Here is a 271,888-nt window from a genome sequence, read left to right on the forward strand (position 1 = left end):
TAAAAAGTTTTGCTAGAGGTCCTTAATGCCAATGGTAATCAGAGGGAAAATTCTCCACTGGTTGGAGTCATATCTAGCACAAAGGAAGATGGTTGTGGTTGTTGGAGGTCACTTCAAGAGCTCTTCAGGATCGTGTCCTTCAACTGTTTCATCAATAACCTTCCCTCCATCATAAGGTCATAAAGAGGGATGTTTGCACAACGTTCGACACTATTCGCAACTCCAGATACTGAAGCAGTCTATGTCCATACACAGCACGATCTCGACAACATTCAGGCTTGGGCTGATAAGTGCCAAAGAACATTTGTGCCACAAGTGCCAGGCAATGACCATCTCCAACAAAAGACAATCTCACTATATCCCTTTTATGTTCAATGGCATTGCCATTGCTGAATTCCCCCAATTATCAACATCCCGGGGTTATCATTGACCAGAAACTGAACTGAACCAGCCATATAAATACTAAGGCTACAAGAGTAGGCCTAAGGCTGGGAATTCTGTGCCAAGTAAACTCGTTTCCTGACTCCCCAAAGCCTGTCTGCAAGGTACAAGTCAGGGGTGTGATGGAATACTTGCCATTTGCCTGGATGAGTGCAGCTCCAACAACACTCAAGAAGCTTGATACCACCCAGGACAAAGCAGCCTGCTTGACTGGCACCCCGTCCTCTACCTTAACATTCACTCCACCACTGACGCACAGTGGCAGTAGTCTACAAGATCTACATCTACAAGCTGCACTGCAGCAACTCACCAAGGCTCCTTCAACAACATTTTCCCAAACCGTGACCTCTACCACCAAGAAGGCCCGATGCATGGGAACACCACCACCTGCATGTTCCCCTCATAGTCACACACCATCCTAACTCAGAACTATACTGCCATTCCTTCACTTTCAGAAGTTAATGAAGATGTTTGTCTGGGTAAACAATATATCAAATGCCTACTTTTGCTACATTCATATATTTATGTTGACTGATAAAACAAATGTATCCAGAAGTTGTTGAAACATTACAAACTCAATTTATATACATAATTTTACAGCAACATTTTTACAAAGATTACATTGCAGATTTTATTTCCTGTCTTCACAGAAGTTTATACAGAATGATCGTGGAGCATGGTAATGGGGTAATTTTTTTCAGACCTACAGCTCAGATTTCTGTGCTCCTTCAATTCCGCTCATCCCGATTGTCAGTGTTCCATCATTAGCAGCCATGCCTTCAGCTACCTAGGCCCTAAGCTCTGGAATTACCTCCCTAAGCCCCTTTATCCTCCTTTACATTGCTTCTCACAAAATCTACCCCCTTTGACTAAGTTTTTGGTCACTTGTGGCTTAGTGTCAAGTTTTGTTTGCTATTGCTCCCATGAAGTACCTTGAGGCATTTTACTAGGTTAAAAGCATTATATAAATGAAAATTCTTGTCGTAGGATCCAGAAAAAAGGCAAACAGCAAAATGATCATTTGACAGCAATCATACAAACTTGACCTTTGACATCTTTTGTGTAGCAAGTCATCGCTGTACACCTGGCGAATGAATTCCATGTTTCAGTTGAACAAACAGCAGACAAGAAATGGAGAGCCCTTCACTGACAGACATCATTGCAAATTATGACTAGTGTACTTGGAGAACTGTCCAAACCTCAGGACTTCAGTGTGAAAAAACACTTGGACCTTGTTATGTCTGTGTGTAAACCTGATTCCTTATCACCTTTCTGCATTGCCACTGAACTAACCAAAAACATTTGTCAAACTGGCATCTGTCCTAGAACAGTAGTGTTTACCCAATATATGCAAGTATATAAAGTTGCGTGTAATGACATCATAAGTCCCAGCTAGATAGGAGATGATTGGTTAATTCCTCAGTCAATCATGCCTGGACACCACTGCGCTGTAAGTGACTGGAATTGATTTTATGCAAATAATTTGTATTATGTAGCTATCCACTTTTCTGGAGAAATAATCCTTCTGTAGTCAGGAGTCTTGGTTTGCTGTTTGATCATGAGTTTGGTGACTGTAAATTAAAATCCACCTTCAACTTATTTCAATATCCACTCAATATATGATAGGCATCACAACTCCATTCTCAAACACTGGACCTGATTTTGCAATCCCAGTAGTGGCGAATGCACACTTGTTTGTATGTGAGAACGCACCCCAGAGCAGCCACCACTGATGGTCCCACTAACCTGCTCTGTAAAATGGCAGGGACCATCAATTTGGGTTAATTGCCCATGACATAGACTTATGTGGTTTCGTTTAGAACTATTATCAGCTGTAAAGCCTGCTCGAGAGTTCATTCCAGGAAGGCACAGCAGCAGCACATGGGAAATTTCAGGGGTGAGTGCGGACATTTTATTTGTTAATTATTAATGTAACTTTTTAGCATGGCTTATCAGACTTCTTAAATGGATTTTGTTTATCTGACCTTTAAAATGAAATTGAAATAATTTTTAAAAGTTCTTTAAATGTATGACAATCAATATTTATGACTTCTTTGATGTTTCAATGTAGAAGACTTTTAGCAAGATTGAAGTGTACTTTAAAACAATTATCTGATATTTTAAAATCTTGCTTATATGCATATGACATTGTAAGATAACTAGAAAATAACTGAGGGATATCTTTCTAACGGGTACTACAATAACTTAAAGATTACACTTGTGAGGGAGAAGCATGCCTTTTCCATTCTACGCACCAGTTTTGCATGGTTTCTGTTATATGACAGCCCATTACATGCATGGATCAGCAGAGTCAGGCACCATCCGCATTGGCTGATCCAGAAGCACCATTGCACAACTCTGCCCTACAGGAAAAACTAACCTTCCACCCTGCAGACAAGATGGTACCAGGATGGACGAAATGGAGGATGCAAACATGGATGCCGTTGGAGCCATGGCTTGTGGACCACCTGAAGTCATCCTGCCTGCAGCTGTTAGGTGGCTAGACAGCCGCTGGTGGCTGATACAGTTGGACATTAAGAGTGGCACAGTTTCCCTCCCACAGAAAACGATTTTAGCAGCAAGGACGCATTGCAAGACTTTTGAGGTAGTTATTGCTGAACAATGTAAACTGCAGCTGCTTAGTGCAAGATTTGTGCTAATTAGCTATTTTTCTACTTTGTAAAATCTTTTAATGTTAAAATGGTTCTTGTTAATAAAAACTATTTTGAATACTTTAGAATGAATACAGGTTAGTTGTATGTATACAACAGACTAAATAGAACCAAACAGTAATTTATAAATATAACTCATTAATTATCAACTCTGCCTGGCCTCTCTCTTCATATTCATTAAAATCCTTCAGAAAGGCCACCGCCCCCACCAGTCAATGAAAGACCCTTGGCATTATGAGCAATCTTATTCCAAATAGACATGCATTTGTTAGGTGGTTTGGAGACAATTTCAAACTTACACTCTGTGGGGTGCAGAAAAGAGATCTTTGCAAGCACTTGGTGAGCTCCGTCTTCAAAGGCAACTGAATTTTATGACCTGTTGATGTCTCCTAACCCCGAACACCCTATCAACATACAATCTTCATAACCTTTTAAATCTTAAATGAAAAAAACCCCAAGAACTCTACAGCCCTGGTAGATCATATTAAATCCTCCAATTTCTTGCAATATTGCTCCGTGGAATAGTGCTGTTAGCATTCACAGCATCTGCAACCCCTTCCACATCCAGATGCTAACTTTTCTAGAAGCCCTAAACCGAAAAGCCGTGATACTTTGCCTCCGCATCATTGAGGAGTGTGAGGTCTTAGTCACTAAAGTTATGACACCTGATCCCCTCATCTGCTTTTCACAATACCTTCTCTGAAGTAAAAAAACTAAATAAGTGCTTTTCAAAAAACTGTTTTGCTTAGCTTGCCTTTTTAAAAGGCTGTCCAATGCACTTTCCCCAGTTATTTTAAACTTTTAAAAAATTATTAAAGTTTATTAAATTATGCCAGTTTTTTAAAACCGTTTTTAAAAGCTTACAGAAGTTCGCAGAACTGTTTAGAAGTTATTAAAAGCTTTGTAAAATACTCTATAAAATACTCACCTGCCCTTCAGTGGAAGATTGACCTTAATGGGAGTATCTACGACTTATGTCGTCATCAGGCGCGTGGCTTTGCCCAGAACATACTTTGCTGCAGGCTGCTTGCTGTTCCTCCTTTCAGCAGGCTATGCTGCAGCAGCCAGAAGTTAAAAATCTCACTTCAGCCACGAGGGCAAATTTTTCAGCGCAGTCAGTGGTAAATGCTGCCACTTAGCGCAAAATCCAGGTCAATCATGTTTAGATTTAAAATCTTGAACAAACAACGGTTTTATTTTTCAAAACTTTATTTTAAATGGGAGTTGCTGGCTAGGCCAGCATTTACTTCCCACCTTTAGCTGCCCTTGAGGTGGTGGTGAGCTGCCTTCTTGAACCACTGCAGTCCATTGGTTCAAACGAGCTGATCTCCCGAGGTGAGGGGAGAGTGACTCCCCTTGACATCAAGACCTCATTTGACCATGTGGGGCATCAAGGAGCCCTAGCAAAACTGGAGTCAATAGGAATTAGGGGGAAAACTCTTCGCTGGTTGGAGTCATACCTAGCACGAAGGGAGATGGTTGTGGTTGTTGAAGGTCAATTGTCTCAGTTGCAGGACATCACTGCAGGAGTTCCTTAGGGTAGTGTCCCCAGCCCAACCACCTTCAGCTGCTTTATCGATGACCTTCCTTCCATCATAAGCTCAGAACTGGGGATGTCATTATGATTGTGCAATGTTCAGCACCATTCGTGACTCCTCGGAAACTGAAGCAGTCCATGTCCAAATGCAGCAAGACCCGGACAATATCCAAGCTTGGGATGACAAGTGGCAAGTAACATTCGTGCCACACAAGTGCCAGGCAATGACCATCTCCAACAAGAGAGAATCTAACCATCACCCCATGACATTCAATGGCATTACCATCACTGAATACCCCACTATCAACATCCTGGGGGGTTACCATTGACCAGAAACTGAACTGAGCCAGCCATATAAATACTGTGGCTACAAGAGTAGGTCAGAGGCTAGGAATCTGCAGTGAGTAACTCACTTCCCGACTCCCCAGTGCCTGTCCACCATCTAAAAGGCACAAGTCAGGACTGTGGTGGAATACTCTCCACTTTGCTGGATGAGTGCAGCTCCCACAACACTCAAGAAGCTTGACACCATCCAGGACAAAGTAGCCCATTTGACTGGCACCCCATCCACAAACATTCACTCCCTCCACCACAGACGCATAGCAGTAGTAGTGTGTACCGTCTACAAGATGCACTGCAGGAACTCAACAAGGCTCCTTAGACAGCCCCTTCCAAATCCACGACCATTACCATCTAGAAGGACAAGGGCAGCAGACACATGGGAACACCATCACCTGGAAGTTCTCCTCCAAGTCACGCACCATCCTGATCTGGAAATTCTTCACTGTCCTTCACTGTGTCAAAATCCTGGAACTTCCTGTCTAACAGTACTGTGGGTGTACCTACACCACATGGACTGCAGCAGTTCAAGATGACAGCTCACCACCACCTTCTGAAGGGCAATTAGGGGTGGACAATAAATGCTGGCCTAGCCAGCGACGCCCACATCCCATGAGTGAATATATTTTAAAAATGTAGTGTAGGTATACCTACAGTGCTGTTAGGAAGGGAGTTCTAGGATTTTGACCCAATGACAGTGAAGGAATGATGATATAGTTCCAAGTCAGGATGGTGAGTGACTTGGAGGGGAACTTTCTGGTGGTGGTGCAAGATGCAAGGATGATAACAACACTGGTTAATTTGCATCTAAATTTTTAAGATTGTAAAACAATCAACGTTGAAAATGATCTTAGATTTAATGTCATTGAAAGTAAAATGAGACAATGAAGGTATTTACAGTCAAATTAAATGTTTATACAACATGTATAATTTATAAATAAATTCAATGCATAAATTAGAAAAAAGAGAAAGCTAATAACCTGTGTTCTACACACTTCTAAATGAAAATTATTTTCATGTAAAGTACACCAAATTGATTTCTTCATATTTGGTCAAAGCTAAGCAAGGATGATTTAAGGCACAGCGTAAAAGACCATTTTCCAGACTTCAGACATGTATGTTCGCTCCCATAGGGACAACTTGGCTAGACAGAGCACAGGTCCCAAAATGGGCCCAGTAGTGTTATAGCCCTATCCTCACTCCCAGAATGGTCCAAATAGTGTTGCAGCCCTATCCCCACTCCCAGGGTGGGTCACCGAATAGCCCATATAGTGTTATAGCCCTACCTCCACTCCCAATGTGGGTATAAAATGGGCCCTGTAGTATTATAGCCCTATCTCCACTCCCAAAATGCGTCCTAGAATGGGCCATATAGTGTTAAAGCCCTAATATCTCTCTTAGTTTGTGGCCTCGTTAGATGGGTGAATGGGTAACAGATATAGCCCTATACTGCTGTAATGCTATCCCCACTCCCCTCATACAGCCTCAATGGCTGGAAGTGCAGGTTATAGATTTGGCCCTATGCCATCACATTCCTACCTCTGACTTGTGCTCTCTTCAAGCAAGGCTCTGTGCTAAGAGTGGAGCATCGCCAAATGACTCCTTTATACTTTTAATGAAAAAAAAATAGGCACCTACTGTGCACTTGCCTAGATAAAACTCTCCAAGATAATGGGAGCACTTAAGGTAATTATTAAGACTCAGTGTATGTGAAGAATAAAGTCAAGCACAATTTTGCTGATCGACTACTGATCACATGATCCAACTGATTTCAACTCTAGTGTTAGGTACTCAAACCCCAGCATTCTATTAATTCACATGTAACTACTGGAGGCTTCAAATTACAACATTCAAATAAATTAATACTTACAAAACATGTTTTTCTGAAATTCTTAAACTAAACATAAAAGCATTGGGTAAAACTTAAAATCCGTCCCTGGGAATTAAACAAGGGCAAAGAGTGGAGACTCTCACTTCATACATAAACCAGCTCTCTATTCTGGCTCCCTTTCCCCGTTGCGGTGCTTTCCCTGTCACTTTCTGTTTGATGTTCGGGTGTACCTGGACTGAGATAATCACACTGTAATGGTTTGGGGTAGCTGTAAGGGTAACCGTTATCATCAAAAAACCTCCTGAATGTGAACTCATAGAAGGCATGCTCTGGGTGCTTCCCATTCTGGTACCAGCCATTGAGTGTGTCATTGACACTTTCTCCATCGCTCCCATCGCTCCACAACTTGTCAGGATCCACAGGATCAAAATTGGATGTATCTGTCGGGTGTGTTATCTTGGGAATGTATGGAGCAGATTGGTGCCGGATGTCACTGGAGAAATCAATTAGTCTGAAAAACGGATGGGCTTTTATTTCATCTGTGCCATTCTTTCCGAGTCTATCTTCTGGACCTCGACAGAGCTTGATGATGAGATCGGAGGCCTCTGGACTAAGTTTAGCCTGGGGCGGGATGTGAAGTGTCGCCTGCCAGTTTATAACCTGGGTGATAATGGGCAATATTTTAAAATCAGAAATCTATCACTTCACAATCAAGATCATTGCTAAACCACTGGATTTTTAAAAAATCTGCAGTTGTGTTTAAATGCATTTTAAATGCCAAAGTGGTCCCACGCGCTGGTGCCGCCATTCAATTAAATTATGGCTGATCCCTTTAATTATAAACTCTTTAACTGGGACTCTCCAGAGAGGCAGCTCTATGGGGACAACAAATTTAGACGTCCCTTAAGAATAGCCATTTTCTGCTCTGAACAGTTTTATTCCACTGCTATGCATTTTTAAAAAAATGTAATAATTGTCCCCAAATGGGCTGAAACAGGTAAAGAAGCAAGCATCACAGTGCAGAAAATAAACGAGACACGCACAATAAATTTATTACCTTGATCTGCGTTTCCAATGGAGTTTGTGCCAAGAAAGGAGGCTGTCCCACTAACATTTCATAAAGAATGACACCAACACTCCACCAATCACACAACTGGGTGTAACCTACAGGGTACAAATTAATATACACATTACATCTGAAAATCAATGGAACCATGATTTGTTTTTCAGGTTTATATTATTTACCTGTGTAGCCTGGTTTTGTCATTCAGGTCAGAACTTTTTAACATCTATAACAAGGTATAATTACTGTGATTTGTATTACATATTCCTGAAACCACAATGTGTCATTGAGGATTCTATTTATTGCTGAAACTAGGTTTTGTTATTATGGTCTGTATTAACCAATAATGCAGCAGAGATTTGTTATTAGACATATTATTTAGAGGCATATTTGATTTTGTCATTCAGGTTTTGTTTGGTAGTTGGTACACACAGTAAAAACCCAATGAGTTGAATCCCAGGGGATCTGTCCACAAATTTGCGTTAAGTGGAATTTTGTGATTGCTGAGGAGGCCCAATTCCCACATGAATGCACCTTTATGTAACCTAAGCTGATAAGTCCTCAAACAGGGTTCATGTCAAAATCCACAGATTCTAATGCCAAATGAAAACACAGTAAAGCAATAAATGTGTGAAAGAGTCTTTATTCAATTTATTCATACCTTACAATGGCCTGACCTTGTAAAAGGCCAGAACTTTGCATTGAAAAATATCGGCAGTTAACTCTGAAAAAACACTAATCTTTTTCTGCTTAGCATGTGTGATACAGTCCACCATGTAGTCAAGGCAGTCAAACATGTTTGCAGTGTTTTTGTGCTGCAGTGTGAAATCCCAGAACATCTCCAGGACCTTTGCAGCATCAGCAAGGAAAACAGCCGGGTGAGCAGTTAAGCATTCCTTGAACTCTTCAGGGTCATCAGCCTCCTTGGGCTCCATGATTTCATGTGCTTGAGTTGTCTAACGCAGTTTGGATTGGTCAGTGCCATCACATGACAAGCTTGGGCAGGTTCAGCTAGTCCAAAGTTATCAGTGCAAAATTTCAGGCTTATCATGCACATTGTTCTATGGGATTTATTATTCTGCTAGCGGGAATGGTGGATGGCTTTGACAAAACTGGAATTTCGTGTCATCCACGTTTGACTCATTGTGATTTCACTGTGCTTTAACCTTCTAAGCAGGTTTTATTATTTAGATTGATACTATTTACCCCAAAACCAGGTTTCAGTGTCCCGATTTGCTTTATTCAGAGATGTCAGGTTTTTAAATTCAGGTTTGATTTCTTAACCTTTCAGAACATAGGAACAGGAGGCCATTCAGCTGCTCGTGCTTGCCCGACCATTCTTTTAGATCATGGCCAATGTTTCTTCTAAGCTGCACGAGTGCGCAGCCATGTAGCAAACCGGAGCATGCCACACAGGGAACAAACAGGCATGCACAAGCAACATTCCAGCTAAGATGCGTGCATCACATCGATCTTAAAGGGATTGTGAAGTACAACAAACCAGTCATGCACAGCAAACAGAAGGGAGGGAGAACACTGATAACTGATCGATATCATAATTCCACCTAGCCACCTTGGTTCCATAATCCTTCATACCCTTGCCTAACAAAAAATTATCAATCTCAGTTTAGAAAGTTTCAATTGATCCCCAGCCTCAACAGCTTTATTGGGCAGGGAGGAGGTTCCAGATTTCCCAAATGCTTGTATTTACTATGTAAAATATTTCTACTTGTTGGGAGACCAGAACCAGGGGCCATAAGTATGATAGTCACTAATAAATCCAATTAGCAATTCAGGAGAAATTTCTTTATCTAGAGTGTGGTGAGAATATGAAACTCACTACCATGAGGAGTAGTTGAGGCAAATAGCATAGATACACTTAAGGGGAAGGTAGATGAGCACAAGAGGGAGAAAAAGAATAGAAGGATGTGTTAATAGGGTTAAATGCAGAAGGGAGAAAGATCACATGGAACATAAACACCAACAAAGACCAGCTGGGCTGAATAGCCTGTTTCTCTGCTGCAAACACTATGAATGGCCTGGTTCTAATTTGGTTTTGTTTTATAGATTGGGAAGGTTTCTGTCACTGCAAAAAATGTAATACATAGAGAATGTGACCAGAAGAATATTTTTAAGGAAGTTTACTTTCTGGATACACTCTTGGTGCCGATACATCAGTTATCAAACTAAACCAATTTCAACCAAAAGCTGAATCACAGTACTAGTTCTGAAAGTTGGTTTTGGAAATAGGGAGAATAAACTGATTCAAGAAGCAAGGGATACATTTCTGAAGAGTGAAGTAAGCTACAGATGGAATAATATGTTGGCAAGCGGGACTGATTTTTTTTTGTTCTTAAACAATTTCTGGCTGGTCATCAGAACTTGCATTTATACAGAGCTTTTAACATAGTAAAACATCCCAACATAGAAGCATTAAATAAAATAAATCACCAAGCCACATAAGGAGATATTAGGACAGGTGACCAAAAGCTTAGTCAGAAGTAAGTTCAAAGGAGTCTCTGAAAGGAAGAGAGAGAGGTGGAGAACTTTAGGGAGGGAATTCCAAAGCCTAAGGCTCAGGCAGCTGAAGGTATGGCCACAAATGGTGGAGCAATGAAAATCAGAATTGGAGAAGCACAGAGATCTGAAGGGGTGGGAAGGTTACAGAGGTAGGGAGTGGTGAGGTCAAAGGAGGAATCTGGAAACATGAGAGTTTTGAAATCGAGACATAACTGAACCAAACCCAATGTAGGTCAGTAAACACAAGGATGATAAGTAAACAGGACTTGGTCCTGGGTATGCACAGAACTATCAAAAGTTCAGCATCACATATGGTAGAAGAACTGGTAACAAAATATGAAAAACAAAACCCACCCTTGATTGAGACCAAAATGTAATTCAATGCATGTAATTAATCTTACCTGTACGGAGCAAGACCTCTGGTGCAATGTAATTTGGTGTGCCCACTAGGGAATGGGCCAGGCAGCGTTGATGTTGTCGAGCTGCCCTCCGCTCCAGTGGTTTTAGTCTTTCCGCACACTTACAGCTCTTGGGATCACCCCATTCATTACTGAAATCCATGCTGTCCTGCCGAGGATGGTCACCTGCATGCAAAGGGGAAATGCATCAACAATTAGACAAGTAGTGTTTCTGAAGATGGTGACTTTTAGGAGTTTTCATTCTGCACTGTATCTCCAGTACTCTTTGCTTCCTCTCATCTCTACTACTTTTAGGGGAATTGGTCGATCCACAAGGACAGTCCAGCGATTAGTCATTGGGCTGGCAGGAACCATCCAGATGATACAAATGCTAAACAGCCATTTTGATCTGGGCACAGTTGCAGCTTTTCTGCTTCGCACTTTGGAGGGAACTGACATTTAAGGCCAGATACACTGGGTTCCTTGGACTGGTCTCTGTGAAGCTGGGATGCCATACCAGGGGGAAATGCCCAGGGTGGGATTGAATAAGGTTTTAATGGCTACAGGAATATCAGAAGTGGTGAAGTCAGTGGTTGAACAAATATGGTGAACGGATTGCTGATTAAATATTCACAATGAGTGCTGAGTTCAGACCGGACTTACTGATAAAAACTCAAAAACAGCGAGATGCAGGAAGTTGTGGATAGCTGCAGCCCTTAAAGGGCTTCAGCTGCCCACTGATGACTATATTTCTTGTTCTCAGTGAAGAAATTGCAGGTTGAAAGTCTTATCAAGAAAAGTACAGATAAGCAGGGAAAGGGGTAGGGGTTGGGGGCGAGGTTATAGCAGGGAATGTTCTGCAAGTGTAAGAAGAGGTTCACCTTCTTTGATTCCGCACAGAAGTGTACACCAGAGAGGTGGCAACCCACATCCAAAAGGAAGGGATCAGATGTGGAAAATGTCGACTAACTCTGAGTTTGTCAAAGTAAATTTTGCCAATTGTTACCTATAACCAGTAGATATGTGAAATATGAATGTAGAGCTCCCCTGTTACAGCATAACGAAGCTGAATGCTTCAGAAACAATTGCAGCTCTTTCTGAGCTTCCTGCAAATGTACCAACTTGTAACAGGATACTTTGTTAACAATACATGCAGATGGCTTCAGTGAGTGGGCAAAAATCTGGCAGATGGAGTATAATGTAGGAAAATGTGACTTTGTTCACTTTGGCAGGAAGAATTAAAAAGCAGAGTATTACTTAAATGGAGCACAGCCACAGAATTCGGAGGTGCAGAGGGATCTAAGTGTTCTAGTGCACAAGTCACAAAAAGTTAGTATGCAGGTACAATATGTAATCAAGAAGACTAATGGAATGCTCTCCTTTACTATGAGAGGAATTTGAACATTAAAGTAAGGATTTGCTGCTCCCACTGCGGTTTCCTCTACATTGGAGAGACCAAACACAGACTGGGTGACCGCTTTGCGGAACACCTTCGGTCTGTCCGCAAGCATGACCCAGACCTCCCTGTCGCTTGCCATTTAACCCTGCTCTCATGCCCACGTCCGTCCTTGGCCTGCTGTTTTGTTCCAGTGAAGCTCAACGCAAACTGGAGGAACAGCACCTCATCTTCTGACTAGGCACTTTACAGTCTTCCGGACTGAATATTGAATTCAACAATTTTAGATCATGAACTCTCTCCTCCATCACTCCCCACTTCCCGATCCCCCTTTTTTTCCAAATATTTATATAGATTTTTCTTTTCCCACCTATTTCCATTATTTTTAAATGTATTTCCATCCATTGTTTTATCTCTGCCTTTCAGCCTATTTCAATCCCTTCCCCCCACCCCACCCCCACTAATCTGTACCTTTATTATCACATTCCTTAGATAATACAACCAGCTTCAACACCTCTTTGTCCTTTTGTCTATGACATCTTTTGGTTATCTCCACCTATCACTGGCCCTCTATCCAGCTCTACCTGTCCCACCCCGCCCCTTAAACCGGCTTATATTTCACCTCTTTTCTATTTTCCCTTAGGTCTGTTGAAGAGTCATACGGACTCGAAACGTTAACTGTGTTCCTCTCCACAGATGCTGTCAGACCTGCTGAATTTTTCCAGGTATTTTTGTTTTTGTTTTGGATTTCCAGCATCTGCAGTTTTTTGCTTTTATTTTTGCTTTTATATTAAAGTAAGGATGTTGTGCTTCATTTATACAGGGCATTGGTGAGACCACATCTCGAATACTGTGTACAGTTTTGGTCTCCTTATTTAAGAAAGGGTGTAAGTGCGTTGGAGGCGGTTCAGAGGAAATTTACTAGATTGACACCTGGAATGAGTGGATTGACTTGAGGAAAGATTGGACAGACTGGGCTTATTTCCACTGGAGTTTTGAAGAGTGAGGGGTGACTTGATTGAAGCATATAAGATCCCGAATGGTATTGACAAGGTGGATGTGGAAAGGATGTTTCCACTTGTGGGTGAGTCCAGAACTAAGGGGCACTGTTTTAAAATTAGGGGTCGCCTTTATAGGACAGAGATGAGGAGAATTTTTTTTCTCTGAGGGTTATGTCAATTTGGAACACTCTGCCTCAGAAGGCGGTGGAGGTGGGGCCCTTGTCAGGCAAGGAAATCAAAGGTTATTGGGGGTAGATGGGAATGTAGAACTCAAAACACAAACAGATCAGCCATGATCTTATTGAATGGCAAAGCAGGCTCATGGGGCCGAATGGCCTACTTCTGCTCCTATTTCCTATGTTTGTATCTAAAAGTGGGTTGGTTGGGACATATGAAAAGGTTAATTTTACAAAACCTCACATCCACAATGGACACTTGGGCTTCAAACTTCTAAACTTCTAAACATCTAAACACCAGTTCTGTTTGCAGGATGAAGTGACTCATAGCAGAGATCTGTTATTTTCAAAATTTCTCTCTCTTTTTAACTGGATAGCCAAATGTCACAGAATATTGGGAAAGTGGTCAATGTTGAGCCAGAGGCGCCATACCACCTCTTTCCCCTGTGCTCCACTGCTCCCCATTCATACTTCTCCATTAAGTCCTACCTCGGTGCCCTGTTCAATCCTGAGAAGAGCTTCAAACCACACATCCGTTGGCTCAAGGCGCTCTTACTCCCAACTATCAAATGTGTAAATACTAACCTCTCTCTCCCAGTGACTGAGACCTACTTTGCCAAGCCCTCCAGTTTCCATCAACTCCTGAACTCATCCATCTACATCCTGTCTCTCACACAATCTTATCACCCTCTCCTGGTGGACTACTCTTAGTGCATGTTTTTTCATTCTTATACTTGTCCTCAAATCCCTCTGTGCCACTACCTAATTCTGCAAACTCCTCCTGCCCTACATTTCTACCAGCACCTCCTGCTCTTATGCTTATTCCCCACCTTCCACCCTATTAGCAGCAGCAGTTTGTCTTTCTGCCTTTGCTCTGGTAGTTTGTCTTTCCCATTTAATTTCGAGTGTTGTAAGTTTGGTTGGGGCAAGTAGAATTCAGAAAATGAGAATTCTTGTGTGAGAGAGATTTGGAAAAGGATTTGGACAAGGGTCTGAGAGAAGGTGTGAGGTACATTTCCACCATTCTACATGAACTATTGTATCTGAAGATCTGGGAATTGTCTGAAGAAATTTCAAACTTTACCATGCAGAAGGAGGCCATTCAGCTCATTGAATCTGCACTAGCTCTCTGAAAGAGCATTCTACCTAGTCCCACTCCCCTGCCTTATCCCCGTAACCTTGCACATTCTTTCTTCTCAGATAGCAATCCAATCCCCTTTTGAATAAACCTGCCTCCACCACCCTCTCAGGAAGTTCATTCCAGACTCCAACTACTCTCTGGGTAAATTTTTTTTCCCTCACATCACATTTACTCCTTTTGTCAATTATTTTGAATCTGTGCCCTCTAGTTGTTAATGCTCTCTTGAATGGGAGCAGTTTCTCACTATTTACCCTGTCCACACCCCTCAGGATCTTGGATACCTCTATCGAATCTCCTCTCGGCCTTCTTTTCTCCAAGGAAAACAGTCCCAACCTCTCCAATCTATCCTCATAGCTACAGTTCTTTATCCCTAGAATCATTCTTGCGAATCTCCTCTGTACACCCTCCAATGCCTTCACATCCTTCCTCAAGTATGGTGCCCAGAACTGGACACAGTACTCCAGATGAGACCTAACTAGTATCTTATACAAATTCAACATGACTTCTTTACTTTTGTATTCAATGCCCCTATTAATAAAGCCTAAGATGCCACATGCTTTATTAACTGCTCTCTTAACATGCTCTACCACCTTCAATGACCTATGTATGTATACACTGAGGTCCCTCTGTTCCTGCGCCTCCTTTAGAGTTTCTCCTTTATTTTATACTGTCTCACCATATTCTTCCTGCCAAAATGAATTACCTCACACTTCTCTGCATTGAACTTCATCTGCCACTTGTCTGCCCAATCCACCAACATGTCTATGTCCTTTTGAAGTTCAGCCTTTGCAAGCTCTATTTCATTAGATTGGCCTGATAGAGCACTCCAAGTCTTTCTAATACACTACTAGTGACATGTGCAACAGCAGTGCTCAGAGGTACAATTCAGGTGACAGATCTGACTTTCACTAACTCTTTCATAAATCCCTACATGGAAAGCTGGCAATGTTGATAGTCTTTATCTTTGACCTGTGCTCCTGCCTAGCAAAAACTCTATACCCAGATAGGAGGCTCATAAAACTCCCCCCTTATAAATTGCTTCAATTGAACACTAAGATGACGTATGATAATGGAGTGCAATAGTTGGTCAATCTTTTATTGTAAGAGATTTTTGAGCATGCTCCTGCAGTTAATGACATCCATGTCACACGCCTGCTATTTATTTTCACCTAGTCACTGTTTAGAACTGGATAAATTTGGATGATGCGAGACAACATTCCACTAACATGAATGTATACAACACTGTTACAAAACATGGGAAAGAAAAGCATTCCAATGCATCATCTGCCTGGACAACGATAATCTAGCAGATTTAGAAAATGATTGCATATCCCTGACACTGTCAAAATCTTATCAAGTGGAATAATTCTTCCAGTATGAATGACAAATTCTCAAATATGACTGAATAGGAGCAGGCACAAAACATAAACTCAAGCTTTACTGCAACGACAGTATGTAAGTGATAAATGTCTGCATAATGTGCTTTAGGTTTAGATGTTTGTTCAGAAATGAACATTGGCCAGGACACCAGGGAACACTCCACTGCTCTTCTTCCAAGCAATGCCACGGAATCTTTGGTGTTTAACCAGGGCCTTCACAATTTAATGTCTCATCTGAAGGATGGCACTTCCGACAATGCAGCATGTGCTTGGCACTATAGTGGAACGTCAGCCTATACCAGCTCAGGACTATGGAGCTAAACTTAGACTCTCAATGTTCAGGCTCAGAGTTACCAACTGAGCCATAGGGCAGGAAGAGTAATCAAGAACTAGTGGGAGGGGGGATTACAACTGTATTCCAGTGAAGGAAGCAAATTGAGACAAGGTAGAGCAAGATGTTCTTAAGCACAGAGGCTGAGCCAAGAGCTGAACAAAAACATCCAGGAGAGAACTCTTTTTTTTTTAGGGGGCACTGTAAGAGAAAGAGGTGCCCAAGCTGCAGCATGAGGATTTGGAAAATACACAGCAAATGGCAAACAGAAATTAGGGTGTTTTTAGCAGATGGTGAAATTGGAGCAAGAATGAGAAGATGTTAAAACAGATAGAGGAAGAGAAGTGAAAGTTATTGGAGCTAAGAAAATAAATCATCAATTAAAGATACTTCTATTTAAAAGTTTTTAAACCTTATTGCTGGAGAGAGGGGGAGAGAGAGAGAAAAAAAGAGAGGGAGGACGGAGAGAGGAACAATGCACAGAAGAGGAGACAGTCAACAAGCTTTTAATGATTGAAACCATTGTAGTGAATTTTTCATTGCATGCTCAGTTAATTATCAGAAACAGTGTCACCTCAGGATCAAGCCTATCACTGCATCATTAATTATTATTTTAATATTATGGCCTGTTCCTCGCTGATTAAGATGCATTGGGGCATTGCCATTTAATCTGCTGATTACAATGGACTGGGGGCATTAGAGTTATGAACTCAAGAATTTTAAATACATAATTTATGTTGAAGTGTCTCAAGGTGCTTCACACACAACAGGGAGGCAACTGAACAGAAACGAGTGATGGAGACAGAGAGAGGAGAGGGACAGAGGAGAGAGGAGAGAGAAATGGAACTAAAAGGGCAAACAGATCCAAAAATCAGAGATTTTTTCAACACAAGAGGGAGAATGATTAGAGAGAGGCAGAAGTGTGGGAGAGAAGTAAGTGAAAGAGAAGAAAAATAAGTGAGTCAAAAGTAAGGAGAAACAGACAAAAAAGGACAGTGAGAATAATGATATTGCAAACTTTGCAGACAGTTGCAAGCTTACAGGATCCATGACTAGTGGAGCAGAATCTTCAGGGTATTCCTAAGTAGGGCCCAGCTAAGTTAAACATTTCTGAATGATGGAATAGACTTTCCAGTTGACACACATGCAAATACTGAGGTAAGCAATTAATCACATGTAAATACTAAGCTGGATTCTGACCTGTGCATCTAGTACTACAAATCTATTTGAGAGAAGCAAGCTAGCCTTTCTGCCTAACCCCATTACATCATGATACTATGCCAAGTAAACTTTTAAAGACTCCACAAAAAGCGGATACTTGAGGACAGAGGGAATCAATTACCATCAAAATACTGTCCTCAGTAGTGGAGAAATCTTTGGATTTCTCAGGCCTCAGTCCTCATCCTTAGAGCAGCATGGCACCGCTCTGATCTTCCTTTGCATGTAACTGAGCTTACAGGAATGAGTGGCCTAACCTGACAGTATCAAGGACCCTCTCACCAGGTACAAGGTTAGAACCCTTGTCTACAGGCATGCTGAAGACCCACTCTGATGCACTTCCGCCAGCAGTGGCTTTGTCAGAACTGTTGTCTGAATTATCTGTTGAACAGAGCAGCTATTAATATTTCTCTAACTGCAGTAAAATCCCCATATTATGGGTGTTAGTAAATATTACTCACCACTTTGGTAATACTTGGAATCATGGGTCCATCGGAAACCAGTACACAACCCAAAGTCAGTCAGCTTTATATGGCCATCTCGGTCAATCAGTATGTTATCGGGTTTAATATCCCTATGAATGAAGCCCATTTTGTGGACACTTTCCACAGCACAGGTCAGTTCAGCAATATAGAATTGTGCCAGAGGTTCTGGAAAGATACCCATTCTGATTAGGAGACTCATCATGTCCCCTCCTGGAATGTAGTCCATCACAAAGTAAAGGTTGTCTCGGTCCTGGAATGAATAATAGAGTCGGACGACCCATTCGTTGTCAGCTTCTGCCAAGATATCCCGCTCAGCTTTCACATGAGCAACTTGGTTTCGCAGCAACACATCTTTCTTCCTCAATGTTTTCATAGCATACAACGCATTGGTATCTACTTTCCGAGCTAGGCAGACCTCCCCAAATGCACCTATTCCTAGGGTCTTGATCTTCACAAACATGGACTTATCCATTTTTGCCCTTTTTAGGCGGATATAATTGGACTCTTTCTGGCACAACATCTTGCGCATCTGATCCTGGGCATCTTTAGACAACCCAACCTATAAATAAACAAAGACAGACTAAATTTTCAAATTGAAACCCCTTCAGGTACAAGTTCTGATCGCCAAGTGTACAATTTACTTAAGAACAGATGTTAAATAGTTTCTAATTCATTTCCTGTAGTGTTGTATATGGGGTGTTGAGACCAAGTGTAGTCTTTGGGTGAAGCGGGTTGGCGGTGCTTACTGGACAAGGACATACACTGAACTGCAGTTCAGACCAAATTTTTATCATACATTCGGTCCTTATTTCTATATTTTCATTATAAATTCCTATGTCCACATATAAAATGAAAACTACATATGTAAACTGGTCACGTTGTAATTACCTCCTCCCGCCAGGAGTAACAGCAACCAGTGTTACAAATTCTGATTGTGGGAAGCAAGCTAGCCCTTCTGCCCAACTCCATTACATCATGATACTATGCTGAGTAAACATTTTTAAAGACAACAAGATGCTAATACTTAGAGGGGAATCAATCTCTGTCAAAATACTACCCTTAGCAGCAGAGGATTTCTCTTCACTAAGCCCTTCCTGGGCCTCAGTCTCCCCACTGATGAGACAATATAACTATATTATGACAAGTTTACATAGATAGTTCACTTTATAACTGTGGACAGATGAGTTTACAATGGAAATGCTGATAGGAAATGCACAAAGACATTAGGTCTGAACATATTACAGATATAATTTGCTTCATATTTTAAGCTTTTAAGCATTTATTGTGCTGACATTTCTTTATAAAATTTCACAAACTTAAAATATCATGATACTAAGTAGCATGAATGCTGCAGTTAATACATAAGGCTTATCTGATGCTGAAGATTTGAATGAGTTATATGCTCCTGTCTAAAACTTTGCAGTTAAGGTAACAAGAGTTGGGCACTTCAAGTTCCCTTTGAGTAAAAATGGGACAATTTCTTCTTTGTCTGCCTCCAATTATCAACTCAATCCAATGACAAAACTTACGGCTTTGAAACAGATGACTTCTGAGAACTTACTTTTACCATCAATTACTGGAAGAAAACAGTTCTCCTGTTTCTTGTTATCATGCATTTCACCACTCCCTCAAAGCACAGACCAGAGATGAGACAACTAACCAACAGGGAGGGAGGGGGGAAGAGCAAAGATTAGGTCGCAGTTCAGTATTCTATCAGTTCACCAAAGTACTGGTCATGGAAACTTCAACTGACTCCAGATATTCCCACCAATTGAGAAAAGAAATGAAATTCAATTAAAATTAAATCTATTAAAATTGTGGTTGTGATTTATTGGGTAGTGACAAAGAAATAATACAATTTGAGTTCAATAATAGGAACTGCATTTGTATTATTTACACTTTTCACAATTTCAGCATGTCCCAAATTGGATCACAATCAATGAAGTGCAACCAGGGTTGCAATGCAGAGAAACACAGCAGCTAATTTGTGCACAGCAAGGTTCCACAAACAACAATGGAGCTCATGATCAGATAATTTGTTTTTGGTGGTGATGGCTGAGGGTTAGATATTGATTAGGACACCGGGGAGAACTTCCCTGCTCTTCTTCAAATAATGCTGTAGGGTCTTTTAAATTCACTTGAGACTTTAAATTCACTTGAGACAGAACTACACTTTAATGTCTCAACCAAAAAATAACACCTCCAACAGTACTGGCTTCCACTGAAGTGTCAGCCTAGATTGTGTGTCCAAATCTCTGAAGTGGGGCTTAAAACCCACACATAGAGAGAAATGCATTGCCACTGAGTCAAGGCTGATACCATTTGGAATGATGAGTTTGAACGATCAATATGGTACATACCCCACAACGCAAAATTTGACTCACTATCAACTATGTGTTGTTGCATGTCTCAAACTGAACAAATTATATCCCAGTCACACTATCAAATGAGAATCTGGTTATAAATATAGCAAAAATTAATACTTAGTGTTATCTTCTTCTTTGAAGATGCATTCTCCACATTGTTGGAATTAACATGGTCTCAGGAAACTATACAAAAGGTCGACTGTCATTTTGCTCTCAGCTGGTGGCCTCGTTACCATGTGGTATACAAAGGTAGCGCACACATCAATGTCAGCAACACCACTTCTAGAAGAGGAATAGACACCAATATGGGCACCCTTCAAGGCCAGTCATACAGCTGGTGGCAGTGTGGAAAATGACGGTAAACTACAAGCTAGATCAACCTTTATTTGTTAATCGTCATCTTCCACACAACACTGGAAATATCATAGAACTTAGGACAAGCAGGAGATCCCAGCTGCAGGACACATTTGCTAAATTTAAAAATAAAAATTAATCCATTACTCCCAAGGACAAGTAAATAGTGTTAGCAGAGAATCTCTCAGCACGGAGGTTATTCAGCCCATCATGCCTCCTCTACTCAGCCCTACAAATTTGCCTTTTTGCACTATATATCCAATTCCCTTTTGAAAATTACAACTGAATCACTTCCACCATGCTGCAGAGTGTTTTAGAGTTGGAGTCTATTTTTGTAGCTGTGGGTCTATAAACCAAGGCATGTGAGATAAACACTAGGATGAATGACAAGCACTGTAGATAGTTGCCATGCCTATTGATTATATTTGCAGAGGTGCTTGAAGCTTTTTGCAGTCTTCAAGATGTTGGTGAGAGCTAAGGAGGGGTTCTTGAAAGCAAGCATGCAGGTGCAGCAAGTAGTTAAGACGGCAAAAGGTATGATGGCCTTCACTGCAAGAGGATTTGAGTACAGGAGCAAGGATGTCTTACTGCAGCTCTGCAGGGCCTTGGTGAGACCACAGCTGAAGTAGTGTGTGCAGTTTTGGTCTCCTTACCTAAGAAAGGATATACCTGCCATAGAGGGAGCGTAGCGAAGGTTCACCAAACTGATTCCTGGGATGGCAGGATTGTCGCATGAGGAGAGATCGGGCTGACTAGGCCTGTATTCACTTGAGTTTAGAAAAATGAGAGGGGATCTCATTGAAATGTATAAAATTTTGACAGGGCTGGACAGACTGGATGCAGGGATGATATTTCACCTAGCTGAGGGATCCAGAAAAGGGGTCAAAGTCTCAGGATACAGGGTAGACTATTTAGGACTGAGATGAGGAGAAACCTCTTCACTCAAGAGGGTGGTGAACCTATGAAATTCTCCACAGAAGGCTGAGGAGGCCAAGTCACTGAATATATTTAAGGAAACAGATTTCTGAACTCTAAAGGCATCAAGGGGTATGGGGAGAGCGCAGGAGTACAGCATCGAGATACAGGATCAGCCATGATCATACTGAATGGCGGAGCAGGCTCAAAGGGCTGAAGGACCTATTCCTATTTTCTATGCTCTGATTTTAATGCTATTAAACTGGATTGATCTAGATCTTTATGTCAGATAGGCAGTTGGAGAAAGTAGCAACGGTGATGGATTCAATGACGATAGTGGAGAAACATGAGTGCCATGGGAATACACGTGGAGGATGATGCCATACTTACAAGACATATTCAAGGAGATGACAAAGGATGAAATTCAGGGCATTCTGGGGATCAAAAGGACAGGAGGAGGAAATATAGTGTTACATAGAATTGAAATCATGAGACAACAGTATCATGAGATGGGCATTTGAAGAATAAGATTGGAATAGGAGGGGTAAAAAGCAAGGAGCAGCCAGGACTGAACTCAGGAGAGGGATTCATTGTTCAGAACTGTTTCAGTTCACTTTAACCAACGCCAATAGAGGATACATGCACACAGGCATCATTGAGGGAAAGAAATGTTGCATGTGCTTGAAACTAATCAAGTATGAGACTGGACATTACAAAAAAAGTAGAGAAGCTGTGAGAAGGGAACAGAAATGATGCCCCTTGTATTTGCCAGCAGGTAGGTCTCATGTGGCAAAACATAATTAGACAGATTTCCTTCAGGTGAGGAGAAATTTCAAGAGTAAATTGTAACATTTTGTCTGAACTATTTTGTTTTGAATGCATTTATGATGTTAAAGATTCCATGATACTCGCTGAGAAAAGCCAGAAGTGTTCCTGTGGATTATGCTAAAATTCTTTCTCCAACCACCACCAATTAAAGGGCGCGGAGAGAGAGAAACGAGAGGTTGTTAAAGAGCGCGGAGAGAGGCGGGCCGTTAAAGAGCGCGGAGAGAGGCGGGCCGTTAAAGAGCGCGGAGAGAGGCGGGCCGTTAAAGAGCGCGGAGAGAGGCGGGCCGTTAAAGAGCGCGGAGAGAGGCGGGCCGTTAAAGAGCGCGGAGAGAGGCGGGCCGTTAAAGAGCGCGGAGAGAGGCGGGCCGTTAAAGAGCGCGGAGAGAGGCGGGCCGTTAAAGAGCGCGGAGAGAGGCGGGCCGTTAAAGAGCGCGGAGAGAGGCGGGCCGTTAAAGAGCGCGGAGAGAGGCGGGCCGTTAAAGAGCGCGGAGAGAGGCGGGCCGTTAAAGAGCGCGGAGAGAGGCGGGCCGTTAAAGAGCGCGGAGAGAGGCGGGCCGTTAAAGAGCGCGGAGAGAGGCGGGCCGTTAAAGAGCGCGGAGAGAGGCGGGCCGTTAAAGAGCGCGGAGAGAGGCGGGCCGTTAAAGAGCGCGGAGAGAGGCGGGCCGTTAAAGAGCGCGGAGAGAGGCGGGCCGTTAAAGAGCGCGGAGAGAGGCGGGCCGTTAAAGAGCGCGGAGAGAGGCGGGCCGTTAAAGAGCGCGGAGAGAGGCGGGCCGTTAAAGAGCGCGGAGAGAGGCGGGCCGTTAAAGAGCGCGGGGAGAGGCGGGCCGTTAAAGAGCGCGGGGAGAGGCGGGCCGTTAAAGAGCGCGGGGAGAGGCGGGCCGTTAAAGAGCGCGGGGAGAGGCGGGCCGTTAAAGAGCGCGGGGAGAGGCGGGCCGTTAAAGAGCGCGGGGAGAGGCGGGCCGTTAAAGAGCGCGGGGAGAGGCGGGCCGTTAAAGAGCGCGGGGAGAGGCGGGCCGTTAAAGAGCGCGGGGAGAGGCGGGCCGTTAAAGAGCGCGGGGAGAGGCGGGCCGTTAAAGAGCGCGGGGAGAGGCGGGCCGTTAAAGAGCGCGGGGAGAGGCGGGCCGTTAAAGAGCGCGGGGAGAGGCGGGCCGTTAAAGAGCGCGGGGAGAGGCGGGCCGTTAAAGAGCGCGGGGAGAGGCGGGCCGTTAAAGAGCGCGGGGAGAGGCGGGCCGTTAAAGAGCGCGGGGAGAGGCGGGCCGTTAAAGAGCGCGGGGAGAGGCGGGCCGTTAAAGAGCGCGAGGAGAGGCGGGCCGTTAAAGAGCGCGGAGAGAGGCGGGCCGTTAAAGAGCGCGGAGAGAGGCAGGCCGTTAAAGAGCACGGAGAGAGGCAGGCCGTTAAAGAGCGCGGAGAGAGGCAGGCCGTTAAAGAGCGCGGAGAGAGAGGCCGTTAAAGAGCGCAGAGGGAGAGTGAGGCAAAAGACCATTAAAGAGTGCGGAGAGAGAGTCCATTAAAGAGTGATGAGAGGCCATTAAAGAGCACAGAGGGGGAGGCAAGAGATGAGGGGCCATTAAAGAGCATGGAGAAAAGCGAGCGACCATTAAGGAGCACGGAGAGAGACGAAAGGCCATTAAAGAACATGGAGAGAGAGAGGCAAGAGGCCATTAAAGAGCGTGGAGAGAGATGAGAGGCTATTATAGAGCACAAGAGGGGAAAAAAGGGCAGAGAGCAGCTGATTGGCAAGTAGGATTACTGAGTATTTCTAGTCTTTCAAATAAAAGTAAAGGTCTTTAGTTTGTGTTTAGTCTCTAGTCTTTTTTTCTCTTTTTCTTAAAAATACCTTATTAAGTATAGGATCGAAACTGGTGTAAAGAAAATAATTAAAATAATTGTAAAGAGCGGGGGATTCTTCAAGTGTAAAGAGCAGGGATACTAGAGTAATTAATTAATAAATTAGATAAAATACAATAGCGATGACAGGGCTGCAGCACATGGAAGCTGCTGGACACCAAGGTGATCCAGAGTGAACACATCTATAGTAAATGTTTGCAGCTCTAGGAACTTTGGATCCGAGTTGAGGAGCTGGAGTCCGAGCTGCAGACATTGCATCACATCAGGGAGGGTGAAAGTCAGCTGGACACTTTGCTCCAGCAGGTGGTCACACCCCTCAGATTAGGTAATTCAAATTTGACTGCAGGTGAAGCAGGCATGGGGGTCCAGGGAGTAGCGTTTGAGGAGCCTCAGCCCCTGCAACTGTCCAACAGCTTACAAGGTTCTAGCAAGCTGCGGATGAGAGCAGGGACTGCAGAGATGAGGAGTGAACTGACTACTGCACCATGGTACAGGGAGCCATTAAAGTGAGGGGGGATGGAGGAATTAGGAATGTAGTAGTGGTAGGGGACAGTATAATTAGGGGGATAGGTACTGTTCTTTGCAGCCGTGAGCGTGAGTCCCAAAGACTCTGTTGCCTGCCCGGTGCCAGGATTAAGGACATCTCTTCAGGGCTAAAGAGGAACTTGGAGTGGGAGGAGAGGGATCCAGCTGTCGTCATCCATGTTGGTACCAATGACATTGATAGGACTAGAAAGGAGGTTCTGCTAAAAGAATTTGGACAGTTAGGAGCTAAATGAAAAAGCAGAACCTCCAAGGTAATAATCTCAGGATTACTGCCTGAGTCATGGGCAAACTGGCATAGAGTAAATAAAGTCAAGGAGTTAAATGTGTGGCTCAAAGATTGGTGTGGGAGGAATGGGTTTTAGTTCATGGGGCACTGGCACCAGTACTGGGGTAGAAGGAAGCTGTTCCGGTGGGAAGGGCTTCACTTGAACTGAGCTGGGACCAGTGTCCTGGCGAATCGAACAACTAGAGCTGTAGAGAGGGCTTTAAACTAAATAGAGGGGGGTAGAGTTCTGGGGAGTTGATACGTACACTTATAAAGCAAAAGGACATGGCAGCATTGCAGGGCAGCTATTTAGGTAATGATACCCAGAGTGTGATAGGAAGGGATAGAGTGTACAAACATGAAAACACAGCAGCAAAAACACAGCAGCAAATAGGGTCAAAGGGGGATAAAATGGTAAAAAGGCAAAATTAATGGCTCTTTACTTAAATGCACGTTGTATTCAGAGAAAAATAAACAAATTAACAGCACAAATAGAGGTTAATGGGTATGATCTTATAGCCATTATGGAGACATGGTTACAAGGAGATCAAAGCTGGGAACTAAATATTCAAGGGTATGTGAAAGGACAGGCAGGAAGGAAAGGATGGTGGGGTAGCTTTGTCAGTACAAGATGGAATTAGTGTGATAACAAGAAAGGATCTTGGATCAGAAGATGTAGAATCCATATGGATGGGGAGGAGAAATAACAAGAGGCAGACGACACTGGTGGGAATAGTCTGTAGGCCCCCTAACAGTAGCTATACTGTCGGACAGAGAATAAATCAGGAGATAACGAAGGCATGTAAAAAAGGCAGCACATTAATCATGGGTGACCTTAATCTTCATGTAGATTGGGAAAATCAAATTGACAGAGGTAGCCATGAGCAAGAATTCATGGAGTGTATTTAGGACAGTTTCTTAGAATAATATGTTGTAGATCCAACAGGGATCAGGCTATTTTGGATCTGGTAATGTGTAATGAGGCAGGTTTAATAAATGATCTGAGTAAAAGATCCCCTAGGAAACAGTGACCATAACATAGTTGAATTTAGCATTCAGTTTGAGAGTGAGAAACTTGGGTCAGAAACAACTGTGCTAAACTTGAATATGGGTAATACAAAGAAATGAGGACAGAGTTGGCTGGAGTGGACTGGGATAGGATTTTAGCAGAAAAGACGGTTGATGAACAATGGCAGATGTTTAAGAAAATAGTTTATGACTCACAACAAAGATATATCCCAGTGAGGAAGAAGGATTCTAGGAAGGGGATACCATTCCATGGTTAACCAAGGAAGTTAAGAATAGTATCAAATTGAAAGTAAAACATACAATGTGGCAAAGATTAGTTGTAAGCAGAGGATTGGCAAAGTTAGAAAACCAACAAAAGGTGACCAAAAAAAAAATAAAGAGGGAGAAAATAAACATTGAGGGTAAACTAGCAAGTAATATAAAAATGGACAGTAAGAGCGTCTTTAAATATATAAAAAGGAAGAGAGAGGCCAAAGTGAACATAGGACCCTTAGAGAACAAGGCTGGGGAAATAATAATGGGGAACCAGGAAATGGCAGAGGAGTTGAATAAATACCTTGTTTCAATCTTCACAGTAGAAGACACTAATAGCATTCCAAAAATACTAAATCAAGGGGCAAAAGAGAGGGGGAGGAAATAAATACAATAACTATCGCTATAGAAAAGGTACTAGGGAAACTAATGGGGCTAAAGGCTGATAAGTCCCCTGGATCTGATGGGTTGCATCCTAGGATATTAAAGGAAGTAGCTACACAGATAGTGGATGCAGTGGTAATCTTCCAAGAATTCTTAGATTCTGGACAAGTCCCAGAAGCTTGGACAATTGCCAGTGTAACACCCTTATTCAAAAAGGGAGACAAAAAACAGGTAACTATAGGCCAATTAGCTTAACATCTGTCATTGGGAAAATGTTAAGAGTCTACTATAAAGCATGTAATAGCAGAGCACTTAGAAATGCATAATATAATCAAGTAGAGTCAATATGGTTTCATGAAGGGGAAATCATGCCTGACAAATTTATTAGAATTCTTTGAGGAGGTAACAAGCAGGATAGATAAAGGGGAACCAATAGATGTAACATATTTGGATTTCCAAAAGGCATTTGATAAGATACCGCACATAAGGCTACTTAATAAGATAAGAGCCCACGGAGTTGGGGGTAGTATATCAGCATGGATAGAGGATTGGCTAACTAAAAGACTGAGACTTGGGATAAGGGGGGACATTTTTAAGATGGCAACCTGTAACTAGTGGAGTGCCACAGGGATCAGTGTTGGGGCCACAATTATTTCCAATATACATTAATGACTTAGATGAGGGAAGTGAATGTACTATCGCCAAGCTTGCGGATAACACAAAAATAGGTGGGAAGGCAAGTGTTGAGGATGACATGAAGAGTCTACAGAGGGAAATAGACAGGTTAAGTGAGCAGGCAAAAACCTGGCAAATGGAATATAATGTGGGAAAATGTAAGGTTACGCACTTTGGCAGGAAGAATAGAGGAGCTGAATATTATTTAAATGAAGAAGACTGCAGAAAGCTGCAGCACAGAGGGATTTGGGAGTCCTTGTGCATGAATCCCAAAAAGTTAACATACAAGTTCAGCAGGTAAAAGGGAAGGCAAATGGAATGTTGGCCTTTATTTCAAAGGGAAGGGAGTATAAAAATAGGGAAGTCTTGCTAAAACTACACAAGGCACTAGTTAGGCCACACCTAGAATACTGTGAACAACTTTGGTCCAGAGAAGGCATTGGAGGCAGTCCAGAGAAGGTTCATTAGGTTGATCCTGGCCATGGAGGGATTTTCTTACGATGAGAGGTTGAGTCAGTTGGGCTTGTACTTATTGAAGTTTAGAAGAATGAGAGGCGACCTTACTGAAAAATATAAGATTCTTAGGGCGCTTGACAGGGCAGAAGCTGAGAGTTTGCTTCCCCTTCTGGGACAGTCTTACTCTCAGAGTAAGGGGGCACTCACTTAGGATGAGGAGGAATTTCTTCTCTCAGAGGGTAGTCAATTTGTGGACTTCTTTATCGCAAAGGGCTGTAGAGGCTGGGTCATTAAGTATATTCAAGGCTGAGATAGACAGATCTTTAATCAGTACGGGAATCAAGGGCTATGGGGAAAAGGCAGGAAAGTAGAGTTGAGGATTGTCAGATCAGCCATGATCTCATTGAATGGCGGAGCAGGCTCGATGGGCCAAATGGTCTGCTTCTGCTCCTACACCTTATGGTCTTAATAAAGATTAACCATAATAGGTTCACAGCACGAAAAAGTCCATTTGATCCATTATGTCTTTGCCAGCTCTTTGCTAGAACAGTTTAAATCTCATGCCCCATACCTTCCTCTGCTTCAAATACTTTCTCAGATTTCCATTAAAAGATGCATTAATCTCTGCTTCAAACACTCCCAATAGCAAACCGTATCTACTGTATCCCCTGGATCTATTCAGTCACGTTCAAAAAAGTACATATTTGGTCAAATATGACTTGCATTTAACAAATTCAGGATGGCTGCTCTTTGATTAACCCATACAATTCTAAATACTCATTAATTTTATCTTGAATTATTCTAAATCCTTGCCACCATGGATGACAACTTTATCCTTTTCTCCCATCATGAACAAAGGTGTCATATCAGCTGCCCTCCAGTCCAATGGTACAAATTACACAGCTGTGGGTTGAATATTGTGGCCATGATTATCAACATTATCTCAACAGTCTAGGGTCTTTTCTCTCAGTACCTGGTGACCTATCCACTTTGAGCTCTGCTTAATTTTTTTTTCCAGAATTCCTTTACTACACTTAGCTGCAACAACTGCTCCACATCCTCATCTGATGCACCTACATTTTTTGCTTACCTAACGTTTAAAAGCCTTTCCATTTTCACTTTTAACCCTTCAACTCTCCCTTTACATATTCTCACTACATTCTCTATATTCAGTATCGCTGGTCTTCATTTTATCACATCCTTCCATTTTAAGTTTCAGTTTAGTTTATACAAAGGACGATCTTTCATTGCTCCTCTTTTCTCCTTCTCCTATTGATTTTGCACTGCATCATCTCATTTGTAACTCTCTCACTGGTGAGCCAGCTTGCTTTCTCATTCCTTTACCTAAGGCATCTTTACATTTCAGTGCTGTGATAGATTCCCCAATATACACTGCACCCCAGGAAGAATGAACTGAATTCCTATAACATCTTTCACAACCTCAGGTAAACTAGGAGCTAAAAAGTGAGGAAATTAAGGAAATTAATATCAGCAGAGAAAAAGTATGGTGAAACTTGAGGGACAAAATCTGAGAAATCCGTGGGACCTGATAGCCTATACCCTAGGGTTTTAAAAGAGATAGTTGCAGAGGTAGTGGATGTGCTGGCTATCTTGTTCCAAAATTCCAGAGATTCCAGAAAGGTCCCATTAGATTGGAAGCTAGAAAATGTTATACCACTTTTCAAGTAAGAAAGGAAGGAGAGAAAAAACAGTGACCTACAGGTTGGTTAGCCAACATCAGTTGTTTGGAAAATACTGGAATCTATTATTAAGGAAGTCTGAAAATGCACTTAGTAAAGCATAGTAAGATTCGAACAAGTCAACATGGTTTTACTAAGGGGAAATCCTGTTTGACAAATTTAGAATTTTTTTGAGGATGTAACTAGTAGGGTAGATAAAGGGAAACTAATAGATGTCGTATACCTGGATTTCCAAAAGGCATTCGATAAGGTGCCACACAAAAGGTTAATAGGTAAGATAAGGGCTCATGGAGTTGGGGATAGTACTTGAACATGGATAGAGGATTGCTTAACGGATAGAAAGCAGAGAGTGGGTGTAAACACGACTTTTTCAAGTTGGCAGGCAGTGAATAGCAGGATCAGTGCTGGGACCTCAGCTATTTACAATCTATATTAATGACTTAGATGAAGAGATCATGAGTAATGTACCAAAGTTTGCTGATGATACGAAGCTAGGTGGGAAGATGTGAGCATTCAAATTAGTGGTAGGCCTCTTGGCCCCTTGAGTGCTCCACCATTCAATAAGATCATGACTAATCTGGTTATAACCTCAGTCCATATCCTTTTCGCTCTCTTGTTTATCAAGTATCTATCTAACTTTGCTTTAAAAATATTCGAAGACTCTACTTTCACCGCCTTTTGAGGAAGAGAGTTCCAAAGACTCATGACCCTCAGAGAAAAAAAAAATTCCTCATCTCTGTATAAAATGGGCAACCCCTTATTTTTCACGTGACCCCCTAGTGTTGATGGTAAACTGTAGGGAGAGCACAGAGAGGCTGCAAGGAAATATAGACAAATTAAATGGGTGGGTAATAAGATGGCACACGGAATATAATGTAGGGAAGTATGAAGTTATTCATTTTGCTCATAAGAATAAGAAAGCAGAATATTTTTTAAAAGATGTGAAACGTGTAAGTATTGATGTTCAAAGAAACTTGGGTGCATTTGTACAAGGAATGCAGGAAGTTAGCATGCATGTGCAGCAAGCAATTAGGAAGGCTTTCTTGGTCTTTATTGCAAGCAGACTCGAGTACAAGAATAAAGAAGCCTTGCTACAGTTGGTGAGACCACATCTGGAATACTGTGTGCAGTTTTGGTTTCCACATTTAAGGAAGGATATACTTGCACTGGAGAGGGTTCAGGAAAGGCTTACTACATTAGTCCCTGGGACGAGTGGGTTATGCTATGATGAAAGGCGAAGTAAATTGGGCTTATATTCTCTGGAGTTTAGAAGAATGAGAGAGGATCTCTTTGATACCTGCATAATTCTGAGGGGGTTTGATTGGGTAGACAGAAATTGTTTCTACCGGTTGGGGAATCTAAATCATGGGTTTCAAAGGTTACGGGGAGAAGGAGGGAGAATGGGGTTGAGAAACTTATCAGCCATGATTGAATGGCGGAGCAGACCCGATGGGCCGAATGGCCTAATTTCTGCTCCTATGTCTTATGGGGGGGCATAGTCTCATGATAAGGAGCCAATCATTTAGGACTGAGATGAGGAGAAATTACTTCAAAGGGTTATGAATCTTTGGAATTCTCTACCCCAGAGGGTTGTGGATGCTCCATCGTTGAAAACATTTGAGGCTGGGGTAGACAGATATCTGGTCGCTCAATTAATTAAGGGATACATTGGGGAGCAAGTAGGAAAATGGAGTTGAAGCCCAAGATCAGCCATGATCACAGTGAATGGCTGAGCAGGCTCGATGGGTCATATGATCTACTCCTGCTCCTATTTCTTACGGTCTTGCGTTCTTAGGATGGCCCAAAGTGCTTTACAGCCAATTAAGTATTTTTAAAGTGTAGTCACTGTTGTAACATAGAAAATGTAACAACAACGTTCCATTAACAGCAATAAGATGATGATCAGATAACCTTTTTAAAAAAATGTTGTTTTAGAAATAAATAATGACCAGGACATGAGGAAGAACTCCCCTGCTCTTCTTCAAATATACCAGGGGATCTTGTACTCAGTACAGCCCTCCACTGAGGTGGCAGCCCACATGATGTACTCAAGTGTCTCCAGTGGGGCTTGATACTACAAGCATTTGAATGAAGAGGTAAGAGTGCCATCTCTGAGCTGAGGCTAACATCAAGACATAGGGCAAAATCAAAATTCATAAGGTTATGCTTTGATTTTCATTTTCTTGCATATCTAGCTTCTTAGCCACTTAGTCAGCTTTTCAAGCCTGAGGCTATTTACATGTCAACGACATGCTTACAGGAGGTGTGCCTCAAGGAAAACAAAAATGAAAAGTGTGAAACCGTGAACAGTGTGGTCATTTCTATCCTCTTGCCTGCTCACAAGCAATGGCAGCAAACAAAATGACTGGGTGGGAGCCTGTCTGAAGGATGCTCTATGTAGAGTAAGTGCCTTATGGAGTGAAGCTTACCCTCGACATTTCATTTTCCAGCTGCTTTTTGCGATGCAACCTCTGCTGATGAGACTTGAGCACATTCTCCACGTGCTGCTCCATGAAGAATTTGAAGGCTTGCGAGGAGTAAATCTGAATCCGTGACTCTCTACGTTCCTCATCCTTTTTATTTTTCCGCACTGGGACAGGTGATGTCGTAATCTGTTTCTTTTCCTTCTCCGCAGCATCAAACCGGTCCCCGTATTCAGTGGGCTTCTCGTGCTCCTCCTCTTCTGTGCTCTGAGGCACTGGCAATATGGGCTGCTTTGCCGTGTGCTCATCATTGTTGGCTTTAGCTACGGAATCATACAGCGGCACAGACTGGTTCTGCTGAAGTAAGTGCTTGGGGTATGGTGGAGGCGGAGGCTGATAACTCGGAGCTTCAGCCAGAGTAGGACACTCGGGAACTGTTCCAGTCTGCTGCATCCAGGGAGGGTGAGTGGGTGCGAGCGCAGTCTGCAGCTCGGGTTTCTGTACACGGATGCTCTTCACAGGCTGCAGAATGGGGGCAGGAGTAATGGCAGTCACGGTGGTGGCGGACGGCTGGGAGTTGGAATGAGGCTGCCGGCTGGACAGAAGGTGATTGTTGAAGGAATTGGACCGTACAGGTGCATTCAGATTTTGTGAAGGATGCCAGTTAGGCATGTCTGGGCCACCACTTGAAGACGGGGGCTGAGATGGAGGTGGCTGCGGCCATGAAGATGCAATCGTAGATGCACTGATGTTATAAAGGTCCATGTTCTGGCTGTTTCGGTTCGGCACCATGACAGACTGCGAAATGTTTCCATTCAGGTTGTTGTAGGTGGAAGCAGCAGTTCCACCAGCTTGCATTTGGAGGGCACTGGGACTTAGTCGGCTAGACTGAGAATGTGGGTACGGTGGTGGCTGACGATTGACCGCGTTTCCACCCATAACACTTGCGTGCTGCACAAAGTGCCCACCTATTGAGCTGTCTGGTTGTGCCGATCCGTTCTGGTGGCCTGCTCGGCCTGCCGAGTAGTTGTATTTACTACAGGTGGCATTTTGCATGATAATAGGCTGCCTACCCAGTGGGATAGGACTAATCCCTCTCTGGCCTTGGGGTGGTGGATTCATCATGGAGGCAGCACCGAGGTTGGATGGTGGGAACCCATCCTGCCAGGCTCCTTGTGGCACAGGAGATATCCGCGTGATCATGTATTCCATGTTTCCAGAGAAACGTTTTGGCTGCTGGTTCCCCTCCCAAGAGGGTGGGGGAGGAGTGGTGCCACGTGGGGGAGGAGTCTGCCCTCTGGGTGGAGGCGGTGGTGGAGTTACACTCCTCACTGGAAGTGGTGGTGGGGGATTCGCTCTCTGAGAGTTCACTGCTCCCAAAGGCCCCTGTCCATTTCCCGGATGGCTCTGGGTGTACGCAGTTATTCCAGAGCTTGAAGACAACGGCCGACCCATTTCTACCTGGGAGACTGGGCTGTCTGCTCGATATCCCACACCTTCCATCAGTGATGGACCATGTCGCTGCGCAACCAAAGATTCTTTTGAACCCTTCCAGCTTGGCCTCCTGTTAATTGTTTGCTGAACAGTGTTTGATGCTGTTTAGGAAGATGACATAAATGAAACAATGTAAAGTAACATCAGTAACTCAAACAAGATTTAGTTTTCTAAAATTAGATAACATTTTGCAGAAAATGACGCATTCAACAATTATTACTCCTCCCATATTAAATTGTCAGTTGGCATCATAATATTGTAATGTACTTATCGCCTACATTCTTTGGTGAATATCAGATCACCAGCTGAAGGGAATCACGACTGGAAAATATCAAAATCAAAAATTCCAAAGAGATGCACAGTACAGCCGGCTGCAGAGTGAAGCTCTGGCTATTAAAATAAATGTCCTCATTGATTTGAAATCATGGCTTCATTCCTCCCAATTTTTGTAATCTCCAATCCTACAACCCTAGAGAGCATTGCGCTCCTGCAATTCTGACCCCATGAATCCCCAATTTCCATTGCTCCACCACTGATGACCACTCCTTCAGCTACTACGTCCTACACTCTGGAATTCCACCACCTTCCCCTCCCCTGCAAACATCTCAACCTCTCTCCTCCTCCTCAAAAGCTACCTACATTTTTGATAAAGCTTTTGCTTGCCTGTCCTGACATTTCCTTGTGTGGTTTGGTGTTAAACATTGATGATGCTCCTGCGAAGTGCCTTGTATATTTTTTTTAAACTGTTTTAAAGGTACTGTATAGATGCAAGTGTTTTTTTATTCAGTCATGGGATGTGGGCGTCACTGGCTAGGCAGCATTTATTGTCCATCCTTAATTGCCCTTGTAACATCACTGCAAAGTAACATCAGTAACTCAAACAAGATTTAGTTTCCCAAAATTAGATGACACTTTGCAGAGAATGACACATTCATTCTGCAGTCCATGTGATGTATGGACACCCACAGTGCTGTTAGGGAGGGAGTTCCAGGGTTTTGACCCAGTGACAGTGAAGGAACGGCAATATATTTCCAAGTCAGGATGGCGAGTGTCTTGAAGGAGAACTTCGAGGTGGTGTTGTTCCCTCGTTTCTGCTGCCCTCGTCCTTATAGATCAGGCTTTCAACGTACAGAGTCCCATTATGTGGCCCCCCCACCGGATCTTGTTTTCAAAATGCCGATCAAACAGCTAAGTTTGAATGGAAGATTCTGCAAGGAGCTGCTCCCCCAATCACAGGCCATTTCTCTCCCATGTACATTGCTAAGAGGCTCACTAGCAAGTCTATCAGCAGCAAATGTGGGAGAGAAGGAAACATTGATTGGAGGAGCAGCGAACAAGAGCAGCAGAGAGTTCAGGGTCGAGGTAGTGTGGCCCGGGGAGCGGAGGTGCTAGGGGGTGCTGTGCCTGGGCCCAAGTTGTGAGGCAGCCAGAATGGGACACAGGCAAGTTCAAGTGGGGCCCAGGCAGGCGGGCGGTTGGGGGCAGATGCGTGCAAGCGCAGGTGATGCAGGGCGCGCGCAGGTGGGTGACAGCACATGCAGGCGGGGATGGCGCGCCCAAAGGGAGGGCATGGGTGGGCACAGGAGGGGGCGGGCGGAGCAGCAGACACACGCGAGTGCAGGTGGTGGAGGGCGCGCTTGGGCACAGTGGCAGACACACGCGAGCGCAGGTGGTGGAGGGCGCGCTTGGGCGCAGTGGCAGACACACGCGAGCGCAGGTGGTGAAGTGGCGCGCTCGGGCAGCAGAGGGGGCGGGCACGCACAAACGCAGGTGGTAAAGGTCACGCGTGGGCGGGGGAGTGCACGCCCGAGGGGGAGGGCGCTGGGGCGGGGGATGCTGTGTGCAATGGGGAGGGTGTGCACGAGTGCAGGTGGTGGAGGTGCAGTGAAGGTGCATGCGAGAGTGGGTCGGGGTGGGTGCATGCGCATGGGTGGGGGAGGGTGCGTGCTGAGAGTGTGTGTTGGGGGAGGTGTGAGTGTGTGTGTGTGGGCTTTGCGGGGGGGGGGATGTGTGAGAGTATGGGGAGGGTTGAGGGAGTGTGGGCGGGCTCTTTGAGAGATTCAGTGTGAGGGAGTGTACGGGTGCAGAGTGTCTCCATAAGTCTATCTCAGTCCCAGTATAAAGTCTCTCATTCACCCTAACACACCATCATGCACTTTCATCCAGTCTCTCTGTGGTCAAGGGTGAGTGAGTGAGCAGTCTGAGGCTGGGGGTGATCCGGACACACATGCACTCTCACTCTATTACTCCTAATTTTTTTGCTCAGCAAGGTGTTTCTTTACATACCTCAGTTTTATTTTGAAATAATTTAAATCTTTATTGTTGTGCCAAAGTTTATCCTTCTGAAATTTGCTCACCAGCCCCTTAAGTGAGAAACAGTTTGATACGCGGCCCCCCAAGCGAAAAGGTTGGACAAGCCTGAGCTAGATGTTAGCGGTCATGGGTTTGGAAGATGCTGCCTAAGGACCCTTGGTGCATTCTTGCAGTGTATCTTGTAGATGGTACACACTACTGCCATTGTGCATCGTTGGTAGAGGGAGTGAATATTTGTGGATGGGGTGCCAATTAAGCAGGCTGCTTTGTCCTGGATAGAGTCGAGCTTCTTGAGTGTTGTTGGAGCTGCACTCATCCAGGCAAGTGGGGAGTATTCCATCACACTCCTGACTTGCGCCTTGTCAGGAGCTGAGTTACTCACCACAGGATTCCTAGCCTCTGACCTGTTCTTGTAGCCACAATATTTATATGGCTAGTCCAGTTCAGTTTCTGGTCAATGGTAACCCCCAGGATATTGATAGTGGGGGATTCAGCGATGGTAATGCCATTGAATGTCAAGGGGCGATGGTTAAGATTCTCTTGGTCATTGCTTGCACTTGTTTGGCGTGAATGTTTCTTGCCACTAGTCAGCCCAAGCCAGGTCTTGCTGCATTTGGACATGGACTTCTTCAGTATCTGAGGAGTCACGAATGGTGCTGAACATTGCACAATCATAGCAAACATCCCCACTTCTGACCTTATGATGGAAGGAAGGTCATTGATGAAGCAGCTGAAGATGGTTGGGCCTAGGACACTACTGAGGAACTCCTGCAGTGATGTCCTGGAACTAAGATGATTGACCTCCAACAACCACAACCATCTTCCTTTGTGCTACGTATGATTAACCAGTGGAGGGTTTTCCCCCTGATTCCCATTGACTCAGTTTTGCTAGCGCTCCTTGATGCCATACTCCGGCAAATGCTGCCTTCATGTCAAGGGTAGTCACTCTCACTTCACCCCTGGAGTTCAGCTCTTTTGTCCATGTTGAGCCAAGGCTGTAATGAGGTCAGGAGCTGAGTGACCCTGGCGGAACCCAAACTGAACATCAGTGAGCAGGTATTGCTAAGCAAGTGCTGCTTAATAGCACTGTTGATGATTCCTTCCTTCACTCATGATCAAGAGCAGAATGATGGGACAGTAATTGGTCGGGTTGGGTTTGTCCAGCTTTTTGTGAACAGGACTTACCTGGGCATTTTTCCACATTGCCAAGTAGTTGCCAGTGTTGCAACTGTACTGAAACATCTTGGCTAGGAGTGCGGCAAGTTCTGGAGCACAAATCTTCAGTAATGTTGCCAGAGTATTGTCAGGGCCCATAGCCCATGCAGTATCCAGTGCTTTCAGCTGTTTCTCGATATCACGTCGAATGAATCGAATTGGCTGAAGACTGGCATCTGTGATGCTGGGGACCTCCGGAGAAGGCAAAGATGGGTCATCCATTTGGCACTTCTGGCCGAAGATTGTCTGCGAAGATTGCTAGCTTGTGCTCAACTTTTAGAGCAGGTCCTGTAGAATTCCACCCAACTCACAGCCAACTCCTGTGCCAACCACTAATTCTGCTGCATGAGAATTTAAACTCTGTCGCAAAGCTTACCAGGATTTGGGATATCAATAAGAATTATTTTTAAAATATTGAACAAAAATATGTTTGCCTGGTAAAATGTAGAGTAAACGTTTAAAAGCAACTAATTGTGCTTAGCCCCAAAGTGCTGCTCAGCTGTTTACAGTAAATGCCTGGGAACAACCTAGCTCTCACTCCTAACTTTTCTACAGCTACAGAATGGAAACAGCTCAGTGTTAAGTAGCAGGTAATACCTGATGTGTATAAAGCTTAAAAAATGCAAATCCTAGAAATATTAATTGGAAACACAATGCTGGGAATGCAGAGCAGATTCTTTGAAAATTTCTAGGTAAGAGTATTAAGGTTACAGAACCAAGGCTGGTAGAGTGAATTAAGATACAGTTCAGCTGAATGGCTTACTCCTCCTTTTATGTTCTGTTTACAGATCATTAAACCATTCAGTCTCTGTGGAGTGAACATTCCTAACTCCACCCAAGCTACCCTGATCATTAACAGTTTAGTGCAGTGTATGCACGCCCATCAGGAAGCAGACTTTGTACTTGCCGGAGGACAGCATTTGTGCTGAGCTACCAGAGGTACGGACAAAGGGGGAGGCCTTCAGACGCTAGGTAAAATTCAAACAAGTTAATGAGGCTAACCCACTCCGTCACTCCAATAACTGTGTATAAATAGCTATTTTGAAATAAATATGTACTTAAAACAGACAGATAGACAAAAGTCAATTGGCCCAAGATCAAATGTACGTAGTTACACCCTCCTCCCATCGAGTGCTTTCCTCCACAGCTCAACCTACCTCAGATACAAATAAACTTTGTATAAATCACAGGATATCCACTTATTCCATGGAAGGAAAGGATCGACTCCTACCTCCTACATGCTCAGACTCATCTTTACATGCAGACCTGAAGTCAATAGGAATCAGGGGGAAAACTCTACACTGGTTGGGAGTCATACCTAGCACAAAGGAATAAGATTGTGGTTGTTGGAGGTCAATCATCTCGGTCCCAGGACATCACTGCAGGGGTTCCTCAGGGTAGTGTCCTAGGCCCAAACATCTTCAGCTGCTTCATTAATGACCTTCCCTCCATGATAAGGTCAGAAGTGGCGATGTTCATGGATGATTTCACAACACTCAGCACCATTTGCAACTCCTCAGATACTGAAGTAGTCCATGTTCATATGCAGCAAGACCTGGACCACATTCAGCCTTGGGCTGATAAGTGACAAGTAACATTCACGCTACAAAAGTGCCAGGAAATGACCATCTCCAACAAGAGAGAATCTAACAATCTCCCCTTGACCTTCAATGTCATTACCATTGCTAAGTCACCCACTATCAATATCCTGGGGGTTACCACTGGCCAGAAACTGAACTAGATCAGCCATATAAATACTGAGGCTACAAGAGCAGGTCAGAGGCTGGAAATTCTGCAGCAAGTAACTCACCTCCTGACTCCTTGAAGTCTGTCCACCACATACAAGGCACACGTCAGGGTGCTGGAATACTCTCCACTTGCCTAGATGAGTGCAGCTCCAACAATACTTAAGACGCTTGACAACATGTAGGACAAAACAGTCTGCTTGATTGGCAGCCCAGCCACCATCTTAAACATTCACTCCTTCCACAACACACAGTGGCAGCAGCGTGTACCACATTGCAAGTTGCACAGCAAAAGTGCACCAAGGCTCCTTTTACAGCACCTTTCAAACCCAGAACCTCTGCCATCTAGAAGGACAAGGGCAGCAGACACATGGGAACATCACACCTGCAAGTTCCCCTCCAAGTCACACACCACCCTGACTTGGAACTATAATGCCATTCCTTCATTGTCATTGGGTCAAAATCCTGGAACCCCCTTCCTAATAGCTCTATGGGTATACCTACAGCACACAGACTGCAGCAGTTCAAGATGGTGGCCCACCACCACCTTCTCAAGGTAATGAGGGATGGGCAGCATTAACAAATGCTGGCTTAGCCAGTGATACCCACATCCTGTGAAAGAATGAGTGCTCAACTTCAGCAGGATAACTTCAGTAAAATAAAAAGATGAAAGAGCGGAAAGTGGGGAGGCAAACAAGAATTTCACAACAGTAAAATACAACTTCACTTTCAAGTGCTGGATTGGATCATTTTAGAACACAATTGGCCAATAGATGTCTAGATAATTATACACATGCCAAGTCCAGAGAAGCACTCAAAAAACTAGTCTCTCGACTTCCATACAGTCTCCTGTATGGTTCAAGTATACTTATACATTGAGAGGACCAAAATAAAGCTGGTTACTGTTGTACAGTATTTGCAGCACAGCATTGATGCTGAACCTACAACTGGGCTTCCAACAAGATGCTTGAGGCCAAAATGATCTGTAGAAATGCACAGAACCAGATATGAAAGGGAACTGTTCTTACAATAACACAGTAAAATAAATGCCAACGGTGATGTGAAAACTCAAAGCAGTGGAAACACCAATAAACATCCCTACAATGTAAAAAGTCAAGTTTTGACAAGCGGTACAAATGTAAGGCCTAATCATGGTGGCCCCTTAAAAATCAGACACATACAAAAGGATGCTGCTACCATAACAAGAACTAATAACCAAGTTTGTGAAAGGAACCAGTGACAGAGGCACAAAGTATATCTTAGACTGAGTTAGAGGTGACATAATGTTTCAGCTATGTATACCTGATGCTTTCACACTTGCATTCACTGGTCTGGCAGCTGCAGCGACCATCTGCTCTCGCCGTGTATCCTGGTAGCTCATCTTACTGATGTATTCAATTGCAGCCTCTATACTGCGGCTGTTGGTCTGCTTGAGAGCTCGAACTACCATGTCCTAGAAATTATCAAATAAATGCAGTTGGTGAAGCACACATTTCATCTAAAACTGCTTTGTTTTGTATTGATAATAAAACCAGTAAACACTTTACATCGTTAGTGATTTTATCAATACATTTTTAAAATGCATCCATGGATGTAAGGAATAAGAAGTCTAAGTATATCAAAACAGTCAACAGCAGTGATCAAGGTTCTCTTAAAGGGCAGTTTTAAATAAATTGAGTTTGCCCTCCCACTAAAGCAGAAAGAACTACAAAGTACAGTTGAGGGAGACCATTTAGCCCTTATTACCATCCTTCGATAGAAACTAATAGCATCAGCACCCCTCCCCCCACCCCCAAAATATAGCCTCATGTTTTTGGCACCACTCAACTACCTGGAGACCAGTGCAACAATTAAGCCATGTGTAAAGAACTGCTTCCTGGGGTTTTTTTTTCCTTTACCAGTTCATGCTTGTATCCCTTACTCCGCAGTCATGTTTAGGTTTGGTTTTGAAACACTCAGGAGTTAACAATTGCTATTCTGTTCAGTGTAGTATATAACACTATGAGGTTCCTGCCCATTCATTTCTCAAATTGAAGATTTATTTTTCATCGTCACTCAGGTCTCTGACAGTAGGGATTGGCCTCATTGTCCTGATCTGCACTGCTTCTAGGGTTCAGATTTATCTCTCATGCTTCAGCAACCAGAACTGAACACTAAGATTGAAGGTGTGGCCTAACCACACTGGCAGCCTCAGGCATATACTCCACTGATTTGGCAACATAGTCCAGAATTAATTTGCTTTGCTGTGCCCATTTGCCTACATGTGAATACATCAAAAAATAACACAATGTGAAGTGCTTTGTTACATTCCAAGAACTTACAGCATTATAAGAATAAGTTCATTTTTCTTTGGGACCTGTGCACAGATCCTTGAAGGTGATGGAACATGTTGGGAAAGTAATTAGATATGGGATCTTGGGCTTCATAAATAGAGATATTGAGTAAAAAAGCAGTGACGTTATGCTGAACCTATATAAAACCCCGGTTAGGCCACAACTGGAGCACTGTGTCCCAAGCTGGTCACCACACTTTAGGAAGGATGTGAGGCCCTTGAGAGGACGCAGAGGAGATTTACCAGAATGCTTCCAGGATTAGGGTTATTAGTTACAAGGTAAGGCTCAAGAAGTTGGTGTTGCTCCCCTTAGAGCAAAGGGGTTTGAGGGGAGATTTAATAGAGGTGTTCAAAAGCATGACAGGTTCAGATGAGGTAGACAAAAATAAATGACGGCACAAGATGGGAGAAACAGATTTAAGATTGGGTAAAAGATGCAGGGTTGGGATATGAGGAAGAACTTTTTTTACGTCTGAGTGGTAATGACCTGGAACTCACTGCCTATGAGGGTGGCGGAAGCAATGATCAATGATTTCAAAGGTAAATTGGATGGGTATTTGAGGGAAATAAACTTGCAGGGCTACAGGGATAGAGCAGAGGAATGGGAGTGACAGAATTGCTCTACAGCAAGTCGGCAGAGACTTGATAGACTGAATGGCCTCCTTCTGTAATGTAATGATGCTATGAACTGTTGCTTTGTCATGACTAGACATGGTCAGTGTTGCATCCACACACCCAGATCTCCCTCAACTATTTAAGCTTGCTCTCCACAAGGTTTTCTTGCAGTCTGTAACACCTTGCTGTTGCCCATATTGAATTTTACCCACCACTGGTCCTGCCCACTCACAAACACAATCTCGATTCTTTGTTAATTCCTTAGCTGTCTTGTAAGAATTTACTGCCTCTAGTTTAGTATCAACTGAAAATTTGATCAACTTGTGTTTCTGAATCCTGATCATTGGCAGGTGAGAAACAAGGGACCAAGTTCTTAACCACCGCTGGGTATCGCCAACAATGCTTTGTTATGGAGCCACCTTTCTTGTGGAACTTTGATACAGGTTTGTGGAATTTCAAGTATTTGATACAATGGGGCTTTCCAATGTCAGTGCAGGACATCACCTCCTCAGAATACCAACATTGATCAGAAAGGATCTGCTGATTCTAACTTTAATCATCCAAAAATAGACTTGAACAAAAGTAATGTAAGTGGAAAATTGGAGAGATTTCTGCAATGTGTTCAGAGCTTCATTTTAGATAAAGTATGTTTTCAATGAACAAGGAGTTAGGTAGTACAGGATCTAGTCCTAGAGAATGAAGTGGAGCAAGTAGGACCTGGAAGGATGCCAAATGTGTAGGAAACACTGACCATGACAAACTAATGAAATAAAAATTGAAAAAAGTGAGGGCATGGAAACAGTCAGTCAGTCTGGAAAAAGCTATTTCAATTTGATTAAAAAGAAAACTAACCCAGATAAACCCAACTGAAAATTTTGCAAAGAATGCACAAACAATAGGAACTGTTCCAATAGATGATTAGGGTAGACATTTTCTGGAGTTCCTTAGATTAGTGTAGAAATTAAAATGAGATTTTGAAAATACTAAAAGAAAAATCAAGCAGAATTTACAAAATTGAAGCATAGGTTAATCTACGATGGCCAAGAGATTGTGTGGGTGGTAAAAGGTTAAGAGGGTATGAAGGAACAGAGAAACTATTTCTCCTGGTGAGGGAACCCTAAAAAAAGGGGGGCACAATCTTAAAATGAAACATAGGCCATTTAGGAGTGAAATCAGGAAATACTTTTTTCACAAGAAGGGGAGTGGAAAAGTATAACTCTCTTCCAGAAGGCTCTGAATGCTGGGTTAATTCAAATTTTCATGGCCAAGATCGACAGATCTGTTGGATAATGGTATCAAGGAATATGGATCAAATCCGGGTAAAAGGAGTTAAGACACGGAAACAGATCAGCCATTTTTTAATTGCATGGTAGAACAGGCTCAAGGGCTGCATAGCCTCCTCCTGTTCTATGTTCTTAATACAAAAAAGTGGGTAGATGAGTTGGATTATCAATATTCTACAGTGCTTCATAATTTTTGAACTAAAGGCAATGTTAACTAATCTCGATGATCATAGTCTTTTTAAAATTCATCTATTAGCTGACCTGTAGCCAGTGCTCAACAGAATTCAATAATCTTTAGTTCCATTCAATCTTAAATGGGCCTGAACTTTGGCGGAATGGCAGAGTTGGATTGCCTCCCTGCTCTTACTTTCTTACCTGAAATTCTTTATCGATCCTATCTTGTCTGACCTTCCGACTTCGGCCGGACAAGATCTGTGCAGTGCAGCGTGTCCCCAGGGCCCAGTGCTGAAGATGTAAGGAGGCCATGTCCCCTTTTTTATGGCACAGGGTTGGGGGAGGGTCTCGGGTCAGGCCTTGGATTGGCCCGGGGTGGGTGAGGTTGTGTGTGTGGGGGGAGTTCCAGGGGCAGGGGGGGTGGGGTCCTGAGGGGTGGGTTTTTTGTGCTTTGTGGGGGAGGGGAGCCCCCGTGAGGGAGGGTGGGGTAGTTGGGAGTTCCGGGGGTGGGGGGGGGGGGGGGGGGGGGGGGGGGGGGGGGTTTTTTACTGTGAGGAGGCCGTTATGGGTAACTACTGTACAGACCCACAAGTTAGAAGTGGTTTTAATCCTTCCAACTTTTTCTAGGTGATTGTTGATGCAACACAGTTGGAACTATCCAAAGTTTGCGATTTAAATCACATTTTCAGATGGCTCCCAGTGCAGGACAATTGCCCAAGGGACGTTTGCACTTCTCAAGCAACTGCCATGCAACCCTGGGAATATCTGGCGGCCGGGGGGGTGGAGAGAGAGAGAGAGAGAGAGAGAGAGAGAGAGAGAGAGAGAGAGAGAGAGAGAGAGAGAGAGAGAGAGTCCGGTGCATGCCTTTGGGGTACCCCCAGTTACAATGCCCTGGAGGCTCAAAAGTTACGGCCCAATTAGTTAGAAATTCATGGGCTCGCTGTAGGTATTCTCGAAAGTTCAGCATCACTTGTCATTCTCTTCCTCTTTCTCTCTCTACCCAACTTACAAGCTTTTGAACCCTGTCTGTTGATTGTGACTAACCTCAGGTGCCGCAGACAGAACTTTTTGAAAAAGATTCAATCCAGCGCTACTGTCTCCCGAAGAATAAGCAAATCATCTATCTGCATCTTTAAATCGCCTCGACTCTTGAAGCACCAGGACTATCCAGTAAAAGCAGGACCACCAAATTCAGCTTGAAGCCAGCCAAGTTACCAATCTCCACAAACCGTATACTCATTGAATTTACTGGATTTTAACTTCCTTAATCTATCTTTCCTTACTTTGTAATCTATTTGTGTGCGCGCAAACTTTGAGTGTGCATGCACACACTAAAGCTGGAGTGTACTTTATTATTTTACTTAGACCGAGTCAAGGACAATAAAAGATATCCTCTTTTCTTTGTTAAAACACAAGAAAACCTGCCTGATTGTGTCTTATATGATCACAGCATGCAAACCGTTAAACACTCACTGAATTGGCAAGTATATCCATTTAAACAAAAACCTGTGTCGTCGAATGAGAAGGAAAAGAGGGGAGCCAATTGACCCCTCCTAACCTGGTCGTAACATTATACACAAGATGACAGTTGATGAACAAAGTGGTACTTACCCATTGTCTTGTAGGCCGTATGCAATAATGTCTCAGCTTGGAGCCTCTCTCAGCTGTCTCTGCCGGACTAAAAAGCAAGATACTTTTCCCTCTAGTATATACCAACTTCCCCAAAAAGGGATCGAGACAAAGACCAACTTTTGATCACACCTTCAGCTACATCAAGGATTGGCTTGCCAAGTCACCAAAGTTACCACCTTGAACGAGACCCACTCCTCCCAAGTCAGCCAGACGTGACTATTTGCAACAACTGCTGGTCTGTTCTGCCAATCCTCAATGCTGACTGAAAACTCGTTCTAGCATTAAAAATGCAAACAGTGCTGGGGTGCACTCAATGACTTCCAATCACCTCATAAGCTAATGTGATTGCAAAATCATAAATGAAACACAAATCCTTCCAAGGGTTTAAAGAAAAAATCTCAATGTTCTACAAGTTATATGCCTTTTCACAACTGATTCAAAACTACTAGCAAGCTTTGCAATTGAACATACCGTCAATTATTACAAAGGCCAACCATTATCCTAGCTCCTGGTTAAACACGTATTCAGGATGTTCCACACTAACAGGTTGCTGTCATATGAATAAAGCCCAGCTCTTTAAAGAAACAATTTTAACACTTGCACACCCTCAGACAAATAAGAAATAAAAGTACAACATTTGTATTTTACTGCAATACAACATCAATCTGTTCCACAGATCAAATAAATTAGAACACCAGTGATCTTGATTATAAGTCCAACAAGTGAAGAGGGCACCCAGTAAGAGCACATATCTCCACCACACTGTGTTAACTCAACATTATTACAAATACGCAGCCCTTCCTTGAGGCTTTTTCCTGCCTGGTTGATGCTCTAATTACAAAGCTGAAAGAAGAAATCTTTTTATTAAGCGCCTCCATCTCATTGAGGAGGCTTCAGGCCAATCCACACCCAACAACCTGCTCTGAAAACTCTGCTCCTACTTTGACAGCTGTGACAATTTGTACTGCAGCAGCTGAGACAATCAATAACCTTCTAAATAAAACAACCCACAACATTTTTAATAAAGTCAATTTGCCCTATCTCTCAATGTTAATGGATCCTTTAAAAAATATTCCAGGATCTGGATCCACACCTTCACCAAAAACTAATCACTTCTTCTTTGGGCCATGCCCTGTATACCAATTTTGTTGAAATCCGCCCATTAGTTTTTGAGATATATTGTTTGCTGACAAACAGACTAACGGGGCAAAAACATTACCTTCACCCACCTTCAATGGCAGTGGTAATTAAATTATCAACTTTTCAATATAGCCTAATGAAAAGCTGCTTGGAAGGGTTGTTAGCATTTTGAACTGGAACAGCTTGGACTGTTATCAGCACCCAAACACACACTTGGCAACATTCCTTGGTGGAAATGATCTTATTCCACCAACAGGAGAGAAGAACTTTTTGTGGCCCGAATTAACCTGCACAAGGACCACTCCAAACTTCATGTGAAAGCGAGGCAGGGGTAGAGTTAACTACTGCCTCACTTTCCCAGAACTAAAACACAATATTAAAAAAACCATGTAAACAGGGAAAGCAGATCATGGATATTGCAGTGGCAATTTTTACTGTGACTAGATAGGTCATAGGAAAATGTAACCTCCATGATCTGCTGTCCCTGTTTACTTTGACTGATGTTGCTGCTTCAGTCAAATTTCACTGGATGCTGGAGACATATGATTCCAATAGAGAGTTGCACCTGGCACCACAGCTTTGCCTTCAAGTAGGGACCTAATAGCAGCGGAAGGGCATAAGTCGGCCATAAATCATGGCATATCTCTGAATTTCCTGAACTTACTGGCCAATTGGCACTTAATAACGCATGCATTGTTAGCATGCTGTCACTGTTCCAAAGGCTTAGCCCATTTGGCAAGCTTCAACATGGAATTTTGCAATCTGTAAAGAATTTGCAATATAGTTTGCACAGCCTAAATGAATTGAATTTTATGGCATCCAATTTAAAGAGATCTCACCTCATCAAACCCTGCAGTTACTAAATCTTGTAACATTTGCTTGTTTACATCGGTGGATCCACGGACTGACGAACTGTACTCATTTGAAAATGGCAACAAGGAATTCCGAATCTCCTGAAGGGCTTTTTGGTGAGTTACAAATTTTAGAGCATTCCGGCCTTGTTGTCTTGAATCTTCTGCGCCCAGCTTCATCATACTTTGATCAGTACTCCCAGCATCACCTGATGGTTTGGGTAAATGCCTCAGACTCTCTCTGATTTCCTGCAACATCTGGCGACTACTCCCAGAAAAGTTGCTGGCAGGGAATGTTTTTGGCCTCATTTGTCTATGTCCATCAGGCTTCTCTCCCCTCTTCATGAAGGTGTCAGAAAAAAACAACCACTCTTGGCTCATTTACATTAAGCGAAATTCCAACAGGTGACAGGTGGTCTTGGCTTCTGTGTTAGATATCCAATTCTCTCAGCTGCAAGGTTGTTGTTCTGCTCATTTGTGTATTTGCACGATCCAGTTATCTGTAACAAAAAAAAATGCATTGGCATTAACTGATACAAATTAACCCTCAAATAAAATTATCATACAAATGTTTACCATACAAAACAGTAACAGTATCTGAATTACAGATTCAAATAATAAAAGCAAAACCAAAAAGTCAAGCTCACTTCTATAAAGAAATATGTCACAATTCCTAGCATCTTCACCAAAAGTATCGCACTTTTTAAGATATCTCAAATGATAACCTACCTGATAGCCTGATACGCCACCCTGCGTTAGCTGGGGTGGGGGTGTTCACACCATTCCACATACTCATAATTTAAGAACCATTGCTATAAAGTGAAATTGGGAGCAGAAACGCTGTATTTTCCCCCCCCCCCATGTAACCCAAGGACCCTGAAGCTAAGCGAAGTCTGCAGTCTCTCCCCAGGATCAACTTATATAGCACAGGTGAGGGACTCACACTGGGGCAATCGTTTTCCACAGGGTTCAGTAATATACCAACTAGCAAGGAAGCAATTCTGCACTAGACAATTCACAGCTTGCAGTATATTATAAGAATAACATACAGAATGGTTAGGCAATCAGGTATAATTTCTGGCTGCTCAAATGCACGATGTGGCTGGGGATGGAGGTGGTCTTTATACATAAACAAACTACATATGCAGACATTTCCATTAGCAATGCCTTTCCAACACATACGAAGATCCACAATTAATGTGAAACTACAAAGTCTTAAGAACATGGAAGAATTTCAAATGTTAAAACGATATTCTTCCACTTTTGAACAACATGCAATAGGCTCCCCAACATTTACCATTGTTCAACATATCTATACATGAATATCACATGGGAAATCATCATTTGCAAACATGTTAACATGAAATACAAAGTTCCCCTACTGTTCTTTAATTTCATCAGGAAACAGAGAACCCACTTATTTCTCACATACTGTCAGTCCTAACAAAAAGTATTCTTATTCAGGATCATTAGGAATCGACCTGTATTAGTGTTTTCATTACAAGGCTTTTGTGATTGTCACACACATCATGCTATGAAATGTGGATTATTGTCTGCAAAGGTACACCCAATGGTACATTTGTTGCAAACTGTATACCATCAGATACAAAGCATAGTAAGGTAACATTCACACAATTGCTCAAATGATCTAAGTTTACTTTTTCCAAATCTTTGGGAAAATGGTTTAAGGCTATTATCACAACATTAAACACTGATTCAGACTCATATCTGTCACTGAGGGACTACAGTTACATGGAAAGAGTTGTCGCACAGATTCAAAATAATTGGCAAAAGGAGTAAATGTGACATGGGGAAAAAACTTTTCACCCAGAGGGTGGTTGTCTGGAACAAACTTCCTGAAAGGGTGGTGGAGGCAGGTTCGATCGAGGTATTCAAAACGATCGCTACCAGAAAAGAGATAATGTGCAAGGTTACAGGGAAAAGGCAGGGTCTGGGTGGGACGCTCTTTCAGAGAGCCAGTGCAGACTCGGTGGGCCGAATGGCCTCCTTCTGCACTGTAAAGATACTGTGATTAGAGCAGAGAAAGTAAGAGAGATGTAACAGATGTGTGCAACATTATAAAGGGTCCAAACTCAATAAGAAGCTGTTTCCACTGGCAGGAGAAACGGCAACTAGAAGACAAAGATTTAAAGTAATTGACAAAAGAACTAGAGGCAGAAATAAGGGGGGGGGGGGGGGGGCGGGGGTAATTTACACAGTGAGTTATGGTGATCTGGAATGCGCTGCCTGAAACAGATTCAATAACTTTCAAATGGGCATTGGATAAATTCTTGAAAGGGAAGAAACTAGCGCGGAGGGCTGAGCAGGGGACTAATTAGCACAGTAACATTCGTTTGTTAATTTAAAGGAACAAACTACCGCCCTATAATCCATCACAGAATTCACGAGGCAGCATCATTCCCGCCCCAGGTAATTCACGCTCCGGCTGTTTACAGCACGCCCAAGCTCTAGGCACCGGACCTGCAGTGGGAGGCCGGGTCTCCAGTCCACGATGGGTGGCCAGGCCCAGGCTCCGGGCCTGCGGCGGGAGACCGGGCTTTAGGCGTGCGGCGGGTGGGCCGGGCCCTAGTCCCTTCCTGCCCATGATCCCACCTTTAGGCCCCACGGCCATTTTAGGCTCGGATCTTCTTGCCAACTCATCGCCCATTGCGCCGCCAGCCCTGGATCCGGCGATCCGCTCCCCGCTGTCCTCGGGCCGAGCGTAAGAAGGCAGGTGTTACCCCTGTCTACTTCCTCCCCTTCTCGGCCGCCGCTCCCGGGTCTACCTACCCCCAGACACCGCAGCCCCACAAAGGCCTCTCGGACCCACTCCGCTCTTCGGGCTCAGCTCCTCTCGCGAGATCACAGGGCAGGGCGAGGTTTCAGCCAGTGTGTGCAGCGCCCCCTCAGGCCGGGAGGAGTTACCGCCGCCAGGTCAAACTCCAGCTCTACCAAGGGAGCTGGTGCATATACCTATTCACCTGGGTAAATTTATAGCATTGCACATACCTGGTTACACTGTGTCTTACATATCCCCGAATAATACTGGGGGAGTTCTGAGTTCAGTGCAAAGCGGGTAAGACGGTGAACGAAAGCCCTGTCAGCTCTCTCAGAATCTGTAAGATCCCATGGCACTATTTCGAGGAAGAACTGTGCGGTTCCTCCTGGTGTCATGGCCAATATTTAATCCTCAACCAAACTCAGTAAGCCAGATGATCTTGTCATTATCACATTGCTGTTTTTGGGACATTGCTGTGCACAAATTATCTGTCACGTTTCCTACATTACAGCAGCGATTACTTTTCAAAAGTATTTCATTGGCTGTAATGAAGCCTGGATATTGTCCAGGTCTTGCAGCATTTGGACATGGATTGGTTCAGTATCTGAGGAGTTGCAAATGGTGTCTCCTAGCCTCTGACTTGCTCTTGTAACCACAGTATTTATATGGCTAGTCCAGTTCAGTTTCTGGTCAATGGTAACCCCCAGGATGTTGATAGTAGGGGATTCAGTAATGGTAATGCCATTGAATGTCAAAGGTTGATGGTTAGATTCTCCCTTGTTGGAGATGGTCATTGCCTGGCATGAATGCTACTTATCATTTGTCAGCCCAAGTTTGGGTATTGCCCAGGCCTTGCTGCATTTGGACATAGACTGCTTCTGTATCTGAGGAGTTGCGAATTGTGCTGAACATTGTGCAATCGTCAGCGAACATCCCCACATCTGACCTTATTATGGAAGGAAGGTCATTGACGAAGCAGTTAAAGATGGTTTGGCCTAGGAACTCCTGTGGTGATGTCCCAGAATTGAGATGATTGACCTCCAGCAATCACAACCACATTCCTTCATGATACGTATGACTCCAACCAGCAGAGAGTTTTCCCCCTGATTCCCATTGACTCCAGTTTTGCTAGGGCTACTTGATGCCACACTTGGTCAAATGCTGCCTTGATGTCAAGAGCAGTCACTCTCACCTCACCTCTTGAATTTAACTCTTTTCTTATTCCTTGTTCCAGTCCTACTCAAGCCCTCTCCCACAACTCTTCTTTCGGTACATTGATAACTGTATTAGTGCTGCTTCACGTTCTCATCTGCACTTGGAAAAAATTATTGATTTTGCTTCCAATTTCCACCCTCTCACCTTCACAAGATCCATCTCCGACACTTCCCTTCCCTTCCTTGACCTCTCTGTCTCCATTTCTGGTGCTAGGCTGTCTACCATTACAAGCCCACTGACTCCCACAGTTACCTTGACTACATCTCCTCATGCCCTGCTTCCTGTAAGGACTCCATTCCATTCTCTCAGTTCCTCCGCCTCCCTCGTGTCTGATACTACCTTCCAAAATGGCACTTCTGACATGTTTTCCTTTTTTCTTAACTGAGAGATCCTCCCACAGTGATTGACAGGGCTCTCAACCGTATCTGACCCTTCTCCCGCACCACTGCCCTCATCTACTCCCCTCTGTCCCAGAACCATGATAGGGTCTCCCTTGTCCTCACTTTTCACCCCACCAGCCTCTGCATTCAAAGGGTCATCCTCTGCCATTTCCACCAACACCAGCATGATGCCACCACCAAGCATATCTTCTCACCACCCATAGCCCCAAACCTCCTTTCAGGTGAAGCAGCGCTTCACTTGCACCTCATTCAATTTGATCTACTGTATTTGTTGCTCCCAATATGGTCTCCCCTACTTTGGGGAGACTAAACAGAGACTGGGTGACTGCTTTGCCGAACATCTTCACTCAGTCCGCAAGCATGACCCAGACCTCTCTGTTGCTTGCTATTTCAACACACTGCAATGTTCCAGTGAAGCCCAACGCAAACTGGAGGAACAGCACCTCATCTTCCGATAAGGCACTTTACAGCTTTCCGGACTTAACATTGAGTTCAACAACTTCAGACCATGAACTCTCTCCTCCATCTTTACCCCTTTTTAAATCCAATTTTAAAAATTTTCATTTATTTATTCATTTTTAAATTTTTTATTATATGTTTCTTTTTTATCCTTTTCCCCAACCCCCCCTCCCCACAGGGCCATCTGTCACTTGTGTCTATGTTGTACTTTCACAGAGCACTGACCCTGGTTCCGCTATTAACACCTTCTGCTATCTTACCTTTTTGCCACTATCAGCACCTTCTTTAATCTTTAACACTACCATAAACACTCCCTTTCTCTTGTGTCCATGATATCTTTGTGAATCTCTCCTGAGCTCCAACCTATCGCTTATCTTCTATTTTGCTCTACCCCCTCTTAAACAGCATAATATCCATCACATTTCTACTTCTCTTTAGCTCTGAAGAAAAGTGTTATGGACTTGAAACATTAACTCTGTTTCTCTCTCCACAGATGCTGCCAGACCTGCTGAGTTTTTCTAGCATTTTCTTTTTTTATTTCAGATTTCCAGCATCCACAGTATTTTGTTTTTATCTTTTGTCCATGTTTGGACCAAGGCTGTAATGAGGTCAGGAGCTAAGTGGCCCTCATGGAACCCAAACTGAGCATCAGTGAGCAGGTTATTGCTGTGTAAGTGGTGCTTGATAGAACTGTCGTCGAGCCCTTCCATCACTTTGCTAATCATGGAGATTAGAACGATGGGGCAGTAAATGGCCAAATTGGATTTGTCCTGCTTTTTGGGGACAGGACATCTTGCTGGCAAAATAAGACTGTTAATGACAAATGCTGTTGTTAATGGGCAAATCGGTCAATAAATCTGGAGGATTAAGAGATATGCATACCAGAACCTCTTGGTCGATTTACGCTGATTCAATGGTTACACAAAAGGCATCTCTCCCTTAGCATCCCCATTATTTTTAAGAAATTGCTGGCTTTTCACAACTATGTGACTTGTTTGGAACCTTTGACATGGTTGATCACACTATCCGCTTCCATTGCCTCTCCACCATCGTCCAGCTGGGTGGGACTTCACTCCCCTGGTTCCATTCTTATCTATCTAATCATAGCCAGAGAATCATCTACACTGGCTTCTCTTCCCACTTCTGCAAATTTACCTTTGGTCTCCACCCCCCACCCCCCGAGGATCTATCCTTAGTCCCCTCCTATATCCATCGAGGTGCTTCTTGTCACCAACATCATCAGAAAATACAGCGTTAGTTTTCACATGTATGCTGATGACACCCAGCTCTACGCCATCACCACCTCTCTCGACTCCTCTACTGTCTTTGAATTGCCAGAATACTTGTCTGACATCTAGTACTGGTAAGCAGAAATTTTCTCCAGATAAATGTTAGGAAGGCTGAAGCCATTGTCTTTGACCCCCACTATAAACTCTATTCCCTAGCCACAGACTCCATCTCTCTCCTTAGCAACTGTCTGAGGCTGAAACAGACAGTTCACAATAGGTGTCCTATTTGACCCTGAGATGAGCTTCTGTCCACATTTCTGCCCAAGACTAACCTTGCCTTTTCCTTTGTCTCATCTGACACTTTAACAAAAAAATGTTTTTTTTCTTCCTTTCAGGCGTGAAGGATCGCAAGCTTCAACAACTCATGAGTAGCATCACCTCTCTGGATCCTTTTGGATCTCTTAGAAATCTATAAAATTCTAACAGGACTAGACAGGGTAGATGCAGGAAGGATGTTCCCGAAGGTGGGGGAGTCCTGAACCGGGGTCACAGTCTGATGATACGGGGTAGACCATTTAGGACTGAGATGAGGAGAAATTTCTTCACCCAGAGAGTGGTGAGCCTATGGAATTCATTACCACAGAAAGTAGTAGGGGCCAAAACATTGTATGTTTTCAAGAAGGAGTTAGATATAGCTCTTGGGGCAAAAGGGATCAAAGGATATGGGGAGAAAGCGGGAGCAGGCTATTGAGTTGGATGATCAGCCATGATCATAATGAATGGCAAGGCAGGCTCGAAGGGCCGAATGGCCTACTCCTGCTCCTAGTTTCTATGTTTCTTCCCCTTCACCCATCTTATTCCATCCCTTTTTCTAATCTCATTTCTTACCATGTATTCACCATACCTTCTGACCATCCCCTCTCTGACTTTGAACAACTTGTCCTTAGCAAGGGATTCACCTTCATTCCTCGATGCCCCCATCTCAATGAATTTCAAACTCACCCAACACTGAGATTTTCTTCTGTTGCCTTCGCCTCTGTGCCCACTTCTTTGGCCAGGAATCTTTCCCCTGCACAGCAGACACTTATACCCATCTCCATTATTCCCCCTCCACCTGGACTCCTCCCTCTGGCCTCTTACCTTCTCTAAATCTTTTCATTGAGAACTGTCAGCGTGACATTGGCCTTCTCAATTTCTCTGCTCCCAGCACATGGACCAACACATCTCTCTTTGAACTTGTAGCACTTCGTTCTCTCAGGTTCAACCATAACATCGTCATCAAACCTGCTGACAAGGGTGGTCCTGTTGTTGTCAGGCAAACCAACCTCTACGTTGCAGGTGCTGAATGCCAACTCTCTGAGATTTCCTCCCACCTCCCACTGGACCATGACCCTACCAACGAACATAAAATCATCCCCAGGTCTGCAACTGACCTCATCTCCTCTGGAGATCTTCACTCCACGGCCTGGCCTCCAACCCCATAGTTCCTCAACCCCAAACAGCCCACTCCTACCTCCTTCCCAAGATCCACAAACAGAATTGCCCTGGTAAGCCTATCATTTCAGCCTGTTCCTGCCCCACTGAACCGAGTTCTTCTCATCATGACTATTTTTCCTCCCCATATTCAGTCTCTTCCTATCTACATCTGTGACTCTTCCAATGCCCTCTGTCATTTTAAGTTCTCAATTTCCTGGCCATCTTCTTTTCACCATGGATGTCCAATCTCTCTACACCTCCATCCCCCACCAAGATAGTCAGAGGGCTCTCTGCTTCTTCCTTGAACTAGGCCCAACCAGTCTCCATTTACCACCACCTTCCTCCACCTGGCATTGAACAACTCCTCTAACTCCATTCTCCAAAAATAATGTGTTACTATGGGTACCTGCATAGGTCCTAGCTAAGCCTGCCTCTTTGTGAGGTATATTAAACATCCTTTGTTCCACTCCTACTCAGGCCCTTTCCCCTTACCCTTACCTCTTTTTCTGGTACATTGATGATTGCATTGATGCTGTTTCCTCCTCTTGCCTTGGAAAATTTAATCAACTTTGCTTCCAATTTCCACCCTCTTTCACCTTCACATGGTCTATCTGTGACTCTTCCCTTCCTCGATTTTTCTGTCTCCATTTCTGGGGATGGTCTATCATCAAATATTCATTATAAGCCCACTGGCTTCCACAGCTACCTCAAACCACACTTCCTCATACCCTGCTTCCTGTAAAGACTTCACTCCATTCTCCCAAATTCTCTGTCACATCTGTTCCAATAATGCAACCTTTCCTACCAGCGCTTCTGATATGTCTTCCTTTATCTTCAACCGAGGATTTCCCCACTGTGGTTGACGCAGCTCTCAGCCAGGTTGGTATCATTTCCCACACTTCTGCTCTCATTGTTCCCCTCCCTCCCAAAGCCATTATAGTGTTCCCCTTGTCCTCACCTTCTACCCCACCAGCCTCCTTAGTCAACAGTTTGTCCTTCTCCATTTCTGCTACCTCCAGCGTGACACCACCTTGAAACACATCTTCCCCTCCCAGTGACAGGACAACCCAGCTATGTTTGATGGCCGAAGAGGATATCTACATGAAACAGTTGTATGGTAGGTTGCCCAGTGCCATGGTAACATCTCCATCGGCTATGCTCACCTGCATGTACCTTGGCTTTCCTTTCACTTTAGGTCACCTCTTAGTGGTCTCCCCTTTCAGCCTTGGCAAAGGGTATCCATGGGTCATGATGCTTTTTGAGTCTTTCTAAAGGCTTTAAGAATTTATACCTTGCTTTTTCTCTAAGGAGATGGGGGCAGACTTGACATCACAGCTAACTGGTAGTGTCACTGACAGTGTAGCCCAATCATGTGTTATCAGATGTTCAGATAGCACGTTTATTTAACCTTCTGTTACTTTTTGCTCCTCTTTGGAGATTGTATGCTGGTTGGTGGGGCACAGATGGGGATTGTGACGTATGTAAGTTATACCATGACAGCATGTGTCAGGCTCCATGAACCTGCTGGTCTTCTCTCCTTCACTTCCATATGTTAATCAGTGAACTTATACCAATGCCACAGTAACAACCCCTCCAGCACAGTGTGCATATACCATGCAAACATATAGTCTGATACACATGATCTCACGTAGCACATGAAAACTAACCATTTGGGTGAGCAATTGGAGGGTAACCATACTTTAAGTGTAGTCAATGTTATATAGTCAAACATGGCAGCCAATGTGTTCCTAGGCCCAAAAAGCAGTAAATGATAAATAACCAGTTTTTGGTGGTGTTGACCAGGACACCAAGAGACTTCCCCATACTGTTCTTCAAATAAGGCTGTGTCTCTTCAGCTCCCAGAATGGCACCTCCAATAGTATAAACAATAATCTCAACTTATTCCAGCACACTCCTGGCTGGTATCTTGCATCCTCCATAAACTTGAATTTATCCAAAATTTGTTTTATTTGTACCCTAACTTGCATCAAGTGACATTCACCCATTGACCTACATATACTCCCAGTTAAACAGTGTCTTGATTTAAAATTTTTCATCTTGGTGTTCAATTCCTTCCTCTTTCTGTAACATCCTCCAGCACTACAACCTTCAGAACTGCATTCCACCAATTCAGTACTCTTTTGCATTTTTCACTCCATTTGCCTCACCATTGGCAGTTGTATCTTCAGTCATCTAGGCCCCAAGCTCTGGAACTCCCTTCCTAAATCTCACATTCACTTCTTTAAGACAGTCCTTAAAAAATACCTTATTTTGGTCACCTGTCCTAATGCCTCCTCCTTTTGCTTCGTCACTTTTTGTCAGATTGTACTCTTCGTGAAGTGTTTTGGAATGTTTTCCCACATTAAAGGCACTATATAAATGCAAGCTGCTGTACATCACCTGTTCAAGTCCTAAAATGGGGTTTGATCCAATGATATTGTTTCACAGGCATGATTGTTTTCACCTCAGCCTAAGGCCTAACGGGGTGATTTTCCAACCAGTTGAAACAATGGTCAGAAAACTCCAGCAGGTCCAAATTTTCAATATGCACCCTCATTAGTTGAGGCTTCCAATCAGTAGCAAAGTTGGAAACTACTTCTATAAATCCTAGCTGGAGATCGACAGTGCGAGACCACCAGATGCTCAGCGTGGGGGAAAAAAAACCATTCAAATCAACAGCTGTTTTTAGTTCTGAAGGGGTTTTGTGACTCCAGCTTAGTGTTTCGGAAGTTGTGACAGAGGCTTAGAAAATTGACATTCAAGTGAGTGATTTTCAGTGAACCTAATTGGAAAATACCATCATGGATTGATAAGAATTTACTATTGAGGGATGTGGGCTCTGCTCTAACTTGAGATAGTATGGTCTTTTGCCCAATGCTTTTAAATAAAATATAACCAAGGCAGCTTTGATGGTAGTACTTTATTACTTTTAAAAAAAAATGTTATCAAAGTGTGCTTGCCATTGTGCTGCACTCAAAGGCTGGCAAGTTTTTGGTTTTAAGAACAATGGTACATGTACAGGAATTTACATTTGAGGTTTATAAAAGTCTGCTGTGTAGTTTGCCTCCTATCAGAGCTCCAGATTATGGGTAATGTAGACAGCTTCTGCATCTGTCCCACATACTAAATATTCTCCCACAACATCCAAACTATTCACCGACAGGGCATAAGCTGACAGCAGGTTATTGATATCCACTCTTCCTTTTGCAGCATCCATGGTGAGCCATGCACTGCTCAATGATTGGTTTGAGTTGGCATGGGCAACTGTGCCATTCAATGAGAAGTTTCTTCTACCTAAGAAAATGCAGGAGAAAGAAGTGATGAGAATAATGTTGTGCATTTATTGCAATAAAAGCTTACAGTGCATTTGTTGCTCAATTAACACCAAATTTTCAGAACCATAAATCTTGAACTACAGTCCAACTACCAAGTGTCTCTACAGTTTGGTGCTCCAATACAGCTAAAAGCTTGGTTTGCTGTAAACTCAACGCATTCTATATATTGTCACACCAGCAAAAAAACACATTTTCATCTGGAGACAGCTTGTAATTCAGAGTGATTGAATATAACCTTTAGCTGTCCTAGAGTTGGGAACAATAGCATAGTAGCTGTTATTGGACTAATGATCTGAAGAAATGCATTCAAATCCTACCACAGTAACTGGAGAATTTAAATTCAGTTAATTAAATACATTTTGGAAATTAAAAACTTACTTTGTTGAAAAATCAATCTGGCTACTAATGTCCTTTAGAGAAATAAATCTGCTGTTCTTACCCAGATTTAGCCGTTATGCGACTCCAGATTGTTACAAGTATGAAGTTTAAAAGGTTATGTTTTGGGACACTCTTTAATTTAGGATGGAATGGAGGGGGTGATGTGATCTGTTCTTGATTCTGCCCAATAACAAGACTACATGCCTTGGTTGTTAAAGATGGAGCACAGGATGATTTACTGGGAAGATACAGCAAGATGTTCACACTTGTGGACAATGGCAAGAGTATATATGCTGACTGTGGAGAGACTGTCAGTCTCCAAATCTCACGGTGAGGTATTAGGATTGTCAGGTATTATAAATAGTTTTAGTTTAAACTGTCAATTTAAATCCAAGCTAGAATGGAGTTGAAGGCCTAGAGGATAGCTAATTGGGCTTTGTATCCAGGTAGAAATGCCAATGTAATTCATGTTGCCATGGAGTTTGGCTTCTATGGACTCTTCCCTTCCCAAAGCCCATGTGGTATCGGGTTACAGGATTGCCTAAGATATCACTGAACCTCATAGACCCATGTCAGTCTGCAAGAATAAGAGAGAGCAGAGAGATTGAGGCAGCTGGTCCTGTATCTAAGCAGAGAAAATGCTGACTCTATTGATCATCGCGCAGAATGCGGATAGGAGCTCATGCTCAGATTGAAGAGACTAAGTTCGTGAGGATTTAAATGAAGTTGGAAGATTTGCCTAGCTTTGGCTAGGAGGAATCTCCAGAGTAACCGTCACAGTGAAAGTCGGTTCTGGGATTAACAGTTATCTGGCTGGGAAAAGGAGAAGGAAATAGGCCACTAGGAGAGGAGAATAGCTTTGGACTTGTTCTGGGAGAATGAAATGTGCACTTAAGGCATAAAGTATAACCATGACATGGAATTGTTGGTCGTGTTAAAAGTCACATGGGGAGACTTTTCTGGAGTTTATAGTACAAATTGCCTTAAAAAATACCGTTTAGTCAATGTTGCCATAGTACGTGATTTGGTAGCACCCACTCTCTCTGGCCTCTCTCTGTTGAACTGGGATGTCATGAACGAAGGTTTTCATGGCCAAAGAATGAAGTCACCCTTTCAGATCAGTGTATTTCTTCCCATTACTTTCCCCACCCATTTCTGTGTTTTTTTAAAAATAAAACAATCTCTACTCCTTAACATTTGTTTATCTGGTTGAAATATTTGATTTAACATTCTATCCCATGCCAGAAAGCGCCTGCAATTTTGAATTAGTGACTTGGTTCATACCATGTTGAAGAAAGGAAGGCAGATCAGGAGCTATAACAGAAGCATTCCAATGCCACAGTGATCCATCCTCAGAGCAGGTAAACACATGATCAGGGTTGGAGGGATGAAAATGAACTTCCCACACTGTTAATAAAGCACAACACATTTTAAAGAAACTTGCACTCTGCCATTCAACTGAATATACTTACAACAAACAAAACCAGACACAATTGCATGCGGGTTATATGGTATTGATGACCCAGCTTGTTTATGACATGTTCGCCATTGATCTGGAAGAGGCATGTCGAGATTACAGCACAGGAGAAGGCCAGTTAGCCCACTGTGGTCAGTGTTAGCTACTCCACTGGACCTGTGAGATATTGCTTAAGGCCAAGTCTAAGAAGGATAAGCCAGAGATAAATCCATTCACTTGGAGTTAAAATCTGGTGAGAAATGGCAGAGGAAATTGTTCTTTTTAATTCATTCATGGGATGTGGGCATCGCTGGCTAGGCCAGCACTTATTGTCCATCCCTAATTGCCCTTGTTCAGAGGGCATTTCAGAGTCAACCACATTGCTGTAGGTCTGGAATCACATGCAGGCCAGACCAGGTAAGGACAGCAGATTTCTTTCCCTAAAGGACATGAGTGAACCAGGTGGGGTTTTACAACAATCGACAATGGTTTCATGGTCATCATTAGACTTTTAATTCCAGATTTTTATTGAATTCAAATTCCACCATCTGCCGTGACAGGATTTGAACCCAGGTTGCCAGGGCATTACCCTGGGTCTCTGGATTACTAGACCTTTACTATATTACTATACCACTACGCATACATTTTGACATATGAAAGATTTAGAGAGAGATGCACACACAAAGTGATCTCCACTGTGTTTAACATTGGCGTGTAATCTGAGGTAAAATGGAACTAAAGGACAGGGATAATTGGATCATAGGGTACAGGCTTAATTTAGACCTCATTTTAAAGTCCCTTTCATAACCTCAGGTCATTTTAATTGGATTTATAGGCAATGAAATATTCTCAGTGTAGTCACTGTTGGAACATAGCAGCCAAATTGAGCACAGCAAGATCCCACAAACAGTATGTGAAAACGACCATACAATCTGTTTTGGTGATGCTGGCTGAGGGATAAGTATTGGTCAGGACACCAGGAAGAACTCTCCTGCTCTTCAAATAGGGCTGTGGGATTCTTCACATCCACCCGAGGGGGCAGACTGGGTCTTGGTTTAACGTCTCCAACAGTGCAGTGCTCCATCAATACGGTACTGGAGCAACGCTTAAATTATGTGCTCAAGTTTCTGGAGTGGGACTTGAATCCATGACCTTCTGACTCAGGCGAGAAAGCACTACTGAGTTACAATTGATACTTTAAACTTGTCGCAGTCAGTAAGGGAGGGGGAGTAAGGGGAGGAGAGGGGGAATAGGAGAGAGGACCCAAACATAGCAACTAATTTACATACAGTTTAATTATAAATTTAAACATAGGAAATTATGTCAGTGAAGTCATCCAAAAACATGTCAGGTTCTACATGTATGCTGGTGACACCCATCTGTACCTCACCACAACTTCTCAATCTCTCTACTGTTCTACTCCAGAAAGTCCGTTGCCAATCTTTACTCAGTCTTATAATGTTTCACACTGTAAATAAATGTAAGCATATGCCTCCTAACTCTACCACACCACAGTTTAAGTTTTTTTTTAAACATGTGCTCAAGTGAAACCCCAATTAATGTCCTCCACTTGTAAATAATTAAACACAACTGCTATATGATCAACATCCACGACCTCTGTTTTGTCACATTGCTTAGGATACGGAGAGATTTCCTCCAACTAAATATTTGGAGGATCAAAGTCATTGTCATAATTCCACCTCCGAAGCATTGTCCCCAACTGCTGCTGCCCAAGTTCACCTGTTGCTGAAACACTCATCGTGGCTTGGGTTTGATTTGGCTTGACTATTCCAATATTCTCCTGGGTGGCCTTCCATCTTGCATCCTCCATAAACTTGAGCTCATCCAAAACTCTGCTGGTCCTATCCTAATTTACACTAAGTCCTGTTCACCCATGACTTCTGTGCTCGCTGACATACAGTGGCTCCCTCTCTGGCAGTGCCCAAATTTTAAAATACTCATCCTGGTTCTCAAATCACTCCATGGTCTTGTCCCTCCACTCCTCTGTAACTCTGCTGGCCTCCGAGACCTCTGTGCTCCTCTAACTCCGGTTTCTTGCTCAGCCCTGACTTTAATCCTTCAATGATGACTGCACCTTCAGCTGCCTAGATCCTAAACTCTGGAATTCCCTCCCTAAGCCTCCCCAACTCTACCCCTGTCCTTCTCCTTTAAGATGCTCCTTAAAACATACCTCTTTGACCAAGCTTTTGGCCACTTGTCCTAATGTTACATGTGGTTCAGTGTCAAATTTTGATAATGCTGCTTATCTTGGGATAATTTATATTAAAAGGTACTATATAATTACAAGTTGCTATTTATAATGGAAAGTTCCATGCAGAAAACAGTCTTAATATGGTACTAATGCCTGTAGCGTTGCACATGGAGAGCCAAGTTCAGGTTAAATAGGGTAACTGAAATCGATTAAAAAGGAGGCTGAGGCTGTGGTCGGTGGGTGGGGGGGGTGGTGGCACTTGGTGTGTTGGGAAGAGTGACACAGATGAAAAGGTTTAGGGAGAGGAAAAAGAAGAGTTGGTGAGCAGGTGAGAAAGGGAATTAGATGGGAAAACAGGCCTGGGAGGTTGTGTCTAATCAGCTAAGTGATAGTCAGTGCAGGGGACAGTGGGAGGGCAGTAAGAGGAGGGGACAGGAAAGGTAAAGGGAGAAGATTGGACTCCTGTCACCAAAACAATGCTCAGTAGATTGGGGAGCAGGTGGCCATTCAGCTTGGGCGGTTTGACTCCAATCACAGAGCGGTGAGGAGATTGATAATGTGAGCAATCAATAGACAAAATGGGGGAGAGTTGGTTACAATCGCTTGAGTGATGCTCAGTGGGGCTGATGGTACAGACCTTCATTAGAAACATCTCTGCACTGTTTAGACATGGGTGGAATCTATGTGAGCCAAAGGGCAACAGTAGGATCATGGACAACGTACGGAATTCAAAAAGGAACATTGAAGTGGGATGAAGTGATCAGGTCAGTTCTTCAGGAAGTTTGAAGATGAAAATATTAGGGTTATTATGAATGATGCTGTAAGGGATGAACACCAGGATTAGGCCATGCATCAGTGGGATGGGTTAAGGATGCTTCAGCCTCTCGGATCCCCTGGGAATTCAAATGGATTCTTTAATGAACTCCATGTACGTTACATTGGAAGCAGGTCAAAGGATGGCTCCCTTAAATAAAACCATTATTAAGCTGCACCAATTGTCATTAATAACTTACCAATGGTAATTGTGTAAGTATTATTATTGGCACCTAAGTGTCAATTCGTAATTAAATAGTCCTTCAAAACTTATTTGTAAATATGACATTTTTAAGTCTGGACAGTACGCTATGTAACACGGAACTGTTGGACAGTGCAAATGTTCAAGCTGCGTATAAGCCTCTTCCTTACCTTAGTTCATTTCACCCTATCAGCATTTCCATCTATTCCCCTTTCTTCCTCTTGTACTTATCTATCTTTTCCTTAAATGCATTTATGGTTTTTATCTCAAATACCCACTGTGGTAGCTAGTTCCACATTCTCACCACTCTCTAAACAAAAGGTACTTCTGAAAATAATTCAATGAAATGTAAATGCACTTTACTTTACAGCCTGTGTCTCAATTCTGGATTATTGTCCCCACCACTCAACCTATCCCACCCAAAGAGTCTGAAAAATAGGACTGAAGGAAGTGACCTTTAAACCTGCAAGTTTACCAGCTATCAAAAAAATTGTACTGGAGATTCTCAGCAATTAAGGGGTGGGGAAGATAACAAACAAACATACTTTCTGCAGAATGGGCATCCAGTAAGGAGATGGGTATACTTCCTTGCCTGACATCCCAGATACAGAATGTTCCATCCTGACCACCCGTCGCCACTATGTGCTGCTGGTTTGGATGTCTGTCTACACAGTGCAGCGGCACTCGGTCACTTGCCCTGAGAACCAACAAACAATGGCATTAACAGAAAAAAACCATACAGAGAATAAGTACACACTTCTAATAATTTTTGTGCTACAGCAACCAGATCTGCTAGAGATCTTAAAAATAATGAAAAGGTTTTATAAGGTGGATGTGGAGAAATGCTTCCATTTGTGGGTGAGAGCAGAAGTAGGGGAACATCAATATAAAACAGTCACTAATAAATCCAAAAGGAAACTAAGGAAGAGCTTCTTTACCCAGAGAGTGGGGAACTCAGTACTGTACCATTTTCTACATTACATCAGTGACTTCACTGGCTGCAAGTGCTTTGGGACATCTGGAGGTTGTGAAAGGTGTGTTATAAATACAAGTTTGTTTGTGGTTTCTTTTTTCTAGGGTGAACCTGTAAATAGATGACATAGGTTTAACAATCAAATCAATGAAGGGAGCGGTCTGGACGTCTATTTATTCTTTAATACAGGATGTGAAATGTTCAATGTGGAAATGTTGGAAACAGGATCTTTAAGAACTTTCAAAAGGAAGGTTGCTTTTTTTTAAAAAAAAGCAAATAGGGAAAGGAAAGGGAGCCAAATACATGTGCAATGGGCTGAATGGCCTCCTTCTGTATGGTAAAATGTTACGCAAGATGTGGAAAATTTGGAGAAATGTTGCAAAACCATGTTCAACCTTTGCAGCATATTGTCATGCCTCCTGCGCCAGTTGAAGCCCCAGTGATGCGTCTGGCACTGATTGCAGAGGCTGGAAGGCAATGAATTTAAGGATCGGTGGCTTCATCTTTTCACAATGAACAGCAGGCCTCCAAGGTCTAATTATGGAGGCAAGGTGGGAGGTCAGGCTGGGGGTGGGGGGCAGATAGAAATAGATGCTGCTCTATTTCTATAGAATTTCTTGTTCATGCTGGTCTTCCAGTTAATTGAACAGAAACAACCATATCAGGATAAATGTCCCCCACCATCACCAAATTTGGTATTCTAAAACTGTCTAATGATGAGTTCCCCTCAAAAGTTAAACTTTTTTTAATGTGATGAACAACCTGCTGTGCATTTCTACTATTTTTATTTTTATGAATATTGCAGATAAAGGGCTCTGAAATGTTTCTACAATTACAATTATGGATACTTGTAATTTTCTGTTGCAGTGTCTTGCATCGTCTGTTGAGGTTTTGTACATATCTATTCCCTATATCTGGTGCAAGCTACAGAGAAAATAGCAATGGCTGAACTTACAAAGAATATATTTGACGGGGTTTATTTCCTGGCTGTCTGAAGTCCCAGATTTTCAACTGTCCGATTGAGTTGACTGTCAAAATTTCTGTAGTTCGCAGGAAAGTGACTGCATTGAGTGAACTGCTGTCAGCATTATCTGGAAGGAGAAAGGGCAATAAGCCTTGGTGTTGAGCTCCATTTTCAAAGAAACAATCTTATACTAAACAGAAGACGAGTTTGTTAAAGTCAATGCAACTGTTGTTCAGCAATAGTGGCTCGTAAGACAGAGCTATTGGTTGTTGGAAGCCTGTTTTCACTTTGTAAGATTAATGCATTAAGCAGGTATCAGCTGTGGCTCAGTGGGTAGCACTCTCTTCTTCCAAGTCAGGAAGGTTGTGGGTTCAAGCCCTGAGCATAAAACGTATACTGACACTCCAAATACTGAGAGTGTTGTACTGTCATTGGTGCTGTCTTTCGGATCAGATGTTAAACCAAGGCCCTGTCTCTTAAGTGGGCGCAAAAGATGCCATAACATTAGTCAAAGAGTAAATAAGAGCACTCCAGTGTCCCCCAGCCACCATCTAAAAACAGATTATCTGGTCATCATCACATTTCTGTTTGTGGGACCTTGCTGTGTACAAGTGAGTATTTTGGTGTCAGTGGAGTGTTTTCACTAATGGTTTCTGATCTCTTCCTGGGTATTCCTAGTCACTGACTTTTACAACATGGTTGTTGACTGACTCAAACTTTTCAGCAACCTGTTGTGCAAATATCCCTCTGACATTGATTAAGAACCAATCCAGTTTAATAGCAATTTTTAAATAAATTCTTTCCCCAAATATCTTCCACTCCTGTTTTAAGTTGCTCATCAAAACCTGTCTCTTTGACCAAGCTTTTGGTTGCCTGTCCTAATATCTCTGTGACTCAGTGTCAAATCTTCTGATTATGTTCCTGTGAAATGCTTTGTGACATTTTAACTTTGTTAAAGTTGCCACACAAGTGCAAATTACTATCAAAAATAATCCTGTTTTCAGAGAATAAGCAAAAGAAGAAATTGAAACAAGTAATGAAGGCCCAGTCCAAGAGGGACTGGGGAGAGCACAAAATACCTCTCTAAAGGTGGTGATCCATAAGGGAGGGACAAAACACTTTAGCATCAACTATCTTTGCCCTATAGGGTTTCACTGGTGAGATGCGAACCTATAAAATACTAAAGGGGCTCAATAGGGCAGATGCTGATTGTTTCTGCTTGTCGGGGAATCTAAAACAAGAAGGCAGAGTTTCAGGATAAGGGGCCAATCATTTAGGACTGAAATGAGGAGAAATTACTTCACTCAAAGGGTTGTGAATCTCTGGAATTCTCTACCCCAGAGGGTTGTGGATGTTTCATCGTTGAATAGATTTAAGGCTGGGATAAACAGATTTTTGGTCTCTTGGGGAATTAAGGGATATGGGGAATGGGCGGGAAAGTGGAGTTGAAGCCCAAGATCAGCCATGATCGTATTGAATAGTGGAGCAGGTTTGATGGGCCATTTGGTCTACTCCTGCTCCTATTTCGTGTGTTCTTGAGATGGAAGGTTGAACAACCCAAGAACTTGATTTCTCCTTTTGTGCAAGTTTCTCAGCTAGTACTCCAGTGCAGCACTGAGGGAGTGTTGAAGTTGGTAGTGCCATCTTTCAGGTGAGACATTTAAATGAGGCTTTGTTTGCTTTCAGGTAGACATAAAACATCCTACGGCTCTATTTTGAAAAACAGCTGGTCAGTTCTCCCTGCTGTGTTAGCCACTATTTATCCCTCAATCAACATCACTATCTGGTCATCACCACATTGTTGTTTGTAGGATTTTGCAGTGTGCAAACTGGCTGCCATGTTTCCAAATTACAACAGTGGCAACACTTCAAAAGTACTTCATTGGCTGTAAAGGGGCATTGTGAGGTCCAGAAAAGCACTGTACAAACGCAAGTTCTCCCTTTATCAAGCACAGCCCGAATTCTTTTCATTACACCCCACCTATGGTCCGCACAGGTTCCTTTTGGTCAGCTTGGAAATGGTTGATCCGGCCATCCTCCCCGACGGTGATGATCTCAGGGCCATTACAGACCAGGCTGGTACAGGGAGCACTGTCATGGGAATGATAGTGGGCACGGTCCCAGTGCTGGAGTACAGAGAGTGCCTGTGGGGGGCAGAAAAAAATATCAAATGCGTGAATCAGGCCATTGACACCAAGGGACATTAAAAAAAAGACATGGGGTATGGTAGAGCCAACATGCTTTGATTTAAAGAATGAACTATGCCCATTTTGAAACCATAACAGAAGGGCACCTTTTTACTTCAATAATTGATTTTATTGGACAAAAAGTAAAATCAATTCGCGACATTTAAAAAATATAAAACAGAAGACTGAACAAACTTTCCTTCTGCTTTAAATTCACAAATTTTTTGGGTATTACTATAAAACTTTCATAATTAGTATCTTTACCTGGTTGTTCACATGATGACGGAATACAATGACACTCCCTGTAGAAGAAGCGGTGACAATCCTCTCCTGATCCAGAAACTATAGAAGTATGAAAGCATTGTTACTTCCATTACAAGTCAACGTAGGAATTTAGAATGGAAGAAATTTGAAAACAGTGAGACAAAAAAGTTAGAACAGGAATCAGATGAGCTGCAGACAGTTGTATGCAGACACAAATAAAATACGTACACACACTAAGGTAGTGCCCCACATAATCTGGGACCCCTTGCTTTGAATCCTATAGATATTGTATTGCTGAAAAAAGAATTATGTCTAAGTTTTTTGTCTTGCACCCATCAGGACACTCAAGAATACCAATATAAGGGGAAAACAACAATTTATACTGTGTGTGAAGAGAGTGCTGATTGGTTGGCAAGTGGTGTTGCCATGGAGAATGCACCACTGATGGTAAGTGACGGTTAAGCATTGCTTGAAATTTAAACCAGGCAGCTTGACCCTGACTGGGGAAGGCATTGCCCTGAGGAATAAGTCAGCGAATGACTAAAACTTATTTTGTTTAGCTGAAACAAGTGCAACTTATGTACATGTTCTGTCTGCAAAGAACAGGGCACAGTGTATATTAATATATGTAGCTTCCAGTATAAGCAAATTCGCCACACTGTGAGCCCAACTGACATTCTTAAATTGGTAATGCTTAACACGTTAAGGCTTATTTAGCAAATGTTGTCCAATCGCAGAATCACATCTAATGTTAGACACTGCGTTTTGAGTTTTGCAAGTACAGGCTGGTTGAATACGGTCTGTACCTTGCCCATTGCGGCTGGGACATGCTCTTTGATATGATCCACCAGTCTTCGGGACGTACGGCCTACATACCTAGCATCACACTGGCACTGAAATTCACATACCATATTACTCGTGTGTGAAAGGTAGAACGTCTTTTTGGCTTGACAACAGCATCCTGTTAGTGGCAAATACCACTCATGTTGCTACTACATAGTAGCAGCGTGAAACAGCTAGCTTGACCTGTTGCTCAAATTTTTGAGATACCTTACCCTTCCAGGGTAATCTGAGGTAGGCTGGGCACTTTTCAAAAGTGATGGCCTAAGGCCTATTCATGAGTTTGCGTGATACATAGCACGACACAGGGAAATCCCCAATGTTTCTACATTTTAAATAATTAAACTTACTAATGGTGAATCTACTTTAAAAATTATTTCACGGGATGTGAGCATCGCTGGCAAGGTCAACAGCTGTTGCCCATCCCTAATTGCCCTTGAGAAGGTGATGAGCCACCTTCTTGAATCACTGTGTCCATCTGGTTTGGCTTTTCTTTAGCGGGTCAGTAGAACTGAGTATCTAGCTGGGCCATTTCAGAGGGCAGTTGAGAGTCAACCACGTTGCTGTGGGTCTGGAGTTTTTTTTAAAATTCATTCATGGGACGTGGGCTTCGCTGGTTGGGCCAGCATTTATTGCCCATCCCTAATTGCCCTTGAGAAGGTGGTGGATGAGCTGCCTTCTTGAACATCTGCAGTCCCTGTGGTGTAGGCACACCCACAGTGCTATTAGGGAGGGAGTTCCAGGATTGTGACCCAGTGGCAGTGAAGGAACGGCGATATATTTCCAAGTCAGGATGGTGTGTGGCTTGGAGGGGAGCTTCCAGGTGGTGGTGGTGATCCCATGTGTTTGCTGCCCTTGTCCTTCTAGATGGCAGTGGTAATGGGCTTGGAAGGTGCTGCCTAAAGAGGCTTGGTGAGGTCCTGCAGTACATCTTGTAGATGGTACACACTGCTGTCCCTGTGCGTCGGTGGTGGAGGGAGTGAATGTTTGTGGATCGGGTGCCAATCAAGCAGACTGCTTTGTCCTGGATGGTGTCAAGCTTCGTGAGTGTTGTGGGAGCTGCACTCCTCTAGGCAAGCGGAGGGTATTCCATCACGCCCCTGACTTGTAGATGGTGGACAGGCTTTGGGGAGTCAGAAGGCAAGTCACTCGCTGCAGGATTCCTTGCCTTTGACCTGCTCTTGTAAACATAGTATTTATAATGCTAGTCTAGTTCAGTTTCTAGTCAATGGTAACTCCCAGGATGTTGATTGTGGGGGATTCAGCTATGGTAATGACATTGAATCTCAAGGGGCGATGGTTAGATTCTCTCTTGTTGGAGTTGGTCATTGCACTTGTGTGGCGCGAATGTTACTTGTAGTTACATATAGGCCAGACCAGGTCATGCATGGCAGGTTTCCTTCCCTAAAGGACATTGATGAACCAGATAGATTTTTCTGACAATCGATGATAGATTTATGGTTACCATTATTGAGACTAGTCTTAATGTATTAATACATTTAATTGAATTTAAATCCCACCAGCTGCTGTGCTCAGATTTGAACCAGTGTCCTCAGAGCGTTAGTTCCCCTTTGTCCTGCAGCATCATTGCTGCTCACGTCCCTGCTGGAATTCAGAGGGCTGATGTACTTGTACTGTACTGGAAAACAGTTAGGCAACTTAATTTTAGCAGTGATCTGTCCCAGATTTAACACAGAACTTGCCATAGGGATCAAATATTTTCCTTTGCCATTAGAGATTTGATGGCAATTTTTGCATATTTAGGGACATTAAAAGCCAGGTTTTCAAAATTGACAAAAAAAGGAGTTTTATGGATAGTTTAAAAAAAGGAAAGATAATCGGTTACATACTTAATAGCACCTGAAATTCAATTCAACAAATTTGGAAGAGAGTGTGTGTGTGTGGTGAAACCACGCCAAGGCTATCTGCTTTAAGAGGCTGGCTAGGCTACAGATCTCCTTACAAGCCCGTTCATCGAGTGTGCTGCATGCTGTGGGCAGAGCTTGTTTTGCTGGAATGCGGGTGGTGGCCTGAAATTATGGCAACATTTAAATCAGCATATGTTGATGCCACTATTCACAGCATTTTTATTGTTCATCCCTAATTGCCCTTCAGAAGTTGGTGGTGAGCCGCCTTCCTGAATCGCTGCAGTCCATGTGCAGCCCATATTGCACTGCTGTAAGGGACTGGGAGTGACTTTACACACACAATAGGTAAATGTCCTCCACTCACCAGATGGCAGGTGGGATTTGGGGGTTGGGAAAAAGGAGGGGTGGCGTTGGTGCAGGGGAGGTCTTAGAGCATAAGACATAGGACCAGAAATTAGGCCAATTGGCCCATCGAGTCTGCTCCGCCATTCAATCATGGCTGATAAGTTTCTCAACCCCATTCTCCCGCCTTCTCTCCGTAACCTTTGATCCCCTTACCAATCAAGAACCTATCTATCTCGGTCTTAAATACACTCAATGACCTGGCCTCCACAGCCTTCTGTGGCAATAAATTCCATAGATTCACCACTCTCTGGCTAAAGAAGTTTTTCTTCATCTCTGTTCTAAAAGGCCTTCCCTTTACTCTGAGGCCGTGCCCTCGAGTCCTAGTCTCTCCTACTAATGGAAACATCTTCCCCACGTCCACTCTATCCAGGCCTTTCAGTATTCTGTAAGTTTCAATCAGATCCCCCCATATCCTTCTAAACTCCATCGAGTATAGACCCAGAGTTCTCAAAAGTTCCTCATATGTTAAGCCTTTCATTCCTGGGATCATTCTCGTGAACCTCCTCTGGACCCTCTCCAGGGCCAGCACATCCTTCCTGAGATACGGGGCCCAAAATTGCTCACAATATTCTAAATGTGGTCTGACCAGAGCCTTATAAAGCCTCAGCAGCACATCCCTGCTTTTATATTCTAGTCCTCTCGAAATAAATGCCAACATTGCATTTGCCTTCCTAACTACCGACTCAACCTGCAAGTTAACCTTAAGAGAATCCTGGACTAGGACTCCCTTCTGGAATGTTGCCAAGGAGTGGGGGCTTCAATTGCATGGAGGGATTTGGACTGTTCTCCTTGGAGACAGAAGGCACAGGGGTTAGGCAACCTAAGAGATTTATGAGCTAATGAGGGGTTTTGATAAGAGAGAATTCTTTCCCCCTATTTACTCTATCAAATGGGTTAATAATCAGGGGCCATAATTCAAAATATTTGGAAAAATATCTGGAGGAGAAATATTTTCACTCAGAATTGTCAGGATCTACCAGAAAAGGCAGTGGAAGCTGGTCCATAAATAATTTTAAAAGGGACTTTTCAGGTTCATGACAATGAGGAACTTGCGGGCGTTATAGACAAAAAGCAGGGATTTGGGGTGAGCACAACTGATCCTTTGAAGAGCCACAGGCAAGACAGGCCAAATGGCCTCCTTGTGTATTGCAAGTTTCTAGCAGTAAACTAAAACTAAAAAGTCCTGCCCAATGGTGTCAGCACTCATCTCGTTATCTTAACTCCACATTAATACAATTCTTTCTGTGATAATTCAACACAAGAATATACCATGTTGCATACAACATAATCCTGATTACATGCATATTATTGCAGCAGTGTTTGAAATGAAGTCCAATGCCAGCGTGGGGGAGTTAGGATATGTGCAAGGTGGGTTGCATGGTCTCATTCAAGCTTGACCACTGTGTCACAGTTACCTGTAGATCCATGACATCACCATTGTGGTTGATTTCACATAAGGGGTTAGTGTCCTCCAAGAATGGCTGATCTGTTTCAGTGCCTTCCATATCAGCTGTTTTCCAAAGGCACACTTTGTTCCGCTACATGGGACAATACGAGACAAAAACATTGTTCATTACAGGGACTTCAAAAAACAAGACCTGTTTCAATTACAGCGCTCTACAAGCTTGGAGTGAGCTACTTAATCTGAACTGGGAGTGTGGAACTGAAGGAGATGACTATAAAGTTAATAACCATCTAGTGAGAGGCAAGAGATGGATGTACTAGAACATAATAAAGGATTTTAGAATCTCATACCAAGGAGGTGGTCATTTGGCCCATTGTGCCTGTGCTGGCTTTTTGATAAAGCTGTCCAATTAGTCCCACTCTCTGTTCTTTCCACATAGCCTTGCACATTTTCCTTTTTCAAATATTTATCCAATATCCTTTTGGAAGTTCCTACTGTATTGAATCTTCATTCACTACCTTTTCAGGCAGTGCATTCCAGATCCTGCCTTACTGCATAAAAAAGTCTCATCTCCCTTCCTGCTCTTTGGCAAACATATTAAATCGATATCAAGTTACTGACTCTCCTGCAACTGGAAACAGTTTCTCTTTATTTACTTGTCAAAGCCTTACATAACCTTGAATACCTTGACTAAATCTTCCCGTAACACTGAGCTTTAAGAAGAACAATCCCAGGTTCTCTAATCTCTCCACATAAATAAGGGCTTCCAACCCTGGTACTATTCTATTAAATTCCTTTGCACCCTCGTCAAGGTCTTCATATACTTCCTAAGGCGCAGCACCCAAAGTTGGACACAATAGGCCTCCAGCTGAGGACTAACCAGTGATTTATAAAATGTTTAGTATGACTTCCTAGCTATTACATAGATTTATATAGAATTTATAAAACAAAAACAGGCCACTTGGCCCAACATGTGGATGCCCGTGTTTAAGCTCCACATGAACCTCCTCCTGAACACTTCTTCATCTAACCTTGTCAGCCTTTCTATTCCTTTATTCCTGTTTCTCCTCGTTTCCCCTTAAATGCATCAATATCAGTCACCTCAATAATTTCCTGTGGGAGCAAATTCCACATTCCAATCTCTCTTTTAAAAGACGACTTTTATTGGGTTTTCCCCTCAGTCTTCTCTTTTCAAGACGGAGCAGCCCCAGCCTAACCAACCTTTCCTGATAGGTATGGCCTCTCAGTTCTGGTGACATTCTAGTAAATCTTTTTTTGCACCTCATCCAGCCTCTATATCATTTTTACAATGCGGAGACCAGAACTGTGCACAGTACTCCAAGTGTGGTTTAATCAAGGTTATATACAAGTTTAAGATAACTTCTTTTCAATTCTATCCCTCTAGAAATGAACCCCAGTGCTGTTTTTTTTAATAAGGCCTTATTAATCAATTCTACCCCCCGCTTCCCCCTCCCCTCTTCTCCCCCCCCGCTTCCCCCTCCCCTCGCCTCCCCTATCCCTCTTCTCCCCCCCGCTACCCCCTCCCCTCTTCTCCCCCCGCCTCCCCTACCCCTCTTCTCCCCCCCGCCTCCCCCTCCCCTCTTCTCACCCCCGCCTCCCCCTCCCCTCTTCTCACCCCCGCCCTCCACCCGCCTCCCCCTCCCCTCTTCTCACCCCCACCCCCCTCCCCTCTTCTCCCCCTCCCCTCCTCGCCCCCCCTCCCCTCTTCACCCTCCCCGCCTCCCGCTGCACCCTCCCCTCTTCACCCTCCCCGCCTCCCCCTGCACCCTCCCCACCCTCCGCCCCTCCCCCTGCACCCTCCGCCCCTCCCCCTGCACCCTCCCCACCCTCCCCCTGCACCCTCCCCACCCTCCCCCTGCACCCTCCGCCTCTCCCCCTGCACCCTCCGCCTCTCCCCCTGCACCCTCCGCCTCTCCCCCTGCACCCTCCCCACCCTCCGCCTCTCCCCCTGCACCCTCCCCACCCTCCGCCTCTCCCCCTGCACCCTCCCCACCCTCCGCCTCTCCCCCTGCACCCTCCCCACCCTCCGCCTCTCCCCCTGCACCCTCCCCACCCTCCGCCTCTCCCCCTGCACCCTCCCCACCCTCCGCCTCTCCCCCTGCACCCTCCCCACCCTCCGCCTCTCCCCCTGCACCCTCCCCACCCTCCGCCTCTCCCCCTGCACCCTCCCCCCTACACCCTCCACGCCTCCCCCCTACACCCTCCACGCCTCCCCCCTACACCCTCCACGCCTCCCCCTCCACACCCTCCACGCCTCCCCCTCCCCACCCTCCACGCCTCCCCCTCCCCACCCTCCACGCCTCCCCCTCCCCACCCTCCACGCCTCCCCCTCCTCCACCCTCCACGCCTCCCCCTCCCCACCCTCCACGCCTCCCCCTCCCCACCCTCCACGCCTCCCCCTCCCCACCCTCCACGCCTCCCCCTCCCCACCCTCCACGCCTCCCCCTCCCCACCCTCCACGCCTCCCCCTCCCCACCCTCCACGCCTCCCCCTCCCCACCCTCCACGCCTCCCCCTCCCCACCCTCCACGCCTCCCCCTCCCCACCCTCCACGCCTCCCCCTCCCCACCCTCCACGCCTCCCCCTCCCCACCCTCCACGCCTCCCCCTCCCCACCCTCCACGCCTCCCCCTCCCCACCCTCCACGCCTCCCCCTCCCCACCCTCCACGCCTCCCCCTCCCCACCCTCCACGCCTCCCCCTCCCCACCCTCCACGCCTCCCCCTCCCCACCCTCCACGCCTCCCCCTCCCCACCCTCCACACCCTCCACGCCTCCCCCTCCCCACCCTCCACGCCTCCCCCTCCCCACCCTCCACATCTCCCCCTCCCCACCCTCCACATCTCCCCCTGCACCCTCCCCATCTCCATTCCTTTCTCCCCATTTGCCTGTCTCCACCCCCCTCTCTCTTTCATCGCCTCCCAGCTCCCGCTCTGCTCACCTCAGAGTCCCATGATCCGGTGGCGAAGCAATCGGGGAGCTGCAGACTTGAGCCGGACACCGGCCGCCAGCGGACCCGGCTGATCTTCTGCGAGACGTACTTGCCCTCCATGACAGCGGATAAGTGCCGCGACCCCGGAGCGGTTAACTTCCGGGTGAAGAGGGACAACTTCCTTGTGAAGATAAACAACTTCCGGATCAGTCCCCGGCTGTTTGGGGGATTTATTGTTGTGGGTTGTTGCTGTTTAATTTAAAACCTTAATCTATGGGACTAAGCGGTGAGTGACATCGATTCATACCATTAGCGTGAGTATGAAGTCCACTATTGATGGGGAGCACTTTGGTGCTTGAGTCACAAAATTGTGGGTTTAAATCCCACTCCAGAGACTCGAACGCAGTAATCCAGGCTGATACTCCGGTGCAGGACTCAGGGAGTGCGGCACTGTCGGAGGTGCCGTCTTCCTGATAAAATGTTCATCTGCTACTCTCTCAGATGAACATAAAATATCCCACCGACTGCACTCTTCGATGAAGAGCCGGGAGTTCTCTCCGGTGTCTTGGCCAATATTTATCCTTCAATCAGCATCACCAAAAAAAATCAGATTATCTGGTTGTGATCTCATTGCTATTTCTGGGACATTGCTGTGTGCAAATTGGCTGCAACACTTCCTACCTTACAACAGTGAGTAACCTTTTTGTAAGGTTGTCTATAAAGTCACTTTGTGATGTCCTAAGGTTTAACGGTGCTATATATCTTTTAGTATTTGTAATATCTATTTTGGTGCCTGTGTAATATGTTATTAGTTTAAAACTGTAAGTCTTATTATTAATAATGCAAATTCTGTTGGTTTGTATATTGATTAATAGACCTTTGTAGTGTTAGACTCTGTGTAATATCCATTACAATTAGTGTTAGCTCTGGCTCAGTGATGGTTATCACACTCAAGACTCGAGCACATAATCCAGGCTGTACCGAGGGATTGTTTCACTGTTGGAGGTGCAGTCCTTTGGATAAGACAAGAATGCATCTTTCTGATGAGACTGACACCCTGTGGCACTGTTCAGTTAAGAGCAGGGGAATTCGCTCTTTGTCCAAGCCAATATTTATCTCTGAACCAACAACAACAGATTATTCAATTCCTCTGCTGTTCGGGATGTGCTGTATGCAGATTGGCTGCTGTATTTACTTACAAAACAACAGTGATTACACTTTAGAAGTATTCACTTGGCTTGTAAAATGCTCTGGGATGTACCAAGAAAGTAAAAGTTGCTATATAAATGTAATTTTGATCTGAGTGTAATTTCTAGGAAATTCCCCACACCTGATGTTAAACTGACAGATGTGTGGTTTTCTGGTTTCTCCTGAATAATCAATAATTAATCCAAAGACATAATTCTGAAATCGAGAAAGCTTTGGGAAATCTGCAATTTTCTCGTCCATTTGTTTTAATCACAATTTAGCATAAGTTAATTTATTTTATTCAAACATTACTTCAAGTTTAATTTATCCAAATTTCTAGCAGTTGATATGCAACTGATAGGATGACACAAAGATTGGCCAGATGGTTAACAGAGAGGTTGAGTGTCTTGTGCTACAGGAAAATATAGACGGGATGGTCAAATGGGCAGATAAGTGGCAGATGGAATTTAACCCTGAAAAGTGGGAGGTGATACACTTTGGAAGGAGTAATTTGACAAGGAAGTATTCAATGAACAGCATGGCACTAGGAAGTTCTGAGGAACAAAGGGACCTTGGCATGTGTGTCCATAGATCTCTGAAGGCAGAGGAGCATGTTAGTGGGGTGGTGAAAAAGGCATATGGGACACTTGCCTTTATCAATCGAGGCATAGATTACAAAAGTAGGGAGGTCATGTTGGAGTTGTATAGAACCTTGGTGAGGCCACAGCTGGAGTACTGTGTGCAGTTCTGGTCGTCACATTATAGGAAGGACGTGATTGCACGGGAGGGGGTGCAGAGGAGATTCACCAGGATGTTGCCTGGGATGAAACATTTAAGTTATGAAGAGAGGTTGGATAGACTTGGGTTGTTTTCGTTGGAGCAGAGAAGACAGAGGCGACCTGATCGAGGTGTACAAGATTATGAGGGGCATGGACAGGGTGGATAGGGAGCAGCTATTACCCTTAGTTGAAGGGTCAGTCACAAGGGGGCATAAGTTCAAGGTGAGGGTCAGGAGGTTTAGGGGGGATGTAAGGAAAAACTTTTTTACCCAGAGGGTGGTGACGGTCTGGAATGCACTGCCTGGGAGGGTGGTGGAGGTGGGTTGCCTCACATCCTTTAAAAAGTACCTGGATGAGCACTTGGCACGTCATAATATTCAAGGCTATGGGCCAAGTGCTGATAAATGAGATTAGGTAGGTAGGTAAGGTGTTTATCACCAATTGGTGCAGACTCGATGGGCCGAAGGGCCTCTTCTGCACTGTGATTCTGTGAAACCAACCCCACAGTCACTAACACCAATCTCCTCTTGTCTGTGAAACCAATTTCAGGTTAATTCTTTTCTTTCTCTAATTGATTTTTTATGTGTGTTTATATTAATTGCCATTTAAATTTATGAATTGAAATTTGACCACATGGAAATTCCTTAGGAAAAAGACAATGGAAGCAAGCCAGCCACAGTTACAGTAACTTCATAAAAAATTAATCTGCTGTTTTGTACCCTCTGTCCTGCCTGTTCTATTAAGATAAGGTTTCTAATCAAAAATGATGATGAGAAATAATTTCAGCAAAACCTGTGCTTGAATTTAACATAATTTTTTTCCCCACAGTTTTCACTCTTAACAGCTGCATGGCGATGATGCTGTCTGAGTGCGCTTCGTGGCTATGGGTTTCCAGTACGCATCAATAGGATTCTCTCACTGCAGTCGGGAGTGTCTATCCCCACCATGCAACAGGATTTCTGAGATTCTTTGTTTTTCCAACTGATTTCTAATAAGCCGGGGAGCAATTCTGTTTCAATTTAAGTACGTTTAAACTATTGAAGCTGTAATTAGTTGCTTAACTTATTAAGAACTGCTTAACATTATGAGAGAGAGATAAAGATGAAACTCATAGTTGTTTAATCTACAAAATACCCAAGGTTAAAAGGTTTTTGATTTAAATTGTCCCCTTTTGAGCACCAAATCCTGCTTTGGTGCCTTATGTATGTTGGAGAACATGATTTTTTTTAATGCAAGAGAGAATTTTGAATTAGCAGAAGTAGGCTGAATGATGAAATGTTCAGCCAAACTGTTTCAGTACAGCTACAGCACTGGCATCTACCTGGCAATGTGGAAAATTGCCCAGGTATGTCCTACATGCAAAAAGCAGGACAAATCCAACCGAGCCCATCAGTCTACTCTCGATCATCAGTAAAGTGGCACTAGTTTAGCAGTAACCTGCTCACTGACGTTCAGTTTGGGTTCTGCCAACTCAGCTCCTGACTTCATTACAGCCTTGGTTCAAAGATGGACAAAAGAGCTCCTGAGGTGAGGTGAGAGTGACGGTCCTTGACATCAAGGCAGCATTTGACTGAGTGTGCATCAAGGAGCCCCAGCGAAACTGGAGTCAATGGGAATTGGGGGGAAAACTCTCCACTGCTTGGATTCATATCTAGCACAAAGGAAGATGGTTGTATTTGTTGGAGGTCAATCATCTCAGTTCCGGAACATCACTGCAGGAGTTCCTCAGGGTAGTGGCCTCGGTCCAACCATCTTCAGCTCCTTCATCAACGATCCTTCCTTCCATTGTAAGGTCAGAAGTGGAGATGTTCGCTGATGATTGCACAATGTTCTGCACCATTTGCAACTCCTCAGATACTGAAGCAGTCCATGTCCAAATGCAGCAAGACCTGGACAATATCCAGTCTTGGGCTGACAAGTCGTAAGTAACATTGTGCCAAGCAAAGACCATCTCCAACAAGAGAGAATCTAACTATCGCCCCTTGACATTCAAAAGCATTACCATTACTGAATCCCCCACTATCAACAACCTGGGGGTTAACATTGACCAGAAACTGAACTCAACAAGCCATATAAATACCGTGGCTACAGGAGCAAGTCAGAGGCTAGGAATTCTGCAGTGGGTAACTCAGCTCATGACTCCCCAAAGCCTGTCCGCCATCTACAAGGCACAAGTTAGGAGTGTGATGGAATACTCCCCACTTGCCTGGCTGAGTGCAGCTCCAACAACACTCAAGAAGTTCGACACCACCTAGGACAAAGCAGCCCGCTCGATTGGCACAATTTGCAAACCACAAATGTCCATTCCCTCCACCACCGACACACAGTGGCAGCAGTGTGTACCATTTACAAGATGCACTGCAGGAACTCACCAAGGCTCATTAGGCAGCACCTTCCAAACCCACAACTGTTAACGTCTAGAAGGACAAGGGCAGCAGTCACATGGGAACACCAGTACCTGGAAGTTTCCCTCCAAGCCACTCACCATCCTGACTTGGAAATATAAAGCCGTTCATTCACTGTCCCTGGGTCAAAATCCTAGAACTCCCTCTCTAACAGCACTGTTGGTGTATCTACAGCATATGGACTGCAGCGATTCAAGAAGGCAGCTCTCCACCACCTTCTCAGGGGCAATTAGGGATGGGCAATAAATGTTGGGCTAGCCGGCGATGCTCAGATCCCATGAATGATGAAAAAAACTACCTCAGTGAAACAAACCAATTAGCAGAAGTTCTACTTTCTTGTGTGTATGGTAACTTGTGGTGTCCCAAAAGAATCTATGGTGGGCCCTTAACTATTCACTATATTTACTAATGCCTTAGACACAATAGAGAGTCATATATTTAAACTTGCTGATGACAAAAATTGTTGGCATATTAAGTAGTGTAGATTGTAGCATAAAATTATAAAGAGCCATTGATAGATTTAAGTTAAACTGTGGCAAATGGATTTCAACACATTTGGGGTGGGGTCATGCACATTCTGGCCTAAGAAAAGATAGCTCTGAGTATTACTTTAATGAGAAAAGCTGGGAACAGTGAATGTCCAAAGTGACTTAAGGGTCCATGTATATAGAACATAAATGTAGTTGTCAGGTACAAAAAATTAATCAAAAGGCAACAAGAGGGCTAGAATACAAAGGGGAGGAAGTTTTTGCTACAGTTATACAAGCCCTGATTAAACCACATCTCGAGTACTGAATACCAGTCTGAACATTGGAATTTCAAAGGCCTTGGAGGGAGTGTGGTGCAGATTCACCAGAATAATAACTTGGCTCGAAGGGTTAAATTATAAGGAGGGATTACATGGGCTTGTACTCCCTTGAATATAGAAGGTTAAATGGTGTTTTGATTGAGGGCTTTAGGATTTTTGGAAGGAATTGATCGGGTAAACAGAGGAAACGTTTATCCCACTGATGGGAAGCCTAGGATAAGAGGATATAATCATAAAATCTGCGACAGTCCATTCAGAAGTGAAGTTAGGAAATACTCATTCATGCAAAGGGTGGTAGACTCTCCAGTAACAGTGGATGCTAGCTCAATTAATGATTTTTAAACCTGAAATCAATGGATTTTTGCTAGCCAAGGGTATTAAGGATAATGGAACCAAGGTGGGTAAATGGAGTTAAGGTACAGATCAACCAACTTCATAGTCATTGACCAAGTGAAATTTATAATGCGGATGCACTTAAGGGGAAGCTAGATGAGCACATGGGGGTGAAAGGAACAGAAAGATCTGCTGATTGGGCTATATGAAGAGCGATGGGATAGGGCCCGTGTGGAGCACAAACAGTGGTATGGACCGGTTGGGCTGAATGGCCTGATTCTGTGCTGCACAGTCAATGTAATTTGCTCAATGTTTCAATTTATTTTCATAAAAGATGAATGAGTTGTGATACTTTGCTTTCTATAAATGTTACTGTTGATCTAGATCAGCTACTTTTTCTGTCAATCATGACGAGCCTGGTCCCTCATCCTTTTGTTTCCAAGATGTATATATGTTATATAGATGTTTGTTTCCATTTGTTAAGCTTTAAGTCCTTTCCAATTTGAATGAATACTCACACTACTAGCACTTTGTAAGCCCTAGGTCCTAGCAGTCAAACTGAAAAAGTTAAAAGTTTGAAAATTAATTAAATTTGAAAAAAGGGAACAATCTGAGCTAACTTATTTTTTCTAAGATAAATTTTAAGTATTTGCACAATTGGCACTAAGAAAATAACAGTCAACTTGTTTGTAGGCATAAGAAACCCAGAATATACCTCGAGGCATTACTTACCTCAGATCGAAAGCTTCCAAAGTGATCATCATCAGGCTTTTATATAAACAAAATCAATTGCAGCGCACACTTGTGGGCCCTTTCACTCAACCGCAAGGCTTACAAGCTGGTGCCACATTTTGGGACCCTCCCATTGCCAAGGCAAGTAGATGCAATTGAGATACAGATCAATGTTGACCTAACTGAATAGCTAAACAGGCTTGAGGAGCTGAATGGTTTTCTGCTGCTCTTTTCCTAACTAAAGGTTCAGAGCAATGCAAATGCTTCACGCAAACTTTTTACTGGGAGCACCATTCATATTCTTATTTTTTGTTGCAGCTGTGTACCTGCACAAAACTCCCAGTACAATGAGCAACAGAAGGAAGCGCACAGCCCCAGTGCGGGTAGATGAGGAAACAAAGAAAAAGCTGAGCTGGAACATGTGCGATGACTTGAAGGAGCCACATCCATTTGAAGCATTGGATGACAGCAATAATCCCTCAGCTGTGGACCTGAGTTTCCCAGGACACGGACAGGCAGACACACTGCTGGATAGCAGTTTAAAACTTGATGAGCCGTTGACTATCTCTGCTGTGTCTGAGGTCGATGATGGAGAAAGTCCCCTTCTGTCAAGTACCACCACCCAGCTCAGCCTTGCTGTCTCCCCAGTCCCCTCGGGTGAAGAGTGGCGAGCACTGCTGGATGAGTTCACTCTCCAACTTCCATCAGGGCAAGTATTTCCAGAGAAGCTCTGTTCTCTTAATATATGCCTGATGAAGACCAGTGTTGATGATCAGTTGCAAGTCTCAGTCAAGAGCAAATGTGGCGATTCTGAGAGTGATGGCCATGAAGAATTCATGGGCTGTGTAAGAACTTCACTCAGTTATAAGGTGCTGGAGGACATAACGTGGCTTCAAAAAAAGAACGTACTTGGATTGTTCCAAAAAGACATTGAAGACTGTCAAACACTGAAGGTATTTAGCTATTTTAATAAAATGTTGTCTTGACCATTGAGTCTTCTTCCTGATTAGTTAAGTTTTTTTTCTCCTTTCCTATTGGTGATTTTCTGGTTTTGCTACCCACCGAACACTAACAAATGTTGAGGCAGAAGCTCTCAAAGTGGTGGAAAGGAAATCTTTTTTTTCTCCCTGACATCTGATTTGCTCAGTATCTCCACCATGAAACATTGAAACGTGAAATTAGAGTGAACCAGACATAAAGCTCAAAAACCAGGTGTCAATGACAAATACCAGTGTTTTTATTAGATAGAGGTACAATCCAGTTCATTCACTCCAGTCCATAATTCCCACTAACAGCTATCTGCATCAGGAAAAGGTGCTGAATGCCATTACTGTAGGAGCCAATTAGAAAGGTATTTCTTTTAACGTATTAATTGTGCCGACTATTTTATGCAGTTAAAAAAGTATTGATTTAAAAAGCTCTGTCTATTTCACACAAAGTTGGATCTTCAACCCGTTTCAATCAGCTTTTCAAGCATCCAGAAGTGAGACATTTTGCAGAAGCCTTACTAACAGCGTTCTTCTACCATCACCTGCCCTTACTTCCTGCTGTTAGCTGCTTATTTGCTGGGACGTATAACATGAGCTATGTCCCTTTGGTGCAATGAACTAAGTTAGTGAAAACAGGGTTTCGAGCAGAAGTAAACCTCAGCAGCATGTAGAAGTATTACAGAGAGAACTGTGGACACTGATGAAACAGTTTACAATGACATTGTCTACAATGCAGAGTTAGTGACATATCATCTAATTAACAATATACCACTGAAGTGTAACCTTATCATGGGCAACCTTCCAAGCCAGTTTTGCTCTGCTTTTATTCTACAGCAAAACTCTGCTGCTTGTATCCTAACTCACACCAAATTTTCATTTCCCTATCAACCCTGTACTCACTGACCCATGGTGGCTCCCAGTTTGACAATGCCTTAATTTTTAAATTCTCATGCTTGTTTTCAAATCCCTCCATAACTTCACCCCTTTCCTATCTCTGTAACTTTCTCCAACTCTCTACTCTTCTCTAATCCTGGCTCTTGCACATTTCTGATTTTCATTGCTTCATCATTGGCGGCCATGCTTTCAGCTGTCTAGGTGCTCCCTAAAGCTCTGCACCTATTCATCTCTCCTTAAAATCAATTTGACCATTAGCCACTTGTCCTAATAACTTCTAATGTGGCTTAATGCAAACTTTATTTTGAAATATTCCTGTAAAGTGTCTTGTGATTTTTTACCACAGTGAAGTACTAAGAACACAGGAACAGACCACTTGGCCCCTACAGGTCCATGCTGCTGTTTATGCACCACATGACGCTCCTCCAAATCTTATTCATTCTAATGCTATCAACATATCCTTCCACTCCTTTCTCCCTCAAGTACTTACCTAGCGTGGTGGTGTGTTACAGTTCACTTGGGGAGTCCGAGTTGCTGTGGCAACATGCACATTTACATGCATGCTTTAGACTGGAACTACAGATAGTGATGGTAGAGACTCCCAGCTTTCTTTCCATGACATGACTGACCAGAAATCTCTCGCTCTTTTACTGCCTGCCACTGGCGTGTGCTGAAAGGATTTTCAGGTTGACGCTCAACCTGTTTGGCCACGTTATGAATGCACTTTCCTTGGCCATCAAGACCAGGAGTGGATTCGAACCTGAAGCTTCTGGCTCAGAGGCAGGGACGCTACCTACTATGCCACAGGACCTCCTTATATGTACTTTTCTAGCTTTCCTTAAATGCATCTATGCTATTCTGAACTAAGCCTATGGTAGTGAGTTCCAAATACTCACCACTCTTTGGGTATGACATTTCTTCTGAATTCCCTGAAGGCACTAGATAAATGAAAGTTGTTGTTTTAGTGTTGGATTCTGCACAACCATTATGCAGATTCCTGCCCCTACTGCTTGATCCATGGGCTGACTACAGTCACACCTTGGCTGCAGTTTGCACCCTACCCTGCTCACATCCTCACTCCTGCTTGCTCTTGCTTGGAAGCAATACTCTGAGAGATGCATTTAGTCATTCTCGAAAGTGCGATTAAATTCTACAACCGCATTGGGTTAACTTGTTCAAAATAATAAACTGAACAATTGCTGATCATGTTGTCTCAAGCACTTCAATACACTGTGCACTTAGCCTTAAGACTAGAAATATAGTAAGAAAGAAGGAGTTCTATTTATATAACACCTTTCATAATCTCAGGCTGTCCCAATCATTTTGTGAATTATTTTAAATCAATCTCCTCCAGTTACTGACCTTCTTGCCACTGGAAACAGTTGCTCCATATCAATTCTATCAAAATCCCTCATAATTTTGAACATTTTAAATACAACTGAAGTCGCTCATCCCTGGTACCGTTCTGATAAGTCTCCTGTTTATCCTTTCCACGGTCCTGACATCGTTCCTAAAGCATGGTGCCCAGAAGTGGACCCAATATTCTAGCTGGGACTGAACCAGTCAATAAAATTTGAACACAGAAAGAGTTTCTTTTTCGCTGTTTGAAAAAAAGAGACTTATACATTAATTCTTCAGTTAATGTTGTAGTTGAGTTCTTGAAAAGTGCAACGTTAAATGAAACAACGTTAAGTGAATCAGATGTTCCCATTATAACCAATGTAAAAGTTAGATTCTGTAAGATGTTTCCCGTTGGAAAAGAACGTTAAAACATTATACCCTGTAAGTTTAAGCACGCGACATTGCTAGATTCCTATGTTCATAAATGAAGTAACTTGTAAAATAAAGTACATTAAAAGATATAAAATAAATATGCTAACTTTTTCTACTTACCTCTGACTCGCCACCGACCGTGCTTCCCGACCTCCTGACTCGCCACCGATCATGCTCCCTGTCTCTCTAACTCGCCACCGATCGTGCTCCCTGTCTCTCTAACTCGCCACCGATTGTGCTCCCTGTCTCTCTAACTCTCCACCGATCGTGCTCCCTGTCTCTCTAACTCGCCACCGATCATGCTCCCTGTCTCTCTAACTCGCCACCGATCGTGCTCCCTGTCTCTCTAACTCGCCACCGATCGTGCTCCCTGTCTCTCTAACTCTCCACCGATCGTGCTCCCTGTCTCTCTAACTCGCCACCGATCGTGCTCCCTGTCTCTCTAACTCGCCACCGATCAAGCTCCCTGTCTCTCTAACTCACCACCGATCATGCTCCCTGTCTCTCTGACTCACCACCGATCATGCTCCCTATCTCTCTAACTCACCACCGATCATACTCCCTGTCTCTCTAACTCGCCACCGATCGTGCTCCCTGTCTCTCTAACGCGCCACCGATCGTGCTCCCTGTCTCTCTAACTCACCACCGATCGTGCTCCCTGTCTCTCTAACTCGCCACTGATCGTGCTCCCTGTCTCTCTAACTCGCCACCGATCATACTCCCTGTCTCTCTAACTCACCACCGATCGTGCTCCCTGTCTCTCTAACTCACCACCGATCGTGCTCCCTGTCTCTCTAAGTCGCCACCGATTGTGCTCCCTGTCTCTAACTCACCACCGATCGTGCTTCCTGTCTCTCTAACTCGCCACCGATCATGCTCCCTGTCTCTCTAACTCGCCACCGATCACGCTCCCTATCTCTCTAACTCGCCACCGATCATACTCCCTGTCAATCTAACTCGCCACCGATCGTGCTCCCTGTCTCTCTAACTCACCACTGATCATGCTCCCTGTCTCTCTAACTCGCCACTGATCATGCTCCCTGTCTCTCTAACTCGCCACTGATCATGCTCCCTGTCTCTCTAACTCGCCACCAATCATGCTCCCTGTCTCTCTAACTCACCACCGATCATGCTCCCTGTCTATTTAACTCTCCACCGATCGTGCTCCCTGTCTTTCTAACTCACCACCGATCGTGCTCCCTGTCTCTGACTCACCACCGATCACGCTCCCTGTCTCTCTAACTCGCCACCGATCATGCTCCCTGTCTCTCTAACTCGCCACCGATCATACTCCCTGTCTCTCTAACTCACCACCGATTGTGCTCCCTGTCTCTCTAACTCACCACCGATCGTGCTCCCTGTCTCTGACTCACCACCGATCACACTCCCTGTCTCTCTAACTCACCACCGATTGTGCTCCCTGTCTCTAACTCACCACCGATCGTGCTTCCTGTCTCTCTAACTCGCCACCGATCATGCTCCCTGTCTCTCTAACTCGCCACCGATCACGCTCCCTGTCTCTCTAACTCGCCACCGATCATACTCCCTGTCAGTCTAACTCGCCACCGATCGTGCTCCCTGTCTCTCTAACTCACCACTGATCATGCTCCCTGTCTCTCTAACTCGCCACTGATCATGCTCCCTGTCTCTCTAACTCGCCACCAATCATGCTCCCTGTCTCTCTAACTCGCCACCGATCACGCTCCCTATCTCTCTAACTCTCCACCGATCGTGCTCCCTGCCTCTCTAACTCACCACCGATCGTGCTCCCTGTCTCTCTAACTCGCCACCGATCATGCTCCCTGTCTCTCTAACTCACCAACGATCACGCTCCCTGTCTCTCTAACTCGCCACCGATCATGCTCCCTGACTCTCTAACTTGCCACCGATCATACTCCCTGTCTCTCTAACTCACCACCGATCGTGCTCCCTGTCTCTCTAACTCACCACCGATCACGCTCCCTGTCTCTCTAACTCACCACCGATCACACTCCCTGTCTCTCTAACTCACCACCGATCATGCTGCCTGTCTCTCTAACTCGCCACCGATCATGCTCCCTGTCTCTCTAACTCGCCACCGATCGTGCTCCCTGTCTCTCTAACTCGCCACCGATCACGCTCCCTGTCTCTCTAACTCGCCACCGATCACGCTCCCTGTCTCTCTAACTCGCCACCGATCACGCTCCCTGTCTCTCTAACTCGCCACCGACCGTGCTTCCCGATCTCCTGACTCGCCACCGACCGTGCTCCCTGTCTCTCTAACTCGCCACCGATCATGCTCCCTGTCTCTCTAACTCACCACTGATCACGCTCCCTGTCTCTCTACCTCACCACCGATCGTGCTCCCTGTCTCTCTAACTCACCACCGATCGTGCTCCCTGTCTCTCTAACTCACCACCGATCACGCTCCCTGTCTCTCTAACTCACCACTGATCACGCTCCCTTTCTCTCTGACTCGCCACCGATCATGCTCCCTGTCTCTCTAACTCGCCACCGATCATGCTTCCCGACCCTCTGACTCACCACCGATCATGCTCCCTGTCTCTCTAACTCGCCACCGATCATGCTTCCCGACCCTCTGACTCACCACCGATCATACTCCCTGTCTCTCTAACTCACCACCGATCGTGCTCCCTGTCTCTCTAACTCACCACCGATCACGCTCCCTGTCTCTCTGAGTCGCCACCGACCATGCTTCCCGACGATCTAACTCGCCACCGATCATGCTCCCTGACCCTCTGGCTTGCCACTGATCGCGGTCACTGACCCTCCTCGGCACTGACCGTGCTCCCGGACCCTCTGGCTCACCTCCAATCATGCTCTGGACCCTCTACCTTGCCTCCGATCGTGCTGTCCAACCCTCTGGATCACCACCGATCGTGCTCCCTGTACCACTAGCTCACCACCAACTGTGCTCCCAGCGAAATGACGTTGAAACGAAGCTCCTGACTCTAAATGCGAATACCAGCCTCATTAACTGACCGACGTTAAATTGAAACAACTTAAAACTTAGCCAAGACTTACTGCTTTTCACAACCACCAGATGTTTCAAAGAGCTTTACAGCCAATGAAGCACTTTATTAAGTGTAGTCACTGTTGTAATGTTAGAAAGACGGCAGCCAATTTGTGCACAGCAAGCTCCCACAAACAGCAACGTGATAATGACCAGATAATCTGTTTTTGTGATGTTGATTGAGAGATAAATATTGTCCAGGACATAGGGGCTAACTCCCCTCCTCATCTTTGAAATAGTGCCATGGGATCTTTTGCATCCACCAGAGCAGCAGATGGGGCCTCAGTTTCATCTCTCATCTGAAAGAAGGCACCTCCAACAGTGCAGCGCTTCTTCAGTACTGCACAGGAGCGTCAACCTAGATTTTTGTAGCTCTGGAGTGGAACTTAAACCCAGAACCTTGTATTTCATAGGTGAGAGTGCTACCAACTGAACCAGTTACTTGGTTCAGACACTTACATTTATATTATATTGACAATGTCTTACTTGGTTATTTCACTTGTAACTTACAAATCCTTTTTGTTTTGCTCTGTAGATCGGTATATATCTTCTTGAGTCTGGTTTGGGAAAACCAGAGTTCCTGAGTGAAGGAAGCTGCAGGATCAGAAAGACAAATGCATTGATGCAGAAACTCATAGAATACATTTATGACTTAACAGCCCCAGGTATAATTTTCAAAGTAAAAATAAAACAGAATCAATCTGGTTTGAGAGCTGTTGAAGTCAGCTTATTTTGTAATTCATTTCCTTATTTTCTCCCTTGTAGTACTACTAGCTGCTGCACCTTTCTTCACTGTTTACCTCATCCTGGGGTCAATAATGCCATTCTTGATGCTCCTAGAACTGATGTGCATCAAAAAGGAAGGACTTACATTTCTCTAGCAGCTTTTCGTGACCCCTGGATGTCACAAAACGCCTCACAGTCAATGACGTACATTTGAAATGCAGTCACTGTTGTAATATAAGAAATGTGGCAGCCAAATTGTGCTCAGCAAGGCCTTGCAAAGAGCAGTGTGATAATGATCCGATGATTTGCTTTTTTGTAATGTTGATTAAGGGAAAACTGTTGGCCAGGACACTGGAGATGAATTGCCTCTCCTTTGAAATAGTGCTATGTGATCTTTTGTGCACTTGGGAGAACAGGACCTTGGTTAAATATCTCATCCTCATCTGTCTTAAAAGGGAGACCTCTTATTTTTAAATTAGTGTCCCCTAGTTCTAATCTCCCCCACAAGAGGAAACATCCTTCCAGTATCCACCCTATCAAGTCCTCTCATATATGTTTCAATAAGATCACCTCTCGTTTTTCTAAACTCTTACGGGTATAGGCCCAACTAGTTCGACCTTTCTTCATAAGATAAGCCCTTCATCCCAGGAATGAGTCAAGTGAACCTTCTCTGAACTGCTTCTAATGAATTAATACCCTTTTTCAAATAAGGAGATCAAACTGTACACAGTACACAGTATCCCAGATGTGCTGTCATGCTGCAGTAAAACTTCCTTGCAATAAATGCCAACATTCTATTTGCTTTCATAATTACCTGCTGTACCTTCATAAGAACTTCTTGTGATTCATGGACCAGGACAATCAGATCCCTCTGTACACCTAATTCTACAATCTCTTCACATTTAAATAGTATACTGCTTTTCTATTCTTGTATCCTGCTGTAGTCTCCTTAATAATGGATTCTAGCAATTTCCCTATTACAAATGTTAGGCTAACTGGCCTGTGGTTCCCTGCTTTCTGCCTCCCTCCTTTCTTGAATAAAGGTGTCACATTTGCTATTTTCTAAACCGCTGGGACCCTTACTGAATGTAAGGAATTTTGGAAGATTATAACCAATGCCTCTACTATCTCTGCAGCCACGTCTTTAAGACCCTAGAATGCAGGCCATCAGGTTTGAGGGACTCGTCAGCCTTTAGACCTAATTGTTTTTCCCAGCACTTTTCCCTGGTGTTGGTGATTGTTTTAAGTTCCTCCTTCCCTTTCACCTCTTGGTTTTCAAATATCTTTGGGAAGTTTTTGAAGTCTTCTACAGTGAAGGTAGATGCAAAATACCTATTCAATGCTTTCGAAATTTCCTGTTTTCCATTATTAATTCCCCAGACTCACTCTCTAGAGGACCAACACTTACTTTATTTACTGTTTTCCTTTTCAAGTGCTTGTAGACATTCTTACTATCTGTTTTTATATTACTAGCTAGCTTTCTCTCATACTCTTCTTTCTCCTTTTTTTTAAGTCACTCTTTGCTGGTTCTTAAAATCTGTCCAATCTTCTGACCTTCCACTAGCCTTCACAAAATTGTGCAGCAGGGGTTGTCAACCTGTTCTTTAATGAGACCTACTTCTGCTTAATGAAAAAGATCCCAAGCTACTATAACATATATTGAGAATATATGGATTGATAAGGGTACATATTAAGTTATTACAGTTGAATTACAAAAATATATATTTAAAATAAAGAAAATTGATTATTAACCTTTATTTCAATGTGAAACTTGACATTGCATGGTGTCCACCAGTGCTGTGTAATCTGGTGTGTATCCTGAGAGGGAAACATCTGATAGAGTCATTCAGATGCTCGTCGGTCAGGCATATGCGAAATTTGCATTTGATGAAGTTCATGTCGGAAAAGGCGGATTCGCAAAAATAGGTGGAACCAAACAGGGAAGCACTTTCATTGCTGCTGTGTGGATGTTACGGTACTTTTCGGTTTTGATGAGACTCTAGAAATTAGTGGCAGGTTGCCTTGATTTCAACTGAATGTCATTTTGAAGGCTGAGAATCTCCATTTCCATAGTGACACAATCAAGTTTAAACAGCACACTAATTTGTTCAGAAATGTCATTAGCATCTACTTGTCAGGAGATGACTGTACTTGGCAATGTCCAGGAGCCCAGCAGCAGCTTTATTTTCTGCACAGTATTTGGTGCACAGAAGGAAAATGTTGCATTTTCCTCTTCTGCACTTGCTGTACCAAAAGGTTAAGTTTCGACTTGAAAGCTTTCACTGCACAAATCATGTTGGCAATTGTCTTCTCATTCCCTTGCAATTCACAGTTCAGGGTGTTCAATTTCTCTGTCACACCTGTTAGAAATGCCAAATCAAACAGCCTTGTAATGCTTACCTTCAGCGAGTAGTGAGAGGGAGGAACTGAAAGAAATCAGTATTAGTAGGGAATGGTGTTGGGGAAATTGATGGGATTGAAGGCCGATAAATCCCCGGGGTCTGATAATCTACATCCCAGAGTACTTAAGGAAGTGGCCCTAGAAATAGTGGGTGCATTGGAGGTCATCTTCTGAGATTCTATAGACTCTGGAACAGTTCCTACAGATTGGAGGGTAGCAAATGTAACCCCACTATTTAAAAAAGGAGGCAGAGAGAAAACAGGGATTTATCGACCAGTCAGCCTAACGTTGGTAGTGGGGAAAATTCCAGAACTCATTATAAAAGATTTAATAGTTGAGCATGTGGAAAACAGTGGCAGAATCAGATAGAGTCAGCATGGATTTATGAAAGGGAAACTTGCTTGACAAATCTGCTGGAATTTTTCGAGGATGTAACTAGTAGAGTTGATGAGGGGGAGCCACTGGATGTGGTTTATTTGGACTTTCAGCAGGCTTTCGACAAAGTCCCACATAAGAGATTGGCATGTAAAATTAAAGCGCATGGGATTGGGGGTAGTGTACTGAGATGGATAGAAAACTGGTTGGCAGACAGGAAACAAAGAGTAGGAATAAACGGGTATTTTTCTGAATGGCAGGCAGTGACTAGTGGGGTACCGCAGAGATTGGTGCTGGGACCCCAGTTATTCACAATGTACATTAATGATTTAGATGAGGGAATTAAATGTAATATCTCCAAATTTGCAGATGACACTAAGCTGGGTGGGAGGGTGAGCTGTGAGGAGGATGCAGAGATGCTTCAGTGTGATTTGGACAAGCTGAGTGAGTGGGCAAATGCATGGCAGATGCAGTATAATGTGGATAAATGTGAGGCTATCCATTTTGGTAGCAAAAACAGAAAGGCAGATTATTATCTGAATGGATATAAATTGAGAGAGGGGAATGTGCAACGAGACCTGGGTGTCCTTGTACACCAGTCGCTGAAGGTAAGCATGCAGGTGCAGCAGGCGGTAAAGAAGGCAAGTGGTATGTTGGCCTTCATAGCCGGAGGATTCGAGTACAGGAACAGGGATGTCTTGCTGCAATTGTACAGGGCCTTGGTGAGACCACACCTGGAATATTGTGTGCAGTTTTGGTCTCCTTATCTGAGGAAGAATGTACTTGCTATAGAGGGAGTGTGGCGAAGGTTTACCCAACTGATTCCTGGAGTGGCGGGACTGACATATGAGGAGAGATTGAGTTGATTAGGATTATATTCACTGGAGTTCAGAAGAATGAGGGGGGATCTCATAGAAACCTATAAAATTCTGACAGGACTAGATAGGGTAGATGCAGGAAGGATGTTCCCAATGGTGGGGGAGTCCAGAACCAGGGTCACAGTCTGAGGATATGGGGTAGACCATTTAAGACTGAGATGAGGAGAAATTTCTTCAGCCAGAGAGTGGTGAGCCTGTGGAATTCGTTACCACAGAAAGTAGTTGAGATCAAAACATTGTATGTTTTCAAGAAGGAGTTAGATATAGCTCTTGGGGCGAAAGGGATCAAAGGATATGGGGAGAAAGTGGGAGCAGGCTATTGAGTTGGATGATCAGCTACGATCATAATGAATGGCCTACTCCTGCTCCTTGTTTCTATGTTTCTATGTTTGATAATTGGGTGGTTTCTTGACTCCATGGATACTTTGATTTCTGGCAAGAGTGAAAGAAATCGATGCAGTATTTTTCCCTGCTAAGCCGCCAGATTTCAGTGTGTAGCAAAAGATCACCATACTAGGCTGACAGTTCATTGAGAAATGACTTTAAACTTTGGTGCTGTTTGGCCTTTGCACGAATCGAATTAATAATTCTAACAATAGGAGAGATAACGTCATCAAACCCCATTACTTTGGCACAAATTGGCTGTTGATGGATGAGGCAGTGGTAGTTCAAGAAACGAAGGAAATCGGGGTCTGCTTTACAACTTGCAATGAAACTGGCATGACGCCGTCATTGCTGGTGCGCCATTGGTTGTTATTGCCACTAGCTTCTCCAATGGCACATTGTTTTTTGCAAAATAATCTATGACCTTGTTGTAGACATCAACTACCTTGGTTGTGGATTTCAGAGCAACAATGTCAAGGGTTCCTCTTTAACGGTGAAGTCTTCAAACACCATTCGAATGAACACTACCAACTGGGCAGTATTGCTTGTGTCAACCAATACATCACATTGAATAGAAAACCTCTAGCATGTACTTAAATCCCACTCTAGCTGCTCCATCTTGTTGGCCGATAATGCAGATTCCCTTCTTGCCATTGTGTTCGCTCCTAACTGCATGTTTGAAATGGTAGAGATAATTTTAGGGCTGTTTTTGAAATTCTTTGAATAAGGACTCAGACATCAGAGTCATCACGCCCTTCACAAGCTATAAATGTTGCCTTGTTCTTGGTCAAATAATGAGCAACTTTGAAAGATGCCTCTGTTGCAGCATTAGCTTTCTTGGTTGGTTTCATAAAAAAAGATTGCTGTCTCTACACTGCAGCTTTTAGCTCACTTACCTTTTGTGACTGCAGATACTTCATGTCGGAAAGTGCCTCTTAAAATGCTTGTGCACAGTTGCAAAATACCTCTCAACATTACTCTTTAACCCCACTGCAACTCTCACACTACAGATTAAACAGACACACTTGTTTTTAATGCTTGAAAACAAAAAATCATTTTCCCACTCTTGATTGAAATAGTGCATCTTTTGCCTATTTTGGGATGGACCTGCCTCTGCATCCATGATGTCAACAAAGGTGGATTATTTTTCCTGCCACGCACTAGCTAGCAGAGTTGTGCTAGTACAGATGGTCCTCGACTTATGTCAATCCTCACTTGGGCAGGTCACAATTGCTACCCATGTTATTACTTATAATGATCGGACCCGCACTTGCGGCATGACACTGACTCAGCTCTGGTGTTGTTTACAAAAGTTGGAAAATTAGTTAGTTTGCGGTGGAAAAGTAATTATGTGGCTTGAATGCTGTAATGGGCAAATCTTAATGCGAGCTACTCATTGGCAGATGGCGAGCTACCAGTTGCATGCGATCAATGTGTTGGTGACCCCTGTTGTACAGTGCTTTTTTCAATTTGATATCATCCTTAACTTCCTTATTTAGCCGTGGATGATGCATCCTTCTCAAAGAGCCTTTCTTTCTCATTGGGATAAATCTTTGCTGAATGTTATTAAATATCTCTTTAAAAGTCTGCCATTGCATCTCTTCTGTCCTATCTTTTAATCTGGTTTCCCAGTTCATTTTAGTCAACTCTACCTTCCTATCCTACTTTCATTTAGGATTAAAGCACTAGTCTTTGACCCACACTTCTTACCTCCAAACTGAATGTGAAATGCTATCATTTTATGATCGCTGTTGCCTAGAGGCTCCTTTACTATGAGGTTATTGATTAATCCTGTCTAATTGCACATCAACACGTTTAGAAAAGCCTAGTTCCCTGGTTGGCTCTCGAAAGTACTGCCCCAAATACACTCTTATGAACTAATTTTCCAGGCTACCTTTGCCGATCTGATTCACGCAATCTACATGAAGATTAAAGTAACCCATGAGAATTGCAGTACCTTACACGCCCCATTTATTTCTTCCTATATACTCTGTCCTACAGTGTGACTATTGTTAGGGGGCCTATAAACTACTCCCACAAGTAATGCCTTAATGTCTCAGAAATTTGTGTTTGTTACACTTTCTATTCTGATCTTAATTCCTAAACCTATCAAATGCAAAGAGTTTGGTTTTTCTGTAGTGAGGCAATCCCGGAACTCAAATCCGATTGGCTTTGTGATAATGGTCTGGATTTTAAGTAACACACTGACCTTGCATCCAGTACTCCCTCAGTACTGCACTGAGAGTACATTCCGAGATTTCGGTAAATCCCTGGAGTGGGATTTGAACACATAACCTCCTGATTTGGAGGCAAGCATACTACCCGCTGAGCCACAGCTGATGAGGGTAGTTTAAGCAGCTGTCTGTACAAACCTACAAACACCTGATCAAAAAGTTTAACTATCTCTTGAATAACACTGAAATTTTTGCCATCGCTGCATGCCCAGAAACAATTTCAGATTATCATTGCTCCTTATCTGAAGAACTGCTCCCTGAGAGGAACATAGGAATAGAAGTAGGCCATTTAACCCTTGAGGCTGTCCTGACATTCAGTCAGATCTTGAGAAATCCTGAACTTGTTTATCAATTTGTATCAATGTCCTCTTATACTGCCAAAATTTAACTTGAATTAGTGCCCAGTTTTCTTGGATACCTTTACATAACAGTGTAAGCATGTGAAAGGACAAATAGAATCATGGAATTGGTACAGCACAGAGGCCTTTCAGCTCCAAGTGTCCATGCTGTCTCTCTGCAAGAACAACTCAGCTAGTCCTGCTCACCTGCCCTTTCCCCATAGCCCATTTGTTCTCTTCTTGTCCAATTCCCTTTTGAAAATCACAGTTGATTCTACCTCCGCCACACTTTCAAGCAGTGCATTGCATGTCCTAATCATGTGCTGCGTAAAGAAAGCTTTGCCTCATGTCACCGTTGCTTTTTTTGCAATCATCTTAAATCAGTCTTCTCTGCTTCTTGACCCTTCTACCAACGGAAACAGTTTCTCCCTTTCTACTCTGTTTAGATCCCTCATGATTTTGAACGCCCTTCTCAACCTTTTCTAAGGAGAACAACCTCAGCTTGTTCAACCTATCTTCTTAACTGAAGTGTCTCATCCCTGGAACCAATCTCTTAATCTTTTTCTGCACGCTCTCTAAAGCCTTGACATCCTTCAAAAAGCGTAGTCACCAGAATTGAACACTACTCCAGTTGAGGCTGAACCAGTGTTTTATAAAAGGTTCAACATAACTTCCTTTCTTTGTATTCCGTACCTCTATTTATAAATCTCAGGATTCTATGTTCTTTTTTAAACACTTTTTCAACCCGCCCTGCCACCTTCAACAATTTGTGCACATACACCCAGGGTCTCTCTGTTCCTGCACCCCCTTTAGAATTGTCCTCTTTAGATTATATCGCCTCTCCTTGCTCTTCCTACCAAAATGTATCACTTTACACTTATCTGTATTAAATTTCATCTGCCACATGCCCAGCTTGTCTATGTCCTCTTGAAATTTATCACTCTCCTCCTTAAAGTTTTAAACTGTGCCCTGTACACAAAGTCGAGGTCGTTAATATAGATCAAGTAAAGCAGTGGTCTTAGTACCAAACCCTATGGAACCCCACCATATTGCATCCTCCAGTCTGAAAAACAACTATTTACCACTACTCTTTGTTTCCTGTCACTCAGCCAACTTTATATCCAAGCTGCCACTGTGCCTTTTATTCCATGGGCTTCAACTTCGCTGGCACACCTGTTATGTGGCACTTCATCAAACATGAATGAATCTGCAAAACCACAAATAATCAAAATTTAGGAAACAATATGAACTGTTACTCTCTGAAATATTGAGTACTACCTGGAGTTCACTAAAGATTTTTACAACTCAAGAGCTGTTGGTACGTTTGTGTGCTGCTGTCTTTTTCTTCCATTCTTAGCTGGTAATTCTCTCAAATAATGTGAATATTTTCTGTACTTTTTTTAAGAGGTCACAAATGTCACAGAAGAAGCCGATAAAGAGCGGGAAAGGGAGAATGTTGAAGAACTTTATGATTTTGTACGGCATGCACATCAGCAGGAAAGTCTGTGCATTGAGAAGGTTCAGCACCCTCTGCTTGTCCCAACACTCAGACCGTATCAGTGCCACGCTGTCAGTTGGATGCTTCAGAGAGAGAAGTATAGTGCCGGCCCTTCCTCAAGCAGTAAGTTTGAACTAGAAATTGGTGAACATCAGCTTGTCACCCAAACACCATTTTCGGACTGAAGACAGATCTCTTTTTGAGGGTGAAAATTATTATTAGCTTACCAATGATAATATTCATTATTTTTCAAACTTGATGGTTTGAAATGTATCTTAAAATTAAAAGTGTTGAGGTGGTCCTACCATCTTGTCACTGGGCTGAGGTGCTTCCAACTTGGCTATGCAACCTAATGCCTTAACAGATTAAGCTCTACTGACTAGTCATGCAGCAGGCTGGTACCAGTGCTTTGTGCTGCTAAGTGGTATGATTTTTACCTGGTCAAACTCCAGCAGTCTCCCTCAGCGCAATTTGAGCTCATTTGGCCCAATTGGTCTCATTTTCCTTCACCTGATCCTATTAGGATAATTTATTATTTTCTGTCTCGTGTGCTTATCTAGGCTCCCCTTAAATGTATTTGCACTATTCGCCTCAACTACTCCATGAGGTAGCAAATTCCACCCTCTGAGTAAAGAAGTTTCTCCTGTATTCCCTATTGGATTTATTAGTGACTATCTTACATTTATGGGCCATAATTCTGGACTTGTTCCCCAAGTGGAAACAGCATCTACATCTACTATATCAAACCCCTTCAAAATTTTAAGGACCTCTATCATGTCATCTCTCAACCTTCCCTTTCGTAGAGAAAGGAGCCCAGCCTGTTCCGTCTTTCCTGATAGCAGGACTGAGAAGTTATAACTGTCATCCTTGTAAATCTTTGTCTGCACCATCCTCAAAGAGTGAATCCATGTAATGCCCGGTTATTTGCTATTTCTAATTAACACAGTTGTATATGTTTCCCCTCGCAGCAAAACCATATATCATTTTTGGAATAAAAACAGAAAATGCTTGAAGCATTCAGCAGGCAAGATTTGTGGAGAGGAAAACAGAATTAGTATTTCAGACCGATGATCTTTCGTCAGAACAGGCCATGTGGACTCCGTTAACAGTTGCCAAAGTGGAGAACATAGCTTAGTCCCTTCGCATGAAATGAGGGTGATTGGCAACTCTTAATGAGGGATATGATTTTTCAACTTTTTACCAGATTTCCCTTTTTTTGCTTTTACCACTCAGTTTTTTCAATGGCTTTCAAGCCCGTACCCCCAGTTTTGATTAATAAAACCAGGGATGAGGAATTTCTACCATTTGGCGGATTTCTGACATTGACGTTTTGGAAATCCGCCATTTTAAATATATGATCCAACTTTGGGACTGGTACGGGCTTAAAACAATTGCAACTCTACTGTCAGTCAATGAGAGCAGGAACTAACTGCAGAGCTGTGATTGGAGGAGCAGCCAGCATAGGAGAGATGGAGCTGCAGTCAGAGATTCTGTGTCTCCCACTCTGGCTGCTCCAGCCCCTCCAATCATAGGTTCCTACCCTCCTATTCCTGCAGCTCCTCCAGAGAAAAAACCTGTGATTGGCAGAACAACAAGGGAGGGAGGGAACCTGTGATTTAAGGAGCTGAAGCAGTGTTCTGGCTGCTCCTGTAGCCACCATGCAGTAGACTTTCAGCTGCACTGTCACTAATTATTCAACATTTTCTGGGAACCAAGGAGAAGAACCTAGAAAAGAAAGGAGGAGTCTCTGTCAGAAACAAGGCTGGAGCAGTGGGTGTTTATTCCCAACTCTGCTCCATATATACTCCCAAAATCCCAAACCTGGCTGTGCTCCCATGTCGGATTGGGCATGGCACTGGCTCGACCTATTCAGGACCCGGGCACTACCCATGGGCCCGGTGATGGAAAGGGCCACACTCCCCTGCTCACCAGGATCTGACCCCCCACGGCCCAAGTGACGCAGGCCGAGGAGGAGCTGCACCCGCCCACTGACAGCAGGGGCAGTGGCAGCGATGAGGAGCCGAGGTGGAGCAAGGTGGGCAAGGTGGAGAAATCCAGGTGGGGATCAGTGCATGGACCTGGGTGGGGAGGTAGGGAAGGGTTGAGTGAATGAGGGGTGGGTAGGGAGGGAGAGCTAGCTGAGTCGTTGTAGGTGGGGATGGAGGGCATGAGTGAGTGAGGGGGAAGGGGTTTGAGTTATTTCTTCAAATGCTGCTGAAATAATGCACCAGAAAGTCCCATTTCAAAGCAAATATTTAAAAGGTCTCCCACTGTGGGAGGGAGTGGTGTGCACAACCACCCCCCCAACCCCTTGGTAGTCTTGCCCCCTCACAGGCTCATCCATTTGCAGTTTTTTTCTTTGACCCAATCACATCGCTATTTACTAGATAAGTGTCTACAAAAGAGTTGGGGACAGTCGCTAAATACATCCTGTTCATTCCATGACATGATTTTCACTTAAGTTTTAGGTTTAAGATAGTAATTAAATATTGGTAATACTGAACGGTGTCGTAGTGCCATTGTGTGTCACCGCCAGTGAACAGTACCTTGGAGCCAATCTGTGTCAGCACCATTATCTGACCCAAGCAGCCATTGACACCCTTGGTGGTCTGCTTTTGAAATCTGCTTCGATGTGCCCGGGAATCCAATCGAGCCCCAGTCTTAAACCTTCGATGTCCCTCACTCTATTAGGAATTAAGCTGTTGAAAACTTGGTCACCTTCTGTTGATCAACAGCTATTACTATTCTACACGGCATTCAAAGTGCGACTGACACCAGCATGTGTGCAAACAAGCGATGCACATCCTGTAAGGCCTGGGGAGTATCAAGGTATGTTATGCATCGATCCAGGCACTATAATGGGAAGGTTGAAAGAGTGGATTTCAGTTGCAAGAATAGATGTGAAAATATCATCACATTTACTGACTGCGTAAAATGCAGGTGGAGGGCCTCTAATCCATTCTTTGTAATTCTTCACCCTCATTCTTTGCCATTCAACTCCATCATAATGTTCAATGTAACAATGCAGTTTAAAAAAATACAACTGTTTCCTTGCAGAAAGTGCCCTCCACGTGTTATGGAAAGAAATCGCCACAAAGGATGAGAAAAACTTATATTACAACCCCTACACTGGCTGGTGGGTATATTTTACTCTTTAGAAACACCTTATGGTACTGAGATCAAATTTGTTGGCCTAGGAGTGCTGGCAGTTGGGGTCTAGTATTTAGAGTTTTTTTATGGCGGGTTTTGTTCTGTAAAAAATAAAGCAATTTAAAACAATTTATTCTCATCTAAGGCCCAATCACATTGTTTACCGAGTTTAGAGTTTAGAGGGGACTGCATCATGCCTTGGGTTTTTTTTTTCTGCTACCAGTAGTAGCTTTGCTGTTTCTTGCCCCCAGTCTGTGTCTCATTTACCCTCCCTACCCAGAGACTTGAGCACATAATCTCAGCTGACAGCCCCAATGCAGTACTGAGGGGATGTTGCACTGTCAGAGATGCTGACTTTCGGATGAGATGCTAATCCAAGGCCTCAGCTGCCCTTTTGTGTGCATGTAAAAGATCCCATGATGCTAATTTGAAAATGAGCAGGGTGTTCTCTCCAGTGTCCTGGCCAATATTTATCCCTCAACCAACATCGTCAGAACAGATTATCTACTTATTGTCTCACTGCTGTTTGTGGGACCTTGCTGTGTGCAAATTGGCTATTGCATTTCCTATCTTGCAGCAGTGCCTACACTTCAAAAGAGTACTTCACTTTGGGATGTCCGGAGGGCATGAAAGGAGCTATAGTGATGTGATAAAAACAAATTGCTGTCAGACAGCATCTATGTAGGGAGTGATGCAGTTAATGTTTCAGGTCAATGATCTCTCATCAGAACTGGGAAAGAATAGAGCTCTGACAGCTTTTAACCAGACACAGAGGTAGGGAGAGGGGGAGGGGAGGAAAGAACAAAAGTGAAAGTCTGTGATAGGGTGGAAGGCAGGAGAAATTAAATGACAAAGGGATGTGGTGCAAGGCAAAAGGGGTAGTAACGGGACAAGTAAAGAAATAAAAGATGGATCCAGCGGAGATGTAAATGCGAATAATTCATTCTTTCTCTTTCCTCCTTTTACTCTCTCTTTCTTTTTCATTCTCCTTTTTCTTTTTGTCCTTTTCTTTCTCTCTATTGCTGTGTCACTATCATTAATCTTTCTGTTTATCCCTCTCTTACACTTATGAACTGCTTCTAGTGTTCCCTCCCCTTTGTATCTTTGGTGACCTCTTTTAACTGTTGCTACTGTTGAGTCATGGGTTTGTTTGATCTCTCAATGATGAGAACTTGAGACTTGTATGTTTAAACATGAACCATTTATTGTTAATTTTTAAATATTTACAGATCCCAGGTTACTATCGTGCATGGTGCTGCTACCACATTTCACCAGCTGCTTCTAGAATGTTCTGTCTGAGCCTAGTACCATGTTACTGTATACATCATGCAGTGGGTGATGCTATTCTCCAGTCACACGTTAGTCCTTGCTCTGCTGAGCAACTTTACATCACAATGGCATGCAGGCACATACAACATCATACATCCCCCTTTCTTCTCAAAAGAAAACTCTCCTACCTTCCAATGGAGTATAACTAATTACAATGCAATCTTTCTTTGTTATCCCATCTCCTCTGCCTCAAGTCTCTGATTTTATAAATTCAGATGGTCTTGGGGCTTGACAGTTCTTCCACATCTTGGTCTGCCCCATTTGGAGGAATGGTAGTATTACTCTCTCTTTCTGGTACTTTGTTATCTCCATTTGATTCTCTTTTGGAGCTCCTTTGAGTTGTGTTTCTCTTTATTAACAACTCATCTACTTTCTTCGGACACTGTGGGTTTGTCCCATTCCTTCCGAAGGGAATGTGCACTCCGTTCATTCCTAGAATGGACTCGAATTTTCTTTTTCCGTGGTGTCTGCCATGTTCTTGCTGGATGTATACATTTCGCAAAATGAACTTTAATTTCCACTTGTTTTACAATTTCAGCCAAAAATCTGTTTACTGCTTTATTTTCAGATTGTTTTGCAAGCCTATGAATCTTTTCATTCAGCTCAATGGTTCTCAGTATGCCTGAGACATACAGTGATTTTTCTTCTCGTTCCTTGTACTTCAGTTTCGGATTTACATTTTTTGATCTTATTTCTGTCTTCTTTTTCCTCTGTCTGCAACTTAACTTTGTCCTTGTCTTTCATTTTGGTTTCACTGTTGGTCAGGTCTGTCTCTGGTGAAGTCTAACTTGTTTCAGTTCTGTAATTGTGCTACTCAGGGCTTCATTATCCACTCGCAGCTTGGAAAGTTCTATGGCTTTTCCTTCCAATGTCTCCTTATTTTCATTCAGCTGTTTCTTCAGCCCTTCAATCTGTTTCATGTAGCTTTCAGCTTCCTCCTGGAATATGGAATATTGCTCAGACTTCTCTGCCAACTGCTTCTTCAGTTTGTTCAGAGTGATGTTAAATTCATTTTGCTTCTCTTCAAAATTTTCCAGAGGAATAAACTTTGTCCTGAGGGATTCTTGAGCATGTGAAGGTTCTCCAAAAGGTTTTCCTTTTCTTTGCGAAGCTTGCTTGCTTGATCTTGACCTTTCCTGTAATTCAGTAGAGTCTTCAAATTTCTTCTGCTGTGCTTCCATTCTGCTGTTTAAGATAGCCTTCATTTCTTCATGTTGCTGAATGATTATGCATTTCTTTTGCATTTGATCTTGAAGGACAATCAACTGTTTTTTCAATGGATTATTTTCTTGTTGACCTCATGCCACCATACTCTGGGCTTCAATACATCGTTTTGTTGCAACTGATAGTTCCAATGCATCTTTTTCTGAAGTAATATTCAATGCTCTTTTTAGCTTCTCATGTTTTCCCATGGCTACATATTGATTCTGCATAGAATCTTTCAGGGTCGAAACTTCTTTGCGTGCCTTTTCTGCCTGCTGTTTTACCTGGCTGCACATCTGGTTGAGTTTTTCCATCTCCCGCTTTGTTTTGCCAACTGTGGAATTGAGGGTCACTATTTCCTCCTGATACCTTAGGGTTGTCTCTGAATGTTTCAGGTTGGATACTGTGTCAGCATTTTCAAAAAACTCTATTTTTAAGCTTTTCGGCTGCTTCTCAGCCATTTCTTTCTTCTGTGCTAAATTCTCTGGCTTGTGCATTCTACTGCACTGACATGGTCGGCAACCACCTTGAATATTATCTTCAAAGCTCTGGGGTCTTCTGTCTCCCTCTCACTGGGGCCTTTTGTTGTCCTCCCTCTGGGGTCTTTTGTTGCGCTTTGTTGGGAGTTGCCCTCTTTCTGGGGTCTCTTGTTACCCTTGGTGCTTTATTGGGAGTTGCCCTCTTTCTCAGGACTCTTGTTGCCCTTGACACTTTATTAGGTGTGTGCTAGACTTTCTTTTAGGGTCTGCACTCTCTACAACTTGGAATTTAAAACGTCTGTCAAAGCCTTTTAATATCTCACCAAATGTTGTTGAGTATTGACCCATATGTTGGCTGTGGAGTACTTCATTAGCAAATGAACCAAAGACCAATAAAAAGTTGTCAACTTGCACTTATTCTGATTCCTTATTTAATGCTGTAAGACTCCTGTAAACTAAAAATTGTCATCTCCAAGGCTCCCACTCTTTGGTCTGGTTTAGCTCATTCCTAAGCCAAAATGCATCTGTCTCTTCTACTTTGATGTCCATGGCTGCTTTTTTGTAGTTACTGCTTCAAATGTCATTGCTCCTTTGAGGCAGTAACCTTTTTCTTAAACTTCAAGCTGTCACTGCAGCTGCCAGTTTTTTTCTTCTGTGTGATTTTCCTGCGCTTTTTTCGGCCGTTTAAAAAAAAATAGTTTAACTTTCAAGACTATTGACTCTGAAGAAGCTTTTTCTTTAATAAGAAGCCGGGGAATCCAATTGAAAGTGTTCCTTTTCCAAACTCTGCAGGTTTGTTTTTTGTTTATTCCTAGGCCAGGATCTTTAGGTCGGTGAGCAGGGGGCGGGGCCCGCTCGCCATTGCGTAAAATGATGTGGGATGACGTCGGGTGGAACTCCTGATGTCATCCCAAGTCATTTCAATTTTCAGGCCGGCGGGGGCGCAGCCGAATCAGCTGTGCGCCCGCCGACCTATCAACGGCCGATTGAGGCCATTTAAAAAGTAATTGAGATAATTAATGGACCTGCCCGTCCAACCTTAAGGCTGGTGGGCAGGCCGGGAGCCCTGGCGGGCTTCAGAAAAAGCATGAAACCTCATCCATGGGCGGGATGAGGTTTCATGCGGGTTTTTAAAATTTAAATAAATGTATGCTTTAAAGTGATGGACATGTCCCAACTCATGAGGGGACATGTCAGGGAAATTTAATTTTTGCACCTTCACCAATTTTAAATTTGGCGCTGATCTCCTTGAGGCAGCACTTAGCCTCAGGGAGATGAGTGTGCTCTTTCGTGCGCATGCACGAAAGAGAGCACTCTCAGCTGAGGGATTCCCCCCTGCTCGCACAGGGAGCGCATAGCGCTTGCTGGCGGATGTCACGTTGGGCGGGTCTTAATTGGCCCGCCCACGTAATATGGTGGCGCATCCCCCATCGGATGTGTGCCCGCCCAAACCCACTCCTGCACTCCCCGCTCTCCTTCCACCCCCCACCCCCTTCTTCCCCTAGGGTTTTTTTTAATCTTCAGAACAGCAGAAAATCTTTTTTTTTACTGGAAAATTTACTTTACCCGACTGAGAAGGTTCCGTTCCCTCACTATCTTGGGTTGTTTCCGTTTCTTAAGAAACTTTAAAATTGCAGCAACTTGCTCCTCAGGCAATTCTTTTTTCTTAAACTCTGCAGGTCTCTTTACTTTTTACTGTGCAGGGTCTCTTTTTACAGTCATTTTTTTAACTTGAAGATGTTTTAGCTTCTCTATGGATATGTTGAGCCTCCATCTATTTTATAATGTGAGTACAGCTTTTTTAATAACTTTTTTTTGCTCACCGTCTCATGAAGTGTCCAGTATTTTTCACAGTGCGTTACTCAAGATTTTGCAATTTTTGTAGTTTTATGCACTGTCTTGTGATCTAGCCAAGTGTCTTAACTTGGCATCACTCAGGGTTTTGCAGGTTTTATCGTAGTGTTGCTCACTCGCCTTGTGATCGGAGCAGGTTTTTTGCTCTGCGCCACTTGGGAGCCTTGCAATGGACTTCCACTCACTCTGGTGGATTCCTCAACTTCTAAGTCTGTAGCAAAGGCTTCTTCAACTGTTTCTTCAAATTTCACTCCTAGGTGCGCCTCTCTCTAGTTAGGCTTCAGCTCCTTTCAGTTTTCCATATCTTGGGATCCTGTTCTGGGTTCATCATTTAAAATGCCACCTTTCATATCACTGCTGATCACCATGCTATGTACCACTGCTGACCACCATGTTGTGTTATGGGTTTGTTTGATGTCTCAATGATGAGATCGTGAGACTTGTATGTTTAGACATGAACCATTTATTGATTGTCTTTAACTATTTACAGATCCCAAGTTACTGTCATGCATGGTACTGCTACCAACTGTCACCATCTGCTTCTAGAATGTCCTCTCTGAGTCTAATACCATGTGACTCTATACATCATACAGTGGGCGGTGCTATTCTCCAGTCACACGTTAATCCTTGCTCTGCCGAGCACCTTTGCAGCAGAATGACATGCAGGCACATACAACATGAAACAATAGCTACTGCACCTCTTCTCTTTATTTTATGTCTTTATTTCTTGGGAATAATTGGGTCAGAAATTTAAGAATTGATTGCAAGGAGGCATATATGATAGGAATCTCATCTCACACTAAATAGTGTGAGCCTCTTGTTGCATCTACAGCAGCCATCAAAATAACCCTAGAAGCCTCAATACTCCTGAAGTGCAACCTGAAACTGATGAGTATAATCCAATCTGCAGGGAGCTTCCAGACGAAACGACATTACATTCTGAGTGACTTCCAGCTGTGCTTTAAAGGATCAAGCTTTAGTTAAATTGAGCTCCACCATAGTAATAGAATAATATCTTGTGTATGACATGGTCTGTTGCATCAACAGCATTTTATCTGATTTACTGCACATGAGCAATGTTGTCTCAGATAGATCCTTTGATTTCTGTATGAATGTAAAAGTTCTGTATTGCTCAACGTGTTAGCTCTCTGCTCTCGAACTGTTTTTAGCATTATTCGTGAGCTCCCTCTACAAAGTGCAGATTGGCCCGGGGGAATCCTTGCGGATGAGATGGGACTGGGGAAAACTGTGGAGATGTTGGCACTCATTCTGACCCACACACGTCAAGAAATGAAACAAGACACGCTGTCGCTCCCGGAGGTATGGCCCATCATTTGAGTGTACTGGTTATCTGGATGCTAGGGTTGCCAACCATCTAGGATTGCCCTGGAGTCTTCAGGAATTAAAGATTAATCTTCTGGACACTGCTGTGAGCAAACACAGGAGAAAAATCATAGAGGACATTAAAAACAATAGGTTTTTACATTTTTTGCATGCTTTTTGATAATTAGTTATAAAAGTATTTGGATTAGGGTTGGGGGAAGGCTTTAGACTGGATGGAATATTTGGAGTTGGGATATTAGCCAGTGAAACCTCCAGGTATACATCCAATCAGAGTTGGCAACCCTACTGGACACTAATTTATCCATTGCAGTGACGCTTAAAAGGCAAATTCCATGGAAACTGTGCTATCAGAGAAAATAGCACACTAGGAAAAGGCCTCAAAGGAACTTCATTGTGGACGGTAAGACTCGTAACAGGGTGATGGAACAGATATAGAGATCCGAAATGCTGGGATTGTGGATAAACCAGACCAAGGCAAATGAGGTTCTGGATTTTATACGTAGAGGTAATTAATATAAATCAGGGGAGTGATGCTGAATTTGTTGATTAGGTCACAGTTGCTGTGCTGTATGCACTTCTGGCATCCCATTATAGGAAGGATATTAGAAAGAGGAAAGCAGATCCACTAGAGTGATATCAGGTCACAAGCTTATGATTCAAACTGTATAATATCTTTTCCTGCCTATCCCTTGTTTCAACCTGTGATGGCTGAGACCTGCTTTGTCAAATACTGTAGAGATGACACAGAGATAGGTAAGATAGTAAGATGTGAAGAGGACACAGGAAGGCCATACAGGGATATAGATAGGTTAAGTGAGTGGGCAAAGACCTGGCAAATGGAGTATGATGTGGGAAAGTGTGAAATTGTCCATTTTGGTAGGAAAAATAAAAAAGGAAGTATATTATCTAATGGCGAGAGATTGCAGAGCTCAGAGATGCAGAGGGATCTAGGGGTCCTATTACATGAATCACAACAGTATGCAGGCACAGCAAGTAATTAGGAAAGCTAATAGAATGTTATCATTTATTGCGAGTGGAATTAAATTCAAAAGTAGAGAGGTTCTGCTTCAGTTAAACAGGGCATTGGTGAGACCACATCTGGAGCACTGTGGTAACATTGGTCTCCTTATTTAAGGAAGGATGTAAATGCATTGGAAGCAGTTCAGAGATGGTTACTAAACTAATACCTGGGTTGGGTGGGTTGTCTTATGAGGAAAGGTTGGATAGACTAGGCTTGTATCCGCTGGAGTTCAGAAGAGTAAGAGGCGACTTGATTGAAACATATAAGATCCTGAGGGGTCTTGATAGGGTGGATTTGGAGAGGATGTTTCCTCTTGTGGGAGAATCTAGTTCTGGAGGCCACTGTTTAAAAATAAGGGGTCACCAATTTAGGACGGAGAAAAAGGAGAATTTTTTTCTCTCCGAGGGTCGTGAGTCTTGGGAACTCTCTTCCTCAAAAGCTGGTGAAAGCAGGGCCTTTAAATATTTTTAAGGCAGAGGTAGATAGATTCTTGATAAACAGGGGGGTGAAAGGTTATTGGGGGTAGGCAGGAATGTGGAGTTGAGGTTACAATTAAATCAGCCATGATCTCATTGAATGGTGGAGCAGGCTCGAAGGGCTGAGTGGCCTACTCCTGCTCCTAATTCATATGTATATTCATAAGTAGATATGAATGCTCCTGCAGATACTTAAGTACTGGTCTCCTCTGGTCAAAAACATTAAGGATACTAGTGTTTTTGCTCAAGATAAATGGAAAGTATGTTCTTTGTTTTTGTTGGCTTCATGTTGCTGATGGTGTCTCTGTCTTTTACTGGTTGTCTCTCTACTGTTGTTTGTATCTCTGTTTGTTTCTTTTGTTCCCTCTCTTGTTATGTTCTCTCTCTTTTTGTGCTTTGGATGGCGGATGATGTCATGTGGTCAGGATTGTCATGGAAAGTAAAATGGAGTGGATGGCGCTATAACACCTGCTTATTGTGAGCCTGCCTAGTGATCTTTGCTGGTTTTCATCTGTGACTAAGTGGGTGATACTCGCGCCTCTGAGTCAGAAAGTTGTGGGTTCAAGTCCCACTCCAGAGACTTGAGCACATAATACAGGCTGACACGCCTAGTGCAGTACTGAGGGAGTGCTGCACTGTCTGAGGTTCTGTCTTACAAATGGGATGTTAAACCTCTCAGGTGGACGTAAACAATCCCAAAGCACTGTCTCAAGAAAGAGAAAGACGTTTTCCCCAGTGTCCTGATCAGCATTTATCCCTCAACCAGTATCATTAAAACAGATTTCTGACCCATACCATATTTCTGTTTTGTGGGAGCTTGCTGTGTACAAATTGGCTCCCATGTTTTCTACATTACATTTTTTTTAAAAAGTACTTCATTGGCTATAAAGCGCTTTGAAATGTGCCAAGGTCATGAAAGGCACTATAAAAATGCAAGCTTTCTCTTTCCTTTAATTAGATGTTTTTGTGGCAATTGACAACCACACTCTGGTTGGATGGAGAAATGTGGCTTACTTGGGTTGGCAACACATAAAAAAAACAAGGAAATAAAATGTTGAGGAAAGATTGTGTGATAGTGCTAAACAACAACTTGCATTTCTAGATAGAGACTTTAAGGTAGAAAAATGCCCCATTGCCCTTCGCAGATTTGTAATTAAAGAAAAAATTGCCAAGCCGAAGAATATTAGGAGGGCTGACCAAGTGCGTGGTCAAAGGTACGGGTTTTATGGAGTGTCCTAACAGAGATCGAGGTGGAGGGGTTTACGAAAGGAATTTTTCTATTTATATTGGCCATTTTTTATAGGATCTGCACTCAAACTTTCAAAGGATTATGTTGTTTGAAGCCTAGCTCATTCTGTGCTTCCACACCCGTTCCATTAACTGGAGGACCCCACTCCTCTCAAAGTGCATCACCTCACATTTATCAATATTAAATTGCATCTTCCAGCCGTCATCTCCTAACTTACATTCTCCTGAGGTCTTTAGCAATTCTGCACACTGTTTGCTGCCTCCTACTTTTGTCTGCCCATGCGTGAATCCACATCATATGTAAGATGGGGTCGCTGATCGAGTCAGCAGAGGACTCTTTAGTTGTTATGGATGCACTGATGGGTGAAGATCTTGATCCCTGATGCACTTGTACAGCTGTACCTACTGCATTGAAAGCCAGATAAAGCAAATAGGTGACTTCCCTTGGGTGCTAGGTGCTTGGCACTCTCAAGTTCATTCAAACTGATGCAACAGTCAGGTTGCTGTTGTGGTATGTAGCTGACTGTGTCTTCCTGGGTGCTGGCATTAGTATTGCAAAATTTCGAGTAGCCTTTAGTATGATCTTTACAGTGTTTTATCTGCCCACCTTGGTTACAAAGAGGTTTTGTGAGTAAAGGTTATTCTTGTTTAAAAAAGATTGGAAGGAAACATCATTCAGCTGGCTAAAATGAGAAAGAAGTCATTACTGTCAAACCTCCACTGATGTTGTGCTTCTCTTACTAGGGGAAATCTGTAAATTATTACATACCACCTTCACCACCTGCAGCCTCTTGTAAAGCAAAAAAGAAGAAAACTGAAGTCAAACCCAAGGAAAAGGTGAACTATCCTAGTAAGTGCTCCCTTTATTATTATGATGCAAGACTGAATTGGCATCAAAAGAAACTTTATAAATACGAGCTCTGCGATGAACTTTATCTGCTGGAAGTATAAATCAGAAATAGCAGGCTCACTTTCCACTATCTGCTGCCCATTCATTTTAATAGACAGAACATTGGAAGCAGTATTGGTAGAATTTACCTTACGGAAAAAAGACGTGCTTTTATATAACCCTTTACCTATTCTTTGAATGTCCCAAAATGCTTTACAGCCAATGTAGTACTTTTGAATTGCAGTCACTGTTGTAATGTATGAAGTGTGCCAGCCAATTTGAGCACAGCAAGACCTCACAAACAGCTATAAGATCATAACTACATCACAGTACATTACATTGGGTGAACCAAATGATAGAACAATACTTAAGTGGATGCTTGGCACTATGGGTAAAGAAATTAAAGAGGTTTGTGGAGAAGAGGCTGGCCATTATTGGTTATTGAGGATGGAAAATGTATGAAGAGAAGGTTGAGAGGAGATTTGATAGAGGTATTCAAAATCATGAGATGTCTGGACAGAGTAGAAAGGGAGAAACTGCTCCCATTGGTGAAAGGGTCAAGAACCAGAGGGCACAGATTTAAGATAATTGGCAAAAGAAGCAATGGTGACATAAGGAAAAATTTTTTCACGCAACGAGTGGTTAGGATCTAGAATGCACTGCCTGAGAGTGTGGTGGAGGCAAGATCAATTATGGCTTTCAAAAGATAATTGGATCATTACCTGAAAAGGAAAATTTACAGTGCTTCGGGGAAAAGATGGGGTTTTACAATTCACTATGTGAATTGCTCCTTCAAAGGGCCAGCACAGACATGACAAGCCGAAAGGCTTCCTGTGCTCTAACCATTCTATTATTCTATGTAACCTATGTACAATAGCTCTCTTTATTTGTAGTGGAAAAAGTGCAGAACTACTCAAAACCAAATATTTCTCTGAACCTAAAGTGCGGCTCCCAGGCATAGATAATTAGCAGAACTGTTAGATAACAGCTCAGCTATTAGGTGTCCACATTACTTGTCAAGTCAGATCTATCTGATTATCTGTAGTAGACAGATAAGTGTGGGACCTTTTCCATTAGAGGACTATCCCAATTTCCAGCATCTGAAATAACAGTGCTGGGGACTTTATTCTGTGAGCTCTTTGCTTTATATGAATGCCAGTGGTGGTAAATGCGGCCAATGGACCATTATTCCACAGTTCAGAATTCTAGTAATTTGCTGGACAGCTTAGATTCATCCACTTCACATTGCACTACAACAGCAAGAAAGATTAATGAGACAAAAAGAAAGTATTGCATTTCAGTAGCACCTTTCACAACCTTAGGGTATCACATAGCTCTTTACATAGCTATGTCTGAAGTGTCATTTTTTTTTATTCGCTTATAGGATGTGGACATCGCTTGCTAGGAGGGCATTTATTGCCCAGCCCTAATTGCCCTTGAGAAGGTGGTGGTGTGCTGCCTTCTTGAACCGCTACAGTCCATGTAGGTAATACCCACTGAGCCACAGCTAACACTGTAAGCCATCAATAAAACGATGCACTATCAGACTGCTCAGTTGAATGGCTTATCTTGTCAGCAAGAACGTGAGAAATTTTTATGTAACTACCTTGCTATGCCCCGCTATACAACAAATGAAGTCTAGGATTATTTACCCTTGAGAATATAAGGGCCCGAGGGTATGATATTCAAGTGCTCAAATCCTGAAGGGAATATAAAAGTTGAATTCCGGTAATATGATTGGGATTGCCGCAAATTCTAGAACCAGGCGATGTGCAGTAAGGTGCACAAACAATTTATATTTAACTACTTTACACAGAGGGTGCTGAATGTTTGGAGTGAACCATGCAGTGGTCCCAGTGAAGGCCAAGGGTGCAGTAAAAATGTAAAGGAGAATTGGATTTGAGGGATTAGGTAGTGAAGGGGTTTTAGTTTTCAGGACTGGCCAGGTAGGCTGCAATGCCTTTTCCAGCCTGTACTTTCCTACTGGAGGGTCAGAGTGCCTCAGCTGTCACTGAAGGAGTGTGCGGAACAAAAATGCCACACCCAACCTAGTGAAATCAGAGTTAATAATCATATCTCTGTGAAAAGTAGTGAGCCGAGAAAGCTAAACACCCCATACAGGTCATTCACCTTCATCATGATTTACAGGTGGGAATTTTAACCATTTTGTCTGTTTCAATGAAAAGTGAAATAGGGTGGGGTGTAAAATGGGTGGTCAAAGCAATGTCAACAGCTTCACGCAGGGTGGGTTTGGTTAAAATCACCCACATAGACTTCATTGCGCAGCAGGTCCTCTGAGTTTCCCATCAAATGAGCAGAAATGTATCCTTTTCATTGACGTAATAGCATTGCTTAGTGTATCATAGAGACTATTTGATTTTAGCAGTTCTGATCCATCGATGTGCAGAATCAAGGATCACCAACTCATAAGGTCATGGGACATTTCCCTTTTCAAAGTTTGTGTGTTATGCTTTAGAAGATTCAGTTATATGTTTTGAAAAAAAATGATATGTTGTTATTCTGTCTTGAAGGGATAGATATAGTATACTCCTCTGGGCACTCGAGAGGAACTTGGAGTTTTGTAGTTGAGCATTAACCACACTGGCATCATGTATCTTGGTGGGAATTGAAGACCATTCCTGCAAGAAATAATCTGTTTATAGGGAAAAACAGTAGCCAAAAGTGTTTCTTGATGTGTCTGTGAGTTCACCCAGCCAGAGTACTTCCAGTATGTCCATTTGCCTTGATACTTTCTGCAGCACTGAGACCTGAATGGGGAGTAGGCATAAAGGGAAGGAGAGGGTCATAGAGTCATAGAGGTCTACAGCACAGAAAAAGGCCCTTCGGCCCATCGAGTCTGCGCCAGCCAAACAAGTACCTAACTATTCTAATCCTATTTTCCAGCACTAGGACCGTAGCCTTGTATGCCATGGCATCACAAGTGCACATCCAAATACTTCTTAAATGCTATGAGGGTATCTATTTCTACCACCCTTTCAGGCCTGAGTTCCAGATTCCCACGACCCTCTGGGTGAAAAAATTCTTCCTCACATCCCCTCTAAACCTCCTGCCCCTTACCTTAAATCTATGCCCCCTGGTTATTGATCCCTCCACCAAGGGGAAAAGTTCCTTCCTCTCAACCCTATCTATGCCCATCATAATTTTATACACCTCAATCATGTCCCCCCTCAATCTCCTCTGCTCCAGGGAAAATAACCCCAGTCTATCCAATCTCACCTCATAACTAAAACTCTCCAGCCCAGCCAACATCATGGTAAATCTCCTCTGCACTCTCTCTAGTGCAATCACATCCTTCCTATAATGCGTATTCTAGAACTGCGCTCAATACTCTAGCTGTGGCCTAACCAGCGTTTTATACAGTTCCAGCATAACCTCCCTGCTCTTATATTCTATGCCTCGGCTAATAAAGGCAAGTATTCCATATGCCTTCTTAATCACCTTATCTACCTGTCCTGCTACCTTAAGGGACCGGTGGATGTGCACACCAAAGTCTCTCTGATCCTCGGTACTTCCCAGCCTCCTACCATTCATCGTGTATTCCCGTGCCTTGTTTGTCCTGCCCAAGTGCATCACCTCACACTTATCCGGATTAAATTCCATTTGCCACTGATCAGCCCATCTGACCAGCCCATCTATATCCTCCTGTAATCTAAGGCTATCCTCCTCACTATTTACCATCCCACCAATTTTGGTGTCGTTTGCGAACTTACTAATCAGCCCTCCTACATTCAAGTCTAAATCATTTATATATACCACAAACAGCAAGGGACCCAACACCGATCCCTGTGGAACCGCATTGGACGCAGGCATCCAGGCACAAAAACACCCCTCGACCATCACCCTCTGCTTCCTCCCACTCAGCCAATTCTGGATCCAATTTGCCAAATTGCCTTCGATCCCATGGGCTCTAACCTTCGTTATCAATCTCCCATGCGGGACCTTATCAAAAGCCTTGCTGAAGTCCAAGTGGACTACATCAAGTGCATTGCCCTCATCTACACACCTGGTCACCTCTTCGAAAAATTTAATCAAATTGGTCAGACATGACCTCCCCATAACAAAACCATGCTGACTGTCATTGATTAATCCCTGCCTCTTCAAGTGTAGGTTAATTCTGTCCCTCAGAATTGCTTCCAATAGTTTCCCCACCACTGAGATTATACTGAATGGCCTGTAGTTCCCTGGTTTATCCCTCTCTCCCTTCTTGAATAACGGTACCACATTGGCTGTCCTCTAGTCCTCTGGCACCTCTCCTGTGGCCAGAGAGGTATTGAAAATTATTGCCAGCACCCCTGCTATCTCCTCCCGTGCCTCACTCAACAGCCTGGGATACATTTCATCCGGGCCTGGTGATTCATCTACTTTTAAGCCTGCCAGACCACTTGGAACCTCCTCCCTTTCTATGCTAATTTATTTAATTATATCACAGTCCTTCTGCCTGATTTCCATACCCACACCGTCCCTCCCACTTATGAACACCAACACAAAGTATTCATTTAGAACCCTACCTACCTCTTCTGACTCCACACACAAATTACTATGGTCCTTAATGGGCCCTACTCTTTCCCTAGTTATCCTCTTACTCTTAATACACTTGTAAAATAACTTTGGATTTTCCTTTATTTTACCTGTCAATGTTTTTTCATGCCCCCTTTTTGCTTTCCTAATTTCTTTTTTAAGTTCCCCCCTACACATTCTATACTCCTCCAGGGCTTCCGCTGTTTTGAGTCCTCGGTATCTGCCCTAAGCCTCCCTTTTACTCTTTATCCAATCCTGTATATCCCTCGACATCCAGGGTTCCCTGGATTTATTGGTCCTACCCTTTGTCTTTACTGGAATATGTTGGCCCTGTACTCTCCCTATTTCCTTCTTGAATGAGTCCCATTGTTCTGACGCAGATTTACCTATAAGTAGCTGCTCCCAGTCCATTCTGGCTAAATCATATCTGATCTTATTAAAATCTGCCTTCCCCAATTTGGAACTCTGATTTCTGGCGCATCCTTGTCCTTTTCCATAACAACCTTGAATCAGAATTATGATCACTATCTGCAAAATGCTCCCCCACTCATACCTCAACCACTTGCCTGGTTTCATTCCCTAAGATTAAGTCCAGGACTGCGCCCTCTCTTGTAGGACCTTCTACGTACTGGCTTAAAAACTCTCCTGGATGCATTTTAAAAATTCCACTCCCTCTAAACCTATCACACCATGACTAACCAAGTTAGTGTTAGGGAAGTTGAAATCCCCCACTATTACTACCTTATTATTTTTACACTTCTCTGAAATTTGCCTACATATCTGCTCTTCTATTTCTCACTGACTGGGGGCCTATAGTACACTCCCAGCAATGTGATTGCTCCTTTTTTGTTTTTAAGTTCTACCCATATAGCTTCATTTGAGGAGCCTTCTAAGATGTCATCCCTCCTTACTGCTGTAATTGATTCCTTGATCAATATTGCGAAACCCCTCCTCTTTTACCCCCTTCCCTGTCTTGCCTGAAGACCCTATATCCTGGAATATTGAGCTGCCAATCCTGCCCCTCTCTCAACCATGTCTCTGTGACAGCAATGACATCATACTTCCATGTGTTAATTTGTGCCTTATTCATTAGACTCCTTGCATTAAAACAAATACCATCCAACCTTGCCAAACTCCCTTGTGCCTTAATTGGCCTGTAACTCCTATGCCTTCCAGACTCACTTGCTTTTTCTTCTAATTTTGGCTGTGCATCTCCCCCTGCTGAACCTCCTCTCAGGATCCCATCCCTCTGCCAAGTTAGTTTAAACCCTCCCCAACAGCACCAGCGAACCTCCCCGCAAGGATATTGGTCCCATTCCGGTTCAGGTGCAACCTGTCCGCCTTGTACAGGTCCCACTGCCCCCAGAAATGGCCCCAATGTCTCAGAAATCTAAAGCCCTCCTTCATGCACCATCTCTCCAGCCACGCATTCATCTTGACTAACCTATTTCTATACTCACTAGTGCGTGGCACTGGAAGTAATCAAGAGATTACTACCTTTGAGGTCCTGTTTTTTAATCTGCTTCCTAGCTCCCTAAATTCTGTTTGCAGAACCTCATCCCTCTTTCTACCTATGTCGCTGGTACCAATATGTACCACGATCTTTGTTTGCCCTCCCCCTTTAGAATGCCCTGCAGCCATTCAGTGACGTCCTTGACCCTGGCATCAGGAAGGCAACATACCATCCTGGAGTCACGTCTACAGCCACAGAAACGCCTGTCTGTCCCCCTTACTATCGAGCCTCCTACCACTATTACTCTTCCCCTCTTTTTCCTCCCACCCTGTGCAGCTGAGCCACTCAGTGCCATGAGTGTGGCTGCACTCCCCAGATGAGCCATTACTCTCACTGTTTTCCAACACAGAAAAACGGTTCTTGAGCGAGATGCACCCTGGGGATTTCCTGACTACCTGCCTGACACTTTTCTTCTGACTGATGGTCATCCATTCCCTCTCTGTTTGCACTTCCGTAAGCTGTCTAAAAACATTGTACAACGTTGTACAAAGGGTGTACAACGCTTTTGATTTGTTCAAAGTTTAATAAACCATACAGTCAAAATGTTCTCACTTTTAATGATTTTCTACTTGTGTGGGGATCACGTGACACTGTCTTGGCAGCTTAATGCATGGTACACACTTTATTCCCTTTGGCGAGTGGGTCAATAACTGGAGGCACAGATTCAGAATCATTGGAAAAAGGCCTAGAGGGGAAATGAGATTTTTTTTTCACTCAGAGTTGTTGGGATCTGGAATGCTCTGCCTGAAAAGGTGGTGGAAGTTGATTCAGTAATTTCTTTTTTATTCAATCACGGGATGCGGGCTTTGCTGGCTGGGCCAGCATTTATTGCCCATCCCCAATTGCCCTTGAGAAGGTGATGGTGAGCTGCCTTCTTGAACCGCTGCACTCCATGTGGTGTAGGTACACCCACAGTGCTGTTATGAAGGGAGTTCCAGGATTTTGACTTGGAATAATTGTAACAGTGAATTGGACAGGTACTTTAGCATAAGGGACTTTCACAGGGTTACATCTGAAAGGTAGGGATGTGGGACTAAGCATGGCTGCTGTTTCAAAGAGCCAGTGCAGGCATGTGCAGGCTGAATAGCCTCCTTCTGTGCAGTGAATTTCTATAATTTTCTACATTCTGTGAAGAAACTTGAGAAGTGAACAGAGGGACCAAAGTGTGAAGAAGGAAGATGAAAGAGTGAGAAGTAGTGAATATTGAAGCAAGAGTGTGAAAGTGAGCATGAGAAGTGAGGGAGAAGAATGAAAGCAAGAAGCGAAAGGGGAGGGTGAGAGAAAAAGTGAAACAGGAAGAAGAGGAATGTATGAGAGAGAGAGAGAACATCAGTCAGAAGCAGGGGAGGAGATGAAAACTCAAAATTTGCACCTTCGTAGCCTCAGCTGCCATTTACTCCCCTCTTTTATAACTGCCATTCTTTTTTGATCCCCTTTCTCCCACTGCCCCAATCTCAGCCCCCTCCAATGCTTCTGATCCTCTTCCATTATTCCCCACCAATCTAGGTACACCCTAGTTCTCTCAGACCTACAACCTCCTGAATCTTTCAGCTTCACTTTAAGTATGCCTATCCTTTCAACATATGTCAAGCGACTAGAACTTTCATACGGCTGTGCCCATCTGAGAATTCTCTCATGATTGTTTCCAAGGCGAGCTACCTGAAAGCCATCCCAGATAGCAATTTCAGATCTTAGCATTCGCCTCCCTCAACCTCAATGATTACTGTTAGATCCAGCTCTCCCTCACTCCTTCTCGGGCTCTCTCACATACTCTGATCTCAACTCTTTGCTTCTTCCCACATACTCCACCAGTCATTCTTCAGTCCGCCTTTCTTAATTGTTCACATTGCAACATCTCTCTGACAGAGTCTTTCTCATTAACCCTCCAATTTCTGTTGCCTTCCATCTTCCTGCATAAATAATGGCCTTTAAGAAGTTAAGAAATAGCTATTGTGTATATCTGTAAAAGAACACGTGTGATAGACTCACACATGCAGAGGAGAAAGGGACAGGAGGGAGGAGAGATTCAGAAAAAGTGAGAGAAAGAATGTGAAACAGTTGGGGAGAATGATACCACACTAATTGAAGTGTGACTTAACCATAGAGTCTGGGAGATCACTTTTATATAACACATGGGTTAATGCTGCTGACGTAAAACACTGCACTACATCATTAGTATGTTGAAAGTAGAACTCATCACAGTGTCCTACTCTGTCTCATTCTTTTGCAGGACACAAGACAGTGGAATGGCTTGTTTCCTTTAGTCTTCCCTTTATATGCATTTTAAAGCCACGTTTGGCATCACTGTTTCTTGATTTCCATTGTTTTTTGCTCCTAACTTTTCTACCCTGGTGGATCCTGTAATGCAGATCTTTGCTGGTCACTCAGTTTTTCTGAAATGATCAAACTTATTCCAAGTTGCATTGATCATAATAAGATTATGAATAAGAATAACCAGAAATAGGAACAGGACCATGCTATTTGGCCCATCGAGTTTGCTCCACCATTCATTAAGACCGTGGTTGTTCTGATTGTGGCCTTAACTCCACTTTTCTGCTTGTCCCTCATAACCCTTGATTCCCTTGTAGATCAAAAATCTATATAACTCAGCCTTGAATATATTCAATTACCCAGCCTGCACTGCCCTCTGTGGAAGAGAATTCCAAAGACTAATGACCCTCTGAGAGAAGAAATTCTTCCTCATTTCCATTTTAAATAAGAGATCCCTTATTCTGAAATTGTGCTCCCCTGTTCTAGATTGCCCCATGAGGAGAAACATCCTCTCAGCATCTACCTGTAAAGCCACCTCAGAATCTTCTATGTTTCAATAAGATCGCCTCTCATTCTTTAACCCAACAAGTATAGGTCAAATCTGCTCCATTTTTCCTCATAAGACAGCCCCTTCATCCCAAGAATCAGCCTAATGAAACTTTTCTGAGCTGCTTCCAAATGTAAGTATATCCTCCTTAAGTAAGGAGACTGCGGGCCAGATTTTCACCATTCGTGGTAGGAAGCTAGAGATGGGAAACCTCCCAACTTGGCAGACCCATCTCTTTATAAATGGCCCCTGCATGCACTATTTTTGCTCAGTGAGGGTGGGATTAAGTCAGGCCCACTGACCCCAGAAGCAGTTCAGATGCGGCCACAGAGGCGTGCAATGTCTGGCCATCTGTTTCTGTTGATACAGTTCCCATATGGCCTCATTATGAATGTTTTGCTGAGTTCCAAGAATCACTAATAAATTAGCTGAACAAGGAGTCTGTTTACAAAGACTGAAGTGGAGTGTTTGGTTTGATTGATTGACAACGTTATGAGGTTATAATAAGTTATTCTTTGATCTGTTTTTTCCAATGTCTATGTGGACATAGAGGCGTGAAGTGAGATAAACCTTCTGTTACTGAAACTTTCAATGGCTCTATCTGATTGACACTTTTATAAGGTTGTAAGAGCAGCAATTTTTTCCAAAGGAGATTTTTGAATGGGTATTGTTTTAAGTCTTTTTCTGGACTTGCTATTGTTGTTACATGGCTCATTGGTTGTATAATGCATACTGGGTGAGTGGACATGGAGGATGGATAGGAGGCATGGAAGGGGCATGGGGTAAGACCTTTTAATCATATCCTACAAAAGGTTCTGCAATCCAGACTTTGGTTCATGACTCCTTTGAGGGGCTGTGAACCATGAGACCCTGAGAAGCATGCCAAAAACCTGGACAGTTGCGGGAGGAGGGTGTTGTCGGGGCTATGAGATACCCACCCCCACAATGGAAGTGGCCAGGTCAAGACTGTCAGGTGCGAGCTTGCTATGTACAGCCCCTTATACTGTGCCAGCAAAAATGGCCAGCACCAGGAATGGGGCGGGAATCCTGGAATCAAGTCCTGTCAGCCATTCCTAAAGGTCATCCCCACTCCATGAAAATCCATCCCCAAAACTGTACACAGTGCTCTAGATGCAGGAAAGAAGTTTGCAAATCAAACAAGAACCTTGATTTATATAGACCTTTAATGTAGTAAAGCATCCCAAGTAGCTTAAAAGGAGCATTATCAGGTAAAATTTGACACCAAGCCACATAAGCAATTATTGGAACAGGTGACAAAATCGTGTACAAAGTGGTAGGTTTTAAGGAACAGCTTAAGGGAGGAGAGAGATATAAAGAGGCAGAGTGGTTTAGGGAGGAATTTCCAGAATTTAAGGCCTAGGCAGCTGAAGGCATGGCCACCGATGGTGGAGCAATTAAAATCAGGAAAGCTCAAGAGGCCAGAATTGGAGGAACTTAGAGATCCCTGAGAGTAGTCTGGCTGGAGGAGATTACAGAGATAGGAAAGGGTGAGGCCAAGGAGGAATTTAAAAACAAGGGTGGGAACATTAAATTCAAAACGTAGTCGAGGGGGAACGAATCAAAGATGGTCACAAATTAATGTTTTGTTTTGTACTGCTGATTGCTAATGATTCCATCATCTTATGTATAGATCTGCGAGTAATGCTAATTACTGCAATAAAGGAGATGAAGGTGAAGAAGGCGACTTCTGTCAGTGCTATGTATAAATACATCACTGCTACCTACAAATATGACATTCAGCGGAATCGCCACCTAATCAGGAAGACCTTGGCCAAACTTATTGCAGAACAAGTGATTGAACAGGTCAAAGGTCATGGATTGGCTGGGTCCTTCAGGATGGGAAAGAATTACAGGGAACAAGTGAAAAGAAATGGATCAGAAAAGCAGGTATGGTCTATTTTAATTCGCTGAGAGTTTTTTGATTTTTGAACAAAGGAACAGGAGTAGGCCATTTAGCCCCTCGAGTTGATCCCTGATCTTACTCCATATATGTGCCTTTATCCCATATCCCTTAATGGTTAACAAACACCTATCAATCTCTATTTAAAATGAAAGTAGTATCATTTGCAATTTGTGGAAAAAAGTTTCAAGTTCCTATCACCCTTTGTGTGTAGAAATGTTTCCTAATTTCACACCTGAATGCTCTGGTTCTAATTTTTAGACGCTGCCCCCTATTCTTATACACCCCTTTCGGTGGAAATATTTTGTCCCAATCTAACCTATTTGTTTCCCTTAATACCTTGAAAACTTTGATCAAATCACTCCTTTACCTTCTAAATTCAATGGAATATAACCCTAGTTGGTGTAATTTCTCCTCTTAGATTAACCCTTGGAGCCTGGGGCCAGATTTTCACGGAGTTGAGACAACTCCAGAGCCATTTAAATGGGGCAGATGGGGCCCTATTCTGGGACTCACCCTCCCATTCCTGGAGCCAGTAATCTTCACCGGTGTAAGATAATGTGGTAGCGAGCCCACATCCTGCACTCCTGACCTGGCCAGCTCCATTGCAGGGTCAGGCATCTCACAGCCCCGCATGATTTTCGTGGAGTCGGGCCAGCTTCTCCATGACTTGTGGATCATGGTCCATTGGATGAATCACGAACCATAGTCTGGATTTGGGAACCCAATTTTGGGCACTTTTTACTGAGGCGGGCCCAACAAGTCGGAAAATTTCCTGCCTCAGTGGTGAAAATCCAGCCCCAAGTGTCATCCAGGTAAGTCCAAGCTGCATTCCTCCCAAGCCCAATATATCTTTCATAAGGTGTGGTGCCAGGCAATACTCCGTGTGTGGTCTAACCAGTGCTTTGTATAGCTGAAGCCTAATTTCTACCCCACCGTATTCTAAACCTCTAGATGTAAGGGCCAGCAGTACATCAACCTTTTTGATTATTTCCTGTACCTGTTCATGATATTCAAGATCTGTGTATCTGGATCCCCAAGTCTATTAAGGCCTCCACTTATCATCATTTTAGAAAGTACTCTCTTCTAATATTTTTAGGTCCGAAGTCTTTTTTGTCCTCACGTTTGCTTACATTGAAATCAATTTGTCACAGCTTGCCCATTCAATTAATCTATCAATACTTCTTTCTAATTTTATGGTTCCACATACACTTACAATACTGCCAATAGCGAATTTAGCTATCTTAATAAATACAATGAATAGTTTGAGGCCCAAATACAGACCCTTGTGGAACATCAATAGTTGCCAATTAGAGTACCTGCTCATTATCTCTACTCTGTTCTCCAGCTGCTCAGGCAATTTCCTAACTAAAGTGAGCAAAGTGACAAAGCACAAGACCTGACGGGATACATCCTAGGATCTTGAAGGAGGATAGTGCAGAGACCCCAGAAATGTTATTTCAGGCTCTATTGAGTGTGGTTGTGTGCTAGAGGACTGGAGAGTAGCCAGTGTATTACCCATTTTTTAAAAAGGGGACAGAGCTCATATGGGTAATTACAAGCCTGGGAAAAGTTTTGAGTGTTTAAGGATGAAATTACCATATATTTAAATAAAGAGAAAATATTTAGAATTAGCTAGCACAGAGTCAAAAGGGATAAGCTTGCTTGATAAGCCTCACAGCATTATTTAGGGCAGTAACAGACTTGGCCGATGGGGGAAAGTGCAGTGGATATAGTGTACATGGACCTTAGGAACGCTTTCAACAAGGTACCACACTGGAGGTTACCAGAGAAGATTAAAGGATGTTTAAGTATGAGGATGTTGGCAAACAGGATTAAAAATTAGATAAAAGGGGCAAAAAAACCAAAAGTGTTGGAGTTAAGGGCAGCTTTTGAGAATGGTTGGAAATAGGTAGAGGTTGCCCCCACAGGATTCAGTTCTGGGCCCGCTTCTGTTCACAGCCCATATCAATGACTTGGACATAGCCTTAGAGGAAGCCTTGTCAAATGCAGATGCTACCTAAACTGGAGGTATACTAATTATTTAGAAAACCAAAGGGAACTGCAAAGGGACATCGGTAAGCTGGGGGAATAGGTTTAAAGTGGGAGATGGGATTCAATGCCAGTCAGTGTGAGGTGATGCATTTTGGTTTTTTAAAAAAAGTATTGATGCCCTGAATAGAAATTGGCTCAGTGATGTGGAAGAGTAGAGGAACTTGGGTAGAGGTGGACAGACATTAAAAGCAGCTGGTCAGGTTGATAAGGCCATAAAATATATTAAAAAAAAGAACTGAGCTAACAGAATTCTATGTTTTATCTCAAGAGGTATAGAATATAAAGGCCAAGAGGTAATGATGGGCCTTTATAAAACTTCAAGGCCTCAGTTAGAGTGCAGTATTGGGTTCCATACTATTGGGAGGATATTGGGACCTTAGGGTATAACACAGATTCACTAGCATGCTGCCTGGAATGAAAAACTATTACTATGAAGAAGGGCTTTAAAATATAGGTCTTTTTTCATCAGAGCAATTCAAATTTAGGTCGAATAGAAGTGTTTAAAATTATGAAAGGATTGACAGGGTAGTTAGAAGCGGACCGTTTCTAGTGCTTGAGGGGTCTAGAATGAGGGACCACAAATGCAAGAGGTTTAGAACTGAGGGCTAGAGAAACTTCTTCGTACAGAGTAGCGAAGCTATGGAATTCACGATCAGAGTTAGTGGTTGAGGCAGAAACTATGCTAACATTGATTAGCTTAAGTTAGATAAGCTAGGCAGATGAAGGAAAAGGAGTGAAGGGATGTGGAACAGGGTGGGTAAATATGAGGACTATTTACTCACATAGAGGTTAAATCCTGACATGGACTTGTTGAACTAGGTAGCCTGTTTTTGTGTTACTTCTATGCATTTCTATGTATGTATTGTGCGATTTATAGATACTGTTTTACTTTATCTCATTACTTCTGCTTAGAAACCAAACCCTGTGAAAAACGTGTTACATGCTTTCCTAAATAATGAGCAAGAGGTGAAAAGAGAAGAAGGCGACACAACTTTGAATGCCACAGACCCAGGCAAATCGTTGGCGAGTGATTCTTTTGCGTGTCTTCTGGAAAATGAAAACAGAGAAACTGAGCAACACCAGAAATCAATAAAATCACCTGAAACGTCACAGGACTTTGATTCAAAACAGGAAGAGGTTCCTAATGAAGGGCTAGAGAGGATCCCAACTGGACAAGGCACCATGGAGAATAATACAATAGATGAAATAAAGGAAAATTCTGTCACTCCACTGCAGCTGACGATAAATGATAAAAGCTGCCCAAATGTCCTCCAGAGAGATTCTCAAGAAGACTTGGATGTGCTCCATCCCTCTAAAACGGCCCTTCCCTTTAACAATTCAAAGTGTCATTTTGAATGTATCTGTGGGGAAAGTGGATTGGTTGATTATAAAGCACGGGTGCAGTGTCTGAAATGCCATTTATGGCAGCATGCTGCATGTGTTAATTACAAGGAAGGAGACCTAAAGATTAGACCGTTCTACTGTCCACATTGTCTGGTCATGATGCAACCTGTGCCCACATCTGCAACCCTCATCATCTCACCCAGTTCAATCTGCCACCAATGGGTGGATGAAATTAACAGGCATGTGAGATCTTCTTCCGTTTCCATCTTGGTAAGGAATCACAGTGAAAAAGAAATAAAACTAGCGAGAATCTTAACTGCGTAGTTTTCATTATCGTTATCACTGCTTTATTTTTTCTCACTTGTTAGTTCTCCACATATGTTAAGATTATCTATTGGAGGCAAGTGAAGAACAAATTTTCTGTAAGCACTTTATTGAGTGCAGCCTTGGAGCGATGCTACTGATTCATTGTAGCACAGTCCTGGCTCTCGATCAGTTTTCAGTGCATTTAATCCAGGAAAAGATCTTGAGCCAAAGAATTTGGGTGCTAAATGAAGAGTTAAGTTGCCAATATGGCAGGCAGGAAGCACATGTTCATTTCAAGCCAGAGCTGCGCTGACCACCATATCAGCAGAAAAAGCTTGACATTCATAGACTGTTCCTGAAATGGGTGTTAAGTCCTTTGGGTATGCAAAAAATGGGTCTAACGCCTGTTCAAGGCTCCCTATAGAGAATGAGACTGCTCTGAACCCCACTTCAGGAAAACCAGGTCTGCGTGTAGCTATCCAGCAGCCCTTAAAGGAACACTAAAATGTTTCAGAAAAGCACTTACATGATATGGAACCGAGAGGTGCAGGAGTGTTGGTCCCAGATCCACATCGGAACTGTGGTCCACTGCCATCTACCACTCATCCTCCATTCCTATTTACCATCCACTACCTCACCCCACCATTGCCCACCTTTTTGATATCCCGATCACCCACCATCCCTGTTTTCCTTAAAGTACTTTCAATATTTTAAGCTTGTTTCATTAAAATTTATGTGACAGATAAACATCTACAACAAAGTAGGTTAACATAACTTTATAAGTAGTTAATTGTAAGAAGTTTGAGTAATTGCATCCGTTCTAGTGTGCTTAGTTGCTGTGCTAGTTTAGAGTACTTCAGATCTTTAGAGCAGCACCATCATTGACATTTCTGACTTCCCCTCCATAGGTGTATCAAGGAGTGAAGAAGCATGGCTTTATTCAGCCTCATGCCCTGGCAAAACACAAGATAGTCATCACGACGTATGATGTGCTTCGATCGGAGCTAAATTATGTTGACATTCCTCACAGCAACAGTGATGATGGGCGTCGATTACGCAAAGAGAAGCGTTACATGGCCATTCCAAGCCCGTTGGTTGCAGTGGAGTGGTGGAGAATCTGTCTGGACGAGGCTCAAATGGTGGAATGTGCCACTGCCAAGGTGAGAATGTAGAAGGCAGAGTTCTGTATGATGGAAGATGATCACTTCCTGACATCGCACTGCTGATGGGGAAATTGGGTGTATGATTTTCCAATCATTTGTTGAAATGGTTGAAGAATTGTTCGGAATGCAGGCTCAAGTCTTCAACATGTGCTCCCAGCAGGTGAGCCTCCCCACCTGGAGTGTAAAGTTGGAGAATGACCCCCAATATTGTTAATTTGTGTTAATTTACTTTACTTCTCTTGTTATCCTTTTTTTATCTTTAATTCCTTTCCTTCCGTCCCTCTCTCCTAATCTTGTGAAAAAGGAGATTTTTATTCCCATCATTTTGGACTAGATTTGAACTCTGGTTCTGAAGAACACCTAATGTCACTGTGTCAATTGCCTGTGCCTTTTATCCCACTTTATTATGCTGAACAATGAAGGTATTGTACTTGGCAGATCAGATATTTGTCATGTATTTTTAAGGTTAATGTTTAAAATATATGCACAGTATATACTGTCTTGTTGTGACAGCAGAATTGCAGTACCTGCAACTGCATTAGTACATTTGTTCTTAACAGACCACATGAAATGTCAGCCCTCATTCAGTGGTAACACTGAGTCAGAAGGTCCTGGGTCAGATCCCCACTTCAGAAACATAAGCATGTAATCCACCATCTGCCCTCTCAGGTGGATGTTAAAGATAACCCATCACTATTTTGAAGAAGAACAGGGACTTTCTGCCTGGTGTCTTGGCCAATCAACATCACAAAAACAGATTAATTGGTCTTTATCACGTTGTTTGTGGGAGCTAGCTATAAGCAAATTGGCTGCCATATTTCCTACATTACAACAGCACTTCAAAAAAAAAAGTATTGCATTGTCTATAGAGCATTTTGGGATGTCCTGAGGTTTTGATAGGTGTTATATAAATGCAAGTGTTTCTTTTTTTGAAATAACTCATCTTTATGATATTGAGTTTTGAATCGAGTGAGGACAAATGAAAATTGAGACAGCTCTGCGTCTTCACTTTGAGACACAAAAATTTTCACACATACCTGTACACATATAACATTTCCTATATGTCCCTTGATTCTTTTCTTCTTAGGCTGCAGAAATGTGTCTACGGCTAAGTGCCATCAATCGTTGGTGTGTCACAGGAACTCCAGTCCAAAGGGGGCTAGAAGGTAACAAATCTCTGAATCCTGAACACTTTCCCGGTGTGATTCGAAGGATCACGATAAAAAGATTTCTCTCGCCCATCCTACATACTGGAGTTATGTTAAAGTAACTTGTATTTTGCAAATGGAGAAGCCTAATACAGGAAGAGAAAGAGCAGTTCCTTGCTGAACAAATCCAGAGAATCCACAGTGTTGAACTGGTTAATTAATTAGTTACATGAGCAGTGTGATTAAATGGGTGTTGGGCTAATGTGTAAATTAAGTTTGGATAAACTGGACTTTATTGCGGAAAAGGCTAGGAGACTGTGGTGTTTATTCTCACCAAGAATTCACTCATAGAGCGAGTTTGGTCCTGAAGTACAGTTGAATTAAAATTTTTCTTGAAGAGCTAAATCACTAAGCTGTTGTGATGTTTATCAAATTTTTAAGAGAGGACCTTTTAGGTTAGTATGGGGATGGCAAAAGCCCATGATGAGCGGTGCCTGTGTGATGTGGGAAGGCCCAGATGTGTCCCAGATGATCCATCTCAGGATTCTTTACCCTAACATTCAACGCATAAAGATTTGTTTACCTGAATTTCTAAGTCTCCCTGTTGCTCTGTGGTTAAAGCCTTATCATTTAGTGTAAATGTTATTTCCTAGTTCTTCTATGCAAAATGTTCCCCCTCACGTTTCTCTGCATTCCATTTCATCTGGTAAGCAACTGCTCAATCTTGTTCATGTCCATCTGAATTTAATTACAGTTCTCTTCATAGATCACACAAAAATAAGGAGCATAATTAACTATGTCGATTGTAATATTGTGCCCCCATACCCAAGTTCAGATCATCTGAAAAAATCAAATGTCCGGACACTATCCCCTGCATTTACTGTTTACATCCCTCCAGTCAGAGAAATATCCATTAATTACCACTTTCTGTTTTATGTCGTTTAACTAACATCATCACCATAGTATCACACTTTTTAATACCATGTACCCTAATTTATCAACAGGCGAGGGGGAAAGGAAGAGCATCCAATGCTAAAGATCCCTGGATGACTAAAGATATAGAGATTAAAATGAAACACAAAAAAGAGGCTTATGATACATATCAGCTTCATAATTCAGAAACAATCTGAATTCAAAAGATAAAAGGGAGAACTGAATAAAGAAATAAGAGGCACAAAGAAAAAATACCAGATTAGATTAGTGGATGACATGAAAGGAAACCCGACTTTTTTTATAATTGAATGGATAGTCAAAGGAAATGTGGGGCCAATTAGCAACCAAAAAGGAGATTTTCTGGAAGCAGAAGGCATGGCTGAAGTATTAAATAAGTATTTTACATCTGTCATCACTAAAAAAGAGAATGCTGCCAATGTTCAAATAAAGAAGGATGTAATAGAAAAATTGTATAGGATAAAAAGAGATAAAGGGGAAGTACTTAAAAGGGTTGGTAGTTCTCAGTAGAAAAAAATCATCCAATCCAGATGGGATGCATCCTAGAATGCTGAAGAAGTAAGGTTCGAAATTGCAGAAGTTATGGCATTGGCTGTCTGGGTACAAAATTGGGTAAGGGACAGAAAGCAAAGAGTTGTGAATGGTTGCTTTTCAGACTGGAGAGTAGCGTGCAGTTGTATCTCCCAGGGATCGGTATTAGGACCAGTTTTGTTTTTGATATATATTAATGACCTGGACATGAGTATGCTGGGCATAATCTTTGCAGATGATACAAAACTCAGAAATATAGTAAACAATGAGGAGGATAGTAACAAATTTCAGGAGAACATGGACAGACTGGTGAAATGGACAAATTAAATTTAATGTAGAGAAGTGTGAAATGTTTCATTTTGGTAGGAGAATGAGGAGGGGTAATATAATCCAAATACCACATATTTAAAGTGGGTGCAGGAATGGAGGATCCTAAGGTTGTGCATATTGTGAAGATAAATGTTATCTTTTTAAATATTTTTGGGAATATGAATGTATGCTGTAAAGAAGGCTTTGTGTGAGGTAAAGGGCTAGATGCATGCATTTATAATGAGAGGCTATGGTGAAGTTGAATGTACGAATAAAATTTGCATTAGGTGATAGGTAGGGATTTGACTTTTCAGCTGTTAAATTTCAAAGGGTAGTTTAGAAGTGACAAGGAACTTTTACAACTTCCAAAGGGTTCATAAGTAAACAAGGGAGGGTTATTAAATTTTATTTGACCCGAAAGTGGAAGTAGTAGGAAAGCATGAAAAAATTTTATATTTTCAAAAACTTGAGTTCAAAGAGGTGCTTAGAACAATGGAGTCTAAGATGAAAGGGGAACAAAGATATTAAGGAAAGTGATTTAGTTGAGTTGTGGTGGCTATATGAGGGAGATGTCTTGAGACCAGCTCTGTGCTGAGATAAGTTGTTAATTTGAAGCAGCCATCCAGTTTCAAGCCAGAAAAGTCTTCCTTTTCAGAAAGCAATTTGTTTCTGAACTTTCTTGGATTTCCACAGCAGAGTGGAAGAGATTAATAAGTCGTGCAGTATACTTTACTAAAGTAGCAGCAGTTTTTGCCTTGGGTAACATTATTGGATTTTTATGGTTAAAAATCTATAAGGGAGCTGTTGCCAAGTAGTTTACTTGTGTATTCTGACCAAGTGGGTTTTTTTTGGAGAATGTCTTTTAATCTTGTGTGCTTAAGTTTTTTTTTCTTCTTGTTAATCATCTTTTAATTTTAAAACCCTAAATGTATTACTGGGATTCTACGCTTCTGGGATCATTAGTTTTCCCCTCGTTTTCAAAATACAAAAAAAAGGCTATGATCAGTAAGACAAGTTTCCCTCTGGGATTTGGCTTGCTCAGCAAATAACATTGACTGCAGTCACAACAATATGCAATACTTTGAAGATGGGAAGACTTGGTTATGCAACTGATATGAAGGGCATACGGGATCCTTGGCTTTATAAATAGAGGCATCGAGTACAAAAGCAAGGTAGTTATGCTAAAACTTTACAAAACACTGGTTAGACCCCAGATGGAGTTTTGTGGCCAATTCTGGGCACCATACTTTCAGAAGATTGTCAAGGCCTTAGAGAAGGTGCAGAAGAGATTTACTAGAATGACTTCAGAAAAGCTAGGATGGTGCTTCTTGTTTTGGAGAAGGTTATGGGAAGATTTGAAAAAGGTGTTCAAAAGGGAAACAGGTGTCCGAAAAGGAAAAAGGCTGAATCAAATTCTAGCAAATTAAGTGAGGCAAGTAGAAAATGCAAGATTAGGGCAACATTTTGAAATGGTAAGCATAACATAATTAGATTTGAAATACCAATTAAAATTGAAATAATGAAGGACTTTGATAAAGTAAATAAGGGGAAACTGTCTCAGTAGTAGGAGGATCAGTAACCAGGCACGAATTTAAGATAACTGGCAAAAGAATCAGAGGTGACGTAAGAAAAACGTTTCTGCAGCGTGTGCTGTTAAGATCTGGAATGTATGGCCTGAAAGTGCAGTGGAAGTAGATTCAATGGTAAATTTCAAAAGGGAATTGGATAAGTACTTGAAGCGGAAATATTTGCAGAGCTACAGGGTACGAGCAACAGACTGGGAATAATTGGATAGCTCCTTCAAAGAGCAGGCACTAGCAAGAAGGGCATCCCTCTGTGCTATATGATTCTAAACCTCCAGTATAGTGCTTCACCAAATACTGTTTCAAAACCTATACCCACAACATATCCTTTATCATTACATCTTTCGAGTCAATACCTTTACCTTTAACAGATCATTCCCCCTTTTCAGTTGGTTTTTCAAATCTAATTATGTTATGGTTACCATTTCAAAATGTTACCCTGACCTTGCATTTTTTACTTGCCTCACTTAATTTGCTAGAATCTGATTCCGACTTTTTCCTTTTTGGACTCTAAATATACTGATTAGAAAGCAGTCACATAGATCTTGTAGAAATACTTGCCTTTCTTTGTTACTTACGTAATTTTTCTTCAGCCTATCTTGAGATAATTCGACGTTATTATTATGAATCTGTTTTTATAGTTTTCCTTTTGATTTATAATATAATCTCAAAATAAACAGGTCAACACCTCTGCTAAAGTAGTGTGAAGAGGTATTTGACAGGAGTAAGCCAAGTATCAATTTGTTACATGGGAGAAGTTATTTTCAGGTTATTTATTTGCTTAAAAAGGTATTTGGATTTATTTTGTCTTCTGTAAAGGTCCATACACTATTAGGCAACTTACTTGCACTTTTTTTGACTTCTGTAATCCGCACACAATTTTGATGTGCCTGATTTATTTCTCCTTCTTTCCTTAGACCTATATGGATTAGTTCTGTTTTTGGGTGTGGACCCATTTTGGGTTAAACACTGGTGGGACCAACTCCTATACCAACCTTACTGCAGGAAGAATCCTATTCCAGTCTACACACTCATCGCAAAGATCATGTGGAGGACGGCAAAAAAGGATGTGCTTGATCAGGTACATCTAGATATCAGCAGAAATACATTTGGGTGGGGTGGGGGGAAATATGCAACACCCAAACAGGGAAGTTCTCAGCTGGCCTAAAGTTAAGCCTCTGGTCTTTATCTAAATAACCCAGACGAGCTGCCAGTGTCTGTTGTGCCTCCATGGCCAGCTGTCACTTTTGCAGCAATGGTTTCCAGGCCATCTGCCTCACTAGCTAAGTCCCGGTTGAGGTGGATGGATGGACAATCACAGATGTCAGGACAGCGCTCCTGCCCTCCCTGGCTCCTTTAATTGGCAACCGTTCCTTAGGAAGAATTCTGACCAGATTAGGCCCAATGCCTTCTCTGCTCAATAAAGACTGTTTCCTCTGAGGTAGGATTGCCTAAATCATGTGCTGGCCCCCTATTTACACATGTAAAAGGACTAAAACTTCTTTTTTCCCTGCCAGGGGCACCTGTAAAATGGCCTGAACCAATTTTGGGTCAAATGTTTTTCAGGTGTCTTGAGGCACAGGATATTAGTTCCTGGTGGTAGGCCTCATTCCACTTGTTCTACGACCGCAAAGTGGATGCAACGAGGTTCAATTTGTACCCCAGTATTGTAAGTTAATGAAAGAAAAGTATGCACTATTAATATGCTGCAGAACGAATTGTTCTTTGTCTCTTACAGCCAGCATAGTACAGCTAACAGTGAAGGTGGGCACTTCCCACGGTTCACGAGATGCAACAGGTAGCTGGGCTGTACACATCCGTTCTGAGTGAGCGGATTTGAATTGGGGTTGGTTGTAACACTGCTACAGTAGGGCTTGGGTGATCCTTTCTATTCTATCCAGGCCAGATTTTGAAGGCCTTTTCTATAGTACTGCAATCTCAGATTTGATAATTCCTTGGCATAGTATCCCCAATCTCAGATTTGGTGATCTCTTGGTATAGTACCCCCAATCTTACATTCACCATCCCCTGGCATGGTATCCCAATCTCAGATTCATTGTCCCCAGATATGGTACCCCAGTCTCAGATTTACCATCTCTTGGTATAGTATCTCAGAAAATTAGATTCACCATCCTTAGGGATATTCTACATTGGTGTTGTTTATCCGATTTTGCATCATCATTTCCAGGACTTTGGAAGTGGGTGGGAAGATTGGGATTGGGATTGGGATTGGGGTGAATAATTCTTTGCCACTTTCTCCTGCTACCTACAGAGGAATGCCGCCTCTAGGTTTCACAGTGGAATCGTTGCTGTTTCTGTTGAAGTTTTCTGTTTTGGTCAAGTGTTAATGGATTTGATCAGCAAACTGGGCATCTGTTCCATCTCGTCATCACCTGTGTGCTGCTTTTTCCCTAGATCCAGATCCCCCCTCAGACTGAGGAAGTTCACTGGCTGCGGTTTTCACCAGTAGAAAGGCACTTCTACCATCGACAGCATGAGATTTGCTCCCAGGACGCACTGCAGAAGTTGAGGAAAATTTCCGATTGGAGCATCAAGTTGAGCAGTCTGGACAGGCGGACAGTTGGTTCCATTCTGTATCCCTTGCTGAGATTAAGGCAGGCGTGCTGTCATCCGCAGGCTGTACGAGGAGAGTTCCTTCCACTGCAGAAGAGGTACATGTAGAATTGCATTGAAGTTAAAACAGGAAAACACACCATTTGACTGGGGTCCAAAAATTCAGGCCTTAATATTTCCCAGACACCGTAAGGCAGTGTTTAAATTGCACAACATACAGGCATCGAAATTGCAACATGGAAACTGGCCACTCGGCTCACCCAGTCCATGTTGGCATTTGCCCTCAATGTAAGCAAATTGTTTCCACCAGTCCAGATCTTCCGCAGACTGGGCGTACAACTCAAGATACGCTTCAGGACCCAGTGGAACTCTCGATGTGCTGACCTCCATGGGAATTGCCTGGGAAGTTTGAACTTCCGATGGGCAATTCCCCTGCTTCCCAGGACCCTACGAAAAAGTCTCCAACTCTGAGTTAGAGTCTATGGGCGGAATCGTCCCAGATTTGCGCTAAGTGCATAGCAGGTGGGTAAAACATCATTTTACTTGCCAGCTGCAACGGCGGCTTTTCACGCCATATCATCCCAAACCCGCTGCATTAATTATGCGTTCCCAGGAAACATGCCATTTCCATTCACCCGCCACGCCATCACCTCGCCGCTTCATCACACTGGGCGCCATATTTAAAGTGTAGCCACGCACACACCGCTCAATGCTTCCAGCCCACAACTGCTGCAAAGAAGACATGGCCCTGAAAGACAAAAAGACTGCAGCCCCCAGGTTCAGTAACTTGTCCCTCGAGTGCCTTTTGGATACAGTGGAGGCTCGCTGTGATGTCCTCTACCCCTGCTCTGGCTGCAGGATGGACAGCAACATCACCAATCCAGCTTGGGAGGTGGTGACAGCAGTGGTCAGCGTCAACGCCCTGGAAAAGAGGACAGTCACCCAGTGCCGCAAGAGGATGAATGATCACCAGGTTCCACCAGGGTAAGTCACTCTTCTCAACATTCTCAACTCACACACTTACAAACCCATCACACACCCACAGGGATCTCACCCATTGCTAGTTCAAGGGACATCACCATTCACTCTCTCACACACACCTTCATTGTCCTCATCCCATCCATGGGACCATTCACCACCCACAGGTGCCAGGCATTCTTATCACCTGGCCTGGCAGGCATTTTGCTTACACTCTCTCCATCTCTATTCATCCAGGACAAGCTGCACACAACAAGAGGGAGCGGTCACAGGCCAGTGGAGGAATGCTTGAAATCAAGGTCCTCACAGACTTTGAAAACAGAGCCATCCAGCTGGCCGGCGAGGACCTGGACCATTCCTGTGCTGACGGTGAGGTCAGCAGTGCTCTACTAAATGAGGATCCAGTAGTGCAACATCCATCAGACAACTATGCTGTGAATAACGTGCCCTGTTTCACAGGCCATTGCTATGCACTAATAATCTCCCCTTGCTTTCGCAGGCACATCTGGGAAACTGTCAAAGGAGTCCACAACCCTGGGCCTCCAATCAAACCCTGAGGGAAGCTCTGAAGAGGAATCCACTGAAATCCTCCCTGAAGTCCCGTCACAGCGCTCACCCACACCCTCCACCAGCGCAGAGACACAGACCTCGGTGGGACCTAGCTTTAGAATAGCCTCAGGATCACAATCTGGTGAGCACATCACACTCTCTTATCCAGAGCAGGCGGTGGCAGGGACTTCCCAGGTGTTCAGCAATCAGAGGACTGCTGGAGGCCAGAAATTTGCTGAGTCCGAGTCAGATGACGAGCCTCTGGACTCAGTCGTGTCACAGTTGCTGGAGCTGCAAAGGCAAGCTCGGGAACATCAGGAAGGGATGTCTGCTGCACTCCTCAAAATGCAAGGCACGATGGAGGAGTCCATCTGCCTTCAGCCTGAGGCATGCCAGTGCACCAAGGTCAACACTGGTAGGATGGTGGCCGCCATGGAGACCTTGGTCCAGGATGTCACTCCTGCACTGCTGCACGGGCTGAACACCGTTGCTGACGCCATAGTTGGCCTCCAACAGCGTGTACATGAGAGGAGTGTGGGGCAGCCCGATCTCATTCCAGCCACCCCTTCTCAAGGAGTCATCCAAGGGCCCTTGGGCACCCATTGGGAGGAGCATCAGCAGGTGTAGCCCCTGGGGCCATCCATCCAGGTGATTCTGGGAGTGTCCGGCCTGTCCGAATCCCCCTTCCTGTGATCTCAGCAGCTCCAGCTCCGCTGGCCAAGGAGGGTGCCACTGCCACACAGCAGGACCTCAAATGCAGGCCAGGGCCTTCCAGGTCTCGGCCCTCCAAAGGACGCCTGCCAAAGCCAACATAGGCAGGGCAGCAGTCAGCAGGCTGCCTCCCCCTCCGCTGTGGATGTCCGGGGAGCACCAAGACATAGCAGCAGCATTAGGAAGGTTGAGAAGATGTAACTCTTTCGAGTTATCAACAGATCGCATGTAACTCTTTTGAGTACATTCACAGTTCTTGGTTTCCGGGAGTGGGACATGAACCCACAACCCTCTGATTCAAAGGCGAGGGTGCTATGAACTGAGCCACAGCTGATGTAACTCTTTCGAGCTATCAACAGTCACAGATTGTAACTCTTTCGAGTACATTCACAGTTCTTGGTTTCCGGGAGTGGGACATGAACCCACAACCTTCTGACTAAAAGGCGAGGGTGCTATGAACTGAGCCACAGCTGATGTAGTTGCACAGCCTGGGCCTGGGTTTTAATCACTTGTACATAATGTTCACTATTGTCAGTAAGCTCCCAAGGATGTCTCCCTGCTTACTGCTCCTTGTTCTGATGAGCAGTGTTCTTGTCACTCAGATGTGAAAGCTTTCTGCACGAGATAAAGGCAGGTGTCTCAGCCCAGTACTTTTCTCTTCCCTGTGCTTTGTGCAGCCTGCTGACCAAACTGATCGTCCGGCCTCACACTCCCTGGATACATTACTGATGCCTGTACCTCGATGGTGCTTGTCATTGCTGCCAGAATGTTGTGGGCAGGAGTCATCGAGTTCTGTCATTCTCTCTGTGTGCTCTCAGCACCTTTAAGGTGGGGCTGGCCCCAGCTCTTCAGCATCTGTGACCAAAGATGCTGAGCTCCTGAAGGGGTTAAGTGCTGAAGCTGGACAAAGGATTAGATGCTTCTAAAGTTTCACGGCTGCATCTCTATGATATGACCCCAATCACAGATGCTCTTGGCCAGACAGGAGCCAAACATTCTCAGAGGCTATGTGAAGATCTATTGAGTGTCCTCACTGCATGTCGTCATCATCCGCCTGCAGTGGAGTGATGATGAGGGTCTCTACTGCGTGTCCATGACAGGAGCATTATCACAGAGGGTATGTGCGCTGCCACAAGCCAGACTAGAATCAAACATTCTTAGATGCAATATGAGGATCTTATGGTGTCTCCTCACTGCATGTCGTCATCATCTTCCACAAATCTAGCAGCTATGAGGTGCCTCCCGAGTGCGCCTGCCTCGTCTGGCCAGTGCGAGGGCCTCATCACTGTCATCATCGCTTTCGAGGACCTCCTCACCCTCATCACTGTTGACGTCCTCCTCATTGGAGGAGACCTCCAGCTCCTGCATCTCCTCCTCAGCCAGCTCCTCTCCCCGTTGCAGCACCAGGTTGTAAAGGGCGCAGCAGACGATGATGATGCGTGACACTCTCCATCAGACAGGTCCAGGCACCGGAACCTCATTTTACATTCCCGATGGTTTGCTCCACGAAGTCGAGAGTTGCAGCATGAGCCTTGTTATATCTTCGCTGTGCTGCAGCCTGAGACTGTTGAATGGGTGTCATTAGCCACGTCCTTATCCCTAAGGGGCCATCTCTGCAGCCTCTGTGGACCCTGGAAGACGTCGAGGATCTGTGATCGACTGAGAATGTAGGAGTCATGCACAATCCCTGGAAACTATGCACAGACCTGCAGGATACGTTTGTGGTGGTCGCACAGCAGCTGCACATTCGAATCCCTTGTGGTTGACATAGTTGACCGCATGTTGCGACGGAGATCTGAGCGCCACGTGAGTGCAGTCGATGGCACCCTGCACTGTGGGAAACCTGAGATCTGGGCAAATCCTATTGCTCTTGCATCCTGGCTTTCTTGGTGTTGGGTGAAATGCACAAAGTTTTATGCCCTCGCGAAGATGGCATGCATGACCTCATGGATGCATTTGTAGGTGGAAGCTCGTGATAACCCACAGCGATCATCTGTGGAGCCCTGAAATGAGCAGTGGCGTATAAGTTGAGCGCCGCTGTCACTTTCACAGCCACTGGTAGTGGATGCCCTCCATGTCTCCGTGGTGCCAAATCCTGCAGAAGCTGGCAGATGTGACCGACCAGTTCCCTTGACATGCGAAGTCTTCGGCGACAGTGCTTCTCGGTCATCTGCAGGAATGAAAGGCAGCGTCTATAGACCCTGGGTCTAGCTCTGCGCCGACTAGCGATGGCTTGCTGTGGCTCTTTGGCATCGAGCAGGAGTCCCAGCCACCCCTTCTTCCAGAGGGTGGTGCTGCTCCTTCTGCGCAGCCAGGCACCTCAATCACTCTCTCCTCCGTCGTCTTCGCGCTCTGTAGGCCACCAGGCATACAGCTTGTTCACCAGGCTCCATGCTTCTGATGTACTCCTGCAGGATGAAAGAGAGAGACGCGTGGGTTAGCATGGGTGTTAAAGAACTTCCCTTGGTTAGGTCTGAAGGCCCCTTAACGCATCGCGGAGAGTGCTGGCCAACTCTTGGATGGCCTGGGATTAGTACGCTGCATGGCTGCCTGAAACCCCACCTTCCTCTGGCCAATTCACCTGACCAATTGGCAGCAGCTTTGCCCATTGGACTGCATGCTGTGCTCTCAGCTCAAGCATAGGCATTCTCCTAACTCGCGCTGCAAGGCTGTACTGTTAGCTTGAACCATGGGGGAGACTAGTCCAAACCGGGATGATGACATTGCAAGGGGCTGTGAGTGGCTCCAGCAGTGACTGCTGCATGGCCAGCTTTAGCAAGGAGTTTGAACAATGTGCCCAGTTGTCCAACTGTTCTGCAGGCCACTAAAACGCTCATTAGTTTGCAATCTGTGCGCGAGGTGCTCTGGAGCATTTGTGGCACTTTCAGGTCACTAGGTTGCTTGATTGGGCAGAGAAGCTAGATCATATCAATGTGGCTGCGCCTGAACTGTCTCAACTGTGGAGGAATGGTTACCTTATACAAGGTGTCCTTAATGTGTGGTGCTTCCCTTGCCCTTGCCCCCCACCACCCTCGCCTCTCCCCCAAAGTTGCCTCAGCCGAAGGGCAGCCTTTACCCCCCCCCCCCCACAAAGTCACCTCAACCGCAGGGTGCAGGACAGCCCAACACGCCTCAATCTTGAAGTCCAACAGGTGTCCCTTGTGAGTGCTCTGCAATGCTACTGTGCACTCGCCTCCAAATTCCCCTCAAAGTACAACCTTTTATACACTGTTGTGAGACACGTCGATGTGTAATCACGGTTTTGCAATACTGATTTTTGGCCTTCTCACCTTATTGTCCGCTAATGCCACTGAACACACCCAACACCAGCGGGCATTAAAAATTCCGCCCTATATGTGAAGAAGTTTCTCTTGCTCTAACTCTCTTACATTTAATTGTGTATCTGTGGTCCCTTCTTCTTAGCTTCTTAACTACTTATGAACACATTGCTTGAAAAGGAAGTGGAAGCGGATTGAATAGTAACTTTTAAAATATTTAAAAAGGAATATTACAGGGCTGTGGGGAAAGAGTGGAGAAGTGGGAATAATTGGACAACCAGCACAGGCACCATGGGCCAAATGGCCTCTATCGGTGCTGTTACATTCTAGGATTCCATTGGAAACAGTCTATTCTGTCCACAATGACAGACCATTCTCAATTCCAAACAACCCTATTACGCCCATTAATCTGCATCGTTTTAATAAAAAAAGACACAGACTTTAAAATATGCTGTTAACCTGTGAATGAGCATCTATGGGTTCTTTTTCCGGCCCTGTGAGCACAACATAATAGATTTGTCGGTCATTTTGTTTCCTAAATTGGTGAAGTATTCGCTCTCTCTTTCTCTCTTCATCTTTCTCTCTCTGTCTCTTGCCTCTCCGTCCCAGGATATTGGGTTGACTGGGGAGGTGGGGAGGGAGGGATTTAAGTCTGGAGGTGACATGCTGGATAAACCATTTGTTGCTTTTATAATTAAAAACGGAAAATACTGGAAGACACTCATGTCAGGAAGTATCTGTGCAGAGAAGGATAAAATGTTAACGTTTCAGGATTTCCAACCTCTGTCATGACCTGTAAACCTTTTCTCTTCCTAAATCCTGCCTGACCCATTGTGTGTTTTGGTTTCAGATTTCCAGCATCCATGATATTTTCCCTTTTTGGCATGTCCTATCATTTTTTGTATTTGTCCGGTCCTAATAATACCTTCCTTGGACAATCCCTCAAATATCTATCTGCTGTTGCTGCCTGCCTGGGCAATCCAATCCCATTCTGTGTAAATAAGTTATATCTAATCTGTCTAAGCACTTTTGCTCTTAAGTTATTGTAATGATTTGCCATACACCTAATGGTCTGTAAATATACCTGTCAATGAGTACCTACTCATTTTTAAAAAAGAAAGACATGCATCTCCATAGCACCTTTCAGAAGCTCAGGATGTCTCAAATTGCTTTTCAGCCAATGGAGTACTTCTAAAGTGTAGTTGCAGTTATAAATGTAGCCAATTTGTGTTCAGCAAGCTCCCACAAACAGCAGTTAAATAAATTTGTATTTTTTAATTGTTGGCTGAGGGAATGATAGTGGCCAGGACATCAAGGAGAATTCCCTGCTGTTTTTCAAGTTGTGCCATGGGACTTCATGAGCGGGCAGAAGGGGCCTCGTTTTAACATCCCACCTGAAAGATGGCATCTTCCACAATGCAGCACTCTTTCAGTACTGTGGTCATAGTACTTAATTGTATGTAGGTGGTGGGCATTAACTGGGGATTCACATCTTTTCCGATAAATAGGAACAGATTGAAACTGTGGTTGTTGGGTTAGGAGGTGCATGTTTGGAATGTGGATCTCTATAAATAAATGCTTATAAAAGTGTGTAACGAATGGTTCCAGTTCTATCTTTTGCTACCTGGCTTTCTGGAATATAACATAATGCAGTGGGGTATTGACTGACATGTTGTACATGCATCCAGGAGAGCTTTTTAAGCTAGTACGTAGAAAGTCCTACAGGAGAGGGGGCGGTCCTGGACTTAATTTTAGGGAATGAAGCCAGGCAAGTGGTTGAGGTATCAGTGGGGGAGCATTTTGGAGATAGTGATCATAACTCCGTTAGATTCAAGGTTGTTATGGAAAAGAACAAGGATGGGCCAGAAATCAGAGTTCCAAATTGGGGGAAGGCAGATTATAATAATATCAGATATGATTTGGCCAGAGTGGACTGGGAGCAGCTACTTTTAGGTAAATCTGCGTCAGAGCAGTGGGACTCATTTAAGAAGGAAATAGGGAGAGTACAGGGCCAACATATTCCAGTAAAGATGAAGGGTGGGACCAACAAATCCAGGGAACCCTGGATGTCGAGGGATATACAGGATTGGATAAAGAGTGAAAGGGAGGCTTATGGCAGATACCGAGGACTCAAAACAGTGGAAGCCCTGGAGGAGTATAGAATGTGTAGGGGGGAACTTAAAAAAGAAATTAGGAGAGCAAAAATGGGGCATGAAAAAGCATTGACAGGTAAAATAAAGGAAAATCCAAAGTTATTTTACAAGTGTATTAAGAGTAAGAGGATAACTAGGGAAAGAGTAGTGCTCACTAAGGACCATAGTGGTAATTTGTGTGTGGAGCCAGAAGAGGTAGGTAGGGTTCTAAATGAATACTTTGTGTATGTGTTCACAAGTCAGCGGGACGACATGGGTATGGAAATCAGGCAGAAGGACTGTGATATAATTAAAGAAATTAGCATAGAAAGGGAGGCGGTTCCAAGTGGCCTGGCAGGCTTAAAAGTAGATAAATCTCCAGGCCCGGATGAAATGTATCCCAGGCTGTTGAGTGAGGCAAGGGAGGAGATAGCAGGGGTGCTGGCAATAATTTTCAATACCTCTCTGGCCACAGGAGAGGTGCCAGAGGACAGCCAATGTGGTACCGTTATTCAAGAAGGGAGGAAGGGATAAACCAGGGAACTACAGGCCAGTCAGTATAATCTCAGTGGTGGGGAAACTATTGGAAGCAATTCTGAGGGACAGAATTAATCTACACTTGGGGATTAATCAATGACAGTCAACATGGTTTTGTTATGGGGAGGTCATGTCTGACCAATTTGATTGAATCTTTCGAAGAGGTGACCAGGTGTGTAGATAAGGGCAATGCATTTGACGTAGTCTACTTGGACTTCAGCAAGGCTTTTGATAAGGTCCCGCATGGGAGACTGATAACGAACGTAAGAGCCCATGGGATCCAAGGCAATTTGACAAATTGGATCCAGGATTGGCTGAGTGGGAGGAAGCAGAGGGTGATGGTCGAGGGGTGTTTTTGTGACTGGATGCCTGTGTCCAGTGGGGCCCCACAGGGATCGGTGTTGGGTCCCTTGCTGTTTGTGGTATATATAAATGATTTAGACTTGAATGTAGGAGGGTTGATCAGTAAGTTTGTGGATGACATGAAAATTGGTGGGGTGGTAAATATTGAGGAGGATAGCCTTAGATTACAGGAGGATATAGACGGGCTGGTCAGTGGCAAATAGAATTCAATCCGGATAAGTGTGAGGTGATGCACTTGGGCAGGACAAACAAGGCATGGGAATACACGATGAATGGTAGGACCCTAGGAAGTATCGAGGATCAGAGGGGCCTTGGTGTACATGTCCACCGGTCCCTTAAGGTAGCGGGACAGGTAGATAAGGTGATTAAGAAGGCATATGGAATACTTGCCTTTATTAGCCGAGGCATAGAATATAAGAGCAGGGAGGTTATGCTGGAACTGTATAAAATGCTGGTTAGGCCACAGCTAGAGTATTGCGTGCAGTTCTGGAATCCGCATTATAGGAAGGATGTGATTGCACTAGAGAGAGTGCAGAGGAGATTTACCATGATGTTGGCTGGGCTGGAGAGTTTTAGTTATGAGGTGAGATTGGATAGACTGGGGTTATTTTCCCTGGAGCAGAGGAGATTGAGGGGGGACATGATTGAGGTGTATAAAATTATGATGGGCATAGATAGGGTTGAGAGGAAGGAACTTTTCCCCTTGGTGGAGGGATCAATAACCAGGGGGCATAGATTTAAGGTAAGGGGCAGGAGGTTTAGAGGGGATGTGAGGAAGAATTTTTTCACCCAGAGGGTGGTGGGAATCTGGAACTCACTGCCTGAAAGGGTGGTAGAGGCAGATACCCTCATAGCATTTAAGAAGTATTTGGATGTGCACTTGCAATGCCATGGCATGCAAGGCTACAGGACTAGTGCTGGAAAATGGAATTAGAATAGTTAGGTACTTGTTTGGCTGGCGCAGACTCGATGGGCCGAAGGACTTTTTTCTGTGCTGTAGACCTCTATGACTGTGACTATGACTACGAAGTCTCTGTAACTCTTTCGAGTTATCAACAGATCGCATGTAACTCTTTTGAGTACATTCACAGTTCTTGGTTTCCGGGAGTGGGACATGAACCCACAACCCTCTGATTCAAAGGCGAGGGTGCTATGAACTGAGCCACAGCTGACAATGCAGGAGGTGTACTTGCTTTCGAGCTGGCAAATGCAAAGTTTGGTCATTTATTTTTAGATTATTTTCTTATTCCTTTACCTGGACTGTTTATGCTTTTGTGATTGCAGTACCATGACGATGGAAGAACTCTTAAAGTCTCTTCAGAAAAAATGTTGCACAGAGTGTGAAGAGGCTCATCGGCAGCTTGTGTGTGCTCTTAATGGATTGGCTGGCATTCATATTATCAGAGGTAAACATATTTGTTACTAGTGGGTTTTTTGCAACTAAATATACTAAGTAAATATGAATCTACTAATTTTAGGGAAAGGGGATAAAGGCTATGGGACTAAAGATGGATAAATTGTTATCAAAACATTACATTAGCCAAAATGGACTGATTGGGTTGAATAATCAGTCTCTGTGTTATATTGGTATATATTTCCATATAGCATTAACTCAATATGAACATGCCAGCTTAATTCATATATATGGGCTGAAATGCTCCACTCTGTGGTCAACAGTCTGTCCGTTCACTTTAATAGATGGAAAATCACAAACTGCCAAATGCAGGAATGAATTACTCCAGCCTCTATCTGAATGTGAACCTATCTGAACCCAAATATACTGTTACACCATCTGAGATTAGCTAATACTGTCTGAGTTTGGGTATGTGTGCATTTATAGTATACTAAAGTGTTAACTGAATCTGAAATGTACTTATGATATCTTGAATGCACTCACTGAATCTGGAATGCAGTTTTTTTTTTTAGCTTTTAAGGGTATATGATGGGGTTTGAAGAGAAATTAAGACGGCCGCTGGAAGCATTCCAATACTTCTCTTATAATGATTTGATTGATTGATTGTTTTGTGGTGACTGCTTGTTGTTCATCATTAGCTTTTCTGACCATCTTCATGCTGTTTGAGTCAATTACGATCTTTCCATTAATAGTGATTTGGTGATATTCCATTTTTTTATCAATAGTATGTTTGAGACAATAGATTTTCTAGCCAACTGGCAGTCTTAGCCATAGACCTGTCGCGGTGCCTTAATGTTTAATTATATAGATGAAAAGGCTTTGTATCAAATTGAACAAGTACATTTATGATACTAAAGAAAGAACTTGCATTTATATAGCACCTTTCATAATCTCAGGATGTCTCAAAGCCCTTTGCAGCCAATGAAGCACTCCTGAACTGTAGTCACTGTTGTAATAAGGAAATGTGGCAGCCAATTTTTGCACAGCAAGCTGCCTCAAATATCATCGTGATAATGACCAAATCATTTTTCAAGATGTTGATCGCGGGATAAATATTGGTTTAACATCACATCCGAAAATTTGGCACCTCCGACAGTGCAACACTACTTATTACAGTGTCATCCTACGTTTGGTGCTTGTATCTTTGTATGGCTTCAATTCCCACTCCAATAATTATATATTACAGGTGAGTTCATAACAGCAGTTGAATATTACAGAGAGGTTCTGCGTTCATCCGAGGAACACAAAGGTAAACTTCAAACAGACTCTTTACAGGTGAGTGGACCAATCTGGATTTCAATTTGCATTGCAGAATGATATAAGTCCCATATTGATCTATCTAGTTGCGGGTTTTCAATGGCCCCACTCTCCATTTACCAATCAATTGAAATGTTGTTCTTTCCAGCGACTCCATGCTACCCACAACCTTATTGAGCTCTTGGAGGCAAAGCACACAGGGATCCCACCGACTCTCCGAGATCACAAGCTTCGGGAAGAAGTATGTACCCACTTTCCTTTAGGGGCCAGTGGATGCTAACTGTACAGAGTCATTCTCATTTACTACTTGGCTCTTAAGACTTGTCATTTAATAGTTGACTCTGGAGTGGTAGTGGTCCTGTGCACTCTAGCATTGCATTCCTTAGACTTTTGATTTTATTGTTTTGTTTGTTGTTTACATTTCATACTCATTGCTTTTGTTCCATATGTCTGGAAGTTTGGGAAGGGCTGTTCATTGTCCTGTTGCCTCATTGATAGATAAATCCCAAATCAGAAAACCAAGATATATCCAAAATATGTTGCACTGAAAGAAGCAACTTGTATTTATATAATGCCTTTTACATCCCAAAGAGTTTAGCAACCAGTGGATTACTTTGGAAGTGTGTTCAGTGTTATTTACTGTGCAGAAATTGGCTACATAAGATAAATGGCTTTTGATGGTAGAGGAAAGTATGTTGGCTAGAGGAGTTTGCTGCTTGTCCTCAAATGCACAGATGGAGCCCTAGTTGAACATCTCATTCAAGGAGTGGCTTCTCTGATACGGCAGCCCTCCCAGTATTGCATTGGAATGTCAGTCTACCTTTTGTGCTTGTGAACTTAAGCTCCATATTTGGCATGGCTAACAAATGCAAAATCTTTAGAAGAAGGCTTAAATCATACAATTTTCAAAATTGCTGATGGTACAAGCAAATGGACCAGCTGCAGACTAATTTTAGTGAATGGGCCTATTTGTGGCTTATATCATGTGGACAAATATAGCGTTGTGCACATGGAGTCAGGAAATTAGGCTTGTTTGCACTGAGGGGATCCTGTTGAAAGAAATAAGTCAGGAGGGAGACCAGAGCAGAGTCATTGATTGCTCTTTAAATGTGCATAAGTCAAGTGAAGGTTATGGAAAGCAAATAGGACTTTATTTTGTACATAGCATTATGCTTTCTAGGTTATATGATTATGTCACTCTGTGGTAAGCCCACGTTTGAAGTACTTTGATCCCTGCAGCTGCTGATCTAATTGAATGATGGAACAAACTCAGGACTGAATGACCTACTTCTATTCCCAATGTTCCTGGATTTTGTCCGTGGATTCTTTAAATAAACTTGTGCATACAGCGTGAATCATATAGAATGTTCCATCATCTATGGATAGATTGATTGCTCTGTACAGAGTATGCATTAATTGTACGCACAATAAAATGACCCTGTCTTGTCACAATCTCCTTCGCATTTACAACAAAGCCCTCTGCTCACTTTAGGCTGTACCTTCCTGCCCCTATTGAATGCATTTCCAATACTAATTAAATGGAGACAGAAAGCTCTGACCTGAATTTTTTTATGATCTATAACAACCATTTCCTTCCAAAAACTAAGCGGTACAAATTGTAAAAATTCAGATCTCACAATTTGTCAGTTAGAAATGTTAAAAAAAACGAGAAAGAAAACCAGTCCAATACTGCTGGTTCTCTTTAACCTGAGGCTTGATGTTATGGTACAGGGTACACAGCAGAGAGTGGGACATTGCAGGATACACAGCAGAGACTGGGACATTGCAGGATGCAGAGCACAGACTGGGACATTGCAGGATACACAGCATGGACAGGGGCATTGCGTGGTACACAGTATGGACTGGGGCATTGCATGGTGCACAGCACGGACTGGGATATTGCAGGATACACAGCATTGACTGGGATAATGCAGGGTGCACAGCACGGACGGGGACATTGCTGGGTACAAAGTGGAGACTAAGATGTTGCAGGGTACACAGCAGAGACTGGGATATTGCGGGGTACACAGCAGAGACTGGGACGTTGCAGGGTATACAGCAGAGACTGAGACGCTGCAGGGTACACAGCACAGACTGGGACGTTGCAGGGTGCACAGCACAGACTGGGATGTTGCAGGGTGCACAGCACAGACTGGGATGTTGCAGGTTATACAGCACAGACTGGGACATTGCAGGGTAGACAGTAGAGACTGGGACAGTACAGGGTACACAGCAGAGACTGGGACAGTGCAGGTTACACAGCACGGACTGGGACGTTGCAGGGTACACAGAGATTGGGACATTGCAGGGTGCACAGCAGAGACTGGGACATTGCAGGGTACACACCAGAGGCTGGGACATTGCAAAGTATACAGCATGGACTGGAACGTTGCAGGTTACACAGCACGGACTGAGACATTGCAGGGTACACAGCAGAGGCTGGGACATTGCAGGGTATACAGCACGTACTGGGACGTTGCAGGTTACACAGCACGGACTGAGACATTGCAGGGTACACAGTAGAGACTGGGACAGTACAGGGTACACAGCACGGACTGGGACGTTGCAGGGTACACAGCAGAGAGTGGGACATTGCAGGGTACACAGCAGAGAGTGGGACATTGCAGGGTACACAGCAGAGTCTGGGACATTGCAGGGTACACAGCAGAGAGTGGGACATTGCAGGGCATACAGCACGGACTGGGACATTGCAGTGTACACAGCACGGACTGGGACATTGCAGGGTACACGGCACGGACTGGGACATTGCAGGGTACACGGCACGGACTGGGACATTGCAGGGTACACAGCAGAGAGTGGAACGTTGCAGGGTACACAGCAGAGTCTGGGACATTGCAGGGTACACAGCAGAGAGTGGGACATTGCAGGGTACACAGCAGAGAGTGGGACATTGCAGGGTACACAGCAGAGAGTGGGACATTGCAGGGTACACAGCAGAGAGTGGGACATTGCAGGGTACACAGCAGAGAGTGGGACATTGCAGGGTACACAGCAGAGAGTGGGACATTGCAGGGTACACAGCAGAGAGTGGGACGTTGCAGGGTACACAGCAGAGTCTGGGACATTGCAGGGCATACAGCATGGACTGGGACATTGCAGGGTACACAGCAGAGAGTGGGACATTGCAGGGTACACAGCAGAGAGTGGGACATTGCAGGGTACACAGCAGAGAGTGGGACGTTGCAGGGTACACAGCAGAGTCTGGGACATTGCAGGGTACACGGCACAGACTGGGACATTGCAGGGCACACAGCAGAGATTGGGACATTGCAGGGTACACAGCAAAGACTGGGACATTGCAGAGCACACAGCACGGACTGGGACATTGCAGGGTACACGGCACGGACTGGGACGTTGCAGGGTACACAGCACGGACTGGGACATTGCAGGACACACAGCAGAGATTGGGACATTGCAGGGTACACGGCACAGACTGGGACATTGCAGGGTACACAGCAGAGACTGGGACATTGCAGGACACACGGCACGGACTGGGACATTGCAGGGTACACGGCATGGACTGGGACATTGCAGGGCACACAGCAGAGAGTGGGACATTGCAGGGTACACAGCAGAGAGTGGGACATTGCAGGGCACACAGCAGGGACTGGAACATTGCAAGGTACACAGCAGAGACTGGAACATTGCAGGGTACACGGCACGGACTGGGACGTTGCAGGGCACACAGCAGAGATTGGGACATTGCAGGGTACACAGCAAAGACTGAGACATTGCAGGGCACACGGCACGGACTGGGACATTGCAGGGTACACGGCACGGACTGGGACATTGCAGGGTACACAGCAGAGACTGCGACATTGCAGGGTACACGGCACGGACTGGGACGTTGCAGGTTACATGTCACGGACTGGGACATTGCAGGGTACACGGCACGGACTGGGACATCGCAGGGTACACAGCACGGACTGGGACATTGCAGGGTACACAGCAGGGACTGGGACATTGCAGGGCACACGGCACGGACTGGGACATTGCAGGGCACACGGCACGGACTGGGACATTGCAGGGTACACGGCACGGACTGGGACATTGCAGGGTACACAGCAGAGACTGGGACATTGCAAGATACACAGCATGGACTGGGACATTACAAGGTACACAGCAGAGACTGGGATATTGCAGGGTACACAGCAGAGACTGGGATATTGCAGGGTACACAGCAGAGACTGGGATATTGCAGGGTACACGACACGGACTGGGACATTGCAGGGTACACAGCACGGACTGGGACATTGCAGGGTACACAGCACGGACTGGGACATTGCAGGGTACACAGCACGGACTGGGACATTGCAGGGTACATGGCACGGACTGAGACATTGCAGGGTACACGGCACGGACTGGGACATTACAAGGTACACTGCACGGACTGGGACATTGCAGGGTACACGGCACGGACTAGGACATTACAAGGTACACTGCACGGACTGGGAAATTACATGGTACACTGCACGGACTGGGAAATTACAAGGTATACAGCAGCGACTGGGACGTTGCAGGGCACACAGCACGGACTGGGACATTGCAGGGTACACAGCACGGACTGGGACATTGCAGGGCACACAGCACGGACTGGGACATTGCAGGGTATACAGCACGGACTGGGACATTGCAGGGCACACGGCACGGACTGGGACATTGCAGGGCACACGGCACGGACTGGGACATTGCAGGGCACACGGCACGGACTGGGACATTGCAGGGCACACGGCACGGACTGGGACATTGCAGGGCACACAGCACAGACTGGGACATTGCAGGGTACACAGCAGGGACTGGGACATTGCAGGGCACACGGCACAGACTGGGACATTGCAGGGTACACAGCACGGACTGGGACATTGCAGGGTACACGGCACAGACTGGGACATTGCAGGGTACACAGCACGGACTGGGACATTGCAGGGTACACAGCAGAGACTGGAACATTGCAGGGTACACAGCAGAGACTGGGACATTGCAAGATACACAGCACGGACTGGGACATTACAAGGTACACAGCAGAGACTGGGATATTGCAGGGTACACGACACGGACTGGGACATTGCAGGGTACATGTCACGGACTGGGACATGACAAGGTACACTGCATGGACTGGGACATTGCAGGGTACACGGCACGGACTAGGACATTACAAGGTACACTGCACGGACTGGGAAATTACAAAGTATACAGCAGCGACTGGGACGTTGCAGGGCACATGGCACGGACTGGGACATTGCAGGGTACACGGCACGGACTGGGACATTGCAGGGTACACAGCAGAGACTGGGACATTGCAAGATACACAGCACGGACTGGGACATTACAAGGTACACAGCAGAGACTGGGATTTTGCAGGGTACACAGCAGAGACTGGGATATTGCAGGGTACACAGCAGAGACTGGGATATTGCAGGGTACACGACACGGACTGGGACATTGCAGGGTACACAGCACGGACTGGGACATTGCAGGGTACACAGCACGGACTGGGACATTGCAGGGTACACAGCACGGACTGGGACATTGCAGGGTACACAGCACGGACTGGGACATTGCAGGGTACACGGCACGGACTGGGACATTGCAGGGTACACAGCACGGACTGGGACATTACAAGGTACACTGCACGGACTGGGACATTGCAGGGTACACGGCACGGACTAGGACATTACAAGGTACACTGCACGGACTGGGAAATTACATGGTACACTGCACGGACTGGGAAATTACAAGGTATACAGCAGCGACTGGGACGTTGCAGGGCACACAGCACGGACTGGGACATTGCAGGGTACACAGCACGGACTGGGACATTGCAGGGCACACAGCACGGACTGGGACATTGCAGGGTATACAGCACGGACTGGGACATTGCAGGGCACACGGCACAGACTGGGACATTGCAGGGTACACAGCACGGACTGGGACATTGCAGGGTACACGGCACAGACTGGGACATTGCAGGGTACACAGCATGGACTGGGACATTGCAGGGTACACAGCAGAGACTGGAACATTGCAGGGTACACAGCAGAGACTGGGACATTGCAAGATACACAGCACGGACTGGGACATTACAAGGTACACAGCAGAGACTGGGATATTGCAGGGTACACGACACGGACTGGGACATTGCAGGGTACATGTCACGGACTGGGACATGACAAGGTACACTGCATGGACTGGGACATTGCAGGGTACACGGCACGGACTAGGACATTACAAGGTACACTGCACGGACTGGGAAATTACAAAGTATACAGCAGCGACTGGGACGTTGCAGGGCACATGGCACGGACTGGGACATTGCAGGGTACACGGCACAGACTGGGACATTGCAAGGTACACAGCAGAGACTGGAACATTGCAAGGTACACAGAAGAGACTGGAACATTGCAAGGTACACAGCAGAGACTGGAACATTGCAGGGCACACGGCACAGACTGGGACATTGCATGGCACACATAGAGATGGTAGTTTTATGGTTTGGAAGTTCAGGCTGTTGCATGTACCTACGTTACAAAACTGACTACATGGTTTTCACCACGTTTGCTTTGAATTCCTGTGGAAATGCGTGGTGACAATGTGCTGAAACTATCCTGTGTCTGGTAATCTACACTTGTTAGTGTTAGAGTTGTTAGTGGTAAAACATGCAGGATTGTCTCAATAACGGAGTTTTTGTCCTGTGTCAAAGTCGGAAGATGAGTGTTTCTCCCAACAGGGTGGTTGTTTGCTTAGCTCATGCACCAGGCAGAATTTTCTCTTCAAAGCCTTTAGTATAGTTATAAATAGCATTACATTATTGCAGTGTTGTTAATTCTCTCTCAAGCTAGTTAAAGACAAGTGCACATTTTAAAATAAGAAAAACAGTAACTTCAATTTACTGACCAGTTTTGATTACTGTTCATTGCCTCATGTTGGTTGGTTGATTTGTGCTTCCTGGGAAGATTGTGTGCACTGATTTGGAAGCAGTTACATTGCGACCAACATGGATACCAAATGGAAAATTTTAGTTCAGGCACCGTTCTTATCTGGTCTTCAAGTTTCCCAATTCAATGCCTCACAGCTTGGTTTGGTACACTAACTCCTGTATAAGTGTGGCAAGCAGCTTCAGGGCACCTATAATCCATACTACAAGAAGATGAAGTCCCAAAATCAGAGCTGCCAACTTTTGGCAATACTTTGGGTATGTGATTTTTCAGCCACTCACTGTGAGATGTACCTTTTTCTTAATTCTTTCATGGGATGTGGGCTTTGCTGGTTAGGCCAGCATTTATTACCCATTCCTAATTGTCCTCGAGAAGGTGGTGGTGAACAGCCTTCTTGAACAGCTGCAGTCCATGTGGTGTAGGTACACCCAGAGTGCTGTTAGGAAGGGAGTTCTAGGATACATGAATATTATTTGCCGCTTTTTGGTCCATGGCTGAATGTTGTCCAGGTTTTGCTGGACATGGACAGGGCATTTTCAGTATCAGGAGTCGTGAATAGTACTGAACATTGTGCAGTCATCAGCAAACATTCCCATCTCTGAAAGTATGATAGGGGGAAGGTCATTGAAGCAGCTGAAGATGGTTGGGCCTAGGACACTACCCTGAGGAACTTCTGCAGTGATGTCCTGGAACTGAGATGATTGGCATCCAACTACCACAGCCATCTTTATGTTAGGTATGAGTCCAATCAGTGGAGAGTCCTCCCCTGATTCCCATTTTCCCATTGACTTCAATTTACCCAGGGCTCCCTGATGCCACACAGTCAAACGCTATCTTGATGTCAAAGTCACCTGCCCTGCTGAGCCTTGAGTATTGAAGTGGTTATATATATATGATCTTTAAAATTTATTTTCTTGCCTCATCATACACAGGCTGAACATCTTAGACAGCATTACTTGAGCAAATCAGATTCCGAAGTTTCTGCAGCATGTCAAGCTTTGCCGCCAGTTCAGCAGAACATCCGTGAACTACAACGCAAGGTAAAGAGTCCTGTACCAGAGCACCAGGTGCATAGCCCTGTACCGGAGCGCCAGGTGCACGGCCCTGTACCGGAGCGCCAGGTGCACGGCCCTGTACCGGAGCGCCAGGTGCAATACCCTGTACCGGAGCGCCAGGTGCACGGCCCTGTACCAAAGCGCCAGGTGCACGGCCCTGTACCGGAGCGCCAGGTGCACGGCCCTGTACCGGAGCGCCAGGTGCACGGCCCTGTACCAAAGCGCCAGGTGCACGGCCCTGTACCAAAGCGCCAGGTGAACGGCCCTGTACCGGAGCGCCAGGTGAACGGCCCTGTACCAGAGTGCCAGTGAAAGAGTTGTATACAGCAATGCTTCTCTGTTAAGGCCAAATACTGCAAAGGAGACCAGAGTTGGGAGCGCTGCAGCAAACACCCAATTCAGCATGAAAATGGGAAGGCACAATAGTCCGGCAGAAGCAAATTTTTTAATTGCAAAGTACTGTAGGAGCCATGGGTCCATTGAAAAGAGGGTATGGGCCTTAACCGGGTAGAGATATACAGTAAAGTCCCACTGTCCTCACGTTCCTGCAATACCTCGCAAATGGCAAAATTATGAATGATAATCATGCTTTACAATGGGAGTCAATTAGATAGGTTTCAGCAATGTGAGGGCAGCATTGGTTTGTGCGGTTACTCTATAGCAAATTGTGTTATCTGTGTATGACAGATGAGGGGGGAGCCTGTGAGCTCAATGTTGTAACAAAAGAATCCAACTACAGACTCATCTCTTTTCACACCCAAGACATGTATTGAAAATTTTAATAAGCGACAATCCTCATTTAAGAAAAACATGAATCACTTCAAAACTGGCAGGCAAAATCAGTGAACATTTCAGAATTGAACAGAGCTGTTATTGCAACTCGGGACCGAGAGATTCGGACATTCTCAGGTTAATCTCTCCATTCAGGCTGCACTTCAGCTGCAATCATTCCAGGCACCGGTCCTCGCCCCTGTCAGAAAGGTGCTTAAAAAAAAGGGAATTAAAAGTCCACGGCTAATGGAAGGAGTCTGCTTCCAGAGACTTCGACACCATCTCCCGGTAAAAAGGTGTTGAGGTCTCTGCCCCGTCATGGCTGCCGTTTCCTTGAGGAAAGAGAAGAAAGGAGAAAGAAAAGGCAGATAAGCGAACAATTGATGACGTGATGGGTGATGTGGCGTAAAAGGCTTTAGCAGGGCTAAGCGAATATGCGAACAAGGAAGTTTCAAAAGGCGCGACTTTACAGTACTGAGGTACAGATGCTATTGCATGGGACTGTAGCAGTGACTATTTATCCCTAGAGGAGAATGTCCCATGGCTCCTGGAGGGCCTGCAATTTAAAAAAAAATACTTATGCAGGGCTGATTGTGCTGTTTTGGGTATCTCCTGCAGTGCTCCCAAATCTGACCTCCTTGCAGTAAAGGGATTGCTCTTGGTGGTACTGCTGGAGAGCAGATGGCCGAAATCTACACTTATCCATCAGCAGGCTAAAGTAGTCACTGAACTGCTCAGCAATGCTAATGCTAAGAATCTATAATATTTAACATAAAGTTACTTTCCAAAAAAGAACTGGGTATTGAAATCAACTCCCCACAGTTTTCTCACTGCCCTAAGGTTTGCCACTTTTTTCTGTGACTTGGTGCTCACTTCTGGTTTTGAAAGTTGGTAAATAGGATGGTACAGCTGACCATTAACCTTGACATACTGGAATGTCTTTCTCTTCTCATTTGTGTCTTGTCAGCAGATTCACTTTGGGGCTCCTTGGTGGCTTGGTATCGTTGAATGTGTACTTCAGGCAGACCTGGGTGAAGAGCTGGTGACAAGGGTGCAGAATGAAATCTCATCCAACTACAAACATCAAGCTAACAAACTCTCCATGGCTGAAAAGTAAGTAAATTTGTATACTGTCCAATAAATGATTGTTGCACTCTTTCTTTCATGCTGGCGAATTCTAATACCTGAATGCCTCAGTGTGTTAAGCTAATAGTGTTTCACAAGAAAACTCAGCATTTTCCAGTGTCTGGCAGTTGTTGCATTCATCAATGAGATTCTTTGGAGGACCGTGATTAGAGGCGACTGGAATCGACCCTGCTCAACGTTTGCTGCAAACTAAGATAAGGGAGAAAAGGTTTAAAGATGGATTCCAAGATTAGCACCTTGTTTACTTAGCATTTGTTCCCCAAAGACCTTAATTATAAATGCGCCCCATGAAAGAATACATTATTTAAAAAATCGCATGTATAGAGTCGGTGGCACGTGTGAAGAGCACCGCACCAGAGTGCGGGAGGAGGTGGCTGAGTCAGAGACTTCTATGCACAGTCCCCCTTGAGAGGGAGGATAATCATGATGATGTTCCAGTAGCCATTGTGCTAGGGCCTCAGGAGTCTCCCTTTGGGCAGAATACTTGGATCAACAGCAGCAGATATGTGGACATCTGCCAGAGTTCCCAGAGGCAATGTGAGCTCAAGCACTTCGAGTGGAGAAGTCCATCCGGTGATGAGTTCGACCTCATCTCAGGGACTCGATTGCATGAATGGCCAATCTCATAGAGAGACACATGTAGCATCACACAGAGTGCATGCAAGAGCAGTGTGATGCCCAGCAAAGGTCCAAGGCTCACTCAGTAGCCTGGAATAGGTGTTTGTAGAATGAGGGCTGTTGTCCAAGGAGTACGCGAAAAACTGTACACCCATAACTGGATGTTTGCACTTCTGGCACAACAGTGGCTGGAAGGGGTGACTGCTGCTCCCCAGCAGCCAGCCCCGTCTAACCTGCCTGGCAGCCAATCTAGGGTTCTGGAGGTGGGTGAGGAGGTTGAGGGTTCCAAGAAAATCTCGGCATTCTCATCTTCTACTGCTTACCGGTCCCTCTGTTAGAGCCCTTGTCTGCGCTACGTGTCCCAGAGACAAGGCTGTCCTTGCATAGATGCAGAGCCTGCAGTCTCAGGTGGGTCCCCATTTCCTTTGATTGGGGAGTCAGTGAGGAGGGATCATCAATTTAAAATTTTCACAAAGAGTGAGGAGAGAGGTAAGAAGAATTTTTTTTAATGCAGTAAGTTGTTAGAGCATGGAGTGATATGCCACAGGGAGTGGGGTCCATAAAAGACCCTAAAATGTCCTGAGCAACTGCATTAAAATTTCACTTAGTCACTGGAACTTTCCTCACCAGTACGTTGAATCTTGTCGAGCTGATGCACTGAAACTTTGCCAATACGGCACTCCAAAACTTTGTGGGTATTCATGACGTTCAAGTCAGCAATGAAACTTCACAAACGATTGCACTGAAACTCCACTAATAATTACATAACTGATATATTGAAACTTTTCTACTTGATGCACTGAAACTTCACTAACTGTTGTGCAATTTTGCCAACGGCTGCGCTTAAAATTCATTAAATAAACTTAACTATCTGCTGCACAATAAGCGTTTGCTTTGATTAAACTCTGATGCAATGAGCCATTCACCAACTAAAAGGCATGATGACAAATGTTGTCTCTAATTTGTGTTGATCACAAACCTTATGTACTCAGGTTCCGGGATTGCAGAGGTCTACAGTTTTTGCTGACTGTGCAAATTGAAGAGTTGAAGAAATCCCAAAAGACGGTGCAGGACTCAGTCAAGAATCTGGAGGCTCCTCCATCACAAGAAGAAATTCGGCTCGCCACAGTGTGTCATCTTCGCCCTGTCCGATTTCCCCTGAACAAGTGGGTGTATCGGGCAGTACCATGATTGGTTTCCTGCCAACTGGCAATGCAAAACTAGTTCTTTTCTCTTAAAAGTTTCTATTGTGCGATAGCTGCTTGTGGATGCCTTCTATATTTCTACATCTTTGTCAAGTGAGATGTTTTGGGAAGAATTGTTGTTACAATGCTTCGATTGAAGAAAGGCTTACATTTATATAGTGCTTTTCACAACCCCAGAATGTCCCAAAACACATCACAGCCAATGAAGTACTTTTTGAAATGTAGTCACTGTTTTAATGTAGGAAACTTGGCAGCCAATCTTTGCACAGCAATTCCCACAAACAGCAATGTGATAATGGCCAGATAATCAGCTTTAATTACATTGTCGGGGGATGAGTATTGACCAGGACAGGCAAAATCTCCCCTGCTGTTTTTCGAAATAGTGTCATGGGATCTTGTATCCACCTGAGAGGGCAGATGGGCCTTGGTTAAGAATCTTAACTGAAAGGTGAAACCTCCAACAGTGCAGCACTCCTTCAGTACAGCACTGGAGTGTCAGCCTGAACTTTGTGCTCAAGTCTCTTGGAGTTGGACTAGAACCCTCAGCCTTCTGCCTCGGGGGTCAGCAGTCTGTCCACTTAAGCGATGACTGACATAAATAAGAACAATTGTTAAATGAGGTTTGGAAGTACCGATACAAAAGCAAAATACTGTGGATGCTGGAAATCTGATACTGGAAATACTCAGCAGACCTGCCAGTGTCTGTGGAGTGAGAAACAGAGTTAACATTTCAGGTCAATAACTATCATGTCATGACATCAACCTGAAATGTTAACTCTTTTTCTCTCTGGCAGGTCTGCTGAGTATTTCCAGCATTTTCTGTTTTCACTTTGGAATTGCCAATATTGGTTTGCAACATTCAAACCCCCATCAAAATAGCTATTGGGAAAAATGTCATTGCCAGCAGTTTCTATGGATCCATGTGATTAAACTGGCTTGTATTCCCTAAGGAGACCACATGATTCAACATACATTAAGAAAAATGTTATTGTGACGTTAGAAGTGGGAAGTGTGTGGTCAAGACAGCAACAACAGCAGTCATTCCTCCACTCTTATTATTTCTATTATGTTTTCTCTTCCTTTGGGATGTTTTCTGTGTTAAAGGTGCTTTATAAATGTAAGATATTAGTGTTTCTATTTTTTGATGTCATCCCAATTGTATGGACTATCTCACCTGACTTCTAACCAAAGAATTTGATCAAGCACACAAATGGGTTGTTGTCTCAGGGACATGAGAGGACGAATCTCCCAGGTACACAGTTGGGCCATTTCTCAGATACCTGAAAGGATCCTTGTCCCAGATAATTGAATGGAATAATTGAATAACTCAACATCAGAAAAGACCACTACATAGATTGGCCATTTCTCAGACACACGAATTGGCCATTAGTCAGACACATCAATTAACTATTTCTGAGGTTCGTGAATGGTCTTCAGTAATTGAATGAACTAACTGAATAATCCAACACCATTCAAGCATCTGAATGGCTTTTGCTGAAGATGCACAATTGGTCAGTTGTCTCCATGTAATTTGCTTTTCTTAGATGCGTGAATATTTTCTGTTTTAGTTGTTCATGTGGTACAACAGGTGTTCAGAAGGAGATATTTTTCCCCCCATCGAATACTAATCAAGCCCCTTATTTTCCTTTGTTTTGCAGTTGTCAATTCTGTAAGGCAGACGAATTATTTACAGAATATGAATCCAAGCTGTTCTCACATAGGTAAGTGCATAAACTGGATGGAATAATATTCTGTGCATTTTCTCCTCTTTCAGGGTACAATACAGCAAGATCTGCTCTCAGGTACAGTATGCCAAACCCTGCTCCTGGCACAGAACAATAGGTTAAAGCAGATTGTTTGTGATCTTGAGCTCAGCACCTGACCCTATATTCTCTCTCTGACCAAGACTGTTTACTTCCACCCCCACAATCTCACTCGGGTCCACCTCTATCTCAGCTGTTCAAGCCTTTTTCCAGATTAGATTTTTCCAATGCTCTCCTGGCCAGCCTCCCACCTTCCACCCTACAAATCTTTGCTGCCCATATCCTAACTCTCACTAAGTCCTGTTTGTTAATTGTGAATTTATCATTGTTGATTTCCCTTTGTTATTGAAAATGGCCTTTTCTTGCACAAACATGGCTGTGGAGTCCAATTGCAGACCTGCATGGCTTTCCACAGTGTGAGCAAGGATGGATTGTCTGACTTTGTTTGGGCTGTCTAGTCTTTTAAGCTTGCCTTTTGTACTTTGCTGCCTGTATTCTTTGCTATTCGAAGGAAGCAACACCATGACTTGCGATCACTCTCCCGGTAGTCCTTACGTGTTCATTTTTCTCCCAGTTCTTGGTGGACATGCCACATTTCCTGTGGTTTGCCTTCCAAGAGTCCTTGAACCTTACTCTCAGCCTACTTCACAGGCAGTGTCCAAGTTTAAGTTGTGAATACGTCACCACCTTAGGGATTTTATTCGTCAGACATATGTACTACATGTCCATCTGAGCTGGCCTCTGATGACGAATGCTTCAATTCAAAACATTCCTGCTCTTTGAAGGACCTCAGTGTTGGGCACTTTGTCCTCCCCTTTAATGCTCATGATGTCCCGAATCAATCTCATGGAACCTGTCCAAGTGCTTAATATGTCTGGAGTTGGGTAGTCCATGTTTCACAGGCATATAAGAGGATAGGTATTACCACAGCTTTATACACAGCATGTCCTGTTGTAAGTTTGATACCTTGTTTCCTCCACAGTCTCTTCTAAATGGGCAAATGTTGAAATTTAAGTACATATTCTCTCCCTGTAGGGTTTATGTTTATCTCACTGTGAAGTGTACACTCCCTCTCTGTATATTAATTGGGTGTTAATTGTATTCAGGTGGTGAGCATTTATTGGGGACTCACCCTTGTTCCTGTGGCTCAGTTCATAGCACCCTCGCCTTTGAATCGGAGGGTTGTGGGTTCATGTCCCACTCCCGGAAAAAACCAAGAACTGTGATTGTACTCAAAGAGTTGCAATCTGTGACTGTTGATAACTCGAAAGAGTATAGGAACAGATTGAAAGAGGGATTGAGAGTTGGAATTGCACAATATCTCAGGTCTGTCTCTGTAAATAAAAGCTTCTAAATGTTTAGAGAGGAGGCTCTAGTTTTCTGTCCTTCACCGCCTGATTATCAGAGTTCCAACATCACTCCTCCATCTCCCCTGCGCTCACTGGTGTACAAGAACTCCTGGTCCAATATTGCCTCGATTTTAAAAATCTCATCCTCACGTTCAAATCCCTTCAGGGTCTTGTTCCTCTCCCCTCTCTATCTCTGTCACTTCCTGTAACCCGACAACTCTCAGATCTCTGCGTCCCTCCAACTCTGGCCTTTCCTATGCGCCCCGCCCCACTTGCTTCATTCCACCTTTGATGGCTGTGCCTGAGCGTGAAGCTCCAGAATTCCCTCTCCAAACTTTTCCACTTCTAATTCTCCCTTCTCCTTTTGGACACTGCTTAAAATCTACATCTTTGACCAAGATTTTGGCCATTTATCTGGACTAACATCTCCTTATGTGGCTCAATGTCAAATATTGTTTGAGTATGCTTCTGTAAAGCATCTTGGGAAGATGTACTACGTTAGAGGTTCTGTATAAATGTATTGTTTGGCATGTGTCAGTGCTGTGATCGGGCAGATAGCAGCAATGCCTCACACATGTAATGGTGCATTGTGCTGCTCATGAGGAACTCCTGTTACCTGTTTTACCCCAAGCCAGGGCTCAAACCCACACTTGTCATTTGACAAATGACCATCTGGTCACTAGCCCCTTAAGGTCAGCACAGTCTCTTGGGGATTCAGATGCCTTCAAAATTATATGTCTGGTAATGAAAGTTTTGAACCAAATCTGCCCCCTGAGGCCGATCTGGTAAACCAATACCGGAGCAGGACAGACCCAGGAGTTGATCAAAGAACGAGTTGAAGTGAGAGAGCCATCGGAAGCAGGGTTTGTTTCCACTTGACTCCAGATAACCCTGAATGCAAAGCCCAAATAAATAGGGGAGCATTGTCTGTGCACGCAGTGGGGAAATTATCAGTGTACTGCAGCAGTAAGCTCCATGGTTTTAGTTGGTTGAACTGCAGCCGTGTCCTTGTGCACTTGGCATTCCTGAGGCTTGGCTTTGCAACTCTGTGCCCAAGTTCTCTGGACTTATGTAAGCAGTCTATGTCCCTGTGGGACTGGGGTGGACTTCATAGTGAGATTAACAGAAACCCTACAAGGAGAGCATGTACACTTCATCGTGAAATGAACAGAACTGCTACAGGGAGAGAATGTGTACTTTATATTGGGGAAAACTAAAAATCTGCCTTTGTCCAGTGTTAAGGGGCAGAAAGCAATCTTCGAAGAGATGATTGAAGAGGATGAGGGCCTGGTTGATGAACGCCTGCCAACCACTAGTCGTGGACTGTGGGCTGCGAGTGAGACTGAACGTGCCTTAAAAGCCATCTTAGCCTTTGGGAAAGCACACCGTATGGATACCTTGCTAATAGAAGAAGGGAACGTCTTCATGGAACTGTTTGAGTCTTGGAAAAAAGAATACAAGGTACATGAGAAATTCCCAGACATAATAGAATTGATCTGCCATATTTTGGAAAATATTTAATTGATTGAAACCACAAATTAAATTACATTTTCTCTGGATCTTGTTAAGACAGATAGATATAAATACAGTGAAACCTGTACCTGCAAAAGACAGGCACTTATTGACAGTCCCAAATATCTCAACAATAAATAGACACAAACTGCATCTGGAAATCATGAACACTGCAAATCGCAGACTGTGGACAGCCTTCAATGCATCAAATTAATTTTCAACTGAAAACATCAGATATTCCTACTTATATGCATGGTGACAGCGGCCAAAAAACTATAGTATGTGTGGAATGGGGATATCTTCACCCATCCAAAGTGACAGAAGAACTGCTCTATCTCTGGGATTGAATGCTTGCATGGATCTCTCCCTAGGTTAGAGGGGTTTCTTTGTTGTTATGGATGCTGGGTAAGGAGATCTCCATTCCACAAAAGCAAATTACATCAGAATGATCGGTATGCTGAGGGTAGTGGTTTACAGATTAGTTACACAGCGATCATTGCATTAAATTTCTCACTGCAGGACGTCCCCTAACTCCTCCATACCCCCTGTCTGTGACTTCACTCGATCACCTTTGCAGAGCTGTGACTGTATGGAGTGCAGTCAGGATGGGCTGGAGAGTCACCGCGATTGGGGAGGGGAGACGCAGGGTGGCAGTCTTAGCATTCCATGACGAGGTGGGGGTGTTCTCAGAAATCAGGGGCAGGAAGAGATGGAGAGTGGGGAATGGAATTCCAGGGAGCAAGGGAGAAAGGGAAGAGAAGGGGACCAGGGAGGAGGAAGTAGGGGGTAAGTATGGGGAGAAGTGGAAGTGGGCACCATCATTCTCTGCAGAGTCAAGAGCAACAGCAACAACATGGAGTGGGAGGAGCAGCTTGTAAAGTAGAAGAACAAAAGATGAGGGGAGGAAGATGGTTCTCAAACTGACAACTAATACATGGGATCCTTCATCCCAATTTCCCTTTGCGGTAAAGACTAATATTTAAATTGAAAGGAAAGGGGATCAATGTCCGGAAAGGAGGAATATAAAAGGATTTGGTGGATACAGAAGAGAGTGCCAGCTTATGGCTCCTCCTATGGTGTAATGTCTCAGTTTCCCCTCTCCGCCTGCTCACGTGTGGCTTTCTGATTCTTGGAACTTCAGTGTAGGCTACCAATGTAGCAGATCCCAGAATCAGGACCTCTCTCGCTCAATGAAAAAGCACCTCAGGATGGTGATGAACCGGGAAACCAACAAACAGAAAGTAGAACTGAAATCACATCCTGCTGGCAGGGCTGCAGAATTAGACGTAATCCTAGGTGAGGACGATAGAAAGAAGGAACACTGCAGCATATACAGTAATCCTGGGACATTTAACTCATCCGATTTATTTTACATGCAATGACCACTTTGAAAAATAAGGAAACCTGCAAATAAAGGACACCTGATGTAAGCCCCTCAGGTTATTCTGTATCTAAATAATCTAATCAATAGTTAATTTGATGCAGGATTTGTTGAAAGAAATTCTGTATCTCACAGTATCTTCCAGGAAACTGTTTATTTTTCTGGCAAATGTGATCATGTAATTTTTTAAAATATAATTATTAAGGTTAAGGCTGTAAAATAGCATTAGTGTTCAAGTGATTATAAAGCAGTATCATAGTTAAGATTTTCTTTCCTATATTTAGAAAGAAAGAACTTGCATTTTGTTAATGCCTTTTACAGGTGCTTTAGAGCCAATGAAGTACCTTTGAAGTGTGGTCATTAGTTGTAGTATGGGAAACACAGCAGTCAATCTGCACACAGCAAGGTCCCACAAACTGCAATGTGTTAGTGACCAGATAATATGTTTCTTCATGATGTTGATTTTGACTTGAACCTACAACCTTCTGATTCGGAGGCAAGTGTGCTACCAAATGAACAAGGGCTGAAGTGTGACAGACAGATGCTGAACACAACACTTTTAAAATCTATGAAAACACCTGCATTTAGCACTTATCTGTCACACTTTAGAGTGTTGCAATTGCAAGGTGTAGGTCACATTATCAATCACACATGTTTGATTGACTCTAGTATCACATATTCAATGCCACAGTTAAAGGAACAGGTAGGAAAGTAACCAATGAATGAGCAATAAGCAGCTACCAATAAATAACTAATGAGGAATCCAATCAATAAATGATTTTTGAAAATACTTCATTGGCTGTAAAGTGCTTTGGGATGTCCTAAGGTTATAAAAGGCGCTATAGAAATGCAAGCTTTGCATCTCTATAGCTCTTTTTACTAACCAATCTGCTCCCTTGCAGTTGTTTACAATTCCCTTGACAATTAACCGTGTGAACTCCTCTATTATGCAGCTGCCACCAAGTTCAAAACCGTTACTATAATCTTTAAAAGTGGGATGACAAGATGAACAAAGCCATATTTAAAAAAACGTGGCATAGAGTACAAAAGTAGAATGATACAAATCATTGGTTAGGACCCAATTGTCCTAATTTGTGAGTCTTATTTATGACAAATGCCAAGGCCACGGCAAGGGTGCAGAGGAGATTTACTAAGATGACATTGGGATGAGAGAATTTCATTACGTGGAGAGACTAAAGAATTTGGGGGTTATTTTACTGGAACAAATTGTTACGATCCCCATTAAGAGCGATAACTTTAAACAAAAAATTTGAATTCTCAGTGACCAACTTGAAATCTTGTTGTGTAATTCCTTTAAGTTTTAAAACTTTTACTGTAACAAGCCAACATTGACTAAATGTTACGTAGTAAGCAACTAATACTAAAACTACAGAATAGGTACCCTTACTAATGTTTTAACACGACTGATAACCCCACACCGCATACATATACATTATAGCACGTTCTCCATGTGATTACAGTCTTTATAGGCAATAGACCACAGCCACTCCCAGCTTCCAATGGGCTCATATCTCCCCATTTTGCCAAGTTGTAACATCGAGTGATCCCCGAAAGGCACTTTCCTCAGTTTTCAGAGAATTTCCAAACCAACTACCAGCCGTAAGATCCACTCGGGCAATTTCTCTTCCTGGCTTCACCAGGGAAAATCTTCCATTCTTTAGATTGCCACATCTCTTCAACCGGAGACCATCCCCACTCTCACGTTCTGCCTGATAGCTCTCAGAGAACTCGCAGCCTTCTTCTCTCTGCTGACCACAGTAGCTGCAACCATTTGGCTCCCAATGAGACCTCTCTCTTTGTCTTTCTCTTTTCTGTCCAAAAGCTTGGAGACTAAAAGTCAGAACACACTTAGCCCAGCTGCTCTTGCCTTTGTTTTCAGGTGTGAACATTTAGCACCTTGCTCCCAGTCTCACAACCTGGACCCCCTGTCCCCAATAGTGACCAAGCCACCCAGGCTTTGTTGTCAGGCAGAATTAGAAGCAGATCACATGACCCTCTTCATTCGTCCATGTTACCTTAAATTAAAGAGACAGCCCCAAAACATAATCATCTCATAAAACCTTACATTCATAGCAAATGTAAAGTTAGGAGATCTAATAGAGGTGTGCAAAATTATAAAGGGCTTTGATAACATAAATAGAGAAAAACTATTTCCACTGGTTGTGAGTCAGTAACTGGAGGGTATGATTGTTGCCAAAAGAAAAGGTGAAGAGACTTTTTAAAATGACTAATGGTGTTAGGATATGGAATGCTCTACCAGAAATTATAGCAGAAGCAGAATCCATAATGGGGACATGGATATAACTATTTAGATTTTTTTTTAATAGAGTATGGAGGAGGATAAGAGAAGACTAGAAAAATTGACTTGCATTGATGTAAGAGAGCTTGTAGGTGCATGTTGGGCTGAATTGCTTCTTCTGTGCTGTGAAATTTTGTTTCTGTAGTACTGGGGAGGGAGAAAAAGAGTGTTTGAGCAAGTGTGTGTACATGCATGTTAAATAATATGTGTGTAAACATTTAGAGAGAGGTAATCTCAGGAATTGATGTATTTAACTGAAAACAGACAAACCCATCTTTAAACATTCTGCCTCAGCACCTGTTCTTCTATTGTGTCTGTAGTTGCTTCATGAATATTGGATGGCACTGCGTAATCGTGTTTCTGCTATTGATGAGTTAGCCATGGCAACGGAGCGCTTTCAAGTGCGCCTTCCAGATGAGCCCAAACCAAGTCTTCCTGTTCTTCACATCATTGAGTCACATGAGGTACAAAGCTGGAAAGCCGTGCTTAGATCCGCAGATTCAGACCATGCTAGGGACTGAATGTGAAAAAGGAAGAAAAAACTTGAATTTGTATAAGTGCGTAATAAGCTAGATAAGTATATGAAGGAGAAAGAAATAGAAGGATCTGTTGGTTAGTTGAGAAGGGGTGGGAGGAGGCTCATGGGACCATGAACACTGGTATGGACTAGTTGGTCTGAATGGCCGGTTTCTACACTGTAAATTATTTGTAACATGTATGGTGTATTTTTTTGGGTCCCAAAGTGCTTCACAAGCAATCAATGATTCTTTGGTTGGCAGAAGGAAGTGAAGCAATTCTGCTGGTTGTGCGATTTGCTTAAGTGCAAATAGATTGCTGTCCTGCACAGGCTACAAGGGCAAAATGGAACCCTTCAAAAATTGATGCTCTTTTTTTCTGTCAGCATGGAGGAATTAGTCCTGCCCACTAGTTGAAAATCATGACTTTTTTAAACCTATACTGTTTGTATAATACTGAAACTTTCTCAGTGCCTCCATTATAATGATTCAGTGCTTTCCCTTGAGTTTTCTTTTCACTTTGGGATAAGTACCATCTTTGCCTGGTGATTTATTTGCTTTGAACCCTTTTAGCCTGTTTGGAATTTCCAGCCATTTATGGGGGTGGAATTCTAGAATTGAGGGTCTAGCCGCTGAAGGCGCTGATGGTGCGAAGGAAATCAGATGCACATGAGGCCAAAATTGGAGAGTTCTTCGTGGGTTGTAGGGCTGGAAGAGGGTCCAGAGATAGGGCAGGGTGAAGCCATGGAGGGATTTAAAGACCGTTTCCTTTATTTGTTGCACCCAATACATTCAGGTGCAGGAGCAAGACTTTCTAGGCCAATGCATGATACCCCTCTCACCATATAGAAGCAATGGTGCAGCAGCAATAAATGTATATAATGCATTACATATGCAGTAAATGTATATTTTATTTTTGTCCATCAGCAATATTGCAAGGTATTGCCAGGTTTTACACAGGGTGAACATTTCAGACTCTAAAAGCCGGATGAAAGACCACTGTTGCATGTTTTACAGGTGGAACAAAACCGAATGAAGCTCTTAAATGACAAAGCTGTAGCCACATCACAATTACAGAAGAAGCTCGGTCAAGTCCTCTACCTCACAAATCTGGAGAAGGTGAGAACAATTATTTGAATGTGCAGGACATAATCTAAAGTACACCTGTACTAAGTAAACAGCAGGCGGGAATATCGAACCATTGTTTCAGCTCCATCATGATCACCTTCCAAATCCTGTAAGTCAGGGTTATTGTCATACAGGGAGCAAATGCCCAGACCAGTAGCAGTGGTACAAAGGTGCCCATCTTATGCAGTAGTCAGGAATTTGTCCAGTAGATCCTTGCTGCCTCTGGTAGCTCCCAACAGGTTGTATTAGCTGAAGACCTTGCTGCATCAACCTTTCTCTATTAGCTGCTGTGTGATTTTGGCCTATTAATGGAGTGGAAAGAAGGACCATCAAGGAGTTTCAACAGCAGTTGATCCATCTGGAATCAGTGATCCATCTGACATTATCGCTATTGGGAATCTTTATTTATTGTGGTCCAGGATGGCACCTACCCTCTGTGAGCATTGGTACCACTAGGCCTATCAGAGCTGTATTTGTCAGGATATCCATAGTTCATTGGCTATTCAAGATTATTGGCAAAAAAGCCAATGAAGAGATTTTTTGCTCTACACTCTGTTACACTCTGGAATGCACTGAATAAAGGAATGTTGGAAGCAAATTCAGTGGTAACTTTCAAAAGGAAATTGAATATACAGGCCTGGATTTTCACCACGATGAAGTACCTGTCTGTGGTGGTGAAAATGGCCGATGAGCCCGGAAATTGGAAGTCCCACCGCCGAACATGGCACTCCCTATTTTTGTGGGGGTGGGAATGGAGTCGGGCCGCAAGTGCGGCTTACGGAGAAAGCTGGCCATTTAAATCATCAGCTGCCTCCACACAAATCTGATTTTTGTGGGCTTAGAAACCTGAAATGTGTAGATTAGACCAGATAAGAGCAGGCCTGAACTTTGTGGATTCATATGGATAGCCAGGCTACCCCTTTGGAGAGGTAAGGTACCTCTTTCAATCTGGTCCCAGGACACCTTTGGAGCATGTACGGTGCCCTTTGGAATTGTTAAAAGCAGGCATAGATGTGCATAAACTCATTAGAACTGTCAACAGACCTGTCAAAATCAACTGTCAGAAGCACCTTCAAAGGGACCCAACTAAGCTGTCAGAACTGTGAAGAGAACCTGTCAGACTGGGTCAGGTTCACGGAAACAGGAAATGTCCCAACTCTGCGTTCCTGAACTGGAGCGAAAGTCTGGCCCATGCTTAAAAAGGAAAAATTTTCAGGGTTATAGGGAAGGGGTAGGAGAGTGGGACTAATTGGATAGCTCTTTCAAAGGAATGCTGAGCGAATACAGTTGATCCAAACTTAAATTTTCAGAAAACCTGTGAGACTGGCACTCGTAGAGAGACGGATAAGTAATTAGAGATAAAGTGACAACGGACAAGGGAACCACTAGGAGTCAGTCTTGGGATGGATTGCAGGTCTAATTTCCATGCAGCATATTAAAGGACACTGAATCAGAATCTTTATAACTCTTGTTTTTTTTCTGCACAGTTTTGTGCAGTTACATTTTTGATGGTTTAGTGCTGTGAAATCATTGGGAGTTTACAGCACAGAAGGAGGCCATTCACCCATTGTGTCTGTGCCAGCTCTTTGCTAGAGTGGAACCCAGGGCAGTGGAATTATCTGATGGATTACTAATAATCCAGGATGAATTAAATAATCAAATTGGATTAGTGCTAACCTAGAATGTATCAGATAATCTGAGGGATTAGTGCTAATCCAAGATTGAGTACATAAAACGTTAGGTTAATATTAACCCAAAATGGAATAGATAATCTGATAGGTTAGTAATAACCAAAGGAGTGAAGTAATCTGATAGGTAAACACTAACCCAAAGTGAAGTAATCTGATGGGTTATTACTAACCTGGATAACAATGATAGCAACAACTGCTATTTGCATTTACATAGGAGGAAGGAAATGTTTAAAAAGTCCAATTTGATAACTATCCTACATTTTATTTCAGTCTCAGGATTCATCTACAGGCAGCGTCAATCCAGATCCCTGTCCAATCTGTGCACGGCAATTAGGAAAGCAGGTAAGAAATTAGTAGCAGGTATGTGAGGCTGCAATATGTGAATTCATTCAACACATTCACAGATAGTTTTCGTAAAAAGCCTCTTTCACACATTTTGAACAAGGTTTAGAACAAAATCAGCAGTCAGATAATTAAAAAAAGAATTAAATATGAAAACATCACTTCTGTAATGTTGAAATATTTTCATAATTTTAATCAAATTTTTGAATTTTTTTTAATTCATTCATGGGATATGGGTGTCGCTGGCTAGGCCAGCATTATTGTCCATTCCTAATTGCCCTTGAGAAGGTGGTGGTGAGCTGCCTTCTTGAATTGCTGCAGTCCATGTGGTGTAGGTACACCCACAGTGCTGTTAGGGAGGAAGTTCCAGGATTTTGACGCAGCGACAGTGAAGCAGGGAGGCGGTGATGTAGAGGTATTATTACTGGACTGGTAATCCAGAGACCCAGGGTAATGCTCTGGGAACCCAGGTTCGAATCCCACCATGGCAGATGGTGGGAATTTGAATTCAATAAAAATCTTCAGTTAAAAGTCTAATGATGACCATGAAACCATTGTCGATTGTCATAAAAACCCATCTGGTTCACTAATGTCCTTCAGGGACAGAATTGTGCCCCTCACCTGACCTGGTCAGGTCTGGTGACTACAGAGCCGCAGTAATGTGGTTGACTCTTAAATGCCCTCTGAAATGGCATTGATGGATCCTCCAGAAGTCCCCAGCATCACAGATGCCAGTCTTCAGCCAATTAGATTCACTCCACGTGAAGAAGTGGCTGAAGGCTCTGGATACTTCTAAGGCTATGGGCCCTGACAATATTCAGGCTTGTGCTCCAGAACTTGACGCGCCTCTAGCCAAAGTGTTCCAGTACAGCTACAACACTGCTAGATAGCACTGTTGATGACACCTTACACCACTTTACTGATGATCGAGAGTAGACTGATGGGGCGGTAGTTAGCTGGTTTGGATTTATCCTGCTTTTTGTGTACAGGACATACCTGGGCAATTTTCCACATTGCTGGGTAGATGCCAGTGTTGTAACTGTATTGGAACAGTTTGGTTAGGGGAGCAGCAAGTTCTTGAGCACAAGTACTATTGCTGGAAAATTGTCAGGGCCCATAGCCTTTGCAGTATCTAATTACTTCAGCCGTTTCTTGATATCACATGGAGTGAATGAATTGGCTGAAGTCTGGCATCTGTAATTCTGGGGACCTCCGGAGGAGGCTGAGATGGATCATCCACTCGGCACTCCTGGCTGAAGATTGTTGTAAATGCTTTAGTCTTATCTTTTGCACTGATGTGTTGGGCTCTCCCATCATTGAGGATGGGGATATTTGTGGAGCCTCCTCCTCCAATGAGCTGTTTAATTGCCCACCAACGTTCATGACTGGTTGTGGCAGGACTGCAGAACCTAGATCTGATCTGTTGGTTGTGGAATCACTTAGCTTTGTCTTTCACTTGCTGATAATGCTGTTTGGCACGCACGTAGTCCTGTGTTGTAGCTTCACCAGGTTAATACCGCATTTTTAGGTATGCCTGGTGCTGCTCCTGGCATGCCCTCCTGCAGTCTTCATTGAACCAAGGTTGATCCCCTGGCTTGGTGGTAATAGTAGAGTGGGGCATATGTTGGGCCATGAGGTTACAGATTGTGGTTGAGCCAAACTCTGCTGCTGCTGATGGCCGACAACGCCTCATGGTTGCCCAGTCTTGAGTTGCTAGAACTATTCAAATTCTATCTCACTTATCACGGTGGTAGTGCCACACAACACGATGAAGGGTATCCTGGATGTGAAGACGGGACTTTGCCTCCACAAGGACTGTGCGGTGGTTATTCCTGCTGATACTGTCATGGACAGATGCATCTACACCAGGCAGATTGGTGAGGATGAGGTCAAGTATGTTTTTCTCTCTCGTTGATTCCCTCACCACCTGCTGCAGACCCAGTCTAGCAGCCATGTTCTTTAGGACTCAGTCAACTATGTGTGTAGTGGTGCTACCGAGCCACTCTTGGTGATAGACATTGAAGTCCCCCACCCAAAGTACATAATGCGCCCATGCCACCCTTAGTGCTTCTTCCAAGTGGTGTTCAACGTGGAGGAGCATTGATTCATCAGCTGAGCGAGGGTGGTACATGGTAATCAGGAAGTTTCCTTGCCCATGTTTGACCTGATGCATGAGACTTCATGGGGTCCAGAGTCGATGTTGAAGACTCCCAGGGCAACTCGCTCTTGACTGTATACCACTGTCCTGCCACCTCTGCTGGGTCTGTCCTGCCAGTGGGACATAACCAGGGATGGTGATGGTGGTGACTGGGACATTACCTGTAAGGTATGATTCTGTGAGTATGGGTATGCCAGGCTGTTGCTTGACTAGTCTGTGAGACAGCTCTCCCAATTTTGGCACAAGCTCCCAGGTGTTAGGAGTACATTGCAGGGTCAACAGGGCTGAGTTTGCCATTGTCATTTCATTCCTTTCTAACTTTTTAGCAGTTTGAGATAACTGAGTGGCTTGTTAGGCCATTTCAGAGGGCAGTCAAGATCAAACACATCGTTCTGGGTCTGGAGTCAAATGTAGGTCAGACCAGGTAAAGACAGCAGATTTGCTTCCCAAAAGGGACCTTAGTGAACCAGATGGGTTTTTACAACAATCGACAATAGTTTTATGGCCATCATTGGACTTTTAATTCCAGATTTTTATTGAATTCAAATTCCACCATCTTCTGTGGTGGGATTTTAACCCCTGTCCCCTGGTTGCCGAATGTCCAATTACCCTGGGTCTCTGGATTACCACTATGCCACTGCCTCCCCACATCAGATAGTGGGTTTATTTTCAGAAATGGTTTGTTCATAACCAGCTATGGGTCCTGTCAGTTTGTTCCTTCATTGATATTAATTTAAACTTTATAAATTTGTTTTGCTATCAGACACGAGTTGGAGAACTCTGTAATTGTGCATGAATGGCTGTTAACCCATCTGTTAACTCTGGCATCTGTGCGTGCACAATATGCTTTCTATGTTTTCTTTGGCAGGTGCAGAGTTATCAAAATGTAATGTGGAAACATATTTAATATTTTAAAACAACTTGCATTTATATAGCACCCCACAGTGCTTCATAGGATTGTTATCAAACAAAATTTGATACCAAGCTACATAAGGAGACAAAAGGGGTTTGGGGGTTTGTCGAGGCTTAGGGAGGGAATTCCAGAGCTTAGGACCTAGGCAGCTGAAGGCATGGCTACCAAAGGTGGGGTGATGAAAATTGGAGTTGCAAAAGAAGCCAGATTAGAGATTATGTAAATGGTGCTATATGAATGCAAGTTTTTGTCATTCCCTTGAGGTGCGTAATTGTTATTTCCCCTTCAAATGATTTCAAAGCAGTTTTCTTCTCCCTGACTTCCCACACTGGTTTTGTAGACTGTCTGTGCCAAGCTATTGCTGTCATGCTGCACCAGAGGGCGATTCCTGTTGCTGAATGTCCAATAATCAGCACTTAAGGCATTTGGTCAACTACTATACTTTGGGCTTGATTTAACCCAGCTGCAGTGTCTGAACCAAGTATCAAAGGTTCCTCATAAACACACTCCTCCAGATTGCTCATCAGCATCAATCTCACAAAACAACACGTTATCCCAATTAATACTTTAAACTCAGAAGTTTTAATTACAGAAAGAAAGAACTTGCCTCACTATTGTGCCTTTCATGTCCTCCAGACATCTCATTACTTCAGTCAGCAAAGTACTTTTGGAGTTTAGGCACTGTAGTAATGTCAGCAAAAACAGCTGCCAATTCCAGCAAAATTTCAAAATAGCAATGTACTCAATTCTATTCTAAGTAGCCACGGGGGTTGAAAAATGAATGTTGATCAAGGCATGAGGAGAATCCCTTTGTCCCTGTTCAACTAATGCCATGGGATCTTTTACGGTCGCCTGGGATAGCTGACAGAGCCTCATCTCAACTGAAAGATGGCAACTCTGACAGTGTAGCATTCTCTGTGTTGGCTTAGATTTTGTGTTCAAGCCTCTGCGTGCAGCTTGAAAACCCGCCTTCCTGACCTGATGGGCAGGATTTTTCGGATGGTGGGGTTTACTGTCCTGCTGCCCCAAAAGTTGATGGGGAAATGGCCCCAAAGCCATTTAACAAAGGTTGAGACTTTCGCCCCAATCTAAAAAGGAAGTCCCGTCTTAGAGAGTTGCAGGCGAATCCAATTGACCGGCAGCTGTGTCGTCCCAACAGTGCCAGGTTTGAGTGAAGGTCACTGTTGGGACTACAGCCAATTCTGAAGAAGAGGACTTAATGGAGGCCAGACTGAATGTAAGTCTGGGGTATCGACAGAGTCTGGCTGGCAGGCCCCAGCGAGGGAGGTGGGGGGCCAGGTTTGAGAGGTTGCGGTGGGTGGGAGGGGGGGTCATATACTTATGAAGGGCATAGGGTACCCTCAAAGGAGGTTCCCCCCACCCTTGCCTGACACCAGCCCGCACAGTAAAAGCTGCCAGGCTACCCACCTGCTGTAGGCCACCCCCCTGATGCGGGTAATATAGCAGCGATGGAGGGATGAGTTACTTAAGTCCCACCCCTGTAAAATGGAAAACCAGTTGGGGCGGGCAGTTGGGTGGCGTGCAGGCCATGCGTTGCATTTTACGACTCCCCTCCACCTTCAAACTGGCGGACAAGGGAACATAAAATTTCGCCTCAGAAGCAAGAGCGGTACCCAGTGAGCCACAGCTGATCCTTATATTAAATTGTGCAAAACACTGAAGGAAACTGATGTCTTTATTCCACCAGCTTTTTGTAGGTGCTGCTGAAGTTTCTTATTTTGTTTACCAGCTGGTTTCCTTTCACAGTTTTCTGTTCTCCTCTTATTCACAGTGGGCAGTACTGACTTGTGGACACTGCTTCTGCAATGACTGCATAGCCATTATAATAGAACAGTACAGTGTTGGTGCTCGGCGGAGCGTTATCAAGTGTGCGATTTGCAGACAGACAACAGCACACAAAGAAATCTCTTACGTATTCACAACTGAGGCTGCAAACAAAGAAGATGAATTTCCCGTTAAAGTAAGCTCTTAATCAACAAAATCTTCTCTGCCAAATGGAGGGGGCCTTTTAAAAACTATTTGCATCATTGTTAATTTATGTATCTAAAGCAGAAACTGAAACCAGGGAGATATAACGTGGGAGCAGAGAAATGGAGCACAAAGTTGGAGCAACTCAGGGGGTCATACTGAAGGAGGGTAATCTTACATTGTTGTTTGTTTACCATTCACAAATCTAATGTAGTATTGTACTACAATAATACCAGAAATGGGTATGTGCTACCTATGTACATTAGGAATCAGAGCACCAAAAAAGGAGGACCCATAAGAAAGGGTTAATCTTACAATTTCCCACTACAAAATCTGAAATTTCTCAGAGTTTCTACACTTATCTCTCTACCTCTGTGTATCTCCTTTAAAAAAATCTTCAATGTTTCACTTTCTCTTAGAAAATGTATTTCTGTTTTATTTTAGCATTAGCACTAATACCTTAATTACATTATAACTTATGAGTTAAGCTGTTTGCTTGTTGGACCAATTTGCTTGGAGACCCAGTTCACTTCTAGACCAGCCTGTACCTGGTGTAAGTGCAGAAGCTTCAAAGTAACAGCAATCATTTGCATTAATAAAGGTTCCTCTAATGACGAAACTATCCTCACCACTTTACAAAGACCTAATCAGACAAAAGTGGGCAAGAAGTCAATGGAACTTGGTCAGAGATGAATTTTAAGGAGGATTTGAAAGGAGAAGAGGATGGTGCAAAGGCAGAAGCGACTTCCAGAGTATGCGGCTGAAGGCCGCCAGTAGAGGGCTGAAGGGAGGGAGGGCAGAGTTGGAGGAATATAGAATTCTGGAGGGGTGTCTACTTGATGCAGGAGGTTACAGAGATCGGAAGTAGGATGGCCATGATGGGGTTTAAACATGAGAGTGAGAATTTTTAATTTGAGGCATTGGTGGATCAATAGTCAATGTAGGTCTGCAAGAATGGGAGTGGGCAGTAGAATTTTGAATGAGCTAAAGTTCGCAGAGCGTAGAATGTGGAGGCCGGCCAGGAGGATGTTGAGTCTGGAGGTAACAAAGGATGGATGAGAGTTTCGAAGCAGAATGGCTGAGATGGGGGCGGAAGAAGGTAATGTTACGGAGTTGGAAGTCTGATGGACAGGATATGGAGTTGAATAGGAAGCCAAGATTCCAAACAGTTTAGTTCAGGCTGAGCCAGGAACTGGGTTAGGGCATGAAATGGATGGCAATGTTATGGGATCCATGGCAGGAACCGAAGACCAAGGCTTTGCTCTTGATCAGCTGGAAGAAATTGTGGTTCAACTGAGGCTGAATGTTGGACAATCAGTCAGCCAACATAGAGGCAGTGGAGGGAAGGAGAGAGGCACTGGAGTGTTAGAGTTGGCATTAGTCATTACCTCATTTGTGCCTTCTATTTCAGGGTAGCCATTCTACCAAAGTGGAGGCTGTGCTCAGGACATTGAAGAAAATCCAGCAAAAGGAGCCTGGAGCCAAGGCCTTGGTGTTCTCCACGGTAGGTTTTAACAGCTCAGTTTCGAGGTTGGTACTTGACCAGGTAAAGATTCAGCTTCGTGTTTTTGAGGTCTTCTTGCACTCAAGGGGATGAAGTGTCTTTCTTGGTAAAAGACATGGAGTTTAATTTTCAACTTTGAACTGACAGGCACAGTAGCAAGGATGATTTTGTTGTTATGCTAGTAATCCAGAGGCTTGGATTAATGATCCAGAGACACGAGTTCAAATCCTACCAGGGCTGCTGGAAAATTTAAATTCAATTAATTAATTACATCTGGAATAAAAAGCTAGTATCTGAAATGGTGACCATGAAATTACTGGATTATTGTGAAAACCCAACTGGATCACTAATGTAATTTAGGGAAGGAAATCTGCCATCCTGACTGGGTCTGGCCCATGTGTGACTGTCGACTCACAGCAATGTGATTAACTCTTAATTGCCCTCTGAAATAGTCTAGCAAGTCATTCAGTTGTATTCAAGAAGGAGCCTCATCACCATCTTCTCAGAGGCAATTAGGGATGGGCAATAAATGCTGGCCTTATTAGCAATAATCACATCCCAGGAATTATAATAAAAGCTTCACTGCCTGAGCAGTAATGGGGGTAGGTGGGATGTGGATTTCAGGTTACTATCAGATCAGCCATGATCTTATTAAATGGCTGTGCAGACTCGATGGGCTGAATGGCTTACTCCTGCTCTTTGTTCGTATGTTTGTATCTGCCTACTAGAAAACCTGCTCAATTTTCTTTCCACCCAAGAAATAAAGAACTTGCAACTCTGTCGCTGCCTTCAAGAGAAAGGAAAACACTAGGGGATATTTTTCCCTATCTTATCCTTTGCATAATAAATTGTAGTGCACCACAATCAGACAACATGAAAAAAAAAATGTCTAGGAGCACAACAGCAGCTGTATCATTTCTGTATTTAGAAAAATTCTGAATTTACTCGGTAACCATTAGTGAGACTAAGGTGACTGCAGCATTCTCCAACATTGTACGGTGCTTCTTAAAAGCAGAGAGTAGCATTGTTTGAGTTTTGGAGAATTAATTCTTTTTATTCATTCATGGGATGTGAGCTTCACTGGATGGGCCAGCATTTATTGCCCATCCTTAGTTGCCCTTGAGAAGGCGGTGGTGAGCTGCTGTTTTGAACAGCTGCAGTCCATGGTGCTGTTAGGAAGAGAGTTCCTGGATTTTGACCCAGTGACAGTTGATGGAATGGTGATATATTTCCAAGTTAGGATGGTGAGTGATTTGGAGGAGAACTTCCAGGAGGTGATGTTCCCATGTACTTGCTGCCCTTGTCCTTCCAGATGTTTATGGTTGTGGGTCTGGAAGCTGCTGTCTAAGGAGCCTTGGTGAATTCCTGCAGTGCATCTTGTAGACGGTACACACTACTGCTACTGTTCGTCGGTAGTGGAGGGAGTGAATGTTTGTGGATGTGGTGTCAATCAAGCGGGCTGCTTTGTCCTGGACAGTGTCAAGCTTCTTGAGTGTTGTGGGAGCTGCACTCATCCAGGTAAGTGGGGAGTATTCCATCACACTCCTGACTTGTTGCCTTGTAGATGGTGGACAGGCTTTGGGGAGTCAGGAGCTGAGTTACCCATCGCAGGATTCCTAGCCCCTGACCTGCTCTTGTAGCCACAGTATTTGTATGGCCAGTCCAGTTCAGTTTCTGATCAGTGGTAACCCCCAGGATGTTGATAGTGATAGTGATTCAGTGATGGTAATGCCATTGAAAGTCAAAGGCGATGGTTAGATTCTCTCTTGTTGGAGATCGTCAATGTCTGGCAGTTGTGTGGCGTGAATGTTACTTGCCACTTATCAGCCCAAGCCTGGATATTGTCTAGGTCTTGCTGCATTTGGACATGAACTGCTTCAGTATCTGAGGAGTTATGGATGGTGCTGAAAATTGTGCAATCATCAGTGAACATCCTCACTTCTAACCTTATGATGGAACAAAGGTCATTGATGAAGCAGCTGAAGATGGTTGGGCCGAGGACACTACCCTGAAGAACTCTGCAGTGATGTCCTGGAGCTGAGATGACTGACCTCCAACAACCACAATCATCTTTCTTTGTGCTAGATATGACTCCAACCAGTGGAGAGTTTCCCCTCTGATTCCCATTGACTCCAGTTTTGCTAGGGCTCCTTGATGCCACACTCGGTCAAATGCTGCCTTGATGTCAAGGGCAGTCACTCTCACCTCACCTCGGGAGTTCAGCTCTTTTGTCCATGTTTGAACCAAGGCTGTAATGAGGTCAGGAGCTGAGTGGCCCTGGTGGAACGTGGAGGGTAGTTGTTGATGGTTTCAGGATGCTGGGAAAATTATTTTTATTTTACTTCATGGTTTGCCTCTGTGTCAGAGTTGGCTCAGTGGGTAAGAGACTCACCTCTGAGTCAGAGCTGGGGGCTCCAGTCCCATCCCAGAGGGTTGAGCACATAATGCAGGCAGGCACTCCATTGTGGTACTGAGGGAATGCTGAACTTTGAGGTACCGAGCTTTGGATGAGATGTGGAACTGATTCCCTGTTTGCCCCCTCAGGTCAATGTAAAAGACCCCACAGCACTATTTTGAAGAAGAGCAGTCCTCCTCAGTGGCCTGGTCAATATTACCAAAGCAAATTATCTGGTCATTGTCATATTGCTGTTTGGGGAACTTTGCTATGCATATATAAGCTGCCGTCTTTCCTTTATTACAATGGTGACTACACTTCAAAATTACTTAGTTGGCTGTAAAGCGCTTTCAGATATCCTGAGGATGTAAGATGCGATATAAATGCAAAGTCTTTTTTTTGATCAAATACAAAGTGTATAGATAGCCCCCACTGACTAGTCATCTGTAAATGTACAGACCTATCCTGTTGTGTCTGTCCCTGTGCACCACTACTTGTAAGACAATTTTAGTTTGTATGACATTGAAGTTCATTGTTTTCAAGGTTTCAGTGAATTGTTCTCGCCTAATTTGGATTTTGTACTGTTACATATGCAGTGGCAGGATGTGCTGGATATAATCGGGAAAGCCTTATTGGATAATAATATGGAGTTTGTTCAGATCAATGGACTGCACAAGTTCCAGGTAAGGGAAAACTTATCCATTAGAATGTTGCTAGTATATGTCGGTACCCAGGACCCAGAAAATGTGTCTCTGATCATGGGATTCAGTTCAAAAAAAGTAGTTTGTCGTCACTGGCCAGGCTAGCATTTATTGTCCAACTGTACTTGCCCTGATTTGTTACGATGCAGGGATTTGTGTCGCTGTTTTAGAAGAGCTAATCATTGGTGTGGGACTGGAGTTGCAAATAGGCCAGACGGGGTAAGGATGGCAAGGTTCCTTCCCTTAAGGACATTAGTGAACAAGTTGGGTTTTTGCGACAACTCAACAGCTTCATGGTCACTTTTACTGGCATCAGCATTTTAGTTCCAGATTTTATAATCCAAACTCATGGTCTCTGGATTATTTGTGCAGTCCTCTGATTACTAATCCAATATCAAACCCACTACTTTACATATCCCTAATATTCTTAGAAAGCTTTCGGTCATTCTCACTGGAGATTGGTGAAGACTGAGGGAAACTTTTATTATTGGGAGTTTTACTACATTTAGAGGTCATTTAGCCATTCTACCATGTTCTTAATTTAAGCCACATTTGAGACTCATTCCTTCTCATGTTGGTTTTATTAAACGCCATTTCCTCTTTGGTGCCGATTTAAACAATCCTACTCCTTCTCGAGGTCTGGTTTTCTTTGATCCCATTCCCTCTGGAGGCCTGGTTTTCCATGATCCCATTCCATCTCGAGGCCTGGTTTTCCATGAATCATTCCTTCTCGAGGCTTGGTTTTCCATGAACAGGTAGAGCTGGATAGAGGGCCAATGATAGTTGGAGTCAAAGAAGAGATTGCCAAATATGTCATAGACAAAAGGACAAAGGGGTTTTGACGGTGGTGATATTAGCTAAGGAATGTGCTAATGGTGACATTAAGGGTAGAAAGCAGGATGAGCAAGTGACAGATAGCCCTAGTGGGGGTGGGGTGGGGGAAAGGGATTGAAATAGGCTAAAAGGTGGAGATAAAACAATGGATGGAAATAAATTTAAAAATAATAGAAATAGGTGGGAAAAGAAAAATATATTTTAAAAAATATATAAAAAATATTAGAATAAAGGGGGATCGGAAAGGGGGTGGGAGGTGCTTTTATCTTAGTGAAAGATTCACCCTTGCCATTACAAAATAGAAAGCTATGTGTGGGTCATTTTACAAGAGAACATGACTGGAATAAGTTAATGTGCATAACCTGGAGGCTCCGTCACAACATCTAACTGTAAAATTATTCTACTATTGCATTGTAGTTAACAAAACATATAATTACACCTTTCAGGAGAATCTGTCGGCTTTTAAATACGATTCCAAGATCAACATTTTGCTGCTGCCTCTCCATACAGCATCGAATGGTTTAAACATCATTGAAGCAACGTATGTGCTGCTGGTGGAGCCTATATTAAACCTTGCTCATGAACTACAAGCAATAGGAAGAGTGCATCGTATTGGACAAACAAAGTGAGCAGTAGTTTAGAATTACATGATCCATCTATTTTTCTGAGCTGATATTTTTATTGTCCTTTTTGTGCAAATATGTAATAAAAATGACATGGGCCTGTTTCTGTGCTATAAATTATTTTGGCTCAACTGGTCAGTGTTTATGGTCCACATGAACCTCGTAAAAAACCCTCTCCATCTAACCCTGATGACACAGACCTTTCTATACAATAGCTTGACCGTTTCATTTTATTATTTAAGTATTATGTTGACTCGATTGGTAGCTTTTTGCACTTTTTGAAGAAGTGCAAGTACTACACTGAAGCGTCAACCTAGATTTTATTTTTGATGTCCAACCAAGCAGGCAAACTTGGTATAATATCCCATCCAAAGGACAGCAGCAAGCAACAGTTCAGCATTCCCTCAGCACTGTACTGAAGTGTGAGCCTGGATTATGTACTCAAGTCTCTGACTTGGGACTTGAACCCATGGCCTTCTGATTCAGAGGCAAGAGAGCTACCACTGAACCAAGATTGTGCTGCAATTGTGTGGTCAACTTCTTGCTATTCCATGCTGCAACAACTTCTGTGTAAAGACATTTCTTCTGACTGCTCTTCTCACTCTCTAGTAATTTTAAATTGATGACAATTAACAGCTGATAACCCCAAGAAACAGACATGTCCCGTTCCCTCTATTAAAACCTTCATAATTTTAAAAACCTCTATTAAAATTCCTGTTGGCCTTCTGTGCTCCATTGGAAATAGTCTCAGATTCTCCACTCTCTTCATAAGTCTAGTTTTCCAACCCTGCTACCATCCTGGAAAATCTGTGGGGTTGACCTAAAGAATGGTGGAACTGACCTCCATTCAGCCATCCTAGCCCCAGGTGGGAGAGAGTGTTCCAAATCTCAGGAATGGGGACCATTTGCATGTCTGGGGCAAGCCGTCTTCACTCCAAGACAGCTTGGTGTCCCAATCCAGCAAACTTTTGATCACCTGTCCCAATATCTCCTTTGGTGGCTGATTGTCAAAATTCATTTGATGTGAAGTACCTTGGTAAGTCTAAGTTTGTTAAAGGCACTTTATAAATGCAACTAATTGTTGTTCTTTAGCAGTACTTGGTCATATCCAGCCTTCTATATGGCCTGGTGCATCCCTTTAAATTGTTAACTAAAGCATGATTGCATTGTTGACTAGCTTCCTTATCTTTTAAATCATCCCGAGGACTGGCTTTGCCTTGTAAAATGTTAGTTTTTGATGTTGGTTGACGAAGTGAGATGGTCCTTCAGAGCTCAGCTTTCCTATTTGAGCTATCTAGAGTGGAACTGCTGTCTCTCATTTCTTTTTAGCTTAACTCATATCAGTGTCAAATGAATTGACATGGCACTTTTTAAATGTATATAAATAAACAGAAAGTCATAACTGATTTGAATGTAAAAGAAGGAAAGCTTTCATTTAAATAGCCTTTTACAAGTTCAACATCCCAAAGTATTTTACAGCTGATGAAGTACTTTTCAGATGTAGTCACTGTTCTAACATAAGAAAGAATTACATTGTTCTTAGAATTTTACTGCACAGATAGAGGCCATTTTTTTCAATGCCCTTTCCCTGAAAGCTGCCTGCTTAATTCCACTAAGCAATCTATTAAATAGTTTTGTAAGCTGTGTTGAATTTCGTCAGGTTCTCTAAAAGTGAAATAAAAGCAGAATATTCTGGAAATAATTAGCAGGTCAAGCAGCATCTAAGGAGAGAAAAATAGCTAACTTTTCAAGTTGACGATCTTTCATCAGAACTGCGAAAGTGACGTCACTATCAGTGGGTTGTCATCTATCTCGGGAAAACCGAGGACTATTTAACTGAACTGTGATACAAGCCCTGGGCTCTTTGCGCTGCTCTGTAAATGCCACACAATGTTTGAATTTATATATGATGAGTAATCATTTCCCTTTATCTTTCCAGGGCAACTGTTGTTCATAGGTTTCTAATTAAAGCGACAATAGAGGAGAGGATGCAGAGTATGCTTAAAAGCACTGAAAAAAGGTGTGTTCAATTTCAACACATTACAGTTATTATTTTCATTTTGCGTAAAGCATCCAAAATTGCTGAAAGATTAAAATAAGACTTTTTCTTAAACAAAGCTTTTAGCTTGTACAGTCAGAATTAATCAATGGATAGGTTATTACCTGCTTTAGTAATGTGGTCTTCACCAACTAACATTGCCTTCAGACCCCGCCACAAACTCCGTCTCTTATTCTCCCACTCCATTCCTTTCCCGATTCAGTGTCTGAAGCTGAACCATTCTGCTTGCAACCTTCATGTACTATTTGAGCCTGAGACATGGTTCTGACCACACATCCACTCCATCACCAAGACATCCTACTTCTATGCCTGTGTTATCTCTAGATTTGACTTTTCCAATGCTCTCCTAGTCAGCCCCAGAGGATAGTGGGTGATCAGAGATTGATAGATTTTTGGATATTAAGGGAATCAGGGGATATGGGTAGAGTGTCAGCTGTGACTCAGTTGGTTGCACTCTCATCTCTGAAACAGGGGTCCAAAAGTCCCATTCTAGGATTTGAACACAAAAATCAAGATCGGCATTCTAATACGTACTGAAGGAATGTTGCACTGTTGGAGGTATTGTCATTAATGTTGACATTAAACTGAGGCCCTGTCTGCCCCCTCAGGTGACTGCGAAAGATCTCTCAACACTATTTTGATGAAGAGCAGGAGAGTGATCACTGGTGTCTTGACCAATATTTATCCCTTAATCGTTGATAATCTGATAATGAACAGATCTTTATTTAGTGATATTGGTTGATTGATTAATATTAGTCAGGGCACAGGGGAGAATTCCCTTGCTGTCCTTTGAAATAGTCCAATGGGATCTCTTCTTCCCATCTGGGAGAGCAGACTAGACCTCTGTTTAACATCTCATCTGGAAGATCACACCTCAGACAGTGCAGTGCTACCTCAGTTTGCTGTTGTCAAATAAGTTCTACTCAGTGACCGAGTTGACATTTATCCCTCAGCCAACATTTAAAATAGATTATCTGGTCATTTATTTCATTGTTGTTTGTGAGATCCTGCTGTGCAAATATTGGATGCTGTATTTCTTACATTACAATAGTTTTGCACTTCAAAAGTACTTCATTGGCTGTAAAACACGCTATGACGTTCTGAGGTTGTAAAAGGCACCATATAAATACAATTTATTTCTTTAAGAAAACAAAAAAAACCTTCCACATTTTGTAATCGTTCAATGATTTAGAAATTAATTAATATGATTTTTCTTTCTGAATTGATCTTTAGTCACAACAAGTCGGTAATTGTACAGTCGGAAGCTTCTGTCCTGACTGTGGGGGACCTGGCAGATCTCTTCTCAGAGGAAGAGAGGACTACAGATGAATGAAAGAGGATCATTGACTTCAGCACTGAAGATTAATAACGTATACCTCCTGCTTTATTATTTATTGTGGAGTCTGAGCATCATTAAGAAAAGGACTCGAACTCCACCCGGACAATAATGAAATTGAAACAAACCTGAACCACAAGTAAAATCAAATTAAGGGAGAAATTCTGTTCTTGTTTTGTTTATTAATAAGCCCAAATTTTGGAATGTTAAATACAAAAGGGAATGTCTAGTGAGATGTTCAATACCGCGTGAAGGACCAAGGTCAAGAATGAAACATTGAATCACAATGGGGAAGGTCGATAATGAAACAGTTGGCTCAAATTTTGCTGTAGCAGGGCATCTAATGGCATCTGCCATCAGTTAGACTTCCCTTACACTTTTCAGCTCAAAACATTTTTGCTAAAAATGTGAGCTGATAATGGCACAGTGAGAGAAGTGAGGCATCAGTGACCTGAGTGAACAGGGCAAACAACAGGGCATTTGCTTAACCAGTGTGCTGTAAGATTGGGAAATAAACACAGAAAGGATTGTGAAGGAGTGTAAATTAACGGGGCTTAATTCAATGTCAAGTACAAAAACAGAAATGCAGGGAAAGAAAGATTAGATTGAGAGAAAAAAAAAGGCAAGGAAAGTAAGCAAAATATTTAAAATTTGGCCTTTTTAAAATCTTCCTCAGAAATGTAATACCTGAAGGAATGAAATTCTACTGGTACTCGTTAATTTCTGGCACCAGAGAGGTTGATTGACAGTAATTACCACTTAACACGTCATTAAAAGTCTTCTCATACTAGAAATGACCAGAATTAACTCTCTGTGGTGAGTTTAAAGGGTAAATACAGCAAGGTTCTTTTAAAAAGAAGGGGAGGCTAAAAGTGAGATGCCGTTTTCATGAAGCTAATGGCGGAGTCAAGCAACTTGGACAGCAAATCTTGGATAGGGGGAGACGATGGTGTAGTGACAATGTCACTGGACTAGTAATCCAGAGACCCAGGCTAATGCTCTGGGGACAAAGCTAGAGGAATTTAAATTCAGTCAATAACTAATCTGGAATTGAAGGCTAGTCTCAGTAATGGTGACCATGAAAATATCATCGATTGTTGTAAAAACCCATCTCGTTCACTAATGCCCTTTAGGGAAGAAAATTCCCCATCCTTACCTGATCTGGCCTACATGTGACTCCAGATCCACAACAGTGTGGTTGACTCTTAACTGCCCTCCGAAATGGCCTAGCAAGCCACTCAGTTCAAGGGCAGTTAGGGATGGGCAACAAATACTGGTCTTGCCAGTGATGCCCACATCCCATGAAAGAATTTAAAAAAAATCACATTTGACCATGCATTTGTTCCTTGCCTAAAATTGCTGTACTATTTAAAACCATAAGACATAGGAGCAGAAATTAGACCAACCGGCCCATTGAGTCTGCTCCGCCATTCAATCATGGCTGATAAGTTTCTCAACCCCATTCTCCCGCCTTCTCCCCGTAACCTTTGATCCCCTTACCAATCAAGAACCTATCTATCTCGGTCTTAAATACACTCAATGACCGGGCCTCCACAGCCTTCTGTGGCAATGAATTCCCTTTTAAGCACTATTTTGACAGCAAGTTCTGGCCCACCAAATATTCTGGAGGAGGGTCTGTGATGAAGCATGTTGTTCATACTTTTCTTTATGATGTTATGAATAGGTATTAGAGCAAATCTTCCTACAATGTCTTTAATATGAAATCAACTCTGATTTTTGGAATAATCTATCAAAGGGGTTTTTAGGTTACTATTGAATAATGAGATAGGAAAGTTTGTGTATTGGGGATTGGACTTTGATAGGAAAATTTGGCTGGTGAAGCAATGGACTTTGAAAAAGCTGGGATATTATATGGATGGATGCAAGTTCCCCTCCAAGCCACACACCATCCTGTCTTGGAACCACATTGCCATTCCTTCATTATCATGGGATCAAAATCCTAGAACTCCCTTTCCAGCAACACTATGGGTGTACCCGCATCAGATGGACCGCAGCGGTTCAAGAAGCGGCTCACCTCCACCTGCTCAAGGGAACTTAGGGATAGGCAAAAAATACTGGCTTAGCCAGCAATGCCCACATCCAGTGAAAGAAAATAAAATCTTTCAGACAGGAGAGGTTAGATGAGATGAACTTTAGGAGAGTTTGGGTGTAGGGAGATAGATTTCAGTGGGAGGGTTCAAATAGAATAAGAAAAATAAAAGTAGCTTTCATGTCAACAGGATGTCCCAAAGCATTGTTCACTGCCATTGGATTACATTTGAAGGGTAGTTACTCTTGTTTATATATGCCAGCTAATTGTACACAAACAGCAATGAGAAAGATGATCATATAATCTACTTTGGTGATATTGGTGGAGGGATAAATGTTTAGCAAGGCACTGGGACAGCTCCTGTGCTCTTGAAAGGCATTCATTGCGACAGTGGATGGGACCTCGGTTTAACGTCTTATCCAAAAGATGGGAATTAGGGATGGGCAACAATTGTTGACCTTGCCAGTGACACATCCCATGAATGGATCTTAAGGATGGCGTGTCTGACAGTAAAGCACTTTCTCAGGACTGCACTCAAGTTATGACCTAGATTATGGTAAAGTCCTGGAACATGGCTTGAGTCTAAAACCTTCTGACTCAGAGGTATGAGTGCTGACAGATGAGCCAAGCTGACACTGAAATAGTAAGGAGGATGGACTTTAATAGGAGAATTTGGTTGGTAGAGGGTGCGAGGGTTTCTCTTACCTTATTAATTATCTCGTATTCCCATACAAGCTTCAGATGTAAAAGGTCAAGCGGCAAGATTGACTTGATAGGATAAGATCCTTGTTAAGAAAAATCAGACCATAATTTTAACTGACTGAGCAAGATCAAGCTCCCATTCACAATTATTTTCAAATCACAACATGAAAAAATAATATCAGGAGGGGATTTCTCGCTGTTGATCAACTATTGCTACTTGTAATATGTTCACATGAATAAGGCTGTGTTTTTCTTTCTCCATGTTCAGGAGATTGGAGGTGTTAAAGAATTATTTTACCCATTGATACATTATTTATTACACAGTTTGGGGAGAAATTCCTCATGTTGATAAATTTAACAAACATCTTCCTGTCTTAACTAAGCGAGATTTCCCATTTTGTACTCTTTGTCTTGTTTTTGTTAAGTTATCAGTGGGATCAATTTCACTCCTCATTGCATTATTCATTGCTGTGACCACATTTGCTTAATGTATTTGTTCAGCAGTTGTAAAAATTGAATAAAATGTTTCCTCGTGATTTTTGTTTTCCTAACTGTAAGAAAATTAGTGGGGGAATTATTTTGTGAGCTTTTCCCTCCAGCTGTTAATATGAAGAATGTTCCAGTAAATGAACCATCTGAAAAACTCCAGGATTGATACCTGAATGGATATTGAAGCTCTCATGAGCTTTTATTCTTAAATTAGAAGCTAGAACTCTGGCACATCAAAACACACAGGAGATCTAATCATTCAAGGTGAAAGTTTTAAATCTTTGAGCTGAACCGAACCACACTGCAAGAAAGATGGACTTTATAAAGCAGTTTTCACAAGTTCAGGATGTCTCAAAGCACTTGACAGCTAATGAAGTACTTTTGAAATGTGGTAGTTGCTATAATGTAGAAAATGTGCCAGCCAATTAATGCACAGCAAGCTTTCACAAGCTGCAATCAAATAAATATAATTGTAGGTGTTCATTGAGGGATAAATGTTCCTTCAAAAAGGACACAAGGGAGGAGAATTCCCTGCTCTTCAAAATACCCAACCTTTCACGTCCATCGGAGAGGGCAGACGTGTCTATTGTTTAAATGTCCCATCTGAAAGATGGCACCTCTGACAGTGGAGCACTCCCTCAGTACTGCACTGGATTGTCAGCCTGGAATTTGTCGAGTCTCTGGAATGGAGCTTGAATCTGCACCTGCTGACTGAGCAAGAGTGCTACCCATTGAGTATGGCTGGCACATTGTGAGGTTCCAGACGTGTAAGGTGCAGCATATTGTTGAACTTTGATCTTGGGTTAAGTTGTGCATTGTATAATCATCTGAACTGTCAAACATGTGAACCAAACATAACACATTCATAGTGTAATAATGACCATATAAATACAAGTCTTTTCTCTTTTCCTTACCAATTTTTTCCTTCCTTGTTCCTTATTCTTGATTTCCACCTCTTTCTTTCCTCCTTTTTAAATTTCTTTTCGGATTTATGAAGGAAATTTGCCTAAAATGTGTAGAATTTTTTCAAAATGCATGCTGACTATTTAATTCCCCAACCCCAGTATTAATGCGCTCATGTCATTTTACAAGAAATGCAGAAGAGAATAACACAGACATTCAAAGCTACAAGAAGTGCTAAAAGAGGCAATCTGTGATGAAAAGTATCCTGGAAGCTTCACTCAATATGACGTGTGTGTGTGGTTATTCTTAGTTTGATTTAGGACATTAGACACTTCCATTGCTACGTGCAGAGCTCATTGACTAATAGTAAAACTAGCACTTCATAATTAGAAAAGCGACTCATTTTTGGCAATGATTTTGCTGTTGGTGTGCACATTCCTCCTGCCCCACCCAAGTTGGGGAATTGTTACTATTTCAGCATTCTTCACTGACCCTTTTTCCACAGGTTAATATAATCCTTGCTCTGTAAGTTTTAAAAAAAAACATTCTATTGCTTCACCCTTTTAAAATAAACTACACTTTATAAAAGCAAAGTATTTTACAATGACTTCAGAAGGTGCCGTTTTTAATGATTTGAGTACTTTTAAGTTTAATTGTGACAAGATGGTGAAATGCAAGCAGATGTGAAATTTGGAAAATAAGCCAGTCTGCCTTGTATTCTTGGTATGTGTTCATCTTAAAGCTAGCAATTCAGAATGTTCTGTGTGAATGGGGACAATTCAGCTCAGGAAGACAAAACATAATTGGATTTTACAGATGGTACCTCCTTCACAGCCAGTCCACCTTTGTTCAGGGGGCTACGGTAAGGTAAGATGTCAGTGATCTATATTGTGTAACTTGCCGCCTTCATGGTCCTTTTTGGGGAAAGGAGCCGCTCATTTCTAAATAAATATTGCATTGTTCCAAATTGTGATGCCTGCTTCTGAGTCATCGAACTCATGCTTTTTAGAAATGGGAAAGTAGTAGTTAGTTTGAGAGAGATACCTTGATGGAGACCAGAAGCTTATCTTGTGAAGAAGTTCCTCAGGTTTAGCAAGTATTTGTTTCAATGTTCATATTTTTAGTGCAATTTTGCTTTTATTACAGATTTTTCCCATTGATGCTACAGTTCTGATTTCAGGGATGGCTGGGGGCACTATTGTGCTTTGTTCTTTGATATAAGTTATTTTGAAAGTCCCTGAAGTACAGAATTTTGTGGTTTTAAGTGGTGCCGATTGAAAGAAGGAGAAGAAAGTGGTGCCGATTGAAAGAAGGCGGCAGAGATCTTGTTTGTGGCTGCTAATGACCAAGAGCGACTTCCTCCATTTCAATATGGGTCAGCAGGGCCCCAGTTACAGAGCTTTGTCATATGAAGCCAGCGCATCTGCAGCCAAATTGCAGTAGAGGGGTGGCACTGCCCTCAATGCTTAGGCATGTGGCTCTTTGCCAGCTAGCACTGTTATATCAATAGGATGCTCCCAGATCCAACAGATGCCTGATGCATCAGATGTCAGCTGCAGGTTGTTTGGTAGCATACTTGCCTCTGAGTCAGGAAGTCATGGGTTCAATCCTCACTTCAGGCACTTGAGCACAAATATCTAGGTCAACTCTCCAGTGCAGTACTGAGGGAGAACTGCACTGTTGCAACTACTGTCTTTTGGACAAGTCATTAGACTGAGGCCCATCTGCCTTCTCAGATGGACGTAAAAGATGCCATGGCAATATTCCAAAGAAGAGCAGGGGTGTTGTCACCAGTATCCTGGCCAACTTTTATCCCTCAATATTACTTAAAATTTGCTGTATGCAAATTGGCTACATTACATCATTGGCTACATTGATCTACAATACAGAAACAATACTTTAAAAAATGCTTAAATTGGCTGCAAAGTGCTTTGGGACATCCTGAAGTTGATTGTGAGTGTGTGTGTATGTATGTGAATCTGAGTGAGAATCGTAAAATCAAAGACTCTCATGCCTGTAAAGAGATTGGTTTTGCCTCAGGAAGATAGATGTCATGGTCCAGGAAGTTGCCATACGGCCATCCAGCAGCATGCATAATGTGATGCTGGAGGTTGTTGATATCTTCACATATCTAAGCCCCACAATCACCAGGGGCAGAACTTTTACCCTGGCAGGCAGGTGCGCACCCAACCCACTTGAGTGTAAAATAACGCATGTTGATGTCAGGTGAGTGTCCCGATGTCAACATGCAGTCATGCGATATTTCAGTCGGCGGGCTTGCACTGGAGTCGGCAGCGCACCACCAACAATTAAACAGCCATTAATAAGGTCATTGAAACAAATTTTTCACCTCCCGCCAACCATAAGGCGTAAAGGACAAGCAGTCTTTTCATTTTTTTCGAAACCTTATCCATGGGCGGGATGAGGTTTGCAACATCAAATAAAAATAAAATAAAAATTTTTAAATTTAATTTATAACATGTACCCCCTATTCGTGACAGTCACATAAGGGGACATATATAAAATTTTAAAAATCTTTATTTCTAATTTTTAAAACTGTTCATCTCCATGCGGCAACTCTGTGCCTCAGGGAGATTTTCAAGTACGCACTCGCACGCATGCACGACGTTTGCGCTCACCCTCCTCCCCCGCCTGCACAGGCAGCGCTCAGCGCTGCCGCTCGCATTTCATGCTGGGCGGGCCTTAATTGGCCTGCCAGAATGAAATCGCGGTCTGGCCCCGATCGTGGACGGCGGTCGGCTTCCCGACTGGCCCCGCCCTCCCCCACTGAGCTCGCCCGACAAGGGTAAAATTCTGCCCCAGGAGTCTGTCACTTGATGCTGAAATCAACACACTGATTGCAAAAGCTGCAGCTATTATGTCCAAGCTGGGTAAGTGAGTGTGGCACAACAGCATCCTGACTGAGAACACCAAACTGAGAGTCTAACCAGCCTGGATCCTCAGTGCACTCCTCTAGTGGTGAGACCTGGGCAACTTATGCTAGGTAGGAGAAAAGGTTGTAGTTTCCGCCTTTGCTGTGCTAATTCCATCAGTATACACTCATTGCTAAACCAATGATGCCTGCATCGCTTGGCCACATTCATTGGATGGATAATAGCCATATGGCCAAAGACCTTCTGTACAGTGAACAGGGCACTGAGTCACGACTTCCTGGGTGTCCATACCTCTGCTATAGGGACATCTGCAAATGAGATATGAAGACGGTGCACATTGACACTGACCACTGGGAGACAGTCACCGACGGCTGTGATCTCGGGAGGCTGACTGTCTAGAAGAGCATTTGAAGAGGCAAGCAGAAATGAAAAGCTCCGCTGGCCAAGAAGAGGGCCCAGAGAAAACAGAGGCCAGCGAATCATGCACCTTCCTCTGCAGCAAATGCGGTAGAGACTGCCATGTAAGAGTGGGGCTCCGGCGTCACACCAGGTGATGTTTGACAGGGAGTTGACTATCACAGTGAAAACCATTGTCTTTAAAGACAGAGACTGCCACTGCCACATGTGAATCTGAGTGAGAATGTGAATGTGTCTGATTGTTCATCTTAAGTTTTACCTTTGAAGAGCAAAAAATGTTAAATTTTTAACTCGCTTTTTGCCCTGTCACCTTGTATAATCCAATATGAAGTATAAAACAGTCTGTAGATACATTCCTGTGGCTTTTAGTTTGTGTGAAGAGTAACACAGACAGGGAATGGTGGGAAATGTTTGTCTTTTGCTGCCAATCATTTTATAGGTGTTTAACAAATACAAATGTGAATGGTCACAGTACGAGAAAGCCCAGTAACATTTTTATTGCAGCCCACAGATTCTTGTACAACTTCAGAGTTATGTTAACACAAAAGCTATTTAGGCCTCTCAGCCAATTCTCCCACATATAAATCTAAGCAATGAATGAAGCCAATACTTTCCAGCGATGTCTCCGGCCTGGGATTTGTTCGGGGCACTGCACCTGAACAATTAACACTGAATCTGTGCGGTTTCAGCCATTAAATTAAAACACCAGGCATTAGTCGGGTTTCAGCAACGAGATCCGCAACCAGTGAAGCAAAACCTGGGCAAACAGAAGAGCTGTTGGTGACGATTTTAGTGTTCAGGGAATAAATCATCGCTTGAATTGATATTAAGGCTGCATCTCCCGTGCCACTTTCCATTCAATATACATCAGTTTTGGGCACTGCCCTGGTGTGAAGTTGCCAACGCGATCAGGTCATTCCAAATTCTCACCAGATCGGGTTCAGTGTAAAGCTGAAATTGAAAAGGGTCCCATGACATCTCTACTGCATCTTTTATGACCTCAGAATGGCCGAGAGTCTTCTGGAATTGACATTAATTTCCCAGTGGCAAAAGAAAGCCTTCCAGGAGGTTTTAAACTACAACATCAATGGCAAAGGGAACAGACGGTGCAGACGGGACTTGCCATCTTTGTTAATTTTGTCTGCACCATCTTTAATGTAGGTTGCTGACACTGGTGCGTATATGTGGGGCCTGCGACTGCGTCCTCAGTGCTTGCCGAAGGTTCAGACACTCCAGCTGGCCATTGATCGGATGCGGCTGCTTTGCTTCCAAAAGTGCAACATTGTAGCCCTGCGGCTCTGATTGATTCCAACAGAGTTGGCAACCCTAGTGTCATATTTGTTTTATAATGGCTCTTTGGAGCACCTTGGGATGTTTTACTAGATTTAAAGCCTTATATAAATATAAATAGTTGCTACTCTTTGAATAGTGTCGTGGACATTTATGTACACCTGAGAAGACAGAAAGTGAAGCTCAACGCAAATTGGAGGAGCAGCACCTCATCTTCTGACTAGGCACTTTACAGCCTTCCGGACTGAATATTGAGTTCAACAACTTTAGATCTTGAACTCCCTCCTCCATCCCCACCCCCTTTCCGTTTCTTCCCCCTCCCTTTTGTTTTTTTCAATAATTTATATAGATTTTTCTTTTCCCACCTATTTCCATTATTTTTAAATCTATACCTTTTATGCCCTTTTAGTCTTATTTCACCCCAACCCCACTAGAGCTATCTGTACCTTGCCTGTCCTGCCATCCATTCTTAATTAGCACATTCGTTTAGATAATATCACCACCTTCAACACCTCTTTGTTCTTTTGTCTGTGACATCTTTTGGTTATCTGCTCCTATCACTGCTTGCTTGTCCCTACAACCACCCCTCCCCCCAACTTCTCTCCCCCCACCCCCCCACCTTAAACCAGCTTATATTTCACCCCTCTCCTATTTTTACTTAGTTCTGTTGAAGGGTCATGAGGACTTGAAATGTCAACTTTGTTCTTCTCCGCCGATGCTGCCAGACCTGCTAAGTTTTTACAGGTATTTCTGTTTTTGTTTTGGATTTCCAGCATCCGCAGTTTTTTGTTTTTAAGACAGAAAGGGTCTTGGTTTAATGTCTCATCAGAAAGACAACATCTCCGACAGTACGACGCTGGAGTGTCAGCCTGGATTACGTGCTGAAATCTCTGGAGCAGGGTTTGAACCCACGGCCTTTTGACTCAGAGATGAGTCATTGCTGACTCCATGTAACTGACAACAGCTACAGAAAGATCATTAGTTCTTCCCGGGGGCTTGCTTCAGGTTCCTAAGAAGGCAACAGTGAGGGAGCAGCGCTTGGAGTCATTGCCTTCCTGCCTGTCACTCACATCCCATTGTCCTTCGTCAGCCTGGAGAATTGTCCCATTGAGCTGATGCTGTTTGTTTCATTGAATGCCTAGTGAGAGTTTCTCTGTGTGTAACTGTTACCCAGGCTGCCACAAGCTTGTCCTATTCACCTTCAGAATCTCAGCAACTGGATGTGGTCCAAGTGGGTAGTTAAAGCTGAAAAAGGCGCTCAGGATTTAAGTGAGATTTCAAGGGAAAAGAGGAATGAGTTGATCCGAAGTGCGAGGGTAAAACAGATCCCTATTCCTCAGTGTCCAAACATTTCATATCGAGACTGAGAATTGCACCAGCACCTTAATGGGTTGCTTAAACCTGCCATTCGTATTGATGCTCTTCCCAGCTTTGACTTTACCATTTCCTAATGCAGCCAAGGGTGAGTACTGTAATGAAGCAGCAACATGTCTCTCCCAGCTACTTTCACACAACACGCTGAGCAATCCCAGAACTGGCCAACAGCCTGCAGGTGGATTGTTCTCTCTCACTTTCAATTTCCTTTGGTACAGTCTGCAATTCTTCTTTTGATTCTTGAATTTATGACTGTTTAATGATGTTTTTATCCATCTATATGCCCATAGCTGTTTACCTTTTAGTCTGTCTATAGCTGTATGTCTATATCTGTCTGTTTGTCTGTCTGGATATCTATATATTTATCTATCTATGTATCTATGTTTGTCTATCGGTATATCTATATATTTGTCTATCTGTATATTCATGTATTTGTCTATCCGTATATCCATATATGTATCTACCTGTATCTCTATATATTTGTCTATTTATCTGTTTCCCTATCTATCTTTACACACAATGGATACACTGTAATTAATAAAGCAAATTTTACTTTTCTTGCCCAAGTATTCTGGGAGTATTCCAATGTTTGTCGGATAGAATGATCATTAGATAATGCTCCTTTACCTCTGTATGCCATTCTTATGATTACTTATTGAAGCCCAGGGTACATGGGAGGTGAGTATGCAATTGTAGAACTTATGTAGAAGTAGGAGTTCCAAGATAGTAAATGCAGATTTACAATCAGTGCCTTGCACCTTCTAGTCCAGAGGCAGCCAATTTAATGCAGTGAATTTGCAGGTACAGGGATGGTGTAAGAAGGAAAGGGTTCAGATTCCTGGTGCATTGGAATCAGTCCTAGGTGGAATGAACTGTACTGACAGAATGGCAAATACCATGACAGAGCTGGGGGCCAATATCTCCATGTGGTGATAGATGTGTGAGGACAGGTAAAAGGATGCAAGACTTAATTGCGCCTTTCACAATCTCAGGATGTTCCAAAGCACTTTACAACAAATAAATTAAAATTTGAAGGGTAGTCACTGTTGCAGGAAATGCTGTGATCAAATTTGCAAACAGCAAGATACCACAAACCGCAATATGATAATAACCTGTTAATATTTGCCAGGATACTGGGGAGATCTCCCCTACTCTTCTTCTAAAGTGTCAAGGGATCTTTTACATCCACCTGGAAGGCAGACAGGGTTTTGGTTTAACATCTCACCTGAAAGGCAGCATCTCAGACAGTGCAGCACTCCCTCAGTACTGCATTAAAGTGTTAGCTTAAGTTTGTTGTGCTCAAGTTTTTGGAGTGGGACTTGAGCCCTTAACCTTCTGACTTGGAGTTGTGAGTGTTATTAACTGAGCCATGACTGATATCTCCATATAGCAGTTTGTTTGAGGATGTTTGGGTGGTGCCTCTATGCTGCACCAGGGATTTTGATGCATTGTACACTTTTAGTGAGGCCAGCACTGTGTGCCTGTCAAACTAGGGGCAAAGCACTCTTATACAGATTTACTGAGAACTAGGAGTAACTTTAACTATCATTTATGCCGTGATTTATGAGAGCTTGTTTATTTTTTGGAGTGTGCCTGCTCTCTTGCTCTCTCTGTTTCACAGTTTTATTGGGTGTTTCTGCCGCTGTTTGTGAATACCATTTAAATTCCGCCCTATGATTCCATGACCCCAGGTCCACACTGATATAAAAAGAAAATGCTGCTATCAGGATTATTATAGGTGGTGAGATGGACCCGGGAACTGTAGGCCAATTAAATGGATCTCATTAATAATAGGGGAGATACTTGAGGGAACCATTAAGGATGCAATGTGTGATTGCTTGGATAGAGAGTGACTTATTAGGGACACCCAGCATGGCTTCATAAAAAGGTAATATCTTTCAAATCTGACTGTATTTTTTGAAAATGTCACCAAGATGGTGGATGAGGGAAGCCCAGAAGATATTGTTTACTTAGACTTTAAAAAAAGCTTTTGACAAGGTAGCGCACAAGAGGCTTCCCTATAAGAACAAAACCTCTGTATTTGTGAGTTGGATTGAGAACTGACTGGAAGGAAGTAGGCAAAATGTAGTTATACTGTTTTGAATTAGATGATTGGACCATACAAATTATAGGTGGACTTGGATCTGTTTGGAGAATGGTCACAAGTTAACATAATTGTGTGTGACAAACTGGATGGAACAGAGAGTCTTCATCTGTGTGTCACTGTTTTTATGCTCATATAGAGCAGACAGCTGGTATTCTGAATGATTGCTTCATGAGCCTCGATAGGTCCTGGGAGGGTATTTCAGTCCAGTCTATTGACAGTTTGCTGCGTGCTTCATGGCTTTTGTTGTTCAGGGAGGATCTCTGTTGCCCGGCCTGTACAACAACAATAGCTTGCATTTATATAGCGCCTGTAACATAGTAGACCATCCCAAGGTGCTTCACAGGAGCATTATCACCACCCACGTAAGAAGACAATAGGACAAGCGATCAAAAGCTTGGTTAAAGAGGTAGGTTTTAAGGAGTGCCTTGATGGTAGAGAGAAAGAGACAGAAAGATTTAGCGAGGGATGTAGGAAGAAGAAATTGGAGTGCCAGGCCAGCAGGGTGAACATGCTGACTGCAGGCAGAGTGGTGCAAGGGGAAGGCTCTGCCTTTTCGAGACATCTACAGACAGGCTAATATGGGATATCTATCCCTGAATACCATCTGTTGCCGCTGCAAAAAAGTCCAGTCAATCTGCTTCCCTATTCCAGACATTTGGTTCAAACACAACTTCCATGATCAATAGCTTGGAAAGATTCTGTAAGTTCTCCTTCAAGCACACCACTGCACCCCCCCCAACCTTGCTATAAACTAATCTGTAGATCACCCCATTTTCATTCATTGTGTGTCCCTTGGTGCCCTATGAATCTTAAACTACTGGAAATGGGCAATAAAGTGCTCAGAATATCTGGACCCATTCTCCAGCAATATATTTACCTGTCTTATCCTCTTCAGCTAGTGGCCCTTCTCTAACCTCTCTTTCCTAGCTAATGTCCTGGAGTGTGTTGTCATCTGTCAGCTGCATGTCCACCTTTCCCATAATCAGAATTACCTGGAAAAACTCAGCAGGTCTGGCAGCATCGGTGGAGAAGAAAAGAGTTGACGTTTCGAATCCTCATGACCCTTCAACAGAACTGAGTAATATTCGGAGAGGGGTGAAATATAAGCTGGTTTAAGGTGGGGTGGGGGGGTGGGGGGAGAGAAGTAGGAGGGGTGGGGGGGGTTGTGGTTGTAGGGACAAGCAAGCAGTGATCAAAAGATGTCACAGACAAAAGGATCAAAGAGGTGTTGAAGGTGGTGATATTATCTAAATGAATATGCTAATTAAGAATGGATGGCAGGACACTCAAGGTACAGCTCTAGTGGGATTGGGGTGGAAAGACTAACAGGGCATAAAAGGTATAGATTTAAAAATAATGGAAATAGGTGGGAAAAGAAAAATCTATATAAATTATTGGAAAAAAACAAAAGGAAGGGGGAAGAAACGGAAAGGGGGTGGGGATGGAGGAGGGAGTTCAAGATCTAAAGTTGTTGAATTCAATATTCAGTCCAGAAGGCTGTAAAGTGCCTAGTCGGAAGATGAGGTGCTGTTCCTCCAGTTTGCGTTGGGCTTCACTGGAACAATGCAGCAAGCCAAGGACAGACATGTGGGCAAGAGAGCAGGGTGGAGTGTTAAAATGGCAAGCGACAGGGAGGTTTGGGTCTTTCTTGCGGACAGACCGCAGGTGTTCTGCAAAGCGGTTGCCCAGTTTACGTTTGGTCTCTCCAATGTAGAGGAGACCGCATTGGGAGCAAAGAATGCAGTAGACTAAGTTAGGGGAAATGCAAGTGAAATGCTGCTTCACTTGAAAGGAATGTTTGGGCCCTTGGACGGTGAGGAGAGAGGAAGTGAAGGGGCAGGTATTGCATCTTTTGCGTGGGCATGGGGAGGTGCCATAGGTGGGGGTTGAGGAGTAGGGGGTGATGGAGGAGTGGACCAGGATGGACCTCCACCCTGCTCTCTTGCCCACATGTCTGTCCTTGGCTTGCTGCCCACTAGAGCTGTACCTTGAGTGTACTGCCATCCATTCTTAATTAGCACATTCATTTAGATAATATCACCACCTTCAACACCTCTTTGATCCTTTTGTCTGTGACATCTTTTGATTATCTGCTCCTATCACTGCTTGCTTGTCCCTACAACCAACCCCAACACCACCCCCCACCAACTTCCCCCCCCACCCCACCTTAAACCAGCTTATATTTCACCAGCCTCCTAATATTACTCAGTTCTGTTGAAGGGTCATGAGGACTCGAAACGTCAACTCTTTTCTTCTCCGCCGATGCTGACAGACCTGCTGAGTTTTTCCAGGTAATTCTGTTTCTGTTTTGGATTTCCAGCATCCGCAGTTTTTTGTTTTTATTTCCATAATCAGCTTGGTTTTCACCCCATCTCACAGCATCACTGTAGCGCTAGTCAAGGTTAAAAATGAACTCCTCTTGGACTGCGGCCTCCTTGCCCTCCATGATCTCTCTTCAGCCTTTGACATTGTTGACCACGCCGACCACGTCCATTGCCCTTTTCAATCATCCCTCTCCATTGGTCTCTCCTTTACTTTATGGAGAAGATAGATTTTGATTTATACAGCACCTTTCATCACCGCAGGAAATTCCACAACATTTTACAGACAATTAAATACTTTTTGAAGTGTGGTCACTTTTCAATGCAGGCAATGTGGTAGCCAATTTACACACAGCAAGGTCTCAATAAACACCAAAAATATAATGGCCAGGTTATCTGCTTTAGTGATATTGGCTGAGGGATAAATAGTCGCTTGGTAGTACAGAACTTGACTATTGCTGAAAAAAGAGACATGTTGTCGAAGCTTTTCATCTTGCACTCATCAGGACAGAATCCCTTTTGATTTGGTATTCTTGCGAATCTGTCCTGATGAGTACAAGGCGAAAAGCTTCAATAGCATGTCTCTTTATCTCTCAGTACTGAGGGATAAATATTAGACAGGACTTTGGGGATAATTCCTCTCTGTTAAATAGTGCAATGGGATCTCAGATCCATCTGAGAGGGTAGACGGTTTAATCTCATCTGAAAGACAGCACCTCTGACAGTGTAGCACAGCAGCAGTGAAAGTGGTTCCAACTGAGCCACAACTGACATATGCTTGGCTCCTCTTGTATGCTGCTCCTCAGCAACTTCATTTGTGGGCAGTGGGTCTGTTCGACAGGTGGCCTTGTGGTGCATTCCTGCCTTTGAACCAGAAGCTCTGGGTTCAAGTCCCACTCCAGGACTTAATGGCCAAGGAAGGTGTGTTCATAACATGAACAAACAGGTTGAGTATCAACTTGCAAATCCTTCCAAAATATGCAAATGGAAGGTGGTAAGAGCAAGAGAGATTCCTGGTCAGCTATGTTTTGAAAAAAAAATTGGAGCCATCATTATCCATAGCTCCAGGCTACAAAATGCATGTAAAAGTGTAGTTGCCACAGCAATTCAGACCCCTTGGGGGCAGGTTGGCTCAGGAGGCAGGACGACTGGTGTGGATCAGATTGGTGCCAACAGCACGAGGTTTGATCCCCATTCTGGCTGGGGTGGATTTGGGACCTGCCTGCTTGCTCTACACGAGGTAGAGGTTGTGGCGCTTTGGGTTGGACCTGCCTTCGGGCAAGGAACGCAAGAAAAAGAAGAGGTTATTTTGCATGTACTTCGACAGCTCGCAGGTTCTATGGCTTTACAAATACAAGGGCAAGGAAGTTATGCTGAACCTCAAAACACTATAACTTACAAAAGGGAATTGGATAAATACTTGAAGTGGTGAATTTTGCATGGCTATGGGGAAAATGCAAACGTAGCGAGACTAATTGGAAAGCTCTTTCTAAGAGTTGATACAGACACGATGGGCTGAATGGTCTTTTTCTGTGCTGTATCATTCTATGATTCTATGACACCTAGCTCTACCTCTCTACCACTTCTCACAGCCATGCTGTTATACTGCCGGCCCAACACAAATTTTTAGTTAATCACAATCTCCTTCAGTTGTACATTGGGAAGACCAAAGCTATTAATTTTTGGCCTCTGCTAAGCTGAACAAAACTGTGCCGAGTCTTGGCAATGTGTTCAACCCTAAGCTGTGGCTCAACCCCCACATCCTTCCTATCATGAACCACTTATTCCTCTCTGCAAGATGCTGCCCACCACTGTTCCTGCTTCAGCCCCACTGCTGCTTTTGTGGACTACCACACTCCAGTGGCCACATTTCTGGTTTTCCAGCATCTGCCCTCCAATGTGTCCAAGGGCAACTGCCTACATCCTGTTTACAGTTTCGTTTTTTCTAACCTATCAAAACCATTCTCACTGATAGGCTTCCTCTTTCCTCCCCCTCCCAACCCACTCTATTTTAAAATACTTTGCTTTTTTGTGTCCTCACTGGGTCCTGACTGCAGCAGAGAAGGTAAAAAAAAAAGACTAGCGTCTTTCACAACTTCAGAACATCCTAAAGACCTTTTTGAAGTGGAGTCACTGTTAGGTAAGTGGCTTTATAGATAATCTTGGTCCATGTGATCTCCAGGACTTATCTTCAAATCCCTCCACGGCTGTTCCACTTTCTACCTTTGCAATTTCCTCCAACCTCAAGTCTTCTCCTGTCACATTATACTCCTCTGGCTCTGTCCTGAATCCACTCCTCCCTTCGCCTCATCCTTTGGTCTCGTTGACAGCAGAGCTTTTTTCAGCCACCTCAACCCACCCTCCATCACTGCCTCACTAATCCCAAACCCACTATATATTGGAGGAATGGAAATGCAATGGGTGGTTGCGGATTTGTCTGTAACTTGACTTGAAGACTGTTAAGCTTGATGATGGATTTCTCTGTGTGGTCAGCTCCCTGCTGCCTCAGAATCCACACATTCCTTATTCACAGTCAATGTATAGTAAGTAAACTCATCTTCTGTTTATTCAGAAATCAATGAAACAGTAATGTGCACCAAGGACTTGATGGAAGTGGAGATCCCCAAATATTTCTTCTTAAAGAGGAGTCCTCCAATTTATGTAAGTAAATTACTAACAGAAGGACAATGTGATCTAAATAAACACTACAGTGAATGTACAAGTGTACAGAACTTTATACATGAGATTCTGTTGTTGGGCATCCTTCAGTTTATGAATACGATCACATTTTCCAATATTGTTTGGCCATTTCTCCATAGAAAAGGATTGAAAAAAATGCTTTTAATGTTGTTTTAGAATGAAGTTCTAAAAGCAGTGAGATAAATGCTGGTTAATTTGCTAAAGGGAAGCTATTGTAAGAGAGTGAGCAATTTAATAGCCTTTCTAAGTAAATGAGAAACCTTCACACCCATTGTTATGGAAAGACCTTGGTACCCAGTCTGTGGCAGGACAGAGATAAAAAGTTCAAATGGCCCTGCTGAATTGGGGTTTCTCTCCTGTGTGAAACACACCCCTTCCCCTCCTTCCCCTGCTGACAAAAATTGAATCTGTCAAAAATAGGGGCAGGACTTCCACATTTGAGTCCCGCCCACCATTTCTAAAGGTCCATAGAGTCAAACTCCTGGGCCTAAATCTCTTATGTAAAATGCATGGGTTTATGTAGGAGATTATTCCTCTATTGTTAACTGTATGGACTGGATTTTACTCTGGAGCTGTGACCCCACCCCCTGGTGTAAGTTGGAGGTGAGCCCACCCCTGCTTGACCAGCTTGTTCCACTGCCATTTAATAACTGTCAGGCCAGGAGGTGGGCTTTCTGCCCTCAACGAGGGACAAAGTCCTGCACTGCGAGCTGCTGGTCAGCAGCTCTCTGGTTTGAGCAGTTCCATGGGGAGCGATAGCCCTGCTAGGACCAGTCCCAACCGGTGATTGTTGCTGGAACCTGATGTTAAAGGCCCTGGTGAGGTGAAATACAGGGGTGGGAATACCTTCGGAGGGGGGACTCCGATGGGCACAGGGAGACTGTAAAGGAGGTTCCCCTTTCTTACCCAGGCACTGGCCCGAGCAGTGAAAGCTGCCATCAGTAAAATTCCAGTGGTGGTAGGAGGAGGCCCTTAAATGGCTATTCATTGGCTACTTTAAGGGCATTAAATGGTCCAGGGATAGGCAGGCCCCTTAACGCCTCCCCTGCTGCTGGTTAAGTTGTGACGGAGATGGGGGAAGGCAGCTCGATGCCAGGAATGGTGCCCAATGCATAGTGCCCAATTTTATGGCCCTCCCCCATTTGGCAACCCACACATGTGAGGCAGTAAAATCCCAGCCTACATGTTTACATAGGAGATTATTCCTCTATTGTAAAACGTATGGGTTCATACAAGAGATTATCCCTCTATTGTACAGTGTACAGTGTATGAATTATCTGGAATTACATAGAATTTACAGCACAGAAACAGACCATTCAGCCCTACTGGTCCATGCTGCTGTTTATTCTCCTCCTGAGCCTCCTTCCATCCTTTCCATATCACTTCATCAACATATCCTTCTATTCCTTTCTCCCTCATGTACTTATCTAGCTTCTCCTTAAGTACATCTATACTATTTGCTTCAACCACTCCATGTGGGTTACACGTTCTAACTACTCTCTAAGTAAAGAAATTTCTCCTAACTTCCTTATCGGGTTTATTAGAGACTATCTTATATTTACCATCGCTCGTTTCCAGTAGTGGAAACACCTTCTCTACATCTAACCTACCAAGCACTTTCATCATTTTAAAGACCTCCATCAGGCCAACCCTCTAGAGAAAAGAGTCCCAGCCTGTTCAATCCTTCCTGCTAGTTATATAATCATAGAAGCTTAGAATAGTACACCACACCTGGAGGCCATTCTACCCATCGAGTCTGTGATAGTGGGTGGTCTGTACTGACATAGTTTGTGGGTTGGTGGGGTGAAAGATTGCACATGGTTAGTCTATATTAGGTACAGTTGGCAGAATTTTATGCCCTTGTGGCGTGTTTGGAGGTGGGGAGGGCATTTAACCAGGCAGGAGGGTGGCACCCGAGCACCCCGCCGCCTTCCGTCTCTGCCAAAATGAGGTCCGGAGGATGAAGGCCCGTGGTTCGACTTCCTGCCCTGCTGTCAATTGAGGCCCTTCAATGGGCAATTAACAACGACTTAACACAGCGGCAGGTGGACCTGTCACCACGTGTAGCAGCAAGGCAAGTGAACTGTGCTGCTTGTGGTCTCCCATGGTGGTCCCTCACTCAAAGGTACTGAGTGCCTGATTGAAGGACCCAGCATCAGGAAGGGGGGACCTACTGTTATCCACCCCTCCCTGACCATGCTGTTAACCCTCTCTGCTCCTTCTCCCACAGTGCCCACCACGCGAATCTCTCCCACCATTACTTACCTTTGGCCTGGGTCGCACTGTGATCCTGGGCCTCTGGTGGCTGCTGTTTTGGCCGGCAGCTCTCAGCGGGCGGGACCTTTGCCCCCAGGTTCCTTGATCCCAGGGAAGGCCCGCCAGTGGCCACTTTAGTGCCTGAGAGGCATTTAATATCGTCGGGCCTTCCTGAAGGAGGCAATGCAGATCTCTCGCTGGCTCTCCAGCCAGCAGGCAAGACCCTCAACACCTTCATAAAATCTTCCCCAGTGTTTTGGGAAGGGGAGAGATTGTTCATAATCCCACAGAGTTCTGGTATCATCTTTGTAAATTTTCGTTGCACCTTCTCCTGTGCCTCTATAAACTTTTGATAACATGGAGACCAGACTGTTCACAGTACTCCAAGTGTTGCTTAACAAAGATTCTACACAGTTTAACATAGCTTCTCTGTTTTTTAGTTTTATTCCTCTAGAAATGGACACACATGCTTGGTTTGGTTCTCTTATGTCCTTGTTAACCTGTATCATTATTTTTAGTGATTTATTAATCTGCACCCCGAGGTTATTTTGCTCCTCTAGCCTATTTAGATTTATTTTCTAAGGAGTTTATGTCCTCCTTATTCCTCTTATCAAAAGGCTCTATGTCATACTACATAAAATTCATTTACTAATTCAATGGGGCGGAATTTTCCAGGCTGCTGGTGACGTGAGTTGACAATATGCCGCAATCGGTTTCATGATGGTGTGAAACCAGTTCGCGATCGTCCATTTAGCCCGCCAATGGTGGGCCGTGTTTCCCGCCGTCGGACGTCGGGAACCTCATTGTAATGCATCAGCAGATCATTATCAGGCCAGCCCGCTGGAATCGTCCTCCCTCCACTGGATCGTCCGTCCACGTCAGCAGGAAAGCACGTCAACGTGTCTCACAACAACACATAAAAGACGTGCACTTGGCGGCCTGCACTTTGAGGGGAACTCGGAGGTGAGTACACAGTAATGTTGTGCAGCGGTCACCTGTTGGACTTCAAGCTTGAGGGGCGCTGGGTGGTCGGGGTTAAGAGCAGCCCTGCCGTTGAGGCGACTTGTACGGGGGGTGTGGGGGGGAGGGGGGTGCCAAGGGCATGCAGTTGAATGTAGTGCACAAGCATTCAGGGTGGGAGGGGTAGGGTGAGCGAGGGAAGTGGCCACGTATTAGGGAAACCTGTAGAAAATGACCATTCCTCTGCAACTCAGACAGTTCAGGCGCAGCCACATTGATATGATTGGGGTGAGGCTTCTAGCTTCTCTGCCCACTCAAGCAACGCAGAGGCATCAAAGTGCCACCAAGTGCTCCAAAGCTTTCCAGCCCCCTAACCCCCCCGGCACAGACTGCAAAGTCATCAGCAATTTAGTGGACGGCAGAACAGTTGGACGACTGCACACGTTGTACTATCTCCTCACTAAAGCTGGCCATGGAGCAGTCACTGCTGGAGGCACTCACTGCCCCTTGCAATGTCAGCATCCCGGTTTGGACCAGTATCCCTCATGGTTCAAGCTAACAGTGCAGCCTTGCAGTGCGGGTTAGGAGAATGCCTGTGCCTGAGCTGAGAGCACAGCATGCAGTCCAATGGGCAAAGCTGCCGCCAATTGGTCGGGTGGAGTGGGGTGGAAGTGGTGGGGTTTCGGGCAGCCATGCAAATCACTAAACTCTAGAGATTCAAGTGGTGGCCAGCCCTCTCCAGGATGTGTTAAGGGCTGTCACACTTAACCAGGGCAGGTTCTTAGTACACCCATGTTAACCCATGTGTCTCTCTCTTTCATCCTGCAGGAGGAGTACATCAGGATCATGGAGCCTGGTGAACAAGCTGTATGCCTGGTGGCCTACAGAGCATGAAAACAACGGAAGAGAGAGTGACTGAACTGCGCAGAAGGAGGAGCAGCAACCACAGGATGAAGGGATGGCTTGGTCTCCCCACACTCCGCCTGAGAGCCACAGGGAGCCGTCGCAGGTCAGCGCTGAGCTAGACCCAGGGTCTATAGATGGTGCCTTTCATTCCTGCAGATGACCGAGGGCCAGTGCTGCCGGAGACTGCGCATGTCAAGGGAACTGGTCGGTCACATCTGCCAGTGACGACAGGATTTGGTGCCACGGGGACATGGAGGGCATCCACTGCCAGTGGCTGTGAAAGTGACTGCAGAGCTCAACTTCTACATCACTGGCTCCTTTCAGGGCTCCACAGGTGACCTCTGTGGGATCTCCAAAGCCTCCACCCACAAATGCATCCATGAGGCCAGGATGCCATCTTTGTGAGGGCACACAACTTTGTACATTTCACCCGGGACCAAGAGAGCCAGGATGCAAGAGTGATTGGATTTGCCCAGATCTCAGGTTTCCCACCGGTGCAGGGTGCCATTAACTGCACTCACATGGCGCTCAGATCTCCATTGCAACACGCAGTCAACTACATCAACAGTGAGAGGTCCATTCGCTGAATGTGCAGCTGATGTGCAACAGCCAGAAACGCATCCTGCTGGCTTGTACACGGTTTCCAGGGAGTGTGCATGGTGCCTACATCCTCGGTCAGTCACAGATCCCTGGAGTCTTGCAGGGTCCACAGAAGCTGCAGGCATGTCTCCTCAGGGACAAGGGCTACCCGCAGAGGCCGTGGCTGATGGCACCCGTGCGGCAGCCTCAGACTGCAGCAGAGCGACGGTATAATGAGGCTCATGCTGCAACTTGCAACTTGGTGGAGCAAACCATCGGGATGCTGAAGATGAGGTTCTGGTGCCTGGACTGGTCTGGTGGAGCCCTGCAATACAGTCCACAGAGGGTGTCATGCATCGTCGTCGTCTGCTGCGCTCTTTACAACCTGGCGCTGCAAAGGGGGGAGGAGCTGGCTGAGGAGGAGATGGAGGAACTGGAGGTCTTTTCCGATGAGGAGGATGTCAATGGGGCTGAGGGTGAGGAGGTCCTCGAAGACGGGGATGAGACAGTCGCACTCGGGTGGCCCTCATAGCTGCCAGATTTGTGGAGGATGATGACGACATGCAGTAAGGTGACCCCATAGATCCTCACATTGCACCTGTGAATGTTTGACTCCAATCTGGCTTATCTCAGGGCCAATACCCTCTGTGAGAATGCTCCTGTCATGGAGATGCAGTGGAGGCCCTAATCACTCGACTGCAGGAGGATGATGATGACATGCAATGAGGACACTCAACAGATCTTCACATGGCCTCTGAGAATGTCTGACTCCTGTCTGGCTGAGGGCAGCTCCCTTGCATCTCTGTGATCAGGGTCATATCATGGAGACGCAGCCATGAAACTTTAAAAGCATCTGATTCTTTGTCTGCCTTCAGCACCTGAACCCTTCAGGAGCACAGCATCAGTGGTCACAGATGCTGAAGAGATGGGGGCCAGACCCACCTTAAAGGTGCTGAGAGCACATTGAGAGTATGAGAGAACTCTATAGCGCCTGCCCACTACATTCTGGCAGCAATGACTAGCACTGCCGAGGTGCAGGCATCAGTAATGTGTCCAGGGAGTGTGAGGCCGGACCATCATTTTGGTCTGAAGGCTGCACAGAGCACAGGGAAGAGGCCCTGGACTGAGACAGCTGCCTTTTATCTTGTGCAGAAAGGTTTCACATTTGAGTGACACGAAAACTGCTCATCAGAACAAGGAGCCATAGTCAGGGAGACATTCTTGGGAGTTTATTGACAATAGTGAACATTATGTACAAGTGATTAACACCCGTGCCCGGGCTATGCAGCTAATTCTCCTTAACTTTCCTAACCCTGCCGCTACATCTTGGTGCTCCCCGGACATCCACAGTGGAGGCAGAGGCAGCCTGCTGACTTTGGCGGGTGTCCTCTGGCAGGCTGAAACTTGGAGGGCCCTGGCCTGCTTTTGGGGTCCTGCTGTGTGGCAGTGACATCCTCCTTGGCCTGTGGAGCTGAAGCTGCTGAGGTCACAGGAAGAGGGGATTCAGATGGGCTGGACATTCTTGGGAGTCACCTGGATGGATGGGCCCAGAGAATGTACCTGTGGATCCTCCTTCCTATGGATGCCCGGGGGCCCCAGGCTGACTCCTTGAGGAGAAGGGGAAGCTGGAGTGAGATTGAGCTGCCCAGCACACCTATTGTGTACACACTGTTGGAGGCCAGCGATGCATCAGTGATGGCGTTAAGCTCGCGCAGCAGTGCAGGAGCAACATCCTGAACCAAGGTCTCCATGGCAGCCGCCATCCTACCAGTGTTTACTTTGGTGCGTTGCAATGCCGGCACTATCACCTCAGAGTGAAGGCAGACCGACTCCTCCATCGTGCCTTGCAATCTGAGGAATGCAGTGGACATCCCTTCCTGATGTTCCCGAGCTTGCCTTTGCAGTTCCAGCAACTGTGACATGACTGAGTCCAGAGGCTCATCATCTGACTCGGACTCAGCAAATTTCTAGCCTCCAGCAGTCCTCCAAGTGCCGGGGACCTGGGAAATCCCTGCCACCATTTGCTGTGGTACAGAAAGTGCGATGTGCTCACCAGATTGTGATCCCGAGGCTACTCTAAAGCTAGGTCCCACTGAGGTGCGTGTCTCTGTGCTGGTGAAGAGCTGTGACAGGACTTTAAGGAGGGTGCCTCCAGATTCCTCTTCAGAGGTTTCCTTGGGGCTTGATTGGAGGCCCTGGGTCATGGACTCCATCGGCTCTTTCCCAGATGTGCCTGCGGAGATAATTAGTGCATGGCAGTGGCCTGTGAAACAGGACATATCACTCACAGCATGGTTGTCTGATGGATGTTGCACTGCTGGATCCTCACTTGGTAGAGCACCGCCAACCTCACTGTCAGCACAGGAACGGTCCAGATCCTCGCCGGCCAGCTGGATGGCTCTATTTTCAAAGTCTATGAGGACCTTGATTTCAGGCATTCCTCCACCAGTCTGCGACCTCTCCCTCTTGTTTTGTGCTAGCTTGTTCTGCATGAATAGAGATGGAGAGAGTGTAAGCAGGACTCCTGCCAGACCAGATGATAAGAATGCCTGGCTGTGTGGGTGGTGAGTGGTCCCATGGATGAGATGAGGACAATGACGGTGAGTGTGAGAGAATGAATGGTGATGTCCCTTGTACTGGCAGTGAGTGAGGGCCCTGTGGAAGTGTGATGGGTTTGTGAGTGTGTGAGTTGAAAGTGATAAGAAGAGTGACTTACCCTGGCAGAATGGAGGAGATCATTCATCCTTTTGTGGCACTGGGTGGCTGTCCTCTGTTGAAGGGCGTTGGCACTGACCACCGCTGCCACTGCCTCCCAAGCTGGGTTAGTGCTGTTGGTGCCCATCCTGCAGCCAAAACAGGAGTACAGGACACCCATCTGGGCCTCCATGGCAACTAAAAGGCGCTTGAGGGCACATCGCTGAACCTGGGGGTTGCAGTCTTCTTCAGTTTCAGGTCCATGTCTTCCGTGCAGCAGTGGTGGTCTGTAAGCACTGAGATGTGTGCTTGTGGCTGGATTTTAAACATGATGCCCAGCGTAATGCAGCAGTAAGGTGATGGCGGGCAGGCGAATGAGAGCCCGCTTGCTATGGAAATGGTGTGTTTCCTGGGAGTGCATAAATAATGTGGTGGATTTGGGACGATATGGTGTGAAAACCGGCCATGCGGCCGGTGGGCAAAATGTCGTTTTGCCTGCCCGCTACTGCACATAGTGCAAATCTGGGACGATTCCGCCTATGATCTTTCTGCGTTTATGATTATCTTCCTGTATTTTGTCGCAGGACTCCTCTGTATCCCCCCAATTTGGTGTCAACTGCAATTTTTGAAATTGTACTTCCAATTCCCAAGTTTGAATGTTAATGTAAATTGTGAACAACAGTAGCCCCAGCTACAGACAGAAAAATAATTGAAACAGTTTAATGAAATGTTGGCCTTTATCTCCAGGAGGCTGGAACACAAAGGTGGAGAACTTACACTACAGCTGCACAGAGCTCTGGTTAGACCCTATTTAGAGCACTGCATTCTGTTTGGGCATCGTATGTCTAGGTAGGGACATTTGTATATTTTGATCTTATATGTAATGAATGTGTGACAGTTGACATGTTTTGGCACTTTGGGCAATTATACCACAACCAAATTGACAGAAGTAGTCACTAGTAATTTTATTTTAAGGTAAGTTGACCTTCATTTGCCTCCAGTCCGGCAACACCTCAATGTTAAAATTCTCTTCCTTGTTTTGAATTCCCTCCATAGCCTCGCCCCTCATTATCTCTGTAATCTCCTCCAGTCTTAAAACACTCCAAGATATCTTCATCCTTCCAATGTTGGCCTCTTTCTCAACCCTGATAAGAACATAAGAAATAGGAATAAGAGTAGGTCATTTGGCTCCTTGAGCCAGCTTCACCATTAAATAAGTTCATGGCTGAACTTCTACATTAACTCCACTCGATCCTATCCCTGCATTTTTAATTTAGGCTAAAATGGAGGAATGAAAAGGGTCATGCGACCTGTTCTGAATTCCGCTGACAGCAAACCTGAGTGACTTGACTGTTAAAGATTAAAGGGCGCCCCAGGTTGCTTTACTGGGAAAAAGGTGCAAGGTGTTCATACTTGTAGGCAGTGGCAGAAGCATCTACTGCTGACAGTAGATAGACTGTTGGTCTCCAAAGTCCCAGAAAGATGTTAAGAATGTTAGGTTTGTACATGGTTATACTTTAAACTGCCTGTTTAATTTCAAGATAGAATGAAGTTGGGAGTCTAAAGTATAACTAATCAGCATGTCTACCTGGATACCAGGCCCACATGATTCATGTTGACATGGCGATGGACTTTGAGATGGGAAGAGTGCAAAGGAAGTCATTGTTGGATCGAATTACAATGTTCTCCTATAAAATATCCCTGAATTTCACAGACAGGATGATCTGCCAGCACCCAAGAGAGAGAGGGAGTAGATAGAGGTGGAAAATTTCTATAGTTCACTGACCACGAATGTGGGTGGGAGCTTGTGCTCAAATGGAAAAGACCAAATTTGTGAGGATTTAAAATGAGGCTAGAAAATTTACCTAGTTTGAGCTAGAGAGGCAACCTCCAGGAAAACACTGTGAAAGACAGTTCTGGGGTTAAATGTTACTAGTCTGGGACAGGAAAAGAATGGAAACAAACCATTGGGAGCTAAGAATCACTTTGGACTGGTTCTGGGAGAATAGAGTGCCTGCATAAGGGACAAAGGTCTAACCATGGTGGGAGATTTTTGGTTATTTAAATGTTAAATGGGGAATCTTTTCTGTAGTTTAAAGTATAAATTGCCAACTGAAATAGTGATTAGTCAATGGTGCTTTTAGTTTGTTTGTTACAGTAAAAGTCTTAAAATGTAAAATCGTAAGAATTATATATGTTTCAATGAGACCACCTTTCATATTCTAAACTCCAGAAAATATGGGCCTGTTCTATTCAATCTAGCCTAATAAGAGAGCCTTTTCATTCCAAGAATCAATCTAGTGAACTTTCATTGCACCCCATGTAAGGCAAGTATATCCTTCCTTAGGTAGGGAAATCAAAGCTACACAGTAGTCCAGGTGTGGTGTCAGCAAAACCCTACATAATTGCTGCAAGACTCTTGTGCTCCAATCCTGTTGCAATAAAGTTATTGGACTATCTGCCTTCCTAATTGCTTTCTGTAGGTGCATGTCAACTCATTTTCATTGCTCCACCATTTGTAGCCAATCCTTCAGCTGCTGAGGTCCTAAGTTCTGGCATTCCCTCTCCCACCCCACAAACTTTCTCTCCTCCTTTAAGACGCCCTTAAAATCCCTCTTTGACCAAGTTTTTACCTGATCTAAACTTGGCCAGCTGGGTGTCAGGATTTTGACTAATTCAGCTCCTGTGAAGCACCTTGCTTTACTGTGTTAAAGGTGCCATATAAATAAAAGTTGTTGTACATATAGATACTATACATTGCCTACAGGACAAGACAATCCTAAAATTATATTTCTCTACTTTGATAATGTTTCTTCTTGTTCCACTCCCATGATTTAATTCAAAGTAATACATTAGAGTAACATTTTTTGTATCCTTAACAGTCTTGGATATTTTAATAAGGTTACCTCTCAGCTGCTTCCATGACAGTTGCAAAACCCAAATCTCTCTAGTATTTTGTCATTACCTTCCATTCCAACAGTGACCACAATTCAGGATCATTTCATAATTGGCTGTAAGTCACATTGGGATGTCCTGAGGTCACAAATAAACGTGAGTTCCTACTTTCTAACTCAGTTCCTGACATTGGGATAAAAGCAAAATACTGTGGATGCTGGAGATCTGAAATAAAAACAGAAAGTGCTGGAAAAACTCAACAGGTCTGGCAGCATCTGTGGAGAGAGAAACAGTTAACCCAAAACCTGGAACCCAAAGTTCCAAATAAGAGTCATACTGGACTCGAAACGTTAACTCTGTTTCTCTCTCCACAGATGCTGCCAGACCTGCTGAGTTTTCTCAGCACTTCTGTTTTTATTCTTGATATTGGGGATCAGCCCAGTAGCTTTTCTCTGCATGGCCTTTGGGCTTCTAATGTTCCCCTTGTTTCTCGACAACTAGTGCTGGGCACAATCTTGCAAATGTGGTCTGACCAGGGAACTGTGCACTTTGATGATTGCTTCCTTTGCCTATTCTGTTTTGACCGCATGGTTCAACATGCTATTACCTTTGTTGAATGCTGCTCTGTATTAAGTGGGCACGATTCACACTGAGGTTCTCTCTTTCAATTTAACCATTAGCCATTTCAGCACCATTCATGGAGGATACATGCCATCTATTGTTCCTGCCTATGTGTAGTACTTGAAATTTTCACCTACCACTGTTCTGCCCATTTGAACATTTAGTCCAATCAAGTTGTAACTTCTGAGCTGCTTCTTCCGGTTCTACTGCCCCTCCTTGTTTGAAATCCTCTCAAAATGTGGCTACTTTGCATTGAATCTCTGAATTTATATTTATACATGTAAACATTTATTAGGAAAAGGAATTGTGGCAAAGTACTAGAGAACGTCTAATATGATTCCTATATTTAAAAAAAAAGGTAGAGCAAGCCCAGGGAACTATAGACCAGTTATCTTAACTTTGTAGGAAACAGGATGGACATCTTATGGAAAAATGTAATAGATAAGCATCTGGATAACATGGTTTTCACAAGGAAAGGTCATGCTTGACCAATCTTGGTGAATTCTTTGGACAAATAACAGAATTTTGATAAGGGTAATGTAGTAAATACAATATATTTGGGTTTATATTTGGGTTTTCAAATGGCCTGTGATAAGCTACTGCATAGAAGACTCATGGCTAAGGTCTGAGCATGTGGAGTTAGGGGGCTGGTAGCAGAATAGACAGCAAGCTGTCTACAAACAGAAAACAGAGAGTTTGGGTTAAGGGTAGTTAATCAGACTGCCAAAAAGTGGGAATTGGTGTTCCACAGGGATCTCTGCTCAAATCACTGTTATTCGCAATTTATGTTAATCATAGAATTTTTACAGCACAGAAGGAGGCCATTTGGCCCATTGTGTCTGCACTGGCTCTCTGAAGGAGCTATTCACCTAGTGCCACACTGCCAACTTCCCCTTCGTAATCCTGCATGTTCTTCCTTTTCAGATAATAATCCAATTCCCTCTTGAATGCCTCGATTGAATCAGCCCCCACCACACTCTCAGGCTGTGCATTCCAGATCCTAATCACTCACTAATGACTTGCATTCAGAAATTGGAAGTACTATTTCCAAATTTACACACACCAAATTGGGTGTGTGGTTAATACTGAGGAAGATGACGACAAAGACATACATTAATAAACTTGCAGAACGAGTGCAAAGTTGGCAAATGAATTTCAATACTGGTTTGGACCAAGATGGGAGGAGTGCATAGTTAATTATAGCCCCACTTTTCCACAGGTCGTAACAATAGTTTAAATGTTTAATTCACCTACAAAACTGGCCAATTGTTACCCTTTGATACTATTATTCCCAGCATAAAAAGACTCTAACCAAGCTTCTTTCAGTAAAAAGAAAAATAATTATTTATTATAAAACAAACTACTTTTTAAAACAAGTTAATAAACTGGTTAACATACAAGTTATAGTTTGGATGTGTAATGATTTTTCCCCTTTTTTAAAAAAAAGATATTCGAACTCCCAAACACTCAGACACAAACACAAACACAAAACAGAACAAAACAAACACAGTTCCTTGTAGAGGCTGGAGCATGAGAATGTTTTATTTAAAAGGATAAAATTTGAAGAGGTTTCGACACTGCTAATCTGACAGAATTTTGATCACAATAGGTCTGGAAGTTCTTTCAGATGGATTCGTTGGTGAAACTATCCTTGACGACTCTTGCTTATCACAACTTTGCAGACTTTCAAAAAACAGATGATTTATTCCTATGAGATGTTTCTGAGGAAAGTTTAACACAAAGATGGGACAAAGAGAGAGTCTTTTTTTTGCAGCTTGCTTCTAAGGCACCCCCACAGACTCTCTGAGAGTTTTCAAGACTAAGATGTTCAAAGAGTACTCCTCTTAGGCCAAGTGTTTTTAACCAATTAGCAAGAGTCTTTAGCCTGACAACAGCAGTCCTTTGTTAACTTAGATATACAAAGTATCCCTCCCCTCACCAGGTGTTCCTGGTTGGACATCAATCTTGACCCAAGGTGTCTTGAAGAATGGTATATTCACAGTCCCAAATTAATACCGCAAACTTTTAAAATTACTCAGGAGGAAGAATGTTCAAAATTCAATGTCCTTCAGATTTTCCAAAAACGATACACATAAGTGTGAAGTAATTAATTATAGTCAGAAGAATAAAGAGGCCACATACTGCTTGGATAATAAGGGTCTTAAATGGGTTAGAGGAGCAAAGGGATCTTGGGGTACAGATACACAATCAATAAAAGTAGGTCTTTGAGGTTATGAAAGGGTTTGGTAAGGTAGATGTGGAGAAAATGTTTCCAGTTTGTGGGTGAGTCCAAAACCAAAAGCCATAAGTATAACAAAAACAGAAAATGCTGGAAAACCTCAGCAGGTCTGGCAGCATCTGTGGAGAGAGAAATAGAGTTAACGTTTCGAGTCCATATGACCCTTCTTCAGAGCTGAAGAGAAGTGGAAATGTGATGAAATTTATATTGTTTAAGGGAGGTGGGGCAGGTGGAGCTGGATAGAAAGCAAGAGATAGGTGGGGACAAAGGAGGGTTTAACAAATATGTCATGAACTAAAGGAAAAAGGGAATGTTAATGGCAGTGGTTAGTGCTAAAAAAGGTACTGATATTGGCATAAAGGTAAGAAAGCAGAATATGGTAATAGCAGAACAAGGTTAACATTATGTGAAAGAACAACATGGAACAAGGAACAGATGGCCCTGTAGGGAATGGGGTGGGGGGAGGGGCGGTTGTGGGGAAAGAAAGGATAGAAAATTGGATAGAAAGGGGGATAAAAAGGGGGATAAAACCACGGAAAAATGAATAAAAATAAAAATAAGTGGATAAAAAATAAAAACGAATGTAGAAAAAAGGGGATTAAAAAAAAGGTGAGGAGGAAGGAGACAGTTCATGGTCTGAAGTTGTTGAATTCAATGTTAAGTCCGGAAGGCTGTAAAGTGCCTAATTGGAAGATGAGGTGCTGTTCCTCCAGTTTGCGTTGGGCTTCACTGGAACATTGCAGCAGGCCAAGGACGGACATGTGGGCATGAGAGCAGGATGGTGTGTTGAAATGACAAGTGACAGGAAGGTCTGGGTCATGCTTGCGGACAGACTGGAGGTGTTCCACAAAGCGATCACCCAGTCTGCGTTTAGTCGCCCCAATGTAGAGGAGACCACATTGGGAGCAGCGAATACAGACCAAATTGAAGGAGGTGCAAGTGAAGCGCTGCTTCACCTGAAACAAATGTTTGGGCCCTTGGACGGTGAGGAAGGGGGAGGTAAAGGGTCAGGTGCTGCACCTTCTGTGATTGCATGGGAAGGTGCCGTGGGAAGGGGATGAGGTGTTGGGGTTGATGGACGAATGGACCAGGGTGTCCAGGAGAGAATGGTCCCTATGTAATGCTGATAGGGGTGGGGATGGTGGGGGGTGGGGGGGTGGTGGGGGGTGTGTGTGTGTGTGAGGGGAAGATGTGTTTGGCGGTGGCATCATGTTGGAGTTGGCAGAAATAGCGGAGGATGATCCTTTGGATGCGGAGGCTGGGGTGGTAAAAAGTGAGGACAAGGGGGACCCTATCATTGTTCTGGGAGGGAGGGGAAGATGTGAGGGTGGATGCATGGGAGATGGGTCGGACAAGGCTGAGGGCCCTGTCAACCGAAGTGGGGGGGAATCCTCAGTTAAGGAAGAAGGAAGCCATGTCAGAAGCGCCGTTTTGGAAAGTGGCATCATCAGAACAGATGCGATGGAGGTGAAGGAACTGAAAGAATAGGATAGAATCCTTACCGGAGGCAGGGTGTGAGGAGCTGTAGTCGAGGTAGCTGTGGGAGTCGGTGGGCTTGTAATGAATATTGGTGGACAGTCAATCACCAGAAATGGAGACCGAGAGGTCAAGGAAGGGAAGGGAAGTGTCGGAGACGGACCATGTGAAGGTGATGGAGGCGATACAGTTCCTAACTTGGAAATATACGTCGTTCCTTCAATGTCGCTGGGTCAAATTCCTGGAACTCCCTCCCTAACAGCACTGTGGTGTACCTACAACACATGGGCAGCAGCGGTTCAAGAAAGCAGCTCACCACTGCCTTCTCAAGGGCAATTAGTGAGCAGCAATCAGCAATAAATGCTGGCCTAGCCAGTGATGCTTACATCCTGCGAAAGAATAAAAAAAACGAGGTACAAGGGAATAGAAGGATATGCTGATGGGATAAGATGAAGGGTGACGGTGGAAGGCTCATGTGAAGCATTAACACCGGCATAGAGCTGTTGGACCAAGCCAATCTCTATCATTCTAGACTAATTTGTTTGTAAACGCTTGTGGGCGGAATTTTCCCAAATTTGCACTGAGTGTGGTAGAGGGCAGGTAAAAAAGGCGTTTTACCCGCTGGCCATGATGGCGAGTTTTCACGCCGTATTGTCCCGAACCCGCCTCATTATTTATGTATTCCCGGGAAACACGCCATTTCCATGGGGGGGCGGGATCTCATTTGCCCGCCCGCCATCACCTCGCCCCTTCATCATGCCGGGTGCCATGTTTAAAGTGCAACCACAAGCACATATCTCAGTGCTTCCAGACCACCACTGCTGCACAGAAGACATGGCCCTGAAACTGAAGAAGACTGTAGCCCCCCCTGTCAGTTCAATGATGGGTCTCCCGGGTGAATTTTGGATGCTGTGGAGGCACGCCGGGATGTCCTGTACCACCGCTCTGGCTGCAGGATGGGCAGAAATGTGACCAAATCCGGCTTGGGAGGCGGTGGCAGCAATGGTCAGCACCAACGCCCTTCAGAGGAGGACAGCCAATCAGTACCACAAGAGGATGAATGATCTCCTCCGTTCTGCCAGGATAAGTCACTCTTTTCATCACTCTCAATTCACACACTCACAAACCCATCACACATCCACAGGGCCCTCACTCACTGCCAGGTCAAGGGACATCAGCATTCACTCTCTCACACTCACCGTCTTTGTCCTCATCCCATCCATGGGACCACTCACCACCCACACATACCAGGCATACTTGTCATCTGGCCTGGCAGGCATCCTGCTTACACTCTCTCCATCTCTATCCATGCAGGATAAGCTGGCACACAACAAGAGGGAGAGGTTGCAGACCGGTGGTGGAATGCCTGAAATCAAGGTCCTCCCTGACTTTGAAAACAGAGCCATCCAGCTGGCTGGCGAGGATCTGGACCGGTCCTGTGCTGACGGTGAGGTTGGCGGTGCTCTACCAAATGAGGATCCAGCAGAGCAACATCCATCAGACAACCACTGCCATGCACTAATTATCTCCCCTTGCTTTCACAGGCACATCTGCCAAACAGGCGACAGAGTCCATGACCCAGGGCCTCCAATCAAGCCCCGAAGAACCCTCTGAAGAGGAATATGAAAGCACCCTCCCTGAAGTCCCTCCTGGGGGAGCGGTGATGTAATGGTACTGTCACTGGACTGGTAATCTGGAGACTCAGGGTAATGCTCTGGGGACCTGGGTTTGAATTCCACCACAGCAGGTGGTGGAACTTCAGTTGAATAAAAATCTGGAATTAAAAGTCTAATGATGCTGATGAAACCATTGTCAATTGGCATAAAAACCCATCTGGTTCACTAAGGAAATCTGCCATCCTCACCTGGTCTGGCCTACATGTGACTCCAGAACTACAGAAATGTGGTTGACTCTTAAAAATGCCCTCTGAACAAGGGCAATTAGGAATGGGCAATAAATGCTGGCCCACATCCCCGAACGAAAAAAAACCCAGCACTCACCCACACCCTCTACCAGCGCAGAGACACACACCTCGGTGGGACTTAGCTTTAGAGTAGCAGTAGCCTCGGGGATCTGGTGAGCACATCGCACCGTCTGATCCACAGCAGGCGGAGGCAGGGACTTGCCAGGTGTCCTGCACTTGGAGGACTGCTGGAGGCGAGAAATTTGCTGAGTCTGAGTCAGATGACGAGCCTCTGGACTCGGGCATGTCACAGTTGCTGGAGTTGCAAAGGCAAGCTAGGGAACAACAGGAAGGGATGTCCGCTGCACTCTTCAGATTGCAAGGCACGACGGAGGAGTCCGATGAGGTGACAGTGCTGGCATGCCAATGCACCGAGGTCAACACTGGTAGGATGGCAGCTGCCATGCAGACATTAGTCCAGGACTTTGCTCTTGCCCTGCTGCGCAGGTTCAACTCCATCACTGACGCCATAGTTGGCCTCCAACAGTGTGTACACAAGAGGGGTGCTGACAGCTTGATCTCACTCCAGCTACCCCTGCTCCTCAATGAGTCAGCCTGGGGCCCCCGGGCATGCATAGGGAGGAGGATCCGCAGTTGCCCTCAGGGCACTTAGGGTCCTTCCATCCAGGTGACTCTGAGAGTGTCCGGCCCATTCGTCTGCCCTCTTCCTATGACCCCAGCAGCTCTGACTCCACAGGCCGAGGAGGGTGCCACGGCCACACAGCAGGGCCATGAAAGCTGGCTGGGGCCCTCGAGGTCTCGGCCCTCCAGAGGACGCCCGCCAAGGTCATCACAGACAGGGTGTTGCAGTCAGCAGGCTGCCTCTACCTCCGCTGTGGGTCATCATCATCCTCCAGCAATCAAGCAACTATTAGGGCCTCCACTACATCTCCATGACAGGAGCATTCTCACAGAGGGTGTTCATGCTGCTATAAGCCAGACTGGAGCAAACATGCGATGTGAGGATCTATGGGGACACCTCCATAATAATATTCTCCATAAACCTGGCAGCTATGAGAGCCTCCTGAGTATGCCTGCCTTGTCTAGCCAGTGCGAGGGCCTCATCCCCATCATCATCACTACTGAGGACCTCCTCAGCCTCATCCCCATCGGCGTCCTCCTCATTGGAGAAGAAGTGCAGCTCCTCCATTTTCTCCTCGGCCAGCTCATCTCCCCTTTGGTGTGCCGGGTTGTAAAGGGCACAGCAGGCAATGAAGGTGTGTGACACCCTCTGCAGACTGGTCCAGGCACCGGAACCTCATCTTCAGCACTCTGATGGTCTGCTCCAGCAAGTTGCGAGCTGCAGCATGAACCTCATTATACCGTCGCTCTGCTGCAGTCTGAGGCCGCCGCGTGGGTGTCATCAGCCACGGCCTCTGCGGGTAGCCTTTGCCCCCGAGAAATCATCCCTGCTGCTTCTGTGGACCCGGGAAGACTCCAGCGATCTTTGACCGACTGAGGATGTAGGCATCGTGCACACTCCCTTAAAACCGTGCGCATACCTGCAGGATGTGTTTCTGGTGGTCGCACACCAGCTGCATATTCAGTGAGTGGAAGCCCTTGCGGTTGATGAAGTCCACTGAGTGTAGCGGTGGAGATCTGAGTGCCACATGAGTGCAGTCAATCGCACCCTGCACCTATGGGAAACCTGAGATTTGGGCGAATCCAATGGCCCTTGCATCCTGGCTCTCTGGTCCCAGGCAAAATGCACTGCAAAGGTGGCATCTGTGACCTCATGTGTGCATTTGTGGGTGGGGGCTTGTGATATCCCACAGAGGTCACATGTGGAGCCCTGAAAGGAGCCACTGGTGTAGAAATTGAGCGCTGTGGTCACTTTCACAGCCACTGGCAGTGGATGCCCTCCATGAATCCAAGGCACCAAACCCTGCGGTAACTGGCAGATGGGAGCAACTAGTTCCGTAGACATTCGCAGTCTTCAGCGACACTGGTTCTCAGTCATCTGCAGGAATGGAAGGTGGCGTCTGTAGACCTGGGTGTAGCTAGGCACTGGCCTGCGATGGCTCCCTGTGGCTCTTGGGCAGCATGTGCGGGAGCCCCAGCCGCACCTTCTTCCTGAGGGTGCTGCTCCTGCCTCGGCGCAGCCAGGTGCCTCAGTCGCTCTCTCCTCCGTCGTCTTCGCACTCTGTAGGCCATCAGGCATACAGCTAGTTCACCAGGCTCCGTGCTCCTGATGTACTCCTCCTGCAGGATGAAAAGGAGAGACACGTGGTTAGCATGGGTGTACTAAGAACCTGTCCTGGTTAAGCCTGAAGGGCCCTTAATGCTTCCCGGAGAGTGCTGGCCACCACTTGGATGGCCAGAGATTAGTGCGCTGCATGGCTGGCCTGTTAGCTTGAACCATGGGGGAGACGGGTCCAAACCGGGATGCTGACATTGCAAGAGGTTGTGAGCGCCTCCAGCAGTGACTGCTATATGGCCAGCTTTAGTGAGCAGATTGTACAACATGTGCAGTCCAACTGCTGTGCAGTCCACTAAAGTGCTCATGAATTTGCAGTGAGTGGGTGGGGGGTGTTGGGTGGGTGGCAGGGGGTGGAGGTCTGGAACACTTGGTGGTACTTTGATGCCTCTGCGTTGCTTGAGTGGGCAGATAAGCTAAGAGCCCGACCCAATCATATCAACGTGGCTGTGCCTGAACTGTCTCAGTTGCAGAGGAATGGTCACTTTCTACATGTTTCCCGAATGTGTGGCCACTTCCCTCGCCCACCTTACCCCCTTGTGTACTATATCCCCATATCCAATAGCAGGGCTGCCCTTGCCCACCCCCGCCCCGCCACCAGTTGCCTCAGAGGCAGGGCTGCCCTTAACCACCACCCTCCTACCCTACCAGTCGCCTCAGAGGCAGGGTTGCACCTACCTCCCACTCCCCCTCAAAAGTCACCTCCGAGGCAGGGTGGCACTTAGTCCTGACGACCCCGGCGCACCTGAAGCCTGCAAAGCAACAGGCGACCTTGGTGAGCTCTGCGGAACGTTGCTGTGTGCACTCACCTCCAGTTCACCCAACGTGCAGGTTGCCAACTGCACATTGCCTCAGTGCTGTTGTGAAACACATCGGCGTGCTTTCCCACCCATGTGGACGGACGATCCAGTGGGGCTGCAAGAGCCTGGCAGGATGGCCTGATAATGATATGCTGATGTATTACAATGAAGTTCCCAACGACCGATGGCAAGAAACAGGGCCTGCCATCGGCAGGCTGAGCAGACAATTGCGACCTGCCTTCCCATCATCGTGAAGCTGATCGCGCCATATTGTCCGCTCAAGCCCCTATCATGCCCATCGCCAGTGGGCACAGAAAATTCTGCCCTGCGTCTACTTTGTCATCTTGCTTGAGCTGGGCATCAAATTGACCTATTTCCAACCTATTGCTACCTTCCCAGAGTCTGCTGACTCCCTCATAATGTTGGTTTCACAATACAGGATTTACATGTTCTCCACTGAAAAGTATTAGAATGAATGATTTTTGAGGTGGTTGGGGGAAGATGTTGATAATAGTTGTGGCTTGGAGAGGCAGAGGAAATATTTAACATCCGCTATCTGGACAGAATGTTGAACAGAGGGCAACTCTGCTCTGTTATGTTTAAAAGGAGTGTGGAGAGTTGTAAGTGGACATCCGAGGTGGGAGCCCCAGGCAGAGCTCTAACTTTTCCCTTGGTTCTCTCTTTTGGTGAGCACTTGAAGCCTCCTTTGGTTTCACACCAAGATTCAACAGCAAAAACAGTGTCAAACTCATGAAAGATCGCTGACAGATATTCAAACAATGTGATAGTAAAGTGTTGATATCCGAACGTTTGCAATGCCAGCTGCCTTTAATCAAATCCTTGACTCCTTACAGATTTGGGATTTACATCTGAATGATCCTGAATGCCACGGGTTGGAGACTGAAGACTTCTATGTGTTCAGAGTAAAAACGAATCTTTCAGACTGCGGCACCATTATGGTACCTGCCATGTTTTGATGATGAAATGTCAGGAGAATTATACAATATTGACTCTCAATTAATGTTAGTGTCACAAAGAGAGATTATTCTTTCCTCATTTACTAAATCCTAGTACTAATAGGGGTAAGCAGGCATCACTCCTTGATATGCAGTTAGTTCAATGAGGACACAATTGTCTTGCATTGACCCACGTTTATGCACTGTCATTAACTTACTAATGAGAAAAGTATTGGTCGAATGAATTTATGAAATAAAAAAAGGTTATAAATAGGGGTAAAAAAAATATTGTGGTCATTTTTTGAAAGTCAACTACATTCACCCATTCCACTAACCCATCCAAGTCTTTGTAAAGACACTTACAATCCACTCCACTGTTTACCACATCCCTCTACTTCTGTGTCATCAGGAGCTTTAATACTACACACCCAAGTCCAAATTACAGATTTATGTTCAGGAACCTGCCATGATACCTTCATTCTAAGGAACTCTGCTGTGTTTCAGGGAGAGGAAGATGGGTCTGGCTGGTTGATTGGTAGCCAGGATCATACCTGCTGGCCTGGCTCATATTCCTCCACCAGTACAGAGGGAAGTTATAGCGATGCCCATGCCAAATCTTGTATTGCTGTGGAACATAGAGCAGGGGTGGGGAACCAGGGGTGGGCTGGATCTAGCCCGTAGCTCAATTTCATCCGGCCCACAGCAAAATTTCTAAAACTATGACAGTAGCACCTTCAAAATATCATTTATCATCACTGTTACGAATTTTCTTTGGATAAAAGCGTCAGCTAAATTACCATAATATTTAACAATGCAATGTTCAAATTCAGCCATCGCATTAAAACAGTGGGTGAGTTAAACGTTTCTGTATTCTCTCTAAAAAGACTAAATTAAGTTGATTTTTATGTGTGTGTGGCCTGTGACTGATTTTGCCTATGTGTGAATGGCCTGTGACAAGAAGAAGATCCCCCACTCCTGCCATAAAAGCTTCTGCTGCTTCCATAGATCAGGGAGCAATGCAATAACACCAACGGGTTCTCAGCTTGTATCCTGCATAACTTTGCCCTAATGAAACTCCTTCCGATGGAAAATCACAGAAGACAGGAGCAGTGGCAAGAGCTTAGTAGCCACCATAACAACTGCAGGTTTTATATCCTCCTACTGCTCCAAGTCTCTTTTAATTGGGCTTTGATGGGAGTGAATGTACAAGGGTGTTGTAGTGTGACCTTGTCACCTATTTATAATAGAGTTGATCTGCGGACAACTTTCTAATTGGAAACATTAGGTTTATTTACAATACAGCCAGCAGCAACTTCACGTGTGTATACAACTCCATCTCTATTTCTACACTGACTGAGGAGGTAGCCCATGCTGCTAACACATTGGTTTACACAGATCATGTGATCTTACATCACGGGACTATTCTTAAAGATACAGTCCAACATTTAATAAAACCATGATTACTACATTCCTCCCCCTTTAACTTTGCTGCGCATATTATATTTACAAGTGTATTTATCTCATGACATTATAATATTTACACAGGTCATGAAATTTATAAGGTCAGTCTTTCAGGTGATTTCCTGATCCGTGTGGAACGTCGCAGCTCCACAACTTCAGATTCTTTTTCAGAACCACATTCTCTGGAACTGCATGAACATCAGGTACCTCGGTGGGCACTTGCAGTTCAGTGTCTTCCACTCTGATAGGGACATCAGACATGTCTGTCCTTGGTTGAGCATCTTCAACAGGAAACACTGGTTCAGTAATGGTTACAGGTAGAACTATATCTTGTTGTGGTATCTCTCTTTTTCTTAAATGATCCACATGCTTAAAGGTGATCCCGGCCTTCCACTTCCATGTGGTATGATAATGCTCCGGTCAGTGAACTTACTTTATCCAGTAAGCACTTCGGTCCTCCACCGAAATTCTTTACATATACTGCTTCTCCAACAGTAAATTGTCTCTCACGACTTTGCAAATCAAGTGCAGCTTTTTGGTTTCCTTGACTCTTCTCCACCTTCCCCTCCAAATTTGGAAATATTAGGCTCGGTCTTGTCCTAAGACGGCATCTCATCAATAACTCTGCAGGTGTTGCTCCTGACGTCATGTGGGGGATCATTCTGTAGTGAAAAAGAAAGCGTGCAAACTTGGTCTCCAACGAATCACCTGTTAACTTCCTCATGCCCTCCTTAAAAGTTTGAACTGCCCTTTCTGCCAGTCCGTTTGATGACAGATGGTACGGTGCAGTCTTCACATGGGTGACACTGCTGAGGCTGATAAATCGTTGGAACTCAGCACTCATGAATGCAGTGCTGTTATTGGATACAACTACCTCTGGCAGTCCATCGATGGCAAAGCTCTGGCGTAGTTTCTCTATTGTCACACCCGACATTGGTGACTTCACCTCATAAACATCTGCCCACATGGAATGAGCATCTATAATCAGTAGAAACATGGCTCCAAGGAAGGGCCTGACGTAGTCGATGTGTAACTGCACCCAAGGTCTACCAGGCCTTCCCATGGGTGTAGTGGAGCTGCCAACGGCAACTTTTGCAGCTGCTGACATTGCACACAGTGCTTTACCACATTTCCAATATCGCCATCCATCTCCATAGATAGCTGCGCGCTATGGCCTTCATTCGGGAGATCCCTGGATGGGCATTGTGTAGTTCGACTAAAAGTGGCTCCCTTCCCTTTGGAGGAACTACTACCCATGCACCCCACAATCTTGACTGCTCATCTCATGTCTTCGGTTGAAAAATGGTTTCATTTCATCGCAGACTGGCCCCTGGGACCAACCATGTAACATTTGGTCTCACACTCGAATTGGACTGGGTCCTGACTCCTCCAGTCTCGGATCTGTCTGGAACATACTGGCGAGGAATCTGGAATATTTAACAGTAAAATGAGTTCCTGTGGAACTGGGACATGTTCGTCATTTTCTTGTAAGGGCAGGTGACTCAGGGCGTCGGCATTTGCGATGTGAATGCCAGGCCTATGCACAAAGGTGTAATCATAAGCCACCAAAATTAGGACCCATTGTTGTATTCTTGCTGAGGCTATACATGGTATAGCCTTTTCCTCACTAAACAAACCCAATAGTGGTTTGTGGCCTGATACAATTGTGAAATGCCAGCCTTGCACGTATTGGTGAATTTCTTTACACCAAAAATGAATGACTGACCTTTTCAATCTGAGAATACCCTTTTGCAGGTAAGCATCCTGGATACATAGCATATTGGCTGCTCTGTGCCGTTGTCCATTCTATGAGATAGGAACACTCCCACTCCATAGGGAGACGCATCACATGTTAGCACCAAGCCTTTCATCTGGTCATAATACACTAACAGATTGGATGAGTGTAACAGCTGTTTCACTTTCATGAACACTTCTTTTTGGGGTGTCTCCCAAGACCAACGTTGGTTCTTTCTTAGCAGTGAATGCAGAGGGGCCAGAACTGTAGATAAATTAGGTAAAAATTGCCAATAATAATTTATCACTCCCAAAAATTATTTAAGTTCAGAGGCGTTCTTGGGTGCGGGTGCCTCTCTTATTGCTTTAACCTTCTCTTCAACTGGGTGTAACCCCTGACAATCTACCCGGTGGCCCAAATAAATTACATCGTTTGCTTGAAAAGTGCATTTTTCCTTTTTCAGTCACACTCCTGCTTGTAAAAATCATTTTAGGACTTCCTCTAGCTGAACCAAATGTTCTTTTTGATTAATCTGGTTATCAGCACATCGTCTACAACATGGGGTAATCCCTGCAGTAAGCTTTCCATTGTTCGCTGAAAGATGGCACAAACTGAGAAAACACCGAAAGGCAAGCGTGTATATTGGTACAACCCTTTGTGGGTATTAATTGTGATGAATTCCCGGGAGGCATCTTCCAGCTCTAATTGCTGATATGCATGACTCATGTCAAGCTTTGTATATGTTGTCCCTCCTGCTAGCTTAGCATATAGGTCGTCAATTTTTGGAATGGGGTACCTGTCCAGTTTGGCTGCTCTGTTGACCATTAGTTTATACCCCACAGATTCGAATGCTTTGGTCTGGTTTAAGGACAAGGGACTATGGGTGTTGCCCATTTTGAGAACTGAACCACTTTTATGATACCCAACCTCTCTAGCTGGTTCAGCTCAGCGTCAACCTTCTCTCTCAGGGCGTATGGCAGCAGTCTTGCTTTCATGAAGTGCGGGTTGCTTCAGGATCCACATAAATCTTGGCCTTGGATTTTTCCCAGTTCGTCCTTGAAGATGGTGGTGTACTTTTAAGCAGCTCTGGTAGCCCACTTGCTCTCAACCTGGAAGATTTCGGACCAGTTTAATTTAATCTTCTTTAACCAATCTCGTCCAAGAAGGCTTGGCCCTTCACCTACCACCACCATCATGGACAGCTGTGCCGATTGGTTTCTATAATGGACAGTTACTCTGCTGATACCTGTTATTTGGGTTTCTTTACCTGTGTACATTTTCAGCTTGGCGGATGTTTGTTCCAAATTTAATTGATGTTCACCTTTATTTAAATGTCCGAAAGTGTGTTCTCCAATTACAATAGTGGAAGCTCCCATGTCTACTTCCATTTTTACTGGTTTACCATTCACTTGTACTGTAACAAATATTGGTTCTGTCTTCCCAACTTTCATGTAAAACAATGAATAAATGTCAGAATTTGTTGTTTCAGGCTCTTTTACACTGTAGATTTCATTGGGCTTCTTCTGTTGTGTGCAAGCCTGTTTAAATCTCACTTTGCACTGTCTCATTATAAGACCACTTCTGTGGCAAAAGTAACATTCTACTTTTTTAAACTGCCAATTGCTTAAAGACTGATTGTTTTCACATTGATTAAAGTTGTCCTTCGATTTAGTTGCTAAATTATTTATTCTTATTTTTTGGTTAGCGGGACCTGTTTCCCGCTTCGCAGCGGAGTCTCGCTTTTTCGCGCCACTTTTGGCTGACTGTTCCCGCCTAATTTGGAGTACGGCGCTTATTGCTTGTGAATCTCTTACAGCGCTCTCTATGGCCAGTGCTATTTCTTACACCTTCTTAAAATCCAGGTTCACTTCAGCCAGCAACCTTCTCTGAATAGTGTCTTCTTTCACACCACACACTAAACAACCTCTGAGCATGTCATTCAGAGTCTCACCGAACTCACAATGTTCCGTTAATTGCTTCATTTTCACCACGTAACGAGCAATTGTCTCGCCCGGGGCTCTATTTCGCGAATTGAACTGGAACATCTGCATCATGACTGAGGGTTTGGGTTGAAAATGTCCCTTCACGAGGTCCACCAATTCTCCGAATCTGGGGCACTGGGTGGCGTCAAACTTCGAATCAAACTGTAGGTTTTGCTCCCACAAGTACACAAGAGGATTGCTCGCCTCATCTCTTCCTCCGTGATTTTTTTCGCTTGAAAGAACATGAGGCATTCTATATACTGAGACCAATCGTCTGTGGCTGGCTCAAAGGGATCGATTCTACCAAATTGTGGCATTTGGGGTGAGTATATCTTCTGTTATTTTAAACGGACATTGATACTCACAATTGATGGGCGAGGTACAGTACCAATTCCAATTTATCTTGATTTATCGTGATTTATCCTCATTGTCAGTTTGTTGTAATGTGGCCTTGTCGCCTATTTGTAATAGGTTTATTTACAATACAGCCAGCAGCAACTACACGTGTGTATTCAACTCCATCTCTATCTTTACACTGACTGCGGAGGTAGCCCATGCTGCTAACACATTGGTTTACAAGATCATGTGATCTTACATCACAGAACTATTCTTAAAGGTACAGTCCAACATTTAACAAAACCAAGATTACTACAGAGGGTGATAGGCATTAATAGGTGAATGAATGCACTAGAGGAATGGCCTTGGGTGGGGAAATCAATGTATTAGAAGAATGGGCTTTAATAGGAGACATAGGGTGGAAATTCATCTCCAACAATGATGCAAAATGGGTGATAGTGGATCAGCCACCCTTTATACTCAGCACCTGACATTCAGTTCCATTGACTGCAATGACCAAACACTATTGCTACTACCCAAGATGAACTCTACCCCTCAATGTACTAGATAATGAACTTTAATGGGAGAATGAATGTATTAGCTGAAAGGACTGTGATATGGGAATGATTGGACTAGAGGAATGGACTTTGATAGGGAATGAATGTATTAGACAAATGGACCGTGATGGGGGAACGAATGGACTTTGATGGAGGGGGTAATGTGCTGTAGGAATGGACTTCAAACTTGTTACTAAACTAAGCAGCAGTTAATGCGCTAGAAAAGTGGCCTTGAATCTGATAGTTAATGTAGAAGAAAGGTGTGCTTTGGTGGAAGAGTTAGGGTGCTAGAGTTAGATGGTCAAATGTCCTTTTTGTCTTCCTTAACTTATTTGTTGTAAATGAATGCTGTAAGTTGTCTTTTTTAAAAAACAAATGCTGTATTGATTCCAGGCCTCTGATGATCTGTATATCGTGTTTAGTAATACAATACAGAACAACAGTTCCACCATTGTCACCAGAACCTACATCAACATCACTTTTGCCTGCAGATATCCAATGAACTATGTTGTTCAGCAGCTCAATGCTGAAAACAAGATAAGTGTTGACACCAGGTAACTCTCCGTGTATGCAACTCTCCAGACATGAGCTTTTTGACATGCTATGTAAGAATGTTTTTTCAGTGCTAATTCACCTTGCTTGTTCTAGAACCATTACATTGAACACTGAAGATGGGAACTTCTCCATTTCAATGATACTTTTCAAAGATGAAAGTTATAAGGAGAAATGGACGACTGTTCCATTTTTGAGTCTGGAAGATAACATCTATGTGAAAGTCAATATGGTATGAACATTCTCCCCTCCAGCTTTGATCCAAGCTTTGTATTATAGCTGCACCAACTGTGAAATTTGATGTAAGAGCTGAACAAATTGGGGGGCATGGGGTCGCAGGCAGGCAAAGGTTAAAATGAGAGGCTTATTCCAGTCCATTAGTAGAGTTAAGAGTGGGCTTGAGTGGTTAGGATCTGGAATGCACTGGTGGAGGTAGGTTCAGTTGAGGCATTCATGAGGGAATTGGATAATTATCTGAAAAGGAAGAATCTGCAGGGCAATGGGGAGGAGGTGCGGGGAGTGGCACTAGGTAAATTGCTCCTCCAGAGAAGCAGCACAGACATGATGGGCCAAATAGTCTCTTTCTGCGGTGTAACCATTCTATGATCCTATGATTACATGGATAATTAATGTACAAATAGAAATCATAAAATCTTACAGGCCAGAAGGAGGCCATTCGACCCTTTGTGCCTGTGCCAGCTCTTTTAAAGAACTAGCCAGTTAGTTTCACTCCCCTGCTCTTTTCCCCTCATAGCACTGCAATCTTCTCCCCTTCAAATATCTATTCTATTCTATGATTTATCTAATTCCCTTTGGAAAGTTACTATTGAATCTGCTTCCACCATCTTTTCAGGCAGTGCATTCCAGGTCATCATAACACGCTGTGCAAAAAATAACCCATCTCATCTCTGGCTCTTTTCCCAATTGACTTAAATCTGTGTCCTCTGGTTGCCAATCCCTCTGCCACTGAAAACAGTTTCTCTTTATTTACTCTGTTAGGATCCACAGGGTGAGATTGGGGAGGCTAGCACAACCACTCTTGTACATTCTCTGAAATTCATGTATCTTTCTAATGGTGATTGTATTAACTTCCAAAAGTCCTTGAAATATCGAGTGACAAAGGTTAAGTCCTGGTATCACCCTAGTAAATCTCCTTTCCATTTTCTCTAGAGCTAATCTTTTCCTCACTATAGAGAGGTGTTCTAATTATAGCTTTGTGCAGGGTCCCCATAATCTCTTTAATTTTACATTCAACCCCTCTCCAAATAAATGCAAAATCGTATTTGCCCTCAATGGTTCTTTTTTAAACTGGCACTTAATTGTCACATCAAAGGCTTCCACATTAACAAGTGTGGCATCTTCCTTTGCACTTCAATGTCAGTCTAGATTATGGGCTCAAGTCATGAACTCAGGTGGGATTATTACCAACTGAGTCTGGCTGATGTACACATTACTTGAATAGATTAAATTATTCACTTAGCCCATGACCTACCTTGATCTTGTGCCTTCTCTAAATCCTCATGTATCTTCCTTCTCTGAGATCAGTTTGTCCATGGTAGTCATCTCTTGCTTGCTGGACCCCTGTCTCAAAAAACTGTTGACCATCCAACTCCCTTTCCTGGCTTCTGAGACAGGTGTAATTGTAAATGGTTTCCTTTCCTCTGGTACTATACCTCATTTCAAAACACTCGTCATCAGCCCTCCCCATAAAAAAATACACTCAACTCCTGTATCCTTGCACACTGCTGACCCACTTCAACTTCCCTTTTGTTTCGCATTCTTGACCATGTTATTGCCTGTCAAAACCTCATCTTTCCTGCGAATCCCTGTTTGCACCTTTTCGATCAGTTTTCCACCCCTGCTATGGTACTGAAATGGCCCTAATCAAAGTCACAAGACTTTGACACCCCTTATGACAGTGAATGTGGTGAACAATTCCTCCTTATCCTTCTCAAACTCTCTGTAGGCTTAATCACGGTTGACCACACCACCCTTGCAACTCCTCTGCTGTCCAGCTCGGAGAGACTTCCCTTGCATGGCTACTCTCTTAACTATCCAGTCTTAAGCAATGGCTTCTCTTCTTCCCCCATCACCTAACTCTTCCCTCCTCAATGCACCGCTGCTGATATTCCCTCCTGTGCCTGTTATGCTCAGTTTGGACTATTCCAATCCTCTCTTGGTTGACCTCTTATCCTCCATCCTCCATCTTATCCACAACTCTGTTGCCCATATATTATCTGGCACCATCCGTCTCATCCATTACTTCTGTCCCTGCTGACCCACATTAGCTCCAAGTTCCCCACCACCTCATCTTCATGCCTAAGTCCCTTCTTGGCCGTGGCCCTCTCTGTCTCTGAGACTTCCTTTAGACCTACAAAAAACCTCAGTTGTCTAAGCCCCGCACCCTGGAATTCCCTTAGTAAACTCCTCTGCCTTCTGCTCCTCAATTAAGATGTTCCTTCAAAATCTACCCATTTGACCACACTTTCGATCGCCTGTCCTAATTTTTATCTGTTAACACTTAACACTCCAAAGTCTTCAATCAAGGTCTTTTTCACCCTTTCTAATATTTCCTCCTTTGTCTCTCCATCAATTTTTTAATGCCTCTTGCGAAGCACCTTGGGACATCTTGCCTCATTAAAGGTGCACTTTAGATGCAAGTTGTTGTTGTCTATGTCATTGCAGGTAAATGGCCTGGAGATGCTGCTAGTTCACGCAGAAGCGAGACTTTGATGTCACCTTGGTGGATGACATTTCTGCCCTAAAACCTAGAAAATTGAGAACTGAATATGAATTCCTCCTTTAACTTTGTTATGCATGATGAGACTGTGACACATTTTGTGCAAAGTCCAGGTTTCTGGTGGCATACACAGGATGGGAAGTGGTACGTGCCTGGAGTAGGGTCCGGTGACTGCAGCCAGCTCACAGTGTCAACACCTGAGGTGCCATTCCCAAAAATCAAAATTGTTATCCATGATTATATAATTTCATACAAGAGGAAATTTCACCAAGATGTAACACATTGATTAACAAAGGTTGATCACTAGTTAAAGAAAGAAAAAAGTTGCATTTATATATGTCCCAAAGCACTTTACTGCCAACGAAGTACTTTTTTAATGTAATCACTGTAATGTAAGGTGGAAAAGGTGCCAGCCAATTTACGCACAGCAAGCTCCCACAAACAGCAATGTGATAAATGACCAGCTCATCTGTTTGTGGTGATGTGGGTTGAGGGATAAATATTGGCTAAGACACAGGGAAGCACTCCCTTGCTCCTCCTCAGTTAGTGCTATGGGATTTTTTATGTCCACCTGAGCGGGCAGATGAGGCCTTGATTTAATGCCTCACTCGGAAAAGTGGATTAGTTAATAATTGATTGTATGCAAATGCATCTAAATATGATCTTTTGCAATTTCCACTTTTACAATTTAGCAATTTTTTCTCATCAGTTAAAAGACACTTGGGGATTTTCTCTGACACAACTGATAATTGTGGTTGTTTTACAGATACCAAATCATTTATTGGTGCGTCTAGAAAAGTGTTGGGCAACGCCAACCAATGAGCCCCATCATAACATTCAGTACATCTTTATTAAAGACAGGTTGGTGTTTGGCCCATTGTACATACAATCATCTGCTGCCAGGTTAGCAGTGGGTTGAGACCAATGCTTAGTCAGAGTCAGAGCTGCACAGAACAGTTTTAACAAATACACATCAGCTTTAGCACAATGGAATATCTTAGTGGAGAGTTCCACATTCATAAATCCAATGCTTAGGAGAGATCGCAACTCATATAGCAACTCATATAACATAAACCTGGTGCCAAAGAGATACTACTTATATAGTATTAATCCTATGCCCAGGAGAGCCTCCCCCGTCCCATACAGTAAAAACCCAGTGACCAGGACCGCCACTCATGTACCTCACTGCCCGGGAGAAAATCCCCACTCATGTAAACCCGACGCCCAGGAGAAACCCCACCCCCCACTCATATAAACACATTGTCCAGGAGAGACCCCCACTCATATAAACCTGGTGCTCAGGAGAACCCCCCCACCCCACATTCATATAAACCCAGTATCCACGAGAGACTACCACTCATACAAATCTGGTGCCCAGGACATTGCCACTCATACATAGAAATAATGGGATGAAACTGGATATGGGCGGGGAAACAAAACCAGTTCTGTCGCATTGATTATCCATTATTCACTCTGCCCAATGTTCAGTTCCTTTGGCTTCCATGTGGCAATTCTGCATGTTCAATGTCCCCATTCATGTCCAATGTCACAATCCTTGACCCCTCACAGTCTCTCTGGCCCTCTTCTTCTCCCCGTCACTCTATTCCTAGGGCTCTGTTGCTTTTCCTGTCCAGTCCATTTCTCTACTGTCTGCTCCGAGCAGCATCCTGGAGATTTATCTTCACTCCTGTTGATTCCAGGGCAATCCTGGAGGGTTGGCAACCCTTAGTACCGGTTCAGTAGAAGATGGAAGCAGTAAGAGAGACTTGTGACTTAATCACTCACCTTCAGCTCGGGTGTAACTAATGCCACTGTGTTATTGTTCCTATAACAGTTGCCCAGAGATTAAGACTGAGCGCACCCTTTTAGTGGAAACAAATGGCCAAGGTTCTGAGGCCATGTTTCGTATCCAGATGTTCAAGTTTGTGGGCGACTTTTACAAAGATATCTTCTTGCACTGCCATGTTCAAATATGTCTCAACACAGTTGCCCTGTGTCAGCCTGTAAGTATTAAATGACTGGAAGTTTGAAGGATGTAAACTATGTGTCTACTCTGTGATGACTTGAATTCTTAAGAGGTTGTTTCCACCAACTCTTCCCTCACAACAACTGGGTCACACCTCCTGCCAAATCAATTGACATTATGTGAGCTACTTTGCTATCCTGGGGCAAATTAGGTCTACATCTAGTAGTTTGCTAAGGATAATGAAATGAATGTTCCTGATTTTACTGAAGATTTTGTAAGCGCATTCAGGCCTTATGCGAAAGAATCATCACTTCCTCACTTTAGAATACAGTGGCAGAAAGTTGTGCTTCAGTTGGTCAGATTCTTTGTGGAGTAACTATGTTTGGTTCTGATCACCGCACCTCAGGGAGGGTACTTTGGTCTTGGAGGGGGTTGAGCTCAAAATTACCAGATGTTAACGGGTTCAATTATGTTCACAGGTTGCCTGAACTGGGCTTGTGTTCCCTTGAGTTTATAAGATTGAAGGATCTAATCAAGGTGTTTAAAATGATTAAATGATTAAATTTGATAGGGTAGATACAGAGAAACTATCTTATTTGGGGGGGGGAGGGGGTGTCTGAAAGATACTTCTGCATCAAAGACATCGGGGCCCAAGCCCTGTCAAGGGATCTATCCATTCAGTACTGCCGCATAACTGGTTCCAGGATTCTGACCCCTTCCCTCCAGCCACATATTTATTTCCCTTTCATCCTATTCATATGATGCTTTATTCTTGGTGTGACAGGACAATTCAAGTGATTATGGCTCTTGAGGTCCTGCTTTCTAATTGATCACTGAATAGCTGAGTCTCCCATTTGTGGAATTTCAATTTATTGCATTGGTGGCAACATGAAGCACAGCTTTGAGCTGTTTCCCTTTGTAAGAGTGCTGGGGTCGGTAAATTTATATTGACCCAAAGGCACTGGGGAATCCTTAATACCTCAACCTCAACTCCTCAATGAAGAACTTCCTAGGGTTTACCATCTACTCTGTGTCTAGGGAAATGCTAGATGTCTAAATTTGGCTTCCCAAACAGTCTTGCCTGAACAGGTTGGATTACATTCATATTTTGGGATTATATTCATATTTACCCTGCCAAACCCATGTAGGGTATGTAAAAGTGTCCAAATTCAAACAGAGCTTTTCTTCTCCTGATTCTATGTCACCATAATTTTACCTAGGTAACCTGGAGGGAGTAGGAACTTTCATGATGATTGCGGAGCCAGAGGGAGCAGTGAAACACAGGCATTAAGTCCACTTTTGTATGCATGCTCCAGATGTGAGCGTCGCTGGCAAAGTCAGCATTTATTTCCCATCCCTAGTTGTCCTCTTGTCTATATTTCACTTTTCTGTGTCAAAACCTGGCAAAAGGCTGGAAAATTATAAAGGCTGAGCTGATATTTGCCCACATATACAATCAATTAAAATTTAAGTGTGTACATAAGGACCTAGGAATGTACAAGATCAAAAATGTAATTACTCATCAAAAGAAGTCATAATCCAGCTCTCACAAATAGGGTAAACATAGAGAATAGAAGGGTAGACTGATGGGGTGAGATGAGGAGTAGAAGGAGGTTTACATGAAGCATAAACACCGGTATCTGTTCCTGTGCTGTAAAATTCATTGTAATTCCATGTAAATATGGGAACCCAGATTCAATAGGTAGCAACAGCTTAGTGAGACATGGGCTTCATTGTGGAACAGTATGGGAAAAATGCATCTTACAGACCTTTTAAGTCACTAGTGAGGTCAGTGCATGGTGATTGTGTGGCTGCCAAGATGGGAAAATCTCTTTTCTCCCACAGAACTGGGAGTTCAGCCCCAGGTGCAGTGAGGCCTAACCTCCTAATTCAAAAGGTCTTGCATCATGCCATTTGGTACCTCTCCTGCATTGTTACACTGGGAGAATTGGGCTTATCTCTAGAACCTGCTCCAGGCCTAGACTCCTCCCTCTCTCTAACTTCCTTAAGTTTTACAATCCTCCCACTCTCTGTAACCTCCTCCAGCCCCTACAACCCTCCCTCTCTCTGTAACCTCCTCCAGCCCCTACAACCCTCCCTCTCTCTGTAACCTCCTCCAGCCCCTACAACCCTCTCTCTCTCTGTAACCTCCTCCAGCCCTATCACTCCCTCTTTCTGTAACCTCCTCCAGCCCTCCACCCTTCCTCTCTCCGGAACCTTCTCCAACCCTACAATCCTCCAAAATCTCTGATTTCAGCCTCTTGAACATCCCTGACTTTGATTGTTCCACCATGGATGGGCGTGCCTTCAGCTGCCTGGGCCCTAGTCTCTTAAATCCCCTCCCCAAACCTTTCTGACTTGTTACCTCTCTTTCTTCCTCTAGGATGCTCCTTAAAGCCTTCCCCGTGACCAAGCTTTTGGTCACCTGTCGTAATATCTCCTTACATGGTTTACAGTCAAATTTTGTTTGATAACACTGCAGTGAAGTGCCTTGGGACATTTTACTAGGTTAAAGACGTTATATAAGTGCAAGTTTGTTATAGTGTAACGAGTGGTACATTTGATGGTTGTTTCTGGGTGGACTATGGAGCTCCCTGGCAGAGCCTTGCTACTCTAGCAAGTCCAGTGAGTCATGAGATATTAGTGTTTGGAGAGTCAAATATTCCTTTATTGTCATAATGTTATTGATACCAATTTGTGGCCTAAATAAATGTTATGAGCTTCGTTCCAAAGATGAAATTAATTATTAATCTGTATTTTTGAACAGAATTGTAGCAGTTCAAAGGAGGTGACAAGGATGCGGAGAGATCTTGCCTCATTACACATTGTTTCTTATGGGCCAATCAGTAGAAAATCAACCAAGACAAAATCAGAGAGTCCAGGTACATCTATCTACCTGTCTCCTTATCTCAGGATATCAGGGTCTTACCTGCTGAAAACATGAATTGGATATCACAGGCACTCTCCATATAAACATGAATCAAGAAATCACACATTTTCACCCAATGACAGGGGCGTTTCTCTTGGTGTCCTGGACAATATTTATCCCTCAATGAACGTCATTAAAAACAGTGGTCAGGATTTTGTCGAGCTGATGGGGGTCTCACCCACCAGTAGGAGAACAGGTGGGGAACTCCTGTCAGTTCTTTGGGGGAGGCCCAACAGGATCAAGTGGCCTGCAGGCACCTAATTGGCCACCGCTGGGCCTTCCCTGTGATTGAGGTCCCCATTGGTGGAAGTACCTCCCACTGAGAGCTGCCAGCTAATCAGAGGCCGACAGCTCCTCATGCCACCAGGGCCAGTGGGAGCAGTGGCTGCTGGCGGTATTGCAACCACCTGAGGCCACAGTTGAGTGAAGCTTTAGATGGGGTTAATAGGTGGGGGCTGTGGGAGGGGGATCGGAAGCAAGGGCAAGGGGGTGGCTTTCAGCAGCCAGCCCCTGCCCGATTCCAGGTCCCTTGATTGAACACAGAGTGCCTGATAGTGAGGGAGGCTGCTGGCAAACACAACAGGTTTTGCTGGGTGGCCTTCCAGAGGCACAAGAAACTGTGCAGCCTCCATTTAATCCCTGAGCCACCACTAAGTTGTGGTGGGTTCAGGGATAATGGGTGTTCATTGGCTTATTAATGAGCCTAATTGACATCCCGCTGCTGGCAGCTGGGAATCTCTCATCAGTCCATTTCACCCTCCGACTTAATCAGGGGAGGATTTCCCATCACCAGGAGATTGACGAGGGCCTGGCCACCATGGTTCCTGCCATGATGGGCGGCATAATATATTCTGCCCAGAATGTCTGGTCATTATCAAATTATTGTTTGTGAGACTTTGATATATGCAAATTGGCTGCAATGTTTCTTACATTATGACAGTGACTGCACTTCAAATATACTTAATTGGCTCTAATTTGCTTTGGAACATCCTGAGTTCCTGAAAAGCAGTTTAGGACACTCCCTTGAGAGTGGGGCCAGGCCTTTTGGCAGAAAAGAAAAGCTCACCTGACCTCTCAAATCCATTTTGTTTTAAAGTAAATACTCCTTTGGTAGTACAGAACTTGAGTATTGCTGAAAAAAAAGAGACATATCAAAACTTTTCTTCTTGCACTCAAAGGGACACTTCACAAGGATAGCAATATAAGGGGAAAACATCAATTTATACTGTATGTTAAGAGACAGCTGATTGGTTGGCAAGTGGACTCTGATTTGTAGAGGCGTTGCCATAGAGAATGCGCCAGTGATGGTGACTGACAGTTAACTGCCAAACATTGTTTGAAATTTAAACCAGGCAGCTTGACCCTGATTGGTCAACGCATTGCCCTGAAGAATGAGTCAGCGAATGGCTGTCATTTATTTCGTTTAGCTGAAACAGGCACAATGTGTGTGCATCTTCTTTCTGTCTGCAAAGAACGGCCCTGTGTATTAATATACGTAGCTTCGACATGTCTCTTTTTTCAGCAATACTCAAGTTTTAACATAAAGTGTCCATTTTGAATTTGTACTCCTTAAGTCCATATTATGTGAGCATGATAATATCTAATACTGGGCAGATGTGTCATCAACTTTTATCGCTTTGGTGAAGTTGATTCATTTGTGCACTACATTATTTTGCAATCGATCTGACGGTGGACAGTTAACCTGACAGTGTCTCCCTGCTGAGGAACAGTTGCTGTAATTGATCCTGCACTGAGTCACAATTCCTGAACTTGTGATGCATTATTGGACAATTTCATTCGGGCCTTAAATCAGCTGTTTCTTACCCTCACGTGTGGATAGCATGAATGGGGCTGAAAATGCTAAATACTAATGCTAAAACTAGACAATTGGCAACTATAAATTTACTGGATGATATTGACTACTTACATGGTCACTTTCTCAAAGATCTCAATCAGCTTTGTGAGGCGGGAGCTCCCACTTTCTAAAAAGAATGCTGGGATTCCCAATAACTGCCCTCTCAATGGAGAGGTTATAATAGCTGGTGGAAGTCCATCCTGCTTAAATGTTGCCTGACTCACTTTTGCTCCATCTAGTGTACCAGATATTAACACCCCACTCCCACCGCATTTCCACCACCGGCCCCACCAACAATATAGATCATATGAGGACCACTGTGAGTGGATGGATATGAATGCATTTTACCAAAAGGGCGGTAAGGTTGGGTGAAGGGCAAGGAATTGGGGGTGTGGTGGGGTGAGGGGGGAGCAGAGAGTGCTGCCACCTCCTGCACGAAGATCTGCAACCATGGCTGTCTCCCACACTGCCCATAGAGGATGCCAGACCTGCTCCAGAGAAGAATGAATGGGTGGGGGGAAGCTTGGGGAAGTGGGGGGGTGGTAGGTGGGGGGAATGGGACATGTGGTTCAGGGTGATAAAATATCCTAGTGGGTCTCTCAAACAGTCTGAAACAAGTTCATGGCTGTCAGAAAAAGTTTGTCACTACCAGCGGCAGAAGTCACTATTGAAACTCTCCCTATTCTTCAGAATTGCAAAACTCCTCACTACACCTCTTTCTTCTGCCTGTCTTTGCTGATTATGACAACAGCTGTGCCTTATACATCTCAGTCTATCTTACCCCTAATGAGTGTAAAAGTGGAAATCGAGGTGCTACCAGCCCTCAGTACAATATTGACAGACAGGTTGCAGGGAAGGTCAGGCAGTATGAGGGATTTTGATTGTGAGGCAGAATATCATCAGATACAATTTCCATTTGGCTGTCAAGGAAAGGTAAGATGCAAGGTCCTGGTTCCTCTTAAAATAATTGACAAGGCACAAGAGGTTTGACAAGCATTAAGTGGGTTGAAGAGGAGGGAGGAACCAGACAAAAGGTGGAGAACAGATGTGGAGTTAAATCAACCTGTAAATAATTATTTTAAGAAGAACTCGCTACACCTGAGGACATTTCTTATGACTGGTTGATGAAGTTGTAAAGTCCAATCAGATTATTGGATAAATGCCTATGATGTGGATTGTTTCATGTTGGACATAGATATATAGGAAGTGACAAACTTTCTCTGATTGGACTAAGGTCCATATCATGAGATAATGGGTGCAATTTTATCAAATTAGTTCCTGCAGGAACGGCAGAACCATGTGTGGGTCAGGTGCCAGAATGGTAAAGGAGCAGGCTGGTCGAGGCTCTTTCCATGCCTCTGATTTGCTGGCCAATTAGGGAGGGTGGGCAGGATGATGCATCCATTCTGTCAAAGAAAGGATTTCCATTTACAGGGGCCACAACATGGGCTACAAGGACTCACCAGCAATTGGATTCCTGAGGCTGCGATAATCACAGTAATGGAGCAGAGATCTGGGAAGGCTGTCCCCAAGTCTCTCTCATTTGTGCCTGAAGATCCTGCTGCAGGATCTATGGGATTCCAACGAGGTGAACTCTCCCAAGGACAGGGGGAAGAAGGCAACCTCTCCAACCAAGCAGGAAGTAACTGAGGAAGTCAGCAGTGGAAATATAGTCCCTCCAACCTGGAGACACTGCACCAAGAGGTTCCAGGACCTCAGGAGAGCATTACTAGTGAGTGGCATTATATTTTCATTTGCCAATCCCCAATCTCTGTCACAGCATTCTCCCGCACAGCACTCCTTGGACAACATATCTTGCAGCTCCACTCATTCCTCTTTCTGCAGGTGCCTCACATCCTCAGCTGAGCAGCCAACACTCACACTTAGCCTCAATTTACTGTCCACTCACATCCTCTGTTAAAATCCACATTGGGATCGACAAAAAAACAGCAATCACGATGAAAAATCAATAAAGAAGACTTCACCTCATTTTTGTATTTCAATTTAATGGTCAAATCAAAGTCAACATGAATTGTACATTACATGGTCGATACATCAAAGATTGACCTTGCTTTATTCCAAGGCTGCCTGCTAGTAATCTGTGATGAATATGCTATTGTCGACTGTGAGTTGTGAGAAAGTCCAATATGTCTACTGGTGAGGATATGAAACCCTGACTGTCCAAATCTCCAAAGGCACAAAATGTCGAATGTTGCCACTATTATTCCCAAGACAAATCTCCAAAAATAGCACTTGCTCCCACCCAAAAAGGTTTCCCAATCCAGTGGTATTAGCAGCTGCAAACGAGTGTCGATGTCCACACAAAAAGCAGGTATCCCAAAAAAACTGACAGTTTCACTAACTGACAGATATTCTGACGATGATGGATTTTCTTCACACAAGATGGACAAAGTGGAAAGTGTCCACCATAGCCTCTGAGAACTATCAGGATATCGACCGAACTGTGAGGGCCCACTGCCTCTTTGTCTTTTTTTTAAAAATTGTAACATTTATTGCAACATTAAAGTACCACATGTTCCAGGTGTAAGCATTCGCTTATGCATTGACTATATAGCTTTGTAGCAAATTAACAATTTGGACTTTCATCACACCCAGCCCAGCCATGCCTCACAGTCACCCTCCACAAATGTTGTCTTTCCCTCCTCTTCACAGAAGTCATTACAAAACTCACACCTCTCTGCTTTCGCTCCTTGCAGAAGAGAGTGCACAACTTGGCGAGAGGCTAAGACCTAGGCTGAGCTGGGGGGTGGGGGGGTGGAGGTGGCCATCCAGAGACAGGCACCTTGTTGGCCATTGGCAATATGGGCCCATCTAGACCACTGGGAAGGAGATCTTGTACCACGCAACTGCAGGTATCAGCAGGGACCTGCCATGAGAGCCTGAGCCTCCTCAGGCTCTGGAGCTCACACATGAGAGAGCAGATCTTCTGCCTGTAGACACTATGTTGGGGGTCTTGCCTCCTTCCAGTTAGAACTCAATGTCCTTCTCTCTGCCCTGTGGGGTGGATTGCAGCTGAGGGAAAGGTAGCTGACGCTGCTGCTAGTGTTGCTCCTGCTGTTGTCGGCGCTGCTGGCATTGGTGTGACTTATGCTCTTGCCCCTCATCAGAGGCACACAGCAGAGCTGCAAAAGCTGCTCCCATGCTGTGGTGAAGGCTGACAGCAGGGAAGTGCAGTTGAAGGTGAGTGAAGTGCCTTCTAATGAGTTGACAATCACTTGTCAGGCAAGGACAGCACTGTCTGAGAGAAGAAGTGCATTGAACAGCAGTCTCTCAATGGCCCTGGCTGGAGCTCTTCAGTTTCACTGATCAAAGCCTTCCCAGCTTGTCAGTTTACTGAAGGAGCTCTTCCCGCTGTGCGCTTGCCTCGGTGACCCCGGCGAATTGCTGACACATTAGGAAATAGGTATGCTGTGCATGCTGAATTGCGGGTTAAGATAGTATTTTGTTGGCTTTTTAATTACCTTCATTACGAACCCGACAAATCCAAGGGAGTTCCCTGCTTGCCTTCAATCCCACCCTGGTGAAACACATGGCAAGATGATAATGAGTGGGATTCTAATGATGTTAATTTCAGGGGAATTTAATACCTGCCCGCACCCAATCCTGCCTCCCCTTGCCTGTAAAATTTCACCCAGTGTGTCCTTAATCAGTCTAACAGGCTAACTGAAGCTACCCAGTTACTGGCTGGGCAGAGATCACATCATATATAATGGATTAAAACATACCGTAGGCATAGCCAATGTGATCTCCTGGACTGGTTTTGATCGCCTGAGAGGGTTGGAAAATAATTTTCCAGAGTATTTAGTTTTCCCCTTATTGGCCCTGGATGGGGTGGGCTGGTGTGGGGTGGTGGGGCATTGTGGGGGATCAGTGTAGGGGCAGGGGAAGGGTACATTAGGAAGAGTCTAGTCATGATATTGTCACTGGGAAAAGGGACAGTGTTGATGGATTAGCTAGTCTAGTTGATCTACCACTTTGATTTTTACACATTTGTTAATCCAAATACCTTATTTTATTGCAGGCTCAGTAAATCTCCCCCCTGTTGAAACATTCATCTTGACCGGACTGCTGCTGGTCCTACTGATAGTATCAGCACTCCTGTGCAAACTCTGGTTGTGGATGAAAAGATCAAAGACTGAAGCTCGGGCACACCTAATTCTGGCAAATTTCTCTTGTTCTGAACTAGCATCTTGAACATTGTTCCTCACAACTGTCAGCACCAGAAGATTCTCCAATTCGGAAAAGTAGAAGATGATCCAGTCCTATTTACTAATTGTCTGCTAACAGCATCTTGCCTCCTTGGCCCAGTGATGTCTTAGTCATAACTGACCTTGTAGTATTAATTTCTTCTCACATCACCCCAATTCATCACCATCACCTTCATTGTTCTATTCAGTATCATCAAACATCCTTCTATTTATTCCCATCTCATTTCATTGTATGCCATTCACTAGCATCTCTGCTCTTACTAAATAGTGTACATTTTATTTCCTGTAGTTTTTCAAAGGGGTAACCAAAATTTATCTTGGGTATTTGTTTTTTTGTAAGTAATTTGTTATAGAACACAGCCACAATATTGCTGTGCCCAATTCCTGACCCATAATGGCCCAGTTCCGGACAGGCAGAAGATCCCAGTGCTGTCACCCCCATGTTGAGGCCAATCTCTCCCCGATTTTCTCTCCATGGTATCTAAGAATTGAATGTTTCTCAGACATTTCTGGGAGGCATATTGGGGAGCACACTCATTACTATTAAGACAATTAAGTGGAATGGGATGATATCTAAGAGTCTTTGGAGTAAAAGCAACATGGAAAGTTTATTGAAATTAAAAAAAAATACTTTCTAATTACTCCCAAAGCTCTGGTTTCAAATTATTTGTATGCGCACATGTCTTTAAAGAACCAAAATTAAATAAAGCTTGAAGCTGTATTAACTTCAACTGTATTACATTGTATTAACAAGTGTAAAAATGGCACACTCGAGAAATGTCAACACTTCTCGCCTCCAGATTTCAGGTTCCCATTGAAAACTTAGAATCAAGGAGAGCACATGTTCCAACTCTTCTCCCTCTCCTCCACCCATCACTCACCTCCCCAACAACAACCCTCTCTCTGCATCCCTCCACCACCATCACTTCCATGCTGTGGCTCAATGATAGCACTCTCATCTCTGAGTCAGAAGGTCATGGGCTCAAGTCCCATGAAATATAAGACTAAGACTGATAATCTTGTGGAGTGCTGTGCTTTTGGAATGCTGTCTATCAGATGAAATGTTAAACTGAGGCTCTCTCAGGTGGAAGTAAGGGGAGGTCTCCTGCCAATATTTATCCTTCAACCAACATCACTAAAAGAGATCATATGCTCATTATCACATTGCGATTTGTGGGAGCTTGCTGTGCACAAATTGGCTGCCACATTTCCTACATTACAACAGTGATGACATTAAGGCAGTGAAAAGCACAATATAAATGCAAGTCTTTTTCAAGTCTGTCTTTTTTCAGCACAGCTTATTACCGGGTATGTAAGATTTACATTGTTTTGTTTATTGGGATAGTGCCAACCTTTAATCTTTAGTTTAACAGTTTTCTTAATAGCCAAAATAAAATTTGATCAGATAAAACCACGAAGGGGTTTGAAAAGCACAGGGCATCACTATTCACATTCAACGGCATTAATAGAATAGAAAATCGTATAGAATAACATTAACATCTTAGTCAAAGAGGTAGGTTTTAAGGAATGCTTTAAAAGAAGAAAGCGAGGTAAAGAGGTTTAGGAAGGGAATTCCAGAGCTTGGAGTCTAAGCAGCTGAAGGCATGGCTACCAATGGTGGAGCAATTATAATCAGGGATGCTCAAGAGGCCAGAATTGGGGGAGCTCAGATACCTCAGAGGGTTGTGGGGGCTGGAGGTGATTGCAGAGATAGGAGGGGTGAGGCCATGGAGTGATTTGAAAACAAGGATGAGAATTCTGAAATCAATGCATTGCTTAACCTGGAGCCAATGTAGGCGAGTGAACGTAGGGAAAATAGGTGTACAGGACTTAATGCGAGTTCAGAACACAGGCAACAGAGTTTTGTATGATTTCAAGTTAATGGAAGGAAGAATGTGGGAAATCAACCAAGATTGCATTGGAATAGTCAAGTCTAGAGGTAACAAGGGCATGAATGAAAGTTTGAGCAGTAGATGAAGTCAATGATACTAAAGTGGAAATGGACGGTCTTAGTGATGGCATAAATATGAGGTCAGAAGCTAATCTAGGGATCAAATATGACTCCAAAGTTGTCTGATTTAGTCTCAAACAGTTGCTAGTGAGATGGATGGAGTTGGTAGCTGGGGAACAGAGTTGTGGAGTGGGGACCAAAGACAGAGGCTCAGTCTTCCCAATATTTAATTGGGAAGGAGGAGGAGGCTCCACAAATATCCCCATCCTCACCAATGGGGAAGTCCAGCATATCAGTGCAAAAGATAAGGCTGAAGCATTTGCTACAATCTTCAGCCAGAAGTGTCGAATGGATGATCCATCTCGGCCTCTCCAGGAGGTCCCCAGCATCACAGATGCCAGTCTTCAGCCAATTCGATTCACTCCAGGTGATATCAAGAAATGGCTGAAGGCACTGGATAGTGCAAAAGCTGTGGGGCCTGACAATATTCCGGCAATAGTACTGAAGACTTATGCTCCAGAACTTGCTGCATCCCTAGCCAAGCTGCTCCAGCAGAGCTACAACACTGGCATCTACCCGGCTATGTGGAAAATTGCCTAGGTGTGTTGTGTACACAAAAAGCAGGACAAATCCAACCCGGCCAATTACTGCCCCATCAGTAAAGTAATTGAAGGGGTCATCAACGGTGCTATCAAGGGACACTTGTTTAGCAACAACCTGCACACTGATGCCCAGTTTGCGTTCCGCCAGGGCCACTCAGCTCCTGACCCCATTACAGCCTTGGTTCAAACATGGACAAAAGAGCTGAACTCCTGAGATGAGGTGAGAGTGACTGCCCTTGACATCAAGGCCATATTTGACTGAGTGTGGCATTAAGGAGCCCTAGCAAACCTGGAGTCAATGGGAATCAGGGGAAAACTCTCCACTGGTAGGAGTCATACCTAGCACAAAGGAAGATGGTTGTGGTTGTTGGAGGTCAGTCATCTCAACTCCAGGACATCATTCCAAGAGTTCCTCAGGGTAGTGTCCTTGGCCCAACCATCTTCTGCTGCTTCATCAATAACCGTCTTTCCATCATAAGGTCAGAAGTTGGGATGTTCACTGATGATTGCTCGGAATCCTGCGATGAGTAACTCACCTCCTGACTCCCCAAAGCCTGTCCTCCATCTAGAAGGCACAAGTCAGGAGTGTGATGAAATACTCCCCACTGGCCTGGATGAGTGCAGCTCCAACAACACTCAAGAAGCTTGACACCGTCTAGGACAAAGCAGCCCGCTTCATTGGCACCACATCCACAAACATTCACTCCCTCCACCACTGATGCACAGTAACAGCAGTGAGTACTGTCTACAAGATGCACTGCAGGAATTCACCAAGGCTCCTTAGACATCACCTTCCAAACCTATGGCCACCAACATCTAGAAGGACAAGGGCAGCAGATAGATGGGAACACCACCACCTGGAAGTGCCCCTCCAAGTCACTCACCATCCTGACTTGGAAATATATCGCCGTTCCTTCACTGTCGCTGAGTCAAAGTCCTGGAACTCACTCCCTAACGGCATTGTGGGTGTACCTACACCACATGGACTGCAGCAGTTCAAGAAGTCAGCTCAGCACCACCTTCTCAGGGGCAACTAGTGATGGGTAATAAATGCTGGCCCAGCTAGCGAAGCCCACGTCCCATGAATGAATAAAAAAAATTGGATGAAATTTCTGTTGGATAAGCAATCTGATAATTTAATAACAGTGGAGGAATTGAGAGAGGTGGTGGAGATGGGAGTATATATATTTCACATATATGCTGGGAGCCATCTGCATATATGTGAAAACTAATCCTGTATTTCTGGATGATGACTTTGAGGGGCAGCGAGTAGATGAGAAGTAGGAGAGAGCCAAGGATTGATCCTTGGGGGTCACCAGAGTAACTTTATGAGAACAGCAAGTGCAAGTGATAATCTGGCCATGAATGGAACCAGGTGAGAGCAGTCCCACCCTGTTGGACGACAGTGGAGAGGTGTTGGAAGAGGATGGTGTGGTAAATTGTGCCAAAGGCTGCAGACAGGTCGAGAAAGATGAGGAAGAATTTCTGCATTTAGTAAGAGCTGTTTCAGTACTATGGTGTGGCGGAAACCTGATTGGTGGGATTCAAACATAGAGTCCCAGGAAAGTTGGGCACTAGTTTGGGAGGTGATAACAGGGTCAAAGACTTTGGAGAGGAAAGGGAGGTTGGAGATGGAATGTAGTTTGCAAGAACAGAGGGGTCAAGAGTTTTTTTTGAGAAGTGAGGTAATGACAGCAGACTTAAGGGAGAGAGGGACAACATCAGAAGAGAGACTACTTATAACATCAGCTAACATGAGGACCAGGAGAGGGTGGTCAGCAGTTTAGTGGGAATGGGGTTGGGGGAGCCGGAGGTGGGTCTCATGGACAAGATGAGCTCAGAGAGGGCATGAGGGGAGAGAGGAGAGAAATTAGAAAAAGATATAAGGTCAGGGCTAGGGCAGGGGAGAACTTTTGTTTGGCCTGGTGGCTAGTGGAAGGGAGGGAAACAGCTGAGTCAGCTGATCAGATGGTCTAAATATTAGTGACAAAGAAGTCCATGAGCTACTCACACATTGTTGGAGGTGAGGTTGGAGGAGATGAAAGGGATGATTTATAGTGGACACCTATTTGCCAAATTTAAACTATTCAAGCTCATTCAATGAATTTGCACTTATAAGAGATGAAATGTTCAGCTGGAAGAGGAGCCCATCACTAGTGTTATTTGAAGGGTCAGGCATCCAACTTGAGGTAAGGTGATTTAAATTAACTTCTAGCTGTTGCGAAGTTTCTGGAAGTACTGCAGAGAGTTTTTGGAGGCATTACGATGAGTTTCTGGATTTGGCAGTGAGTGCTGCTGAATCCTTACATGGAGGGCAAGGAATTTGGTGACCTGCCCACACAAAGGCTGCAGCAGGTGTGGGGGAAGCAGTGGCAGTGCCTCTGGGCCTGCTGGACAACAAAGAGATGGAGCAGGTGCTGCAGAGAAGGGAAGTTCTGCACTATACACTCTGTCAGCTAGGAGCCAGACTTCGACACTCCTTGATAGTGTCATGATTCTGATTGGTAAGCTAGCCAATGTAGCTAGCATCTTGCTGTGCATGCCCGTCAGCTGTGTGTTGCCCCATTGAGGTCCTCACCTGACTCCTCTGCAGCAGAACTCTTCTGTGATCTTGCCCCCTGGCAAACTGGCACACAAACCATCTGTTAACCCTGGCCTGGCTGCGGCCCACTCATGCCTAATGATTCACCAAGTGAAGATCGAAACTCTATCTTCTTCTTTTTGAGTTCTCTGCCTAAAGGCAGGTCTGACCCACAGCCAAAATTTCCAGCACATGCAAAGAAAGCAGGCAGGTCCCGAATCCACCCCAGCAGGAATGGGGTTCGAACCCTGTGCTGTTGGCACGGATCTGATCCACACCGTCAGTCCAGCGAACTGAGCCAGCCAGCACACCCCCAATGCCCCTCGCCCCAGCAGTCCGAGTTGCTGTGGCAACATACACTTTTACATGCATGTTGTAGTCTGCAGTAATGGATAATAATGTTAGGAGCTCCAACTTTCCTTCCATTGCTTGGCTGACCAGGAATCTCTTTCTGCTCTTCCCAAATGAACCTTAATTTTGGTTGATCACAGGCCAGGGGCTCCCATGAGTTGACAGGGATGTTTAACCTCTTCAGGGAAAGTTTGAGGACATCCCTAAAGCATTTCCACTGTTCTCTTAGGAGTCTGCTGCAGCCACCAAGTTCTGAGTAGAGCAGTGGCTTTGGGACTCTGGGGTCATCTCTGAATTTGGGCTCTGCTCCTTGCTTTGGCCCCACAGCACGAACCCTGGCTCCTCCTACTTCCCTGGACACTCCCATGACCCCCCCTCCTCTGACTCCTTCTCTCCCTGGCCCCTCCCTAGACTTCTCTCCCTGGGCCACACACGCTGACACAGCCCCACCCCTGGCCCCCCACCGCCTACAAACTGGCCCCGCCCCTTCACCAAGGCTCCTCCCCCATCCCCAGGCCCCACCCCCTCATCAGGCCCCTTCCCTTTCCCTGACCTCCTTCTCCTCCCCTGATCGCTGGCCCCTCCCCCATGGCTCCTCCCCCTCACGGCCCCTCCCCCTTATGGGGCGGGGTTTGAGCCTCAGGCTTGGCCTCAGTTGAGGGCGGATGCGGAGGTTCTGACCGTGGCCTTGGTGAGTGCGAGCAACCGCAGGTGGACCCGAGGCTTGGGCCTCGGCTGCTGGGGGGGGGGGGTACCGCCGGCATTGAGCGGGGCGGCGGTAGGTGGGTTAGCCGCCTCCCGGGGCCTCTGTTCCGGGGCTTCAGGCTGGCCTGGCAGCCTGCCCACTGGCCTGACGCTGCTCTTTACAGCGAGGCCAAACGGCCGGCGCCGAGCGCCTGACGCTAGGACTCTGGTCAATCCAGCTCCTTGCGAGAGGCCTAGGCCCTGGCCCGTGATCCACGAAACACTGGGGAAAAGGCCTTGAATCAGAGGATCAGCCCTACTTCGGGACCGGGAGGGGGGAAACCCCTTCTAGGGGCTGAGTATTAAATAGAGGGTGAGGGATATTGGATATTTTAATGGGTGGAGATGGTGTGAGGGGGGTTTAAATGGGGTGGAGATGGTGTGAGGGGGGTTTAAATGGGGTGGAGATGGTGTGAGGGGGGGTTTTGATGGGGTGGAGATGGTGTGAGGGGGGGTTTTGATGCGGTGGAGATGGTGTGAGGGGGGGTTTTGATGCGGTGGAGATGGTGTGAGGGGGGGGTGTTTAAATGGGGTGGAGATGGTGTGAGGGGGGGGTTTAAATGGGGTGGAGATGGTGTGAGGGGGGGTTTAGATGGGGTGGAGATGGTGTGAGGGGAGGTTTAGATGGGGTGGAGATGGTGTGAGGGGGGTTAGATGGGGTGGAGATGGTGTGAGGGGGGGTTTAAATGGGGTGGAGATGGTGTGAGGGGGGGTTTAAATGGGGTGGAGATGGTGTGAGGGGGGTTAGATGGGGTGGAGATGGTGTGAGGGGGGGTTAGATGGGGTGGAGATGGTGTGAGGGGGGGTTAGATGGGGTGGAGATGGTGTGAGGGGGGGTTAGATGGGGTGGAGATGGTGTGAGAGGGGGGTTAGATGGGGTGGAGATGGTGTGAGAGGGGGGTTAGATGGGGTGGAGATGGTGTGAGAGGGGGTTTTGATGGGGTGGAGATGGTGTGAGGGGGGGTTTAAATGGGGTGGAGATGGTGTGAGGGGGGTTAGATGGGGTGGAGGTGGTGTGAGAGGGGGTTTTGATGGGGTGGAGATGGTGTGAGGGGGGGGTTTAAATGGGGTGGAGATGGTGTGAGGGGGGGTTTAAATGGGGTGGAGATGGTGTGAGGGGGGGTTTAAATGGGGTGGAGATGGTGTGAGGGGGGGTTTAAATGGGGTGGAGATGGTGTGAGGGGGGGTTTTGATGGGGTGGAGATGGTGTGACGGGGGTTTAAATGGGGTGGAGATGGTGTGAGGGGGGGTTTTGATGGGGTGGAGATGGTGTGAGGGGGGGTTAGATGGGGTGGAGATGGTGTGAGGGGGGGTTAGATGGGGTGGAGATGGTGTGAGGGGGGTTAGATGGGGTGGAGATGGTGTGAGGGGGGTTAGATGGGGTGGAGATGGTGTGAGGGGGGTTTAAATGGGGTGGAGATGGTGTGAGAGGGGTTTGATGGTGTGAGGGGGGGGTTTAAATGGGGTGGAGATGGTGTGAGGGGGTGTTAAATGGGGTGGAGATGGTGTGAGGGGAGGTTTAAATGGGGTGGAGATGGTGTGAGGGGGGGTTTAAATGGGGTGGAGATGGTGTGAGGGGGGTTAGATGGTCTGAGGGGGGTTAGATGGGGTGCAGATGGTGTGAGGGGGGTTTAAATGGGGTGGAGATGGTGTGAGGGGGTGTTAAATGGGGTGGAGATGGTGTGAGGGGAGGTTTAAATGGGGTGGAGATGGTGTGAGGGGGGTTTAAATGGGGTGGAGATGGTGTGAGGGGGGTTTGATGGTGTGAGGGGGGGGGGTTAAATGGGGTGGAGATGGTGTGAGGGGGTGTTAAATGGGGTGGAGATGGTGTGAGGGGAGTTAGATGGGGTGGAGATGGTGTGAGGGGGGGTTAGATGGGGTGGAGATGGTGTGAGGGGGGTTTAAATGGGGTGGAGATGGTGTGAGGGGAGGTTTAAATGGGGTGGAGATGGTGTGAGGGGAGGTTTAAATGGGGTGGAGATGGTGTGAGGGGGGTTAGATGGTCTGAGGGGGGTTAGATGGGGTGCAGATGGTGTGAGGGGGGTTTAAATGGGGTGGAGATGGTGTGAGGGGGTGTTAAATGGGGTGGAGATGGTGTGAGGGGAGGTTTAAATGGGGTGGAGATGGTGTGAGGGGGGGTTTAAATGGGGTGGAGATGGTGTGAGGGGGGTTTGATGGTGTGAGGGGGGGGGGTTAAATGGGGTGGAGATGGTGTGAGGGGGTGTTAAATGGGGTGGAGATGGTGTGAGGGGAGTTAGATGGGGTGGAGATGGTGTGAGGGGGGGTTAGATGGGGTGGAGATGGTGTGAGGGGGTTTAAATGGGGTGGAGATGGTGTGAGGGGAGGTTTAAATGGGGTGGAGATGGTGTGAGGGGAGGTTTAAATGGGGTGGAGATGGTGTGAGGGGGGTTAGATGGGGTGGAGATGGTGTGAGGGGGGGTTTTGATGCGGTGGAGATGGTGTGAGGGGGGTTTAAATGGGGTGGAGATGGTGTGAGGGGGGTTTAAATAGGGTGGAGATGGTGTGAGGGGGGTTTAAATGGGGTGGAGATGGTGTGAGGGGGGTTTAAATGGGGTGGAGATGGCGTGAGGGGGGTTTAGATGGGGTGGAGATGGTGTGAGGGGGGTTTAGATGGGGTGAAGATGGTGTGAGGGGGGCTTAGATGGGGTGGAGATGGTGTGAGGGGGGGTTTAGATGGGGTGGAGATGGTGTGGGGTGGATTTAGATGGGGTGGAGATGGTGTGAGGGAGGTTAGATGGGGTTGGGATGGTGTGAGGGGGGTTTAGATGAGGTGGGGATGGTGTGAGGGGGGTTTAAATGGGGTGGAGATGGTGTGAGGGGGGTTTAAATGGGGTGGAGATGGTGTGAGGGGGGTTTAAATGGAGTGGAGATGGTGTGAGGCTGGGTTTAAATGGGGTGGAGATGGTGTGAGGGGGGTTAGATGGGGTGGAGATGGTGTGAGGGGGGTTAGATGGGGTGGAGATGGTGTGAGGGGGGTTAGATGGGGTGGAGATGGTGTGAGGGGGGTTTAAATGGGGTGGAGATGGTGTGAGAGGGGTTTGATGGTGTGAGGGGGGGGTTTAAATGGGGTGGAGATGGTGTGAGGGGGTGTTAAATGGGGTGGAGATGGTGTGAGGGGAGGTTTAAATGGAGTGGAGATGGTGTGAGGGGAGGTTTAAATGGGGTGGAGATGGTGTGAGGGGGGTTAGATGGGGTGGAGATGGTGTGAGGGGGGGTTTAAATGGGGTGGAGATGGTGTGAGGGGGGGTTAGATGGGGTGGAGATGGTGTGAGGGGGGGTTTAAATGGGGTGGAGATGGCGTGAGGGGGGTTTAGATGGGGTGGAGATGGTGTGAGGGGGGTTTAGATGGGGTGAAGATGGTGTGAGGGGGGCTTAGATGGGTTGGAGATGGTGTGAGGGGGGGTTTAGATGGGGTGGAGATGGTGTGTGGTGGGTTTAGATGGGGTGGAGATGGTGTGAGGGAGGTTAGATGGGGTTGGGATGGTGTGAGGGGGGTTTAGATGAGGTGGGGATGGTGTGAGGGGGGCTTAGATGGGGTGGGGATTGTGTGAGGGGGGGTTTAGTTAGGGTGGAGATGGTGTGAGGGGGGTTTTGATTGGGTGGAGATGGTGTGAGGGGGGGTTTTGATTGGGTGGAGATGGTGTGAAGGGGGTTTAGATGGGGTGGAGATGGTGTGAGGGGGGTTTAGATGGGGTGGAGATGGTGTGAGGGGGGTTTAGATGGGGTGGGAGGTTTTAGATGTGGGGATGGTGTGAGGGGGGTTTAGATGGGGTGGGGTTGGTGTGAGGGGGGTTTTTGATGGGGTGGGAATGGGGTGAGGGGGTGGTTTTGATGGAGTGGGGATGGGGTGAGGGGGGTTTTGATGGGGTTTGGATGGGTTGAGGGAGGGCTTTTGATGGGGTGCGGATTCGGTGAGGGGGGTTTTGATGGGGTGAGGCAGCGTTTTGATGGGGTGGGGATGGGGTGAAGGGGTTTTTGATGGGGTGAGGAGGGGTTTTGATGGGGTGGGGATGGGGAGAGGCGGGGTTTTGATGGGATGAGGGGCTTTTTGATGGGGTGGGGATGGGGTGAGAGTGGTTTTGATGGGTAGGTTTGAAATTACAGAGCATGTGAGATGTGTAATATATGTGTTGAGTTTAATGTAAGGTGTATTATATATTTGAACACTAATCTTTGAAATTCCTACCATCCTGGTGTTGACAATTATCACTGCTTCATTGTCACTCAGTCCGTATCCTGGAATCCTAGTGTGCAATCACGATAAGATCTGAAGAGATTCAGGGGGAAGGCCCATCACCATTTGCTTTAAGGCTGGACAATAAATATAGTCTTGCCAGTGTGAATGAATACGAAAAATGTAGAGGTTGAGTCTTGTCGGGGTCTGTAAGTATTACGTGGGAAGGGCAAGTTGCTGGGGGAGGTGATGAAGTGAGTTGTATAGGGAGTGTTACAAGTTTTGGGTTTGCCTTCGATATTCTGTCAGTGCAGTGGTGATTCCTGTAATTAGTCAGAATGCTTGGCATTCAGAAGTATGCTCCTAACTAGTCAACATCTAATTGCATGGTAGCATAACCCAGGGGGTGTAAGATGATCCCCTTTGTGATGTGACCTGGCTACAGTGAGTGAGAACTTCCTGATGTTCTGCTCTGATATCTCTGGGGCATTTACCAAAGTATTTGGGGAGATCGAGAGAATCCTCTTGGAAGTAACTAGCACTTGGCTTTTGCTTCTGCAATCTTTTTGAAAGTGAATTGAAACACTTGGTGAGATAAGGCCAGATGTGCAGTGTATAAGCTTCTTTATTTCCACAGCCAGCAAGAGAACATACAGACTGTACTCTAAGCAAATTCCGCTTAACTCAATCTCACTTCTTTTCTGGTAAGATAGGAAAAGATAATAAACCAAGTGACGTGGTCCTTTTTCTAGGTCGATTCATTCGTTATTGATATAATCTTTCTAGACAACTTCTAACTAGATTCCTTGAAATTAATGTTTAGCATCCAGCTCAGACCCTAGAACCCTGCATTATATATAATTCTTTATTCAAAACTCAACTATGCAAGGCCAGGAAATTTTACCTCCTTTGCTTTTAATTCTGACCCCTCCAAGAAGCAAATTGGTTGTGTCCCCGACACCTTTTCATGCTGGAGCCAGTTGACTACCCACTCCCAGGACTATGTTCCATGCAGACATCCCATGTGAATTGGATTGTTCCCACCACAATGGATGTGACTATTTGTTTGCCACAAGGGGATGAATTGCTTAATGCCCCTGGGTCATCCTGAAATGGACTGAGATTTGTGATATTTCCCACCTTAGTTCCTCCCATGGTCTGGTACACAAACTGTGGCCATTCTTTATAAACTTGTGCAAGTTCCCTTTGTTTTAAGACACAACCCTTAAACATAACTCAATCCCAAAATTTTATACAAAATAAAAACAGAATTACCTGGAAAAACTCAGCAAGTCTGGCAGCATCGGCGGAGAAGAAATCAGTCAACGTTTCGAGCCCTCATGGCCCTTCAGCAGAACTGAAGCATAGTTTCAACAAGGGAGAAATATAAATTGGTTTAAGGTGGGTGGGGGGGAAGAGACACATTGAGGGTGTGGTGTGAGCAGATAATCAAAAGATGTCAGAGACAAAAGGGTCAAAGAGGTGTTGAAGGTGGTGGTCTTTGTCTGAGAAAAGTGCTAATTAAGAATACAAGACAGGATATTCAAAGTACAGCTCTAGTGGGGGTGGGGTGGAAAGACTAAAGGTTTTAGTTTTAGATTTAAAAATAATGGAAATAGGTGGGGAAAGAAGAATCTATATAAATTATTGAAAAAAAAGGCGGGTGGGGGGGGGAAAAGAAACGGGGTGGGGATGGGGGGAGGGGGGTTTAAGATCTAAAGTTGTTGAATTCAATATTCAGCCCGGAAGGCTGTAAAGTGCCTAGTCGGAAGATGAGGTGCTGTTCCTCCAGTTTGCGTTGGGCTTCACTGGAACAATGCAGCAAGCCAAGGACAGACATGTGGGCAAGAGAACAGGGTGGAGTGTTAAAATGGCAAGCGACAGGGAGGTTTGGGTCTTTCTTGCGGACAGACCGCAGGTGTTCCGCAAAACGGTCGCCCAGTTTGCGTTTGGTCTCTCCAATGTAGAGGAGACCGCATTGGGAGCAACGAATGCAGTAGACTAAGTTAGGGGAAATGCAAGTGAAATGCTGCTTCACTTGAAAGGAGTGTTTGGGCCCTTGGACGGTGAGGAGAGAGGAAGTGAAGGGGCAGGTGTTGCATCTTCTGCGTGGGCATGGGGAGGTGCCATAAGTGGGGGTTGAGGAGTAGGGGGTGATGGAGGAGTGGACCAGGGTGTCCCGGAGGGAACGATCCCTACAGAATGCCGTCAAGGGGGGTGAAGGGAAGATGTGTTTGGTAGTGGCATCATGCTGGAGTTGGCGGAAATGGCGGAGGATGATCCTTTGAATGCGGAGGCCGGTGGGGTGATAAGTGAGGACAAGGGGGACCCTATCATGTTTCTGGGAAGGAGGAGAAGGCGTGAGGGAGGATGCGCGGGATATGGGCCGGACACGGTTGAGGGCCCTGTCAACGACCGTGGATGGAAAACCTCGGTTAAGGAAGAAGGAGGACATGTCAGAGGAGCTGTTTTTGAAGGTAGCGTCATCAGAACAGATGCGACGGAGGCGAAGGAACTGAGAGAATGGGATGGAGTCTTTACAGGAAGCGGGGTGTGAGGATTTGAATTTTATTTTGTGATGGCTTTTATGATGGCTTTAGTAGGAAATACAAACATAGGAATTAGGAGCAGGAGTAGGCCACTCAGCTCCTTGGGCCTGCTCTGCCATTCAGTAAGATCAGGGCTGATCTGATTATAACCTCCCACCTACCCCTGATAACCTTTCACCTCCTTGTTTATCAAGAATCTACCTCTGCCTTAAAAATATTCAAAGACTCTGCTTCCATTGCCTTTTGAGGAAGGAAGTTCCAAAGACTTGAACTTCTGAGAGAAAGATTTTCTCCTCATCTCTGTCTTAAATGGGCGACCCCTTATTTTTAAACAGTGACCCCTAGTTCTAGATTCTTCCACAGTGGGAGGCAGTGACATAGTGGTGTTGTCACCAAACTATTCCAGAGACCCATGCTCTGGGGACCCGGCAGATTGTGAAATTTGAATTCAATAAAAAAATTTGGAACTAAAAGTCTAATGATGAAATCATTATGAAATCATTGTCGATTGTTGTAAAAACCCATCTAGTTCACTAGTGTCTTTACCTGGTCTGGCCTACATGTGACTCCAGACCCACAGCAATGTGGTTGACTCTTATTGCCCATCCCTTGTTCAGAGGGCATTTAAATGCTGGCCTAGCCAGCGATTCCAAGATCCCATGAATGAATTAAAAAAAGAGGAAACATCCTCTCTACATCCACCCTGTCATGACCCCTCAGGACCTTAAAGTTTTCAATCAAGTCGCCTCTTACTCTTCTAAACTCCAGTGGATACAAACCTAGCCTGTCCGACCTGTGACAACCCGCCCATTCCTGGTATTAGCCTGGTAAACCTTCTCTGAACTGCTAATGCATTTACATCTTTAAGTAAGGAGACCAATAATGTACATAGTACTCCAGATGTGGCCTCAGCAACGTCTTGTAATCTCCCTACCCTACTTTTATATTCAATTTGCCTCGCAATAAACGATAACATTCTATTAGCTTTCCTAATTACTTGTTGTACCTGTATACTAACCTTTTGTGATTTGTGCACTTGAACACTCAGATCCCTCTGAATGTTAGAGCTCTGCAATCTCTCACCCTTTAGATTATATGCTTTTTTATTCTTTCTGCCAAAATGGACAATTTCAGATTTGCCCATGTTATACTCCATTTGCCAGATCTTTGCCCATCCACTTAACCTATGTATACCCCTTTGTAGCCTCCTTACGTCCTTTTCACAACTTACTTTCCTACCTATCTTTGTGTCATCAGCAAATTTAGCAACCATACCGTTGGTCCCTTCATCCAAGTCATTTATATGAATTGTGAAAAGTTAAGGCCTCTGATCCCTGTGGCACACCACTCATTACATCCTGCCAACCAGAAAAAGACACATTTATGCATACTCTGTTTCCTGTTAGTTAGCCAATCTTCTATCTATGCCAATGTTACCCTCTACACCATGAGCTTTTATTTTCTGCACCATGAGCTTTTATTTTCCGCAATAACCTTTGATGTGGCACCTTATCTTCTGGAAATCTAAGTACAGTAAATCCACTGGTTCCCCTTTATCCACAGCACATTTGACTCCTTCAAAGAAATCCAATAAATTGGTTAAACATGATTTCCCTTTTATAGAGCTATGTTGAGTCTGCCTGATTGCCTTGAATTTTTCCAAGTGCCCTGCCATAACATCTTCAGTTATAGCTTCTACCATTTTCCCTATGACAGATGTTAAATGTGAGTATTATCTAGTGGGTGAATTTTGCTTAACAGTTGAACATAATTTGGAGACTCTGAATGCTATTTAGTTTGAATACTGTACCACTGAGCATTATATGTGAGTGTTTTATGAATCATAAAAGCATTTTCTGAGGGGTTAAATTAGGAAAGAGTTTTAATGGCTGTGATTCTTGTAAAGAAGGGTGCTTTTTCTCTGGGAATATTGCACACTGGGTGTCATTATCGGGTGGGGACTGTTGTATAGGGCCATTATCTGGGTAGGAGTAATAGGAGTAAATGTATGTGTCTTGAGTATTATGAGGATGTGACTATTATAGAGTGTCGAGCATTGTATGGAAGATATATGGGAGCGATTATGTGCTTGTGAATATCATACGGGAATATGATGTATGTATAATTTTTGTGAGTCTTATTTGAAGGTGAGCATTACACGAATGGATGCATTTTTAAAAATTAATTCACGGTATATGGGCATTTGGCAGATGGAGTATAATGTGGAATATGTGAGATTATCTACTTTGGTGGGAAGAATAGAAAAACATATTATTTAAATAGAGAGAGACTGCAGAATGCTGTGGTACAGAGAGATCTGAATGTCTTTGTACATGAATCACAAAAAGTTAGCTTGCAGCAAGTAATTAGGAAGGCAAATGGAATCTTGGCCTTTATTGCAAGGGGGATAGAGTATAAAAGTAGGGAAGTCTTGCCACAAGTGTACAAGGCTTTAGTGAGACTGGGCCTAGAGTATTGTGTACAGTTTTGGTTTCCTTATTTAAGGAGGGATATACTTGCATTGGAGGCAGTTTGGAGAAGGCCCACTAGGCTGATTCCTGGAATAAAGGGGTTGTCTTATGAAGAGAGATTGGGCCGGTACTCATTGGAGTTTAGACGAATTACGTGATCTTATTGACACATGCAAGATTCTGAGGAGCCTTGACAGGGTAAATGCTAAAAGGATATTTCCCCTTGGACTAAGGGCACAGTTTCAGATTAAGGGTTCTCCCAATTAAGACGGAGATGAGGAGGAATTTCCTTCCAAGCTGTTGAAGCTTGGAGTGGGTAGGGTGAGTGGGGTGGCGGAGAGTGTCAATTGAACATTTCAAAACTGGGATTAATAGATTTTTGTTCAGCAAAGGTTTACGGAGTCAAGGTGGTTGGATGGCGTTAAGATACAGATCACCCATGATCTAACTAGATGGTGAAAAGGGCTTAAATAGAGGTTGCCAATCCTTCAGGATTACCTTGGAGTCTGCAGGAATTAAAATGTGAATCTGGAGGACACTGCTGTAAGCAAAAGCCCAGGGGAAAAAATCCGTGGGACGTTAAAACATTGTGTGCTTTTGTTTCATTTCCCTTGAACGCTTTTGGTTATTAGTTATTTAGGTATTAGATACAGGAAAAAAGAGCTGTTTGAATCATCCAATTTGGCAAGAGTATATTTTCTTTCCAGTTAGCTGGGAGCGTGAGGTGCTGAGAGTCTGGACATATCGGACAACAAGTATCGTAGTGGGCGGAGGCAGGAGGCCACATGATGATGCCTGACCAGCATTGGTGATGCATGGCTCAAAGGGCTGAATAGTCTCCTGTTCCTGTGTAACAGGCCAAAGGGGCTGAATGGGATTTCCCTATTCCTGTGTAACAGTCATATATAGCTAATTGGCCACCCCCTGTTCCTATGTAACAATCTCAAGAGCCTGAACAGCCTCCTCCTGTTCCTGTGTAACAGGCTCAAGGGGCTGGTTCTATGTTTCTGCTGAAATAGTTTTAATAATGCTAATGTTGATGTGTAATGTTATTAATTGAACTTCTCCGCACAGGACTGGAGAGGCCATAATGGAGCAACATCTGCACTGCTTAAACTGTGTGAGCCGACGTTGTATGGTCAGGCCAGAGACAAACGTGTCGTGTGACCTGATTGGCTGTCCTTTGGTGTGTGGAGCTGTTTTTCACTCATGCAAAGCGAGTGAACATCGTCTGCTGTGCCCCCTCGAGAGAGTGCCATGCCTCAACAGCGAGTTTGGGTGCCCGTTCATCATTGCGCGGAACAAGATCGGTGAGCACCTGGAAATTTGCCCTGCCAGTGTGGTTTGCTGCACGATGGAATGGAATCGCTGGCCTGTGAGCTATGCTGACCGCAAATCCTACGAAAGTTTAAGCAAAGATGGCGATGGGGTGGAGCAGTTGGACTTGGCTTTAGCTCTTCAGGATCAGCGGATGTTGCTTGAATCACTGAAAGTTGTAACCACTGCTTCGAATTCGGCTCCCAAGCAGTTTAGAAATGCAGAGCAAATCCCCAGAACTTCGGAAGCATTGGATGAGCCCCCTTCCAGCGGTTTACTGTCTGCAAATGAAGAAGCCTACACTGAACTATACCGAGCAACGGTTGAAACAACCAGAACTTTAGTGGTGGCCCTTGATCTCTTGAATAACGCTGCAAAAGATGGGGAGCTGGTGAATCGGAGGCTGCCTGAGGAGCAACCTGAAAGGAATGGTGGGGTCCAGGTTGTGGAGGAAGATCTCTCCAAAGCACCGTACTTTGCAGAGGTCAGCAATGATCCTTGCAAAAGCACAACAGAGGGAGGAGCTGTCGGTGGTGCAGATTGCGACTCTGTTACATATGATCCGCCCTGGAGGGATTGGAACTTGTGTGTGGAGGAAAATGGGTTTCATGCATTGTCAGGTATGGTGACTGAAGCAAGTGATGGCACTGATGGATGCATTCAGCTAAAGACAAGTGCCTTATGTAATGGTTTTCACAAAGCAGATGTGAACACTAACACCTTAGATCAGGAAGGAATGGATTCATATGATTGTGATCAGCAAGCAGAAGAGACAATGAATGGCTCTTGCCATGAAAATGACATGGATTGCGATGGGAGTTCATCGGAGCCTGATCACTTCTTACCTGTGTTTGCACAGCTACTCACTGTGGAAAGTTTGTTACATCCAGACCGTTTTCAGGAGGGCTCCTTGGCTCCTGATCCTTGTGGAGTGAGAAAGTTAGTCAACAGACCTGCTGAACGGCAAGCACTGAAGAACATTGCCACTTTCAAATTGTTAGAAGGTCACAATGGACGTAGGCCATATCTTGGGGACTTGAATTGGTACAGGAAAAAAATGGAAAGCAAAGCAGTTGATACGTCAGACCTGGAAGTGGATGACGACCCTCTGGAATTACAGGGAATTGATTTGATCACAGCTGCTTTATTGTTCTGTTTAGGAGACTCTCCCAGTGGTAGAGGAATCTCGGACAGCCGCAGTGTCGATGGAAGCCGTGTTGATTTGGGTACGCAGACTTTCTCATTCCCGGCAGCCATATTAGCTACCAATAGCACGGTCGGCGAGATTGCCTCTGCATCTGCCTGTGACCACGCAAACCCTCAGCTGTCGAACCCGAGCCCTTTCCACACACTTGGGCTGGACCTGGTCCTGGAGTGTGTGACCCGATATCAAACGAAGCAACGCTCTATGTTCACTTTTGTATGTGGCCAGTTTTTTAGGAGAGATGAATTTCCTTCTCACTTTAAGAATGTGCATGGGGACATTCATGCTGGCCTCAATGGCTGGTTGGAACATCGATGCCCTTTGGCCTATTATGGCTGTACCTATTCCCAGAGACGTTTCTGCCCTTCTACCCAGGGTTCAAAGGTCATTCACGATCGCCACCTGAAGTCCTTTGGAATCCAGCCGTGTGTCCCGTCAGTGTTGCTGGGAACCCGTGAGAGTCGGATGCCTGGCATAGGAGTGGCCGTTGATCAACTAAGCAAGCTGCCCTTTGAGATTTTACAGCACATTGCTGGATTTCTAGATGGGTTCAGCTTGTCTCAGCTCTCAGAAGTGTCGCACTTAATGAGGGACGTATGCAGCAGTCTGCTGCAGGTTCGGGGAATGGTTATCCTACTTTGGGAAAAAAGGCAGGATCTTCATGGAAAGACCTCTTGGAAAACAAAAGGCAAGGTTTGTGATTTGTTTAATTAAATTTGATTTGCTGTCTGTATAAGAATTAAGAAACAATATTGTTATGATCTCTGTAGAGGTAGTTAGCATTTAAAGAGAAATTTGAACACTTGGTGGTTAACTGAAAGAAACTATGCCACAAGATTTCACATTTTTTAAACAAATGAGTTTTTCTATATAAGAATCAAGTAAAGCAAACGCTACTAAATAAACGCCGTCTTAGGTAATTTTTAAAATTCGTTCATGGGATGTGGGCCTCGCTGGCTAGGCCAGCATTTATTGCCCATCCCTAATTGCCCCTTGAGAAGGTGGTGGTGAGCTGCCTTCTTGAACTGCTGCAGTCCATGTGGAGTGGGCACACCCACAGTGCTGTTAGGAAGGGAGTTCCAGGATTTTGACCCAGTGGCAGTGAAGGAACGACGATATATTTCCAAGTCAGAATGGTGTGTGGCTTGGAAGGGAACTTCCAGGTGGTGGTATTCCCATGTGTCTGCTGTCTTTGTCCTTCTAGATGGTAGAGGTGGCGGGTTTGGAAGGTGCTGTTGGACATTTTCAAAACAGCTTTACAAAGAAAGCAGGAACACAGACAGGCATTCGGCAGCAACATCAACTTAACGTATCTATGAACAGTGAAAATGGAATGCCAATCAGTCAGTCATGCAGTAAGTCCACACACGAAGCAGATCCTTTCTGCAATATGCTTATTTTTAGAAAAATAGAACTTATAAAAACTTCCCAAGGCACCCTCCCATGCAAGTGCAGGAGATGCAGCACCTGCACTTTCACCTCGTTCCTTCCCACTGTCCATGGCCCCAACCAGTCTGTAAGGTGTTTAGGGTAATGGCTATTTATGTGTAGAAGCATGTGTGTTAGTTATTTTGAAAAACCTTTGTGGCTAGCTTTATGCCTGTGCATAAAGTATTCTTGTGCTAATTTAAATGCTGTGGTGTCTGGGAAGTTAATGTTTCCCTTGTGTGTTGTGACTTTAAGTCTAATGGAGGGGTAATGATTATTGAGGATATTAATGAATTCTTCTAATTCTGCTTGTGTGCAAGTCCAAATACCCCATGTATCATCCAAATATTTGTGGTAAAACATAGGGAGCCTGGGACACTTTTTAAATACACTGTCTTCCCATTCTGCTGTGTATATGTTTGCATAGGCTAGGGCAGATTTCTTACCCATGGCTGTGCTTTTGATTAGAAGGTAAAATTCATTATTAAATTCAACGTCTTTTTTTTTTGTTAAACCTAAGTGTAGTAACCAGGTTATGGCTTAATCTGGTCTGTCAGGCTGGGGACATTTATTCAAGATATTTCTAATAGCCAGCATACCTCTGTCTGTTTCTATAATTGTGTAAGACTTTTAATGTCTTTTGTAAAAAGTATGGCATTGGGGGTGGGGGGGGTAGGGAGAGGAGGAGGTGAGGTTAGTGAGTTAACCACCTCTATAAAGTGGTATGTGTCTTTAATTTAACTAGGGTGCTTCTGTGCTAAGCGGGTTCCAATCTACGTCTCACTAAAGCACAGATGAGGTGCATTAGCTTGGAAAAATATCACTGAAATGTGAAGTATATGTGACATAAACCATTCGTTATTTGATGGTCATCTTTTTGGTGCAGAATTAATTTGTGTGTATTCCCTTTGTTGCACAGTTGGATCTTTGGAAGCCAGTATCCTGATGTGTTTGTCAGCACTCACTTTAAACAGGAATGTTGAGGGGAAGGAAACTTGAAATTGGCAGAACAAAACCAAAGAATGCTGGAGAGTGCTAATTGCTCGCAATTAATTTTTAAAAGGGGCTGTGGATGTGAGGCTCATTCCCAACAAGTCTTTTTTTATTTATTCAATCATGGGATATGGGTGTCACTGGCTGGGCCAGCATTTATTGCCCATCCCTAATTGTCCTTGAGAAGGTGATGGTAAGCTGCCTTCTTGAACCTCTGCAGTCCTTGTGCCAAGTAGAATTTTAATTTTGGAAATGGAGTATGGGAGTTTTATTTATAATAAATTAAAAACATTTCTAGATTCCAAGTTAGAAGATCTTCGGTATTTGTGCTATCTTATCTAAAGAAGGAAACCCTAAAAATAAAATCAACACAAATACAGAATGTAATGCTTCTACGTGACTGCATCACTGAAAGGAGTTAATGAAAATGAAAAAGGAGCCCCTGAAAACCAAAAAGCAGCCCTTGAGAAAATCTCAAGAAGATACCTCAAAATAAATAAATTTTCACCTCTTCTTCCCAAAATTATTTATGGAATCAGCTTCCACCACTTTTTCAGGTAGAGCGTTCTGAATCCTGACAATGCTGAATGGAAAAGATTTCCTTCCCCTTTCCTTTCCTCCATATCTTTTACTAATGATTTTAAATCGATAACCTCTCGTTATTGACCTACTCATCAGAGAGGATCATTTTTCTTTCTCTACTCTATCAAAACCTCTCCTCATCTCAAAAACCTCCATTAGATCACATCTTAACCTGCTCTGTTCCAAGAAGAATAGCCCTAACTTTTCCAACCTCTCTTTATAACTGAAGTCCCTCATCCCTGGTGACATCCTGGTAAACCTCCCCTGTATCCATCCTGTGGCCTTTACGTCTTTCCTAAAGTGTTGCACCGAATTGCCCACAATATGGCTGCTGAGGCCTAATTAGTGATTTATTAAATTTTAGTGTGACCCTTGCTTTTATAATCCATTCCTCAGTTTTTAACCCAAGAAAACTGTATGTATTAACCACTCTATCAGCTTTCCTTGTGACCTTTAATGGTTTATGCATATGGGCAACAAGGTCTGTCTGCTCACCTATGCTTTTTAAAATTGTGTCCTTTATAGTATACTGTCTCTCCATGTTAGTAGTCCCTCCAAAGTACACACTTGTCTGTGCTGAACTCCATCCGCTATACTTTTACTCATTTAATCATCCTGCCTGTCAGTTTGAAGTCTACAACTGTCCTCATCACTATTACATACCAAGTTTCGTATTATCTACAAACTTTGTCATGGTCCCTACATCTGAGTCTAGGTTTTTTTCATAAAAATTGAAAAAAGAGTAATTGACCCAGAACTGATCCTTGGGGAGCATCGCTGAACCACCTCCCAGTGTGAAAAACACCCATCCAGCAGCACCCTGTGCTTCATGTCACTGAGCCAGTTTTGTGTGCATACCACCATTTTCCCCTTAATTCCATGTGCTTCCTTCCTCTTAATAAGCCTCCTGTTTGGCACTTTGTTGAATGCCTTCCAATATCTACTGTACAACCTCCTCTGTTCCCTCATCAAAGAATTCAATCAAATTTGTCAGACATGATTTGCCTTTGACAAATCCTTGCTGACGCTCCTTGATTAACCCATGTTTTATCCCTGAAGTGGTTTCCAGTAGCTTCCTCACCATCAGTGTTCTGCTGATTCTCTTGTAGTTTCCTGGTTTATTCCCCCCCTCTTTAACAGTGGTGTAATACTGTCTGCTCTCTAATCCTGTTGCACTTCCCCTGTATCCAATGAGGATTGAAGGATTGTGACGAATGCCTCTGCTATTTTAATCTTTGCTTCTTTGAGCAGCCTCGGATGCATTCCACCCAGACCAGGTTACTGACACATTTTCAGTATTGCTAATCTTTTTAGTACATCTGTAACTATCTTCTCTGTAACTTCTCTCTCTTAGTGTAAACTTCACATCTGCATCCTTTGTGAAGATAGATAACCATGTTCTCTGCAGATTCATTTTTGCAGATTTCTCTTTGGGTTCTTAATGGCCCAACTTTTCCTGAGCTAACTGCTTACAATTTATGTTTATAAAATGTCTTAGGCTTCAATTTAATGTTGCCTACTAAACTTTTTTCAGAACCTCTGCTTGCCTCCTACATGATCTTTTTCAGTTCTCTTCTGTACTTTCCATAATCTCCCTGTTTATTAACTGAATCCTGCTCCTGACATTTCTCATTAGCTTCATTTTTCTGTTTTATTTTAACTTCTATTTCCTTTGCCAATCATGGCACATTCGTTTCGGATGCTGTACCTTTTTCCTTCAAAAGAATTTGTTTAGTTTGAACCTGAACTGTCTCTTCCCTGATGCCCTCCATTGCTCTCTCACCGCTTTACCCTCCAGTTGCCTTTACCAATCTACGTGTGTTAGGTCCCTCCTGAAATCACTGAAATTAGCTCTTCCCCAGGTGAGCATTTTTACCGTTGATATTTCCTGGTTTCCTTCTATAATTACTTTGAACCAAGTTTTGTTGAGGTTGCTACTAGCTGGGTGATGATCACCTGTAACACATTCCATTTGCTCTACTTCATTTCCTAGAACCGGATCCAAAACTGCTTCCTCCTTGATTGAACTGGAGATAGATTGATCGGGAAAGTTCCCCTGTGCACTTTAAAAATTCCCCTCATTCCCTACCCTTAGCACTATGCATTTCCCGGCCTATATTAGGATAATTAAAATCTCTGAATGCTACCATATTTTTGTTGCACACCTTAAAAATTTGCTAACAAATTTGCTTTGCCACAAATGCCTTTATTCTCCCTCATTATTTTGAAGAACTTACTGGATTTGCACATTAATTGCCCATTCTCATCACAAAGTCAGGACTAATGATTACCAGCCTGAGGTTGTTATGTTCACCCTGTTAATAATGTGATAATTGTTAGCGACTGCCAATCAACCTCTCTGGATCAGAAAGAGAACAATTTAAGATGGAGTCTTATTCCTGCATGCACTAAAATGTGGGACATTTTAAATTCAAAATTTTAAATGTTTTAATCTTACTTTTCTGTATCCTTTCTCTCGCTTTCTCTCTCACAGTCAATCTTTCTTTCCCCTCGATTCCTCTTTCCGTACCTGATTTGACTCTAGTTCATTCAGTTTCCTTCTCTGATGTCCCCCTGTTTCTTTCTCAATCCTTAAATCTGATTAAGGAGAGACACTGTTGGTCCCAATAAATTCCCAGATGCCCCATGACCCTCATGCTGTTATCAGTTCATACTGCCAGCAAGTTACAAAGAAAAGAAATTTTTGATCTGAAGAGTGATGGATAAGGCCTAACTACTGGGGCATACTGCCAGATGGCCTAATCTGGCAAGATCCCGCTTAATATACTTAAACATGTAGGTCTCCTTTTTTGTCCATACCTTAATTACAGCATCTTTCCTTTCAGTGCCTATACAATTCACTGATCTTATATTTCCAAACTTAACAATCTGCCCATGCTAACCATCACAGAATCCTTTTACAACCAGCAAAAATAGCCCACTTCCCTTTAAGGGAGAGCAGCAACCCTTTAAGAGCTGCTGCCTTGCCTGATGCTTTATTTCCCAACCAGTCTAGGAACTGGCCTGGTGCTCTGAGCACATATTCCAGGGAGCAAAGGACATTGAAAGGGGCATGCCTTATAAATTTGGCATTGTCTGTATTCCCTAGTGCTGACATTGATTGGCCTCTGCCCATCTCACTGTCAGACTGGCCGCCCCACACCCACCTAACTTGCTGCTGGGGAGTAACAAGTGAGAAGTACAGCAACTTCACACCCTTACATGTGTGTTAATGCCGAGTCTACTGACAAGTTACAATGTGGCCTGTAGAGGAACAGATTAACTCAGTCAGCAGTTTCTGGATTTTCACTCTTTATTGCACCTGTGCAGACTCGATGTTCTTGTCCAATATACTTCATAATGATTGGTGAGCACTAATATCCTCACCGTTATTCTTTATGCCAAATCTAGGCCAACATGGCTTTCTCTTATCATTCACTTTCCTCTTTGTAGGGATATTATGGCATCACAGCTTTACAAGAATTTTTTTTTGCCATATTTTTCGCAGTGACCCTCTCTCTGCTCCCCATTTCCTTTGCGTATTTAATGAAACATGTTTCTAATGTAATGGAGCTGGAGCCTAATAGACCATAAGCTGGTGGACTGCTCTCATCGTCTAATAGATCATAGGCTGATGGACTGCTCTCATAGTCTAATAGATCATAGGCTGATGGACTGCTCTCATAGTCTAATAGATCATAGGCTGATTGACTACACTTGCAGGCTAATAGCCCATTCTCAGTCCAATGGATTGTATATTTCACTTTGGATTCTTAAGTTAACGACAAACTTGATGCTGTGGCAATGAAGGTGACAATTGATAAAAAAGGTATCAGAGCTACTGTACAAAAGACTACAATGACAAATTGGAAGGAATGCCCTGCATTCCCTGTTGCTGTATTGAGTGCCTCCTTGGCTTGCTCAAAGGCTGTTTTCCCCCTCATACTCCAATGCCTGTTAATTGTACAGCACTTTGTGACTCATGTGACATTACTCTCTTGCAGGCCTGGCGATTCAGCACTGCCTTCGGCACGGTTAAAGAGTGGAAGTTTGCAGAAATTGCCAGCATGGCTGACCACCTGAAGGACTGTCGGTACAACACAGTGGAGAGGACCGGGGAGGCTGTCCCATTGCCCTGCATGTGCGTGACACGGGAGCTTACTAAAGGAGGTCGCCCTTTGCGTTCTGTCCTAAAACCAGTTCTCTAATCTCCCTGGACGCTGACAACGTACTGCAAAACATTCTAATCTTAAATGTGGTCTGTCACTTTGTATATGATATATTTTGCTTTGATGTGAGATTTATTTTTGTAGTACAGTACCTGTGCTGGCGTGCTCAAGGTAATGAAAAACACCTTGATGAAAGGAACATTGAACTGATGGACGTTTTTGTGGGTGAAACCTTCCCCTTATTGGAGTCTTCCATTTGTACATATGGTTTTCTTGCATGGATCTGGCCTTTTTAACAAAAACAGTCTTGCTTTTTCTTTCTTCCTAACTCCTTTCCACCCCCCGACACCCAGAACAATCATATAGTGAATGTCGTACGTGCGAAGGAGATGTTGATTGTCATGACTAAATCCTGACCAAAACACGGCAAATTCCTGTCATCGTTTGGTAAATCAGAAAGATGCTCAACCTGTGTGGAATAATTAACAGCTTGATGCTTCTTGTCTTTTCGAATCACAACTCAAGCACACTCTGAGGCTAGAAGGATTGTCCTTCTAAGTTATGTCAGTAAGCTAGCTGCTGCAAAGCAATACTATACCTCACGCTCATCAAAAGCAAAAATGCCGCAGTGCAGTGAATTTACACTATACAACTTTGCCACTTTTAGCACTTTAGTTTTACAGCCTCGTTTTATTAACTAGATCACCAAGTGGCTAATGCTTTGATATTCATCATTGTTCACCATTGTTTCTCACCCTCTGCTCTTTCCTAACTCTCTGCCTTTGTGAGTGTTACCTGTGATGCTCAATGGTCAGTGGGGAAATGAGCAACTTGCTTTGAAACTAAACTAAGAGGGCCATTTCCGGTCTGCCAAATGAAAGGCTGTGCTTTGTGAATCCACCTACATTACTGAACCTAAATTTATCCCAGATGCAAGGAGTAGGTATCAGTTTGGAGGTCTAGCACTCGACTACCAAAGCAACATGGTTTTACTTTTTAATACAGCTCGTACCTCCAACGTTAGAATGTTTTATTAAAGAATTGATCATGTGCATTTTTGTTTACACATATACCGCCAAAAATAGATTTGAATGTCTTTCCCTTCAGCCTTGGCATATGAAACTCTGATCCTGTAATGTGTTGATGTGATCTCACGATCGAAGGTAACACCTTTTCACCGCACTTTAATGATTTTAAAACACTGATGGAATGATATGAGGGGTGCGGGATTGTTGTTGAAAGCCAGTTCATCAGATTTAAAGGCTTTGTACATCTAGAGTATTCGTGGATTCCATTTGTGCTGTAAACAAGACACTGCTGCTAAATGTAGAAACCAGAGTCTGTGTCCCCAGTTAACTTGTCACTGTTTTAAAGCTTGTAACAAAACAAAAAATGTGTGTAGCTCAGTGCTAACACCTGTTTACAGGCCTGTATGAAATTTGTGCTTCAAGTTCACACACCTTAAGGCAAACGCATGGGAAAAGTTTGAGCTGGTCTTTAGGAACGCTATTTAATTTATTTTATTTTATATTTTGAATCATGTGTAGGGTGAGGAGAAACGGGAAACTATTGAATATCAGCTTCTGTTGCCTGAACACCTTTACCATTTTCTTTTGAGGAGCCTTTAGAAGTGTTGGTAAACCACACCAATACTAAATTGGCTGTTAGTATGAGATCCAACAGTATAAATCTGAAGCGTATTGTCGCAGCAGGTGCTAAGTCAGATGTTTCGCTGCAGAGTAGACCCAATGAAAATTGTTGTTTAAAATGGTGCTGCTCTGTTGGTGAAGTCATGCAGTGCTGCAGTTAAAAGGTTTGAAGCCCTTTTATCTGAGCCATGGCAAGATGTGATGGAGAAATGTTTTTGGAACCTCATAGAGGCCAGGGTCAGTCTGGCTGTTCTGGGTTCTGGGCATCTGACCGGCAGGTGCCCTTGGCTGTGGGCATCTGACCGGCAGGTGCCCTTGGCTGTGGGCGTCTAACCGGCAGGTGCCCTTGGCTGTGGGCGTCTAACCGGCAGGTGCCCTTGGCTGTGGGCGTCTAACCGGCAGGTGCCCTTGGCTGTGGGCGTCTAATCGGCAGGTGCCCTTGGCTGTGGGCGCCTGACCTGCCAGACAAAGAATACAAAAAGAAAATCTAAACATGCAAAAAAAATTGTTTAAAAAGCAATGGAAAGGAGCGCAACATTTGAAGTTGTGCATGAGCGTGTTTGTTTTAATTTGTTTGTGTATAGATATCTACAAGTTAATGAAGTGTTGCATTCATTACTACTTTAACCGCTCCATTCAGTGTAAATGCGTTTTGTTTCTGAAATTTGAAGCATACACTACACATTTCTGTTGAACATCATTTGATTTCTGACCCTTTTCTAGAGTTGCTTCATTTACCAGTAGTTATGTCATTTTGGCTCCATTACTTTTTATTCATCCTCCAGGAAATATTTGATTCATTATAACACAGTATTCATATCTGTTGCCATTCAGTTAAACATTACACTGGTCTGCTCATATCTAATGCATTCACATTAGTTGTACCTTTTTAATCTCACACTTGTCTGAAACATCTGTGTATTTTTTGCTTTCAAGCATATGAGAATAAAAGGCGATGAAGGGTCACGTTAAATTCTCTGAAACCAAGATGAAGATTGAAAGAAGTCTCTAAACTAATGTACAAAGTAGACTTCTCCTTTCTACATTGAGGTTTAGTTAGGCAGGAGTTTGCGTTGAGAGGACCTCTCCCCAGTCTGTTGGTCTTTCAATGATGCACGATATTGAGCTTTTGTACTAAATGTTTGATTTCATTTTAAACTGCAGGAATTCTAATAAATTGTCATTTTTATTAACTACTGAAAGACTGTGTTTGCAATTTTGTGCCACAGAACAATTGCATGAGCATTGAATGTTTTCAGGTTTTTGGGTATGTTGATAAATTGAACCTTTCTTTGGAGGGGTGGGGGGAAACATAAATTTGCTCATCTACCCGTAACATTTGCCTTTCTCCAATTGAATGCTTTAGGAACATGGGAATTACTGGATGAAAAAGTACCAAGGTCCATCTACATCATAGCCACTTGATACAATCATAATGGACTAATGACTAATCACAACAATCAATTTCTATAAATTTGTCTACAACAGACCCAGACCTAAGGTGAGGAAAAGCTCCATTGCTGGCAAGTTTTGGGAACCAAAGGTGCAGAGTCAAGTGTATGCTGCACTCAACATATTTCATGCCTTGATACACTATATTGCAAAATAGCACCTTCTGAAAGGAATCATCAAATTTGTATAGGAATGAATCAATGCTAACTACTCCCAACCATCTCCCTAGGGAGTCTGATCTGTAGATTGACCACTTGCTCACTGAAATATTGTTTCTGTGATTAGTTTGAATTTACTCCCTTCAAGTGCATGCCATGTCCCCTGGTTCTGTTATTCTGAAAAAAGTGGAAATAGCTTGTCATGATTAACATCCAGCCCCTTTAGAATCCTAAACAGTAATCATTATATCTTTCAAATCTTCTGTTTTCCAGTAAGAGCATGCCTAATTTACATAATCACTCAGAATCCAATTTTTCAATCCCTTCAATCATTTTGGTTGTTTTCTTCAGTGTCTTTACAATAGGCACAATACCCTTTCTGTACTGCAGTGACTAGAGCGGTAGCTATTGTGACTCAATATTGATCTTTAAGTTCATTCCAACACCTGATTTGCTTTACTCACTGCCCTAATCACAATTCCTGGATCTCTTCCATTTATTTTTTTTCAAGTAATTTTTGATTCCTGTTTTTTCTTGTTTCTGTGTGACTTTGCATTTGTCTGCATTGAATTTCATTTGCCACCTGTCTGCCCAATCCCTAAGTATATTTAAATCATTCTGTAGCTTATCCTGTTCATCTCTGGAATGTGCTACCAGCTTGAGATCATCTGAAAATTTAGCCATTGTCCTTCTGACTCTTAACACCAGATCATTTCTAAGGATATTAAACAAAAGAGGTTCCAAATGAACCTTGTGGAACCCCACTTGTAATAATCTCTCCAAGCTGATGATAACCCAGTACCATCAGCCTCTGAGTTGCATTGGTCAACCAACTATGTGGCCATTGTAAAATGTTTTCTCCTTTTTCCACTGCTTCCCACTTACTTTATTTTTAGTCCCAGCCTTTCCAAAGGAACTGTATCAGAAACTTTACTGAAATCCAAGTACATTGCATTCACTGCCTCATCCATATCAAGCTACTTTGTCTCACTCAGAAAACCAGTAAGTTAAATTGACAATGTCTCCTCTTCATGAACAGATATGTTACGGTTTTATTGCTATCCAGATTCTCCATGGCCTTATCTTTAATAAGGGTTGCCATAATTTTTTTCCACAAATGATGTCAAACTCATTGACCTGTAGTTTTCTGGTCACTTTTGCTAACTTTCATTTAAAAAGGAGTAACGTCTAGCTTTCTGGCATCTCTCCAGTGTTCAATGAATTCTGGAATTCCTGTTCAGAGTTCCTGTGCAAAGTGTTTGCTGTGCATAAATTGGCTGTTACATTTCCTACATTACACATCAATTACTGTATTAGTTGTAAGCTCCAATATAAAGTTAAGTTCTATCCCTCTACATTCTAAAATGTTAAAAAAATAATCTTACAAAAGCAAAATGCTGCAGAGGCTGGAAATCCGAAAACAAAATGCTGGAAATGCTCAGCAGTTGGCAGCTTCTGTGGAGAGCGAAACAAAGTTAACATTTCAGGTCAATAATCCTTCCTCAGAAAAGAAATCTTACATTTGCATATACCCATCTCCAAAACTTCACATGATCATATTTGTATCTCAACTTTGTGTGAACTTTTTCTGTTATCTTGTAAGTATAATGTAAATTGCTTTTTACATTTATAACGGTAACCACCAACTAACCGTCACAGAAACTTAGTCTGTACTGTGATGATACTCCTATGCTATTTTTATTTTTTCATGGGATGTGGGTGTCACTGGCAAGGTCAGCATATGTTGCCCTAATTGCCCTTTGAACTGAGTGGCTTGCTAGGCCATTTCAGAGGACAGTTAAGAGTCAACCACATTGCTGTGGGTCTGGAGTCACATGTAGGCCAGACCAGGTAAGGACATTAGTGAACCAGATGGGTTTTTATAACAATCGATGATAGTTTCATGGTCACCATCACCGAGAGTAGCTTTATATTCTAGATTTATTAATTGAATTTAAATTCCACCAGCTGCTGTGGTGGGATTTGAACCCATGTCCCCAGCGCATTAACCTAATTACTAGTCTCAAAAAAACCACTCTTGTTTCCTAAATTGTGTAAGTTTTGGTATTTAACTATAGCTAGTTATCAACTCCACTTTGTTCAGTCGCAATATTCAAGACAGAGATTGATAAATTTTTGGACACCAAAGGAATCAAGTTGTATGGAGATAGTGTGGGAAGTTTGAGTTGAAATAGATGATCAGCCATGAATGATGACCAGGCTCTAAGGCTATTCCAGCTCTTATTTCTTATGTTTCTTCAATCCTGATTAGTTACATTTTGAAATGGGCCTACCGTCAACCGCCTAAAGTGTTTGTTTCAGGTGCCAACACTCTTTTAATATGCAAATTGGGGTCCTATGATATTGTTGGACCTTCTTTGCCATTAATAGATTCGATCTGGTTGGAGTATGAATCTGATTTGTTGCTTACATGATGTAGACAAAGAGGCCCAAACCCTCCAACCAGTGATTACTGTAAGGGAGTGATGAAGTGGGAAAAGATAGAATGGGGACAAGAGATTTAGTGGAGGCATTAGTAATTTGGTAAAGGGATGGGTAGAGGACTGTTGAAGCTACATTTTCCTCACAGTTCTCACCAAATGTAGCTTGCAACATGCTATACCATACCTCATTATACCATCCAGCCCAAAGAAAGCAAAAGGAAAGAAAAAGACAAAAGTGAAAAAAGAATATTTGAGGAAAGAAAAGTAGTAGTGAAGAGAAAGAATTACATAGAATGTACGGCCAGATAAAGGCCATTTAGCCCAATTGAGTTTGCTAGAATTTGTATTCTACACAAGTGTCCTATTCTACTTCACCTCCCTACCTTTATGTCCTTCTATTCCTGTCTCCATCTTGTATACTCTTTAGCCCTCAATCAATATCACAAAATAATTATTTGGTCATTATTTCATTGCTGTTTGTGAGAGCTTGCTGTGCGCAAATTAAGTGGTGTATTTTTTACATTACAACAGTGATCACACTTCATAAGCTGTGAAGTGCTTTAGGATATCCTAAGTTTGTGAAAGGTACTATATAAATGCAAGATTAACTTTTATGTGAGATGTATTATTTCTATAGCTTTTTCACAATATCTGGGAGCCATAAATGTAAAATGGTCACTAATAAATTCCAGGCAAAACTACTTTATCCAGAGAGTGGTTAGAACATGGAACTTGCTACCACAGGGAGTAGTTGAGGTGATTAACATAGATATGTTTAAGGGGGATCTAGATAAGCACATTGAGGGAGAAAGGAATAGAAGGCTACACTGATACGGTGAGATGTAATAGGCTCCTGTGGAGCATAAACACTAGCATGCACCTGTTGGGCCAAATGACTTGTGTGAGGATCCTTGTGCTTTGGGGAAAGCCTGTATTTTCTTTTTTGTACGTTGTCCATTTAATTCCAAAGTGAAATTGGACTATTCTGAAAAAGGTGTAATTGGACTTCCTAGCAAGCATTTTTTTTTACAAGAAATGCCCAGGTGACCTGAGGTTGCTATGGGGATGAAAGTTAGGAAGTAAGTAATAAAATACTCAGCTAATTGGGAGATTGAATTACAGCTGGTCTCAGAGCCTGCCGTTCAGAACACAGAATTTATGTGAGGGATGCAAGCAAAACTTTCTATGAATAGATCAGTTTTCTGTTTGCAGTAAGAAGGAAGTACAACTCCAGACGCTTTCGGTGAAGCAACATGTGAATGAGCTGAGTGTTTGTATCAGATGTGTTGGTTGGTCAGTTGAAAAGGAACTCTGGAAAGCCACACCATCAGGATTGTCGTGATCCAAGTGAGAGAGTGCAGACATT

The 271,888-nt window shown here is 44.1% G+C and overlaps 4 protein-coding genes across 11 annotated transcripts; 2 read left to right on the plus strand and 2 right to left on the minus strand.

Moving 5' to 3' along the window:
* Nucleotides 1-5,823: 5,823 nt before the first annotated feature.
* Nucleotides 5,824-49,636, minus strand: lats1 (large tumor suppressor kinase 1). The gene is made up of 8 exons (XM_078541777.1): nt 49,554-49,636; nt 46,752-47,263; nt 40,039-40,189; nt 31,976-33,564; nt 17,905-18,487; nt 10,805-10,987; nt 7,878-7,984; nt 5,824-7,480 (listed from the first exon to the last, which is right to left on the minus strand). The coding sequence occupies exons 2-8, from the start codon at nt 47,142-47,144 to the stop codon at nt 6,965-6,967; spliced, it is 3,522 nt and encodes a 1,173-aa protein (XP_078397903.1). The 5' UTR covers nt 47,145-47,263; nt 49,554-49,636; the 3' UTR covers nt 5,824-6,964.
* Nucleotides 49,637-57,227: 7,591 nt separating this feature from the next.
* Nucleotides 57,228-74,733, minus strand: nup43 (nucleoporin 43). The gene is made up of 8 exons (XM_078541788.1): nt 74,582-74,733; nt 71,634-71,756; nt 67,106-67,183; nt 66,637-66,799; nt 64,647-64,782; nt 63,264-63,415; nt 59,320-59,442; nt 57,228-57,616 (listed from the first exon to the last, which is right to left on the minus strand). The coding sequence occupies exons 1-8, from the start codon at nt 74,690-74,692 to the stop codon at nt 57,393-57,395; spliced, it is 1,110 nt and encodes a 369-aa protein (XP_078397914.1). The 5' UTR covers nt 74,693-74,733; the 3' UTR covers nt 57,228-57,392.
* A 42-nt stretch (nt 74,734-74,775) lies between these two features.
* On the plus strand, nt 74,776-184,839 carry shprh (SNF2 histone linker PHD RING helicase). The gene is made up of 31 exons (XM_078541786.1): nt 74,776-75,262; nt 77,368-77,562; nt 81,136-81,770; nt 88,022-88,151; nt 96,228-96,443; nt 99,378-99,456; nt 105,505-105,655; nt 109,169-109,274; nt 119,835-120,091; nt 123,072-123,773; nt 124,718-124,969; nt 126,060-126,138; nt 130,412-130,575; nt 131,910-132,166; nt 141,901-142,022; nt 143,217-143,305; nt 143,436-143,528; nt 151,176-151,283; nt 153,037-153,182; nt 154,826-154,999; nt 156,697-156,759; nt 159,386-159,611; nt 163,684-163,827; nt 164,896-164,997; nt 166,968-167,039; nt 171,903-172,091; nt 173,511-173,603; nt 176,595-176,681; nt 177,980-178,158; nt 180,096-180,176; nt 181,449-184,839. The coding sequence occupies exons 3-31, from the start codon at nt 81,165-81,167 to the stop codon at nt 181,546-181,548; spliced, it is 5,067 nt and encodes a 1,688-aa protein (XP_078397912.1). The 5' UTR covers nt 74,776-75,262; nt 77,368-77,562; nt 81,136-81,164; the 3' UTR covers nt 181,549-184,839.
* A 60,929-nt stretch (nt 184,840-245,768) lies between these two features.
* Nucleotides 245,769-267,670, plus strand: fbxo30a (F-box protein 30a). 8 transcript variants are annotated; one of them, XR_013576586.1, is made up of 6 exons: nt 245,837-245,858; nt 254,279-254,380; nt 256,201-258,340; nt 264,655-266,746; nt 266,778-266,839; nt 266,902-267,670. XR_013576586.1 is itself a non-coding variant. In XM_078541784.1 (5 exons), coding segments are annotated over exons 2-5 (2,328 nt in total). In that variant the 5' UTR covers nt 245,837-245,858; nt 254,279-254,378; the 3' UTR covers nt 264,690-267,670. The 8 variants fall into 8 exon arrangements, 5 of the variants coding, with proteins under 5 accessions (XP_078397908.1, XP_078397910.1, XP_078397907.1 ...); XR_013576584.1 differs by having other exon boundaries at nt 264,655-266,839; XR_013576585.1 differs by lacking the exon at nt 266,778-266,839 and having other exon boundaries at nt 266,840-267,670.
* Nucleotides 267,671-271,888: the final 4,218 nt, after the last annotated feature.

This window comes from Cetorhinus maximus, chromosome 5, assembly GCF_964194155.1.
Source record: "Cetorhinus maximus chromosome 5, sCetMax3.hap1.1, whole genome shotgun sequence".
In the NCBI taxonomy this organism is placed as follows: domain Eukaryota; kingdom Metazoa; phylum Chordata; class Chondrichthyes; order Lamniformes; family Cetorhinidae; genus Cetorhinus; species Cetorhinus maximus.

Coding starts and splice junctions, on each gene's coding strand:
- lats1 (XM_078541777.1), bottom strand. CDS start 47,144: ATGAGCCAAGAGTGGTTGTTTTTTTCTGACACCTTCATGAAGAGGGGA. Junction 40,190..46,751: donor TAACTGCAGGGTTTGATGAG/GTGAGATCTCTT, acceptor GATAATTTCTAG/GACATGGTAGTTCGAGCTCT. Junction 7,481..7,877: donor CATTGGAAACGCAGATCAAG/GTAATAAATTTA, acceptor ATTATCACCCAG/GTTATAAACTGGCAGGCGAC.
- nup43 (XM_078541788.1), bottom strand. CDS start 74,692: ATGGAGGGCAAGTACGTCTCGCAGAAGATCAGCCGGGTCCGCTGGCGG. Junction 71,757..74,581: donor CCGGATCATGGGACTCTGAG/GTGAGCAGAGCG, acceptor TGTCCCATGTAG/CGGAACAAAGTGTGCCTTTG. Junction 66,800..67,105: donor GTCATCATGTGAACAACCAG/GTAAAGATACTA, acceptor TGCCCCCCACAG/GCACTCTCTGTACTCCAGCA.
- shprh (XM_078541786.1), top strand. CDS start 81,165: ATGAGCAACAGAAGGAAGCGCACAGCCCCAGTGCGGGTAGATGAGGAA. Junction 155,000..156,696: donor GTCCGATTTCCCCTGAACAA/GTGGGTGTATCG, acceptor TTTGTTTTGCAG/TTGTCAATTCTGTAAGGCAG. Junction 172,092..173,510: donor AAGATGAATTTCCCGTTAAA/GTAAGCTCTTAA, acceptor CTTCTATTTCAG/GGTAGCCATTCTACCAAAGT.
- fbxo30a (XM_078541781.1), top strand. Junction 258,341..264,654: donor CTTGGAAAACAAAAGGCAAG/GTTTGTGATTTG, acceptor ACTCTCTTGCAG/GCCTGGCGATTCAGCACTGC.